This window comes from Balaenoptera borealis (genome assembly GCF_965194805.1).
Source record: "Balaenoptera borealis genome assembly, chromosome: 17".
Classification (NCBI taxonomy): domain Eukaryota; kingdom Metazoa; phylum Chordata; class Mammalia; order Artiodactyla; family Balaenopteridae; genus Balaenoptera; species Balaenoptera borealis.
Window position 1 is genome coordinate 41,278,856 of NC_138876.1, and position 227,167 is coordinate 41,506,022.

The 227,167-nt window shown below is 38.6% G+C and overlaps 2 protein-coding genes, 1 long non-coding RNA gene and 1 pseudogene across 22 annotated transcripts; 2 read left to right on the top strand and 2 right to left on the bottom strand.

The window, feature by feature from the left end:
- Positions 1-5,721: 5,721 nt before the first annotated feature.
- ESRP1 (epithelial splicing regulatory protein 1) lies at positions 5,722-64,688 on the bottom strand. 15 transcript variants are annotated; one of them, XM_082363315.1, is made up of 17 exons: positions 63,566-64,688; positions 62,927-63,055; positions 61,502-61,615; positions 58,517-58,631; positions 47,820-47,918; positions 47,621-47,675; positions 46,252-46,362; positions 45,991-46,123; positions 45,839-45,881; positions 43,599-43,900; positions 39,989-40,207; positions 37,550-37,772; positions 34,261-34,429; positions 30,499-30,536; positions 18,296-18,446; positions 14,630-14,739; positions 7,116-7,252 (listed from the first exon to the last, which is right to left on the bottom strand). In XM_082363315.1, exons 1-16 carry the CDS (start codon positions 63,695-63,697, stop codon positions 14,649-14,651), a joined length of 2,124 nt encoding a protein of 707 aa, XP_082219441.1. In that variant the 5' UTR covers positions 63,698-64,688; the 3' UTR covers positions 7,116-7,252; positions 14,630-14,648. The 15 variants fall into 15 exon arrangements, 13 of the variants coding, with proteins under 13 accessions (XP_082219442.1, XP_082219437.1, XP_082219441.1 ...); XM_082363310.1 differs by having other exon boundaries at positions 37,538-37,772; positions 63,566-64,653; XM_082363318.1 differs by having other exon boundaries at positions 37,550-37,736; positions 63,566-64,650.
- Positions 64,689-65,044: 356 nt separating this feature from the next.
- On the top strand, positions 65,045-133,812 carry LOC309614700. 2 transcript variants are annotated; one of them, XR_014236365.1, is made up of 3 exons: positions 65,045-66,016; positions 121,803-121,883; positions 133,207-133,812. It is a non-coding gene; the product is annotated as an uncharacterized lncRNA (long non-coding RNA). The 2 variants fall into 2 exon arrangements; XR_014236366.1 differs by lacking the exon at positions 121,803-121,883.
- Positions 133,813-161,023: 27,211 nt separating this feature from the next.
- VIRMA (vir like m6A methyltransferase associated) lies at positions 161,024-220,767 on the top strand. 4 transcript variants are annotated; one of them, XM_082363266.1, is made up of 24 exons: positions 161,024-161,309; positions 169,596-169,711; positions 173,437-173,523; positions 174,624-174,672; positions 176,193-176,361; positions 180,756-180,878; positions 181,446-181,718; positions 183,603-184,743; positions 187,849-188,340; positions 189,348-189,502; positions 192,303-192,385; positions 194,497-194,590; positions 194,734-195,278; positions 195,799-196,034; positions 196,525-196,777; positions 198,691-198,908; positions 204,426-204,558; positions 213,919-214,071; positions 214,848-215,008; positions 215,673-215,769; positions 217,441-217,607; positions 218,061-218,392; positions 219,291-219,434; positions 220,426-220,767. In XM_082363266.1, the coding sequence occupies exons 1-24, from the start codon at positions 161,247-161,249 to the stop codon at positions 220,578-220,580; spliced, it is 5,439 nt and encodes a 1,812-aa protein (XP_082219392.1). In that variant the 5' UTR covers positions 161,024-161,246; the 3' UTR covers positions 220,581-220,767. The 4 variants fall into 4 exon arrangements, with proteins under 4 accessions (XP_082219392.1, XP_082219391.1, XP_082219394.1 ...); XM_082363265.1 differs by lacking the exon at positions 213,919-214,071 and having other exon boundaries at positions 161,131-161,309; XM_082363267.1 differs by lacking the exon at positions 161,024-161,309 and having other exon boundaries at positions 169,645-169,711; positions 173,437-173,482.
- On the bottom strand, positions 205,876-206,692 carry LOC309614690 (nascent polypeptide-associated complex subunit alpha pseudogene; annotated as a pseudogene). The gene has a single exon. The product of its transcript is annotated as a nascent polypeptide-associated complex subunit alpha pseudogene (transcript).
- Positions 220,768-227,167: the final 6,400 nt, after the last annotated feature.

Sequence of the window (227,167 nt, forward strand, 5' to 3'; positions counted from 1 at the left end):
ACTTAAAAGTTGTTGACAATAGTATTAGCTGTGGGTGTCTTAGAAGACCAATGTGATAAGCTGTATATTTTGCACTATCAACGAGAACTATGATTTGAAGCCGTTTTGTCTTAGCTTGTCACTAGTTCTACTTGTGACTATGGATTAATTTTTTTCTATGCCTTTTCTGTAAAAAAGGGGATAAGGGGCTACACTGTCAGTTGCTCCTGCCGTTATTTCTCAAGCAGGCCTCACTTCTTCCTCATTGTTTGAAGCTATGCGTCAGTGCCTCCTGAGTATATTTGCTCTATTATCACTCATAAGGATCTGCTGTCTTCCTTTTCCACTGACTGGGAGAACTGCAATCATACAAACCAACAGAGTCAAACTGGGAACCATATAATCCTCCCTAGTGGGACACATTGAACAATGTGTGTTCTATTTAGATATTTTTGAATTAACATATTAAGCATCTTAGGACATTTTCTAAAGTACGTTTTTTTTCTACAGTTAAAACTCCTCCAGGAAGAGACTTTTTTCTTACCAAATTGATCATATGAAATAATATTCGTAAATAAAGAAAAACATTGTTGGTACTAAGCGGCCTATTATCAAGATTTTCCCAGGCAAAGCTATTTTAGTAGACAAAGGTTGCTGACTTTGGACCAAGTTTCCATCCTCTCTTCTTTCAGATAAGTAAGCCCTCCAAATATTTGTGAAATTTAGTTGAATTGACTGTTAGAATTGCCAGGTAATATAGGACACTTTAGTATAATATGTTCCATGCAATATTTGGGCCAGACTTAAGCTAAAAATTATTTGTTGTTTATTTGAAATTTCCATTTAATTGAGTATCCTACTTTTGGTTTGATTTTTTGTTCCTCTGTTGACCCTATTTATGGATTGAGACTGCCCCCTCAGTGCTAGGAGCTCCCTAGCATTGATTACTCTTAGGCCTTCTGGGCACATGTAAATAACAGACTGAATTCTTTCTCACGATAGAGGAAAGGTAGTTAGATAGCAGATGGATTCTGAGTACCTCAATTATTAATTCAGGAAAGAATCTGCCATTCCTAATGCCCTGATACATGAAATTGCTTCTGCTGTCTTCCCACCCTACAAAGGGCTCCAGCTAGAACTGGATGGGTCTAGTGCAGTCCTGGAGCTGCCATTGAACTGCTTCTTAGTCAACCAGCCAGTGCAGATGATTGACTGGGCATATCTAGACCTGCTGTTTGGAGGACTAATCACACTTCCAAAGTCTAGGTATCTTAAAACCAAAAGCATACAGTGATTGTGGGGGGAAAAATATTTCCCACCAATTATGACTTATCACCATAACAATATATGTGTAACAGAGTAATGGCCATGATATACTTTTTTAATACAATAAAAAAACAAAAACCTGTTCATCAATTATGACATGATTTAAATATAGATATATTTTAAAAATCTTGTTAGAATCCTAGATAGGCACTCTGGTTGAGAATAGGACCCTGAAAAGCCAGTAGTACTATGAGTCCTGGAGATGGCAGAAGCAGCCGAAATCATGTTTAGGTAAATTTCACACCAAACTCTCTCTTTGGATGTGTATATCAATGTGAAATGCAACTCTCTGAATTTGTACCTCAGTGTAAAAAGCATACTATTAATAACTAGATTAATACTAACATTTTAAACATTTTTAAACGGTGCTAAAGAAAAACAATTTTTGATTTTTAACATTTAAATTTGTAAACAACTCTAAAAGAAAACTGTATAAAGCACATTAGTTTTCACCTGCAGGAATGAACATACATTAATTCATTCAATAGATATTTATTGTATATATCCCAAGGGCTGGCTAGTCACTAAGGATACAGGGGGAAAGAAGACACATTTTACCTTGATGGAAGTTACAACATGGGGAGCAGATTATAGGGAGATCTTACAGAGTCTAGTGAGTCAGGAAAGGCCTTCCTTAGAAAGTAAGATTTCTGCATAGCAGTTAGTCAGTGAAGAGAGGAATAACAGGAAGAAAATGTGTTTCAGGCAGAGGAAACAAAAAGTGCATCACTCCTGCAAAGAACTGGAAAAAGTACAACAAAGTGTAGAGCGTGAGAGGAAGAGTGCCTTGAAAAAAGCTCAAGAGGTAGGCAAGAGTCAGCTCATGCAATAGCATGCAGTCGTACATTTGGGTATTTTTTCCTACAGCAAATGGAAACCTTTAATAAAAAGATTTTAAGGGCACATAATCACTTTGTTGTGTTCTTATCACACATGCACACAAAAAATAAAGAGGGTGGGAGGAAATTTTTGGAGGTAATAGATATTGGTGGCATTGATTGTGGTGATGGTTTCACTAGTGTAGACTTATCTCCAAGGACTCACCAAGTTGTGTATGCTAAATAAGTACAGCTTTTTATATCTCAATAATACCTCAGTAAAGTGGTTTAAAAAACATGTAATCAGATCTGTGTTTTTAATTTAAAAGATTGTTCTTTTAAAAAAGCATACTGGCAATAGAGGAAAGCAGAATTTGATACAAAGAATCCAATACTGAGGCAAAGAACTGGTGAGAGTTACTGATGACTAGGATGGTGAGGAAAGGAAGTTAAGAATGGCTTTCTTACCTTTAATACCTGCTGGTATGGGGTGCTGGTTCCTGAAGTAAAGAGAACACAAGGACCAGCAGGTTTTTGGACACAGAAAGATATGTCCTTTTTTAACATGTTGAAATTGAAACGCCCAGGGACACCTCCAAATGGAAATATCTATTGCATTGTTGGGTTTAGAAGCCGGTAGCTCCAAAGAAGCGTATGGAAGTAAATTAATGAGTTTGCCCAGAGAACAGATAGAGAAGGTGGCTGAGGAAGAAATCATGAGAAACACCATCAGGTAAGGAAGGATGAATCTCTCTCTCTCACACGCACACACACACACACACACACACAGGATGAGAACCGTCCAGAACCAGCTGAGAATTCTACATTGATTTTTTAAAAAAAATTGTTTCTAGTGTTTAACTCTACTATCATATTGGCTTTATATGCATTATAAAACACTGGCTCAAATTCGAGTCTGTAATAAGCAGCTTTGTTACCCATTTATCAACATTCACTTTTAGTACAGCAAAAATACATAGCTATTGAATAATTCAGCAGCTGAATTAATGGCATACTGGCAATAAAGTAAAAAGGCAGACCAAAGGAACACTATGAAGCCCTACTCTGTGACTCTGTAATGATGGACTGTATTTGTGCAATGCTAGGAAAAGAGCCAGAGCAGCTAAGAAGCAATTAGGAGAGCACTAATCACATCAACCTGTATCCAGATCTTTATAGTCTAGATCCTTTCCTGTACTTTCTGTGCAACTGTGACATGTGTTACTTAACCTACCCTTCATTTCCTGGTCTATAAAAATAATAATAGTGGTACCTACTGTAATAGGTTGTTGTGAAGATTCATTTAACCAATACAATGCTTTTTATTGTTGATCACACATATTCTTGGTGGTTTTTTTGGTTGTAACTTATAGTATACTCTGCCAAGGTAATGATTACCAGCTTGGGTTTTGGCCCGAAATATCCCTCCACCTTCCACATAAAGGAATTGAGGGGAAGTACACTGAAATAAGGACATTTGCCCTTTAACTTAGGTCTAAGCTAGGGGCAAGTCAGGCCGTTTGTTTCTGAACCTTTTATCCCTCAGGCTACACCTTGGGATCTTGGCCTTCAAGATCTCACATAACACAAAGGAGGCAGCAAAAATGTCGAAAAACAGTTTCTCCCTATGGCACCCACTCAGTGCTCTCTTACTCCTGAATTTCACCCTGGTGGCCTTCCAGTCCTCAAAGTTTACATCACCTCCTGTCTAGTCTGTGTCTCATATTAGCACATGGGCTAGGGAATGGAGTACTGAGCACAACTGTAGAGATTCAACCTGAAACAGAAGACATCCGGAAACTGAATTACTTCCACCAGTTCAGTCCTATTTATCCTTTTCCTCTTCTCAATAAGAGCACTTCCTACCGTGGCCCAGTTTTAAACCTGGAACTCCATTTTAATCATGACCCAAAGAATTTGCTTCAAAATAATACAGCAGTGGGGAAAGTGGAAAGGAATATGGATAATCTATATAATTACACATAATCCTATATATAACAGATTATACAATTGATTACATAATCAATCTATAGGAATGATTGGCTTTGAGTTCATAATTGTTGAAGCTGGAAAGAGACATGGTGGTCATTATTCTATTTTTGTACATGTTAAAAAAATTTTTCCCCAAAGAGCTAGGGGAAGCAGAGAGAGGAAGAGAAGTTGTGAAATCAACTATAAACCAAAGAGGTGGACCTTTAAGATTTTTTAATATATTCAAGTCCGCTCTATTCTCACTCTCTTCCTTCCCCACCAGCTTTACTCAATTCCATACCCTCCTGACTGCCTGTGTTCCTTTTCTGCCATGAGGAGGGCAGCTACATGAGGTGCTATTTCAAGGAGGTAAATAGGAAATCCCCTTAGTCCACGCAACCTGTTTTTCTTGAAGGCAAGGAATAGCCTGGACAATGTTAAATGCCTGCCAGAGACATCAAAGCGCAAAGGAACGTGCAGCAGAACCTCAGCTTGCCCCGAGAGCTCTGTTGTCTCCTCGCAGATAACAGAGACCCAAAGCTGAAGCACAAAATTGAAAGAAATTGCTTCATTTTTATAAATGACATTGGCAAGGACTGAGACTGAAAAACTGTCCAGGTGAACTAAACTTAATTTGGTGAATGCTTAACAAGAACATGTATGTAGAAATGTACTAGACATTGAGGGAAATACAGGTACTTGCTGCCCTTGAGGTTATAGCCTAAATCTGGAATTTAACTCAATAGAGTATATACATCAAATAAGTGATACTGACAATATATGTAACTCTAAAGTGGTGTAAGTCACACAAGACTTAACCAGGGTCCTAAAGAAATTTGGCTTAGAGAGAATACTGGAGAACTCAGCCTTAGCAAAGAGAGTGATTGGAATAAAGGAGGAGCATGTGGGATTCAGAAACACTAAAGTTCTAGCTCTTATTATATGGCTTTTAAGAAATGGCTTGGACCTCCCTGGTGGCACAGTGGTTAAGAATCCGCCTGCCATTGCAGGGGACACGGGTTCGAGCCCCGGTCTGGGAAGATCCCACATGCCGCGGAGCAACTAAGCCTGTGCACCACAACTACTGAGCCCGCGTGCTACAACTACTGAAGCCCACGTGCTACAACTACTGAAGCCCGGGCGACTAGATCCCATGCTCCGCAACGAGAAGCCACTGCAATAAGAAGCCTGCGCACCAAAACGAAGAGCAGCCCCCGCTCGCTGCAACTAGAGAAAGCCCGGGCGCAGCAACGAAGACCCAATGCAGCCAAAAATTAATTAATTAATTAATTTAAAAAAAATCCTTAAAAAAAAAAAGGCTTATGTGGCTTGAATAGGTTTTCAAATTGTCAGATAGAGCTCTAGTAATAAGATGCAAGGACCACATATTAGTATCTATCTATCACTACCATAACTTAAGAATTTCAAAATCAAAGTCTCAGTGATTTATGTTCTAAGGATGGTTGTTTGATCTGTATCTGAAGTGCATTAATCATTGATAGCTTTTACAAATACTTATAGTAACTTAGGTAAATATCCTACCACCTCAGGAAAAAAAGGCTTTACCCACCACAGCCTTCCACCATTACCCTTAAGTCTTCTAATAACAAAACAGAATGCAAACATGGAGATTAAACAGGCAAGTTTTATTATCAAATGTAACAATTCTACAAAAACTCAGTAGTATTGTAGTATTACTGCCTATCTTAAAGTCTTTCAGAGCTTTGGGCAGACAGCATCTTAAGGTAGCCAAGTATAAAGAACTATTTTTCTGATCTTAAGTGCCAGTTATCACCAATTTTCACACAAAATGGTTTTTCTTTTTTCTTTTTATTTCTCCTACTGCAGTTAAAGGGCCATTGCTGGTCAGTGAAGAGGGAATGTTTGGCTCTCCGTTCAAGGTGTTAAAATTATGCAAAGTAAATAAAAATAGCAGCCACATAAATCTGCATGGCATTGCATCCAAGCTAAGGACAATATGAGTAAATTAAAGAAACATGTGCACTCAGTTAATCAAATCCTGTTTCCTCTTTGGAGTTACATGAGGCAGCAGTACTATCTAGCTAGTGTCTAATATTGCACTTTTGGAGCATAAACACAGCTAAACACATAGTGCTAAACACTGACAGCATCAGTACCTGTTCTCACCACATCAGTGTTTACCTCTCAGTCTAGCATGCTGACTATAACCCTATGCTTTTAAAAGTTTTAATTATTTGACAGTTAAGGCATTAGAGAAAAAGTTTTAAGGCTATCTTAATATATACAAGCATTCACTTTAGTTAGTATATTGCTTTCTAGAATACACTGTTCAAATATCTCATTTTTGTGATATTAAAAACTATGGAATTCCTTATTAAAGTCCAAACCATCAATAATGGGAATGGTACAATATAAAATAATACATATGAAGCCATAATATTCAATTACAATTCAAACTAGAAATTACTAACTACATGTAGCTGCTTCATTTTTGGTTTTACATTTTGGCCCCTAGTTCATTCTTATTTACAACTGATACCTACTGAGAAAAAAATCCAACATTTTAACTATGTATGTTTTGTGGTGGGTGTGCCATTTCTTCTCACTTCTTCCAAGGTGTTTTAAAAATAGTTTTGGTGGCTTTTAACTGTAAGACATTGTGATGGCCAAGAGACTGGGAAAATATTAGTTTTATTTCTTTTTGTAAGTTTGTGACTTAAGTATTCCAGGACCTTATTCTTGAGTTACTTGGGAAGAGCACGTGATTATGCAGGAGATGGGGAGAAAAGAGTTGGAACACACAAAAATGAAGCTTCCATAACAGAGTTCCTGATGGAGATAGTAGACACTAGTGGAGTGTTTTTTTCCCCCCAAGACTTAAAACTTAGGAAACACCTATGATGCCACGTTAGCTGGTAGTAATGGAGACACCCGATTTCAAATTCGCATTTTAAATGCCTATTTGCAATCAGCAAGGAGCCAAGCATGCTGCTTGCAATAAGAATTTGGCTTCACTGGCTCAAATTTTTCACTCCACCAAAAGATAGGGCACAGGCCCACTGTCCAATCATGTTTGCTGAAAATACTGCAGCCTGAGTGTAGACAAACTTCTCCTGAAGTTGCTAGAAGTTGTCTTATGTCTGAAGGTTTCAGGATCACCATACATCTTTCAAACACTGAAAAAAATGAACAAAAGGAAAAATTATAGTCTCTAAATTTTACAATTCTTAGTAGCCATTAAAAAAAGAGATTCTGAATTCTAAACGGTCTGAAAAAGCCTTTAGGTAGTCCAAATTTTTATTTTACACAGACGTAATTGGGATTTACACAGCAAATTCTCAGGGAATACAGTGCTGACAAGTGAAGTTTATGTGATAATTGGCATTTCCACAATACCCTACCCTTTGTATTATCATGCATGGGATAATGTGTGTGTTTTCACCTCCCCACTTAACTCTTTTGTGAAGAGACTATTCTCCTCATTCCTTATTCTGGGTCCCCGAGTTATCAGAACATTTTACTGATACTAGAGGTTTAATACCATTTTAAAAATAAATTAAACCATTAAGACAAAAATTTTAAATTAAATTCTAGTATAAGAAATTTAAAAAATTTTCAAACAAGAATATTTGTATCAGTAAGAAGCACTGAAAGGGGACTTCCCTGGCAGTCCAGTCGTTAGGATTCCTCGCTTCCAATGCAGGGGGCGCAAGTTCGATCCCTGGTCTGGGCACTAAGTTCCCACATGCCGTGTGGGGCGGCCAGAAAAAAAAGAAGCACTGAGGAATGACACTGACACTGTAGCAAACATGAGCTCTACACGTCAGTGACTAATCGATAAAAGCCACCTTTATGTGGATTATTTCATCCTTACAACCACCCTATTATATTACCATGTTATCCCCACTTTACAGATGGGGAAACTGAGGCACAGAGCAATTAAGCCAATAATTGGAAGATCTAGAATTTGAATGTAAATTGGTTCCACTGTGCTACTTTACTTATACACCACACGAAATCTTTAAAATGAAAACTGTAACTAGGCATGTGTATACTCTGACATGTAAATGAGAAACAGAAATGAAGATAGAAATAAAGATAGCTGTTCAGAGTTCAGCCTTATTCATATGGCCACTTTGTAACTGTGGTTAAGACTAGATTTGCTTTTAGAACAGATTCCAAAATTGGTACAGATTTATTCAGGTACTTTAAGAACAGAGAAACATTTATTTGTTAGAATTCGTTTTTAAAATGTGGTTTACAAAGTGACCATAGTTAACATTTAGCTTTAAACATTATGCATTGAAACCTCCTCCCTGGTACAGACAAGAAAATCTCTATCAATGACCCAACAACATTATTGCCCAATAACTATTTTGTCCTCCTTTTGGCAAAAGCAACAGATTTTCCTTAAATGACTGCCCGTCACCCAATCTCAAGGCCATAAAGAGGCAACTTTACTGCTGAGCCCAACAAGTGACCCAGATATAGCCAATAAGAGCCCTGCATGTCCTTGGCCACAGTGGTTTCAGAGATGGACTTAAAGTGGGGCCAGTGACACTGAATTCTTGGCTTCCTCTGGACTTGCAATGGAAGGGTGGGAAGGCAGGAGTTGCTGAGGGTACGTCATGGAGAGAGTTTGGCTGAGAGTGAGCCCTTGGATCCAGCCAGGTCAGTCAACTCTGGACCTGTCTGTTATCAGAGTCAATGAATTCCACCTTCCTCATTCTCAGCCCATACTATTAGTATTCTAGTAGGAAACCATTGTAGATGCTGAAAATTATACCTTCATATTTTGTCAAAATGTGGAAGAGTTCAGAAGAAATTAAAAGTTTAACCTTCTCAGACCTGCCTTTTAATCCCAGTGGTATCCAATGGAATTTTAGCATTTAGCAATGAGCACATTCCTAGCTGCCAGCAAAAAATAGAAAATCTCAGACAAATAAGGAGAAAATGTTTCCTATTCCCCTTTAGCTGCAGAAAAGCAAACACTATTATGCAAAGACAATTTTGAAGCTACAACTGCAAGTATCCACAAATCAGTCTTTCCTTTCTAGTAAGGTCTGTGTTAAAACATACAATGTTGTATTTTGCACTAAACTGTCATTAAAAGTACTATGTACAAAGAATTCTTTTAAGATATCTGGATTTCACCAACTGTTGTTATGCCCTATGGAATGAACCTAAACCCCTTAAAAAAAAAGCTTGCAATTCTGATTAGTTGTAATATTTTATTTCCTCCCAGTAATTCTGACACCTCTTTTCTGAAAAGTATAATTCATAGGTGAGATTTTTTTGTTAGGACAGAAAAACAGTTTCTTCTTCCTTATATTAAAGATAAAATAAAACCCATAACTCAAGATTCTTTAATCAAAGAAAGCCTGTTGGTCATTTAAATCAATAGAATCAGCATTTATCTGTTGTTCTTGCCCATTTTTATAATACTAGTTGGAGGAGGAAGACAGAAGTTTTGTCTAATTTTGAAAGCTGCTTTTTTTATCCAAAAGATACCTTGAGGGACTTCTCTGGTGGTCCAGGGGCTAAGACTCCATGCTCCCAATGCAGGGAGACCAGGTTCAATCCCTGATTAGGGAACTAGATCCCACATGCCGCAACTAAGAGTTTGAATGTCGCAACTAAAGATCCCACATGCTGCAACGAAGACCCTGGGTGCCCAAGACCCAGGTGCAGAAAAATAAATAAATAAATAAATATTTAAAAAACAAAACAAAACCGAAATCTCTAAAATCAAGCAAACAAAAACAAACAAAAGATACCTTGAATTTTTTGGCCAAAAACTAAAATATTGATCAAAAAATAAAATAAAAAGATTTTTCAATCCACAAAGTAATCTAAACTATACACTTAAGAGACCAAGTATAAAAAACACTCTTCAAATGAGAGTTACATGGAGATTTTTTGTTTTGTTTTTTGCATAAAATTTAGCTGTTGTGAGAATACCAGGCTTAATATATTGCAAGAATCTCCAAAAATACCTAGTATACAGACAAAAGTTTTCACAAAAAAGCAAAGAAAACTATAAACACTTTATCTTGACTTCCCAGCTTTCAGAACTGTGAGAAATCGAATTGCGTTAGGACAGCCTGAATGGATGAAGCCATTTACCAAATGATCAAATTAATACCACCAGGGAGGTCATGTGGGTATAGTACAACAGATATTATGTATCACGAGATCTCATGAGAGGGGCTCTTCACCTCTATGTATTCTTTCCTAACACCCATTACCCCAGCCTAATCACAAGAAAAACATTAAACAAATTCAAACTAAAGGACAGCCCATAAGACTTCAAAAGCAGCATAACTCGGAACTGTCAAGGTCTAGAAAATAAGCAAAGACTGAGAAACTAACACAGACCAGAGGACACTAAGGAGACAGGCCAACTAAATGTGAAATCCTAGACTGGATCCTGGAATAGAAAAAGGACATTAATGGAAATACTGGTGAAATTTGAATAATGTCTGAAATGTAGATAGTAGTCAAAAACATTGCCCATGTAATGATTATTGTGATCATAGCAACAAAATAGTTATTTGTATACGTAAAGAACTTTAGTTTGTATAACTTTATACTCATTAATCCACCTAATTCTCACCCCCCAAAAATGTTACATATGTAGAAGAGATTTTTTCCCAATTTTTACAGAGAAGGGAAATGTCACCTCTAAAGAATTATCATCTCCATATGTATGCAAAATATAGTTGTAAATATAGTTAAGAAGCACTTGTTGACAGATTTAAATTTATGAGCTGACCCTGCCCCTTTGAGATCCTAGGAGTATGAGACTTGGAACTCACAGTGAAAGTGGGGGGTACCAGAACCCTGGCCGTCTGAGGAGGCATTCTTACCAGCCAGCCATCACAATCTCCTTCTCTGGAGGGAAACCTGAGCATCTTTAATAGACTGTGAGCTGTCCTTGGGGGTCTTTTATAATCAAAAAAAGAGGCATATCTACAGTAATTCTTGGGGCAGTCAACAAATATTGGCTGGTGTGAGAGGACAAGGCTACATGAGAAGACAGATAGTGTGACGTTTTTATTTTATTTATTTATTTATTTATTTATTTTTGGCTGTGTTGGGTCTTTGTTGCTGCGCGCGGGCTTTCTCTAGTTGTGGTGAGCGGGGGCTACTCTTCGTTGCGGTGTGCGGGCTTCTCATTGCGGTGGCTTCTCTTGTTGCAGAGCACGGGCTCTAGGTGCACGGGCTTCAGTAGTTGTGGCGCACAGGCTCCGCGGCATGTGGGATCTTCCCGGACCAGGGCTCAAACCCATGTCCCCTGCATTGGCAGGTGGATTCTTAACCACTGCGCCACCAGGGAAGCCCCAGTGTGACTTTTTACCAGACCTCACCATGGGCTTTGGCTACCCTTATCTGATTCTATAACCAGCAGTGACACTGTTCTTTCAATAAATTTTTAGAGCACTGTATTAGTTTCCTGTGGCTGCTATAACAAATTACCACAGTTTGGTTGCTTAAAACAGCATAAATTTATTCTTACAATTCTGGAGGCCAGAAGTCAGAAATCAAGGTGTCAGCCAGGCTGCACACCCTCCAGAGGCTGTAGGAAATAATCTACTCTTGGCTTCTTCCAGCTTCTGGTGGCTGCAGGTGTTCCTTGGCTTGTGTCCACATCATTCCAATCTCTTTCTCTGTAGTTACACTTCCACCTCCTCTCTTATATGTGTCTACCTGATCTCTTTCTGCCTCTTTCTTGTAATTGCACTTAGGGCCCACACAGGTAATCCAAAATAAACTCCTCCTCTCAAGATCCTTAATTTATATCCTTTGCCATGTAAGGCAAAAGTCACAGGTTCCAGGGATTAGGATGTAGACATATATTTTCGGTCACTGTTCAGTTCAATGCAAGCACTTATTCTGCTGTGCTCTTATTTGCCCAAAGGAAAAGAGCACCAAGACTGAAGCTAGAAGTTATCGGTCTTTTTATCAGCTTGGTCACTAGCTGTATGACTCTGTGAAAGTTGTCTAATCTCTCTGGATTTCATCTCATCTGTCAAATGGGGTCAGGGTACCTGTCCTGATACCTCACAGGGCTGTGGTAAAACTCAAAGGAGACTGCAGATATAAAAGTGCTCTCAGAGCGTAAGCCACTCTATTGGTGTCAAAGATGACTGGTGACGATGAATTTGATATTCATATGGATGAGGAGAAAAAATATATAAATATACAGTCACAATATAAGGTTAAGGGGAAAAAAACAGGTCTAAAGTTCCTTGAGGGCATACAAAAAAAGGAGCTGAAAGGAACTATTCACTGTGGTTATTTCTGGATGGTGGGATTATTAGTGATTTCCTTGTACCTGTCTATATGTTCCAAATTCTTTATAATAAGCACACAATACATTTATGATCCTTACTTCCCAGGGTTGTTAACTAAATGAGATAACTTATGTTCAGTATTTCACATAGTACTCGATGTGAATTTTTAAAAATCCTCAATATAAAGGCAGATTAATCTGATGTTATAAGAAAATGCAAAAGTCTGGATTTTAACAAAGCAGCTGATATGTTATCCTATCATGATCCCAAATATACAATACATAAGATAGAAATAGAGGTATTGAGTAATGGTCATAGTCAATTTAGGACATTTCTAATGTAATTTCAAAAGGTTCCACTTCTAGTCAGATTTTTTTGTTCGTTTGCTTTGTTTTGGCTACACCGCGAGGCATGCAGGATCTTAGTTCCCTGACCAGGGATCAAACCCAGGTCCCGGCAGTGAAAGCGCTGAGCTCTAACCACTGGAATGCCAGGGAATTCCCCAATTCTAGTCATTTCTTATTCAAAATACTCATTTTACAATATGGACAATATGCTTGTCAAGTTCACAGACAGCATCAAGGGGTTGAATAAAAAATATTTGAAAAGACAAAGTATGAACCAAAAATAACACCAGCAGGTTAGAATAATGTGCTCTCATCACTGTGAACTAGACTAGAAAATACCCCATTCATACTACCTCGTATCTGGGCATGCTCTTTGATAGTACCAAGATATCTTGAAACCTCACTGAAAATGGCAGAGAATCAACACTTCCAACCCAGGATGGGGGTTTTTACAACTTCAGAATGAGAGGCTAAGTCTATAACTGTCATTTCTCAAAGATGACATTGCACTGGCAACCTCTTTTCTAATTCAGAATCCATGTGGTTGAAGCCCACATGGTCCTTGGCCATGAAAATGGTTACAAAATTTGAAAATGACACGCCAGCAAACCAACTTCAGCAAACCCAATAATAAAAAATGAAGAAATAAGCCACACCAATTCCGGACCATGTCCTTATAACTCTATCTCTTTTGAGGAGACTCATAGGCAATGTCAGTATCCTTTAAGGGAAGTTTATAGATTAATGGGGGGGGGGGGGAGAACTATCAGGATCCCTTTCTTCTAGATTTAGTTTAAAAGAGAAGAAAGACATGCAACAAAAACCTCACAGTCATTTTGGAATGGAGCATATTTAAAAGTATACCCAGATGAAGCTTAAAACCATTATGCTAAGTGAAATAAGCCAGTCATGAAAGGACAAATATTGTGTTATACCATTTATAAGGTACCTAGAATAGCCAAATGCATAGAAACAGAAAAGAGAATAACGGTTCCCAGGGTGCTGGGGAAAGAGGGAAAGGAGACTGTTTAATGTATTTAGAGTTTCAGTATGAGAAGGTGAAAAAGTTGATGGTGGTAATGTTTGCATAAAAATGTGAATGTACTTAATGCCACTGAACCATACACTTAAAAATGATTAAAATGGCATTATGTATTATTTTACCACAACATTTAAAAAAAAAAGAAACTAGGACAAAAAAGTGTAACCAACTCGATAGAATTTTCATATGACTCAGTGATTCTACTCCTAGATATATACTCAAAATAATTTAAAATACTCAAATATTAGTGCATAATTGTTCATATCAGCACTATTTACAATATCCAGAAGGTAGAAATAGCCCATATGCCCATCAACAGATAAATGAAAGAAACAAAATGTGGTATAGCCATACAATGGAATATTATTCGGTCACAGAAAGGAATGAAGTACTGATACACACTACAATGTGGATAAACATCAAAAACGTGAAATGAAGCAGATTGGTTGCCTGGGTCTATGGGGAGGGGAAATTGGGAGCTACTGCTTAATGGGTATAGGATTTTCTTTCAGAGTTGATAAAAATCACTTAATTGTATACTTTAAAATGATTTATTTTATGTTATGTGGTTTTTACCTCAATTAAAAAAAAAAACAAAAGAAAGAAAGAAAGCATACCCAACCTGTATTCCACATGATATGAATAAATTTCCAAATGGAAAAGTATTTCCATATATGTTGCTTAGATACTATCTACTTAGATGACAACCTTAATTCCAGTCTCCATTCCTTCTAGGATTTCTGACATTCTTACATCACATAAAGGGAAGATGGCATCTGCCACCTGACTTCTAAAAAACACTTTGAGATTTTTGACCTCTATTTGTTTGGCCCTTTATAATTTAACTTTCATATCATAGAGCCTTACCTTCTTTTCTGAGGATGCTCTAACTGCTGGGGCCCTTAAATACAAACCCATTCTTTGGATAGAGTCCTGGCCTGGTCATTTGTGTGTACAAGTCCATCCTCGGTTGCATACTAAAATGCAAGTTAAAACAAACAGGATCAAAAGATGGACAAACGGTCACTATGGATGGTTAGTATTTCAACTGAATAGATCTACCAACTGAATTATAGGACATTTAGACCATAGGAAACAAGTTAACGCTGATACAAGCCATATATGTAACTGCTAATCCCAAGTCATCAATTCTTACTTAACACGTCTAAATACCATAAAAATCCCTACTAGGAGGGAAGTTAGATTGAGCACGTGGATAGAAAAAGAACATCGTACTGCAACGCCACCAAACACTTCAGATCTTGATAATAGTACTTTCCATCACACCACAAGTGTGACTAGATATCAAATATTTGAGCACCAACTATTTTCAAGGTATTCTACAATAAGCCCAAATTCTCTATATAACTTGGTGAACTTTAAATAGTATGAGATATATTTGTAATATCAACCTAATTCTCTCAGCAGTGCAGCAAGTAAAAAGCAGTGAGAGGCCCAAGGAGATAATGAATAAAGTCAGTACTTCGAGGAGAAGCAAAAACTAGCACTACTGAAAATGCAAAGCCGTTGACAGTAAAGGTTAATGCAAAGAGCAAATGAAAAAGTTAAAGGACTTATATAAGGATACCTAACAGCCCATTTCAGAATAAGAGGCCCATCAACTAAAATATAGACACAGATTTACTTCCATGACCAGAATGACATCCTCATCACCAAATATTTTTATAGTAGTCTTTTTGCCTTCGTAAATTCAATCCTCATTCTATTACTCTCATTTATCAAAATGGGCCTAACTCGGGTACTTTTACTTTACAAGAATGCAGATTTGATAGCAGAACCCATGTCCTGTATCTTGCTTTAGCATCAGAATTCTTCCCTTTTTGTAAATCCTTGCCCTTTCCAACTTTACAGCCCCCTCAACCCCAAATGAAGTATGGAAAAATTAAGTTGGAGTAGTTTTATAGAAAGAATTTTGCTGAGGATAGAGGAAGCATACATCCAAAAATTAAAAATAACATTTATAAAGATGACATATGCCATTTTATATATAAAATATATATATATATTTTAAAAGACAGAAACAGAAACCATTAAGAGATTTCATTCATTCAACCAATTATTACCAAGGATTTGCTTAATTACATAAGTAAATTACATAATTATGTAGGATGAATCATAAATAACCAAAAATCAAATGAAAACCTCCCATGAAATCAGCAACAGCAATAAAATCACCATAGGTAAAGATAGACACAGATTACATTTGAGAACAATTTTTTTTAAAAGCCATCCATTGGTTTTTGTCTTGTGACAAAGCCATATCTAAAAGAATCTAGACTCTCATGGTTAGCGGCTATTACTAAAATAACTGAGAACAGGCAAAAATAAATAAGAAGGCAAGGAAGGACCCTTAAAAGCAGTAGAAAATATAAGCTTTTATGTAAGAGTGACATGAAATTAGGTTATATACAAAAGATTTTGAAAGTATGCATTGTAACTACCTTAAAGCTCAAACTACTGAAGAATAATATGATATACTGAATTAGATAATTCAGGTTCCTATGTAATCCTACTTTATTGATCCAGTTCATAAATTCCAAGCACTTCAGAAATGAAGGCAAATGCCTTGAGACAAAATAATTTCACAGAATCTTTGTGCTTCTGATTATACTAGGTCTGCTCCAACCTTGAATGATTCCCTAGAAGCTACTAGAAGATGAAATAACTTCAGGGACTTCCCTGGCCATCTGGTGGTTAAGACTTCCAATGCAGGGTGTATGGGTTCGATCCCTGGTCGGGGAGCTAAGATCCCACATGGCTCACAGACGAAAAACCAAAACATAAAACAGAAGCAATATTGTAACAAATTCAATAAAGACTTTAAAAATGGTCCACATCAAAAAAATCTTTTAAAGAAGTAAATAAAATTTTTAAATAAAATAAAATAACTTCAGTCTGTAGCAGTTTATCTTAATTTTGAAGCATGTCAATCTTTTAGCCATAAATCTAGAAATAGCTGCTATTACGTGTCTGTGGTATAATAAATACCCACAAAAGCCAGCCATGGCACTCTTCATAGTAAGAGCAATTTTGCTTACTCTCATAACCAATATATGTGTATGACCACTTAATTCTATTCAGTGTGAAGGTAATAAAAGTTAATTAGTCAAAACAAAAGAAATTAATTCAATTGACTACTAAAACCTGAAACTTTGCTTATACTTTCTAGAACTGGAAAACCATGGGAGAAAATACAAAACTCAAATGTATTCTCCATGAGATTAAATAATCTTTACAATAGCCTTCAGTAAAATTCTCTACTCTTTTCATAATCTAGCGAATCAGATACAAAGTTCGGAAAGTAACATTTTTACTCCTGCAGGGGTTTCCAACAGGCAGCATAATTGTTTAGGGAAGAAGTAAAGTATCTACTGATCTCTGAAAAATAGCTTACTTCTGGAAAGAATGTGCTAAGCCAAGCAGTAACAAAAGATAACTTTTGTCCACCTTCATTCAGTCTTTCACTATCACACAGATTTTCTTCATTTGTCCAAAAATATCCCATGATGGTAACTTGGTAGGTTCGGGGCATCCCCACTGACATCATTTTAGCTGAGGTCCACAATCCTCCATGATTCATGGATACCAAGAGCTTGTAAACCTGTTCTAAGAGTGAAACGGCACCTGCAGGCACAGCCCTTATCATGCTGTACTGTAAATGCTCAAGGGCTATTTTAGGATTTGATGATTATGCCTACAAGTGCTTCTCAACTCTGAAGACTCGAGCACGGCTCAGCCCCAGGAGGAAAGACCATTTTGGCTTTTAGTGCAATTAAAAGGCTGCAAGATACTGATTTTCAGACGTTGCAGGAAAGGAAGGAGTTCGGGTTCTAACCATGTGATTTAAGGAAGGAAAGGTGTCCGCTCAGGTGAGATGACAATGAGAAGATTTTGCTTGCTGTGAAGGAGCTCTTACCAAGCTGTTCTTAAGTCAAAGAACAATTGATGGACACAGGCAGTCGTAGAAAAACTGACACGAGTAAATATCAGTTTCACAAGAATTAGCAGATCATAAAAGACTCACTGAATATCTTACAGCTCATTTTAAGGAGTTACCATCTAAAGATTCACTGAGTCACCCTTATTTTTCCAGATTAGACAGAGAGGCCTCGGACTACTTTTTAAATACTCCAACTCCACGTTTGAGGAAAATTCCTTCTTAGCCAATCTTACTATAGATGGAAACACCCACATCACTGTGTGCCCTAAAGAGCTTTCTCAAAGCAGCCCAACTGGGAAAAAAAAAAAAAAAAAAAAAGCATCAATAGATTAAGTTGAAGTAATTAAAACAGCATGGAAAAGCCCCAATCCTATTAAAGGGATGAGTTTGAAGTTAGCACTCAGACAACTAGTCCCCCTGACTTTGACTCTGGTTCTTCATAAAGAAAATCTATTTATTAACACTTGTACACATGAGTTTCAGAGAATTTGCTTCTTTCCTGGCTGCATTCTTTAGGCACATCAACTTAAGTAATAAGGGCACTGAGTATTTTTCTTCTTCAAGGTACTGACCTGGTAACCTTGGAAGAAGTTAAGAATTTCCTTAACTCCAGTATTGTAGGCCAGGCCCTGCATTCTGACCACCGTGCCAGGCTGTGGAGGGACACCGCTAAGATTAGCAGCTGTAGGGAAGTAGCCAAGACTATTGGGCGAACCTGGGGGGCTAAAGGGAGAGAAAGCACAGTGAACCAATAGAAATAGACAATGTCTAATATTTACTCTAAAAACATTAGTTACTTAAGGAAACTGACTTTCTCAAGGTGATCTTTCTTAGAATTCTTAAGAGTTATCTCTCCCAAGAGAAGTACACCATAGCTATTCTGTCCCACAGTTCCACAAAAGCCAAAAGCTGAAAGATAGAAGGGTTAATGCAGAGTTAAATACAGGGTTTCCCCAAAGATCCAGTTCTGAGAGTCCTAAATGAAGGAAGGAGAGAAGGAAACTTCTGCAGCCACTCAACCACAAAGCACCACTTCCAAAGCCTAGCTTATTGATGATTAACTGGCTAGTTATCAGGAATACTAAGGCATGAAAAGGCATGAACACAAAGGAATAATAGAAACCATAGCCACAGAGACCAAAAAGTATACAAAATGATTGCTCCAAAGAATAGACTTTTACTCCTATACACAAGTGTACAACACAGTAAGTACAGCATAATAAGACAGCAAAGTACTATAGCACCCATGAGTTATTGCTTCCAACCTGACTGAAAAAAAAGTGTGGGTGGTGGGGAGGAACAAGTAAATTGGAAGGGATGCATCAAACTACATCACCCACCATTAACACGAGGGGAAACTAATGATGGGTCCTCTTTGTGTATCTGGGGCAATTACCTCCAAGGAACAAAAGCCACATGAATACCTAATCATTCTTCTTCTTTTTTAAAAAAATGTTTATTTATTTATTTGGCCGCACTGGGTCTTAGTTGTGGCACTCAGGATCTTCGTTGCCACGTGCAGGATCTTTAGTTGCGGCAGGCAGGATCTAGTTCCCTGACCGGGGATCGAACCCGGGCCCCCTGCATTGGGAGCACGGAGTCTTAACCACTGGACCACCAGGGAAGTCCCCCTAAGCATTCTTTATGTGGTAACTCAACTAATTACTATATTATGAAATTAGTTTCACTCTGTCCCTTACGCAATCTGTTTCCCACCACAGTTAGTTGCTAGATACCCATACTTAAAAATATATACGCATAGGGAAAATTTTTTTTTAAAGTAGTCATTAGCTTAAAGAGCAATAAAGACCCACAGCTTTAGATTATTAACTCTTATAAATCATTCTAAGTAGGTAATTATCCCATTTCAAAGACAAGTAAACACATAATGGAAGGGACTAAAAATCTTTGAGATTATCTATCCTACATAATCATAACTGATGGGTTAATAGGAACGATACCAGATGGTGAATCCAGTCCCAGACTCCATTTTAGTAGCACAGTAACCTTGAGCAAGTCACTTAATGTCTCTGAATTCCAATTTTATCATTTGTTAAATGGGGATTACACTTCCTAGTTTCACAGAATTGTTCTTCAGCTTCAATGATTTAACATATCAAATTACTCCACAAACCATAAAATGCAATAATTTGTTGTTCTATTATTATTCTCACTCTTGCTATTTCCATAATCATTCTTCCATTTCACTTCTAAAATATGGGAGCCTGAAAATATTACTTGACATCAAGCTGCCCATAACCTGTTAAGTCTCTAAAACAGTGATTCTCAACTTGTCTGCATATTAGAGTCACTTGATGAGATTTTTACAACTCTCTGAGGAGAGTCTCTTTAGAGATCAAGAGTCAATCTGTGTGTAACTGTCAGAGCAAAGAGAGGGAATGCTGAACTTAAGGCCTGAGAAGGACTTTAGCCATCATTTAGCCACACCTCCTCACTTTTACAGAGATGGAAATGGAAACTAAGAGTTAAATAATTTCCCAAAGGTCACACAACAAGTTAGCGCTTCACAAAACTGAAGAACTACCCAGATTTCTCAACTTCTACTTCAGTATCTCCCCCTTATACAAGCACCATTCATTCAAAGACCATATTTGCTCATGTCAAATGCCTGATAGATAGTAACACTAATACTCAAAGACTATCAAGACTTCTGTGTATTTTGCTTAGTTACTCAGACTTTCCACACTGGATATGAAAATCAGATCATTTCCATAGTATACAACTCACTTCTATGACTCTGACCTGGCATATTCTATGTCTCTGGTTAAAGATCTCTTATAAATTAAATCTAGGTATCTAGTATTGGGTTGGCCAAAGAGTTCGCTTGGTTTTTTCTGTAAGATGGCCCTAGTAGCGCTTAGTTGTCTTAACTTCATTTGAAACAATTTTGTCAGATTGCATTGTGACAGCTGTCATATCAGCGTGCATTTAAAAAAAAAAACAAAAAAACAAAAAGCTTATCAAAACTGGTGATTTTTGTGTAGCTATTTTAATATTGAAGATGGGGGAAAAAAGCAACATTTCCGGCATATTATGCTTTCTTATTTCAAGAAAGGTAAAAACGCAACTGAAATGCAAAAAAAGCTTTGTGCAGTGTATGGAGAAGGTGCTGTGACTGATCAAACGTGTCAAAAGTGGTTTGTGAAGTTTCACGCTGGAGATTTCGAGCTGGGTGATGCTCCAAGGTCGGGTAAAACCAGTTGAAGTTGATAGTGATCAAATCGAGACATTAATTGAGAACAATCAATGTTACACCATGCAGGAGACAGCCGACATACTCAAAATACCCAAATTAACTGTTGAAAATCATTTGCACCAGCTTGGTTATGTTAATTGCTTTGATGTTTAGGTTCCACATAAGTTAAGTGAGAAAAACTTTCCTGACCATATTTGTGCATGCAATTCTCTACTGAAACATAATGAAAACGTTCCATTTTTTTTTTTTAATTTATTTATTTATGGCTGTGTTGGGTCTTCGTTTCTGTGCGAGGGCTTTCTCTAGTTGTGGCAAGTGGGGGCCACTCTTCATAGCGGTGCGCGGGCCTCTCACTATCGCGGCCTCTCTTGTTGCGGAGCACAGGCTCCAGACGCGCAGGCTCAGTAGTTGTGGCTCACGGGCCTAGTTGCTCCGCGGCATGTGGGATCTTCCCAGACCAGGGCTCGAACCCGTGTCCCCTGCATTGGCAGGCAGATTCTCAACCACTGCGCCGCCAGGGAAGCCCAAACGTTCCATTTTTAAAACAAATTTGTGACAGGTGATAAAAAGTGGATACTGTACAATAATGTGGAACGGAAGAGATCGTGGGGCAAGTGAAATGAACCACCACCAACACACCAAAGGCCAGTCTTCAACCAAAGAAGGTGATGTGTGTATATGGTGGGATTGGAAGGGAGTCCTCTATTATGAGCTCCTCCCGGAAAACCAAATGATTAATTCCAATTAGACCAACTGAAAGCAGCACTCCACGAAAAGTGTCTGGAATTAGTCAACAGAAAACGCATAATCTTCCATCAGGATAATGCAAGACCACATGTTTCTTTGATGAACAGGCAAAAACTGTTACAGCTTGGCTGGGAGGTTCTGATTCATCTGTTGTATTCACCAGACATTGCACCTTCAGATTTCCATTTATTTTGGTCTTTACAAAACTCTCTTAATGGAAAGAATTTCAATTCCCTGGAAGACTGTAAAAGACACCTGGAACAGTTCTTTGCTCAAAAAGATAAAAACTTTTTGGAAGATGGAATTATGAAGTTGCCTGAAAAATGGCAGAAGGTTGTGGAACAAAACGGTGAATACGTTGTTCAATAGAGGTCTTGGTGAAAACGAAAAATGTGTCTTTTATTTTCACTTAAAAACCAAAGGAACTTTTTGGCCAACCCAATACCTTCAAAATACAACCAAGATAAAATAAAAGTTATCTAACTGGAAATTTAAGGCTATAAATGGCAATTATGTTCAGCATCTGTAGGGTAGCACCTAGTCCAATGAAGCCAAAACACAATACAATTGGGATTCACATCATTATTCTTTGCACTAGGATTATCTGCTGTAGACAAGATATCTTAAGAAAAATTAAATAATCTGTATCTACCTGACAGGGCATGAGAATAAGAATTTTCTCTCAACCTAAATTCCAGGTCTTTCAGATTACTGAAATAAAAAACAGCAAGAAATAAAGTAACTTGTGGAGTAAAAATGATAGTATAGAGACAAAGCAAACTTATACGTAGAAAATCAAATAGAGTTTGCTGAACTATTACTAGAATAAGCCAGTTTGGCAAGGTTACAAGATATAAGATCAATGCACAAAATAAATTAACTACATTTCTATACACTACAATGAACAATCCAAAAAGGAAATTAGGAAATCAATTCCATTCACAATAGCATCAAAAAGAACAAAATATTTAGGAAAAAAATTTGACAAAGGAAGAGCAAGACTTGTACACTAAAAACTATGAAACACTGTTAGAAAATAAAAGATCTAAATAAATGGAAAGACAGCCCATGTTCATAAACAGAAGATTTAATTTTGTTAGAATGGCAATACTATCTCTAAATTGTACAGATTCGATGTAATAGCTATCAAAATTCCAACTGGCTTTTTTGCAGAAAACGACAAAACTAAAGCTAAAACATATATGGAAATACAAATGACCCAGAATAGACAAACTTTCTTAAAAAAGAACAAAGTAGGAGGACTTACATTTCCTAAATGCAAAACTTACTCTAAAGCTACAGTAATCAAAATGGTGTGGTATTCCCATAAGGGTAGGCAATGATCAATAGAATAGAATTTGAGAGGTGAGAAATAAACCCTTACATTTATGGTCAATTGATTTTTTTTTTTTTTTTGGGCCACGCTGCACAGCCCACGTGATCCCAGTTCCCCGACCAGGGATCGAACTTGGACCCTCGGCAGTGAAAGCGTGGTGTCCCAATCACTGGACAGCCAGGGAATTCCCTGGTCAATTGATTTTTGACAAGGGTTCCAAGACAATTTGATGAGGAAAGAATAGTCTTTTCAGTAAATGGTGCTGGAACAATGAAATATCCACATGCAAAAGGATGAATTTAGACCTCTACCTCACTCCATATAAAAAATTAATTCAAAATGATAATATATCTAAGTGTAAGAGCTAACACTACACAACTCTTAAAAGAATATGCAGTAATACATTTTCATGACCTTGCATTATATCTGACAACAAAAGTATAAGTGAGAAAAGAAAAAATAGATAAGTTGGACTGCATCAAAACTTAAAACTCTTGGGCTTCCCTGGTGGCGCAGTGGTTGAGAATCTGCCTGCCAATGCAGGGGACACGGGTTCAAGCCCTGGTCTGGGAAGATCCAACATGCCACGGAGCGATTAGGCCCGTGAGCCACAATTACTGAGCCGCGCGTCTGGAGCCTGTGCTCTGCAACAAGAGAGGCCGCGGTAATGAGAGGCCCACGCACCGCGATGAAGAGTGGCCCCCACTTGCCGCAACTAGAGAAAGCCCTCGCACAGAAACGAAGACCCAACACAGCCATAAATAAATAAATAAACCCAAAGTTTAAAAAAAAAAAACTTTAAAAAAAAAACAAACTTAAAACTTTTGTGCTTAAGGGCTCCATCAGGAAAATTAGAAGACAACCCACAGACTGGGAGAAAATATTTGTAAGTCATATAAGCTCGCCTACCTAGAATATATACAGAAATTTTACAACTAAAAAACAGTAAGAAAAATAACTCAATTAAAAAATGTGCAGGGACTTCCCTGGTGGTCCAGTGGCTAAAACTCTGCTCTCCCAATGCAGGGGGTCCAGGTTCAATCCCTGGTCAGGGAACTAGATCCCACATGCTGCAACTAAGAGTTCGCATGCCGGACTTCCCTGGTGGCGCAGTGGTTAAGAATCCGCCTGCCAATGCAAGGGACACGGGTTTGAGCCCTGGTCCGGGAAGATCCCACATGCTGCGGAAAAACTAAGCCCGTGCGTCATAACTACTGAGCCTGCACTCTAGAGCCCACGAGCCACAACTACTGAGCCCGCATGCCACAACTACTGAAGCCCTTGCGCCTACAGCCTGTGCACTGCAAAAAGAGAAGCCACCGCAATGAGAAGCCCACGCACCACAACAAAGAGTGGCCCCCGCTCTCTACAACTAGAGAAAGCCCGCATGTAGCAATGAAGACCCGATGCCGCCAAAAAAAAGCCAGTCACAGAAGACCACATATGGTATGATTCCATTTATATGAAATATCTGAAAAAGCCAATCCATAGAAACAGAAAATAGAATGATAGTTATTTAGGGATGGGGGAGGGGCAAGTAAAGTGGGTAGAAGTGAATGGGAGTTTCTACTAATGGACACCAGGTTTCCTTTGGGGGTAATGGGTTACTCTAAAATTAGATTGTTACATTATCTAAAAATTAGTTTACACAATTGTTCTAAAATTAGCAGCACAACTCTGTAAATACACTAAAAACCACTGAATTGTATACTTAAAATAGGTTAATTTTATGATATGTAAACTACCGTAATAAAGCTGTTTTTAGGACTTCCCTGGTGGTGCAGTGGTTAGGAATCCTCCTGCCAATGCAGGGGACATGGGTTCGATCCCTGGTCCAGGAAGATCCCACATGCTGAGGAGCAGCTAAGCCCATGCACCACAACTACTGAGCCTGTGCTCTAGAGCCCAGGAACCACAGCTACTGAGCCCACACACCACAACTACTGAAGCCCGCATGCCTAGAGCCCGTGTTCCGCAACAAGAGAAGCCACCACAATGAGAAGCTCACGCACAGCAACAACGAGTAGCCCCTGCTCACCGCAACTAGAGAAAGCCTGTGTACAGCAACGAAGACACCATGCAGGGAAAAATAAATAAATAAATAAATATATTTTAAAAAATAAGTAAATAAATTAACTTTTCAACTAATCCAATTCAGTTAAGTACAATTTACAGTCAATGTTTGAGATATTTAATGCTTTCCATGGAAGGTTACTCAGTTATCAGAAAATTTTAGCCTTTTTCAAATCCCATGTAATCTAAGGAATGGTAGGGAGTGCTGTATGTTATAAGGGAAACAATTTTAAACATAAGAATAGCTTCAAAGTATAAAGTATAAATGGATGCTGCCATCACCACAGAATAAATGGATTATGCCATCACCACAGAATAAGGATAATGTAAAAATTATGTGCATTTGCTTTGTGGTGGTGGTTTAGAGAAAGATAAGGAATTTTTTAACCACACCCTAAATAATGGCTAAAAGAGAACTGTCCATCAAAACAAGACTATGCCAGTAGCTCATCCTAACATTCATTTTAAGTCATTGTTTTGGGTTTTTACCTCCATTATATCTTTAGTTAGGTTTCAGATTCTCAAGTGTCAGTATTTATCAGTCTCAGGTGTACATGGTAACAATAATGTAACCGCTACTCAAAAGCTACAGAGGTTCAAAAATTGATAGAACTACAAAGGAACCCAAGGGTTAGGGGCCAAATGAGTGAGTCAATGTAACCCTGAACTCCGAGGTCCTACAGTGCATGGAGGGACTGTACCGCATCACATAAACTAACAAGGATGCACTTGAGCTGGGTAAGAAACCCTGTTGGAGTTGCCTGAATGGGCAAAGAACTGAAGGGAGATGAGAGGAAATGAAGGGAAAAACTAAATAGCACAAGAGGGGTCTCCCCAAAGGTTTATATTCAGAAAACTGCTAGAGCATTGCAGTTATGAAGACATTACTGCTGAGACTCATTCAGCAAGTCACACTGAGATTGCATTAAGAAATTACTGAGGACTTCCCCGGTGGCGCAGAGGTTAAGAATCCGCCTGCCATTGCAGGGGACATGGGTTTGATCCCTGGTTCGGGAAGATCCCAAGTGCCACAGAGCAACTAAGCTCATGCGCCACAGCTACTGAGCCCACGCACCACAACTACTGAAGCCCGCATGCCTAGAGCCCGTGCTCTGCAACAAAGAGAAGCCACTGCAATGAGAAGCCCATGCACAGCAACGAAGAGTAGCCCCCCTCGCCACGACTAGATAAAGCCCGCGCGCAGCAACGAAGACCCAACACAGCCAAAAATAAATAAATTAATTAAAAAAAACAAAAAAGAAAGAAACTACTGAATGAAGCACACCAGTGACTACATTATAAAGTTGGTGAAGATTTCCTCCATGGCCGTACTCCATGTTCTCTCTACGTATTTGGGTAAAAACTTTCAAACCCAATGTAGAGAAAAACTGTATTTCCCTGAGAATTAATGACTTTCTTTCCTTTGAAATTATGAGTTTTGTAATTCAAGTTTCCTCCTGCTCAGAGCCCATGATTGTTATGCCAATATTAATTTAATTGCCCAAGATTCTGTTGTCAGACTATCAAACATTTCTTCCTATCTTATATTTTTTCAAATCCTAATTTACATAATCTAATTTTATAATATTTATGTGTCCTAACAAGTCATAGAAAATTCTTTGTAGAGCAGGGAAAGATATGAAAATACTGACGGCCAGGGTGTCTAACAACACAATATATACTCTATCGGAAACAATTCTCATAACACCCTTTCATCTAATAATTACAAATTACTAAACATTGGTAACACTGATGTTATCAGGTAGCATTCCAAAATAGAAGTAGTCATAGCATGACAATATTCATAATTTGAGGACTTGCCATATTTCTCTAGAAGAGAGAGGATCAAAGCATTATCTGTCCTATTAGAAAAAGAGGTTAAGGGAAAAGAAGAATAGAAGACTATATTCTCTCCTCTGGATGAGAGGACATTAACATAGAAAATTAAAACACATTAATTACATAAAAAACATAGAAAATTAAAACACATAAAAACACATTAACATAGAAAACACGCCGAGAAGTCTTGCAAAAAGAAATCTGGTTTCCACTTCTTGCAAAATTATTGCACTGAGCCTTTGTATTAAGGTTATTAACACCCCCTAGTGTTACAAAGACCATATATTTTTGGAAAGTGACTGGAGAAACAATGTTTTAATCCTAGCAAGTGCAAAAGGTGGAGTCACTTTTCATGTAGGAAATTTCTGAACTAATTTGTTCATCTGAAATGAGCAATCTCAAGAAGGATGACTTTTCAACATTCTTTTTGAGTTTAATACTGAGGCAGAGGGACTGATGATCACATCTGGATTCTCAATTTCTGTTAGCTCTTCCTAAAGGCTGTACAAGCTGCTCTGTGCATGTGCATCTACCTCCTGGAGAAAGTTTAAGCAACCAACAAATATAAAAACACTTTGGAAGGAATAAAGAAATCTTCTAAGAATCTATTTCACTGAAATAGTAATAAGCAAATTTAGGTACTGTTAAAATAGTTTGGTAACTAAACTTAACTTACCCTAATTATGTCAAAGATTACCAAAAACAAAAAAAAACCCTACTACAGTTATCATAATATGCTCCAAATACATAGTAAAGTTACAGACTGCTTACTCAAAACAAGAATTGCCCTCACAAAGCTTCATTTTAAATTTGAAAACTGAATCCTATAGTAGAAATTATTTTATAAGTAATCTTTTTGCTTCATTTAAAGTATAAAATGATAACAACTGATCTTACACGTTTAGAAAACAGTGACATTTTTAAAAGTAATATTTTGATGAAAAATCTAGATGAAGAAGGAAGCAAAACACACTGTTAACCATGGACATTTGTAACAGAAGTAACAGAAGACAACAATTTCCAGAGAGGCACATTTACAGAAGTTATTATTTTGTAAACTATTTTGGCGTTTCTGTTTTTTAAATGAGCTTTTGTCTTGTTTTGGAATAGGAATAACATACAACATTGAAAGGTACAAATACAGAGCCAGCAGTATGACTTCATCACACCCCTCCCCCTCCAGATCAGAACCTCTCCAGAAGCAATCCCATTCTAGCTTCGTGGTTATTATGGTTTGATTATTTTGAACTTAAATGGAAAATGTTTGCTAATAAAGCCATTTTGCTTTTGGTTTTAAAAAAGGCAGCTTAGGGACTTCCCTGGTGGCACAGTGGTTAAGAATCTGCCTGCCAATGCAGGGGACACGGGTTCGAGCCCTGGTCCGGGAAGATCCCACATGCCGTGGAGCAACTAAGCCTGTGCGCCACAACTACTGAGCCTGCGCTTTAGAGCCCGTGAGTCACAACTACTGAGCCCACGCTCTAGAGCCAGCAAGCCACAACTACTGAAGCCCGTGAGCCTAGAGCCCGAGATCCACAAGAGAAGACACCGCAATGAGAAGCCTGCACACCACAACAAAGAGTAGCCCCTGTGCAGAAACAAAGACCCAAAGCAGCCAAAAGAAAAAAAAGGCAACTTAAAAGACCACATAACACACAGTAAAGAAAATCAAAAGTCTTTACTCTGTATTATTAGATAAAATTCATAGACAAATGTCAATTTTTCCTTTAAGCCTACTTCAAGGTAATGTCTTAAAGATATACCAAGGAAATGCTTAAATAGGGCAATGGAGGCAAAATAGGTTTATCAAGATTGGCACATGTGTTTTAGTTAAGTTCTGCTTTAACTAAAGTCATTAATGCTTAAGAATAAGGTGCTTAATTTAAAGATATATTGGGCACATAAATAGCAACAGGTGAAAGAAATGATCTCTAGGTTTTTGTGCTTTAAAATGTTCTGCGGGTAAGGGTATATAGCAGGGTACACAAGGAAACAGATGATACAAGATTGGGAAATATTGATATTGTTGAAATTGGGTAATAGATATTCTCCCAAATTATGTTAGTTTGAAAATTTCTGTAACAGATTCTTTTAAAGTTGTGCTTGAAAGTAACATGTGTAATACCATCCCAATTTTGTAAGAAAAAAAATCCTTAGGGGAAAAAAACCTTATACATTGAAATCAATCAAGTGTTTTGGGTAATGAAAATTTTTTTCCTTGAAGTTCAAGGCACTTGATAATTTTCTACAGTGCTAAAAAGAATTTTAAGCATATTTTAAATTCCCTGAACTGCTCATCATATGAATAAGGTCTTTAGGCTAACAAATGACTATTCCATGAAACTACACTGAATTCTCAGGGACTGATAGTATAGACTGAATTGCCCACAGCAGTTCCTGCTTACATCATTTAGCAATGTCATTCAAACTAAAAAAAAAAAAAAAGGGTTGTTCCCACCAACAAAAGTTATCTGGTGCTTCTCCATTATAACAACATTGCCTGATACGGCATTAACATTGCATTGTTACAATGTTCTACTATAATTTCACTGCATGCTGAGTTCCAGTTTGCATTTGTGGCACTAAATGTTTAAGTTATAAAAATAATTTTTTTAAAACAAGAATTCTTTCTTTTTCTTAGTCCTATCAGAAAGCTTTCGGGACTTCCCTGGTGGTCCAGTGGTAAAGAATCCGCCTTTCAATGCAGGGGATGCAAGTTCGATCCCTGGTCAGGGAACTAAGATCCCACATGCGGCAAGGCAGCTAAGCCCCCGTGCCACAACTACTGAGCTCCTGCGCCTCAAAGAGAGAGCCCGCATGCCACAAACTAGAGCCCATGTGCTCTGGAGCCTGTGCTGCAACGAAGATCCCACATGCATCAAGGAAGACCCCGCGTTCTGCAACTAAGACCTGATGCAGCCAAAAAATAAATAAATAAAATATATACTAAAAAAAAAAAGAAAGCCTTCAATGAGTACATTAGAAAGCAAATTTAACTTTACATTTGGTTGTCAAATGTTACCATTGCGAGAAACTAGTTAAAGTGTATATGGGATGCCTCTGTACTGTTTGTTACAACCGCTTGTGAACCTATACTTATCTCAATAACAAAAGGAAACTGGAATAAGAAAGCCAAGTGTTCAAAATAGGAAATGCATGCATCTCTCAGAGGCTTGGTATTCTTTTTGGCTCAAGTGCAAAGAATTTCAGAATAGAATACAAAAACACCACACAACAAACCAAGCGTTGCAGAATGCCTCAATATTACTAAATATATGTATTCATTGCTTGGGTAGAAAGAATATGATTTTACAAGTAATGGTTATCAAAAAAATAAAAGTCCCCTCCTACACCTCCCAAACCTTTCTCATGGGCATGCAAATAAAGCATCACTCATTAAAAATGTCAAACATCCCTTGCCCTCTCTTCTGGTTCAAGGTGATATGTTATTATTTATAATGTCCTACAAAAGGTGCGGCAATGGATACACAAAAGACATTTATGTTAATCCATCTTTCTTTAAATTACATGACATTTCATTGAAGACCCAGCATGTTTCTTACCTGTGCTACAGCTTTGATGCAAAAGAGAATATTCTTTTCTAAGAAAAATGAGAGGTCAGAACAAAAGGTAGGACTTTATGTAATGGGAGAGACAAGGTGTGATAAAACAGAGTCCCGAGTAATAAGCAGGGTGGGCATGAACAGATAGTCCCTTCTAATTGTTTTGTACCCTGGGCTAAGCTCTGGGATACTGGGTAACCGAAATCTTCTTCCAAAGGGTGAAAGGAAAAACCAATGTTCATAAGCAGAAAATAGAACCACTTGCTTTAATTTCACTTGCTCTTCAAGATGCTGTTGTTACAGCCACACATTTAGACTGCTAAAAACTCATTTAGCAATAAACAAAAAAAAAGTAATTCACTGGTTCACTGTTTTCTCCTTAAATGTTCCTCAAGTAACCCAAATCCTTACGATGAAACACCCATCATAGGTTCTATCTCCAAATATACCAAGTTAGAGGAAATAAAATAAGAACAAATGCCCGCTAGCTGAAGGAGCCCTTTGAAGTCACTGACTTTGCACAGGGATGAATTCTGTCGGCTACTCTACACCAGAAAGGGTCCATATTTTATTAACCCTAATATTCCCAATATGTCGCACACAGAGGTACTAAATAATAGTTTGCCCAGATAAATTCAAAGTTAAAAACAGTTAAAACAGTCACTTTTTTTGAGGGGCATACTTTTAAAAGTCTGCAAAATGTTAGCATCTTGATGTTTTAAAGTAATAAACATGTTGCATTGATCTGAAGTCAAACAGACATATTTCATTTAAAAAGTTTTAAATAAACTATACTCCAATAAAAATTTTTTAAAAATTAATAAGTGGAGGGACAATATTGTGTAATAAACCATAATGGAAAAGAATATATAACTGAATCACTTTGCTGTACAGCAGAAATTAACACAATACTGTAAATCAATATACTTCAATGAAATACAAAAAAAAATGGAGGGAATTTAATTTTTTTTAATTTAAAAAGAGACAAACTCCAGAGCTTCTGATTTAATATCCTGTTTTAGCCTACAGTATGCTATCTCACACTTTCCTATGTATCAGAGAATAGGTCAAAATATACTTAAACATTTACGTTACAGAGCCTCAAATGCCTTACAGTCATGTGATGTTAGAAATTAATGGCTTTCTCCCAAAACTGTAAAATATTTTATCATTTTTGGAATTTGCTTTTTAAATTATTACAGATTTTAAGTACGGTTAACAGCACATCCCCATGTTTGAACACTTTGTTTGTGTCAGTAATTTCACTAGAATTAGGGAAATGTAAATTAAGAGAGTGAACCATACTAGGAGTTATTTGGAAATATTAATTTAAATATAACACACATGACTTTTGATTTAAAAATCCCACTCCTGTGAAATTGTTCTACAGAAATAGAAGTATTTAAAGATCAATACGAGTTTTGTTTAACAGAAAAATAAAATTAAATGTCTATAAAAATAAAGGAATTGTTAAATTATGATATATTTTCACTCTTGGGATATCATATGGAAGTTACAAGAGTGAGGTAAATATACAGATATTCCTTAGGGAAGAAGTCAATGACATACTGGCAAGTTAAAGCAAACAAACAGACAAAACAAACCAGTGGGCAGTACGTTAGTACGCCACATTATTTACAAGCACACAGATACGTGTATGTTATCAAATTGAGAGTAGTGGTTACTTTTGGACTTGGTGTTGTGTACAATGGGAGTCTACTTTTACTCACTACTTCTATCCTCTTAGACTTAATAATGAGGACATTACAAACTTTAAAACTACTAGTAGAAAAAAATTAACATGTAAGCAGGGGCCCAAAATTACAGGAGCTATTAAGCCATAAATGTCAGTTCCCCCTTGCCTTTGGGGCTTCAATTCAAGACTCAAGTTCCCATCTCACTATGATGGAAAACTATTTCTAAGAGATTCCTTCTTTTAACAGTGTCCAGATAGCAAGGCAATGGTGGAATTGGATACTTTGCAAGTGTATTATAGGCACAAGAAATTGCACCAGGCATCCAGTGGCACAAAGCATTCCACTCCTGACATTCTGATGGTGTAAGACAGGAAGACAGAGATCTTTCTTATAACCAGAGCCACTACCAGCAAGTGACTGTCACAGGGTCTAGAGAAGGTGACAGATTGGGATTGGGCTTGGTGTCTGACATAGTACTCAACCATGAACAATTACTCATGCTTCTGAGCCCTTTCAAGTTTTCAAAAGATGGCCAGCTGATGATTATCATGGCTTTCTCCCTATTCTCCTTCCCCAGGAGAATAAAGAACATTTTCAAAAAACAAAACAAAACAAACAAACAAAAATGCTATTTTCAATAGCATGCTATTTTCAATAATGCTATTTTCAATAGCATTAATGAATGTTTTTAAAATTCCTAAAAAAATTAAACAAATTTAATTAATAGTGGCTACCAGCTTCACTGCTACCAAGATTCCAAAGTTCTTCCTCCCTATTAGGAAACTGTAGATGGAGAGGGAATAAAAAATACAGTGTGACAGGAAATTCCCTGGCGGTCCAGTGGTTAGGACTCCACACCGCCACTGCAGGGAGCCTGGGTTCGATCCCTGGTCGGTGAAGTAAGATCCTGCAAGTCACGTAGCAAGGCCAAAAAAAACAAACAAAAAAAACCCCCAAAAAAACACCACACAGAGATCAGATAGGTAAGTTCCAGGCCACTTATCAGAAACCTCACATACACATTGGTGGATGTACTCAAAACATTTATTTTAAATAGCTTGAGAAGGAAAAAACAAGGTCTGGTATACTTTAAAAATTTTTTGAGCAATATTGTTTGTGCCAAAGTAAAATTTTATTTTAATAAAGTGAACTGGTTAGTAGCTAAACAAAGATTTTTTCTTTTTTTGGCTTTGCAGCATGTGGGATCTTCCCCAACCAGGGATCAAACCTGGGCCCCCTCCAGTGGAGGTGCGGTGTCCTAACCAATGGACCGCCAGGGAAGTCCAAAGACTTTAAAAAAAAGAAATTATTTTTTTTGGAAAGAAAATTGAGAACGAGAGGTTATTATATATCCAAGTTAGAATCACAGGCAATCAGACCTGGGAGGGACTCCAAAAGCTTGGCTGATCTCATCATCTTGTAACAACCAGAAAGGTCAAGTGAATTGCCTCAGGTAGAAGAACAGATGAGACCAAAACTCGGGTCTCCCAATTTCCAGACTGACAAATTTCTCTCCATTATATCCTGTTGCCTCCAAGAAATTGAGGACAACTAAAAATAATCAGATTTAAAATATGTTGATTCTAATAAAGTACTGAATAATCTCATTCTGGACTTGTTAGTAAAGATTTAGAGGGGAAAGAATACAAGCCCTATAAAATTTAAAGCAACAGTTTTTATTTATTTTGGGTTGACATGAACTCATGTTACTTAAAAATATAATTGTCCCCACCATGGATTTTCCCGTTTTGTAATTCATTCACATGATACTGCCACCCTATTACAATGATTACTGTGCTACTCACTAACAACCCTAAAATAGAAGGAAAAATGGCAAGTTGTCTCCACATGTAACCTAAGAGATCATGCTGTCAATAGATGGTTAAAAAATAAACATTTTGGTTTGTCTTGAAACAACCTTCTTGGTCAGAGATATGACCAGAAACCGTTGCCGGTCATGCTAACCTTCAACGTGGCAGACAACATTCTTTTGTGAACTCAGGCAGCGGCTATTAAAGGAGTCCTTTGTTTCTGTCCCTCATTTCCACTTCCATCAGAGCCTTACCTGGGGTAGTACGCTGTGTAGTTCATGAAGAGCTGGGTGCCCGCTGGGTAGTATGCTGTGGAGGGCTGCAGTGCTCGTGGATTCAAGAGCACAGAGGGCTGATAAATGGCAGCTTCAGGAGGAAGAACTGCTGCAGGAGCTGGAAATGTGTAGGAGGGAGGAGACAGGCCTAAATAAGCAAAGAGAGAGACCTTGAGATATATTTGTAGTAGTTGACACATGTGCTAGCACTAAAGCTACAAGGTCGCTGTTCCCTATATACATTTGAAAGAAAGAGACCAGTTCAGTATACCATCCCAAGCATCTTCCTTTTGGTTATACAGATAACATCTAGAAGCAATCTCAAATCTCACACACTCTGTCAACTTAAAGAACGGTTCTTAGTCTGAAATTTGGAAAAACCAGTATCAAGTGGACTTTCAAGTCTTCGCAACCATTTCATGACATGTGATTTTTTTTCCGCCACTCCTAAGTGCCAGTTACCACAAACTAACTCTTTGAGGAAAGAAACATGGGACAGACTGACATTTAGTGTAACTTCAAACCAAAAGCTGGGTTTTTTCCCCCTTTGAGCACTATGCTGCTAGTTCGTGTTGTTACCTACTCTATAGTACAACATGAAGACAGTTATGATAAAACACTATTCACCAGGACCATGTACTAGGCCAAAGCATAGACTGTGCCAGAGTAAACTGACCGAAAAGGAGTAGATTAACTCTGGATCATGTACACTTCAAGGCAACCCGGAAGATGGGTTTTTGATGCTAATCTACATCTTCAGACCAGTCTAAAAAATAAAAAAATCCAACCTGGGAGATAACCCTGAAGAAATATATGTGCAAGTCTTCCTGAGAGTCAGCTGATGAAAATCTGATTCAGATTAAATAGAAAATAGAAAGGATGGAATTCCTTTGTCTTTTGGTTATGTAACATCTTCAAGGCCCAGTAACTCACTTAAGTCAGACCACTTGCTGGTCACTAGCTTTAATGTGTAGGATGAACACAACTCTCCAAGCCATCTGCACCCAACAGAAGAGATAACTGAGAGGTTGCCTGAATTTGGAATTCCTGACTTTAATTTTCAAACCTAGAACCACCTAATATATGTTGCGAATAGCTGAAGCCCACTGGATAATTTTCACAGGAAAATCTCTACTGTCTCTTTTGCTCTTCTTATGAGTTTCTATATGTCTATGGAGATGAGTCAGTCAGCTGAATATGGGTACATAAACCCAAGACCTGGGAATTCCCTGGTGGCCTAATGGTTAGGATTCCAGGGCTTTCACTGCTGTGGCCCAGGTTCAACGCCTGTCAGGGAACTGAGGTCCTGAAAGCTGCGTGGCACGGCCAAAAAAAAAACAAGAACAGACAAACAAACAAAAAACCCCAAGACCAACATATTGATTTCATATTCAATTTTTGGGTACCTCCTTCATACCCATCAAAAATTGCTACATGGTAGATACCTAATGTAGATAATTTTAAAATTATAATCCCTGGCCTAAAAGAGTCCACAAAAAGGGCAAATAGAACAAACCGAGGCACCTAAGTCATAAAGAGATTGTTGCCTAAAGCGAGTTGGCAGGAAAAAAAAAAGTCCAGTAGAACAAGCATATTAGCATGCATAAATTAGAATTCTGATTTTTTAATGAGTGAACTCTTCCACTTAAATTGACAAATGGCCAAATTTTAAATAAAATTTTTAGAAAGTATTAAAAGATATGGAAATATATCTTAGGTAAAAATGCATTTAGATTTAAAAAAAAAAAATTTTTTTTTTTTTGGCTGCGCATTGCTCAGCATGCGGGATCTTATTTCCCCAATGAGGGACTGAAACCGTGCCCCCTGCAGTGGAAGTGCAGAGTCTTAACCACTGGACCATCAGGGAAATTATTATTATTTTAGGGCTTGTGAGGGGGAAAAGGGAAGAAGTAAAAGTCTTATAAAGTCTGTAATGACGACTTTTCCACCAGGAAGAGAGGAGTAAAAGGATATCACAGCAAAAGAATTTGGGTTACACATGATGGAGAAATTCCCTTATCTCATAATGCCTGACAGATTATCAGTACGAGAAATTGTAAAAGTTACTGATATTATCAGTGGTTTACGGACAGGAAACCTACAACTAAGATTACATTAAGATATCCACTTAAGCCCAATCATGAATTTTTACAACTTGATACTCATTAATGATCAACTCTTAGATATCCACCAATAGCAAGCAGCAGATAAATGGAACATTAGCAGTTAGGAATTCCAAGGGAAATAAAGGATTAAGCCCTACTGAATGTCCTATGAATAATACTTTATCAAATAGGTTTATTGGTATAGATCCCTCTTTACTAGAAAGTGATGTCTTAACACTCCCCACTTTATTGGAATCAAGCACATAATCCAGTTTACTTTCTCAGTTATCTTTGGACTGTATTCCAAGTGCTACTTTCTTTAAACATACCCAGCATGCTTCCTAACAAGGTATGTCTTACTCAAAAGTGAAAACTTGGTCAGAAAATTCAAGTTTTAAACATCAGATCCCCAAATGTTCCTTAGTCACAAACCAGAACTTGGTCTCCCGACTAAAGGGCTTATTCCTCTCAAACAGGATTCCAGATGGCGTGCACCCAGGTGCCAATGAGCAAGAGCATGGCTTGATATTAAGCACTGATCCTGCGATCCAATGGTAACTTTGGCTAATTTATTTACGCATTTATAGCTTTTTTTTTTTACTAACTTGCTCATTCCAGATATCCTGGAGAGCAAGAGGGATGCTCTTCAGGTTACCCTTCCCCAAAAATACTTACTGCTCAAAAAATTAAAAATGCAAAACGGGCATCAACTCACCCTTCTTTAAAAAAACAAAACAAAAAAGCTTAATGTGTTGCAGAAAAAAAAAAAAGGATCTGTCCATACTTATTTTACCTTTAAATGTTATGTATTTAATATGTAATATTTATTATGTATTAAAATATCTACATAGCCAGGTTGTCTCCCAGAGTCAGTGCTTATCTTGAGCACACTAAGCTTCAGAAATCAAGTGCTTATCACTGGAAAAGCAAGAATATAATTTGAAAGGAGGTATCTGTAGAATCTCTAATTATGGGTGTCCACAACCAAGGTCTTAAATGATTACCAGATACTACCGATTTCAGATGGGAAAGCCTTAGGTAACCACCTCACCTGCCTTAGAAAGAACCAGGGGCACAGAAAGTTATGAAAGCAGCTTAAGCACCTACCAGCATATAGCGTAGAATAGCGCCAAGACCCAAGAAAAACTTACATGGTAACTTACATGGCGGTGGGGATAAGCCATTTCGATTTAAAGTGCCCCCCATTAACACAAAGTTCATCTCCTCAGCTGAACACTGAAAGACTTCAACATATCTGTCCTTCATGGTTTTTTTATGACACTTCTGTGCAGCCATAAATGCTCTGTCCGCAGACTTCATCTGGATAAAGGCATCTCCTGATGGGCGTCCCTGAGCACGTGGGGGAAGAATAAAAACAAAAGGAGACTGTCTCCTTCAACAAGGAAGTGGTTGCTTACAAAACATGCACAGTGACAATCACCCATAGTACAGACATTTTGGCCATAACATCTGGGTGACAGTATGATCTACTGAAATCAGACTTATGTTTCATCACCTAATTAACAGAATTGCCCACAAAACCTTGAAGAAATAGTTTTGAGAGCTCATCGCTGAATGTGATCCTTTTTGATTTTTTTATCAATTAGAATTAGATTTACGGACTTTTGAAAGCGTCTCCTTGTGACTGCAGTTTCAAAGTATAGGCTTGTATACTGGGTTTTTCCTTTCTGAAAAATCCGATTAAATCTTACTCAATTGAGAAAAGCTAGTAACAGAACCAGTATTAGAGCTTTATGCATCCTCCTACATGAAACTGAACAAACCAGTGCTCTCTTTTGTCTTTCAAGTCTGTCTCTCACTGACCTGCAACATCCCTTCCCCTTCTCCCTGAAGCCTAGATTGGGACATGGCTTGTGGATAGGGAAGGAGGAGAGGAACTGGGAGTTGCAAAGCACAGTGAAGGGTGGTGAGAGCTGTTATCATCAGCATTGCTTGGAAGCCCTTCTCTCACCTCTTCCCTTGCATCTGTTTTAAACCTTGGCCGACAGATGTTTATAGACATTTCCTCTGTTACTAATAGCTTGCTAAAGATCCTATTTAAAACAAAGCTGGTAGATTTCTTCTCCACAGAACCAGAATGCCTTAGTTTTATTTAGCACAGACATTTTATGGGAGAGAAAAAAGGCACAACCAGCTTATAAGACTCCTTTTTTATTTTATGGATTTCTTTAAAGTCTCTAAGGGACTAGTTATTGCAAATTATTACCATGCAAGTTACCATAAGAGTTACCATACCAGGGAAGTTAAGGACACCAGGGAAACCCAGTCCAAGATGGAAAACTAACATCTTCGAGGCAGCTAAGAGCTTGTCCATCATCAAAGAAGCATTTCTCCCAAGTGTAGTCACAATAGGTCACAAGGGTCAATGAGAGGCAAATCTGTCCACTGTTGTTAATCATAGAGTAATAATAGCCCCTAGGTTATTAGAAGTGGTGACTCAGAGAGAACCCGAACAATTCCCTGGTGATGCTGAACTGTGGGGAATTTTATTCAAAACGAATCCCATCAGTGAAGCATGCTGAGAGGATTCCTAGTCAGATAAAATGCTGCATAGCTTAATATTGACGTGAGAGTTAGAATGAGCATGTGCTGGTGTGGAACACCAAACAGGGGCTCAATGTTTTCTGATTCCTTGTACCCAGTGGCATGCACTTTCCAGTGAGACAGGATTATGGTTATGAATGTGACCAAATCATCACATGAAAAGAGAAAGTGGGAAACTAGCAGTTTAGAAAAAATTGGTATTTTTAATACAAACCTGTATTCAGACTATGATGCACAGAAAACATCTTATTTTCAAAAATTGATACAACTTTGCTTTTAATAAAGAGTTCCAAAATTTTAATTACAACTACGTGATTTATGGGTTTTTAAAGTTCTGTCCTACTTATGATGGCACAAAATACTGGCAAATTGCCCAGCAACTAATATAATTAATTTTATTTAAAAAATGAGAGCTACCAAGCCAGGAACTACTTTTAATATGCTTAGAATATATACTGCATACTATAAGAATCTGATTAGATTTTGATAGAGGATTCTCAACAATTAATTCACTAATACATTTGAGCGCCTTTTATAATCACATACTGTTCTAGGTGGTATATATACAAGTTCTTTTTGAGTTTGCACTCTACTGAATGTAATTTGATATCTACTATATATATGTGAAATAAAATAAGTCATTTCTAAACAGTCTATGGATACAAAATACTTGGGAGCACAGACATGCTCATTGGTTTATATATTGTCTATGATTGCTTTCACACTACAGCAGCAGAGCTGCAGACTTCAGTAACTGCAACAGTAAAATGTTGTATTAGACTGGTAATGTATTTGTCTCCTACCCAATGCTATTGATAATTTGATGGATATATGTGATGATGGAATCAGGTGAATCTGAATTACCATACCAATGATAGCATTCTTTCTGGAGTTCATCTTAAAGACCCCATGCATTTATAGTTAAATCTTTCCTTTAAGACTTACTATACAACTGATGAACATTTGTAACCTTTTTATTGGAAGGGTGTATTTAATAAGAATAAGCAAATCAGTTTTCCAGTAAGTGACTTTCTTACCTGGTGATTCAATACCATGTGGACCCCATGAGTCCGAATATCGGTGGAAAATTCCCCCAGAAAGTCCAGGATATCCTCAATCGTGGCTGCATAGGGAAGACCTCGAAGGCGTATACAGTCTCTAATGTTTGTAGGGGGCACAAATTGCTGAGGTAGTACTGGAATAATGGGAGGGGTTGGAAGTGGAATGAGAGGGGCCGAGGAGAATCGATTCAGCACCTGTTCTCAAAGCAAAATAGAAGTGGTTTAGAGCCCTGTTACTCCAACGTTGTCTTCAGACCAGTGCTGGCATCCCTGGAGAACTGCTAGAAATGCATAATCTCAGCTCCACCCTGACCTAGTCTATATGAATCTGCAGTTTAACAAGATCCCCAGGTGATCCACAAGCATGATAAAGTTTGAGAAGCACTCTTGGAGAAAGTTGTTCATGGTTTTCAGCTGGGAAAGCATGATACCAACTTTTGTGAGACGCCTGCTGAGATATACACCACACACAACACAATGCACTTAGATTAAGGACTTATCCACCTGGGCAAATGTCTCACTATCTGCCGTGAGACAAGTATCCTTAAAGTCTGTTGCTTTTATAAGAATCGGGACATATTGTTAAAATATGGACTTATGTACAACCTATTAGATTTCATTTCACTAGTGTTTCTCTCAATATTGTCTTCACATTCCACCTCCAAACCCAAGAAATATAAAGAAAATGACCCAGCAAAGGAACCACGGTCAAACAGTGACTGTATTATATTAAACTATGTCACATTTATAACGAATAAAGCAGAAGGCAGAATGGCTGGGTAACATAAACCTGAAAAAAATCAATTAGTGAAAATAAAAATAATCATGTGAATTTGAGACAGTGGCAAAACAGGGGATCTTGACTATCTTTTTCTTTGGCCACACTGCACAGCATGTGGGATTTTAATTCCCCGACCAAGGATCGAACCCATAGCCTCCCTGCATTGGAAGGTGGAGTCTTAACCACTGGACTGCCGGGGAAGTCCCTTGGCTACCTTTTAAATTCATGGAATCCTGCTATCTCGAGAATGGATGCGAGATCAGGTACATTTTGGAGAACGAATTGCTCCCAGGCAAAACTCATGTTACAAGGTTGTTGTCTACTTTTGTCTTAGTTTAGAATATGCCTACTAGTTGATAATACGAGGAGGCCTTTGCGCAAATGCCGTGTGTGGAATCCCCAGGATTTCTCAACCATTTACCACTGCAGCCTTTAACAGCTCATAACTAAATATAAGACAGTCAATGAACTCCCCGCAAATTGCCCTAATTTCCTCACTCACACCCTGTCCAGTTGCTATCTGAATAAGAGGTGGCAACAATCAAAGAGTAAACACAACACAGCCAAAGAGAAAGCAAGACTTTAAGAAACTATACGAACAATTCAGACACAGTACAAACATTAGGGGGAAGAACACGAATAGAAAATAAATGTTATAAACAAACTTGGGACAGGAAAGGGTCTAGCACCTACAGTACCTGCCAAATAGGAGATCAGTAAAAAGTTATTGAAAGAAATGATTATTATTAATGAAAAGAAGACAGTGCAAAGTCTATGACTACTTCAACACTTATTAAATAAATTATTAGAGATGGGAGGCTGGAAAGCGAAAAGTTCACCCACACTCAAAACCACCTATGGCTGAGTCAAACAGAGAAAGCATACTCTACAACCAAGCCAATTAATGTACAGTAGCCAAGGCTCTGGGGTAGTCCATTCTAAGGCATGATTTCCATGAAACTGTTCTTCGAATTAAAGATCTAAAATAAAAATCTCATTTTTCCCCCTCTAGTTTGGGAAGGGTGTTTGAAGTCTTAAGCATGCTCAGCATATCTTAGAGATTCAGAATTTATGATACTCATTTTCAACAAAGTACAGAATTGTTTAAACTACAAGTATGCTCATAGCTTAGGGTTCAAGAGTACCAGTACAGGGACTTCCCTGGTGGTCCAGTGGTAAAGAATCCACCTTCCAATGCAGGAGACATGGGTTCGATCCCTGGCCAGGGAACTAAGATCCCACATGCCACAGGGCAACTAAGCCTGTGCACCACAACTACTGAGCCCGTGTGCCACAAAATACAGAGCCCACACACTCTGGAGCCTGCACGCCATAACTAGAGAGAGAAGACCTGCAAGCCACAACTACAGAGAAGCCCAAGCGCTGCAACAAAGAGCCTGCGAGCCACAATGAAGATCCCGCGAGCCGCAATGAAGACCCGACGCAGCCAAAAAAAAAAAAAAAAAAAAAAAGAAAAAGAAACAGAACAGAGTCAGTGTCTGAACTGCTTGTAAAAGACCAAAGGAATCATTGAAATGACTATGTTCTACTGTGGAGCCAAGTAAAATAAGTTGAAGAGCCATGTGAAACAGTCTATAGGATCTCGGGTGCAAAGGTAATACTAACTGACCCTTGAAGAGAAATGTTCAGCTGGTAAGTCAAGAAGAATAGCCGCAAGGCTTGAGACCCTACAGATGGTTTTATGCTTGGATCTGAGTGTGTCTTCAGGAGCTGGCTGTCCCATCTGTGCCTCAAAAACAGCGCTGAATTCTGAAAGGTAGTAACAGGACAAAAGGACAATTTGCACTGTCACCAGCAATATGGAACTGATCAAGCCTTTTGGGAAATAAATTTGGCAAGACATTAAAACCTTAAAAGCTCACACTCTATATCCAGTTCTAAAGAAATCAATGAGAAATTGACAGATAGGGACTTCCCTGGTGGCGCAGTGGTTAAGAATCCGCCTGCCAATGCAGGGGACACGGGTTTGATCCCTGGTCTGGGAAGATCCCACATGCCGCGGAGCAACTAAGCCCGTGCGCCACAACTACTGAGCCTGCTCTCTAGAGCCCGCGAGCCACAACTAATGAAGCCTGCACACCTAGAGCCCGTGCTCCGCAACAAGAAAAGCCACCGCAATGAGAGGCCCCGTGCACTGCGATGAAGAGTAGCCCCCGCTCGCCACAATTAGAGAAAGCCCGCGCGCAGCAACGAAGACCAATGCAGCCAAAAATAAAAATTAATTTAAAAAAAGAAGAAATTGACAGATAAGCATGTTTACCTAAAAATTTCTTATGATAGAAAAAAACCCAACCCAAATGTACAATAGAATTAATAAATAAATTATATGCCCCTGTGAAACATAGTAATAACTTAAAGATTAAAATTTTCAGACATGAGTAAACTTTTGAAACCGAATACAAAAGTATATCTACAGCAATATTCCAGTTATATAAAAACACGGTATTTTTTTCTGTGTGTATATTAAGATAACAGTGGCTATCATTTGGTTACAGAATATTTTTTTCACGCATTTATACTTTCTGTAATTTCCCAGTTTTATTTTAACACAATGAATAATGTATTATTTTCAGAAATAAAGAATAGGAACTATATTCAATATCTTGTAATAACTTATAATGGAAAAGAATCTGAAAAAGAATATATATATGTGTGTATAACTGAATCATTGCTGTATACCTGAAACATTGTAAATCAACTATACTTCAATTAAAGAATGAATTAATTTAAAAAAAGAAAGAATAGAAATAACGCAAAGCCACCAACATGCTCTTAAAAACCAACCTGCTGAACTTCAGCTGCTGTGCTCCTGAAGAGTTCAATGTATCTTTTACCCAACAAGTCCTTATGCTTCCTCAATGCATTCTGTGCATATTCCTCACAGGCAAAGAGGACAAAAGCATCCCCTGTTGGCCTACCATCTGGGTACGTAACAAAGAGGATGCCTTCCTTCCCCCCAGTGATGGGGCAATGCTGTCCAAAGAAGGCCACCACTTCATCAGCTGTGGCCGTGAATGGGAGCCCCCGCATGCGGACAATGACTTGGTTTTCCTTGGAGAGAAATTGGGCTACCTCATTGGATGTACCTAGGGAACACAAATATCAGGAAGCACAGGGAGAAATGGTTAAGACATCGACTTTACCAAATTTAAAAAAGTAAAATTTTTGGCAATGTCTTTAATTCGTAAGTCCCACACTCCCATATGAATTCATAATAACATCCCAGGAATCAGAATTCTCTTCCCATAAATTTAAAACGTTCCCCCTACCATTTTCATAAAATACCCCTCTTAATATAGGAAGGTAGCCATACAGTTACATCATGGACCAACCACCATATTCTTCTCAAGGAGAGGCAACTAGTCATCACGGTGGTTAAGGGCACACGCCCTGGAACTAGAAATGTCTGGGTGCAAATGTGGCTTTACCATTTACCAAGCTATATGACCTCAGCCAAGTTTAACCTCTGTATCTCAGTTTCCTCATCTGTAAAATGGGAGTAAAATTACCTACCTCATAAATTATGAGAATAAGTTATTAAATAGAAAGCTCTTTAGTGATTTTTGGTATTATTTTCCTGATTACTTTTTATTAAGAAAGGTCCAAACATACTCGAGTAGAGAGAATAATGAATATACTTAGCAGCCAGTTTCAACACTTATCAACACTCTGCCAGACATAAAGCATTTTGTACAATGCTGCAGCAAATACTCAAATATACATCCTTTACTAGTAACATTTTCCCTAAGCGCAAATTCTTATCGTACTGCCCGTATAGCATGAAGTCCCAGGCACTGAGGTGGACATTAGTTAACTTTGCCATCTACAATGTTATCTGCCATGGAACCTCAGGACCACAGCACCTCCAAATATACTTTATCCCCAACCAATATCAAACAATGGAAACACTATTAACCTTGAAGTTCTGAATTGGGAAGCCTTGGTTTATCTCAAGAAAAAAGTGCAAGAAATATACCAGCACATTGTATAAACAGGATGTTGTTACTACAAGTTTTACAGTTGCAAAGATTTTTATCAGGACTATATAATGAAGGGATATAAATGTTCTCTGTATTTAGGTGAAAATCACCTTAGTATATTTTGGCAATAGGTGTCAAAAGCCCCTTAAAAGGTCCACCCACATTCTTTGAATTAGCTATCCTCTTTTTAGAGATTTATCCTAATGAGTGGCACATACAGAGATACAAAAATATTCACTGCAACATAGAGTGAAATGGAGGTAAGCTCTAAATGCCCAATAGGATTGTTTTTTTAAAAAATTATGGTACATATAATACTGTACAGCATTTAACATTTAAGAAATTTGAGTAGCATAAGAAGATATTCATAATATACTAAAAGGAGAAAGGAAATTAAAACAATATGAGCAGAAAAATAGACACTTACAGAGTAGGTACACAAATAGAAAAACATCTGTTGGACAAACCAGTTAACATTTTTTATGCATCTGTTATTTTTAGGTTTTAAAGTTATGAATCACTCAAGAATTAGATAATGACTTTATCTGTTCCCACTTCTTTCTGACCATATTACTACAAACACCATATATTCTAAAATACTAGAAGCCAGAATGCTACCATATTCCCAGCCACTGATGAGTAAAAAAGTTAAGAGAAAAAATAGAAGCAGATATGCAACAATTCCAGATATTCTGATATGGCCGTTTGAAAGTAGTTTTCAGACCATTTAATTTCTTTCATGAACTACTCTTTCCCTTTGTACACGACTTTATATGACCCTCTGACCTTTGTATAGCACTATTTTTAATGGCTATTTAACTACAGTTGGCTGACTCAAGCCTTAGGGCAAGCGTTACACATTACACTGACACTACTGGATATTTCTTCCTCCTATTAAAAAAAAAAAAAGTCAACTTTTATGTTTCATTGGGAATAAAATGACCCTATTTATCTACCATTCATGACTCCATTTATCTACCTTTGCTATATAAGTAAAATTTTAGATTCTTCTTATTATAGCCACATTATATAAAATGTACTCACCGCCAGCAATTTTAAGAAAATCTTCACCTGTTGCTTTGTAAACCTAAGAAAAGAAAGGGAAATTAAATACAGTTTCTGAGCCTTCTGATGTGAACACTCATTCAAGATGCCAGGGTTGTCAGGGTGTCACATGTCAGGTTGTGAGGACGTACCTCAATGTACCGGGTCCCCATGTGATGTTTGTGCCTCTGGAGTGCTAGGTCTCTGTGCTCCTCACTCACAAACCTAACCAGAGCTTCTCCGTTCCTTCGACCCTGGGCATTCAGACAAAGTGCTGCACCTCCCCTTTGAAAATAACAGAACAGAAAGCAATAGGGAAAAAAACAAAAAAGCAAACAGTGAGGAGAAAATGACAGAAAAATCTATTATCCTTTTGGGATTGTTAAATAAAATAGAGATTAAGGAAAACCAACTTGGCAATATTGAGTCCTTTGAAGAATCTTGCAATATCTTGATCCGAAGACTGCCATGGCAAACCCCGTGCCCTGACTACCGTGTTGTCATCAATAAGTTCCATCTTGCTGCTGCGGATTCAAGCAAAACGTCAGGTTGCATGATGAATGCTAGGCAGTCTGACCTATTATCCCCATAAGACAACTGGCCTATTTACACCTGAGGTATTATTTATTTGGAGTTCAGACAGACTTGTAGTACTGCCCAACTTACTTCATAACCTCAAAAATTATCTGGGCACAGTTCAAAGTATTCTTTAGGTGGTTTACTTATACAGAGGCAACTGCCCATGCCAGTTCAGCACAGCTTGCTCACCCAGCAAACCACCTATCAGCTGAGTTGCTGCTTCCTTGTTCTCAAAAGAACGCAGCAACAATTCACAGGAAGCAAAGTTCTCCCAATACTCTCATGGCCTGTAAGTCCCTACAGCTGAGAAGGTTTAAATTCATTCTCTGATCTGGCTAGTACACCAGTGGGGTTTAAATCCAGTTTGACAGCAAAACTTAAGACCCACCTAAAGCTGGTAATGAACCCACATCAGTAATGTGTGCACATGGTCAGAAGTCTGCCATTAAAATATCTCCCCTATCAAACAGGGAGGCATCACAGAGAGTGTTTATGGAAATGCTTGGGAGTTCCCACACCTTAATGAGTCATTTGTAAATCACCTATTCTATATTTTGACACCTTCTGATGTTCTATTCCTCCCATATTTATATTTTCAGTACTCCTAGGACATTTCCTAATGAGTCACTTTCTCCACAACTAAATAGGCCTCAACATCTCTCTTATGGGCAAACATGTCAGAAGTTTCTGTTCACTTCAGGCACCAAGCAATCTCATGCAATTCACTGCAGTGATTTACAAACTTAAATAGGTCTACTTGTGATCACAAACAGAGATACCACCATTTCATACTTCTCCCCAGTTATTTCCTTTGCTTTAAAGTAGGAGCTGATAGAACATACTTAAAATTATCTCAGTAAAAACCTTGTGAACTCTTTTAAAGCTTATGATTTTTTCCTTTGGAAGTTTTCCAGTGAGGATGGACAGTTCAGAGAGGCTAAAATCAGAATCGCAGACACAAACAGCACAAACACATGAGGTACCTAAAGTCATAGTGACTAAGGATACAAATATTTCATTAAATGTTAATCCCAACATCCAAGCTTGCTTTAAAATACAATCTTCTTTAACAAATGACCTAATATTTAAAAATGGATACCCAAAAGGTTTAGTAAAGTTACTAAAATATAACAGGAGTTAAATATCACAATATGAATAAAAACACATTAAAAGGCTCAAATGGAATAGTATTCAAGTACTTACCAAGTGCCACTTTCAAATTTGTAATTTACTCTTTCTGGATCTGAAAACCTGTGATCTAAAATGAGAACATACAAGTCATCGTCTTAGCCATCAGGGAGACAAAGCTGAGGGGGCGGGTGGTGGTGATTCAGAAGTATAGGCAAGGGAAAGTGGATGGGATCAGATACTAGGCCCGCATTGTTACAACACCAATACTTACTATAAGGGTCTGAAATCATTGCTAAAATTATATTTCCCATATCTTCAACTTGACAGGCTCCATACCGGGAGGCTGAACTATTCTTCTCAAAATTTAAACCTGGGAGATTAAGTTAAGGAAACATTTTGGGGAGGTAAAATGAGGTTGCTTTTACCCCAAATTAAACTCTCATGGAGCCAAGAAGCCAAGTAAAATGCATCTAGATTGACAATTCTTTGAAATCTCAAAATAGCTGCTTCCCATCAGTCTGGACTTCACCCAGGCTTCCTGAAGTGTCCAATTGCCCTATTGGGCTAAGATGGCCAAATCAATCCTGTCCTGAGGATTACCAGGAATAATAATAATAATACCAGGAATAAAATGTTTATTGAGTGGTAGCAAATGCATGAATACTGAGCACTTTAGCATCAAACCATGAAGCATACAACAGTTAACAGAATCCCTATCCTGTCTTTACAACACACACCATGCTGACTTAAAGATACAGTTACATCCTTCAAGACCACAAGGTATTAAATGACTTTTTTAAGCCTAATGTTCAGAACACTTCAGATTACTGAAGACGTATCTATAACTCCATTTTTATTCAGAACTCCCTTCTAGAAGATTTTTGGAACCCCATAACACAGCCATCTTGGATGGCAGCAAATGCTTGTCCTTTTAGAGTAGATGTGTAGAAACGGTTCAAGCACTCAGAGCCAACAATGGCCAATGTAGCTTTTGATTAAGTGAGTACACTGTTTGGGTAAGCCAGGAAACATGGCTTTTCAAGAAATGCATGGCTCAAGTTGGGTTTGAGGGTGCAACCAGAAGAGATTTCCATCAAGTTTTGCATAAGTTTTATAATGTAGTACAATGCACATAACAAATAATACTATGGGACTCTATCTTTTCTCGAGTTTAAAATGAAAACAGCCATCTGAGTGGTGGTTATTAAGATGTTTGCCTTATTTTATAAAAATGTTTCCTGACTGGTATTTTGTAACAAGGGTAATAAATGAAGACAAGTATTAAGAAAAAGTCGGTAGGTACTACTTTACTGCAAACAAAGAGGATACGATAATAAAACAACTCAGAGATTTCTCCCCACCAAGAATTATAGCCAGTCTTCTGAATGAGTAATATTCTATTCTATTCTCAATTCAAAATTCCTTTCTATTTCATCCCCACAGCTTCCTCTTGTCTTTCTCCAGTAAAGAGACATGCTAAGCAAATTCATTTTTGTGTCGTCTCTCAACCGGTTACATTTCTTTGTAGTTAAATATGCTACATGTAGAAAGGCAGCCATATGTTCCTTGGCAAATTACTTAACCCCACTAAACTTCAGCTTATCTGTAAAGCCAAAGCTGTGATAATCTTTACCTCCCTGGGCTCTTGTGAAGATTAAATGAGATAAAACAAGCCCAGGACACAACGCAGGCATTTAATACATGATGCTCTCGCCGCTCTTCCTAGAACCCTCAGGTGACCAACTTTCATAACTTATGATAATCACACTTTAAGAGGGTCACATTTATGACTAAAAAATCTGAACTCACCAGATGCCTATTTGTATGCTCACAGGATAATAATCATCAAGCTAAAATGGTGGATAATTTCTGCATTTCCCCCTGCAATCCCGCCCTTTACATCAATCATCTAGTGATGAAATAAATCTGCTGCCCACTGAGGGATTAGAAAATCTATCCCAGGAGATGTTCAAGCAACAGAGCAATGACCACTGACTGGGGTCATTAAAATGATTTTCCTTGGAAAGCTGTACTATAAAGTATTTATTAATTCAGCGCCCGCCATTTTCAAAGAACATAATGATAGGACAGAAAAACTGGAGCCAAAGGATGAAGATGCTTTAGGGAGACAACTGCCCTAAGTTTTCTGGGGAGATGGGAGGAACTTTATGGATCCTTACAGAACGAAGAAAGAAGAGCTGTGACTAGCTATAGTTTATCATGTAAACTCTGCCACCAAATGTCTGGAACCCTGCAATTCTAATAACACTTTCAGCCTTTTAAGGGCGTACAATGAAGCAAAGAGAAACATATCCAAGAAATGGAGACCAATGCCATCGTATAAGCCAGTGTTTCTCAACCTCAGCATTAGTGGCACATAGGGCAGATAATTCTTTGTTGGGGGGTGGGGCGGTGTCCTGTGTACTATAGGATTTTTAGTAGCATGCTGACCTCTACCTACCTCCAGGAATAACAATTAAAAATGTCTCCAGACATGGCCAGATGTCCCCAGGTAGGCAAAACCCAGCCCAGGTTGAGAACCGCAGGTATAAGCCGACAGCTCCCAAGAGGGGCAACTTAACCCCTTACCATCTATTGATTCAGAGAAAACTTTTACATGTAGGAGACCATTACTAGACAGAAATTTTGAAGAAATCTGACCAAGGAAACACTGCATAAGGACCAACCTGATGCTGTGGCAAAACCCCTATCAGCAGAGACAAACACACACACACACACACACACACACGCATACCCTACACCGTAAGGAACATGGATGAAAACACAGCAAGAGTCAACCCTTGATCCTCACCCTATTTTTGTGCAGCCCAGAGAAAAGTATGGCTTTTACATTTTTTTTAAAGGATTGTAAAGAAAGAATGAGCAGAGACTGTACGTGGCCTGCAAAAAACTAAAACATTGACTCTTTAGCCCTTTACTGAAAAAGTTTGCTGACTTCTGACCTAGAGGAATGAAAATTGCCAAAAATAGAGAATGCCACAGCAATGTTTGCCACATCGTAACCTTCTATCCCAAAACAGAATCTTGGGGGGAAAATTAAGCTTTGAAGGAACTGGAAACTATATTCAATTCAAACCAGTTTTTTCTCCTCTATCAATGACAAGAGGCATAAGCCTTCTCACCTTTGCTCAGGTAACTCCCCTATAAAACCCTCGTATCTTCTTAATCCCATAACCAAATTAGACCATGGATCACTCTCACTCAGCACCAAAGCCTTCCTTAACTGCTCTAGGTCACAACCATCAAGTTAAGAGTTGATTAGATACTATTCCTATAAAATATTACTCTCTTCAACTGTATTATGCATTTCCTGAGCACAGGTCCGCTTTCCTCTCATCTCTTTCCATCTACCACAGCACCTATTACTTCTAAGACTCTACTGACATAAATGATGGCATTTACTACACATCATTTTGTGCCAAACACTGTCTATTTCCTCCTATTTTTGCAGTAGCCCTGCCAGGTAGATAACAGTAAAACCAAACAGATGAAGAAACTAGGATTGAGAGAAGTTCTGTAACTCATTCAAGTTTCCCAGCTCTGATTTGACAATGTGTCTGTAATTCCCTGAACCAAGATAAGAAGCTTTGCTTAATTTGTTTTGTTTTGAGCAATAGTTTGTGAGAAGCTTTCTAAATGTATGATATGAAAGCCAAGTGAAAAAGGTAGCTCAAAAGCAACAACGTAAAGTATCCTGTCTGTGTGTTTTGTAGCTGAAGAATTATTTTTACTGAATTCTACTTTTTAAATTAAGAATATGTTCTAGACATTTGGCTAACTTGGTCCCACGTAACACGTCCCAACATGTTTCCCTTCAAGTCATCACACACCAGGAAGATCAGCAGCTCTAAGCTCCCAGCAACCTTTAAAAGTCACCCAACCTCCTGCATGCCCAAACCGCCCACTCACTCACTCACACCACTGTCTTCGGAAGATTCATTCAGTTTTTCATAATTCTTACCAGAATGCAGCATGAACAACAAATAAACGGAAGTGAGAAAAAACTTTTAGTACCAATTCTTTCTCCTATCAATTTATAATTATATATTGAATTACTTGCTGCACGTCTGATCTTGAGAGAAGGAAAGACGAGTCTGTGCCTCCTGATTTATGGTTGTCATGCAACTTAGTCATTCTGCCCTTGAGGCAGCCACGACAGCACCAACAGGCTTAGCCAGATTTGCAAATGAGAAACGCCGTGAGGAAACGAGGAACAGTAAAGCCAGACATGGTGGGAACAAAATGAGCATGTCAGGATACAACTGAGCAAATTGCTGCATTTACACAGAACTTAGAGAAGTCCAGAGACTTCGCCTATAGTTGAACAGAAGGAACGTTTCCTTAGTGCCACAAAGTCCATCAATATTAACTTATCCATTCAAAAGAAGTTACCTTTTCTGACTGCGGAAAATGGACACATTTGGTTTCAGAACACTCAATTTTCCCTAGTAAATAACCTCTCTTTAAAACTAAGTTCTTAGTTTCTATCTAAAAGAAGCACACGTAGGGGACTTCGCTGGTTGTCCAGGGGTTAAGAATCCACCTTCCAGTGCAGAGGATGCAGGTTCAATCCCTGGTTGTGGGGACTAAGATCCCACAAGCCGCGGGGCAACTGAGCCCACACGCCGCAACTACTGAGCCCTCGAGCCACAACTAGGGAGCCCGTGTGCCACAACTACTGAGCCCGCACACTCTGGAGCCCACACACCATAACTAGAAAGAAGCCTGTACACCACAACTAGAGAAGATCCCACACGCCGCAACTAAGACTTCGACACAGCCAAAATAAATAAATAAATAAAAATTTAAAAATAAATAAAAATAAAAGAAGCACACATATAAAATAAATACATTGTGGAGCAATTAAGTTTAAACTATGTTAAAATTGCATCCCAATTCAAAATTCCAACTCAAAGCCATTTTTCATTACCATTAAACACCACCCCCCCTCCCCAGGACAACAAGTTTGTTTCTTCCCCTTCTACTCTGTTTACTCTTTTATAAGAGTAACATAACTGCCCATATTGCCAGACATTTTTCAATAAAATTCCTATGCTAAAGGAACAAAGGAATAGCAAGCACAAAATATCATGAGAAAAGTTGAAATCGTGCTCCAACTAAGAACTGAATTTCCTACAATTATGTGAAGGAGAAAACAGAAAGTGATAAATTACCCTTATAGGAGTTGTATAATTTAAAAAAACAGGTTCTAGGGACTTCTGCGGCGGTCCAGTGGTTAGGACTCCATGCTTCCACTGCAGGGGGCAGGGGTTTGACCCCTAGTAGGGGAACTAAGATCCCTCAAACCTGCCACATGGCCAAATAAATAAAATACAAAAATAAAAAACAGGTTCTATAAATAACCTGCTATATTTTTAAAATGAGCTTTGAAAGAAGCAAATCAAGAATGCCAGTGTAAAAGAATGTAACTAAGAGCCAAAGCAACAAAAACTTTCTTTATACCAGTAATAAATGCTGGGGAATCTAAAACCATAGTTTTAACTCTATTCCTCAGAAGCTTACTCTTTCCAAGAGGGGGAAAAACAAACAAAAAAAGCGAGATCCATCCTAACAAATATTACTTCAGGAGGTATTATTGTTAACAAAGCGCAAAACTGACAAGTCAGTTATATCTTCGAAGAAATAAGGTAGAAGTAGGAACTAATGTAAAAAAAAAAAAAGATAAAATTTCTACTTTAGAAAAAGACATTTATATGGCATAAATAAATTAGGAAAGGGAGACTCCATGATAATGTCTTCCAAAGCCTTCTAAAACAAAAAAACTATCCTGGAATTCCCGAACTCACATTTTAAAAGTAAATTATTTTATAATCAAAATAAACCACACAAAATTAACATAACTCTGAGTGCTGGCCAAGAATATACAGTATTTCTAGTCACCTAACGTATTACAGACCACATACCAGAGTATTCGCCAGTTTGGCTCACATCGTACCAATGTGGTGCCAAAGATAATTTCTTCCCCGCCCCAGCCAACAAGGTCAACTACTAACCCAACTTAACTGTACACTTGGTGATAGTTAAAATCCCTTTCATACGCAGAAAGGTGCCAAGGAGGATTGAGCATCTGCCTCCACTTTTTAAGAAGAGCAATGACAGTTTTGCGACTGCAAAGGCTCAGTTCAACTAGTCATAACAAATAAGCACATAAGTGCAGAATTAACCACACTTGCACACACTATTTTTACAAATGGAGAAGCTAAACCCTGAAAGCTTACCTGTACTAACATGTAGCTGATGTTTTAAAAGGTCTATAACCAGTCTCATGAAAGATTAGAAAAAAAATTTTTAGGTGTAAGATAGTTTAGATAAGGTCTTAAATCAATAAGGAAGTCCTTTCAGAGTCTTTGGCAGATGGCTTTCTTCTTTGGAGACATGCTACAACCCAGTCAACACTGGAGAGCACACAGTAGGGCAGGCAGTGGCTGAGTGGTTGCATGTACTAGCTCATTATTCCTTGCAATAGTTATGCCCATTTCAAGATGGGAAAACTGGGGCTGAGAAGTACAGTAAATTCATCCCCAGTAAATCTGACTCCAGAGCTCGTGTTCTTAACCACTCTGCTAGTAAGGCTATTATCTCCCTCTTTAATATATGGGAAAAACTTGCCCTCGTCACTGTGTCAGTAGCACGCCCACAGAAGCACATATCGTATACCCCCACCAAGAAGTGGTGAAACACAAACACAGGGAAAGACACACACACCCCTACTAACACTTGGATGGGTAGACAAGAGTGGTTTAGTGATTTTTTTTTTTGCCCTGTTAATGGAAAGCTGCACTAGTGAAACGGCATATGCTTATAATATCAAACAGCACATATGGATGCAATACCCTAAAACTTTGAAATTTTACAAAATTAACTTCCCTTTTCTCCTGAATATTTAGTCTCAGGAAACACAGACTATAAATTTATAAAGGGAGATAATCTATTTAAATAGCCAACCCCACCCTCAAATAATCTTTATAAATTCTAGAACATTATCCCCTAGTTAACAAGCAGACTGTCTGCACTCAGACTCAGGTTCAAATGCTGACACTTCTAACTTAAGATAAAATCTCTAAGCCTCAGTTTTCCTAGCTATGAAAAGGGGGCAATACCTCCTCCACTGGGCTCTTGGGAGGCTACTGATGGGATAAATAGTAAGCACCCAGTTGATAGATAGTTCTCTTCTTTCACCTGCTCTCCGGAGAAGGCCATACTTCATTTAAAATGAGTTCTTAGTAAAGGCTTGGCAAAATGAAATAAACACAACGGTAGAGGTCTTGATTAAGGAGAATAAATCAGCTCATGAGTTACAAAGCTAACAAAAAATAGGTTAAGAAACCAGGAGGAAGTAATTCCATCCAATACTGTGGGGGAAATAGGTTTTTTTTAAAAAAAAACAGATAAGTCATTATACAAATAGCCTCATAATCAAAATGTACTTTCAGCAGGGGACAACTAGCATTAATTTCCCCAAGGGATCTATGATAAATTTCTTCCTTTAAAAAAAAAAAATCACATGGGCCCCAATTCCTATCATCACACCCTCACCATCTCACATGATTAAGTAAAAAGCTTACAAAATGCCACCCACAGTTCACCTGCTAAATGAGGTCTTCTTTCCAGCTAGGACTGCATAACTCAAAGCAGGTAACAAAACTGCAGCAGGAATAACTCAGAGAGGATCAACACTAACACCAGAAATGGTTTTAGAACCAACACAAAGACAAAAGAGGAAAATATGTGCTAAAATATGAACCAAGACTGCATTCAAGAAATGCCTAAACCTTTTCTTTTATCAAAGTGGTCGTACTGCTTCATTTACATAGCACCCACGGTTCACAAAGCTTTCACTGGGGACTACCTGAGATAAAAGTGAGGCTTGGAGAAGGCCAGTAACTTTCCCAAGGAAGCAAAGCTGCAAATTCTCTTACTTGTTCCTTTCTGAGGGTTGGCAAGAGCCTCTCTCCCTCCCCCGCTGATTACCTGGTGGAACAGGTAATCCCTCTGGAGCAAATGACTCTCCATTCACTTGGCAAAACCATCAAGGATGCGTAATGAGTATCTTTATGTTTCCAAATCCAGTGCCATTTCCATATTAGAAAGGAAAATGTTTAGTCGTCTGAGAGAATTGGACAGCTCTTTAGTTCAGACATTGTAGAAATCCTCTGCACAGTCAAATTTGGTATGACTGTCTTTGACCTGAGGAATTAGTTTGATGGCCTAGTCAGGGAAATAATGAATCCTCTGACTAGGAGTCATAAAGTAATTGATCACAGCAGCAACATAAAACAAAAACCACAGATAGAAAGGCGTAATAACATTTCTTACCTGTTAAATGGGAAAGAAGTATGCAAATAAAACACTAATAAAAACATTTAAGATTAAAATCCACTTTTGGGGGAATTCCCTGGCAGTCTAGTGGTTAGGACTCCACTCTTGCACTGCAGGGGCCATGGGATCCGTCCCTGGTCGGGGAACTAAGATCCCTACATTCTATGCAGTGCGGCCAAAAACAAAAAAATAAAACAAAAACAAAAATCCACTTTTTGATTGGCAATAAAACTATAAACGCTAAGACTTCCAATGTAAGTCCAAAGAAACTAGGCTAACATTAGGCTATTTTAAAATAAACAGAAAAATTCCCTAATTTTTCAATGAATGCATTACTTAATGGTCATGAGATCCTTCCTCAAATGTCAGGTGTTATATGCCTGAAATGAAGCCCAGCTTAGCTTTATTCACAATTCACCTGTTTACTGTAGTCAAATATTTCTGATTTTCATCTCCATGGTACTTGGAAAAAAAACTGCCAACAAATAGTTATAGAGCTAGGATAAAAAGGAATGACAGAAAAAATCAGCATAGCATCTTACCCATTCACCTTAGGTCACCTTTAAGGTCAGATAATGCAAAAACTATATAAAAGTATATAGTACTTTAAAAAAGTACGTATATATTGTGTAGATAATACAGCATCGAGCAAGTAAAAAGCCCAGGTTACCATACTGAAGATGTTTACTAATAACCCCAAATCTTATATATGTGAAGCTCTTAAGAAGAAACCAAGGAGAAAAAAAATAGGTAAGCTTTTAACAAGCTTTCTCTGAACTGTGAAAACACTGAGAAAACTGAAATACCTAAATATAAGAACCTCTTATTTGTAGCTATGGAAATTTTTACTAATATCTGACCTACAGTTACTAGGGAAAGATTTTCTTTGCTAAAAGAGAAAACAGAGCAGTCAGGGATAAACGGTTCTTAATATACTGTCTTTCCTACTCAAGTTGTCTTTTTCTAAATTAAGATAACTTATTACACTTTCCCTTCAATATCTACTAATACTTTGCCAGAATTTTTTGTTCTCTGTTTTGTACCAGCACATTAAATGGTTTAGCATTTGCTATAGATGGGATTGTGTCCCTTCCCAAAATTCATGTGTTTAAGCCCTAACCCCCAATGTGACTGTATCTGGGGATAGAGTATTTAGAAGGCAATTAAAGTTAAATGAGGCCATAAGGAAGGGGCCCTAATCTGTTAGGCCTGTGGCCTTATAAAGAGAAGAAAAGAAAGATATCTCTCCCAACACTCCTAGCCACGCCACTCCCCCTACCCGCCATTTGAGACACAGGGAAGAGGCAGCTATCTGAAAGCCAGAAAGAGCCCTCACCAGAAGTCAACCATGCTGCCACCCTGATCTTGGACTTCCCATACTCCAGAACTGTGAGAAAATAAATATCTGTTGCTAATAAACCACACAGTCTATGGTATTTGTTATGGCAGCCTGAGCTAATTCATACAGCATTTAAACCAACAAAACACATAGCAAGTTTTTCTACTGTCCCAACCTTCTAATGAAACTCTTGTAAGAATTCACTCAAATGAGCTTATTCTACCCTTCTCCCGGCACTGCTGGGAGCTAAACCAGTAATTAACTAGTAGCTAAATCAGCTACACCAAAATTCTAGCTACCTACTTCCAAGAAGAAGGCAAATAAAATGGGTTTGATCTGTTTACAAATGGTTAGGAAAAATATCCAAACAATCTTTTTCATCAAGAAATTTTGAAATAAAACAAAAATCAAGCTTTAGCTCCTGAAACTGGATGAGAAATTTTTAGAATGAACATCTATACCCCCACGTTCATGAAAATAACTTGAATCTGACTTCATGATGATTCTCATAGTGGCTTTGGGCGAGTCCCCAACCCTTCTATTACTCAGTGTTACATCTGATATGTTAGCACATGACTCTTATTAGTTAGCACTTTAAAGACTTACTGGATGAAAGATGATGGGTCATTCATGACAAGATTTGTGATTATAAAATTTACTTTTACAATACATAATGCATCAGATATATTATCTTGGTTATGAAAGAATTTGGGGTAAAATCTCAGCTTCATTTTATCATCTCAAAAGACAGCTTGTAATAATTACCACAATCTACATGTATTTGACAAACCCAGAGAAATTTAAAAGGGGTGCCAATGAACAGCTGTTTGTCAAGAGTATACATCCAAACTTTAAAAAATTCTTATCCATTCAAAAGAAGATGAAATAAACCCTAAAACCAAGATAATCAGAACAAGTGGCCTTAGAATTGGCAAAGAATGTGGTCTTCACATTCATCAATTCGTCATCAACTGAAAAAACAAAACAAAACCACTCTCATAATCCAAAATTGAATTCTATTTTAGATGTGTTCACCTAACAAAAATCCATGTCTAAATCCATCTAAATCACTATTCAAATTCAGTAAATTATAACTACTTTGAAAGATGCCAGTAATTACACCATTTTTCCTAGCACAGTAGACAAATTTTGGACAAGTCAATTTTCATACACTGTCAAAGTTAAAAATGTTTTAAAGTTTCTTGAATTGCCATTTTTTTCTGGAGCTGTCTTTTCAAATGATTCCTGGGTCATCACTTAAAGGATACACTCTGTCATTGCTGCAACATCCAGTTTATCAACATCAGGTGAACCAGGGCAACACTTCTTAAACTCTTTCCGAAGATCAAAAAAGGAATAGAAGCATTCAGGCAATAATACATTCTGAGGAAGGACAAGGTAGACACTGTTAACTAGATAAATTTAGTTCAGTGATTCCCTAACAATTAGGAACCTAAGAATTGAATATAAGTATATTTTACCACAATTTAAAAAAATATTTTTAAATTAAACATTAGAGTGTCTTCATTTTCTGTTACAGTATTACATCCTACATAAAAGTCTCATGGAAAAAAAGTTCATCTTATTTTAAGGCAATAGATTATATGTTTGTGCTCCATTATGTATTCCATTCAAAACAGTTCTGAAGCTATAAAACATTTGGGCTATTATATTTTCTGTTTGATAACATTATGTACTTTGTCTAGCCATAATTATTTTAGACCATCTGTATTTTCACGTAGCAATATTAGCCCTCTCAGTTTTCATACAGATTCATATGTTTACAATATATATCTAGACATAGGATTCTATGTGTTTATCAAAATTTAGTTTTCTATTAAAACCTAGTAGTTTAAAATACTGGGTTCTAATAATACATATTCTGTGTATTAAAATTAGATTAAGATAGTAAATTCCTGATTACCTGAAGAGGATTATTTTTGTGCCAAATTATAGTCCCACGTTAGTTTTCCTGACCATTATTATTTTGGCTAAACCTGAGAACTCAAATTACACTTAAAAAAAATATATCACAAATCTCAACGGCAAAGGAGAAATTGTTACCAGTCGTTCTTAGCTATTAGCATCACTCTTGTGGTAATTAAACAAAGCTCAACTGTCAGAGCAAATATTATACTATTGTGTCACTTTTTTTCCGGATAAAAAAAAATCCTCATTGAATAATTTTCAAAGTTTAATTTTGTTACACTGAATTTAGATTTTTTTTTAAATGTCAAGATAATTTGTATTCACTTATGGGGAATTTGTACATTATAAAGTCAAGGAAATAAATACTTTTTAATGTTTGTGACCCATAATATTTATGTAATAATGTCTCTATCTAAATTTCCTTTATTGGATTCTATTAGATGTGACCTGCTCATGCTATATTTGAAATAGGTATCAATACATCATGGTGACATTTTCCAAAACAGTTACCAAAAGAATTGTGAATCTTCAAGATTACCTATAAAAATGCTTATGTAAAAGCTGTTTATAATGACAATAACTCAAATATCCAACAATAAATGTTTGGTTTCAATAGGTATATCCATTTAAAATACTGAATATTTTATTTACTGCTTACAAAAGATACTGATGTTATATTAAATTTAAAGTAGGCTAAAAGGTTTGTGTAGTACGAATGCTCCTTGTAAAAGTAAGGTTTTTCTACAAGACTCTGAAAGAATACATTCAACTATGTTCACATTCAAAAAACCACTTTAATGTTTTCTGACTGGAAGGATTATTTTCTTTTATGTTTTACCATTTCCTTATTTTTCTATAATGAATAGAATTATTTTCATAATGATACTAAATTAATTGTTTTAGTTTTCTTTATCAAAATCCTAATAGAAGTGGCTCAGGAAAATGTCTCAATTTTTCTCTGGAGGTTTTCCCACATCCAAAGCAGTGTACCTAAAATAACAAAAACAGCTGTTTTCCTCCAGCCCAATAGGGAAGGATTAAGTTTTATCCCTTATATGAGTTTGAGGGGAAAAAAAATTCTCATATATATCTATTTCTGGATTAAGGGTATAGCAATTTGTCTAGCATTTAATTAATAAAAAATACTCCCCCCTTTTAATCAAATAATTACTAAGGTTGCTGTAAAAGGGAGTGTTTTCTTCAAGCCTCCAGATATAGGAACTTGAGTTTCTCCTTCAAACTTTTAAAGTTGTCATTATACATTTAGTTCATTTCTTCCCTTTTCCCTACTGGAGTAAAAAGAAAGAAAATCTGCACTGACTACTCACTTATGACATCAATTGCCAGTCTAAACTTTTCATTGCAAGACTTACCTCACAAAGTTTCCTTAAAAATATTTTACTTCCATCTTTTCAAGTTCAGTATCTGCCTACCACAATAAAAAGTTACAGCTCTAATTAATTAAGTTGATAAGATCAACTATATTAGCAATGATTGATTACACTGGGTCTGCTGTCTGTGCTCACCATTTTTTCTCAGCCCCTCAGTATTCTTCCCAGAGAGAGAAATCACATCTACAGTAAGCTAGTATTTTTCTCATTTCATACTCTTTTCCATACCAGAAAGATAAGTAAAGGTAAAAGATGGGGGTGACCCTATTGTTTTGATACAAAATTCAATCAGTTTTGAACATTTACTTTAAGTCAGACAAAGTACAGTATGCTATAATTAACATTTCACTAGTTATATGGTTAAGTCAGAGTACAAAACTTTTTAACGAAATTATTAGAATTGCAATTTAAAAGTTTTAGTTGGATATTTCTTTGCTCTTTCCTTTCTAGGGTAAGGCACACAGATGGGAATATTACTATGTATTAAAATACAGTTCAACTTACTTGTTATTTTAAATGTCAAAAATTCAGCTAATATGCTCTGGAAAAGGGAGAATGTCAAGCATCTCAAAAACTTGACATAAAAAGGAAACTTCTATTAAGTCACCAAAGGGTATCTATAAAATGACTGTAATCTCAAACATCTCTTTGAAAGTGTTGTGACATTTTTATTGTGGTAAAATATACATAACACAATATTTACCATTTTAACAATTTGTAAGTGTACAATTCAGTGGCATTAAGTACATCCACACTGTTGTGCAACCATCACCACCATCCCTTTGTCATCTCCTCAAACTGAAATTCTGTACCCATGAAATACTAACTCCTCATATGCATATTTTTAAAATGGAGAAACTTGGATAAACCATTTTTTAAGCCTCCAGTCACCCCTAAGGTCCAATCATTTTTTCGAGAAGCCAGCACTCTTACCTTCTTGGAAGCCTCAGGATGCAGGATTTGCCTGACATGAAGCTGCCCATCAGTACAGAGACAGAAGGAGGTTCCTACCCCAATATTCAGTTCATTGCTCACTGACTGGTTAAACTGAAAAGAACAAAACACACCCAGGGATGCAATGGATGCAGGATTTACAAACTCTGAAAAGTGGCCCCACTTGGTTATAACCTGAGAAAACCACGCTAACTGCTGTGAAGAACACCGCTGCTGGAGGCAACATTAGAAAGACGCCGTTCCCACAAACTGTCTAGCTTCCTTTATATAGGGGTAGCTTTCCAGTCAATCCTCAGTTTACGCACAGGAGAATTTAGTAAATGCATTCTTCCTCCCGTTCAACACCCACCGCCTTCTATTTTTGTGATAAATCCATTCGAGACTTTTAAGTCAGAGGTCTCATTTCATCAGCAAGTTGCCTTCTGATTACATCATTCTCTGGTGTTACTTTTTATTATGTTAGGATGTTCTAGACTTAAGAAAGATGTCAGTTTCTGATACGAATGTGGGTAATGTGTATACAGACCTCTGGAAAATCTAGTAATACGTTTCCTGTAACACACCCCAGAAATGATAACTTTCCCCTATAATTCGCAACTCCTATGCTAGGGCAGAAGCCGTGAGAGCGCCGGACACTCACCTGTGCACAGGTGTTTAGCGCCCCGCCCTATCCGCGATCCAGTACCCGTCGGCACCCTGGAGTAGCCGGTTTTTAGGTCACCTCAATCCCAGTAAGGGGATTCCACTACTTTCACGGTGACCCAAGGAGCAGCCTCACATGTCCGGGTCTGCAAACCCTCCCGGCGCTAGGACCAAGGCCACTAAAGTAAGCGGAACCGGAACCGGGCCTTTAGGAGTTCAGGAGCCTAAACCCAAGCAGGCACCTTCAGGTTCCCACCCAGCTGGGGCCGCCTCCACCACGCCACAGCTCGTCTACACCACAGCGCCCCCTGTCCCAGGGCTGAGCTGCAGACCCAAACCCGGCAGAGGACTGGCGTGTCTGGGGTCTGGGTCTGGGTCTGGGTCTGGGTCTGGGCCTGGGCCTGGGTCTGGGTCTGGGCCTGGGTCTGGGTCTGGGCCTGGAGCTGGAGCGCTAGGATTCAAACTCCGCTCATCACTCGATTGGTAAAACTCGGCCGATTCTCTGGCCCCAGGAATAATTCAGGAAGCAACTCGAAAGCTAGCAAGTTTTGGCCCAAAGACCCTGGGGGCTGGGAGGCGAAAAGGAGCAGCGACCTCCTCGCAGAAAGTCCACCAGGGGCTGCAAGCCCGGGTCTCGCCCCCTCGCTCCGGGGACACGCGTGGACCGCCCGGCGAGGGCGTGGGACCTGATAGGGTTGGGCTGGCTTGGAGGGACGCCCGGGTAGCTAAGATGGGGTGGGCGGCGCGGCCCAGGGCTGTCACCTGTCGGAGGGCTTGGTCCAGCTGCGGCGCCGAGGACAGGCTCTCGGCGTCGATCTTAGTTTCTTCTTTACAATCCTCCGTCAGCTCCAACTGATCCGGTCTAACTAGTACTTCGTGCAACTGTCCCACCTCCGGGGGAAAAAATTAGGGGTCAGTTTTCCCTTCCTCAGTTTGGGAACCTCTACCTTCACTCTCTCCTTCCTTGCTCCCCTGCTGGGGCGGCCCACACCTCTCGACGGGTCTGGCCTCAGAATCAAAGCTCACTTGTCGCCAGCGGCTCCAGTAGCCGAGAGGTCGTCGCAGCCCAGCCCCCAGCCCCACCCCCACCCGGATCAGGTCCGAAAGGCCCTGGAAGTGAGCACTTGGGCCCCCAGGGATCCCACCCCGCCTTCCCGGGGCGTCCCCCGTCCGGTAGAGAGCATGGCTTGGCGGCCCCCGGCCTCCCCACCTGGGCCAGATTTTGGAGGACTGAAACGGTTCCAAGGCGGTTGGCCAAGAGGTTTGGTTTTATTCTGGATTCTCTAGGCCCCGGGTGCAGCTTCCCAAGTGGGCAAACAAGAGCACTTGTTTACCGACTCCCCAAACTTTTACAAGCTTTTGCCCCACTCCTATCATTTGGATAGAAACGTGGAGAAATACCTTCTTGTTGGCCAGATCCACGACTTTCCATAAGAGCAGGATCAGCTCCTTCTCATCCGAGCCCAGCTTGGCCCCGGTGGCCCCAGCAGTGATTCCAAAAAGCACCACCAAGTAATCCGGAGACGCCGTCATGACGATAGGTGGGGAGGGGGAGAAGGGGGGTCGGGAGGCGGTGAGGTGAGGTGGAAGTGAGAACGAGGAAACCTGTGCTAAAACCTCTTCTAAGAGAAAAAGAAAGAGCGACCACCCCCCCCTCCTCGCCGCCGCTGGTGCAAAAGGCGGTAACCAACCACCCAAGCCCACACCTGGCCCGAGCTCCACACCCAGGGCAGGAAGGGGGGTGAGAAGGAGGGCGGAGGAGGCCTGTCCTTTTTGTATTCAATTGCCCGTGCGTCTATGCAAAAAGCCTGGAGCAGGGCTGCACCCGCGGGAGGCGCGCGCAATGGCTGAAAGCTTTTCTGTTTTGGGATGTGGCTCTACCTGCCCGCCCCTTCCCCCTCCCCCACGTGGTGCAGGTAGGAGACACCTGGCGGCGCCTGCCCATTGGCTCCTTCAAACCACGACGTGGCAGCGGTGGGGGAGGAGGCCGCCCGGGGGAAGGGGAGGAGGGGGCGGGAGACAATGGCTGGATGATTGGAGAGGGAAGGGCGAGAAGGGAGGAGGGGGAGACGCGAGGGGCGGGGAAGAGGCGGTTGCCACCCAGAGGGTAGCCGAGGCCGCACGGGAAAAGGGTGAGGGGTAAAGGGCGCGCAGGGACGGGTTACCCATTTGGAAGTAGCCGAGCTGTAGGGGTCTTGGAGAAATGCCGGCTGTGGGGAGCGAAGCCGGAGGTCCTAAAGGGTCAAGCGAAAAGGCCTGGCGCGGGGAGGAGAAAGGAGGCCAGAGGTGTGGCTCGGGTGCGGAGCTACCCAGGGCGCGGCGCCCCGAGAGGGCGAACCGCGGAGGGAGGGACCGGCCAACGGCAGCCGGGAGGTGGCGGGAGCACTTGCCAAGCACCGGAAAAGCCTCTCCCTAGCCCAACACACCTTGAAGTGCAAACAGCAGGCGAAACCCTTCGGGCCCTCCCCCTCTCCGGGCGCCCGCTCCTCCGAACCCCGAGGTACTGCCCACCATGGGGAGTGAAACCCCCGCGCGCGGCTGAGCGGAACTCGCGGGGCTGGACGCCCAGCCACCAAGTGACGCCTGAGGACTCAGTTGCGTCGCGCAAAGCAGCAGGGGGTCCCCCGTGAGGAAGTTCAGGCACAATGGAACTCACGCCCTTTTCTCTCAACTACTCCCTTAATTGCTTACTCCTTGTTTGGTCCTGGCTTCTAGCTCGAGACTGGAGCCTCCTCCCGGGCAGGGGCCCACTTCCTTTGATTTGCCCTGGGCCCTAAATGAAATGTATCTACAGTACCTAATGTTTTCCTAAATCAGGCCAAAGCCAGATTTTTCCACAGGTCCCCGCTCTGATCTCCCGCCCTCTACCTCATACCTTCGCCTTTGTACTTCTGTGTCGATTTGGCCAAGTTCCCGAGCGGTCTCCCTACCTAGCGCAGTTAGATCTGCCCAGGGGCCTGAACGCTCACCTCCGCCCGCCCTCCACCGCCCCCATCGCCCTGCCACCAAGTCGGACGGCAGTGTGGTGGGTCCTGTTGACATTTTCGAGAGAAAAGCGCTAGAGATGAAGTTTCTTCGGCTTTTATATTTGAAACTGATCTCTTCTTGGGAACACAATTCCGTCTGAAGTACTACTAATTCGGCTCCAGGTGTCCAGCCCTTTATTCCTGATGTGAAAACGGGCAACCAGACACCTATCAGGCCAGTAACCCACTCCAGGTGCAAATCTGAGAACCTTTCAGGACGCATGTCAGGGGAAGCTGGAGATGCGGCTTTCCTGACGCGGAGGAAGCGCGGACTGCGTGGGGAGGTGGCGGAAGGGTTTTAGGAGTCTGAGGCCGACGGCGCCGCGCTTCCTGGCTGGAGAGGGTGCTGGCGACGACGGTCGCGGCACAGGTAGCGCAGCTCGCGTCCCCAGAGAGCGGGAGAAGGCCGGACTCTACCAGGGCCAGGCAGCTTTGCAAGGGCCCACGAGGGTGCTGGGTACCACCCTCGTCCGCAGCTGGAGTTCCAGCGTCGCGTGCTTTCGGCTCGTGGACTTAAGGGTGCGGGGGCCGGAAAAAGTCCCCCGTCGCCCCTCAGCTAGCTCGCAGCTGCAGCCCCGCCTAGTCCTCGTGTCTCCCAGCCACCCTCCCGGGCCCGCAGGCGCCGCGGGGGCAGGGGCTGGGCGCGGAACAAGGCAGGGAGGGACCTGGAAAAACCACCCAGATTGCACTGCAGTGGGCGAGGCCGCCGGAGGAGCCGTTTCTCCAGAGCCATCTCCCCGCGGGGCTTTCTCGGTGCGCGACTGATTCCCAGGTGCTCGGCCCTGCCGGGCGCCGGAGGTACCACCGCGCAGGGGCGCGAGACCAGGTGCGTGGTCCCCGCGGGGCGGTCAGGCCCCACACCGGGCGGCAGACTGTTGCTGAAAGAGTGGTTAGAACAGCTCAGGAAGTCCTGCCCCGCCGGTCCCTTCAGGTCTTTGGTGTTCGGATTAATCATTTGAGTAGCGCGTCTGGATAAACTGAGAACTTGATGACCAGCCAGGGGTTCAGCGGCGTTATCCACGTTAGACTCGAACCTCAGAGCTGTCCCTTTTCTCAGAGACTTGTCTTCTTCCTCTTTAAGAAGTCGGATTCCTGGTGTGCGATTTTTTTAATTTAAATTTTAATTTGTCCAACTAGATTACAAGGCCAGGGATTTTTGTTTTATTTTGTTCTCGAATGTATTCCGAGGGCTGGGAACAGAGCTTGACATACACCAGGTACTCAAATATTTGTTGAATGATTTTAATGAGTAACACACACCCATTTTTGCAGCTCTTTGTCTCCTGAGCTAGGGCATAGTTCATCACTGCAACGGTGAGATTATGAAAATGGGAGTCTACAGGTAATTTAAGTCTCAAATGTTTTTTAAAAGAGTAGGTGCTAATTATACAATTATTATTATTGCCTGTTTTGCTAACAGACGGATCTGCTTCTGTTAAAGAAATTAAACTCTTGTAAAATGCAGGGATGCTGAGAAAACTATGTAATACAAAAAGATCAGTTCCGAATACAAAAACGTTTTATTGTCCATCCCACCAGCTACAAACGTTTCTAATATAGCAGGAACAGTCTGTACGAGAGAGGAACCTTGAGAAGAGAGGCTCCTTTTACCGATGGTCTTCACTCAAGACCACACCTAAAACTCTCAAAACAGAAGCGAATCTTTGTTAAAAGCAGCAGAGACCCAAGTTGAAGGACAGGCAGCAAAATAACTGGCCTGTATTCTTAAAATTCTTAAAGTCATGAAAGACCTTGAAATTATTTTCTGAAGAACTATTCCAGATTAAAGGAATTTACAAGACATGACAACTCAATGCAATACGGATCCTGGGCCAGAACAAACTTTTTTTTTCTTTTTTCCTTTAAAGGACATTATTGGGACAATAGGAAAAAAATTGAATAAGGTCTGAACATTAAATAATAATATTGTATCACTGTTAATTTCCTAATTTTTGTAATATGACTGTGGTTCAGCAGAGAATATCCTTTGCTTTAGGAAGTACCCAGTATTTAGTGATAACGGGAAATCATTGTCTACAACTTATTCTCAAACGATTCTGAAAAAAATATATACATATATAGATATACATACATGGAGAGAGAATGATACAGCAAATGTATAAAATGTTAATGTTGTAGAATCTGAGTGAAGGAATTCTTTATACTGTTTTTTGCAACTTAAAAAAAATTTTTTTTAAAGCATCAGAGGACTTTTTGCTGCCACCGTCATTTGGTGTTTAACAAAGGGTCTGTCTCATGACTTTCTAGGTTAACCTAATCCTCCATAGTATAGAATGAATCCATTTTCTTTGTCTTTTCCTTAGTGAAAGAAGGAGAAAGAAAAGGTCACTATTTTCTGTATAAAAATCATTTCATATCCTTAAAGGTTTTCTTAAATAACTAGACTAAATTACTGCAAGCTCTTTAAAGTTTTCATCATGAATCTTACTATCCTTTAATTATCTTCATTACTCTCCTTGGACCCTTCTCCTCTTACCACTTTTAGAAAGCAGCTCTTGAACTAGACAGAAGACAAACGTGTCCACCGTGGCCTGACAACTGACACAGTGGTACCTAGATGTCATATTCTTATTACTTGCAATGCAGCTCTCTTTTAAAGACTACAGTAGCAGCACTGCATTTGCTGGCTCCAGTTTTGTTTTGAGGTCTCTAGATCTTTCTTGGAGTTCTCACTTGCACGTACTCAGTTGTTCTCTTATACCTGTAAGAAAACAGCCTTCAAAAAGGAATCAAAGTATGAAAATGTTCTCGAATTAGATAGTGGTGGTGGTTGTACAAACATGAATATACTAAAAACCACTGAATTGTACAGTTTAAAAAGTGAATATTATGGTATGTAAATTATATCTCAGTTTTTAAAAGAGCAAATCAAAGTAAAAGCCTCTATTCTGAGGCTACCACAAGCCACTGGTGTTTCTTAGTTATTTGTATTGGATGAAGTTGTAAAAGAGATCACATTTTATACTCCCTAGACTAATCCAATCTTTCTGAAGTGGAGAGGTAGGGGGAAATGATGGTCAGGGTAACTAAATACATTATATATAATTTTCTATGAATTACTCAGTGCATTACACATTTAAGCAAATTACTGGTCTGAACCTTTATTATAGCAATTATTATAGGTGATCTGTGTGGACAAAGTATGGGTTTAATAATCGGCCCTGCCATGTGCTACCTCGTGGCTGTGGGCATGTTCCTTAGCCTTACAAGGACTCAGTTTCTCACCTGTAAAAATGGGGATTATGATAATGTACACTTCATAGGTTTTCAGGGGAGAGGAAATGTATAAAGAAGTGTCTTCTTTAAAGAAAAAAACTTGAGAACCAGGAAGGTTACTACAAAATAGGAATCTCCCCAAGAGGAGGGGTCTCTCCAGACAACAACCACAAAGGCTCTGGCCTTAGGTTGGACTAAAGACACCATCAAGTGAGGATGAAACATTAAATAAGATTTTACTGTCGGTGGTAGGAAAATGCACAGAAAAACTACACCTAGGGAAATGTGCCATGAATCTGGGCAAGACATGTCTTCTCCTTGGGGACCACAGAACTGATCCATTTAAACTGGGCATCCAAGGAGAAGATGCCACCTAAGGAATTCCTCCCTCCTCACTCGCGGCCTCAAGTCCTTTGCTCTGGAGTACAGTCGGACCTCCGTATCTGTGGTTTTGCATCCACAGGCAGATTCAACCAACCAAGGATTGAAAATACTAGGGAAAAAAAATTCCAGAAAGTGCAACTATTTACACAGCATTTACATTGTGTTAGGTATTATAAGTAATCTAAGGATGGTTTAAAGTAAATGGGAGGATTGCCCTAGGTTATATACAAATACTATCGTCATTTTATGTAAGGGACTTGAGCATCTTCAGATTTTGGTATGTGGAGGGGCGGGGATGGAACCAGTTACCCACAGATACCAAGGGATGACTGTACCTCCCTGCCTCTCTCAAAATCCAGTCAGAGAGGAAAGAACAGCAGCAGACCTTATATTTTAAGTCAAGGTGGGTTGATGGGAGTGTTTAAAGATTTTTAGGAAGGAAAGAAGTTTTGTTACTCTTATTTCCTAAGTTCCTCTGCTTCCCCTGTACTTTGCCTACTCATCCACCTATTTGATTGATAAAGGGCCAGTTTTGTTATTCTGGTAAAATGTAACCCAAAGACCAAGAAATCATTGTTGCCCTGCTGTGTGTCTGTTTGTAGTATTTAAAGTGCTGTTGAGATAGTTTACTTGGTGGACACCGCCATTTGAAGACAATTAAGATAATTTTTATGAGAGTCCTATATCTCATTTGCATGTCAGTGCATTCTCACCTAGAGATTCCTAAATGACTATAAAAGTCTATACAAAGTGTCAGTCCTGATGGATACATTCAGTCATTTGTTTAACAACTATGTACTGACACCATACCATGCACCAGGCAAGAAAGGTATTAGGCACTGGAAACACAATCAATAGGGAATAAACACAAACAGGGTCCTTGCCCATACTAAGCGGGGGCACAAATAATCACAAAAACAGATGTATCACTGCAAACAGTGTTTAGTGTCCTTAAGGTACACAGTGCTCTGGGATTGCACAAGGGGACATAAACACTATCAGGGAGACCAGAAAGAGGCCAATGAGCAGCAGTATTTGAATTAAAATCCACAAGTAGTGAAATAAGCAGAGGTAGGAGCGGGTAAGGAAGAGGGAAAGAGCTGTCTCAGCAGCACAGTGTGCAGAGGCCTGTGATGGGAGGGGTGCTGGCTATGGAAATAAAGACTGAGGGTGCTTGAGGAGAAGGCAAGACCTTGGGCATCACCCTTGACTCCCCCCCCACCCCCCCACCCCCCATGTCTACGTTTTCACCAAGTCCCTTGGAGTCTCCACACTCACTCCCGCTCCATTCCTCATGTGACTTTTCTGGGCCAAAACTGCAGAAACTTTCCAATGGCTGCAACCGTCCACTGTGTGCTCTAACCTTTCCCACACATCCAGTAGTTTCTAGGAATACTGGATTTCACAGACCTTTAAAATTAAACCAAAAAGGAGGGAACAGTGACTGCCATAGAAAGAATTTCAATTTTTTAAAAAATTTATTTTATTTTATTTTTGGCTGCATTGGGTATTCGTTGCTGCGTGTGGGCTTTCTCTAGTTGCGGCGAGCAGGGGCTACTCTTTGTTGCGATGCATAGGCTTCTCATTGCAGTGGCTTCTCTTGTTGCGGAGCACGGGCTCTAGGTGCGCAGGCTTCAGTAGTTGTGGCTCGTGGGCTCTAGAGCGCAGGCTCAGTAGTTGTGGCGCACGGGCTTAGTTGCTCCGTGGCAAGTGGGGTCTTCCCAGACCAGGGCTCGAACCTGTGTCCCCTACATTGGCAGGCGGATTCTTAACCTCTGCGCCACTAGGGAAGTCCCTCAATTTTTAATTTTGCTAAGAAGGATTATTATTATTATTATTATTTTTTAGCTGTGCTGTGCAGCTTGTGGGATCTTAGTTCCCTGATCAAACCCCAGCCCAAGGCAGTAAAAGCACCAAGTGTTAACCACTGGACCACCAGAGAATTCCCAAGAAGGGTATTTTAAAACAAAACAAAACCAATTACCATTTACTGTCTCCTTTATTTCGTAAAAGAAAGGCTATTTTAACACCAAAAAGAAAGTCTCATCTCAGAAAAAAGGACAGTTTTTATATTAGTTGTATGAATCAGCTTTATGAAAAATTTGCCACATTGTCCTTTTTTGACTCATTCAGCCTCACATTGGGAAAATTATATGCCAGGGTTTTGTAGCCCAGTGCCTTGATCGCTTCTGAAAATTATTAACAAATTGATTTTCCTAAAACTCACTTGTTTTAAAATTAATATATATTTATTTAAGTCAAAGTAATATAAATACATCATTTTATAAATCTAGTAGTTGCACATGGTTTATAATAAAGAACTGCACTCCCCCTGCACTCTGATTCCTGCTTCCCAGAGGCAGCTACTATCCACATTAAGCTGTTTTTCTGTTTTGGTAGTTACCTCCTCGTTCGTAAATAACAAGTACTTACTAATCCTAAACACCATTTTTTAAAGTCTAAAAGCCAACTTCAGTCATGTTGCTCCCCTTTTCAAATTGAACTGGAGCTATGGAATAAAATATATACTCTTTGTATATCTGTAACATCTCAGATCCATCTATGATGCTTCCCAGGTAGTGAAGCCCTTAGTGGTTACCACTATAGACTATATACTTAAAATGCTGCACTGTATTATCTATTTCACGTGAACAATGACTTTCTTTTATTAAAATTCTAGACTCTCAATTATTGGTCACTGTCCTTATGGCTGGTTTCATTCCCATTGTTAAATTCTCTTTATATGCAGTTTAACAACCAGTAGAATTGCTCATGCTTAGAACTTGGGAAAGAAATTTGGTGAGGGTATCTATCAGTTTTGCTAGCCTTAGAGGGAAGAATAAACACTTCTGAAATAGAAGAACTGCTCCTTTCTTGTCCAAATTGGTATCCCTGCTTTAGCTAGTAGGGGAAATATCTGATTTTAATCAGAATTCATTTCTGCAAACAATATTTTGAATCACATCTTCATTCTGAAAGGCAACACAAAAAATCATTTGGGGACTTCCCTGGTGGTGCAGTGGTTAAGAATCTGCCTGCTAATGCAGGGGACATGAGTTCGAGCCCTGGCCCGGGAAGATCCCACATGCTGCGGAGGAACTAAGCCCATGCGCCACAACTACTGAGCCTGTGCTCTAGAGCCCGCGAGCCACAACTACTGAGCCTGAGTGCTACAACTACTGAAGCCCACGCGCCTAGAGCCCATGCTCTGCAGCAAAGAGAAGCCACTGCAATGAGAAGCCTGTGCACCGCAAGGAAGAGTAGCCCTCGCTCACTGCAACTAGAGAAAGCCTGCGTGCAGCAACGAAGACCCAACGCAGCCAAAAATAAATACATTAATTAATTAATTTTTTTTTAAAAATGTAAGACATCTTTAAAAAAAAAAATCATTTGGACTTACTCCCTGGGAGGAAGTTGATGGCAGAGAGAAGAGAAAGGAGATCTTTCTCCTTACATATGTAAATAACAACAATAAAATAGCTTTTATTTATTGAATCATCACTACATACCAAACACCATTACAAGCATTATCTCATTTAATTCTCACAGGTACTTAAAAGTACTGTTTTTTAACCCCCACTTTACAACTGAGGAAACCGGAGGTTAAGAATACCTTGGTGAGGGACTTCCTTGGTGGTCCAGTGGTAAAGAATCTGCCTTATAATGCAGGGGACACGGGTTCGATCCCTGGTCAGGGAACTAAGATCCCACATGTGGCGGGGCAGGTAAGCCCACGTGCCACAACTACTGAGCTCACGTGCAGTGAACTACAGAGCCCATGTGCGCTGGAGCCTGCATGCCACAACTAGAGAAGAGAAAACCCGCACACCACAGCAAAAGATCCCACATGCCTCAGCGAAGATCCCTCGTGCGGCAACTAAGACCCAACACAGCCAAAAATAAATAAATAAATCTTAAAAAAAAAAAAAAAGAATAACTTGGTGAAAATGACAAGTGGCACTGACAGAGTTGGGACTTATACCTAGGGATTCTGACTCCAGAAACTGTGTTTAGCCACTATACTATACTCAACGTGAACCACTTTTATACTTTAGAAATCTTTTTTAAAAAATGGAATAGGCAAACTGTCACAAAGTAAAACCTATCTCCTTATGAGAGTTGAGCTTCAACACATACACATGACCAATAATAAGCCACAAAAGCAAAGCTACAGTAAACTGACTTAACAGTTTAGTAATATCACACCTTAAATTTTATAAAGTAATCTGCATTTTATACTTAAGCTTGTTTACAAGATAATCATGAATTATAAAGTATCCTTGAGACCCATTAGAAGAAGTAACATTCTAGAATAGTTATAAATAGCATGGTAGTTAAAATAAGTATCAAATGTGTCATCAAAGTTTACTGTTTTCATATTAGAAAGAGACTTTTGAAAATTTTATTCCTACATCCTTGTTTCACAAGAGGTCAAAGAAGTTAAGTGACTTGCCCAACCAAGGTGACACAGCTAATTAGCAGCAGGACTGTACTTGGAGCTCAGGTCTCCTGGCTCCCAACCCAGTGCTCTTTCCCTGTTGTGTCCATGACTACCCAGACAGTGTGCTCCCTCTGAGAATACAACAGGATTTCTAGATGGGACTCAGAGATGTCTGTGTAGCTGGTTTTGGTTACAGTTATCTCTTTTGGTAGGGAAGAGACATTTTGGTTGAGAGCTCTTTCTTCATTGCAGCCTAGGGGATGGAAATAAGACTTGGGAGTCCACCTCTGATGCTGACACAGTTCTTACTCTCCTGGAGTCTGATTCTGGAGCTAGTGCCTGACACATTGAGAATTCAGAAGAGTTTTGGTGGTGGGGCAGGAGGTAGGAGGTGGACTTTAGATGAGCCATTCTGTTTTTTTAAACTGTCCAAAGAAATTTTTTTTAATTTTATTTATTTTATTTACTTATTTATTTTTGGCTGCGTTGGGTCTTCGTTGCTGCACGCGGGCTTTCTCTAGTTGTGGTGAGTGGGGGCTACTCTTTGTTGCAGTGCACAGGCTTCTCATTGCAGTGGCTTCTCTTGTTGCGGAGCACGGGTTCTAGGCACACGGGCTTCAGTAGTTGTAGCACGTGGGCTCAGTAGTTGTGGCTCGCTGGCTCTAGAGCGCAGGTTCAGTAGTTGTGGCGCACGGGCTTAGTTGCCCCATGGCATGTGGGATCTTCCCGGACCAGGGCTCAAACCCCTGTCCCCTGAGTTGGCAGACAGATTCTTAACCACTGCACCACCAGGGAAGCCCCAAAGAAATTTTAATGGATGCATTCTTTTGATTTTAGTAAATCTCTCTGTAGAAGATACAGACACGCAGGACATGATCTCTGCTGTTAAGGAGACTGAAATCTGGTAAAACAGGCAAAGTTCAAAGAGCTTGGTGAGGTGTGGACCCCTTAAGAACATGGCCCTAGCCCAGAGAAAGCATAAGCATAAGGATGCTGCAGCAGATGATCTGCACAGGAATGCTTTTCTGAACCCCTAGGTCACCAGTGTGGCTAACCCATTTTCTATCCTCACTTTGTTACCTCCGCCAACTTGTACCTACTCTATCAGCTCTCCATCTTCCTTATTGGACACTCAGGCTTCAACTACATTCTTCCACTTGAAGTGTGATCTTTACTGTCTGCTAGCTAACTTTCCACCATCATTTGGTCAGTGGCTCTGCTCTTTAGTAAAAAAAAAAAACTCAACTAACCTCCCTCACCTCCCCTGCCCTCAAAACAATGGCAAGAACAACCACATAGGAGAAGTAGCAGATTATCTCTGGTGAGGGTCTGGATCACACATTCAGTGTCCTGCTTCATTGTCTCCAGCCTGTCTTTCCAGCCCCTTTCCTCTCATTCTCCTTACCCCGAACATATCAGCTATATAAATAAAACTCTTATTGTTTCCTCTTTTTCCAGTTTCCTTTCTTCTAGGCAGAGTTGGTCACTTGTTCATCCAACCTCCCACAACTGCTCAAACTTCCTATCATATAGTATTTAAAGAACCTATCCACCCAGATGGCTCACAGGTAGTTCTACCAAATATTTAAAGAAGAAGTGACTAATCCTTCACAAACTCTCCTGAAAAGTGGAAGAAGAGGGAACACTTGCCCAACTCATTCTGTGAAGCCAGTATTACCCTAATACCAAAACCAGATAAAGAAATCACAAGAAAACAAAACTACAGACCAGTATCTCTTATGAATATAGAAAATAAAGCAAATTGAATCCAGCAACATATTAAACAGATTATACACCATGATCAAGTAGAATTTACCCCAGGAATGCAAGATTGGCTCAATATACAAAAAAAATCAATGTAATACACCATACTAATAGAATAAAGGACAAGAATCACACGCTCATCTCAATTAACACGGAAAAAGCATTTGAAAGAATCCAACACCCTTTTACGATAAAAACACTCAACAAACTAGGAATAGAAGAAAACTTCCTCAACCTGATAAAGAGCATCTATGAAAAACCCACAGCTAACCTCATACTTAATGGTGAAAGACAGGATGCTTGCTCCCTAAGTTTAGGAACAAGACTAGAATGTCTGCTCTTGCCATTTCTATTCAACACTATACTGGAAAGTTCTAGCCCAAGAAATTAGGAAAGAAAATAAAAGACATCCAGATAGGAAAAGGAGAAATAAAACTATTCACAGATGACATGATATTGTAATAGAAAATCCTAAGGAATTGACATAAAAAAAGTTGAACTAAAAAACTGTCAACAAGGACTCCCCTGGTGGTGCAGTGGTTAAGAATCCACCTGCCAATTCAGGGGACACAGTTTCAAGCCCTGGCTGGGGAAGATCCCACATGCCGCGGAGCAACTAAGCCCATGCGCCACTCACAACTACTGAGCCTGCGCTCTAGACCCCGCAACAAGAGAAGCCACCACAATGAGAAGCCTGAACAACAGAAAGACCCAATGCAACCAAAAAAACAACGAAAAAAAACCCCACAACATTGTAAATCAACTATATTTCAATAAAAGTTATTAAAAAAATAAAAAAACTGTCAACTAGGTTATAGCATATAAGATTAATATATAAAAATCAGTTGTATTTTTATACAGTAGTCCTGAATGACCCAAAAATTAAATTAAAAAACAATTCCATTCACAATCTCATCACAAGGAATAAAATAATTAGAAATTAGTTTAACAAAAGTGTAAGATGAGTACACTGAAGACTATAAAACATTGCTGAAAGAAATTAAAGAAGACCTAAATAAATGGAAAGACATCCCATGTTTATAGACTGGAAGACTGAGTGTTGTTAAGGTAGCAGTACTTTTCAAATTGATTTATGGATTCAATCCCTATCAAAACGCCAGTGGCCTTTTTTGCAGAAAATGACAGGCAGATCCTATAACTCATATGGAAGGCCAAGGAACCAGAATAGTTAAAACAATCTTGAAAAAGAAGAAAATAGTTTGAGTACTCTCACTTCCTAACTTCAAAACTTACTACAAAGCTATAGTAATTAAGACAATGTGGTATATGGATAGACATATAGATCAATAGAATAGAATTGAGAATCAAAAAAGAAACTCTTAGTTTCCATATGATCCTGTAATCCCACTCCTGGACATTTATCTGGAGAAAATGATAATTTGAAAAGATACATGCACCCCTATGTTCATAGCAGCACTATTTACAATAGCCAAGGCATGGAAACAGCCTAAATGTCCATCGACAGATGAATGGATAAAGAAGATGTGGTACATATATATGATGGAACGCTACTCAGCCATAAAAAAGAATGATATAATGCCATTTGCAGCAACATGGATGGACCTAGAGATTATCATACTAAGTGAAGTAAGCCAGAGAAAGACAAATATCATGTGATATCGCTTATATGTGGAATCTAAAATATGACACAGGGCTTTGCTGGTGGTGCAGTGGTTAAGAATCCGCCTGCCAATGAAGGGGACACGAGTTCGAGCCCTGGTCTGGGAAGATCTCACATGCCGCGGAGCAATGAAGCCCGTGCGCCACAGCTACTGAGCCTGCGCTCTAGAGCCCGCGAGCCACAACTACTGAGCCCGTGCACCACAACTACTGAAGCCCACGTGCCTAGAGCTCATGCTCCACAACAAGAGAAGCCACTGCAATGAGAAGCCCACGTACCACAACAAAGAATAGCCCCCGCTCACCACAACTAGAGAAAGCCCACATGCAGCAACGAAGACCCAATGCAGCCAAAAATAAATTAATTAATTAAATTTTTAAAAAATAATAATAAAATAAAATACGACACAAACAAATTTATCTAAGAAACAGAAACAGATTCACAGACATAGAGAACAGACTTGTGGTTGCCAAGGTGGGGGGTTGGGGGAGGGATGGATTGGGAGTTTGGGATTAGCAGGTGCAACTCTTATATACAGAATGGGTGAACAACAAGGTCCTACTGTGTAGCACAAGGAACTATATTCAATATCCTGTGATAAACCATAATGGAAAATAATATGAAAAAGAATATACATATGTATAACTGAATCCTTTTGCTATACAGTAGAATTTAACACAACATTGTAAACTATACTTCAATAAAATTAAAAAAAAAATTTTTTTAATCTTAAATTTATGGTCAGTTGATCTTCTACAAGGGTGTCAAGACCATTTAATAGGGAAAGAATAGTGTTTTTAAAAGTGGTTCTGAGACAATGGGATAGCCATATGCAAAAGAATGAAGTTAGGCCTCCTCCATTATACTGTACCCAAAACTAACTCAAAATGGATCATAGACCTAACTGTAAGAAATGTGGTATATTTATACCATGGAATATTATTCAGCTATAAAAAGGAATGAAGTACTGATACTTGCTACAACCTGGGTGAAACTTGATAACATTATGCTGAGTGAAAGAAGCCAGTCACAAAAGGCCATATATTTTATAATTCTATTTGCATGAAATGTCCAGGACAGGCAAATCCATAGAGACATAAAGTAGTTTAGTGGTTGCCAGGGGCTGGGAGGGAGAAGAGAATGGGGAATTTCTGCTAATGAACCTGGAGTTTCTTTTGGGGGTGATGAAATGTTCTAAATTTAGATAGTGATGTTGGTTTCATAACTCTGTGATATACTGAAAACCATGGAACTGTACACTGTAAAAGGATGAATTTTATGGTGTGTGAATTATATGTCAATAAAGCTGGTGTATAAAAAGTACCTATCATATAGCATTAAAATTGTGTGTTCATATGTATTTCTTCCCCTACTAGAATTAGACTATGAACTTCCTTCATCCTTACACATTGGAGGTACTCAATGAACACAATAAATACTTGTTGATCCAGTAATTAATTCTTTGAAATCTTTGAAAGAAGTTTAAGACTTTAGCAGGCAGTTGGAAGGAAAGATTATTGGTGGCAGAGCAGAGGCATAAAGAAGGAAAAGCACCAGGTTGGAGCAGCCAGCAATTCCCTAGGCTAGGAGACACAGGAGAGGAAGCAGTCTAGATACGGGTGGTAAGGGTGGTACTATCTGCTAAGTGTGTTCCATTTTTAATTATTGTTAAATATTGTTAACTGATGGTGCTTCACTAACTAAAAATATTTTCAGACAAAATGCTGATTCAAACCCTCTCCTAAAGCCTTTTCCTACCTCCTTAGGTTAGACAAAGGTACAAAGGAATTTGCTTGAGTTGGAACAAAACAGAGAAGGAAAATAGTTTCATCTTTGTCTGCCACAACCAACTCTGTTCACTCTGGAAATCCTGCTTTCAAAGCCAAGGTGGGGGACTTCCCTGGTGGTGCAGTGGTTAAGAATCTGCCTGCCAATGCAGGGGACACGGGTTCGATCCCTGGTCAGGGAACTAGATCCCGCATGCATGCCGCAACTAAGGAGTCAGCCTGCTGCAACTAAGAGCCCGAGTGCCACAACTAAGACACAGCGCCGCCAAAATAAATAAATAAATAGGAAAAAGACTTGTCTAAGTTACAGAAGAAAAAAAAAAAAGCCTAAGGTGGGAATTCCCTGGTGGTCCAGTGGTTAGGACTCCGCGCTTTCACTGCTGAGGGCACAGGTTCCCAAAAGCAGCCGGGTGTGGCCAAAAAAAAAAAAAGCCTAAGGTGATCAGCATGCTTCATTCACACTACTCTGCCCTGCTGTCACACAGTTTAAAGCCAGAAACCTACTGTTTGTACCTACTTGCCCAGCTTCATACCTCCCTTCTTTCATTCAACAAATATTTATCAAGCACTTACTTTTTGCCATTGTGCCAGGCACTGGATATGGCAGTGAATAAGTAAAGTGTGCTCTCAATATATGTCACAGCGTCCAATGTTGAGTTGAAGCATTTCCACTCGGCTATTAGTAGCAACATTTTAGAAAGAGCTTAAAAACCAGGCTCCAGTGAATGAGTGAGGATACTGTCTTGCATTTAAATAGAAGAGAACTCTGCAGTATTTAAGGATTTCACATGCAATATTCCATTTGTTACTCAAATCTATTAAAAAGGGTAGGGGAAGTATTATCTTCATTTTACAGATGGGGCAAGTGAGATTTGGGTAGGTTAAATGATTCCTTCAATTCACACAGCTAGTACGCAGCTAAGTCGGCTTGGGTACCCCGCTGTTACCTCTAATTGGTTGCTTTTCTATTACCCCTTTCTGAGACAGGAAGGTCTGACTTCTTAGGGGGCAGCTGCCTCTACCTATGTGTAAACAATAAGGCAACAGAGAACTGTTAGGTTTGCTCTTTTTTTTTTTTTAATAAATTTATTTATTTATTTTTGGCTGCATCGGGTCTTCATTGCTGCTCACGGGCTTTCTCCAGTTTCGGCAAGTGGGGGCTACTCTTTGTTGTGGTGCACGAGCTTCTCATTGTGGTGGCTTCTCTTGTTGAGGAGCACGGGGTCTAGGCAGGTGGGCTTCAGTAGTTGTGGCACGCGAGCTCAGTAGTTGTGGCTTACGGGCTGTAAAGCGCAGGCAAAGTAGCTGTGGCGCACGGGCTTAGTTGTTACGCGGCATAGGGGATGTTCCCGGACCAGGGCTCGAACCAGTGTTCCCTGCATTGGCAGGCGGATTCTTAACCATTGTGCCACCAGGGAAGTCCCTACGTTTGCTCTTTTTTAATTTTTAATAAATCACCACTGTACTTATTATCAATTTTATAAACAGGCAGCAGTCATGAAGCCAAGTAATGAATGCAGCAGATGGTAACATTGTGAAAATATGTTTCTGCGAGACTTGTAAGTGCACAGTTAATGAGAACAGAAATCAAATCTGTAGACTGTTAGTCTCTAGGAAAGTGCGCAGTTCCTGACCCAAAGTTCTCTCCTGGAGATCTTTCTTGTTTACCTTAGTCATCAGCTTCTGTGTGAATGACTTCCAAAATCAATTCAACAAATGTTATGGGAGTGACAAAATGCCTGGTGCACTGAGAATATAAACAAGAATGAGGCCCATCCCAGCTTTCAGAGCCCCAGGTTTACATTAGGGAAGCAAATAATTAAAATACAATGTGAATACATGCTATAATGGGCAAGTGATATAATGATATGGAAATTTCCTTAATAAACAAAATTAGGAAAAAATTACTTATGTGTAGGAAACAATTACTTATACTTAAGAATAATTCTGCATCTGAAATCTTAAACCTCAGACAACCTCCAAGCTTTCCAACTTCCTTAATGAAAATAACATTTTTATTGATCAGCTATTATGTACTGGACATTATGCTAATTGCTTTACAGGTAGTGTATCTCATTTAATCCTCACAACCCTATGATTATTTTTCACTTTACAGAGGAATCTGAGGCTCAGAGAGGTTAGGTGACTTGTTCAAGGCCCCACAGCTGCTAAGGGAATACTCAGTTTAGGCTCCCAAGCGCATCCTCTTAATCAAGACCATATAGGGCCTCTTTTCCTCCTAAGGCAACTGTTCTTTGATCTTACTGAGGCCTTGGCCTCCTTTTTCTCCCCATTCTCCTGGCCATCACCCTTCCTCCCTTTACTCTCTATCCTCTAGGCCCACCAAACCACACAGGTACCCCACCAGTGTATGGTCTGGCACCTCCTTTGTACACATTGTTCCCACTGCCTGGATGAACCAAATCACAAAGCTACCAAACCCATTGGAAAGCTGGCAGAGTGAAAGATAAAAAGGAACCATAACAGTAGAGTATACTTGAAAAGTTAATATGTCACTCTCCTAATACTGAAAAATTTAAATTACAGAACTGGAAAATTCATGGTAGACTTTCATGTGAAAAGATCTTACTGGTAGAACATGGGGAACACACTCTCCGCAAGTGTAGTTGTGAGATTCACAGAATTTTATCCTGTATTATAGGACAAAGATACAGTTAATATCTCAAGATAATATTTCTATATAGGACATTCTTAGACAATGACAAAACAAAATTTAAATATGTTTTTAGTGCAGTGTTTTTTCAAATCAATACATTCATACATGTATGTGTAATGTGTGTGTGCATATGTATATATACATATAGTCTCTTAAATAAGACCTAAGTAATAAAGCAAATCCAGATGAAAATATCAGTTTTCTTAAGAACAAAAATAAAAATGTAAGGTATAATACATATCAGATATTGTTAAGTCAGTATTTAGAAGAAAATCTCTTTGCTCTTAAATAATTTTTTAAAATATTCATAAAAAAATTTTTTAAGAAAGAAGCTAATGATGAATTGTCTCTGCTAAAGATGATAAAAAGAAACAAAGTATCTGTTTCATTTACAACCCAGTTCAGCCATACCTTAACATTTTGACATATTTCATATAAAATTAGGGATTTGAAAAATTAGTTTTGTTAATTTTTAAAAGAACTATATTGGCTTGCTTATCAATTCTATTTTTTGCCTTTATGTAATTGATGACAAACAGTATGGCTTGGAAAAAAATTATTGAAACCACTAGCTTAATTAATAAAATAAAAGGAAAATTCAAATTAACAAAATCACGGACAGAAAAAAGTGGTATAACTCAGACATATGTCTTAATGACAGAAATGTTATTTTAAGCCACAAGCTTATAAAATGTGCTAAAGAAATAGAAGAGGATACTGCCTATGATAGTGTAAGGTTAGCAAACTCAAGGTGGCCAAAGAGACTCCATGAAGATCTACACAGCAGAGAAAGCAGCAGGCACTTACCAGACGATTAGTAGAACAACAACAGACAAGCCACCATTTCATGCACTGTTCCTGGGAGTGTAAGTAGTAGAACTTTTCTGGAGTAACATTTAGAAATATCAAGATTTTTTGGGGGAGGGAGCAAATATTTGAACCTGCAATTATACTTTAAATATTTACTAAATGTTTGAATATGAATGTTCCAAGGAGAGAAAGAGAGATTGTTCATCACAAATATTTTTTAATGATAATTCAAAGGATTTTTAAAATTGAAGTATAGTTGATTTACAATATTATCATAGATTGTTTTTTTTAAATTAATTAATTAATTTATTTTTGGCTGTGTTGGGTCTTCGTTTCTGTGCGAGGGCTTTCTCTAGCTGCGGCAAGCGGGGACCACTCTTCATCGCGATGCGCGGGCCTCTCACTGTCGCGGCCTCTCTTGTTGCGGAGCACAGGCTCCAGACGCGCAGGCTCAGTAGTTGTGGCTCACGGGCCTAGTTGCTCCGCGGCATGTGGGATCTTCCCAGACCAGGGCTCGAGCCCGTGTCCCCTGCATTGGCAGGCAGATTCTCAACGACAGCGCCACCAGGGAAGCCCCATAGATTGTTTTTAAGAGTAAAAATTTTGGAAATTTGATGTGGTATAAAAACAGTATAATTTTCTATGTATTGACATAAGTGATGGGCAAAATCTATTGATAGAAGGAAAAAACACAGATTACAAAGGTATATATATATAATCCAATTTGAAATTTTTCTAAAGACTGGGAGGATGAAGTGTATGAAACTGTAATAGTGTTTATCTCTAATGAATAAGATTTGAAGATTTCTCTTTTACTTAAAACATTTCTAACTGATTTTTTTACAGTGACTAAAATTGGTAAAATCAGTGAAGATATTTGGGAAAAAATGGTCACTTCTCTCAAAAAACTCTGAGAAGACTTCTCCAAACTTTTAAAAACTGTACAAACCCCATATTACATTACATATGTTAAATTACATTACAGTTTTTAAAAAGATGGGGGCTGGGAGTTCCCTGGTTGCCTAATGGTTAGGCTTCTGTGAGTTCACTGCCGTGACCTGGGTTCAGTCCCTGGTGGGGACATGAGATCCTGCAAGCCGTGTCGGGCGGCCAGAAAAAAAAGATGGGGGCATGTTTTACAATTTTACTTATTTTATGAGATTAATGTGTTATTTTTTATTAAGGTATGATTGATAAATAAAAGTTGCATATATTTAAGGTGTACAACATGATGTCTTGATACACATATATACCAGGCAGACCTTGGAGATCTTGTGGATTCAGTTCCAGATCACCACAATAAAGTGAATATCGCAATATTCAAGTAGACTTTTATTAGGGCAAACATTTCTATAACCCTAAATATCTCATTAAAACAAACAGAAGAGTATCTTTGTTAAAGTATCTTTATTAAACAGTGATCCAAAATGAAGTAAAAATTAGTAAAGTTAACTGTAAATGAGGATATAAACCAGTGAATCATCAATGATTTTTTAATCCCAGGACCTAATAACATTATTTTCCAAGTAAGTAATTATTTATTTATTTTTTTCCCCAAAGTATGGTACCTATTTTTTTTTTTTTAATTATTTCTTTCTTTATTTTTGGCTGTGTTGGGTCTTCATTGCTACGCGTGGGCTTTCTCTAGTTGCGGCGAGCGGGGGTACTCTTCGTTGCGGTGCCTTCTCTTGTTGCAGAGCATGGGCTCTAGGCGCGCGGGCTCCAGAGCACAGGCTCAGTAGTTGTGGCGTGCGGGCTTAGTTGCTCTGCGGCATGTGGGATCCTCCCAGACCAGGGATCGAACTCACGTCTCCCGCATTGTCAGGCGGACTCCTAACCACTGCGCCACCAGGGAAGTCCCCCAAGTAAGTAATTATTAATGTGAAAACCATAATTAATACAGACAAAACATAATTTTTTTTGGTTTCCCAGTGCATGTAAGAGTTATGTTTGCATTCTCCTGTGGTCTATTATGTATGCAATAGCATAATGTCTAAAAAAACAATGTGCATACCTTAATTTAAAAAATACTTTATTGCAGTGGTTAGGACTCTGTGCTTTTACTGCTAAGGGCCCAGGGGTCAATCCCTGGTCAGGGAAATAAGATCCCGCAAGCCACCCAGCCAAAAAAAAAAACTTTATTACTAAAAATGCTAGCCATCATCTGAGCCTTCAGCAAGTCATAGTAATAACATCAAAGATCACTGATCACAGATCACCATAACAAAAATAATAATAATGAAAAAGTTTGAAATATTGTGAGAATTACCAGAATGTGACACAGAGGCAAATATTGTGATAATTACCAGAAGTGAGCAAATGCTGTTGGAAAAATAATGCAGATAGACTTGCTTGATGCAAGGTTTCCACAAACCTTCAATTTGTAAAATACACAATATCTGCCAGTTGCAATAGTTGAACAAGGTATGTCTGTACATTGTGAAATGATACCACAATCAAATTTTTTAAATTGGAGTATAATTGCTTTACAGTATTGTGTTAGTTTCTGCTGTACAGTGCAGTGAATCAGCTATATGTATACCTATATTTCCTCCCTCTTGGGCCTCCCTCCCACCCCCACCCCCCATCCCACCCATCTAGATCGTCACAGAGCACCGAGCTGAGCTTCCTATGCTTTATAGCTTGTTCCCACTAGCTATCTATTTTACGCATGGTAGTGTATATATGTCCATCCTAATCTCCCTATTAGTCCCACCCTCCCCTTCCCACCCTGTGTCCACATGTCTGTTCTCTATGTCTATGTCTCTATTCCTGCCCTGCAAATAGGTTCATCTGTACCATTTTTCTAGATTCCACATATATGCGTTAATATACAATATTTTTCTCTTTCTGGCTTACTTCATTCTGTATGACAGACTCCAGGTCCACCCACATCTCTACAAATGACCCAATTTTGTTCTTTCTATGGCTGAGTAATATTCCATTGTATATATGTACCACATCTTCTTTATCCATTCATCTATCATTGGACATTTATGTTATTTCCATGTCCTGGCTGTTGTAAATAGTGCTGCAATTAACACTGGGGCACATGTGTCCTTTTGAATTATGGTTTTCTCAGGGTATATGCCCAGTAGTGGGATTGCTGGGTCATATGGTAGTTCTATTTTTAGTTTTTTACAGAACCTCCATACTGTTCTCCACAGTGGCTCTATCAATTTACATTCCCACCAACAGTGCAGAAGGGTTCCCTTTTCTCCACACCCTCTCCAGCATTTATTGTTTGTAGATTTTTTGATGATGGCCATTCTGACCAGTGTGAGGTAATACGTCGTTGTAATTTTTTTTTTTATAAATTTATTTATTTATTTATTTTTGGCTGTGTTGGGTCTTCGTTGCTGTGCGCGGACTTCCTCTCGTTGCGGCGATCGGGGGCCAATCTTTGTTGCGGTGCATGGGCTTCTCCTTGCGGTGGCTTCTCTTATTGCACTGGCTTCTCCTGTTGTGGAGCATGGGCTCTAGGTTCGCAGGCTTCAGTAGCTGTGGCTCGAAGGCTCTAGAGCGCAGGCTCAGTAGTGGCGCACAGGCTTAGTTGCTCCGCGGCGTGTGGGATCTTCCCAGACCAGGGCTCGAACCCGTGTCTCCTGCATTGGCAGGCAGATTCTTAACCACTGTGCCACCAGGGAAGCACCCTCGTTGTAATTTTGATTTACATTTCTCTAATAATTAGTGATGTTGAGCATCTTTTCATGTGTCTCTTGGCCATCTATATGTCTTCTTTGGTGAAATGTCTACTTAGGTCTTCCACCCATTTTTGGATTGGGTTGTTTGTTTTTTTGATATTGAGCTGCATGAGCTGTTTGTATATTTTGAAGATTAATCCTTAGTCTGTTGCTTCATTTGCAAATATTTTCTCCCATTCTGAGGGTTGTCTTTTCGTCTTGTTTATGGTGTCCTTTGCTGTGCAAAAGCTTTGAAGTTTCATTAGGTCCCATTTGTTTATTTTTGTTTTTATTTCCATTACTCTAGGAGATGGGTCAACAGAGATCTTGCTGTGATTTATGTCAAAGAGTGTTTTTCCTGTTTTCCTCTAAGAGTTTTATAGTGTCTGGCCTTACATTTAGGTCTTTAATCCATTTTGAGTTTATTTTTGTGTATGGTGTTAGGGAGTGTTCTAATTTCATTCTTTTACATGTAGCTGTCCAGTTTTCCCAGCACCACTTATTGAAGAGGCTGTGTTTTCTCCATTGTATGTTCTTGCCTCCTTTGTCATAAATTAGGTGAGCATATGTGTGTGGGTTTGTCTCTGGGCTTTCTATCCTGTACCATTGATCTATATTGCTGTTTTTCTGCCAGTACCATACTGTCTTGATTACTGTAGCTTTGTAGTATAGTTTGAAGTCAGGGGAGCCTGATTCCTCCAGCTCCATTTTTCTTTCTCAAGATTGCTTTGGCTATTCGGGGTCTTTTGTGTTTCCATACAAATTGTGAATTTTTTTGTTCTAATTCTGTGAAGAATGCCATTGGTAATTTGATAGGTGTTGCACTGAAGCTGTAGATTGCTTTGGGTAGTATAGTCATTTTCACAATATTGATTCTTCCAGTCCAAGAACATGGTATGTTTCTCCATCTGTTTATGTCATCTTTGATTTCTTTCAACAGTGTCTTATAGTTTTCAGAGTACAGGTTTTGTGTCCTTAGGTAGGTTTATTACTAGGTATTTTATTCTTTTTGTTACGATGGTAAATGGGACTGTTTCCTTAATTTCTCTTTCTGATTTTTCGTTGTTAGTATATAGGAATGCAAGAGATTTCTGTGCACTAATTTTGTATCCTGCAAACTTACCAAATTCATTGATTAGTTCTAGTAGTTTTCTGGTGGCATCTTTAGGATTTTCTATGTACAGTATCATGTCATCTGAAAACAGTGACAGTTTTACTTCTTCTCTGTCAATTTGGATTCCTTTTATTTCTTTTTCTTTTCTGATTGCCATGGCTAGGACTTCCAATACTGTGTTGAATAAGAGTGGTGAGAGTGGTCATCCTTCTCTGTTCCTGATCTTAGAGGAAATGCTTTCAGTTTTTCATCATTGAGAATGATGTTTGCTGTGGCCTTTATTATGTTGAGGTAGGTTCCCTCTGTGCCCATTTTCTGGAGAGTTTTTATCATAAGTGGGTGTTGAATTTTGTCAAAAGCTTTTTCTGCATCTATTGAGATGATCATATGGTTTTAATTCCTTAATTTGTTAATATGGTGTATCACATTGATTGATTTGCATATATTGAAGAATCCTTGCATCCCTGGGATAAATCCCACTTGATCATGGTGTATGATCCTTTTAATGTGTTGTTAGATTCTGTTTGCTAGTATTTTATTGAGGATTTCTCCGTCTGTGTTCATCAGTGATATTGGTCTGTAATTTTCTTTTTTTGTAGTGTCTTTGTCTGGTTTTGGTATCAGGGTGATGGTGGCCTCCTAGAACGAATTTGGGAGTGTTCCTCCCTCTACAAGTTTTTGGAAGAGTTTGAGAAGGATAGGTGTTAGCTCTTCTCTAAATGTTTGATAGAATTCACCTGTGAAGCCATCTGGTCCTGGACTTCAGTTTGTTGGAAGATTTTTAATTACAGTTTCAATTTCATTACTTGTGATTGGTCTGTTTATATTTTTTCTGGTCTGTGTATATTTTCTAATTCTTCCTGGTTCAGTCTTGGAAAATTGTACCTTTCCAGGAATTTGTCCATTTCTTCAAGGTTGTCCATTTTATTGGCATATAGTTGTTTGTCTCTTATAATCCTTTGTATTTCTGTGGTGTCAGTTGCGATTTTTCCTTTTTCACTTCTAATTTTATTGATTTGTGTCCTCTCCTTTTTTTGCTTGATGAGTCTGGCTAAAGGTTTATCAATTTTGTTTATCTCCTCAAAGAACCAACTTTTAGTTTTATTGATCTTTGCTATTGTTTTCTTCATTTCTATTTCATTTCTTTCTGTTCTGATCTTTATGATTTCTTTCCTTCTACTGACTTTGGGTTTCTTTGTTCTTCTTTCTCTAGTTGCTTTAGGTGTAAGTTTAAATTGTTTATCTGAGATTTTTCTTGTTTCTTGAGGTGAAATTGAATTGCTATAAACTTCCCTCTTGGAACTGCTTTTGCTGTTTCCCATAGGTTTTGGGTGGTCGTGTTTTCATTGTCATTTGTTTCTATGTATTTTTTAATTTCCTCTTTGACTTCTTCAGTGATCTCTTGGTTATTTGGCAGCACACTGTTTAGCCTCCATGTATTAGTGTTTTCTATAGTTTTTTTCCCCCTGTAATTGATTTCTAATCTCATAGCATTGTGGTCAGAAAAGATGCTTGATACAATTTCAATTTTCTTAAATTTTCTGAGGCTTGATTTGTGACCCAAGATGTGATCTATCCCAGAGAATGTTCTATGTGTACTTGAGAAGAAAGTGTATTCTGCCACTGTCAGGTGGAATGTCCTATAAATATCAATTAAACCTATCTTGTCTATTGTGTCATTTAAAGCTTGTGTATCCTTATTTATTTTCTGTTTGGATGATCTGTCCATTGGTGTAAGTGGGGTGTTAAAGTCCCCTGCTATTATTGTGTTACTGTTGATTTCCCCTTTTATGGCTGTTAGCATTTGCTTTATATATTGAGGTGTTCCTATGTTGGATGCATAAACATTTGTAATTGTTATATCTTCTTTTTGGATTGATCCCTTGATCATTATGTAGTGTCCTTCTTTATCTCTTGTAACAGTCTTTATTTTAAAGTCTATTTTGTCTGATATGATTATTGCTACTCCAGCTTTCTTTTGATTTCCATTTGCATGGAATATCATCTTCCATCCCTTCACTTTCCGTCTGTATGTGTCCCTAGGTCTGAAGTGGGTCTCTTGCAGATAGCATATATATGGGTCTTGTTTTTGCAACCATTCACCCAGTCTGTGTCTTTTGGTTGGAGCATTTAATCTATTTACATTTAAGGCAGTTATCGATATGTATGTTCCTATGACCATTTTCTTAATTGTTTTGGGTTTGTTATTGTAGGTCTTTTCCTTCTCTTGTGTTTCCTGCCTAGAGAAGTTCCTTTAGCATTTGTTGTAAAGCTGGTTTGGTGGTGCTGAATTCTCTTAGCTTTTGCTTGTCTGTAAAGCTTTTGATTTCTCTGTCAAATCTGAATGAGATCCTTGCCGGGTAGAGTAATCTAGGTTGTAGGTTTTTCTCTTTCATCACTTTAAGTATATCCTGCCACTCCCTTCTGGCCTGCAGAGTTTTGCTGAAAAATCAGCTGATAACCTATGGGGATCCCCTTGTATGTTATTTTTTGCTTTTCCCTTGCTGCTTTTAATATTTTTTCTTTGAATTTAATTGTTGTTAGTTTGATTAGTATGTGTCTTGGTGTGTTTCTCCTAGGGTTTATCCTGTATGGGACTCTCTGCACTTCCTGGACTCAGGTGGCTATTTCCTTTCCCATGTTAGGGAAGTTTTTGACTATAATCCCTTTGAATATTTTCTCAGACCCTTTCTTTTCCTCTTCTTCCTCTGGGACCCCTATAATTCGAATGTTGGTGCATTTAGTGTTGCCCCAGAGGTCTCTGAGATTGTCTTCAATTCTTTTCTTTCTTTTTTCTTTTATGCTCCTTGGCAGTTATTTCCACCATTATGTCTTCTAGCTCACTTATTCGTTCTTCTGCCTCAGTTATTCTGTTATTGATTCCTTGTGTATTTTCCATTTCAGTTATTGTGTTTTTCATCTCTGTTTGTTTGTTCTTTAGTTCTTCTAGATCTTTGTTAAACATTTCTTGTATTTTCTCAATCCATGCCTCCATTCTATTTCTGGGATTCTGGATCATCTTTACTGTCATTACTCTGAATTCTTTTTCAGGTGGGTTGCCTATTTCCACTTCATTCATTTAGTCTTGTAGGGTTTTGCCTTGCTCCTTCATCTGTGACATATTTTTTTGTTGTCTCATTGCTTTTTTTTGTTTGTTTGTTTTTGATGGGTGAAATTGTTTTCCTGTCTTACTGATTGTTTGGCCTGAGGCTTCCAGTACCGGAGTTTTTAGGCTGTTGGATGGAGCTGGGTCTTGGTGCCGAGATGAGGACCTCCAGGAGACCTCACTCCAGTGAATGTTTCCTGGGGTCTGAGGTTCTCTGTTAGTCCAGTGGTTTGGACTCAGAGCTCCCACCACAGGAGCTCAGACCCGACCCCCGGCTCATGAACCAAGATCCTGCAAGCTGCATGGGGTGGCAAAAAGAAAAAAAAGAAAAAAAAAAGGAGCAGAATAATAATAAAAAGTAAAAAATAAAATCAAATAAGAATAAAATAATAAAAAGTAAAAAATAAAATAAAATAAGATATGTTAGAAGAAATAAAAATATAGATGAAACAACAACTGTAAGGTAAAACAGAACCACCACAGCAAGAAAAAATTTTTAAAAAAAAGCTGGAAAAGGCCTTGGCTGTGGTGGGAGGGGCTTAGTCAGGGGCGAGGTTTAGCGGGGGTGTTGGGGGCGGGGCTTAGGCTCAGTGCCACAGAGGGGCCCAGGAGTGCCTCCTGCCCCAGAGGGCAGAGGACCAGGTCCAGGATCCCAGCAGGCTTCCTGGGCCTGAGTGGGCTGGGGAAGTGCTAGGCGCATTGCCCCCGATCCTCCAATCCTGGAGGGTCCCTCTCCATTGGCCCCTCCTCTTCTTCCACCCACTCCCTCCTACACCCCTAGGACCAACGCAGCTGGGGAGGGCCCTGGAAGGCGGAAGACCTGGCCGGGGAGCCCAGCAGGCTCCTGGGACCTGAGTGGGCAGGGGAAACTAGTCGTGCCTCCCCTGATCCTCCAATCCCGGAGGGCCCCTCCCCATCCACCTCTCCTTCCCCCCTCTCCCTCCCTCCTATGCCCCTAGGACCCAGGAGGCTGGAGGGGGCCTCAGAAGGGGGAGGACCCTGCCCAGGAGCCCAGCAGGCTTCCCAGGGCCGACTGGGTGGGTGAAACGCTAGCCGCACTCCCCCCAATCCACTGAGCCCCGGAGGGTCCCTCCAGGTGTGGGAACCCCTCCCCCTGTCACAGCCACCCCTCAGGGGAGCCAGTCCTGTCCAGCCTCCACTTCTCCTCCTCCCACTCCCCCCCATGTCCTACCTGGTCGCTCAGGGGTTCCTCCTGTCTCCTTGTGCATTGAGGCCCCCCTCCAGCATCCTGTAGGTGCCCTAGTTGTGGGGAGACTCAAACTCTGCGTCCTCCCACTCCGCCATCCTGACACCACAATCAAATTAACATATCCATCACCTCACATGTTACCACCATGCTTGGATATGCATGGGCGTGGGACTGGGGGTGGTAAGAACAATTTGAGATCTAGTCTCTTAGCAAATTTCAAGTATAAATTATTAACTATAGTCACCATGCTGTAAATTAGGTTTCAAGAACTTACATATCTTGTAAATGAAAGTTTGTACCCTTTGAGTAACATGAGGTTAATGTGATTTTGATTCTAAAAACCTGACAAGAATAATAACCAGAAAGAAGAAACTTACATGTTGATCCTCTTTTTAATGTGGGTACAATGCAACTCTTTTACAAGAGTCAAGCCTCCCCACCCTGTCTAAGCAGGCTTGTACCACAGGCATCTCACCAGGCAAAGAGCCCTGGCACTTAATGAGTGAAAATAAATCAGATCATTATCTCAACAGTCTTTCAGAAGACAGGCAATAACAGTCACCATTTGAAAACTTAAGCATGATGTGGCTAATTTCTTAACATGAAATGTGTACATGTATATAAAATGCGGCAAAACATTAAGATACGACAAATGTGAGTGAGGATATTCATTATATAATATCATTAATTTTCCTGTACGCTTGAAATATTTCATAATACAAAAGTTTAGGGACTTCCCTGGTGGTCCAGTGCTTAGGACTCCACGTGCCCAGTGCAGGGGGCCTGGGTTCGATCCCTGGTCAGGGAACTAGATCCTGTGTGCTGCAACTAAGACCCAGCACAGCCAAATAAATAAATACTAAAAACAAAAACAAAAGCTTTCACCTACTTTAAAAAAAAAAGTTTAGGTGATTATAAATACATAAACATATTTTTAAACTATATTTTCAAATCTTCCCTCTCATTAAGAAAACCTTTTCTTGGATGCTCCTCTAGATAAAGCCTTTATTCTTTCCTGCTCTTCAGCCACTGCCTCAAAAAACTTAGTATCTTTCTCCTCTTCCTTTCCTCTGTGCCTCTTTCAACGCAGCAATAATCTTCTAGCTTTAGGTCCCCACAATTTGCTGAAACTTACTCTGGCAAAGGTCACCAACGGGAAGTTGCTAAATCCCACGGCTGCTGCTCTGTCCTTTCCTATATGGCACTTAGTCCCTTCGTTTGATGCATCGCTTCCTTTTGCTTGGCTGCTTTTTTTCTTTTTTCTTTCTTTCTTTATTTATTTTTGGCTGTGTTGGGTCTTTGTTGCTGCATGCAGGCTTTCTCTAGCTGCGGCGAGCGGGGGCTACTCTTCGTTGCGGTGCGCGGGCTTCTCATCGCGGTGGCTTCTCTTTTTGTGGAGCACCGGCTCTAGGCATGTGGGTTTCAGTAGTTGCAGCACGTGGGCTCAGTAATTGTGGCTCGTGGGCTCTAGAGCACAGGCTCAGTAGTTGTGGCGCACGGACTTAGTTGCTCCGCAGCATGTGGGATCTTCCTAGACCAGGGCTCGAACCTCTGTCCCCTGCATTGGCAGGCAGATTCTTAACCACTGCACCACCAGGGAAGCCCTGCTTGGCTTCTAAGGGAACAGTCTATCCTGGTCTTCCTCCTACCTCTCCAGCAGGGCCTTCTCGGTGGCCTTTGCAGGTTTCTCATCCTCTGAACACCTGTTTCCCTCCACCTTCTTTCTCTCCCTCATTGCCGTGGCTCCAGCTCCACTCCCAAGTCTCAGGGCCTCAGGGCAAACATCTCTTCCCAGTGCAGGGACTGGGCTTCAACCCCAATTCTATTACCCACCTTAGACAATTTATTTAGCTTATTGATTAATTCTTTGTCTCATCTGAAAATGAAGTACCTCTCCAAAAGACTTGAGAAATAAGGTTTGTGAAGCACTGATCACAGTATCTATTTTGATCAGTAAATGTTAGCTACTTGATACCTCCACTCAGCTGTTCCAAACACATGAATACAATTGCATGTGTCCCCAGCTAAACTCGTTATTTTCTCTACCTGTAAACCCACTCCTCTTTCTAAACTCTCTTCTGGGAGTTAGGATCCTGCATCATGCTAGACCCTTCTTCTTCCATGTCACCCCTCATGCTCGGTGTATCACAAGGCCTACAGATTCTTGTTCCTTAAAATCTCATGCCCAGCACCTCCGCTCCCTGGCTGCCTCTTCTTGCCTTGTTCAGACCCTCTGAACAGAACACTGGCTCCAGGGTTGCCCTCTTAAATCCATCCTCCACCCCCTCCAGTGACCTCGCTAAACCTCTACTCAGACAAGGTCAGCCCGTGTCTAGACCCTACACTGCTGCTGAGTTAACAAGGAAACTGAACAGAGCGAAGGACCCTGCCTGGTGGTAGCTCGATAGCTTCTAACTCAGCTATCTATCTCCCCAATGAAAGGCTTTTTTATTAGCTCTAGATAGTTCCATCTAATAGTAATTCAATTTGTGATTAACTTCACACTCCCTATCAAAGTCTTTTAAATTGCAGAGGGAGGGATCATAGAGTAAACCCAGGATGCTTTGCTGTGCAGAGTTTGAGTGCCATTGTATGTGACTCCCTGAGTGGGGCCATTGAAGAACAGCTGTGCAGAGGGCAGGAGGTTTTGTCTAGCAAGGTGTAAAGAATTTGTAAGAACGTTTCATTTCCTGATTGGACTACCTGTTGTAAATATATTAGGACTTAGGGCAAAGGTGCCCCTTCTGCCAGTTACCAGGTTAGATGTTGGACGCCCACTCGATGCCACCCACAGATCCCAGGCACTTATAACCACATCTCCCAACAACTCTGAACAACCTCATTCAACAGGTGAGGAAACCCAGGCTTAGAACCTTGTTCTGCTTCTGGAAGCAAATGCTTTGTGAATCTCTGGAGACCTAACCATGATTCCTGGGTGTGGGATTTTAAAACAAGTGCTTTTCCACCTTTCAACCCCCTCCCCACTTCCTTTAGGCTAGCTGTTCTCAGCGTGCGGTCCTCTGACCAGCAACATCACCATCACCTTGGGAATTTGTTAGAAATGCAAGTTCTCAGGCTCCACCCTTGGCATGGCTGGAGGATAGAGAGGGAAGGAAGGAAGGATGATAGCTGAGAGACTGGGAGAAACAAGAGGCCAAGGCCTGAAGTTCTCAGTCCGATCAAAGGACAGTTGCATTAGGGGGAAAAGAGGGCCTACAGGGTCTTGATTAAGAAGATGCGCTTGGGAGTCCAAACTGGCTCTGTCCACTGAGCAGCTGCGGGACCTTGAACAAGTCACCTAACCTCTCAGAGACTCAGGGACTCAGAATCCTCTTTCCCTTTTCTTTTCTTTTTTTTTTTTTTTGGCCGCACCAAGCAGCGGCGTGCAGGATCTTAGCTCCCCGCCCAAGGATTGAACCCACGCCGCCCCCCACAGTGGAAGCACGGAGTCTTAACCACTGGACCGCTAGGGAAGTCCCTCAGATTCCTCATGTGTAAAATGAAAAATAATCATAGGGTTTTTGTAAGGATTAAATGAGATGCACTACCTGTAAAGGAGTTAATATAATGTCCGCACAAGATAGCTAGTCAATACAACCTCACAAAATAGCTAGTCAATCAAAATGTTATTTTCATTAAGGAAGCTGGAAAACTTGGAGGTTGTCTGAAAGATTTCAGATTTCAGATGTAGAATCTGGGGATGGGGCCCAGTAAATTGTGTTACAACACACCCTCCAGGTGATCCTGAAGCATGCTCTGAAGTCTTGAGAACCATGGGAGAATCACCTGGAGAGTCTGTAAAACTCCCAAACCCAGACTGCGCCGCAGACCTATTAAGCCAGAATCTCTGTGTGTGGAGCCAGCCCAGGCCTCGGTGTTTCCAGAGCTCCCCAGGTGATTCTGATGTGCAGGCAAGCCTGAGAACCCCTGCTTAAGCTCATGCTGATATAATTTAATAGCCATCATTTATTAAGCGTTTATAATGTGTCAAGCATTGAGCTTCTCATTACACTTATATATAATTCTCACAACAACTCTAGGACTTTAGTATTAGTATTCCCTCTTTAAAGAAATGAATGATGAGGCTTAATAAAGTTTTGCATCTTGCCCACAGGCACCAAGTTAGCAGAGTCAGGATTCAAATTCAGGATTTTCTGATTCAAAATCTGGGCCACACCTCCCTGCCCACTGCCAGATAATGCGGCATTCCTAGAGCTATCATTAGTGTATGAGCAAGTATGGTCAGTGGCAAGGTGAGAAGTGACTTCAGAGTAGGTGGTGGCTCGGCAGCTGCTAAAAAGGACCTAAAAAGAAGTATCCAGCTCTCCCCGAGGAAGAGCTCAGGCTTAGGACTCAGACAAACCCAGTTTCAGTGCTGGCTCTGCCCAAGGTCCTACTTTGTGACTTGACCTCCCTGAGTGTCAGTTTCTTCTCCAATAAAATGGAGATATTTTTATTTTGTAGAACTGCTGTGAAGAATAAATGAGGTAACACCCATGAAAGTGCCTGGCACAGACTAAGAGCACAATAAACGTTTGTGTATCCCGCCCCCAACGAGCAATTTCTCCTCCACTTTGCTCCTAACCTGTGAGGGCCTAGGGGTTGGGGTTTGCTGTTGCTATGGGAATCAGCCTGGGGAATAGCCATTTCTCTTTCTTCAGTGTTTTCCACTAGTTGACTCTATTTCTGTTTTCTATTCTTCACTCAGTCCCTAAGGAGAGCCAATTCTTCCTTCTCTCTGCTACTGTTTGAATCACCCCACCCAAACTTTTGCCTAGATGCATGAAATGAATCACCTCCCTTTTCTAGTTCGACAGTCATTCTGCACAGGTCAGATCCCTCCTCCTCTCCTGAGGACCCACCCCGTTTCTGTGGTCCAATGCCTACAGGTCTTGCCGGCCATTAAGGCCTAAGTGTAATTACAGCGTTTGCCTGCACAGCCCTGGGTTGATGGCACATGGTTTGATCATAACTTACTGGCTCTAGGAACACCCAGCCTCCGGGAAAGGCTCCAAATGAAGTGACCTTCTAATTTCATCTACATCTGCCAGCCTTTTTGCAGCATTTCACCACTCCTGGCCAGAAAGGCTCGTTTCTGAGACTCAGACAAAACTTAGAGACTTTGGAGAGGGAGTTCTGAGTGCATCCCTTTTGTTCTGTAGGTGAGGAAGCAAACTGCTCTAGGTCAAGTGGCCAGTTAGTGGTGTGGCCCAGGTGGTAACTCAGGTTTTCTTCCCCACAATGAAGCACACCTGTGTCAGGGAGCTGTTGCACAGTGGAGACCACTCTGGACTGGAGCTGCCGTCCTGAGCTCATGGCAAGAACTGTACCAGCCTTCAGCCACTCTCTTGTGATTTTTTTGGTTAATATTTTAAAATTGTGTATTAATTAAAATGTGGTCTTAGTAGAAAAATGTAGCAAAAAAAAAGAAAAAGAAAAATCAAGAGAAAGAGACAGACAAGAAGTTGCAGTGGGGAGAGGGGAGAGAAAAGCAGCTAAATTTATGTGACAAGAAGAGAAGAGAAATAAAAGGGCAAATAAAATCTAAGGCATGGAACAGGCGAGCGTTCTGCTCCAGCCTGTTGGTCAGACTGACCCTCAGCTTCTGGGTCTGTCACACAGATAATCACTTAGAAAGCAGCACCTTTCCCACCACCTACCCCGATTGCCGCACCCCACAGATCTAAGGCTGTATTACTATCCTCTCCTTTCTACCCTTACCACTGTCCCCTATCCATAGCTGAGCCCCCAAAGTCAGGGAAAACTCAGGATATATGTGTTGGAATAGCTAGCTCAGAAAAATTAGAATGTTGCAATGCTCGGTGTAAAATCTAACTTCTCCTGGCTCCTGGGAATTCCCTGGCAGTCCAGTGGTTAGGACTTGGCGCTTTCACAGCTGTGGCCCAGGTTCAATCCCTGGTCAGGGGACTAAGATCCTGCGAGGCGGAACCAAAACCATACTTTCAAAAAAAAAAAAAAAAATCTAAGTTCTTCTGGATCTCAATGTAGGAAACACTCTGGGAGTTTATTTTATTTTTTTTAATTTATTTATTTATTTATTTATGGCTGTGTTGGGTCTTCGTTTCTGTGCGAGGGCTTTTCTCTAGTTGCGGCAAGCGGGGGCCACTCTTCATCGTGGTGCGCGGGCCTCTCACTATCGCGGCCTCTCTTGTTGTGGAGCACAGGCTCCAGACGCGCAGGCTCAGTAGTTGTGGCACACGGGCATAGTTGCTCTGTGGCATGTGGGATCTTCCCAGACCAGGGCTCGAACCCGTGTCCCCTGCATTGGCAGGCAGATTCTCAACCACTGCGCTGCCAGGGAAGCCCTATTTTTTTTCTATTAAATTAATTTTTAAATTGAAGCATAGTTGATTTACAGTTTTGTGTTTGTTTCAAGTGTACAGCAAAGTGATTCCATTATACATATGTATGTTTATATCTATATTCTTTTAAAAAATTCTTATACATATGTATGTTTATATCTATATTCTTTTAAAAAATTCTTTTCCATTATAGTTTATTACAAGATATTGAATATAGTTCCCTGTGCTACACAGTAAATCCTTGTTGTTGAGTTTAATTATTTAGGGAAACTATTTCCTTGCCTGATTTAACAATACCTTCCATGGTCAAATTTGGATATACCCCATCTCTAACTCACTCACTCCAAGGGCATTGAGTCAAACTAGGGATTCCAAGAGCAAGGCCATATCTCACTTCGTTACACTTGGGGAAGGTCAATAATGCACAGACAAGAGCCAGGAGCCAGGGACACACCCTGACTCATTTCTTTTTTTTAATTGAAGTTTTTATTGGGATACTTACAGATTCATATGCGGTTGTTAGAAATTAAACAGAAATACAGTGTACCCTTTACCTAGTTTCTCCCAATGGTAATATTTTGCAAAACCAAAGTGCAATATCATAACCAGGAGGTTGACATTGAAATAATCTATTATTCAGAATTCTCCAGTTTTACTCATATTCATTTGTGTGTGTGTGTGTATTTAGATCTATGCACTTTTATCACACGTGCAGGTTCAGGTATCCACCATCTCAGTTTAGATACTGACCAGTTCCATCATCACAAAGATCCCTTGTGTTGCTTTATTACAGCCACACCCACCCCCTCCTGCCCTACCTCCTTCCACCATACCTAACCCCTGGCAACCACTAGTGTGTTTCTAAATGTTCATCATTTCAAACATTTTATATAAACGGAATCATAGAGTATGTAATCTTTGGGGGCTGGCTTTTTTCACTCAGCATAATTACCTGGAAAGTCATCCAACCTGTTGGATGTATCAATAGTTTGTTCCTTGTCATTGCTGAGTTCATTCACTTTTTCACTCTGTGATTGTGAAAAAGTCCCTTAGAAGTTTGTACTTTTCTACCTAAAGGCCCCCAGAAACTGTCTTAACCCTTCTAAGCCTCCATTTATTCATCTGTTTTTTCTTTTAAATGGTGGGGGGGTTGTTAAGAGCGTAGTTTCTCCCAGGATTGGTATGAAGATCAGACGAAGTAATAGACATAGTGATGCACTGGGAACTGTGAGGTGATGCACATAGACGTTATAACGGCCTCTTTGAGGGAAGCTCCTACTTTGAATTTTGTTTTTACTGCTTCTTCCAGACATATCAAATTACTCCCGTTTTGGGATTTTCTTCCAGCCGGCTGAACTCAAGGGGGACAGGAATTTAACTTTCAGGCCTTCCTCCCTTGAGGAAATTGCTTACTTGAGCAGAGACAGCAAGAGAAAAGTGGTGATAGTGGGGTGGCGGAGGGGGGGCGGGGGGGACACACAATGGGGGAGGAGGGAGAGAGAGATTTAGAGAAGTAAAGGGAGAGAGAGAGCATGAATAGATTTCAGGGCACTTTTTAACAATTCTCAAACCTGTTCTGATGGCAATTTGCATAACACTGTCAAAACTGCTAAAAACAACGCCACTATTAAGTACAAAAAACAGTTTCAATGGCAGAAAAAAAATACCTCTAATTCTACGTATGCAGTATAAAATCACAGTCGTGAGCAGACATATCCATGAAAAAGAGCAGGATACCTAAGTATGGTTACCTGTTTCTGAGTTTTTCTGTGAATATTCATTTTGTGTTTTGCTAAAGTTGATCAAAAGAAAAGTGACAGCAAGCTCTAAATGCAGAAGAAATATTTAGGGGAGATAAACTAAATTTGAAAGTTCTACCAAAATGTTTATAGGTTAATAAACCTTTTTTTTTTCAAACCAGGAGAAAGTGTTTATCCTGTTTTGGTGGGAATATTCCTGCCTCGCTCACCTTCTACTCTAATCAGCTAAATCAGTCTAATCAGCTAAATCAGAATTACCCGAGGAGCTTTTAAAACAATATAGGTTCAATTAGTAAAAACTAAGTTCAAAAGTAACGATGATAAAAATAATAATTTACAAATATATTCCAATTCCCACTCCTACTAAGTCAGTAGATCTGGGCGGGGACCAGGAAACTGGTGTATATATTCTTAAGCTCCTCGGATGATCCTGACATTCAGCCAGGTTGGGAACCTCTTCTGTTTGGGATTTGCCTTCAGTGCCCCCAGTAGACTTTTTTCTGACAGTTCTGGGTATTCCTCTCTCCAGGAAGCTCTGTCCTCAAAAAGTTTTCCTTTTATCACAACCTTGTTTCCAGTGGGTTTTCAACCTCGTCACTCCCTGGAACTACCCTTTTCAAGGTCATCATCACTTCTTTCTCATCTTGCTCAACAGCTCGGCAGCGTTAGACACGGCGGCACACCCTTTGGGCTTGAAACACATCCAACTCTTGATTTCCACATGTTGGGCTGTCCTACCTCTTAGATTCTTCCTTCTCAGCTCATTTGCTGTCCACCTCCCGGGCTCATTCCTCCAGGTCCCGTGCCTGGATCTCTGGCTGGGCTCCCTTTTCTGCCCCATCTGCACTCTTTTGCTAGGCAATCCCATTTAAGCAGATGGCTTTAAATGCCATCCAAACGCTAGCACCTCTACTCTCCATATGCTAATGGCATGTACAGTTCCACCCCGACCTTCCTCCAGAGCTGCCTACTTGACATCTCCATTGGATATTTGTTAGGCATCTCAAACTCAACATGTCCAAAATAGAGCCCTGATCCCCCCAACCGACACCACCAGTGACTGGTTCTGCAGCCTTCCTCCTTTCGTTTAACAGCACCGTCACCATGCAGTTGTACAAGCTAAACATCTAGCCATCATCTGTGCTTCTGCTGACCTCCCTCATTCACTTAGAAAATAGTCAATACCCCTCTACCCATCTCCATCCCTCGGCTTCTTCCCTAGTTCAGCCGCCATCATCTCTCATTGAAATTATTGCACTTGGTCCCTAATTGGTCTCTCTGCTTCCATTCTGCCGTCCTTAGAGTTGATGTCTCACTGAGCACTATTAAAAATGTAAATGAGGCTAGACCACTCTTCTGTTTATGACTCTCCAATGACTTTTCATTGCAAGTAGAATAAAATCCAACCCCTTATTTTGGAGCTTACAAAGTCTGAACCCTTGAACTGCTGTCCCCTCTTGCCTAGAAGGTTCTTCCCACAGATCTTTGCATTGTAGACTCCTTGGTACTCCTCAGACATCACCCTTGAGACTTTTCTGAGCACCTTAACTGAAGATTCTCCCAACCTGCCTAGTCTTTCTCTTTCTCAGTATCTGATTCATTTTCTTCTTTGCCATTTCATGGTGTGAAATTTTTATTTATGTATCTGTTTACTTGTTTATTGCTGGTACAGCTCCACTAGAATGCAAGCTCTAGCCCCACAAAGCAGATGCTCAATTAACATTTGTCTAATAAATCAGTCATTTGCACAATAGTACAGATGACTGACAAGTACTCCAAGTATTCCATTTTTGGGGGGCATTGCATTTTACCTGGGATCAAAGCTTTAAGATCAAGAAGAAGCAAGCTAGGGACTTCCCTGGGGGTGCAGTGGTTAAGAATCCGCCTGCAAATGCAGGGGACACGGGTTTGAGCCCTGGTCCGGGAAGATCCCACATGCTTCAGAGCAACTAAGCCTGTGCACCACAACTACTGAGCCTGCGCTCTAGAGCCCACGAGCCACAACTACTGAGCCCATGTGCCGCAAGTACTGAAGCCCGTGCGCCTAGAGCCCACACTCCACAAAAAGAGGGGCCCCAGCAATGAGAAGCCCACGCACTGAAACGAAGAATAGCCCCTGCTCTCTGCAGCAACAAAGAGAAAGCCCTCGCGCAGCAACACAGACCCAATGCAGCCAAAAATAAATAAATAAATTTATTAAAAAAAAAAAAAAGAAGAAGCAAGCTAGTGAGATTTCAATCATCAATTTACTGACCGAGGAGAATTTCTTCACCACTGTCCTGAAAAATCCTACCTCAATTTTCACAGAGGCCACCCACATTTTCTCTCTGTACTTGCTTCTGGATTCCTTCTAACTTTCCTGGGAGGTTTCCTCTGAAAACTGTTCCTCTAGTTTTCCCCCACCCCCAATATATGTTTAAGTGTGCAGGCTTACGGATTCTTGCTTGCAGTAGCTACACCTTGGTACCCTTGTCAGAGGCAATGCCAGGTTCTGGAGGTTGGTTGGGCCCTTCTCACCCTGCATCTCAGTAGTTTTCAGTAGCCTACTGCCACCTCAGCATCATGCTCCTGGTCCGTCCACACCCTCGTTCCAACCTACCAGCTCTGCTGAGCCTATGTTTCCTGTGCCTTTCCTGGCCTGTAACTTTTCTTGCTTTTTCACTGGCTAGATGCCTAATTCGGCCTCCAGCCTCTCCATATCTGGAAACATTCCACCATTACTGCTGCTGCAATTCTGCCCCCTAGCAGCTGAAACTGAAAACACTCATTTCTGACAGCAATGACAACACTCCCTCTTTCTAAACTCCCTCCATCATCAGCTTCCGTTCCCAGAAGGACCCAGGCAGTGGAGAATCTCTCAACTCGGGGGGTTCAGGAGAACTGGCTTTCTCTGTGGGGTGGTGAAGGCCAAGGTATTTCTGTATTCAGTTACACTCTCCTCCTTAACACCTCAATGGTATGGTTCCTTTTTTTCTCCATGTCCCTTATTCATGATACAGGTGGCAGTTACTCCCAGGGCTGGAATGAGAATTTGGTATCCCTTCAAATAACAGATATTTTGCAAATGTTCAACATTTATTTAGTGAGAGTGGAGAGAAACTAGTTTTCTATCAATAAAAACGACTCGGACTAAAGGATTTATAACATGTACTTTTCCAAACTTCCTGGGAAGAGTAGTTTTTTGCCCTCCTGAGATAACTACTATTCTGACTTCTATTACCGTAGATTAGATTTGCCTGTTGTTGAACTTCATATAAATGGAATCAGACAATATGTGATTTTTTTCTTTTTTTTTGGTCTGGCTTCTTTCACTCGTCGCATTTTTGAGATTTACCCATGCTGTTGCATGGAATAGTTCTTTTTATTGCTGAATGCTATTCCATTGTATGGATATAACAGATTTGTTTATCCACTCCCCTAATTTTTTTTTTTTCGCAGTGCCACATGGCACACGGGATCTTAGTTTCCCAACCAGGGATCAAACCCGTGCCCCCTGCAGTGGAAGCATGGAGTCCTAACCACTGGACCACCAGGGAATTCCTCCATTCCCCTACTGATGGACATTTAGACTGTTTCCAGATCTCTTCAGGCTGTTATGAATAAAGCTACTCTGAACATTTGTATACAACTCTTTTCATGGATGTATGTTTTAATTTCTTTGGGGAAGTTACTAAGAAGCAGAATTTCTGGGTCATAGGGCATATATATAAGTTTATTAGAAACTGCCAGTTTTCCAAAGTAGATGAGTCATGTCACATTTTGGGAGACATATAAAACCACTTAAATTTTTTTTTTTTAAATGGCAGTGCCACACTTTTTTTTAAATTAATTAATTAATTTATTTTTGGCTGCGTTGGGTCTTCGTTGCTGCGCGTGGGCTTTCTCTAGTTGCAGCGAGCAGGGGCTACTCTTTGTTGTGGCGTGCAGGCTTCTCATTGCGGTGACTTCTCTTGTCGCGGAGCACGGGCTCTAGGCACGAGGGCTTCAGTAGTTGTGGCCCGTGGGCTCAGTAGTTGTGGCTCACAGGCTCTAGAGCACAGGCTCAGTAGTTGTGGTGCACGGGCTTCGTTGCTTCGAAGCATGTGGGATCTTCCTGGACTAGGGCTCAAACCCGTGTCCCCTGCATTGGCAGGTGGATTCTTAACCACTGCGCCACCAAGGAAGCCCCTAAAACCATTTAAAATTTAGATAATATAATAACTTGCCCTCAGTAACTAGCCCTACACTATGCTTTATTCAGTATAAGAATTTCATTTTTGTGACCACTAGACTCCAGGAAACTGTCAGCTGGAAAATCTTAGGGCTGGAGCCTCCTTTTTTAGTTGTATCATACAAATCATACATTCAGGTCACAAAATTAATCACCCAAGATCAGTCAAGTAAACCTCAATAATAAAAAAAAGATTCATCAATTCTAACAAGGCATGGCTTTTCATTTCTCTAAAAAAATACTGTTTATTTGTTATCAGTTCTGTGAGGATTCAGGCGGAAAACCAAGTTAACTGGTACAATATTTCAAATTTATTCTAGTGATGTGTTTAGTTCCCCTTACAAATCATTGCTTGGAAAATTCAGGGCATATAGATGTCTTTCTGTTATTATCATGATTGTTTTAGGCGAAGGGAATGGAAACATCTTTACTGCACCATCTAAAACCTAAAATCTTCTATAAAATCTAGTTATATCAAATATTTTAAAAAGCAAAAAATAATATGTATTTTAATAAATTGTTACAAGGCAAACACCCTGTAACCACCCTCCATGAAAGAAGACACCTGGCCAGTCACTCCAGAAGCAATTCCTGTGCCAATCCCAGACACAAATCCTCCCCCTCTCCACAAAGAATAACCACCGTCCTGACTTCTATGTTCATTGTTACCTTCTTTTATTTGCAGTTTTATTACCCAACTATGAATCCCTAAACATTGCAGTTATGTGGTTTTTTTTTTGTTTTTTGTGAAATATGTCTTTTAGGTCTCTATAGAATCGCCTTTTTACTCTTTTTTCCCCTTGCAATTTATTTGTTGAAGAAACTGGATCATTTGTCCTAGAGGTTTCCCAGAGTCATGATTTTGTTGACTGCAACCCTATAAAACAGTTTATTTATCATTATACCCTGTCTGTCCTCTGTACTTCCCCCAAATTGATGGTTGAATCTAGAGACTTTATCAGATTCAGGCTTAATTGGGGGGTATGGGGGGAGACTCCTTTGTAGGTAGTGTTGTCTTGTTTCTCAAGAAGCACATGGTGTCCAGGTGGCTCTTTTTGCATTGCTAGCAGCCACTGAGGCTCAATTCATCAGGGGGTGCAAAATGATGATATCCCAATTTAAGCATCCCTGCCACGCGCATTTCTAAAAAATATTTATTTATTTATTTCTTTGGTTGTGCCAGTCTTAGTTGCAACAAGCGGGTTCCTTAGTTGAGGCATGCATGTGGGATCTAGTTCCCTGACCAGGGGTGGAACCTGGGCCTCCTGCATTGGGAGCACAGAGCCTTAACCACTGTGCCACCAGAGAAGTCCCTCCACATGTAGTTTTGAAATGCTTCTATAAGGAGAAACTTCTCTTCATCAGTAATTTGGCTATCTGGTGGTATATTCATGGGAAAGGAAGATAATTCTTGAGTCTTTCGCTTTATTTAACCGTTTTCAAAATAAAGAGTTGGTTCCCAATCATCCTCCCAAGATGACTGAACTTTTCTTTTTTTTAAAGTTATTTTTTGATGTGGACCGTTTTTAAAGTCTTTATTGAATTTGTTACAGTATTGCTTCTTTTTTTTTTAACATCTTTATTGGAGTATAATTGCTTTACAATGGTGTGTTAATTTCTGCTTTATAACAAAGTGAATCAGCTATACATATACATATATCCCCATATCTCTTCCCTCTTATTGCTTCTGTTTTATGTTTTGGTTTTTTGGCCACGAGGCATGTGGGATCTTAGCTCTCTGACGAGGGATCGAACCCACAACCCCTGCATTGGAAGGCAAAGTCTTAACCACTGGACTGCCAGGGAAGTCCCCTGAACTTTTATTATTTTATAAATTGATTATTTTAAAATTATTTTATTATTATTTATAATATATTAAAATATAACATATTTTATATTATTTTATAACATTTATTATATTATTATTAACTTATTATTATTTTTTTATTATTATGAAACACATGGATTTAAACATATTGTTATCTTTATTGATACTCAAACTGCCCCAGCTCCCAAGTCCTTGTAACATACTATCAGTTTTTTATTTATTTATTTATTTATTTTTGGCTGTGTTGGGTCTTCGTCTCTGTGCGAGGGCTTTCTCTAGTTGCGGCAAGCAGGGGCCACTCTTCATCGCGGTGTGCAGGCCTCTCACTATCGTGGCCTCTCCTGTTGCAGAGCACAAGCTCCAGACGTGCAGGCTCAGCAGTTTATCAGTTTTTGATAGATCTTTTTTTCTCTCTGGTATGATATGATTTTCTAGGTTCATCTTACACATTTACTACCTTAGTCCTGGAATCAGCTTTTTCTCTCGAGAAGCATTTTCAAGACCACATTTGAGTATTAGAGTTGTTAATTGCTTTTGAGTTTGTCATTATTTCTTTTCTGTTTTTTATGTCTTTCTTTCTTCCTTTCATTCTTTTTGATAAAATACTTCATGAGTCATATGGTATTTTCAATTCTAATTCAGGACTACGAGATTTTTATATAACCTTCTATATTACAACTGTGCCTTATTTTCTCCTCACCAAAAATCCTGGTTCTCAAGGACACTGGAGATAATAGAACTAGAATATCATTCTCTTGGCTTTATTTCTCTTCTTAATTAAAAAAAAAATTGAAGTATGATTGACATATAGTAAAACTCACCCATTTTAGGTGTACAATTTGATGAGTTTTGACAGATGCATGTCGATGTGTAGCCATGACTACGATCAAGATATAGAACATTGACACCTCAAACTTGATGTAAGCAGGGACTATAAAAGGGCATACATAGTGGGAGGTGTGGTTCGCTGGGGCCATATTTGGAGACTTGCTACATATCAAGCTTCCATCTGGGGCCCTCCTTCTTTCCTTCTCATTCCACATACTCTCCCAGGTAATTTCATCTACTTTCACGTCTTTAATTACTGGTTCATGATGACTCACATCCATGTATCCTGAACTCTAGACCTGACATGCAATCATAGCCTCCTGAACGTGCCACATCATCTTTTCCTAAATCTGCTCCTCCCCTGCGTGCCTTATCTTAGTTGTTACCAATTACCCAGTGATTTATCCTTTATCTTAGACCATACTATTCTCCCTCAGCTCTCCTTCAATTCCCACAGCAAATAGGTTTCAAGTCTGTCAAATACCTTTTGAAATATCTCTAGACTCAATCCTTCCCACTATAATTTTTAGACTTGAACCCTTGCCATCTCTCACCTAAATAACCTTTTTGTTTGTGTAAACTCTTTCTTCTTCCAGGCTAATACCTCCCTCCTCTCCATCCCACCCCTCCTACTCACACTTCACACTTCTTCCTTCTTCCCATCTCTTACCTTCTTTTAGTTTATTCTCAATACTCTGCAGAGTTATATTTCTAAATATAAATCCTGTCATATTATTCTACTGCCTACAATTTCTTGAATGACTTGTCACTGTTTATAGGATAAAATGCAAACATTTCTGCATCCTATACAAGGTCTTTTTCACATTCTAAAATATACTTGTAGTTTCCCCAAATAAGCCATGATTTTTCCTTCCTGCATAAAGTTCTCTTTTCTTGGTATGTCCTTCCACAATTCCCTATCCATAAATTCCTTCCTCTCCTTCAGCAGATAGAGTAAGAGCTTCCTTTTCTGTGTAGTCTGTCTTGATTTTCCCAGACAGACGTAGGGTTGCTCTCCTTATGCTCTCATTATATCTTTTACATAACTCAAGTATGTTTCTTTTTTTTTTTTAATTTTTTTTTTTCTGGCTGTTTTGGGTCTTTGTTGCTGCGTGTAGGCTTTCTCTAGTTGTGGTGAGTGGGGGCTACTCTTCGTTGCAGTGCGTGGGCTTCTCATTGCAGTGGCTTCTCTTTGCTGGGGAGCACGGGCTCTAGGTGCATGGGCTTCAGTAGTTGCAGCACGCGGGCTCAGTAGTTGTGGCTTGCGGGCTCTAGAGCGCAGGCTCAGTAGTTGTGGCGTGTGGACTTAGTTGCTCCGTGGCATGTGGGATCTTCTCAGACCTGGGATCGAACCCGTGTCCCCTGCATTAGCAGGCGGATTCTTAACCACTGCGCCACCAGGGAAGTCCCAGTTATGTTTCTTTATATAATCCTCACTACGACCCCAACCCCATTCTGCAAAATATGCTTCTTCAGAATAAGAACCACCACTTTTTTAGTTGTATATTCTCATTGCTAACATAGGGACTAGCTGTATCTGTTAAGAGTCTTCTGCTATTAACAATGGAAGCCCAACTCTAATTAACCTAAACCAAAGGGAATTTACAGGAGGGATATCAGTTCATAGAAGGGAAGGATGGAGAGCCAGATTTGGAAGTAGGAAGGGTCCAGGGCTGTTCTTAAGAAATAGGAAACAGAAGTAGACAGAACAGTCTTGTAGCTGGAGCAAACTGGATGAACTCCAACAATTTTCTGTCTCTTTGGCTGGGCAAAGTTCAAGAAAGGAATATCCAATTGTCCTAGCTATGCCCATCCCTAGCCATGAAAGCAGGGCCCCTGATGAAGTACCATATAACTGATGAACTGGGATGAGGCAATTTCTTGAAAGGAAATAAGATGATTTTGGGAAGAGAAAACGGATACCTGGTAGCTAAAAAAACAACAAACATTCATTATACTAGCACATAGTAGCACTCAATAAATATTTTTATATGAATCAATGACTGAATACTTGAAAATTTTATTTCCTGTCCTATTAAACAGCCATTCCCTGGATGCCTCAAATAACCTCTCACTTCCCCTTCTCACATTTGCAGGGGCTGCCACCTCCATTGGGATAGTCCTTTCTCTTCTCTTCTGCCTGGAAATGTGTTTGTTCCTCCAAGATTCACCTTAAATGAAACAACCTCTTGGAAACTTTCCAAATCCCTTCTCTAACGTGTGCTCTTATAGTCTACTCTCTTCCTCTGTCATATGCTTCATTGATTATGATTCTTTACACGTCAAGCTCCCCTAGAGTTGATTCATGTTGCTTTGTAGCAAAATTATTCTTACTGATACACCAAGACAGAAACATTTCCTGCTCTCCTACATCTTACATACTAGAATATAGTATCAAAATTCAACTTCCAGTGTTGTGGGTTTGGCCACTGAACTCCCATTTTTTTTTTTTTATAAATTTATTTATTTATTTATATTTATTTTTTGGCTGTGTTGGGTCTTCGTTTCTGTGCGAGGGCTTTCTCTAGTTGCGGCAAGTGGGGGCCACTCTTCATCGCGGTGCGCGGGCCTCTCACTATCGCAGCCTCTCTCGTTGCGGAGCACAGGCTCCAGACGCGCAGGCTCAGTAGCTGTGGCTCACGGGCTTAGTCGCTCCGCGGCATGTGGGATCTTCCCAGACCAGGGCTCGAACCCGTGTCCCCTGCATTGGCAGGCAGACTCTTAACCACTGCGCCACCAGGGAAGCCCCTGAACTCCCATTTTTAACAGTTTGGTCATCGAACCACCAATTTTAAAATTTTCTATGAGAAATCTTGTGCTGAGCTCCTGAAACTTAACAAACTATAGAAACATGATATTGTAAATTGTGGCCCATCTGTTTATTGGATTGTGATGGATCCATGGAAGAATAAAGCCTGGTTCCTGGATAGTTTTTATTCCTATCTTCAGGAATTCACAGGTAGAGTCTATTGGGAGAGACAGATGTTTAAATAACTAATTATATCAGAAGGCAAAACATACATTCACAAACAGGCCACACAGCTCTCGTGAAATCTTAAAAAAAAAAGTCACTTCTTTTAAGGACCAAGAATTATGTTTTACCTCATTTCTGTCTCTCATGATGTCTGCTAGTGTGCTGTCCACAAAAGAGGCTCAGTAAACAGTGTGTGATTGTTTCTCTGATATAGAGGAATTGAATGACAGTATAAAAAAGGAACCTCAGCAGAAATTAAGAAAAAGAAGATAAGTTGTAAATAAATATGTTCTTGAAATGACATATAGTAAAGTAGACAAGATAATGCCTACTTGGCACCTTAAAAGGTCAGCCTGAGATTCCTGTTTATGCCTTATGTGTCATTTTAAGTATAAACAAGATTGTCCCACTGCTGACTCACGAGGAAATTTTGTTTTACTAAATCACCTATATTATGTCCCGAAGCACAGTAGGTTTTCCCTGAAGGTCTCCAAAGATGTCCAGTTAGTTGTGCCTAGGAATGAAATTAGTTTGGGAGAGTAGCATAATAGATAAGGTCCCATTTAGAATTTTTCTATTTTTCATTTAGTTTTTTCTTTTTCTATGACAAACGTTTCAAGAGAATATTTAAAATATTTTTCAGGAAGAATATTTTTCACAAGTGTTGTTTTAAATTTTAAGATTTTTTTTTTAAAACCTCTTTTCAGATCACCAAGTTCCAGTGTGAAATGGAGGAAACAAGTCATTAGGAATAGGAGTCAATTATTGCAACCAAAAATATTATATATACTTTAAAATGTTTTACTCAAGGCTTAGAGATTAATCCTTTACAGTTGAAATGGAAGGCTTTCATTAAAACCAAACAGTTCTAGAAAAAAATAGGAAGTAAAAAAATTGAAAACATCTTTTAAAATATAAACTATGTTGTCAATCTTCAAAATGCTTTTGTGGGACAGGATGGTGTATGAGACATGCAGGTTTGGTAATTACCTGATTGCACACACCCAGACATCTATTCTTAAAAACTGGTGAAAGGAGTCTCACTGCAGATGCCTGAATAATTTTGTGATTATGTAATGCCCAGGTTAATTTCAGAAATCACTTAATTTCTGAATTACAAAATTTAATTGGGGTGGGGATTAAAGAAGTAACCAAAAAGGATCAAAATATAAAAGGGTCATATCCAGATATGTTTTTTTAACACTCAAATCAGAAGCTTTGATTTTTACCCTTTTCTTTTTCCAACCTGCCAAACTGGCTTTTCTGGAGGTAGGCTTGATCCAGATGAGTGGCAGTTGGTAATATTTCTGTTTGGGTAAAATCTCCTTTAAATTTTTGGTCTCTTACTCCCTCCCCTTAACTCTTTAATCTTTCTCCTTTTTTCTTCTTTTATGTCTTTGTCGTGTGCTTTTTGTTTTTTTTAACATCTTTATTGGAGGATAATTACTTTACCATGTTGTGTTAGTTTCTGCTTTATAACAAAGTGAATCAGCTATACATATACATACATCCCCATATCTCCTCCCTTTTGCGTCTCCCTCCCACCCTTCCTATCCCACCCCCTAGGTGGACACAGAGCACCGAGCTGATCTCCCTGTGCTATGCAGCTGCTTCCCACTAGCTGCCCATTTTACATTTGGTAGTATATATACATGTCCATGCCACTCTCTCACTTCATCCCTGCTTACCCTTCCCCCTCCCCATGTCCTCAAATCCATTCTCTATGTCTGCATCTTTATTTCTGTCCTGCCCCTAGGTTCTTCAGAACCATTTTTTTTTAGATTCCATATATATGTGTTAGCATACGGTATTTGTTTTTCTCTTTCTGACTTACTTCACTCTGTATGACAGACTCTAGGTCCATCCACCTCACTACAAATAACTCAATTTAATTTCTTTTTATGGCTGAATAATATTCCATTGTATATATGTGCCACATCTTCTTTATCCATTCATCTGTCGATGGACACTTAGGTTGCTTCCATGTCCTGGCTATTGTAAATAGAGCTGCAATGAACATTGTGGTACATGACTCTTTTTGAATTATGGTTTTCTCAGGGTATATGCCCAGTAGTGGGATTGCTTGGTCATATGTTAGCTCTAATTTTAGTTATTTGAGGAACCTCCACACTGTTCTGCATAGTGGCTGTATCAATTTACATTCCTACCAACAGTGCAAGAGGGTTCCCTTTTCTCCACACCCTCTCCAGCATTTATTGTTTGTAGATTTTTTAGATTTTTTTGGCCATTCTGACTGCTGTGAGGTGATACCACACTGTAGTTTTGATTTGCATTTCTCTACTGATTAGTAATGTTGAGCATCCCTTCATGTGTTTGTTGGCAATCTGTATATCTTCTTTGGAGAAATGTCTATTTAGGTCTTCTGCCTATTTTTGGATTGGGTTGTTCGTTTTTTTGATATTGAGCTGCATGAGCTGCTTGTATATTTTGGAGATTATTCCTTTGTCAGTTGCTTTGTTTGCAAATATTTTCACCCATTCTAAGGGTTGTCTTTTCGTCTTGTTTATGGTTTCTTTTGCTGTACAAAAGCTTTGAAGTTGCACTAGGTCCCATTTGTTTATTTTTCTTCTTATTTTCATTTCTCTAGGAGCTGGGTCAAAAAGGATCTCACTGTGATTTATGTCATGGAGTGTTCTGCCTATGTTTTCCTCTAAGAGTTCTATAGTGTCTGGCCTTACATTTAGGTCTTTAATCCACTTTGAGTTTATTTTTGTGTATGGTGTTAGGGAGTGTTCTAATTTCATTCTTTTACATGTAACTGTCCAGTTTTCTCAGCACCACTTATTGAAGAGGCTGTCTTTTCTGCATTGTATATTCTTGCCTCCTTTATCAAAGATATGTGCGTGGGTTTATCTCTGGGCTTTCTATCCTGTTCCACTGATCTATATTGCTGTTTTTGTGCCAGTACCATACTGTCTTGATTACTGTAGCTTTGTAGTATAATCTGAAGTCAGGGAGCCTGATTCCTCCAGCTCCGTTTTTCTTTCTCAAGATTGCTTTGGCTATTCGGGGTCTTTTGTGTTTCCATACAAACTGTGAAATTTTTTGTTCTAGTTCTGTGAAAAATGCCATTGGTAGATTGGTACGGATTGCACTGAATCTGTAGATTGCTTTGGGTAGTATAATCATTTTCACAATATTGATTCTTCCAAGCCAAGAACATGGTATATCTCTCCGTCTGTTTGTATCATCTTTAATTTCTTTCATCAGTGTCTTATAGTTTTCTGCATACAGGTCTTTTGTCTCCTTAGGTAGGTTTATTCCTAGGTATTTTATTCTTTTTGTTGCAGTGGTAAATAGGAGTGTTTCCTTAATTTCTCTTTCAGATTTTCCATCATTATTGTATAGGAATGCAAGAGATTTCTGTGCATTAATTTTGTATCCTGCTACTTTACCAAATTCATTGATTAGCTCTAGTAGTTTTCTGGTGGCATCTTTAGGATTCTCTATGTATAGTATCATGTCATCTGCAAACAGTGACAGATTTACTTCTTCTTTTCTGATTTGGATTTATTTTATCTCTTTTTCTTCTGTGACTGCTGTGGCTAAAACTTCCTAAACTATGTTGAATAATAGTGGTAAGAGTGGGCAACCTTGTCTTGTTCCTGATCTTAGTGGAAATGGTTTCAGTTTTTCACCACTGAGAATGATGCTGGCTGTGGGTTTGTCATATATGGCCTTTATTATGTTGAGGTAAGTTCCCCCTATGCCTACTTTCTGGAGAGTTTTTATCATAAATGGGTGTTGAATTTTGTCAAAAGCTTTTTCTGCATCTATTGAGATGATCATATGGTTTTTCTCCTTCAGTTTGTTAATATGGTGTATCACATTGATTGATTTGCATATACTGAAGAATCCTTGCATTTCTGGGATAAACCCCACTTGATCATGGTGTATGATCCTTTTAATGTCCTGTTGGATTCTGTTTGCTAGTATTTTGTTGAGGATTTTTGCCTCTATGTTCATCAGTGATATTGGCCTGTAGTTTCCTTTTTTTAGTGGCATCTTTGTCTGCTTTCGGTATCAGGGTGATGGTGGCCTCGTAGAATGAGTTTGGGGGTGTTCCTCTCTCTGCTATATTTTGGAAGAGTTTGAGAAGGATAGGTGTTAGCTCTTCTCTCAATGTTTGATAGAATTCACCTGTGAATGCATCTGGTCCTGGGCTTTTGTTTGTTGGAAGATTTTTAATCACAGTTTCAATTTCAGTGCTTGTGATTGGTCTGTTTATATATTCTATTTCTTCTTGGTTCAGTCTTGGAAGGTTGTGCTTTTCTAAGAATTTGTCCATTTCTTCCAGGTTGTGCATTTTATTGGCATACAGTTGCTTGTAGTAGTCTCTTAGGATGCTTTGTATTTCTGCAGTGTCAGTTGCTACTTCTCCTTTTTCATTTTTAACTCTATTGATTTGGGTCTTCTCCCTTTTTTTCTTGATAAGTCTGGCTAATGGTTTATCAATTTTGTTTATCTTCTCAAAGAACCAGCTTTTAGTTTTATTGATCTTTGCTATCATTTCCTTCATTTCTTTTTTTTTTGCTTGTTTTTTTTTTCATTTCTTTTTCATTTGTTTCTGATCTGACCTTTATGAATTCTGCTAACTTCGGGGTTTTTTTGTTCTTATTTCTCTAATTGCTTTAGGTGTAAGGTTAGGTTGTTTATTTGAGATGCTTCTTGTTTCTTGAGGTAGGATTGTATTGCTATAAACTCCCCTCTTAGAACTGCTTTTTCTGCATCCCATGGGTTTTAGATCGTCATGTTTTCATTGTCATTTGTTTCTAGGTATTTTTTGATTTCCCCTTTGATTTCTCCAGTGATCTGTTGCTTATTTAGTAGTGTATTGCTTAGCCTCCATGTGTTTGTATTTTTTACAGATTCTTTCCTGTAACTGATATCTGGTCTCATAGCACTGTTGTCAGAAAAGATACTTGATATGATTTCATTTTTCTTAATTTTACCAAGGCTTGATTTGTGACCCCAGATATGATCTATCCTGGAGAATGTTCCTTGAGGACTTGAGAAGAAAGTGTAATCTGCTGTTTTTGGGTGGAATGTCTTATAAATATCAATTAAGTCCATCTTGTTTAATATATCATTTAAAGCTTGTGTTGCCTTATTTGTTTTCATTTTGGATGATTTGTCCATTGGTGAAAGTGGGGTGTTAAAGTCCCCTACTAGGATTGTGTTACTGTCGATTTCCCCTTTTATGGCTGTTAGCATTTGCCTTATGTATTGAGGTGATCCAATGTTGGTTGCATAAATATTTACAATTGCTATATCTTCTTCTTGGACTGATTGCTTGATCATTATGTAGTGTCCTTCTTTGTCACTTGTCGTAGTCTTTATTTTAAAGTTTATTTTGTCTGATATGAGAATTGCTACTCCAGCTTTCTTTTGATTTCCATTTGCATGGAATATCTTTTTCCATCCCCTCACTTTCAGTCTGTATGTGTCCCTAGGTCTGAAGTGGGTCTCTTGTAGACAGCATATATATGGGTCTTGTTTTTGTATCCATTCAGCCAGTCTATGTCTTTTGGTTGGAACATTTAATCCATTTACATTTAAGGTAGTTATCGTTATGTATGTTCCTATTACCATTTTCTTAATTGTTTTGGGTTTGTTATTGTAGGTCTTTTCCTTCTCTTGTGTTTCCTGCCTAGAGAAGCTCCTTTAGCATTTGTTGTAAAGCTGGTTTTGTGGTGCCGAATTCTCTTAACTTTTGCTTGTCTGTAAAGGTTTTAATTGCTCCATCGAATATGAATGAGATCCTTGCTGGGTAGATTAATCTTGGTTGTAGGTTTTTCCTTTTCATCACTGTGAATATGTCCTGCCACTCCCTTCTGTGTTGCAGAGTTTCTGCTGAAAGATCAGCTGTTAACCTTATAGGGATTCCTTTGTATGTTAATTGTTGCTTTTCCTTTGCTGCTTTTAATATTTTTTTCTTTGTATTTAATTTTTGATAGTTTGATTAATATGTGTCTTGGCATGTTTCTCCTTGGATTTATCCTGTATGGGACTCTTTACACTTCCTGGAGTTGACTGACTATTTCCTTACCCATATTAGGGAAGTTTTCAACTATAATCTCTTCAAATATTTTCTCAGTCCCTTTTTTGTTTGTCTTCTTCTTCTGGGACCCCTATAATTTGAATGTTGGTGCGTTTTATGTTGTCCCAGATGTCTCTGAGATTGTCCTCAATTCTTTTCATTCTTTTTTCTTTATTCTGCTCTGCAGTAGTTATTTCCACTATTTTATCTTCCAGGTCACTTGTCTGTTCTTCTGCCTCAGTTATTCTGCTATTTACTCCTTCTAGAGAATTTTTAATTTCATTTATTGTGTTGTTCATCATTGTTTGTTTGCTCTTTAGTTCTTCTAGGTCTTTTTTAAACGTTTCTTATATTTTCTCCATTCTATTTCCAAGATTTTGGATATCTTTACTATCATTACTCTGAATTCTTTTTCAGGTAGACTGCCTATTTCCTCTTCATTTGTTTGGTCTGGTGGGTTTTTACCTTGCTCCTTCATCTGCTGTGTATTTCTCTGTCTTCTCATTTTGCTTAACTTACTGTGTTTGGGGTCTCCATTTCACAGGTTGCATGTTCGTAGTTCCCGTTGTTTTTGGTGTCTGTTCCCAGTGGGTAAGGTTGGTTCAGTGGGTTGTGTAGGCTTCCTGGTGGAGGAGACTAGTGCCTGTGTTCTGGTGGATGAGGCTGGATCTTGTCTTTCTGGTGGGCAGGTCTGCAACCAGTGGTGTGTTTTGGGATGTCTGTGACCTTATTATGATTTTAGGCAGCCTCTCTGCTAATGGGTGGGTTTGTGTTCCTGTCTTTCTAGTTATTTGGCCTAGGGTGTCCAGCACTGTAGATTGCTGGTTGTTGAGTGGAGCTGGGTCTTAGCGTTGAGATGGAGATCTCTGGGCGAGCTTTCTCCGTTTGATATTACATGGAGCCCAGAGGTCTCTGGTGGACCAATGTCCTGAACTCGGTTCTCCCACCTCAGAGGCTCAGGCCTGACACCCGGCCAGAGCACCTAGACCCTGTCAGCCACACGGCTCAGAAGAAAAGGGAGAAAAAGAAAGAAAGAAAAATAAGTAAATAAAATACAACAAAATAAAATAATTAAAGTAGAGAAAAATTATTTTTAAAAATTAATAAGAAAAAAAAAGAGAAAGAAAGAAGAGAGCAAGCAAACCAAAAAACAAATCCACCAATGATAAAAGCGCTAAAAATTATACTAAAAAACAAACAAAGAAACAAAAAAACCAAAGTGGACAGTCAGAACCCTCGGACAAATGGCAAAAGCAAAGCTATACAGACATAATCACACAAAGAAGCATACACATACACGTTCACAAAAAGAGAAAAAGGAAAAAATATACATATATGAAATTAAAAAAGAAAGAGAGCAAGCAAATCAGTAAACAAACCTACCAATGATAATAAGCTCTAAATACTAAACTAAGATAAACATAAAACCAGAAACAAGTTAGATGCAGAAAGCAAACTCCAAGTCTACAGTTGCTCCCAAAGTCCACCTCCTCAATTTGGGATGATTCGTTGTCTAGTCAGATATTCCACAGATGCAGGTACATCAAGTTGATTGTGGAGATTTAATCTGCTGCTCCTCAGGCTGCTGGGAGAGATTTCCCCTTCTCTTCTTTGTCCGCACAGCTCCTGGGGTTCAGCTTTGGATTTGGCCCTGCCTCTGCATATAGGTCGCCTGAGGGCATCTGTTCCCCACCCAGACAGAAGATGGTTAAAGGAGTGGCTGATTAGGGGGCTCTGGCTCACTCAGGCCGGGGGGAGGGAGGGGTACGGATGCGGGGCGAGCCTGTGGCGCAGAGGCCAGCTTGACGTTGCACCAGCCTCAGGCGCGCTGTGTGTTCTCCCGGGGAAGTTGTCCCTGGATCATGGGACCCTGGCAGTGGCGGGCTGCACAGGGTCCCGGGAGGGGAAGTGTGGATAGTGTCCTGTGCTTGCACACAGGCTTTTTGGTGGCTGTAGCAGCAGCCTTAGCATTTCATGCCTGTCTCAGGGGTCCATGCTGATAGCAGCGGCTTGTGCCCATCTCTGGAGCTCTTTTAGGCGGTGCTCCTAATCCCCTCTCCTCGCGCACCCCAAAGCAATGGTCTCTTGCCTCTTAGGCAGGTCCAGACATTTTCCTGGACTCCGTCCCGGCTAGCTGTGGCACGCTAGCCCCCTTCAGGCTGTGTTCATGCAGCCAACCCCAGTCCCCTCCCTGGGGTCTGACCTCCGAAGCCCGAGCCTCAGCTCCCAGCCCCCACCCGTCCCAGCGGGTGAGCAGACAAGCCTCTGGGGCTGGTGAGTGCTGGTCGGCTCTGATCCTCTGTGTGGGAATCTCTCTGCTTTGCCTTCTGCACCCCTGTTGCTGTGCTCTCCTCAGTGGCTCTCAAGCTTCCCCTCCATGCACTCCCATCCCTGCCAGTGAAGGGGCTTCCTAGTGTGTGGAAACTTTTCCTCCTTTACAGCTCCCTCCCAGAAGTGCAGGTCCCATCCCTATTCTTTTGTCTCTGTTTTTCCTTTTTTCTTTTGCCCTACCCAGGTACATGGGGAGTTTCTTGCCTTTGGGGAAGTCTGAGGCCTTCTGCCAGCATTCAGTAGGTGTTCTGTAGATATTGTTCCACATGTAGATGTAGTTTTGATGTATATGTGGGGAGGCAGGTGATCTCCACGTCTTACTTCTCCGCCATCTTGAAAGTGCCCCCTGCTGTGTGCTTTTGGCTTTGCTTGGTTTCCTCTGGGCTCTGGTTGCCTCCCCAGTATTTCCCACAGAAGCCCTCCTGCCCCCTCTAGTCCTGCTTTCTGGTGGCAATCTAGTCCTGTGCCTGTTTTCTGACACACTGTCCTGGAGATGGGACAGTAAACAACAAACTTTGCTTTTCAACTGTCCTAGGTCAATTATTAATTATTGTGGCAAATCTTAACAAACAAGTATAATTGTTTGTTGGTAGTATGCTTGCTAAGAATACACATGACATATAAAATGTGGGTGGTTCTCACACTCAGTGGGATAACTATGATAAAACAAAGCAAAACAAAAACAGAAAATAGCAAGTGTTGGCAAAGGTATGGAGAAATTGGAACCCTTCCTTGTGCACTGCTTGTGGGAATGTGAAATGGTGCAGCCTCTGAGGAAAACAGCTTGGCTGTTTTCCTGAAAAAGTTAAACATAGAATTACCCTATGACCCAGTACCCAGTAATTCTACTCCTAGAATTATTGTTATTGTATACTCCAAAGAATTAAAAACAGGGACTTGAACAGATACTTGTACACCAGTGTTCATAGTAACATTATTCACAATGGCCAAAAGGTGGAAACAACTCAAATGTCCCTCGACTGATGAACAGATAAACAAAATGTGGTGTATACATACAATGAAATATTATTCAGTCATAAAAAGGAATGAAATTCTGACACATGCTACAACATAGATAAACCATGAAAACATTTGCTAAAGTGAAACATGCTAGACACAAAAGGACAAATATTGTATGATTCTACTTACATGAAGTACCTAAAGTAGTTAAATTCATGGAGACAGAAAGTAAAAAAGGGGCTGCCAGGGGCTGGGGGTAAGGAGATATGAAGAGTTAGTGTTTAATGGGTAGAGAGTTTCAGTTTGGGATGATGAAAAAGTTCTGGAAATGGATAGTGGTTTTGACTACACAACACTGCTAATGTACTTACCTGATGTCACTGAATTGTATACTTAAAAATGATTACAATGGTAAGTTTTATGTTATGTAAAAGACTAGTACTTTTTCCCAATGAGAGCCATCTTTGGGCTTTCTGACCCAGCTGTGGATCTGCTCTGACTCGGAGGACCTAGAGGAGATTGAATCTGTCTTCTCCAACCTCTGCCTGGAGTCAAATTACTGTCATTAAGTGGAGCACTTCCTAGAAAGCACTATTTAATAAGAATCAGAACTTTGGAAAAAGCCCAGAGCTGTGCATGATAACTGGCCTTGATATGGGACCTCTCTAGAGTTATATTGGAGAACATTAAATTGAAAAAAACCCAAAAAACAAAACCTCTCTCATTACCAAAATAACACCTACTTATTATAGAAAATTTTAAAAATAATGGTAACCAGGAAAAAAAAATCACCTATAATCCCATCTTCCAAAGAGAGATAACTGTAACATGTACTATACATATATCTTTTCAATTACTTGTATTTCATCTATATTATACATATAAAACTGTTTTACAATCTCCTTTTTTAAAAAATTTGACAATTAAAAAATATCTTTTGATGGGAAACGTTTAGATAAAATATTTAACGGTTATTTAATTAAATTTGTTCTATCTATTGTTTTTTTTTTTAACTTTAAAATAAACTTTTATTTTGGAATAATTTTAGATTTACAGAAAATTTGCAAAGTACAGAGAGTTCCTGTCTACCTTTCATCCAGCTTCCATCTTCCATAACCTTAACACATTTTTAAAAATAAATTTATTTATTTATTTATTTTTGGCTGCGTTGGGTCTTTGTTACCATGTGCGGGCTTCCTCTAGTTGTGGTGAGCAGGGACTACTCTTCCTTGCCGTGTGAGGGCTTCTCACTGCGGTGGCTTCTCTTGTTGCGGAGCACGGGCTCTAGGTGCATGGGCTTCAGTAGTCGTGGCACGCGGGCTCAATAGTTGTGGCTGGAGGACTCTAGAGCGCAGGTTCAGTAGCTGTGGCGCACGGACTTAGTTGCTCCGCGGCATGTGGGATCTTCCCGGACCAGGGCTCGGACATGTGTCCCCTGCATTGGCAGGCAGATTTTTAACCACTGCACTACCAGGGAGGTCCCGACACATTTTAAGAAATACTTATTTATTTATTTATTTATTTGGCTGCGCCGGGTCTTAGTTGCTGCACGCAGGAACTTTGTTGCCACACGCAGGAACTTTGTTGCCGCGTGCGGGATCTTTAGTGGCAGCATGTGGGATCTTTTAGTTTCCGCATGTGGGATCTAGTTCCTGGACCAGTGACTGAACCCAGACCCCCTGTGCTGGGAGCATGGAGTCTTAATCCCTGGACCACCATGGAAGTCCCACCTTGACATATTTGTCAGAAATAATGAATTCATCTTGGTGAATCCATATCACCTTTTCTCAGGTCTGACCATGAATCAAACTCATCTCTACAACTTTTTAAAAATTTAGATATCTGAGCCCAATTGCCCCATCTATTGAACCTAAATTTAAGAAGGCAGTGCCAATCATTTTTTGTTTGTTTGTTTGAGTCCATGAGTGATTGGAGCATTAGGAGAGAATCCAGAAGACATGGTTAAAATAATTCAATAATTCACTAAATTGAATTGACTCTATCAGTTTTTTGATAAATTTGAGCACATTCCTTTTAGTAAATTCATCAATAGAGATATAAATAGAGGCACTTTTTCATGAAATCTATTAGATGATCATTATAAAATGACCTGTCACCTCTGCATCTCTACTTCTACCTTCTTGAATAATTCCTGCTGCCTGTCAGTGATCAAATGACTGCAATATTGTCCAGAACTTCTTTACATGAGATTATGCTCCCAGTTCCTCTTCTGTGAAGTGGCAGGGAGCACTCAGAATACATTGCACTTGTCATTTTATAGTTTAGTGCTGCTTCTAGCATGGCTAAGGCACTGTTACCCTTTCAGTATCCAGGGCCCCTTCCTTTTTTTTTCAGCCACTTTTGAGAGCTCTATCTGAAGTGTAAAAGATGCACACATCTGTGTAAAAAGCTGAGTTCGCTTTGATTCTCTGCTACATGATCTACTGGGGCATGTCTGCATGCAGTAGTGGTTAGAATTTGGATCCTTATGACCTCACTTTTGCTTACAAAGCTCACTTTGTCGTATGGGCCCCTTAACCATTTTGGTGGAGCAGTAAATAAATAGGAAAGGCTCCCAGGAATTATATTATATTAGGAAAACAGGACTGAGCTGCTTTATGCAAGTTGCTTCCCTAGTTTATGTACATGTTTGGGTTGGAACAAGTCAAAGGCAAAGATTACAGCTAAAGAAAAATACTGCAGAAGCTCTGGAGATAAAAGAGCTTCCACAGTTTTGTCTCCCCCTGGTGGCCATATGGAGTCAGTACAGCAACTTGCAGAATTAAACTCTGCCTTCCCTCCCTGTACTTTGTTGAAGTTCCTTAAAATAAACATTCCTACCAAAGAGTTCTTCATGACAAGAGACAATAGAGATTTTTAAAGCTTCTGTTTTTGAGTTCAAGAATTCTGTCCTAAAATGGGAATAATGTCAGCTACAAGGATATATTGTACAACACAGGGAATATAGCCAATATTTTATAATAACTATAAACAGAGTATAACTTTTAAAAATTGTGAATCACTATATTGCACACCTGTAACTTATGTAATACTGTACATCAAGTATACTTCAATTTAAAAAAGTTTAAAAAGTGGGAATAATATCAATACCTTAATTTGAAAACAGAAAGGACAATAATAAAAGACAAATTAGAAGTTCCAGTGAATAAAACGTAGTTAACAGTAGGGGCATTTAGGAACAATGACAGTATTAATCAAACATGAAATATGAAGCAAGACAGAAACAGCAGTTCTGGAAGAAAAAAAGCTACTACGACATTTTCAAATATTCAACAGATAGGTAAAATTTTACCTTTTTTATTCAGTTAAAGTGCATCTGTTTAACAGTGTCAGTGTGTGTAACAGATTCGTGGGCAGAGAACATACTAGTTGCTCTTTTAAAATAAAAGAAATACCTACTTGTCTAGAATGTTATATCCCTCTGAATTAATGCACAAGTCCAATTTCTCCCTCCTACACAGAAAAACAGACTGTTGAAAGACTCTGGCCAAACTCAAGTGCTGCAGCGTGGCAATCCGGACAGGTGAAGAATGAGAGCAAAGGTTATTTTCTAACAGCTTTCTTTGCTAGATGGCTCTAGTCAAAGGGTGTGGCTTGGGCTGTGGCCAGGTGGGGACAGAAGTTGGTCATAGGTGAATACAGTCTCACCATGGTAAGTCCTCTGTGGGGAAATGTCAGCTTTATTCAGAGAATCTGTACCTCAAGGAAGAAATCTGGGGCCGCCACAGCGTTCTCTCTCAGCACTGTCAGTGTTGGTTGCATGAAAGCATTTAGTCCGGCCTCAGAGCTTTCCCACACAGAGGCCCCTCGCTGGTAACATCTTTCCCCACTCTTCACAGCACTGGCTCCCAATCCTTCAAGCCTCAGCTTGTTACCCTCTCACACACGACTTCCCTGACCATCACACCTGCTCTCTATCAGGACCCTGTTTGTTCCCTTGCTAGCACTCTTCTTATTTTATATTGTATTTCTTGGTTTGCTGACTTGGTTAGTGCCTCTCTTCCTCCATAGACTTTGACCTCCACTAGGGCAGGGTCTGCATCCATTTCCATCAACATTTGTCTAGCACAACACATAACTCATAGTAAAAACTTTATAAATATATGTTGAATGATTGGACAAATTTAACATTGGCTAAAGAGAGGAATATAGGTTTTTATCTCCTGTGCTGACTCAGACCTATTGCTATGAAGTGCTTGTGTTAGGAATCTGAGACCAAGTCTGTACTCAGTAAGAATTGAAAGATTGATCATTAATGGTGGGCTGAATAATGGCTCCTCAAAAATGTCTACAGCTGAATCCCCAGAACCTGTGACTATGTTACCTGAAATGGCAAAATGGAGTTTGCAGATGTGATTAAGTTAAGGATTTAGAGATGGAAAGATTATTGTGGATTATCTAGGTGGGCTTCATGTAATCACTGGGAGGAGAAGAAGATATGCCAATAGAAGCAGAGGTCAGAAAAAGAGAGAGTAGAAGATGCTATGCTGCTGGCTTTGAAGATGGATGAAGGTAATTCCTACAGCCAAGGAAAGGAAAAGGCAATCAAACAGATTTTCCCTTAGAGTTTCCAGAAGGAATGCAGCCCTGATGACCAATGTTAGACTTGTTACTTCTAGAGCTATAAGGTAATAAATTTGTGATGCTTTAAAGCACTGAGTTTGTGGCAGTTTGTTATACCAGATACAGGAAATTAATACACTCAGCATTGTCACAATATTTTCACAATATTCCTGAATAATTTACAATAAGCTTTCATGAGCAGGTACAAGCTGACTCCAACATACCACTACAGCTAAGAATGACCAGTAACTTGGGACTTCCCTGGTGGTCCAGTGGTTAAGAATCCACCTGCCAATACAGGGGACAATGGCAGGGCCCCCTTTAGGTTTCCATATTGGGCAGTGAAGCCCTACATCTTGTTGGTCTTGAGATTGCTTCCAAATAGGAAGGATATTTAGAAGCTGGCCAACCAAAACAAACAAATGTCCACTACAGAATTTGTCCATTTCTCCTTTGAAATAGTGGTCACATTATATTTATTAAATATATTTATATTTATTTTATGTGTGTCTATTTCTCCACTAAACCTTCAATTCCTTGTGGACAGTGACCTTATCTTTTCACCTCTATCTTCATAGCTCCTAGCATACTGGTTGGCACAAGATCTATATAAAAGAATATTTATTCAATTTCATAACTGTGGAAAATGTCCATATTTTGTTCTTTGTATGTCCCTCATATTTCCCCCTAGTAATTAGTTAAAATTAATTAAATAGTATCAGACCTAAACCTCTGCCATTTGCCCTTTAACATTTTGTAGGTGTCTATCCCTCGAATAAAACTTTAATATTACTAAAAAGAAAGAATGTTTATTCAACAGATCACTTAACGGATATAAACTATACTCTTACTTGACAGTATGTTATATTACCTGCTCAGTGGAGTTTTAGATGTAGCTCTTCTTCTAAGCTAAAATATATCTATATATTTTAAATATGCATATACTTTCTTTTTTTATTTTTATTTTTATTTATTTATTTTTGGCTGTGTTTTGTCTTCGTTGCTGTGCGTGGGCTTTCTCTAGTTGCGGTGAGCGGGGGCTACTCTTCTTTGCGTTGCGCGGGCTTCTCATTGTGGTGGCTTCTCTTGTTGCGGAGCACGGGCTCTAGGGACGCGGGCTCAGTAGTTGTGGCGCACGGGCTTAGTTGCTCCGCGGCATGTGGGATCTTCCCGGGCCAGGGCTCGAACCCGTGTCCCCTGCATTGGCAGGCGGATTCTTAACCACTGCGACACCAGGGAAGCCCCCATATACTTTCAATTTTTAAATACTTTGACTCACAAGAAGTTGCAAAAACAGTACTACTGAGAGTTCCTATATGCATTCACCCAACTTCTCCCAATGATAATCAGTGTAACATTTTACGTCCGTGGTTGAATATTTCTTGACCCTGCTGTCTCTTTAGTCACTTCTCATGTTGCCAACTGATGTGAATGCAGGGAACTCACGCTAGTAATCCGTGTTTCCTCCACCATTTATTCCCATCTTCTAATTTCCTCCTTTTTCTTTCTCTCTGCCTCTTTCTGTTTGCTTTCTATGGTTATTCTCTTTAATGCCTCCCCTTTCATTCTTCTTGTACTCACTTTAAACTATATTTAAAATGTCTTAATTCCAAAGATACTTGAGGCGTAATAAAATATGCATTAGTGTGTGTGCGCGTGCACACACACACACACACACACAAACTGGTCATAAATTGGGGGTGAAAAGAAAGTTGGCACTCAAGCACAGGAGTTTGTCTCATGTGTCCCTCTTCTCCCTGGAGTCCATATACCAAGTCCACAGCCATCTCCAGTCTGGGCACTCTCAGGCCCCAAAAGTTCTTCCTCTGTTTGCCATGGATTAAATATCCTCCTTGATTACAGCCACATCTTCAGCAACTCCTGTCAGAGCAAGGTGGAGTTCACTACATGGGGCAGTGTATTAGTCTGCTTGGGCGTCATAACAAAATACCATAGTTGATTGTCTTAAACAACAGAAATTCATTTCTCATAGAGAACTTACTCTTGAAATGAGTGCATATAGCTGATTCCATGTGTGGCAGGAGACAACTGTTTAACTGGAAATTCTCCCAATTCACTCCTGTCTGGGAAGCCCAAGATTAAGGTGCCCACCAATTCGGTCTTGGTGAGAGCTCTCTTCCTGGCTTGCAGATGGATGTCTTGATATGTCCTCACATGGTCCTTCCTCGGTTTGTGCATGCAGAGGCGGGGGGTGGGGGGAGAGAGAGAGAGAGAGAAAGTATCTTCCTCTTTTATTTCTTTTTTTTTGGCCATGCCACGTGGCTTGCGGGATCTCAGTTTCCCAACCTGGGATTGAACCCAGGCTCAGGCAGTGAAATCGCCAAGTCTTAACCACTGGACCGTCAGGGAATTCCCCGCGTCTTCCTCTTCTAATAAGGCCACCAATCCTATTAAATCAGGACACCCACCCTTATGACCTCATTTAATCTTAATTAGCTCCTAAAAACCCTAGCTCCAAATACAATTGCATTGGGAGTTAGGGCTTCAACATACAAATTTGTGGGGGGGACACATAGTTCAGCCCATAGCAGGCAGAGTATGAGCTGGATAGTTGTGTGCTGTGCACTCCAGGGATTGTGTAGATCACATTCTCTAGCTGTATTTACTCTTTAGTTCCCAACTGTTGTTCTTAAATCTTTGGTAAAGACTTTGTAGTGAATAGCAAACTTAACAACAGAGCAAACAAGTTGAAATTATGTAGGGGGTGCATTGTCTGTATTTTTAAAGCCAAAAATAAACTTTGGCTGGAGTTTTGTTATCACTATGTGCTAGTAATTCTAAACAATGTAAGCAATAACATGCTCCTCTAAAAAATCTTTTGTTGCTCTAAATTCTAAAGACTTGCTGCAGTTACTGTTGAGAGTTTTAATAGCTTCAAACTGACACATTACTATTAGTTATCTTTTAATAAACATGGTATTCTACAAGGAAGTGAATTGGGAGAACTCCCAGTTAAACAGTTGGTTCCTGTCATGCATACACTCAACTATATGAATTCATTTCAACAGTAAGTTCATGGGAATTCCCTGGCAGTCCAGTGGTTAGGACTCGGCTCTTCCACTGCCACAACCCTGGTATCCCACAAGCCCCTCGATGTGACCAAAGGAAAAAAAAAAAGAGTAAGTTCATAAAGGATCAGCATGATCTGAGCTCACTCTGAGCTTAGTTCGTGTCTCCACCCCTTGTGTTATTAGATATTTTGTGTTTAAAAAATAGATTAAAATAAATAATGATAGCACAGTAATTGTATGGATAAACAGAATTTGAATGACTTCATTTCTGCCATTCACTGTGACCCCTTGAACTTGTTATCTGTGTTTAACATTTAAAACAGTAAAACAGAGTGTAAACTGCAAGTTGTGATATTTTGGTTTGGTAATGCAAGTTTTAGTTCACATATAAAATATTTTGCCGAATTTGAATAATATCTTTATAATTGAAATGTAGTATTCTTTTGGACTTCCCTGGTGGTCCAGTGGTTAAGGCTTCGCACACCCACTGCAGGGGGCGTGGGTTTGATCCCTGGTTGGTGAACTAAGATCCCAGGCCCCCCATGATGCAAAGCCAAAAAAAAAAAAAAAAGTAGTATTCTTTTAAAATTGTTGTTTGGGACTTCCCTGGTGATGCAGTGGTTAAGAATCTGCCTGCCAATGCAGGGGACATGGGTTGGATCCCTGGTCCGGGAAGATCCCACATGCTGCGGACCAACTAAGCCCATGTGCTGCAACTACTGAAGCCCGCCTGGCTACAGCCCATGCTCCGCAACAAGAGAGGCCACCACAATGAGAAGCCCATGCACCGCAATGAAGAGTAGCCCACACTCGCCACAAATAGAGAAAGCCCGCGTGCAGCAACAGACCCAAAGCTGTCAAAAAAAAAAAAAATACTATCTATATTTAAAAAAAATAAAAATAAAAATAAGATTATTGTTTGTTTTAAACCTAGAAAAAGAATCAAGGAAACACAAAGTTATATCAGTGGTACAATTTAGTATAGTTGTCTAAATTGTATCTTTTGCAGGTGGTTTGATTTTTTTAAAATGTATTTATTAGTTACTGGACAATTATTTACAAAAATATTATTGTATCAGGATGTAACCAAAGGGTTAAAATTAAAACTGGTAGGTAGAGCCTGAACCAAGATGGCGGAGTAGAAGGACGTGCTCTTACTCCCTCTTGTGAGAACACCAGAATCACAATTACCTGCCGGACAATCATCGACAGGAAGACACTGGAACTCACCAAAAAGGATACCCCACATCCAAAAACGAAGGAGAAGCCACAGTGAGACAGTAGGAAGGGCGCAATCATAGCAAAATCAAATCGCATAACTGCTGGGTGGGTGACTCACAGACTGGAGAACACTTATACCACAGAAGTCCACCCACTGGAGTGAAGGTTCTGAGCGCCATATCAGGCTTCCCAACCTGGGGGTCCGGCAACGGGAGGAGGAATTCCTAGAGAATCAGACTTTGAAGGCTAGTGGGATTTGATTGCAGGACTTCAACAGGACTGGGGGAAACAGAGACTCCACTCTTGGAGGGCACAAAGTAGTGTGTGCATTGGGACCCAATGGGAAGGAGCAGTGAACCCAGGGGAGACTGTACCAGACCTACCTGCTAGTGTTGGAGGGCCTCTTGCAGAGGCGGGGGTGGCTGTGGCTCACCGTGGGGACAAGGACACTGGCAGCAGAAGTTCTGGGAAGTACTCCTTGCCATGAGCCCTCCCAGAGTCTGCCATTAGCCCCACCAAAGAACCCAGGTAGGCTGCACTGTTGGGTTGCCTCAGGCCACACAACCAACAGGGAGGGAACCCAGCCCCACCCATCAGCAGTCAAGTGGATTAAAGTTTTACTGAGCTCTGCCCACCAGAGCAACACCCAGCTCTACCCATCACCAGTCCCTCCCATCAGGAAACCTGCACAAGCCTCTTAGATAGCCTCATCCACCAGAGGGCAGACAGCAGAAGCAAGAAGAACTACAATCCTGCAGCCTGTGGAACAAAAACCACATTCACTGAACGATAGACAAGACGAAAAGGCAGAGGGCTATATACCAGATGAAGGAACAAGATAAAACCCCAGAAAAACAACTAAATGAAGTGGAGATATGCAACCTTCCAGAAAAAGAATTCAGAATAATGATAGTGAAGATGATCCAGGACCTCGGAAAAACAATGGAGGCAAAGATCAAGAAGATGCAAGAAATGTTTAACAAAGACCTAGAAGAATAAAAAAACAAACAAACAATTATGAACAATACAATAACTGAAATGAAAACTACACTAGAAGGAATCAATAGCAGAATAACTGAGGCAGAAGAATGGATAAGTAACCTGGAAGACAGAATGGTGGAATTCACTGCTGCGGAACAGACTCAAGAAAAAAACAATGAAAAGAAAGAAGGCAGCCTAAGAGACCTCTGGGACAACATTAAACACAACAACATTCGCATTATAGGGGTCCCAGAAGGAGAAGAGAGAGAGAAAGGACCAGAGAAAATATTTGAAGAGATTATAGTCGAAAAGTTCTCTAACATGGGAAAGGAAATAGCCACCCAAGTTCAGGAAGCACAGTGAGTCCCATACAGGATAAACCCAAGGACAAACAAGCCAAGACACATAGTAATCAAACTGGCAAAAATTAAAGACAAAGAAAAATTATTGAAAGCAGCAAGGGAAAAACGATAAATAACGTACAAGGGAACTCCCATAAGGTTAACAGCTGATTTCTCAGCAGAAACTCTACAGGCCAAGGGAGTGGCATGATATACTTAAAGTGATGAAAGGGAAGAACTTACAACCAAGATTACTCTACCCAGCAAGGATCTCATTTAGATTTGATGGAGAAATCAAAAGCTTTACAGACAAGTAAAAGCTAAGAGAATTCAGCACCACCAAACCAGCTCTACAACAAATGCTAAAGGAACTTCTCTAAGTGGCAAACACAAGAGAAGAAAAGGACCTACAAAAACAAACCCAAAACAATTAAGAAAATGGTCATAGGAACATACATATTGATAATTACCTTAAACGTGAATGGATTAAATGCTCCAACCAAAAGACACAGGCTTGCTGAATGGATACAAAAACAAGACCCATCTATATGCTGTCTACAAGAGACCCACTTCAGACCTAGTGACACGTACAGACTGCAAGTGAGGGGATAGAAAAAGATATTCCATGCAAATGTAAATCAAAAGAAAACTGGAGTAACAATACTCATATCAGATAAAATAGACTTTAAAATAAAGAATGTTACAAGAGACAAGGAAGGACACTACATAATGATCAAGGGATCAATCCAAGAAGAAGATATAACAATTATAAATATATATGCACCCAACATAGGAGCACCTCAATACATAAGGCAACTGCTAACAGCTTTAAAACAGGAAATCGACAGTAACACAATAATGGTGGGGGACTTTAACACCTCACTTACACCAGTGGACAGATCATCCAAAATGAAAATAAATAAGGAAACAGAAGCTTTAAATGACACAATAGACCAGATAGATTTAATTGATATTTATAGGACATTCCATCCAAAAGCAGCAGATTACACTTTCTTCTCAAGTGCACATGGAACATTCTCCAGGATAGATCACACCTTGGGTCACAAATGAAGCCTCAGTAAATTTAAGAAAATTGAGATGATATCAAGCATCTTTTCTGATCACAACGCTAGGAGATTAGAAATGAATTACAGGGAAAAAAACGTAAAAAACACAAACACATGGAGGCTAAACACTACGTTACTAAATAACCAAGAGCTCACTGAAGAAATCAAAGAGGAAATCAAAAAATACCTAGAGACAAATGACAATGAAAACACGACAATCCAAAACCTATGGGATGCAGCAAAAGCACTTCTAAGAGGGAAGTTTATAGCTATACAAGCCTACATCAAGAAACAAGAAAAATCTCAAATAAATAATCTAACTTTACACCCAAAGGAACTAGAGAAGAAGAACAAACAAAACCCAAAGTTAGCAGAAGGAAAGAAATCATAAAGATCAGAGCAGAAATAAATGAAATAGAAACAAAGAAAACAATAGCAAAGATCAATAAAACTAAAAGCTGGTTCTTTGAGAAGATAAACAAAATTGATAAACCATTAGCCAGACTCATCAAGAAAAAGAGGGAGAGGACTCAAATCAATAAAATTAGAAATGAAAAAGGAGAAGTTACAACAGACACTGCAGAAATAAAAAGCATCCTAAGAGACTACTACAAACAACTTTATGCCAATAAAATGGACAACCTGGAAGAAATGGACAAATTCTTAGAAAGGTATAACCTTCCAAGACTGAACCAGGAAGAAATAGAAAATATGAAGAGACCAATCACAAGTAATGAAATTGAAACTGTGATTAAAAATCTTCCAACAAAAGTCCAGGACTAGATGGCTTCACAGGTAAATTCTATCAAACATTTAGAGAAGAGCTAACACCCATCCTTCTCAAACTGTTCCAAAAAATTGCAGAGGAAGGAACACTCCCAAACTCATTCTATGAGGCCACCATCACCCTGATACCAAAACCAGACAAAGATACTACAAAAAAAGAAAATTACAGACCAATATCACTGATGAATATAGATGCAAAAATCCTCAACAAAATACTAGCAAACAGAATCCAGCAACACATTAAAAGGATCATACACCATGATCAAGTGGGATTTATCCCAGGGATGCAAGGATTCTTCAATATATGCAAATCAATCAATGTGATACACCATATTAACAAATTGAAGAATAAAAACCATATGATCATCTCAATAGACGCAGAAAAAGCTTTTGACAAAATTCAACACCCATTTATGATAAAAACTCTCCAGAAAGTGGGCTTAGAGGGAGCCTACCTCAACATAATAAAGGCCATATATGACAAACCCACAGCAAACATCATTCTCAATGGTGAAAAACTGAAAGCATTTCCTCTAAGATCAGGAACAAGACAAGGATGTTCACTCTCACCACTATTATTTGACATAGTTTTGGAACTCCTAGCCTTGGCAATCAGAGAAGAAAAAGAAATAAAAGGAATATAAATTGGAAAAGAAGAAGTAAAGCTGTCACTGTTTGCAGATGACATGATACTATACATAGAGAATCCTAAAGATGCCACCAGAAAACTACTAGAGCTAATCAATGAATTTGGTAAAGTTGCAGGATACAAAATTAATGCACAGAAATCTCTTGCATTCCTCTACACTAATGATGAAAAATCTGAAAGAGAAATTAAGGAAACACTCCCATTTACCACTGCAACAAAAAGAATGAAATACCTAGGAATAAACCTACCTAAGGAGACAAAAGACCTGTATGCAGAAAACTATAAGACACTGATGAAAGAAATTAAAGATGATACCAACAGATGGAGAGATATACCATGTTCTTGGATTGGAAGAATCAATATTGTGAAAATGACTCTACTACCCAAAGCAATCTACAGATTCAATGCAATCTCTATCAAATTACCAATGGCATTTTTTATGGAACTAGAACAAAAAATCTTAAAATATGTATGGAGACACAAAAGACCCCAAATAGCCAATGCAGTCTTCTGGGAAAAACACGGAGCTGGAGATATCAGATTCCCTGACTTCAGACTATACTACTAAGTTACAGTAATCAAGACAATATGGTACTGGCACAAAAACAGAAACATAGATCAATGGAACAAGATAGAAAGCCCAGAGGTAAACCCACGCACCTATGGTCAACTAATCTATGACAAAGGAGGCAAGGATATACAATGGAGAAAAGACAGTCTCTTCAATAAGTGGTGCTGGGAAAACTGGACAGCTACATGTAAAAGAATGAAATTAGAACACTCCCTAACACCATACACAAAAATAAACTCAAAATGGATTAAAGACCTAAACGTAAGACCGGACACTATAAAACTCTTAGAGGAAAACATAGGAAGAACACTCTGACATAAATCACAGCAAGATCCTTTTTGATCCACCTCCTAGAGTAATGGAAATAAAAAGAAAAATAAACAAATGGGACCTCATGAAACTTAAAAGCTTTTGCACAGCAAAGGAAACCATAAACAAGACGAAAAGACTACCCTCAGAATGGGAGAAAATATTTGCAAACGCATCAATGGACAAAGGATTAATGTCCAAAATATATAAACAGCTCATGCAGCTCAATATTAAAAAAACAAACAACCCAATCCAAAACTGGGCAGAAGACCTAAATAGACATTTCTCCAAAGAAGACATACAGATGGCCAAGAAGCACATGGAAAGCTAGTCAACATCACTAATTATTAGAGAAATGCAAATTGAAACTACAATGAGGTTGTAACTTCTCACACCAGTTAGAATGGGCATCATCAGAAAATCTACAAACAACAAATGCTGGAGAGGGTGTGGAGAAAAGGGAACCCTCTTGCACTGTTCGTGGGAATGTAAACTGATAACAGCCACTATGGAGAACAGTATGGAGGTTCCTTAAAAAACTAAAAATAGAATTACCATATGATCCAGCAATCCCACTACTGGGCATATACCCAGAGAAAACCACAATTCAAAAAGACACATGCAACCCAATGTTCATTGCAGCACTATTTACAATAGCCAGGTCATGGAAGCAACCTCAATGCCCATCGACAGACGAATGGATAAAGAAGGTGTGGTACATATATACAATGGAATATTACTCAGCCATAAAAAGAACGAAATTGGGTCATTTGTTGAGACGTGGATGGATCTAGAGACTGTCATACAGAGAGAAGTAAGTGAGAAAGAGAAAAACAAATATCATATATTACCACGTATATGTGGAACCTAGAAAAATGGTATAGGTGAATTGGTTTGCAGGGCAGAAATTGAGACACAGATGTAGAGAACAAACGTATGGACACCAAGCAGGGAAAGCCGCGGGGGGGTGGTCGTGGTGGTGTGATGAATTGGGCAATTGGGATTGACATGTATACACACTTATGTGTATAAAATTGATGACTAATAAGAGCCTGCTGTATAAAAAAAAAAAATAGAAAAAACCTGTTTAGTAGGTTTATAGACCTGTGTGCAATTAAAAAAAAAACAAACACTACTGTTACCTTGGGGAAAAAAAAAACCGGTAGGTACTTTATTACTATTATTACGTTATTATTTAATTAATTATTATTATTATTTTTTAACTGACAGACACACACATATAAAGTTCAGTAGAAGAAATTTTTCATTGTCTCTATTTCTCTTCTGGTCATTGCTATCATTCATTTAATTTCTTTCTTTTTTCTTTTTCCTTTTTTACTTACAGTAAATGCAGCAGTAAATCAGCAGTTGAATTCCATTACAATTGTTATGTTGGAAGAGGAAGAAAGGGGGAAAAAGTCAAATGCTTTCTTAGTAGAAACACACACACACACACACACACACACACACACACCCAAAAAAAAAAAAAAAACTGAGCAGAAGAAAGAAAATGAAGAGCTGGAAAATAAACACTGAGATTCCTCAAGCCCAACAGAGCTCACCGGAAAGCAGAAGAGCTGGTAGGGAGCAGAAGGAAGGCAGCAGGGCTTCCCTGGTGGCGCAGTGGTTAATAATCTGCCTGCCAATGCAAGGGACATGGGTTCGAGCCCTGGCCTGGGAAGATCCTACATGCCGTGGAGCAACTAAGCCCGTGCGCTACAACTACTGAGCCTGAGCTCTAGAGACCGTGAGCCACAACTACTGAAGCCTGTGCGCCTAGAGCCCATGCTCCACAACAAGAGAAGCCACGACAATGAGAAGCCCGTGCACCGCAACAAAGAGTAGCCGCCACTCACCACAACTAAAGAAAGCTTGTGCACAGCAACGAAGACCCAACACAGCCAAAAATAAATAAATAAATTTATTAAAAAAAAAAAAAAAAGAAAAAGAAGGAAGGCAGCAGATAGGTCCAGAAGCTAAGGCCAATCCTGTTCCTAAGGGGGGTGGGGGAGGGGACAAGAAGCCTGGAGAAATGGTTTCCCAGTCCCAAGGCAATGAAACATCTTTGCTCCTGCTCCACGGAGAAAGCAGCACAGAGAAAAACTTCATTTTTACGAAATTTGAGAGCTATCCTAGGTCTTCCACTTGTAAGGATGCACTCTGGGTGCCAGGAAAGGAAGGGGGAAATGTATGTGTGTTTCAGGGCCATGGGCACTAAGGCTGTCCCTGGAAAGGAAAGGAATTGAAGGCCTAAGTGGGGGAACCTAAGCTGGGTCCTTCAGAAGTTCAGCTTTATGGCTTGCTCAGCTGCTCTGGGACAGAAGGCAGTCTGTAGGCCAAGAAGGCAGAAAAGTTCCATCCTAAGTCACTGTGGTCCCTCCTATCTACTTCCCACAATTTTCTCAAAACTCTGGGCTGGAACAAAAGGAGTTGAGAGTTCTCTTTTGCCTTGATGGCTTCCCAAAGACATCCTAAAATACCTGATGAGGGATGTGAAGAGAGGCTAGAGATTTAGAAATCTCTAAATCTGCTGCTGTGAGACAGCTGTTGGGGACCTTCAGTGCCAGTTGTTCCCTGCCCACAGGAACACGTGTTATGATATAAGGGGCCACAAGTAGGCTTCTGTGGTGCTACCCGCAGTGGTACAAGGATTAAACCACTGGTTGCATGGTGGGTGGGTTTAGGCGTAAGCCTGGAGGGACTAAACTAAAATTACTAACAAAGGAGGAAAGAAATAGGGCTCATGGGAGGTGGGGGACAGAACAGACTGTACAGTGGAACTGAAGATCATACCTATTTACAGGGAAGTAGAAAAAGCATGGTAATCAATGGATCAAACTGAATGTGAACCCTGGGACAGGATAGAAAACCCCTCCCTCTTGCCTGACTCCTCTTCATTCCCCTACTGTGGTCTACACTATCCTGAGATCCCTCTCCAGTTGCTCAGTTAATTCCCCAGGAAAGGCAAACCTCTACCCAAGAGCTGGGTTGGCAAGAATATAGGTGAAGTAAGAGTCAGAATTGGAGGAAGCTGACAGTGGAGACTGGGTTGGAGTAGCTGCCGCCCATACTGTTTTCTACAGCCCCTCCCCAAACCTCAAATACACCTTGGATTCCATTTAATTAAAAAGGTAAGAAGGCAGGTAAATCAATCAGAACCCTCATAAAACAACTATCACAACTGAACTACCATTAAAGAACAAAGTGCAGGGGGATTTAGTGGCTGGGGCTAAGGCCATCTGCAGGCCAGAGGGGGAAAAATGCTTATGTATAAATCAGAGTATGGGTATCAGAAACTTGTCCCTCCTCCAATTAGATCACAGCAGCACCCAAGATTCAGGCAACCAGTGAAGATTCTTTGGAGGACTCTGGGGTCCAGAGTCTCCCCCACTATGGGGGAAAAGCTATCTAAGAGGTTGGGTGAGGGGAAACTAGGTCTTGGAAGAGATCCAGAGGCACAGATGACACTGCATCTCCACCGCTTCCACCTCTGCCCAGTTACTAACAACATGACTCCCACCTGGTGCCCAAGATTTTTCTTCCCATTCTCACCTCTACTTAGAAACACCCTCCACATGGCCAGCTCATGAATACTGCAGTGTTTTCAAAGATGAGAAACTGCAACCAAATAAAAACAAAAACTCCCTCTTGCTCTGAGCTTTACCTTCCGCCAGGGCCTTTAATGTCATTGAACAGAAAACCTCCTTCCTCAGTTCCTGGGTTCACCACCTTCTCCATCCTGGGGAGAGGAGGAAAAGGGGATGCAGATTGACCAAAAGCAGGATGGGAAGGGGCAGGAGACAAAAAGTGTTTTCTGAAAAAATGGGGAGGAGGAGGAAAGATAAGTAGGTCACTGTCTTGTACCTATAATGCAAAGTAAAGAAAGTTTGTTTTAGAGGGTGAGTCTTGGGGGATCTGACCCCCAAGCCCCAGGGTAGGGGCTGGAGGCCAGTGGCAACAGCTGCCTGATGTTGGTTGCTAGAGTGGTAAAAAGTGCCATGATGGAGCTGTTAGGAGGCAGCCCTTGGGAGCCAGGGCTTAGTGTGCTTCTACCGTGGGGGCTGTGTGCTGAGCCGTGGGGATGGAGGTTATTTCTTAGGTCTCATGCTAGCTCTACACTTGTTTGCTGCTAGCCACCTGCTCAGTTGCTACAACACGGCTCTTATTCTGCTGGGACTGTTCTTGGAGATCCATACCCAGGCTTTGGCCCGAGGCGCCCCCAGATTCTAGCGTTCATCTGGCAGCTTCTTAGCTGTTGCCAGGAAGGAATAATTCACGTTCATAGCTGTCTTGGCTGAAGTCTCCATAAACAATAAGCTGTTTTCATCTTCATACACCTGGGCCTCTCCATATTCTACCGTGTGCTTGCTGCCTGGGTCAGCTTTGGTCCCTGACAGGGCAATAACCATGCTAGGACTGGCCTGTCACTGTAGTTCCTTTATTCATAGTCTAGTGAAATATAAAGACAAACGTATGGAGTGGCACTCAATAATTCAGGGACAAATTTGTCATTTGTGGGTTTTATATGCTGGTAAGATAAAAATTTCAGTCTTAGGGAATTCCCTGGCCGTACAGTGGTTAAGACACAACACTTTCATTGCTGGGGCCCAGGTTCAATCCCTGGTTGGGGAATTAAGATCCTGCAAGCTGTGTGATGCGACCAAAATCAAAAAATAAAACAAACAAAAAATATACATATATATATTTCAGCTTTAATAACCTTCTCAATTTTAAGACCATTTGTATAGAGATAAATATTCTGTGAACTTTTCTGGCCAAAATAGCCTGTTATCCTGGTGAAGACACAGCCATATCAGAAAAAAAAAAAAAAAAGTAATAATTTAATTTTTAAAAAGTCATGTTCTGGTTTTACTTGTAAATCAAAAAGAAAAAAGATTAGGATATGTTAATACATGTTTTGGAAGATATAGCTACTTTCATTCAGTTTGATAAGTCACTAAAAAATTCTTTAAAATTTGTAGTTTTAATCTTTCTTTGGATTTTCTGGGTTATTTAAAAACAATTGGTGAATTTTTTAATTAACCAGAATTAATTATAGTTATTATATAAATTTATGCTTATGACACAAATGATAGTGACTGAGATGTATGCTGAGAGATTGTGTGCTTAAAAAAAACTAAATGAATTAAATAATCAAAATTTTAGTATCTGAAACTGTTCACTAACTGATAAATAAGCCAGTATTTTTCAAGCCTTTATATGTGTTCAAAATGTCAAATAGGTGGCAGGACTTTCTAGGTGTGTTAAACTTGTGATTGAAGTTATAAAATATTGTTAAAGGTGTTTTGTTTACAGTTATAAAATGCTTTAGAATGTTGTTATGCTTATTAAGTGTAGAAGGTTGGTTGTGTGTACAGTTATAAAATGTTGTAGAAGGTTGTTTTGCTGACTATATCGTTATTGGAAATAGTCTACTTTAAAAATACTCGAGGTTATTATATTAGACAAAATTCTTTTTGTTGCAAGTCATAGCAACTCAGTTTGATAGCCATTGACCTTCTTAGTTTCATGTGCTTGCAGCTTCTCTGCATCATAGGAGTGGGTAGTCATGGGAAGGGCTGTGGCTCTCCCAGGTTGAGTTGTGGACTCAGCTCTGAAGCAGTCACTGTTGCCATGTGGACAGGTTAATCCAAAGGTATCCTTTAGGGCATGGGGTTCAATGATTGCACTCCCACCTGGACCATAAAGAGTGAGGAATGGGTGGTTCCCAAAGGAAGGCATATTGGGCAGATAAGTCACATCTGTCCACTCAGGTTTCCTTTCAAAATGATTCTTATCTGTGAACAGCCTTGTGGGGCCTAAGTTTGGATTGTCTTCATTTGGGAAATGACAATACTGCTGGATTTACTCATTATTTTTATGAAATCATAAAAAGAATAAAGTTGTAATTTGCATCGTTATGGATCTCAGGGTTTGTGGTGAAACTGAAGAGACTTTCTTACAGGATAACATTTATGTTTGGTAGGAAAGGTATCTCCAAAATTAATTATGTTCATTATCTTATTATTTAGAAATAGCATATCTGACTTTTTATTTATTTTATTTTTGGCTGTGTCGGGTCTTAGTTGCGGCACGCAGGATCTTCATTGTGGCATGTGGGATCTTTCGTTGTGGCACTTGGGCTCAGTAGTTGTGGTGCATGGGCTCCAGAGCACGTGCACTCTGTAGTTGCGGCATGTGGGCTCTCTAACTGTGGCTCGTGTGCTCAGTAGTTGCAGCACATGGGCTAAGTTGCCCCATGGCATGTGGGATCTTAGTTGTCTGACCAGGGATCGAACCTGCATCCCCTGCATTGGAAGGTGGATTCTTAACCATTGGACCACCAGGGAAGTCCCTTAACAGAAGAAAACCATAGTGAATTTATATAATGCTCCACTATTTAAAAATTCTTCTCTAGAGTCTGGTAGGTTGTGTTAGTTTGTATAAAAACTTACTTGCAAAATTTAATTTCATTTAGCAAATGTAAAATTTAAAACTTAAGATGATCAATTCAGTTGTATTTTATTCAATAAACAATAGTTGAGGGTAGACTACAGGCCAGGGACTGTGCTGAAAGCTGGGAGTACAAAGATGAACCAGGGCACAGGGCAGAGCCAGGGCACAGTTTTTGCCATCAAGGAGCCAATTGTGAGAGGGAAGAAACATACACATAATTTTAATATAATATGCAGGGTGCCATGTTAGAAGATTGCCCAGACATAGGGGAGAACTTAGAGTACCCAGCACATTCAGGAAAGGCTTCATGGAGGAAATGAGCTGAACCTTGAAGAAAGAACAAAATTGAGCTGGAAGAAGACGCTGAGAAAGGCAAGCCTGGCAGAGGCTCAGGCCCCGAGCAACGGCTCAGAGGTGTAAATTAATGTGGCACATGCGCAGAAAGCTCAAGGAGCTGGATACAGTTAGAACATAAATGTCAAGGTGAAGAGTGACAGGAGACAGAGAGAGGAGTGTCTTGACATTCTTGGCTATGATGCTAGAGAACTTGCGCTTAATGCAGGTTAGAGTTACATTTCAGATGGGCTACTGTGCTGCAGTGTAGCCGAAGGCTTAAAGAGGGGTAAGCCTGGAGGGAGGGAGTCTAGTCAAAATACTAACGTGACAGTCCGGTGAAAAGATGACGAGGGATTGAACTGGGTGAGACAAAAAATATTTTTTATTCATCTTTGAATCTCTAGTGCCTGGTATAATTCTTGGTACATGGAATGAACTCAAATAATATTTACAAGTTTAGCTATATTTATTTTTTCTCTTCTGCATTCCAATGAAATCTCCACCTTTTGGCTTTAGAACCACATTTCTAGTGACTATCATAATACAAACTGGAGTTCTAGAAGCTAAATCTATAAATACATCATGCAATATACAGCAAGAATATATATGCTGCTGAAGAAAATCTGCTTAACATGACCATAATTCATTCCACAAACATCACACTTCCCTTTGCTTTTCCTGGACCACAGGGTTGTGGATAAGAATATAGATTTAGAAGGATTGTTTAAATGATCATTGCAATAAAAAAAACTAAAGCCAAATGGCCTATCGACTAAGCAATGATTTGTGCAGAAATAAGCAAATCTGCAGCTGTGTTGCCTATAAAATACCATATACCTTGCTGGGCACTTGATTGATTTGTTGGAATATGTTTTAAAAAGTCTCTGAAACCAGAGTTTAGTCTGAAATTGGGCATTTCATATAAATATATTCCCGAAGACTGAGGTGTCAAGATGAGGAGAACTAAACAAAGCTAGTGGGTGAGGGCAGGAAAGGAGTAAAGAATCCTATGAGGCCCCGAGCAGGTTAGATTATTAACCACTGGGAATCTGACACCATTCAAGCCCTTCACTGGATATCAAAGGGAATTTCATCTGTGCCCACATTTCTTTTACTTTTTGATAAAGAATCATAGTTTTCACATTTCTTTTACATTACTCACTTTTGGACTTTTTTTCTCCAATGCCCTCTAAATCCGTGAGATATTTTGGGAGAAAATTTACTAATGGTAATGGCATATTTAGCATCTACCTTTTTTTTAATAAAGAGAACATTCTCACAAGATATTTTACCAAGACATGTGTGAGATCTCTTCACTTTGTGAAATAGGGATGGGAGTGGAACAAGGACAGTTTTTTGGTTTTTTTTTTTAACATCTTTATTGGAGTATAACACACACAATGGTGTGTTAGTTTCTGCTTTATAACAAAGTGAATCAGTTACACATATACATATGTTCCCATATCTCTTCCCTCTTGCGTCTCCCTCCCTCCCACCCTCCCTATCCCACCCCTCTAGGTGGTCACAAAGCACTGAACTGATCTCCCTGTGCTATGCGGCTGCTTCCCACTAGCTATCTATTTTACGTTTGGTAGTGTATATATGTCCATGCCACTGTCTCACTTTGTCACAGCTTACCATTTCCCCTCCCCATATCCTCAAGTCCATTCTCTAGTAGGTCTGTGTCTTTATTCCTGTCTTGCTCCTAGGTTCTTCATGACAATTAAGGACAGTTTTTAACAGGGAACATTTTCTGGGAATATTGGAAAGTCTGGGTGTCATTTTCTTGTAAAGCTCTTGTGATTTTAGAGTCTACAATTTACCCTGTGACAGTGTCCTTAAAAGTTTGCCATTCCCAGAGATACCTATTTAATACTGTTTCATTTCTTTCTAACCACGGTGTCACAAACGAGATAGTAAAGATTAAGCATGGCAATTATTGGCAAACAAAAGACTCGTGAAATTGTTGCACAATAATCTCATATTGCTAAAAAAATTGTAAAACAGCATTAAATCTTCTGGTTGCAAAACCACTCCTGGCTCTGTAATTTCTGTAATTGTTTGTTTGTTTTTATAGATTTATTTATTTATTTATTTTTGGCTGCATTGGGTCTTCGTTTCTGCGTGCGGGCTTTCTCTAGTTGTGGTGAGCAGGGGCTGCTCTTCATTGTGGTGTGTGGGCTTCGCATTGCAGTGCTTGTTGCAGAGCACGGGCTCTAGGTGCACAGGCTTCAGTAGTTGTGGCACACGGGCTCAGTAGTTGTGGCTCGCAGGCTCTAGAGCGCAGGCTCTAGAGCACAGGCTCAGTAGTTGTGGCGCACGGGCTTAGTTGCTCCGTGGCCTGTGGGATCTTCCCGGACCAGGGCTCGAACCCGTGTCCCCTGCATTGGCAGACGGATTCTTAACCGCTGCACCACCAGGGAAGCCCTCTGTAATTGTTGAGTTGGTGACTAAGTAGAAAGAAGTTGCTGCCACCAAAGACAGAGCCGAGTCTGAAGACGTCAGACTTGTGCAATGACACAGTCTTTTTCAAAACATGTTCCATTGTTCCATGGCTGTTATTAGGTGTTGCTCAAAAAGAGGTTCCTTCAGTCAAAGAAGCTTGTGAAACAGTTGACTAAACAAAGTTCATCGGCCTCTCCGCCAAAGCATTTCTCAAAGCCTTCGCTAAAGTAGTGAGCAAAGGGAACCTCTAAGAGGGGGTTACAGTATATGTTATTTGCCAGCTTTGTTTGATCAGAGGACTTTTTCTTTGAGGAGCATCCCACTGGACTAATATTAAGTATAACTGAGTTTGGGCTTTAGACCATAAACGTGAGGTGGATTTTAAAATGTAGCTTTAAGATAGTTTATGTCGTGGACTTTTGTCAGTTGCCTTCCCAGCAGTATTCTCATCCTCTCCTTTCCTCCAATCCTCAGTTTCCTTTTTGGAATCCCAAGGTTCTGGGGAGACTGATTCTATCCTGAACCCAGGGATGAAACATATGACCTAGGCTAAGCCTGGGAGTGTTCCATCCAATAGGCTACAGTGCTTGGTTGGGGGTAGGCAGTTGACAGAACCAGTCCAATCAGAATTTTTCCTGAAAATGCTGATGGGAGAACTGTGTTGGCTTCCTCCTGCTGGATGTGAGAAAGCAAGCTATCCCAGGAACTTTACAGAAAAGGCAGTGTACAAACAGCAAGAAACTGGTCCTCAGGGTTAGGCTTGGAGTTAGCCCTACCTTTGGGCATTTTGTACGTAAATTCCCTTTACTGTTAAACCAATTGAGTTTGGTTTTCTATTATTTGCGACAAAATTCCTGCTTCCTGGTAGAGTTTGCTTACTGTAGTAAGACATATACTATAAGGAGTTACCACTTCTTTTAAGAAACCAAATATTGATTTAACCATAAAAAAATTTACTCCTTTGTCCCTCCAGTTGAATTTGAGTCTCACTTTCCTTTGTGATCTGTAATTGTTTACTGTTGCTATGACAAGGATGTTCCAAAAAAAGTGTATTGTTCCCATTTTTACACTCCTACACAAGTGTAATCAAAACCTCCTGCTCTAATTTCATCAAATCAGCATTTCTAGAACCCACTATGTACCAGGCTAAAAGGGTTCAAAGATATGACAGTTTTTGACTTTCAAGAAACTCACAGCCTAAGATAGTTTCCCAAACTTTACAAATAATTTTACTTGAAATTGTGGGAAATAAACGTAGAAACTGGAAGCATTATAAACAGTCTGTTTTACAAAGAAGTTTCCACATTTAGCACAGGTAATCTCTTCCCATTCTGCTTGCCCTTTTGAGATATTTTCAATCTAGCTCCAAAGAGTTGGCCCAAAGTAGACTGTCTGGGTCCCTCACCTCCTGGCTCTCCCTTTTCTCTCCATGGAAGAAGCCATCTTCATTTAATACCCAGAAGTAGCTTCCTAGGCATCTTGGTTTTATTTATTTTATTACTTTATTTTTTGAGGTAAAATTCAAATAACATAAAATTAATCATTTTAAAGTGAACAATTCAGTGACTTTTAGTTCATTTACAATGTTGTACAACCACTACATTTTCATCACCTCAAAACATTTTCATCATCCCCTATCTAGTTCCAAAACATTTTCATCACACCTCAAAAAACTCTGTACCTGGGAATTCCCTGGTGGTCCAGTGGTTAGGACCCCTCTCTTCCACTGCAGGAGTCACAGGTTCGATCCCTGTTCGGGGAACCAAGATCCCACAAGCCAAGTGGTGTGGCCAAAAAAAGCAAAAAATCCGGAAAACACTCTGTACCCATTAAGCGGTCATTCCCCCTTCTCCCCTACCCTCAGTCCTTGGCAACTACCAGTCTGCTTTCTAACTCTGTGGATTTATCTACTCTGGATAGTTAATATAAATGGAATCATGTGAGGTCTTTTGTATGTGGCTTCTTTCACTTAGCATAATGTTGTCAGGATTCATTCATGTTGTGGCATGTAGTAGTACTTCATTCCTTTTTATGGCTGAGTCATATTCCCTTGTATATATATACCATAATTTTTTTTTTTGGCCACGCTGCGCAGCTTGCGGGATCTCAGTTCCCTGACCAGGGATTGAACCCAGGCCATGGCAGTGAAAACGCAGAATCCTAACCACTAGACCACCAGGGAACTCCCCATAATTTGTTTATCAATACATCAATTGATAGATATTTGGATTGTTTCCACTTTTGAGCTATTGTAAACAGGGCTGCTATGATCATGTGTACACAAGTATTTGTGTCTCTGTTTTCATTTCTTTGGGTATATACCTAGGAGTGGAATTTCTGGGTCATATGGTAATTCAGTGTTTAACTTTTCGAGGAATTGCCAAACTGTTTTCCACAGCAGATGCACCATTTTATATTCTTACCAGCAACATATAAAAGTTCTAATTTCTCCACATCCTCACTTCATCTTACACTTACTTTTGTTTTTTTGATTATAGACATATTATTGAGTACAAAGTGGTATTTCATTGTCGTTTTATTTGCATTTCTTAAGGATCAGTGATGTTGAGTATGTTTTCATGTGCCTGTTGACCATTTGCAGATCTCCAAAGAAATGTCTTTGAAGTCTTTTGCTCACATTTTAATTGAACTGTTTGTTTTATGTTGTTGTTGTTGAGCTTTAAAAGTTCTTTATATATTCTGGATAGTAGACGCATATCAGATATATGATTTGCAAATTACTTTCTCCCATTCTGTAGGCTGCCCTTTCACTTTCTTGATGGTGTCCTTTGGTTTCTAGGCATTTGACCCTTCATTCAGCAAAACCACATTAACTGTTTATCTTGGACTGCCCTCTTTGCTTCAAGCTTCTGACTGAAAAACAGACTTCTTTCTTCAGTATCTGACATCAGAAATGACCTCACCCTTCCTGGGAGACCTGCAAGAATGTAGCTTCATCCCTATAGTGTAATACTATCTTAATATAAGAAAGCACAATAATCATTCACATAAGAGGGAATTGCACATATATGGTAACAGAGAGGTACTTTTGTTTCTTGCAGACATCCTCAGGGAATAGCCGTAGGGGGTTGCGGGAAACTATTGACCTGGAATTCTGTCACCTTAAAGCTAGAAATCTTGAAAACTGTAGTGGGTCATGAGGTGATATTGTATTAATATAAGTTTCTAACACTTGGTGAAGGGTTTAGATAAGGAAAGTTAGAGAAAAATTGGTCATTGTGGACCTAGCCCTGCCTGGGGAATATGGTGTGCTAACCGACTGACAACAATGTTATTACATCTGTTAAGATGTTTCAGTTCCAAATAACAGAAAACCTATCTCAGAAGGACTTAAACAAAAGGGATACCGTAGTGTCTTATAAAACAAGAAGTCTGGAAGAATAGCTGTACCAAGGATCATTAATTCAGGGACTTAAGCCTATCATCAAGAGCCCAGGTTCTGTCTTTATGCTCTGCTCCCCTCAGAGTATTGTGTAGTCCTCTCATGGTTGCAAGATGGTTACTGAAACTCCAGCAGCTCCAGGCATCACTCCACATTAAAAACTGGAGTTAGAAAAGGAACTGTTTCATTCTTGGGTCTCTCTCTTTTTAAAAATTGTGGCAAAATATATATAACATAAAATTCACCATCTTAACCACTTTTTTGAAGTACACTCACATTTTGTGCAACCATCATTACCATTCATCTCCAGAACTTTTTCATCTTGCAAAACTGAAACTCTGTACCCATTAAACAGTAACTCCTCGCTCCCCACTCCCCCGAGTCCCTGGCAACCACCATTCTACTTTCTGTCTCTTCTTTTTTACACTATCCATCCTAATGAATGTGAGGTGATATCTCATTGTGATTTCAATTTGCATTTCTGTGATGATTAGTGGTATTGAGCATCTTTTCATGTGCTTATTGGCCATATTGTCTTTGGAGAAATGTCTAAAGTCCTTTCCGCATTTTTTGGTTTTGTTTTGCTTTTTAAAAATATTTTTAAAATTGAGATATAGCTGCTGTACAACATTATATAAGTTTCAGGAGGCTTCCCTGGTGGCACAGTGGTTAAGAACCCGCCTGCCAATGCAGGGGACACGGATTCAAGCCCTGGTCCAGGAGGATCCCACAAGTGGCGGAGCAACTAAGCCCATGCACCACAACTACTGAGCCTGCGCTCTAGAGCCCACGAGCCACAGCTACTGAAGCCCGCGCGCCTGGAACCCGTGCTCTGCAACAAGAGAAGCCACCGCAATAAATCTGCACTCCGCAACAAAGAGTAGCCCCCGCTCGCCGCAACTGGAGAAAGCCCATGCGCAGCAACAAAGACCCAACACAGCATAAATAAATAAATAAATAAATAAATAAATAAATAAATTTAACAACAACAAAAAAAAAGTTTCAGGTATACAACATAGTTATAATTTTTACAGGCTATATTCCATTTAGTTATTATAAAATATTGGCTATATTCCCTGTACTGTACAATATATCCTTGTAGCTTATTTATTTTATACATAGTAGTTTGGACTTCTTGATCCCCTACTCCTATATTGCCCTTCCCCTCTTCCCACTGGTAACCAGTAGATTATTCTCCTATATGTGTGTCCTTTTTGTTGTTGTTATACTCACTAGTTTGTTTTATTTTTATTTTTTTATATAAATTTATTTATTTATTTATTTGTTTATTTAATTTTGGCTGCATTGGGTCTTCGTTGCTGCGCGCGGGCTTTCTCTAGCTGTGGCGAGCGGGGGCTACTCTTCGTTAGGGTGCACGGGCTTCTCATTGTCGTGGCTTCTCTTGTTGCGGAGCACGGAGTCTAGGTGCGCAGGCTTCAGTACCTGTGGCATGTGGGCTCAGTAGCTGTGGCTTGCGGGCTCTAGAGCTCAGACTCAGTAGTTGTGGCGCACGGACTTAGTTGCTCCGTGGCATGTGGGATCTTCCCAGACTAGGGCTCAAACCTGTGTCCCTTGCATTGGCAGGCAGATTCTTAATCACTGCGCCACCACGGAAGCCCTGTTTTATTTTTTAGATTCCACGTATAAGTGATATCATATCTCTATCTGACTTATTTCACTAAGCATAATACCCTTCAAGTCCATCCATGTTGTTGCAAATGGCAAAATTTCATTCTTTTTTATGGTTGAGTAGTAGTCCATTGTATATATATATGTCACATTCTTCTTTATCCATTAATCTGTTGATGGACACTTAAGTTGCTTCCACATCTTGGCTATTTTAGGTAATGCTGCTACGAAGATTGGGGTGCATATATCTTTTTGAATTAGTGTTTTCATTTTCTTCGGATGTATATCCAAGAGTGGAATTGCTGGATCATATGGTAGTTCTATTTTTAGTTTTTTGAGGCACCTCCAGGCTGTTTTCCACAGTGGCTGCACCAATTTACATTTCCACCAACAGTGTATGAGGGTTCCCTTTTCTCCACATCCCCACCAACATTTGTTACCTGTAGTCTTTTTTGTTCTAATTTATTTTATTTTAAACGATTTTTTATTACATAATTCTTTTTTCTTTTTTGGCCATGCCATGTGGCATGTGGGATCTTAGTTCCCTGGCCAGGGATGGAACCCATGCCCCCTGCAGTGGAAGCGCAGAGTCTTGACCACTGGATCACCATTGTGGTCTTTTTGATGATAGCCATTCTGACAGGTATGAAGTGTTATCTCATTGTGGTTTTAATTTGCATTTCTCTGATAATTAACAACGTTGAGCATCTTTTTTTTTTTTAATTTTAATTTTATTATTTATTTATTTATGGCTGTGTTGGGTCTTCGTTGTTGCAGGCGTGCTTTCTTTAGTTGAGGTGAGCGGGGGCTACTCTTTGTTGTGGTGTGAGGCTTCTCATTGTCGTGGCTTCTCTTGTTGTGGAGCATGGGCTCTAGGCGTGAGGGCTTCAGTAGTTGTGGCTCGCGGGCTCTAGAGCACAGACTCAGTAGTTGTGGTGCACGGGCTTAGTTGCTCCACAGCATGTGGGATCTTCCCAGACCAGGGCTCAAACTCTTGTCCCCTGAATTGGCAGGCGGATTCTTAACCACTGTGCCACCAGGGAAGCCCTGTCTATTTTTAAATTGTGGTTTTGTTGTTGTTGTTGTTGTTCTTGAATTATATGTAGTTCCTTATATATTCTGGATATTAACTCCCTATCGGACATATTGATACACAGAAATTTTAAATTTTGACAGTCCAATTTATCTGGTTTTTTTCTTTTGTTGCTTCTGCTTTGGTGTTTTATCCTAGAAATTATTGCCAAATTCAACATCATGAAGCTTTTCCCCCATGTTTTCTTCTAAGAGTTTTATAATTTTAGATTTAAGAGCTAAGAAAGCCCACTTAGTCAACTTCCCCGAATGTCTCATTGGCCTAAGTGGAACCACATGCTTCTCCCTAAATCAATCACTAGCATGAAGAATGTAGTAGCCAAAAAAAAAAAAAAGAATGTTGTAGCCATGAAAAGAAATTAGGCCAAACAAGATTCGTTCTTTCAGGCTAGAACTGATGCCAGCTTTCCTAAAATTCATGGTTTTAGGGGAATGAGGAATGTGTATCCTAAACAAATTAGAATTCTCAGCATAAGAAGAAGCAATCATGGGAATTCCCTGGTGGTCCAGTGGTTAGGACTCTGTGATTCCACTGCAGGGGGCATGGGTTTGATCCCTGATTGGGGAACTAAGATCCCAAAAGCCACACAGCATGATCAAAAAAAAAGAGAAGAAGCAATCATCTATTTCTACTACAGTTGTCATCTCCCTTATTAGATATATCCCAACAGAGGGAAAGGGCATTTGGAGCTAGCTCATTCATACTGGGCTTTGGAGTTTCCTGAGTCCATTAATCACTCCTACAACTGTGATTCCATAAGGTCTATCACAGTGAGTTAACATATGTTCTGGTTTTTCAATGAAAATTAAAAAATCAAAATTTGTTTGTAAGTTTATTTGTGTGATTTATTTTTAACTTAAATTAAAAAATTTTTTTTAATTTATTTTTTTGGCTGCGTTGGGTCTTCGTTGCTGCGCGAGGGCTTTCTCTAGTTGCGGCAAGCGGGGGCTACTCTTTGTTGTGGTGCGTGGGCTTCTCATTGTGGTGGCTTCTCTTGTTGCAGAGCACAGGCTCTAGGCGCGCGGGCTTCAGTAGTTGCAGCACGCGGGCTCAGTAGTTGTGGCTCTCGGGCTCTAGAGCACAGGCTCGGTAGTTGTGGTGCATGGGCTTAGTTGCTCCATGACATGTGGGGTTGAACCCGTGTCCCCTGCATTGGCAGGCAGATTCTTAACCACTGGACCACCAGGGAAGTCTCCTGTGAGTGTGATTAAAATGGCTCTATTCTGATCACTCCTGAGGAAACCAGTTAACAAGAGTTTCTAATCCTATGGGGTCAAAGACAAACTCCTAATTGCAGATAAGTACCTAGACAATGATCATGCTAAGATGCTGCACCTCACCATAACTCTTGCCTCAGTCAGTCAGCCACACCTATTTACATTCTTATGGATTCATGTCTAATATTCTGACACAGATTCAGAATACATGGTCTCATTTGGGAATATCAAATAATGAAAAGATGAAAATATTCCATAAATTAGTAAGAATAAAAATATAAAGCAATACACATAATCTCTCACCACTCCCAGGAGTGGTTAGGTAGAAGAAAGAAATGAATACTTATTGAATACGTAATATTTGTTAGGCACCCATATGGGATTTTAGTAATTCACCACGGAGAATGGTGGATTAGAATATAATAATAATTTTTTAAAATGTTATGTGTATTTTGGGACTTCCCTGGTGGTCCAGTGGTAAAGAATCTGCATTACAATGCAGGGGACGAGGGTTCCATCCCTGGTAGGGGAACTAAGATCCCACATGCCTCGGGGCAACTAAGCCCGCGTGCCACAACTACTGAGCTCATGTGCCTCAAAGAGAGAGCCCACGTGCAGCAACAAGAGAGCCCCCGTGCCCTGTAGCCCTCGCGCCACAACTAGAGAGAGAAAACCCGCATGCCACAACTAGAGAGAAAGCTGAGCACTGCAACGAAAGATCCCACGTGCCTCAACAACCTGACGCAGCCAAAAAAAGTTATGTGTATTTTAACACACACAAAAAAAGAAAATGATATTCATAGTCAAATAACTCTGACCCTTGGTATATTGCTTTCTAGTTTTTTTATATGCATGAATTCTTAAAATTTTATTTTGTTTTATATACAATAGTTGCAACCATAACACGCATTTTTCCAAATAAAATAATTTTCACATGTAATTCTAAGTTATTTATGAATATCATTTTGATGGCTGTAAAATATTTTGTTTTATGATTATAGCACTGTTTACAATTACTATTTTATTGAACATTTACATTATTTCCAATTTCTTTTTATTATAAATGATGCAATACAAATTTTGTAAATAAAGCTATTTCACCGTTTTGTGATTGCTTTCTTAAGTTTCCAAAATGAAAAGTATTGGATCAAAGGGCATGACTATTTTAAGGATACGTGTATGGATCCAGCATTATCAACACTAACATATCAATATTCATTTAAATGTAGTATCCCTCTACTAGATTTTAAAACATATTACTACAACATGGCGAAAATAAAAATGTTATGGTATTGAACAAAAATTTAAAAATAATCAATTTGTAGAACAAAACTGATGCCTGGTACAAACAAGAGTATCTTTACCTTTCAACATGTTTTTTCTCCATTCTTTCTTTCAATAACCTTGTAAAAGCAACCAGAAAAGCTTCACCATTTCAAATCTTAGAAGTGAGGAAACTGTAAACCTAAGTAAATCCTAAACACAACATTGTAAATCAACTATACTCCAATAAAAATTAATTTAAAAAAAAACAACTAAGGAAATCCTACAACCACTCAGTAATAGGGGTAAAATTAAAATGGGATAAGATACCAAGCTTGATCAGCCATTAGCAGGTTCCCAGGGTCTCTTGATCTGGTAGTGATACAGCAATTAGAGCATACAATAAAGAATAGAAACCCTTATACCATCTAGCTGCTTGACATTTCGATGACTGTATAACGTTAACCGTGACTTAAGTTTGTAGATTTGCAATTAGGAGATTATAGTCACTTCTCCTCTGCCAGCAGGTGGCAGTAGATATTGTAACAGCGTCTTGGAGTCCAAAATGTAAAACCTTTGCCTGAGATTTAAATTTTCCACATGGCTTTTTAAATTTAAGTAATAACAATAATAAACTTTATTAAAACAGCTGAATTTATTAACTCATTGTTTTGTACCGTCTTTATTTCTGTCGTTAGTACTGACTAGAATTTTAGTGTCGAATAATCAGTAAACATTGAGTTCCATGCATTTATGCTACTCATTAAAGACCATTATTTTAACAAATTTTTATAATTTCTTTTTTTATATTTATTTATTTATTTATTTTTTGGCTGTGTCGGGTCCTAGTTGAGGCACGCGGGATTTTTGTCGCAGCGTGAGGCTCTTCCTTACGGTGCGCAGGCTCCAGACCTCATGGGCTCTGTAGTTGTGGCACGTGGGCTTAGTTACCCCGTAACATATGGCATCTTAGTTCCCTGACCAGGGATCAAACCCCCATCCCCTGCATTGCAAGATCAATTCTTAACCACTGGACCACCATGGAAGTCCCTATAACTTATTTCTTTTTAATGTTTCTTCTCATTCGTTTCCTTTCCATATCCACTGCAAACAATCCAAATCCAGACTTTTAACCCCCTCACATGAATTATTTTAAGAATTTTCTTAATGACCATTTTGCTTCTAGTCTTTTATTTCAATTCATTGTAAACATCCCAGGAAGAGTAATCTTCCCGACACATTATTATATAATTTCATTCTTCTTTCAAAAAGATCAAGGCTCAACCTCAACTCCTCAGTTCACTCCCAGTTTACAAAACAAATTCCAATGTGGAATTCATGGCAATCCTCCATTGGACCTCAACTGACCTCTCCCATCTTTAGCTCCTACATTCAAACTCATCTACTCACTAATCACACTGGTCTTTCTGCCTCCGCTCAATTTGTTAAACCAACCAGAAACTCTCTCCCCTCCTCTTTGGCCATCTCAATTTTATCTATTCTTCAGAAACCATTTAGCTCAAATTCCATTTCCATAAAGACTTAGCTGACCATCCCAATTCTCATTTATTCAACAACTCATTCAACTATATATAGAGGGTATATATATATATGTGTGTGTGTGTGTATATGTATATAAATGGTACTAATTGTGTTCAGGTACTATAGGCAAGGAAATACAACCACAAAAATTGTGTAGTTCCTTCCTTCAAGGGGTTTGCAGTTTCTAAAAGGAAGTTTAATTACAATGCAGGAATAAGTGATGTAATAAAGTGTACAGTAAGAGCATTTAGGAGCCCCCTGCTTTTAGTGGGTGTGGTGGTCAGACAAATTTCCCCAAGTTCTAAAAAATGAATAGGGAGTTAGCTGGCAAAGAAGGGGCACGGGCATTTCAAACAGAGGAAAAGAGCATGATTAGAAGCATAAGAAAACATTTATAACCTGAGGACCAAAACCAAAACAAAACGAAACCACTCGAGCATTCTAAACACTTAAGTAGTTTTAAATGCTCACTCTCAAATTCTGTACTTAAGCTAGGAAATTAGTCGGCCAAATCTGTATTTTAAAAGATCCCTCAGGGGACTTCCCTGGCGGTCCAGTGCTTAAGACTTCGCCTTCCAATACAGGGGGTGCAGGTTTGTTCCCTGTTCGGGGAGCTAAGATCCCACATGCCTAGGGGGCCAAAAAACCAAAACATAAAAAAAAGAAGCAATATTGTAACAAATTCAATAAAGACTTTAAAAATAGTCCACATCAAAAAAAAGTCTTAAAAAAAATAAAAGATCCCTCAGGTGTCATTCTGGAGGATGCATTGGAGGAGAGCAAGACCAGTCAGAAGGCTGCTGCGGTACAATGGACAAAGGCAGAGGAGCTCAGCTCAGGGAGGGCAGTAAGGATGGAGAGGAGGGGCCACGTGTGAATGTCATTATGGAGGTGAGATGCTCAGGACTGACTGGATGGGACCTGAATGACTGCCAGGTCTCTGGCTTAAGCAAGTGAATGAAGAGTGGTGGAATAAGTGGATGGTGGTCTAAGGATCCCCATTTTATGGGATGGGGGGAACTGAAGATCACTGAGACTAAGTAACTCTCCCAAGATCACACAGCGAATGAGTGTCACAGCCCAGAGCACAGCTAATTCTGTTTGCTCCACCAGATCCACTTCCTGTCCTTCTCTGCCCTGCTCCATGACCTGGTTGGCTGTACACTGTATCACCTGGGCCTTTCTGCCGTCTGGCTTCTAATTGGGTTTGGCCCCAGGGAGAAACAGAGGTCAGAGTGTGGGAGGAAAGAGAGACTGAGGAATGCATTTTCCCTAGCTCTCTCCTGAAGCGAGGTAAAGCTGAAGTTTTATCAGAGGTTGAATTCCTCCAGACCAGTGTTTCTCAAACTATCAGTGGTGAATGATTGTTTTTAAAAATTACCACCCACTCGGTGGTTAAGAATCTGGCTGCCAATACAGGGAACACGGGTTCAAGCCCTGGTCTGAGAAGATCCCACATGCCACAGAGCAACTAAGCCCGTGCGCCACAACTACTGACCCTGTGCTCTAGAGCCCGCGAGCCACAACTACTGAGCCCGCGCACCACAACTACTGAAGCCTGTGCGCTTAGAGCCTGTGCTCAGCAACAAGAGAAGCCACCGGATTGAGAAGCCCACGCACCACAACAAAGAGTAGTCCTCACTCGCTGCAACTAGAGAAAGCCTGAGCACAACAACGAAGACCCAACACAGCCAAATAAATAAATAAAATAAAATAAAATAAAATAGACAGGATCCCAGAGTGTTATGCCTTTATGAGGTTGGAAAAGAGTTGGAAAATAGCTAGGGTCATTGAATCTTTCTGAACAACTGGCACTAATGGGTGTGCTTATTTCGAGATAGTTTGTGTAGATAATAGTTTACAATCTCTGCTTCTCAAATCTTTAGGTAATCTCCAGACTACGTTCTGAAGAATGATGTGGAAGTTTCACAGCAAGCCCTTGGCTTGTAGGGAATTATCATAATAAAGTCTCATGGAGAAAGGGGACAGCTGTTACTTTTAATCAGTGTGCTCAGAGACAGAGGAAAATGAAGGCCCTTTGTGTTCCCACTGGTGGATGGGTGTTGTGCAGTTGGCAGTTTGCCAGACTCCCAACTCAGTTGTTCTTGATGTACTTGCTCTCTGGAGAGGCTGAAATGCTTGGCAGTTCACTCCAACCCTCCTCCCGCTCTGTGTACTGATATGCATGTCAGTCACCTTGGAAAAGAGCTCATCTGTTACCAAACGAATGCAACATGGACTTATTGTGGGCTGCTTAGCTCTCTCCCACCACTTCTGCCTTTTTGTCACGTTGACCCTGGCAAGTGTTCAGATTTGCATAAGTTGCTTTTCACATTAGAGGCAATTCTTGTTTTTCTTCAAATGGCTCTTTTCACTGCAGGGTGGTGAAAATCAAAGAAGGAAAGACACTGCAGCTGGTAAAACAGCAATAGCTACTATGGGCTGTTTACAGAGCACTGTTACTGGGGAGTTTCTAATCTGATGAGGAAAAGAGACAGAAATGAAAGAAAAAGAATAGTACAATCCAAGCATTTGATATATAAAACATGCATAATACATAATTCTGTATCTGATTTGAAATAGTGAAAAAGAAATCAATTCATTCAATAAATATTTTTGAGTATTTAGAGTGTGCCAGGAACAGGGTATTATCACTACTTTGGAAGAAGCTCATAGGCTAGAAGGGGGACACTAACCTATGAAGAAATGGCAAAAGCTAGTTGGGCACTAGACCTTAATCTGTTGAATATACTCCAAAGTACAGATAAAAAAATATCAAATCTGAGGAGTCAGGGAGCCGTGTGGTACAGGAAGTATATATACACCACATTTTGTTTATCCATTTATTCATGGATGGATATTTGGCTTCTTTCCACCTTTTGGCCATTGTGAATAGTGCTGCTATGAGCATTCATATACAAGTATTTGAGTACTTTTTTCATTTCTTTTGGTATATGCCTAGCAGTGGTAATATGGTAATTCTATGTCATATGGTAATTCTATACTTTTTTTCAGAAACTGCCAAACTGCTTTCCACAGTGACTGTACCAGTATACACTCCTAATGTACAAGGGTTCCAATTTCTTTACATCCTCACCAACTCTGATTTAAAAACAAAAAACAAAAAACCTGTAGCCATTCTAATGGGTGTGAAGTATCTTACTGTGGTTTTGAGTTGTCTTTCCCTAATGACTTAAGACGTTGAGCATCTTTTCATGTACGTATTGGTCATTTGAACTTCTTTGGAGAAATGTCTATTCAAGTTCTCTGCCCATTTTTTCATTGGGTGGTTTGTCTTTTCGTTGTTGAGTTGTAGAGTTTGTTATATATTCTGGAGAATAGACCATTATTATACATATAATTTGCAAATATTTTCTCACATTTTATAGATTGTCTTTTCACATTGTCTTTTGATAGTGTCATTTGATGCACAAAAGTTTTTAATTTTGATTAAGTCCAATTTATTTTTTCTTCTGCTCAAGTTTTTTGTGTCCTAAGAACCCATTGTCAAATCCCAGAAAATATAGATTTACCGATATGTTTTCTTCTAAGACTTCTATGGTTTTAGTTTTTATATTCAGGTTCTTGGTCCACTTTGAGTTCATTTTTGTATACGGTATGAGTTAAGGGTCCAATTTCACTTTTTTTCATATAGACATCCAGTTATCCCAGCACCATTTGTTGCAGAGATTATTCTTTCCTCCATTGAATGGCCTTGGCACCCTTGTTGAAAATCAATTTACCATATATGTAAAGGTTTATTTGTGACTCATTTAAAAAACTTTATTAAAGTATAGCTGATTTACAATGTTGTGTTAATTTCTGCTGCACAGCAAAGCGACTCAGTTATACATACTTATATTCTTTTTCATATTCTTTTCCATTATGGTTTGTCACAGGATATTGAATATAGTTCCTCGTTCTATACAGTAGGATCTTGTTGTTTATCCACACTATATATAAAAGTTTGGGAATTCCCTCGTGGTCCAGTGGTTAGGACTCTGCAATCTCACTGCCGATGGCCTGGGTTCAATCCCTTGTTGGGGAACTAAGATCCCACAAGCTGTGTGGCGTGGCCAAAAAAAAGTGCATTAATTTAAAAAATTAAAAAATACAGGTTTGCCTCTGCTAATCTCAAACTCCCAATCCTTTCCTCCCCTACCTCCCCCTTGGCAACCACAAGTCTTTTCTCTATATCAGTGAGTCTGTTTTTGTTTTGTAGATATGTTGATTTGTGTCGTATTTTAGATTCCACATATAAGTGATATCATATGATATTTTTCTCTTTCTGACTTACCTCACTTAGTATGATAATCTCTAAGTCCATCCATGTTGCTGCAAATGGCATAATTTCATTCTTTTTTCATGGCTGAGTAATATTCCATTGTATATATGTACCACATCTTCTTTATCCATTCATTGGTCGATGGACATTCAGGTTGTTTCCATGTCTTGGCTATTGTAAATAGTGCTGCTATGAACATAGGGGTGAATGTATCTTTTTGCATTATAGTTTTGTCTGAGTATATGCCCAGGAGTGGGATTGCTGGATCATATGGCAACTCTATTTTTAGCTTTTTGAGGAACTCCATACTGTTTTCTATAGCGGCTGCACCAATTTACATTCCCACAAAGAGTGTAAGAGGGTTCCCTTATCTCCACACCCTCTCCAACGTTTGTTATTTGTAGACTTTTTAATCATGGCCATTCTGACCAGTGTGAGGTGGTACCTCATGGTAGTTTTGATTTGCATTTCTTTAATAATTAGTGATGTTGAGAATCTTTTTATTTCTGACTCACTTCTATTCTGTTGGTCTATATGTTTATCCTTATGCCATTACCACAGCTTTAATTACTGTAGTTTTGTAGTAAGTTTTGAAATAAGGAAGTGTGTATCCTCCAAATTTGTTCTTTTTTTCAAGATTGTTTTGGCTATTTGTGGCCCCTTGCCCATATGAATTTGAGGGGCAAATTTTCTATTTCAGGAAAAAAATAAAGGCTGTTAGACTTTTGATAGGGATTGCATTGAATTTGTAGATTGCTTTGGATAATGTTGTCATCTTAACAATATTAAGTCTTCCAATTCATGAACATGGAATGTCTTTCCGTTTATTTAAGACTTCTTTAATTTTTTCAGCAATATTTTGTAGTTTTCAGTGTATAAGCTATTCACCTCATTGGTTAAACTCATTCTGTCATTCTTTAGGTATTTCATTCTTTTGGATACGATTGTAACTGTACGTAGGTTTTTGAAAGCCATATTGAGGGAGTCATATTCAAAGTAGAGGAAAACATGTAAGCAAGGGCACAGAGATGTGAAATACCTCTGGATTAAGGGAGCCATCTCTAAATGGGAATCGCTGAATCATCAGAGTGGGAAGAGGTGAAAGAGTGAGCAAGGAGAAGTGAATTTGGGGCTCTACACACTGTGAGAGGTGATGGATAGCCAATCAGGGATTCTGAGCTCTCCCAGAAGTCTGGCTAATACATTTCTCTTTTTTGACCTCCTCTACATCTTTCTGCCCTCTCAATCATAGCTGATGATCGCACAGAGACAATAGAAACCATCAAAAAGGAACTCCCTTATTTCCACATACTAAATCATTACTCCCACCTGCTGTGTACCCATGGACTCCTTCTTGCCCCTGGTTACTAGGCAGCCGGTGTTCTAGCAAAGGTCACTTTCTACTTGTCTACCAGATACCATCCCTCCCTCCACTCAATACATTGCTTCTTGAAATATCCCCCCTCTTTCTTCATCATCACTGTTTCTCCATTGCTTTATTCCCAGCAGTCTACATGCTCTATTACCCTCCATCTTAAAAATACTCTTTGATTCCATTTCCCCTCCAACAATTACCTCGTTTCTTTTTTTTTTTTTAAACATCTTTATTGGAGTATAATTGTTTTACAATGGTGTGTTAGTTTCTGCTTTATAACAAAGTGAATCAGTTATACATATACATATGTCCCCATATCTCTTCCCTCTTGTGTCTCCCCCCCTCCCACCCTCCCTCTCCCACCCCTTTAGGTGGTCACAAAGCACCGAGCTGATCTCCCTGTGCTATGCAGCTGCTTCCCACTAGCTATCTATTTTACGTTTGGTAGTGTATATATGTCCATGCCGCTGTCTCACTTTGTCCCAGCTTACCCTTCCCCCTCCCCGTATCTCAAGTCCATTCTCTAGTAGGTCTGTGTCTTTATTCCCTCTTGCCCCTGGGTTCTTCATGACCATTTTTCTTTTTCTTTTTTTAGATTCCATATATATGTGTTAGCATACGGTATTTGTTTTTCTCTTTCTGACTTACTTCACTCTGTATGACAGACTCTACGTCCATCCACCTCACTACAAATAACTCAATTTCATTTCTTTTTATGGCTGAGTAATATTCCATCGTATATATGTGCCACATCTTCTTTATCCATTCATCTGTTGATGGACACTTAGGTTGCTTCCATGTCCTGGCTATTGTAAATAGAGCTGCAATGAACATTTTGGTACATGACTCTTTTTGAATTATGGTTTTCTCAGGGTATATGCTCAGTAGTGGGATTGCTGGGTCATATGGTAGTTCTATTTTTAGTTTTTTAAGGAACCTCCATACTATTCTCCATAGTGGCTGTATCAATTTACATTCCCACCAACAGTGCGAGAGAGTTCCCTTTTCTCCATACCCTCTCCAGCATTTATTGTTTGTAGATTTTTTGATGATGGCCATTCTGACCGGTGTGAGATGATATCTCATTGTAGTGTTGTTTTTTTTAAAAATTATTAGCACCTTTAATTAATTAATTAATTAATTAATTAGCTGTGTTGGGTCTTCGTTTCTGTGCGAGGGCTTCCTCTAGTTGCGGCAAGCGGGGGCCACTCTTCATCGCGGTGTGCGGGCCTCTCACTATTGTGGCCTCTCTTGTTGCGGAGCACAGGCTCCAGACGCGCAGGCTCAGTAGTTGTGGCTCATGGGCCTAGTTGCTCCGCGGCATGTGGGATCTTCCCAGACCAGGGCTCGAACCCGTGTCCCCTGCATTAGCAGGCAGATTCTCAACCACTGCGCCACCAGGGAAGCCCCCTCATTGTAGTTTTGATTTGCATTTCTCTAATGATTAATGATGTTGACCATTCTTTCAACACTCCCTAACACCATACACAAAAATAAACTCAAAATGGATTAAAGACCTAAATGTAAGGCCAGACACTATCAAACTCTTAGGGGAAAACATAGGCAGAACACTCTATGACATAAATCACAGCAAGATCCTTTTTGACCCACCTCCTAGAGAAATGGAAATAAAAACAAAAAGAAACAAATGAGACCTAATGAAACTTCAAAGCTTTTGCACGCAAAGGAAACCATAAACAAGATGAGAAGACAACCCTCAGAATGGGAGAAAATATTTGCAAATGAAGCAACTGACAAAGGATTAATCTCCAAAATTTACAAGCAGCTCAGGCAGCTCAATATCAAAAAAACAAACAACCCAGTCCAAAAATGGGCAGAAGACCTAAATAGACATTTCTCCAAAGAAGATATACAGATTGCCAACAAACACATGAAAGAATACCTCATTTCTTTGTTCTATGCAACAAAAGTTCTCGAAAGAGTTGTTTATACACGTTTTTTATACTCAATTCTTATTCATCTTAAAAAGTTTTATTTTTTATTAGGTAATACATGTACATGGAAATAAATTCTATTTCTGTACCTTAGCCATCAAGCTCCCATCACTGGAGGCAAAAATAATGATCAGTTTCTTGCACAATTATTTCAGAGATAGTCTATAAATTCAAATACACGGATGGTATGTATGTGCAACACAAAGAGTGAAGCCTAATGTAATATATGGACTTTAATTAATAATAATGTATCAATACTGGCTCATCAATTGTAATAAATGTACCATCCTGGGAAATCCCTGGCAGTCCAGTGGTTAGGAATTGGCACTTTCACTGCTGTGGCAGCCTGGGTCCAACCGCTGGTTGGAAAACTAAGAGCGGCGCAGTGAGGCCAAAAAAAAAATAAATAAATAGATAAAATAAATGTAGCCCCCTAAATAACGCAAAATAATAATAATAGGGGAATCCTTGATAGAAAAAAGGGGATATATAGATAGGAACTCTGTACTATCTGCTCAATTTCCCATAAAACTAAAGCTGCTCTAAAAAATAGTTTATTATTACTATTATTAGGCCATGCCTCTTGCGGGATCTTAGTTTCCCCACCAGGGATTGAACCCGCACCCTCGTCAGTGAAAGCCTGGAGTCCTAACCACTGGACTGCCAGGGAATTCCCCCAATATTATTATTTTTTAAAATCTACCTCACACTACTCTTAGGTCAAAAAGAAAATCAAAGATAAGAAAATCAGACTATGTAAAAAAATACCAATAATAAACGCACTACATGGTATACTAGTTTCAGTTAAAGCAGAGTTTATGGAAGAGTTGGTAGACATAAATATACAGTAATAAATAAGAATATAAGTAACTTAAGTATCACCATAGAAATTAAAGAACAGCATATAAGCCTAGAGAGCAGAAAGAAGGAATTAGCCAATTCAAAAGCAGAAACTAAAGAATCAGAAAACAGAAAAATGATAAAAGTAATAAATATAAATGCAAGAAGTGGTTCTTTGAAAAAAACAAATAGCAAAAGAGATAAACAGCTAATAGAGGAAAGTGGATGGGAGATTTACTTTAAAAATTAAAAATTAATTTATTATTAAATATTTCAGACATACCAAAAGGTACAAACAATAATGTTAGGCACACCTGTGAAACAACCACCAACCTAAAAAATAAAACATTACCAAAGCATTTGAAGCCCATGTGCACTTCTCAATTACATCTCCCTCTGGTTCACCACTATCTTGAAATTTCAGTGTTTATCATTCCAGTGCATTTCTTTTTAATTTTATAACATATATGTTCCTAAAAATTTGTTATTTTATATCTTTTGAACTATTTAAATGCTATATACTCTTCAATGTGTGAAGAATAAGTGTTTGCTTAACCATTTGTTAGATTATCCATGTTAGTAGATATAGCACTGGTTCATTCTTTCTACATGTTTTATACTAGTGCATTGCATAAATATACCAGAGTTTACTGATTATTTCATATTAATGACAATTACGTTTACAGCTTTTTAAAACTATAAAGTGTTGCCATGAATATTCTTGTATCTGTAGGTATTTCTTTGGACACATGTGCAAGAATTTTCCTAGAAGTGGGGTAGGCACATGTAATTTTACTAGATAATTCCTAATTGCTCTCCCAAGCACTTGTGCCAATGTAGACTACTAAATAATTCCAATTGCTGCAATGTTCATCAACAGGGAGCCAGGGAGGCTTACTTTTCACTCGACATTTTAACTGTTCATGGCATTTCACGTTTTACAATTTTTTGAATTTTACTTAAATAAATTTTCACAATAAGCCTGTGGATTAGGTATTATTATTGACAATGCACCGTTTCCAGATGAGGAAACAAAAAATCTCTTCGTTTTGAGACAGTTTCCTTTCTTTGTTTTAAAAAAAGTCTTACTTTCCAACCTCGCTGACTGCACCTTTTTCCTGCCAGCCCTGTAAAGGTTGCTTTTTGGCCGGTTCACTGGGCTGGGAGTCCTGAGTTGGCTGCGTTCCCCACCCCTCCTCCGCCTCTCCTAAGCCTGCTCCACACTCCGCCCCCCCCCCCCCCCCCCCCCCCGCGGCTGTCGTGGCTCTAAAACGCGGTAGAACGACGCGGTTTGAACCACTGGAGACGCCGTAGTCCCTCCCCTTCTTCCTCTTCCCCTCTCGGCGCTCTGAGGGCGCCCTCCGCCGCGCTGGAGAAGGCTGGGCCGGCGACTTCCGGAGGCGCGACGCCTCGCGATAGGTTCAGGCTTGCGGCGCCAGCGCTCTGGTCAACGGAAGTACCGCCGTCTCTCCCTCTCCTGAGCCGCTGTCGCCGAGCTTGGAGGGCTGCCCCGGAAGTCCTCCCCTTTCCCCGGCCCGCGGCAAACATGGCGGTGGACTCGGCGATGGAGCTGCTATTTTTAGACACTTTTAAACACCCGAGCGCTGAGGTAAGCCTTCGCGACTTGATTCCGACCCTTTTTCTCGAATTGGGGACTCTTACAAAAAAATCGTTAGGCGTGTCTCGACTGTTCCTCGTGCCGATTGCCGCTTTAATTCCTCACACACACCCTCCCTTCTCCTACCTTGGGTGTGGGCGCCGCGTCTGGGGGGGTGGGTGGCGGTTGCCACCCCCAACCCCCTACATTTCCCTGCAGTAGTTTCGGCCCCGCGTCGTCTTTGGTTGAGTTGGCTGCTCTACTTGCTTTGGTCCCCCACCCACCTCCCCAACCCCCTGGGTCCGCTTTGGGCCTTGAAAAGGATCATGGTTCTCAGATTTACCTCAGGTGATGTTTTGGAAGTGGTCTCGGACACCTTGTGTTTGACAGTAGTGTTAGTGACCGAGCGGGTCACGTTGGCTTCCTGGTTCCCAAATCCCTTTTCCTAGGTCTCTTTTCTAACGGGAGTTATGCCACCAAGATGTGACACTCATTCGGTTTAGGATTGCGGTGTTCTCCAGTTTGTCCTGAAACTTTAATAGAACTTATCTCTTGGAAAGATTTCACACGTTAGGACAAGAAGAACTTACACAGAACGTCCTTTGTGTGCAGCATACTTGTGAAGAGGAGAGAATTGTAGTCAAACTGTAAAGGACAATTGTGTTGTCGTTTTGAGGGACGAGAGTGGGCTGTTGTAATCGTTCTGTATGAACTTGAGCGCCCCTGAATGCATGACTGTTTCTGCCATATGTAAATTGAATAGTCAACCGGCCAAGAACGTACAGCAATGAAGTTCATAGAGAAATTCAAAGAAACCCCAGAGCTCACATTTCTCTTTCAGTGTAAACTTAATTTAGAGAACTTTTTGTTGTTGTTGTTTAAATTTGGCTGCGCCGGGTCCGGGATCTTCTTTGCCGCATGCGGGGTCCTTTTTTAGTTGCGGCGTGCGGGATCTAGTTCCCTGACCAGGGATCGAACCCGGGCCCCCCGCATTGGGAGCGCGGAGCCTCAACCACTGTACCACCAGGGAAGTCCTCTAGAGAACTTTTTTTAAAAAATTGAGGTATAGTTGATTTACAATATTAGTTTCAAGTGTACAACATGGTGATTCACAATTTTTATAGATTATACTCCATTTAAAGTTATTATAAAATATTGGCTGCATTCCCTGTGCTGTACAATATATCCTTGTAGCTTATTTGTTCTATACATACAGTAGTTTGTACCTTAAGAGAGAACTTTTCTGTCTTCAAAGGTAGGGATGGTAGTGGGTAGCAGTTGTACTTTGGTACTTGTTAAATAAAAAGTTTGACAACCTTGGTCTTCTGATTATTTTAACGAATGGTTTATAGGTCTATAAAAATCAAATATTTGGAAACTTTAGCATATCTTACTAACAGTGAATTACCTTGTGGTCTCTCATTTCATGTGGGTCAATTAGCTCTGTTTGTTCAATGACCATACTTTTCTGACTGCAGTTCCAGCTAGGCTTTAGAAAACTCACAGTGGAGGCAGTAGTTGGATAAGAACAAACCTATCATGCGTACAGAGATAGAGAACAGTTAAAAACGAAAAAAAAGCATATGATGAATTAGTTTAGTAGTTTACTAGATCAGGAAAGTTAGCATTCATTCACTTACCATATATTTAGAAATCTAGTATTCATTCATTCTTAAGCAAGCATTGAGGACCATGGAGAGGATAGGACGGGTAGTAAATACCTTCTGGCATTGATGGAGGAAGGCTTAGTAGAGATCATATTTGAACTGAGTCTTGAAGTAGGAGTAGGGGTTTTTTGGGGATATGGAATATTGGGATGTTTGTTCTCAAGGAGTTTATAACTAGTATTGGACATGAGGTCCACAAAATTATGATTCAAGTTAGATTATGATGAGTGCATAGAGACAGAGTAGAAATTTCTTGAGGTTTGTCTCCTTTATTTCCAAAATGCTTATGAGTGTCTGATATATTAGGACCCCAGTCAATATTTATTTAGCTCCCTTTGGTGGTACAAAAAAAGGCTACGTGATTTCAGAGGAGGCACAGATCACTTTTCATTTGAGAGTATCAGGGAAAACTTCATCAAGGAAGGTGGCATATGAACTTGGTCTTTGGTGGAAGAGAATATGTTCCACAGTTATATATAGGAAAGGAGGGCATTCTCCTGGAGTAGTCAGTCCTTTGGAAGGGTATGCTGAAGTAGTAGTGTGAAGTGGCACCTGATAGGCAGTTTGAAGCCAAATCACAGAGTTCCTTAAATGGTCACCAAAGGAGTATGGGCTTTATTTTGTAAGAAATAAGTAGTTTTTGAGCAGGCAAATGATATGATTAGTAAAATTAAGGTAGGTTAGTACACCAGTACATTGGTACATCAGTAATGCCTAAAATGGTTCAGAATAATTAGAGGTGGCAAATTGAGAAGAAAAGGTGAGACATAATGAAAACTTGAGTTAGCAGATGGGCAGTAATCATTGATAGCATTTATTTTTTAATTTTTAAAAAGTTTTAAAAAATGTTTTGGCTGCGTTGGGTCTTCATTGCTGTGCGCGGGCTTTCTCTGGTTGTGGCGAGCGGGGGCTACTCTTCGTTGTGGTGTGCGGGCTTCTCATTGCAGTGGCTTCTCTTGTCGCGGAGCACGGGCTCTAGGTGCGCGGGCTTCAGTAGTTGTGGCTCGCGGGCTCTAGAGCGCAGGCTCAGTAGTTGTAGCGCGCACGGGCTTAGTTGCTCCGCGGCGTGTGGGATCTTCCCGGGCCAGGGCTTGAACCCGTGCCCCCCGCATTGGCAGGCGGATTCTTAACCACTGCGCCACCAGGGAAGCCCGATAGCATTTATTGAATGCTTATTTTGTGCAAGACGCAGTGCTTTGGTAATTTAAATACATTATCTCTAATTCATGAATCAATTTTGAAAGATAGTTATCCCCATTTGATAGATAAGGAACTGAGCATGAGAAGTTAGGTGACTTTCCTAAAGTGGCATAGCTGAATTAAGACATACCAATGCACATTTCCTGGCTCTAAACCTGTGCAGTGCTGTGTCCCAGTGGGATTAAGGAGGAGGGAATAGGTACAATATAAATTTTGGTTGTAGAATTGACAGGATGGCAACTGATTGTGTGAGAGTAGTTAAAAATGATAGAATTCTAGTTATAGAGAACTGGTGGAACTAGCGAACTGGTGGGGCCATTGTTAGTCATAGAAGAGTCTGGAAGTGGGTTTGAAGTGGCTTTGATGGGAACAAAATATTTTAGTTTTTGATTTGTTTAGTCAGACACCAGATAGATTCTCACAGTAGGAAGTTGGGAATCTGTTTAACAATTATTTATGAAAAACACTTTTGAAGGTGAGGCATAGCTCTAGGAGGGGCAATACAGGTAGCAAAAAAACCCAAAATTTACTGCACTTGCTTTCAAAGGAATTTGTAACCTGGTAGGGAAGACAGGCATTTATTCAAGTTTCACAAGGGGAATATGTAAAGGGGTTTGAGTAGTGCTAAATGAATTACAAATTGTGTTGTGGTTTGTATGCCACTTTTAAAAAAATAAAAAATATGTTATTTTAGTAAATTTTAATTTTATTATAGAATAATTAGAATTTACAGAAAAGCAAAGGCTTTCATAGTTCCATCTTTCGTAGTCTCATCTATCATTAACAACTTTCTTAAATTTTTCACAAGTCCTCTAGTAATTAAAAAATATATATACACATACACACGTACACTTAAATGTATACACCAACCACACACATTAAGGTACTGATAACTATAATACTGTTTTCTGGTTTCTTTTCTCACCTAACAATGTGTTGTGCATCTTTATAAGTGAAGAAGTACACCTATACAACATTTTAAAAGTAAGCTTCATTTTCAAACATTCTCTCTCTTTTTTGACTAGGTAACACATGTATGAGGTACCAATTCAAAAGTGTGTACAGTAAAAAGTAAATCTTTTATCCCTGTCCCAAGCCATCCTGTTTTCTTCCCAAGATATTCTGTATAATATCTTTTTTATTGGTTGTGTAATAGTTCTTTAAGTGGTAATGCTATTATTTATATATTAAATTCTCATACATTTAGGCTTCTGACTTTTTACAGTGATATGATATTCTTGAGGCTAAATTGTTTTGTATGTCTTTAATTAGTCCTTTATTACTTTCCAGAGTGAAATTGCCGGCTTAAAATTCAGTCTTACGAGGGTGATTGATGTTAGAAAGTCCTACTTCATTTTAGAGTTTAGGAAGCCAATTTGGAACTCATGCAAACAGCAGTGATAATGGAAGTGGCAGGAATAGATGACATAGCCTTAGTTTACCCTTAGGAGAGGATAGGGAAGAGAAGATATTTGCAGGAATAGGAAAGTAAGGAGAGACAGCTATACTGTGACCTTTAAACACACAATGACTTCTTCCTTAGATAGATGTGGCTGAGTCATGGAACCTGACCAGTCTGTCCTTCACTTTACAGGTACCTCTCTAATCATAAACCTTCCATTCCATGGTTTCCCACTGTCAGCCTGTCTTCCTAGGTTTAGGTACTCTAGATATTTTAAGCCCCTGCTTCACTGTAATATTTTTAACTTTGAAAACACAATTCAGTCAACTCTTATTAAGCACCTGTTAAAAGTCTTTCAGGCTTCCCTGGTGGCGCAGTGGTTAAGAATCCGCCTGCCAATGCAGGGGACACAGGTTCGAGCCCTGCTCTGGGAAGATCCCACATGCCGACAGGGCAACTAAGCCCGTGTGCCACAACTACTGAGCCTGCGCTCTAGAGCCCGTGAGCCACAACTACTGAAGCCCGCGCGCCTAGAACCCGTGCTCTGCAACAAAGAGAAGCCACCACAGTGAGAAGCCCGTGCACCACAATGAAGAGGAGCCCCTGCTTGCTGCAACTAGAGAAAGCCCGCGTGCAGCAAGGAAGACCCAACGCAGCCAAAAATAAATAAATAAATAGATAGATAAATAAATAAATAATTTTTAAAAAGTTAAAAAAAAGTCTTTCATTCATTAAATGAATATGCTCAGCACTATGAATATAACAGTAAACTGAGACTTGGTTCTTGTCTTCTTGAAATACCACTCCAACAGGAGAGTTAAAAGAAGCAATTAGAATTTAGTTTGATAAGCACTCATCTAGACTTGATCTGACTTAGCTTTTAAGAGAAAGTTGACATCTGAAAGGAGTTGGGAGAGGAGCGTGGAAGGGTTCTAAGCAGAGACAGTAGCATAAGTGACGGCATAAAGATGAGGAAAACCAGGGTATGTTGGGGCTATAAATTTGGAGTGGTGAGAAGAGACCATACTTGTTTATAAGACCAAGGAATTTGGCCTAGTGTCTAGAACTAGAGGAGTGACAGCGGAAGTGGAGGGAAATGCACAGATCTGAGAGCTGTTTAGAGGTTTGATTTAATCAGTAGGACTTGATGTTTGGGTGAAGGAATTATTTAGGTGAGAGAGAATGAGAAAGAATCCAAGGATGATAATGTTTTCTCTCTTGGCCATTGTCTGGATCGTGGTGCCATCACTGATGTAGGACAGTTTAGTTTTGGACTTGTTGAGTTTTTGGTGCCAGAGGGACATTCAAATGGAGATGTCTAGTTGACAGTTGGATACAGTGGTCTGGGGCTCAGGAGAGAGGTCCTAAATGGCGATACAAATTTTTGGAGTTGACTTCTGGCAGTGAATGAAAAACTTATTTCTTGTAATTCTATTGATTGTGTTTAGCTACTCTGCCCTATTTTCCTCCCACATTTTGCCCTCTAGGCTTGGTGAACTATGCTTGTAATTTCTTGAACCTTCCAAGTTCTTGTTTGCATTCCTTTTGCACATGCTTCTCCCTTTGCCTAGAAAGCTCTTTCTCCCTCTGTTCCACTGATTCTTGTTTTCCTTAAACACTTACTTAGATCAGTTGCTACTTCTTTTGGGAAGCCTTCCCTGACACTCTTCTTTTCTCCCCACAAATATTTGCCCACAGTCTGATTTAGGTAAGTACGCTTTTGAATTTTCATAGTTTCCTGTGTGAGTCTGTATCATAGCAATTTATCTATTCATCTGCTACAGAAGATTGTACCTTAATGGCAGGGATTATGTCTTGTCTTTATATTCTCAGGACCTAGCATACCTTGGAACATTATAGACATTTAGTAAGTGTTTCAAAATAAATGTTGAATAAAAGTGGTAGCAACTAATATAAAAACTCTTCTACTTACAAACAAAATAGATTTTGAAAGGCTATTTGTAAAACCTCAAGTTCATTTTTTTAGGTCCACAGTGACTACACCCTAACTACTACTAATACCATTCATTAATTAGCAGGGGGCAGGGTGGAAGGAGGTTAGAATAAATAAAGTTTTGTTCTAAGTTTCCTTTGTAAATATTAATGAGAATTTTTAACCATATAAGCAAAGGAGCTTCTGTATAGTAGACTTTTTAAGTAGAGCAGTTCTTTACAGGACGGAAACAGAACCAAAGTTTGAGGCAGAATGCTTATTTCTTTTATATAAATCTACTGTAATATTTATTGAATACCTACAGTATATTTGTAATAATTAGGATACAATTTCAGCTGCTTTCATAAAGTCAGGATAACAGTGGGTTAGATAAAATAGGGTTTTCTCTTTCAATCTGGTTTTAAGTATTCTAGGGCTAATGTGACAGCTCTGCATTGTCAGAGACAGGTTCCTCTCCCATTCTTAGGGAATTGCCTGCATTGTCCAAGACAGCTTACCATAACATGTGTTCTAGAAAGGCAGCAGAGTATAGAAGAAGAGGTGGCAGGAGTTTCTGAAGTCTGAATCTTTCCTTTAAGGACATGACCCAGAGTTGCCTACATCATTTCCATTTCCATCCCATTGATCAGAATCTAGCAATCACATGTTCACACTGGCTTCCCAGGATATGGGAAATTCAGTTTTTAGTTTACTTTTGCCCAACTCAAACTTCTCTAGAAGAAGAGTTGTATTGGAAAACAAACAGCAATCAGCCACACTTTGCATTCATCCTGTTTCTTTTATATCTTTGAGAGTATAAAGTACACTTGAATAGTTAACATTATGTTAAGATTTCTATACCTATATATTTAATGATATTTAATCTCTGAGCTTAAAATGCAAAATTGGAAAGTCATCCTCTGTCACATTTTAGGAAAGACTCATTTGACTAGTCTTTTGGTCTGTTGATAGGCACAGTATTCTTTGCAGCTTCAAGAGGCACTTAGGACTCAGTCTTTCTAGATGCAAATAATATGAACCATTCTTATTATAAACTTTGACCACTAGGTAATGATGTTTAGCTGAACTGCTAGGAAAAGTTGATATAAAACAGTCGTCCAAAAACAGTGTAAAAAATTTCTTTTTAAATTATTGATTGCAAGAACTACATTTGTCTGATCTTGTGTCAAATGATACATAGAAATAAATGTACACTAAATTTATGCTATCCATTTATGTTATTATAATAAATTCTTAGTTTGTGGATTTTTTTTCCTTTTTTAAATTTGAGAGGGTTTACCTTAACTGTTCGGTGCCTAAATGGCTTCCCTTGATCTCTTGATATTAGTATGTAAGTTTGGTAAATTAAGCTAATTTAAGTAGAGATTCACAATCTCTCATCTATAATTCAGAAATTCAAAAATGGCAGAAAAATCTGCCCTAAATACATCTGGCCACATGCTCTGATTTGAACTGATATGATGCTAGTTATAATCTTTATTTAGTGTAACTGTTTATACATGTTGCTGCAGAAGTATTAATGTTTTGGTTACAAGGTACTGCCCCAGAAGCCACTGGGGGTGTTAAGTAATATGTAGTGTTTGTATCATTTGCTTTCTAAAAATCTGAAAAGTCAGGATTCTGTTTTGTCTTTGGCTGGCGCTGCCTGGTGTGCGGGATCTTAATGCCCTGACCAGGGATCAAGCCCGTGCCCCTTGCAGTGGAAGCGCGTAGTACTCATCACTGGACCGCCAAGGAATTCCAAAACTCAGGATTCTGAACGGTGTCTGGCTCCAGAGGTTTCCAGTAAAGGATTGTAGGTCTATATTGGCCTAAGCAAAACATCAGCAGGGAAGCAGATGCAGGAAATGTTGTTATACAAATGGAGAAATTTAACTAGGTACATTTGATCGTCAGATATTTTTAGGAGTGATTTTTAATACCATTATAAATAATGTAATAGCACTGTTTCAATGATGTGGTGTTTATTTTAAAATTATTTGTGGCATTCTGAATGAAACAAATTGAAGTGAATAAATTTTGAATAGACAAAGTGTTTTGCTTACAGTATATTCCTCTCCCCCCTTTTCTTAAAGCAAAGTTCTCATATAGACGTGGTTCGTTTTCCATGTGTGGTTTATATCAATGAAGTCCGAGTCATACCCCCAGGAGTAAGAGCCCATAGCAGCTTGCCTGACAGTAGAGCATATGGGTAAGTCAGTTTTCTTTTTTAAAAGTACTTTTGACTAAAGTTGATCTAGAAACATACTCTTAAATGCAAAAATTTAAGGTAATATTTTGTAAGTAAAAAACAAAAAACCTAAAACTTTATTCAGTTATGGTTATGCTATGTTGCATTGTAATTGACTTTAGGTTTTCTGTATAATTCATATATTATTATAAACTTGAAAAGAGTCATTATTTGACCTGAGTACTAGATTAAGTTTTTCTTTCTTCATTTCTTTTTTTTTAATTGGTGGAAATAGGTTTATATTTTCCAAACCATTCTAGGGTGGCACAGTATAGTAGAAGAAGTATTTTTAACGTGACTTCTTCCTTGAAAGTAAATAAAAATGAGTCTGAATATTTAGAAATATATCTTTTATTATGTTGCTACAGTTTTTATTATATTATTTTATAGTATCAGTTTTCATGACTTATTGGTGATCTCCTTAGCCTGATATGTGTGTCTTTTTATAAATATGTAGCTTCACATTAGCCATTAGTTGTACTCAGCACGTAGTTATTTGAGCATCATTTCTCTTTCTTAGGCTCTTTGTGAAATAAACCAAATGTAAGACATGGTTCCTGATGTAGAGTTTTGTTTTTTTTTTTTTTTTAATCTTTTTTTAATTTTTATTTTTTGGCCATGCAGTACGGCTTGTGGGATCTTAGTTTCCTGACCAGGGATTGAACCTGGGCCATGGCAGAGAAAGCACCAAGTCCTAACCACTGGACCTCCAGGGAATTCCCTGTTGTGGAGTTGTTGATAATTTTAACAACTGACATAAAACAGAGGAATTTGATCTTTGTTGTAACATGAATAATCATCTTCTTCTGATTTTAATTACATGAATTGGAGATGAAAGCTAAATTTTGGTTATAGAAACATGAATATGTATAATAAATATATCTGTGGGTTTTTAGCTTATGGCCTAGGTGTTACTCTTATGTATCAGTGCCACATTTTGTTATGTCCATGCTGTGATAGCTCAGTTTCTATTACCTGAAAGAGTTAAGCCAGCTACAGGGGTGACTGTTAATGGTACAGATTCAAAGTTAAGGGCTCATTTCTTCATAATTGTGAAAAGTAGTTGGTTATTCGTAGAGGTAGATATAAAAATCTTCAAATGTTTTCAGGTCATTCAAAGGTAAAACAAATACAAAACAAAACAGTAAGAATGATTAGTATTTATAATGACAAATCATTGTAATTGACTACATATCTTTTTTGCCATGTGTAAGGAAATAAAAACTCCTGTTTTCCTGTATTTCTTTCTGCTTTTCCTATGTGTGTAGAATGAGAAAGATGGAGTAATGATAGTGTATCCAGCAGTCTTCTCTAACTGTACTGCTTTTGGTCAAGAAAGGTCTATTAGTTACCTGTTGCTGTATAACAAACTGTAGAAAATTTAGCAACCTAATCCCCCCCTATTTCTGAGGGTCAGGAACCTGGGAGTTGCTTGATTGGCTCAAGTTCCCTCATAAGGTTATAACTAAGATATAGGCTTTGGGTTGCAGTCTCAGATTTGACTGAGGCTGGGGAATTTTAGAAGCCTGTTCACATGACTGTTGGCAGATCTTCAGTTCTTTGCCAGGAGATCCTTTCTATGGGTTGCTTATGTCACAGCATGTATTTTTGCAGGGTGAGTGATCCAAGAATGAAAGTGAGAGAGCATGCCCAAGAAGGAAGCCACAGTTGCTGTATTTTATAACTTAATATCAGAAATGGCATACTGTGACATACTTCAATATACTGCTTTTACTATATTCTGTTGATTACATATTCTACTGGTACAGTGTGGGAGGGAACTACACAGGGGTGTGAATACCAGGAAGCAGGGGTCTTTGGGGGCCATTTTGGAGGCTGGCTACCACAGCAGGCAATATGAATCTCTGCCATTAGCTGCAGTGGGTAAGAGTATTTGTTACATTTCTGCTCTTCTTATCTCTCTCCTTTTTCTTAGCTGGGCGTGAATGGCTGTTCATGTTTTAATAGTTCCAAATATGAAATTATTATCAGAAACAACTTGATACACAGTATGTTGTAGAACAGTAAAATAAGGTATTGATTCAGTAATACAAATATGTAAGATGTTGGGAAGCCTGAAATCTCAAGGTTGAAAGTAATGTTAGAGATGATATATTTGTGCAGCACACTTTATGATAGTATTTTTTCTCATTATGAAATTCAGAACTATGTCAGGTAAAATTAAAACCCCTGTTATCCCTCCATTCTGAGAGAATCTTAACATTTGAAGCCATGTGTTTTTAAATTTATATGTGTGCGTTTGTATATATATTTTGTTTTTTTGTGTTTTGTAAATGTGGTATCTTATGTGAGGTTAGGTTTTAGAGTCAACAAGTTTTAAGATGAAAGTCTAGTGGAGTCAAATTACCATTGATTCTTTAAATCGCTTTTCAGTGACCAGGACCTGAGTCTTTGGTGCTTCCAGAGGAAAGAATTTGCATTTCAGTCCTTTTTCCTTTCCTTGAGATATTGGAGGCCAGGGTCTGGTTTGAAGAGGAAGGATAGGACAGAGAGACTAGAGCTGTTGAGCACATATAGTTGAATTTGTGTAAGATAAAATGTATGATTCTGCTCTGATCCCACTGCATGCTATTCTGTGTATTCCTTTATTTCATTTAACATTATGTCAGGAGTACTTCACATCATTTAAATTTATTTGAAAATATGATTTCTAATGACTGCATAATCTAACAAATCAATGTACTCTTATTTATTTGGCTAGTTCTTAAAGTGGAGACCATAAGATGGTTTTTAGTTTTCAAATTATTTGTATAATGCACCTCCTCTTGAAAAAAAGTCTTTGTATATTAGTGTTTCCATAGAAGCACTTAGTAGAGAAAAGTATTTTTGGATCAAATGGTGTGAACATTTTCTCAGTCTCCTGAATTTTATTGCCATATTGTCTTTCAGAATGATTGTACCTGTTTGTACTTCTACCAGAAATACATAAGGGAATCTCTTTCAGAGTACTCTGGGCATTACACTTTTTACCATTTGGATTTTTTATAAATAAACAACAAAGCATGCATTGTTTAAAAATCAAGGTTTTAGTTGAGCCTAAAGAATTTCAGCAAGGGTGTAGCAAGGTTTCATTCTAATGCAAATTAAATAGGCTTTATCTTGATTATAGAAGTCTATAGAAAAATCAAAATATTTATGTAAATCAGTGCTATACAAATTTCAGTCTGGGCTTTAAGTCACAATTTAGGACTCTGATGCTCAAATTATTATTACAGTCCTGTATGAATGTGGGTTAAATTGAAATTAAATGGTAATTATTATTTACAACTTAGAGTTAGTTAACGCCTGATTCTTTTTGCTAATAGAATAATGATATAAGGAATTATAAAACTAGATATCATGATTAATTAGCATTTGCATTAAAATACATTAAAAAATTTAAATATCTGTGTGTTTTAAAATGGTCCAAGTAGCAGGCGAAAGATATTTTATGGCTAAAAATTTTTCAGTAATACTCAAAGTGAATAGTTGACTACTTGAGAATTGGATGTGAATAAAATTACAGGAAATATTGCAGTTAACTCCGTGTTTTTGTTATTTACATATTAGGAATATTTTATCTTAATTCTAGAATTGCTCTTAAATTTGTACTTACTTTGTTTTTTGTTTTAATTTAGGAACTGATTATTGTAAAGGCTGACGTTTCAACTTTGTTTCATTCACAGGGAGACATCACCGCACACATTTCAATTAGACTTATTCTTTAACAATGTAAGCAAACCAAGTGCCCCAGTTTTCGATAGGTTGGGAAGGTATGTACTTACTAGGTAATTTCACCAGAAACTCATAAGTTAGTAAGCAAAACCTTTTTATTCTTTAGATAGAAGAAAAGGCTATGTATGGTGGTAGACCCAAGAACTCAGGGTTTAATTTTCTCAATCGACAATATTAAGGAAATGTCAAGCTCCTAAGAACATGTTGAGTTTATTTATAAAATAAAATTTTAAATGTGTGAAACATTAACCATCTTTTGTTTGCTTTTTATTGATGTATGCATTATACATATCACATGATTTGATAATACCCTTCTAATTTGGAAAAGATTACTTTTTGATTCTTAAAAAAACCTATATAAACACATTGAGATTTTGTCTATGTTTTTTACATCACACTACTACGTAATTTAAAATTCCATAGTCACATTTTTGTAAAATGAGAATTTTGTTAATAGTTACTCCTATTTTGAATTACGTGATACATGCTAGATATGACTAACACTAGTTGTTTTGATGTCTACAAATGAATTAACCGTCAGATGGGTTTACTCATTTATAAAAACTCATTTATAAAATAAAAATTTTTTAAAGGCAGCTTAAAAATGGAAAATTTTCTGTCCCTGTCAGGAATTAAGTTTTCTAGATTTTGCTTATTCTTTTATTGATTCTCCACTCATTTATTATTAAATTATATTGATAATTTAACCTCTTTTTAAAATGAAGGGAACCTAGGTAATCTGAAGCAGCTAATTTTTAATATTATAGAATGTTATTCTTATGTCAGTACCTGATAAAAATAGGTGCTTTTTAAAAATTTTGGTCCCAGTATACATTTTTTTGAAGACTATAATGCTATGGGTCTCTACTCTGGCTGTACATTAGAATTACCTGGGATGCTTTTAAACAAACATTGATTCTCACACACACCTCAAAGCAATTGGACCAGAATCTCTGGGGGGTTTGTTTTATACTTTTTCTTGATATCATTTTGTGGAGAGTAAATTAAACCCAAACTTTGTAGTTCATTAAAACACAAATCTAGCATTTGATTGAAATATATGAATCTAGAAAAACTTCTTCATGAACTGTGATGTTCAGTGTTTGAGCCTATATATTTATTCCTACTCTTTTGGCAGCCTGGAATATGATGAGAATACTTCCATCATCTTTAGACCCAACTCAAAGGTAATTGTAGAAGTCAGTTTTCAACTTGTTACTACCGTTGTTCTCACCTCCATTCAGAGTTTTTGATCCAGATAAACCAGTGATGCAGAATGTCAACTTACTTGGTTCTAGTTCTGCAGAATATCATCATTTCTTGTCTGATTCCTCTTGTATTCCAGAATCTATTTTAAAATGGAGCAAAGACGTTGTAATGCTATTATCTACCCATATAGCCGTTTATTCTAATTTTATACTTGGGTCAGGAAGAAGCCAGCATCTGTGCTTTTCCTTCTTTTCATTTAGGTGGGCAAATTCAGAAGATGACAGGCAGGTAAATTATTATTAAACACCATTGTACCTTAATTAAGTTTTCTTTAAAATTCATATTTCATACTTCTTCCTTGCGTATCAAAAGTGTCTTTTTCTTGATACCAAATGCCATTCTAAAAGCATCTAAAAGATCTGAATCATGGAAGAGCCAAAATCCAAAAATAATGGTGATCTAATATGGAACTACTCAGCCTGCTGTTTGTTTTTGGTGGGGGATGGGTATTTAATCCTCTGCACCTTGTTTAGACTGAAAATTGTATTCTTTATCTATTTATCTTCCTTCCAGTGGTATTTCTGTTTAGAGTTTGTCAATCCGTGGGCATAGTCTTTGAGCCTTTCTTCTGGTCCCCGATTTCCCTTTGCTAGAGTTTACTAAGGTTAGCAAGGAGAATAATAATTTTTTTCTTCCTCTAGAACCCTCTAGGGTTCCATTACCACTTATTATTTCATCTTTACCCAACACTGTAGAGTGGGAGGAGAACTCAGAAGTCAGGGGCTTTGGTTTCTAGCCAAATTTTTCTACTGACACTCTCATTTTCTTATTTGTTGATAATGTTTGCTCTGATTACCTCTCATAGTTATTCTGAAGATAGAGTGATTAATAGATAAGCTCTGAAAAACATAAAGTTATTTTATAAGGAAATATTGAGGGTTAATGGCATTGATAAAGTCTTTGATCTTTTTAGGATAAAGTTTCTTAGCAAAAACAATTTGTTTAATGCCTCTGGTTACCCTTACTTTTTAAGTACAATGTAGATACATAGAATATACCTGCATGTCATGTAAAAAGAATGCTGTATAATTTTATAGGCTTTATAATTCTTGAGACTGGGCACAATTTGTACTTTTGTGTATCTCCATGACCCCTGTAACTATTTGGGTTTAATTTATGAATTGGCAGTAGCTCCCTCGTAATTTCCTTCTCATTTCTCTTTTCTTGGTTGGGAATCTGGTTATGCTTTTTGAATAGGATTGGCCTAAAGTATAGAACTGGGGAGATGTAGTCCTGAGACAGTTTTAGGTATGGTAACTCTGGAGGGCCATGCAAAAGTTGTGCCTCTGGGTGAATTTCCACCAGTATTGACCTTTGCATTTCAGCATACTTTTATACTTTAGTTGAACCACAAACTAATTTGATATCAGTTTACTTCTGACATAGTAAAACATTCATTTGAAAGATATCTCTTCCCCTCCCCCTCCCCCCAAATCAGGTGAATACTGATGGTTTGGTGCTAAGAGGCTGGTACAACTGTCTGACACTGGCAATATATGGATCAGTGGATAGAGTCATAAGTCATGACAGAGACTCTCCACCACCTCCACCTCCACCTCCACCACCTCCCCAGCCACAGCCAAGTTTGAAAAGGAATCCAAAACATGGTGAGAATTTAATTTAATTTAATTTAATTTTTATTATTTACTTTTGGCTGTTGTGGGTCTTCGTTGCTGTGCACAGGCTTTCTTTAGTTGTGGCGAGCAGGGGCTACTGTTTGTTGCAGTGTGCGGGCTTCTCATTGCGGTGGCTTCTCTTGTTGCAGAGCATGGGCTCTAGGCGCGTGGGCTTCAGTAGTTGTGGTGCATGGGCCCAGTAGTTGTGGTGCGTGGGCTCTAGGGCACATGGGTTTCAGTAGTTGTGGCACACTGGCTCAGTAGTTGTGGCTCATGGGCTTAATTGCTCCATGGCATGTGGGACCTTCCAGGACTGGGGATCGAACCCATGTCCCCCTGCATTGGCAGGTGGACTCTTAACCACTGCGCCACCAGGGATGTCCCCTTGGTGAGAATTTTAAATTTGCTTTTATCAGTGACACTTATGTTCATTATAGTAGGAAAAGGTAACTCAAAGGACTCTTATACTTTTTGAACCTTGTTTAAGGCTTGACAAGTTATCTGTCAGTCTCCCATTCTTTCCTATAAGAGTGTCTTTTATGTTGAAGTGGTTGCATTTTATTTTCTTCCTCTACTTTGCAAGAATGCTTTTTTAATTGACCCAAGGTGTTTTTTTTTTCATTTAAAATATGTATATGATAATATAATCCATGGTTATTCATGGTTTACTATGAAAATTGTCTTTCAAAGAATTGAAGAATAGGCAGTAAATTTGGTAGGTGTTTTTGGAATACTCATGTTAATGGCATTTGTTTTATCAGGACTGCATTTCAAATTTCCTTAGATGTCTAAATCTTAGCTAAGGCAGATTTTCCTGCTTTTGAGAACCTTTTGCTTATTAACTCAAGACAAGAAAAATAAAAACTCTAGGGACTTCCCTGGTGGTCCAGTGGTTAAGACTCCCACTTCCAATGCAGGGGGCATGGGTTCATTCCCTGGTCAGTGAACTAAGATCCCATGTGCCTCATGGCGGGGAGAAAAAAAATAAAACAAACAGGGGCTTCCCTGGTGGTTCAGTGGGTAAGACCCTGCGCTCCCAATGCAGGGGGCCTGGGTTCAACCCCTGGTCGGGAAACTGATCCCTCATGCATGCCACAACTAAGGGTTCATGTGCCACAACTGAGAGTCCACATGCCACAACTAAGAGTCCACGTGCTGCAGCTAAGACCTGGCGCAGCCTAAATAAATAAATAAATATTAAAAAAATAAAAATAAAGCACAAGCAACTTTATAAAAGAACAAACAAAAAACCTCTAATAAACTTTAGTGACTTTCATTTTATAGACTCATGTTTTCCAGGGTCTCTTTTCCTCACTCTAGTATTACTCGTAAGCTGTTGAGCTAAGGAGATTTGGGAATAAATTTTGAAATTATAGTTGAGGTCATAGGGGAAAATATTTTGCTTTACAATTAGTATTTTATGAGCACAAATAAAATGACCATTGCTTCTCTTAAATCCTTATATAATAGTGTGGTGTGAGATCTTTGCTCTGATGGTGGTCACACACTGTAGTTTAATCTTTTTTCTTATATCTTACCTGCTAAGCACAGGTAAATTAATTGACCATATATGCATGGATTTATTTCTGGGCTCTCTGTTCTGTTCCATTGACCTTTGTGTCTCTTTTTATGCCAATACCATACTGTTTAAAGTACTACTGCTCTGTAACGTTGTTTGTAACGTTGTGTGATACCTCCAGCTTTATTCTTCTTTCTCAAGATTGCTTTGGCTCTTTGGGGTCTTTGATGGTTCTATACAAGTTTTAGGATTGTTGTTCTATTTCTGTGAAAAATGCCATTGGAATTTTGGTAGGGATTGCATTAAATTTGTATATTGCTTAGGGGAGTATGGACTTTTTTTTTTTGGCCACGCTGTGTGGCTTGCGGGATCTTGGTTCCCTGGCCAGGGATTGAACCCGGACCCCCTGCAGTGGAAGTGTGGAATTCTAACCACTGGACCCCCAGGGAAGTCCCCCTAGTATGGACATTTTAACAGTATTAATTCTTCCAATCCATGGGCACAGAATATCTTTTCATTTATTTGTGTCTCCTTCAGTCTCTTTCATCAATATCTTGTAGTTTTCAACATACATGTATTTCATGTCCTTGGTTAAATTTATTCCTAAGTGTTTTATACTTTTGGATACAATTGTAAATGGGATTTTCTTAATTTCTCTTTCTCGTAGTTCATTATTAGTGTATAGAAATGCAACCTTTTTTGGGTATTGATCTTGTGTCCTACAGATTTACTGTATTTGTTTATTAGTTCTAATAGGTTTTTAAAAATTTTTTTATCTATTTTTATTTTTGGCTGCATTGGGTCTTTGTTTTGGCATGCAGGATCTTCATTGCAGCATGCGGGATCTTTCATTGCAGCATGCGGGCTCTTCGTTGCAGTGCATGGGCTTCTCTCTAGTTGTGGTAGGCGGGTTTTTCTTTCTCTAGTTGTGGTGCGTGGTCTCCAGAGAACATGGGTTCTGTAGTTTGCAGCACGCGGCTCTCTAGTTGAGGCGCACGGGCTCAGTAGTTGTGGTGCGTGGGCTTAGTTGCCCCATGGCATGTGGGATCTTAGTTCCCCGACCAGGGAATCAAACCAATGTCCCCTGCGTTAGAAGGTGGATTCTTTACCACTGGACCACCAGGGAAGCCCCTCTAATAGGTTTTTAATGGAGTCTTTAGGGTTTTCTTTATATTATACAGGTTTCCCCTGCTGTCTGAAATAGAGTGTTCCTATGAAACCTTTCATACACCAAAATGGTATAAAACGAAGAAACAATTACCTTAGGACACATCTTGCTAATGGACGCACAAAATAAATTGAGATAAAGCCCAGATGTTCACCGACATAGTTCAAAGCTATGGTGGCTAAATGCTGAGATGCTGAGTGTAGTTGCCAGGGAAGGAGCTTGGCAGTGCCACTCTCACTCTTTGGGGTTATGTTGCCTCTATAACAGCTCAGTGCAAAACAAATGCTTAACACTTATTTTCTCTTTTCACATTTTTTTGTAAAAGTGAAAATCCACTTTGGATTTCTTTTGGTTAGTGAAAACAGGTACTAAGATAGGTCTTTTGTAAAAGTGAAATGGCATAAAATGAACTTCCAAAAAGCAGGGTATACCTGTATCAGGTTATCTGCAAAGAGCGACAGTTTTACTTCTTCCTTTCCAATTTGGTTGCCTTTTATTTCTTTTTCTTGCCTAATTGCACTGGCTAGGACTTCCAACACTATGTTGAATAAAAGTGGCAAGAGGTGGGTATCCTTGTTCTGTTCTTGATCTTAGAGGAAAAGCTTTCAGTTTTTTACCATTGAAAATGATGTTAAAGCTATGGGCTTTTCACATATGGCCTGTTATGGTGTGGTACATTCCCTCTATACCTGTTTTGTTGAGAGTGTTTATCATAAATGATTTTGAATTTTGAAAAATGATTTTACTGTATCTGTTGAGATGATCATATGATTTTTAGCCTTCATTTTGTTAATGTATCACATTGACTAATGTGCAGATGCAGAACCACTCTTGCATCCCTGGAATAAATGCCACTTGATCATGATGTATGATCCTTTTAATGTATTATAGAATTCGTCTTGCTAATATTTTGTTGAGGATTTTTGCATGTATGTTCATCAGGGATATTGGCCTGTAACTTTCTTTTCTTGAGGCATCCTTGTCTAGTTTTGGTATTAGGGTAATGCTGGCCTTGTAAACGAGTTTGGAAGACTTTGAGAAGGACTGGTATTAATTCTTCTTGGAATATTTGGTAGAATTCAGCAGTAAAGACTTATGGTCCTGGACTTTTGTTTTTGGGAGGTTTTTGATTACTGATTCAATCTCCTTATAGTAGTTGGTCTGTTCAGATGTTCTATTTAATCATGATTCAGTCTTGGTAGGTTGTATGTTTCTAGGGCTGTATCCATTTCTTCTAGGTTGTCCAGTTTGTTGGTGTATAATTGTTCATAGTAGCTTGGTATGATCCTTTGTTTTGGTGGTATCAGTTGTAGTATCTCCTCTTTCATTTCTGATTTCGAGTCCTCTTTTTTACTCGGTGAGTCTAGCTAAAGGTTTGTTAATTTTATCTTTTCTAAGCTTGTAGTTTCATTGATCTTTTCTGTTGTCTGTAGCCTTATCACAGTGTCTGACAAAGTCTCCATTTCTCTGGGATAATGCCCAAGAGTTACATACATTATATTTTGGTATATGGGACATCAGAAATTCTAACTTTCCCATTATAAACTAATTAGCAAAATTTCTGTTACATGTCAGGAAGGAAAAAGTTAATAAATTCTGAAGATGAAAACTCAAATGAGGAATAGCATTTTTGTCATGCATTTATTTCGCTATACTTAAGTCATTTGAAAGTTCTTTTTCTTTTTCTAATAAAATTAGCTGATGGGGAGAAAGAAGATCAGTTTAATGGAAGTCCTCCGAGACCACAGCCAAGGGGACCAAGAACTCCACCAGGACCCCCTCCACCTGATGATGATGAGGATGATCCCATGCCATTGCCAGGTAGAAATAATATCAGTGATAGTTTTTTTCCCCCTCTTGATTAATGTTAATAGTACTTTTTGATTAAAGAAAAAAATTAGATGCTGGTAATCAAATCTTGATGAATATCCTCTGCCTCCATTCTGTGCAGTGTTTTCTTGTGTTTTTTTGTTGGCAAGTGAATTTGTTAAAAGAAAAAAAATCAGTTAATTAATCTGAAGCTGAAGCAACATTACTTTGAAAATAAAATGTTAATGTGCTACAGTGGTATGTACAGAACAGCACCAGTAAAAATAAACAGTAGGTATCGGAAGAGATAAAAATCTGTATAGTTACTTAATAGCTAAAAAAGAAGAGGATTATTGTATTAGAACATAACATAGCATACTTTATTAATTCTCACTGTATAAAGTTGTGTACTGTATACTCAATATTTTTTAAAAGCAAGTAATTCTACCACTTTTTCTTTTAAGGATGTTATGAGGTAAATCATCCAGAATGTCATTAAGTAGTTGCAGTATCCAGTCCTTCTGCCTCATGTTATTTAAAAAGTCAAAATAATCTGTGCCTTAAACCTCAATTTTTCAGTGTCTGGTGACAAGGAAGAGGATGCTCCTCATAGAGAAGATTACTTTGAGCCCATTTCTCCTGATCGGAATTCTGTTCCCCAGGAAGGTCAATATTCTGATGAAGGAGAAGTAGAAGAGGAACAACAAGAAGAAGGAGAAGACGATGAAGATGATGTGGATGTCGAGGAAGAAGAGGATGAGGATGAGGATGATCGCCATACAGTAGATAGTATCCCTGAGGAGGAAGAGGAAGATGAAGAGGAAGAAGGTGAAGAAGATGAAGAAGGTGAAGGTGGGTTAAATTAGCTAGGACTTTTTGGTTTTAAGTGCTAGAAACTAGCTTGATGTAGCTTTTAGTAATGCAAAAGAATTTGTAGCAGAGATAAATGGCTTTCAAGAAACCTAAGAGTCAGACTGTAGCTGGGCCTTAAGACTCGACTAGAGCTGGGATTTCCATCTTTTCTTTGTTTTGTGTTTCTAATTTATATTCTGTTAACTAACTGTTATATCTCTGTTCACCCCACATGTTTAACCTTTCTTTAACCAGCCAGTCTAAACTACCTGGCTGTGTCTCAGATCCAGATCCAGTTGTCTGGGAGAGAGATGCTGTTTGGCTTGCTGTGGTATCAGCTGCCCCTTGATACCATCAGCTTTGTCCAGGGAAGCAGGGATATGCAGTAAATACATTGTGATTAGGGATTTGGTGATCTGTTTTGAGAGTAAAGGAGTGGTGTTTTAAGCTGGGTGGAATTGCTAAAGATGTCTGCCACCTAGATATTTTGGCAAAATGCTACATTATTTTTAGAAATTCAGAAGGAAAAATCTCAATTACGCAGGGACATATGGCAGCATTATGCAGTCCTTTAGTTAGGCTTTATTTTTCCTTTGAAAGCAAAAAGAGATATTTAAGCTAATTGGCTCTTAATTTCTCCAATAAATGGAATGTAGTGTTAAAGTATTTATGTAAAATGACAGATTATCTGCCTTGTTCTTCTATAAGATAGTAAGGGTGAGCGTCGTCGTTCTACATGAGAGAGAGGACCATTCTAGTATCACAGGGGCTCTTTTACAAAATATAAATAATTGGGTTATTGAGTGATAACCTTTTTAGCTTAACCCCATTTCCATATTACCACAAAATCCTTTTTAGATTTATTGTATTTGACTGGCAAGTAGTAGTTAGATTTCATGCAGGCTTTGTTAATCAGATGACATTTTTATAGAGAAGGTGAGAGAATGAGGCTGGTTAATTTGATTTTTACCAGAAGACATCTGGTGGTTGTTCCAGAGTCAAGTCTCTATAGGCCCTTCCTTTTCAAATATGAGTGTATTGCTATGGCTAAATTGTTTTGAGCTAAAGAATGTCAAAAGAGGGCTGTTACTCGAGGAATACTGTGGAACCATTTCCTTTTCTTTCTTAGGCTGTAATTGCACATCTCTGTTTTACCACAGCCAGGTAATAGTAGTGTTAAAAAGTAAAACCAACAAGTTTTCCGTCTCTAGTCCTGTATTACTTCTAGTCCTGTATTAATAAATAGAGGAAAAAGCTGCATGTGTCATAATATGAAAACTCTTTGTTTTGGCAAAGCTGAGCACTTTATATGAACAAATTTTCCCTAAAAACATAATACAGAACTGGGGAAACTGTGTGACAGGTAAATACAGAGACGTGAAAGTGAAGGAATATGAAATTCGTGTTATAAAAAGAACATAGAATGTTCTTCCTGGAAATATTTGGTGTAGCTTGGCATTTATGGTACTAATTCTTAGTTAATTTAATAATTTTGGCCCATCAATTTATTTTTTCCATCTTAAAAATACTCTCTCATGAGGGCAAGCTTAATTTCTTTCCTCCTGAGAGAGGTATTTTTGGTTTGTTTTTTGAGGCATTTCTAATTTAATTTTGTGAGGAAAATATCTGTAGCAGAGTTAGTTGTAAAGCTGAACAGATATAATAGAAGACTTCACTTATGAAGTTTCTCCATAATTATTCTATTAGAAACTATAAAATGTTAGTAATTGTTGATAAGATATTGGGGCAGAAATTAATTTTGTTGAGGAAATCATTAATTTTTATTTTTTGCCACACTATTAAATGATTTTTTTGACAAACCAGATTGTTCTGCATTAAACAACAATGATGTAACAACTAAATATTATTCAAACTGATTTTCAGGGGATGATGGTTATGAACAAATTTCCAGTGATGAAGACGGAATTGCTGACTTGGAACGTGAAACATTTAAGTATCCAAACTTTGATGTCGAATACACTGCTGAAGACTTAGCTTCAGTTCCTCCTATGACGTATGATCCATATGACAGGGAGCTTGTACCACTTTTATACTTCAGCTGTCCATACAAGACTACTTTTGAAATTGAAATCAGTAGAATGAAGGATCAAGGTCCAGATAAAGAAAATTCAGGGGCAGTAGAAGCCTCAGTGAAGTTAACTGAACTGTTGGATTTGTATCAAGAAGATAGAGGTGCAAAATGGGTAACAGCTTTAGAAGAAATTCCAAGTTTAATAATAAAAGGATTAAGTTATTTGCAATTGAAAAACACAAAACAAGACGCCCTTGGCCAGTTGATAGACTGGACCATGCAAGCTTTAAATTTACAAGTAGCCCTTCGCCAACCCATTGCCTTAAATGTCCGACAGCTCAAAGCTGGGACCAAATTAGTATCCTCACTAGCAGAATGTGGGGCCCAAGGAGTCATGGGACTGCTGCAAGCAGGAGTGATCAGTGGATTATTTGAGCTCCTGTTTGCTGACCATGTCTCATCTTCCCTTAAGTTAAATGCATTTAAAGCTTTGGACAGTGTCATTAGTATGACAGAAGGAATGGAAGCATTTTTAAGAAGTAGGCAGAGTGAAAAAAGTGGCTATCAAAAACTGCTGGAGCTCATACTTTTAGATCAGACTGTGAGAGTTGTCACTGCTGGTTCAGCTATTCTTCAGAAATGCCATTTCTATGAAATTTTGTCAGAGATTAAAAGACTTGGTGACCATTTAGCAGAGAAGACTTCTTCTGTTCCTAACCACAGTGAACCTGATCATGATACAGATACTGGACTTGAGAGAACAAACCCAGAATATGAAAATGAGGTAGAGGCTTCACTGGATATGGATCTTTTGGAATCCTCAAATATAAGTGAAGGGGAAATAGAAAAGCTTATTAACCTCTTAGAGGAAGTTTTTCATTTAATGGAAACTGCACCTCATACAATGATCCAACCTCCTGTTAAGTCTTTCCCAACGATGGCACGTATTACTGGACCACCAGAGAGGGATGATCCGTACCCTGTTCTCTTTAGGTAAGACATTTTTGGCTTTGGGAAATATATTTTACCAGTCATTAGAGGCAATTTTATGTGGTTGGTTTTTTTTTTTTACTCTGTCTGTAGGTCAAGGATACTTGATATTTTAAAATAAGTAGTAGTGGAACTGAGAAGTATGTTACTATGGGTGAGCTATATTTAGTTAATACTTAAAGTTGTAATAGCAACTTAAGTTAAAGATAGTAATAATCAACAACAGTGCTTGTATAAGCATGTCTGTGAGCAAGAATAAATGAGAAACCGCTGAGTGGCTTCTGGGAAGGTGGTACAAAGAGCATGGAACAGGAAGGAGAGAGCTTTTCAGTGTAAACCTCTTTGTACCTTATCACTGTAATACATTGTAGATTACCTGGTTAAAGATATATTAAAGGTTTAATTACCACTTGTTTCTGCCGTCTAACTCTCTAGTTATCTATTGGTACAGTTTTGCCATTATTAGGTACCCACAGTAGATTTTTTAAATTTTGTTTTAATTTTTGAGTTTCTTTTTTGGCATTTTGCCTGTAAATAATTTTTTAACTAAATGCAAAAATTGCATTTTTATTATTTTATTCCTTATTTCTGTGAGTATTTTTTGCCTTGCTTTGGAACATAGTGCATTAACAGAAAATCAGTACTTGTCCATTCTAAAATCTGTACCTATCCATTCCTATTTTTAGCTGAAAATATCAGATCTTGCCTTAGTTTGAGTTCTTACAGGAGTGTAAGGTGGTAATTGCTAAAGCAAGGTCTGGTAGGAGATGAGGTCAAGAGTACAAAGTAGGAGTTTGGCTTTGAACAAGAGAAAGGAAACCTTATATGTATACAAATACAGATATCTTTGTAGTGTGGAGACAGTAGAGGAGACAAGGCACTTCTCACTGATCCTATTTTTGATAAAGTAGGAATTGAAGTCATGCACTGAGGATGACTGAGTGTCAGAAAAGGGTGATGCTCTCACATAGTCATTGAGGGGAAACTAGTAATTAATGGCCTACTAAGTCTTGTTTTTCTCCCCATAATTGGAGGAGGTATGTTTGGGTATCAGACTTTAGGAAATAAAGGGCTTTGAATGCTGTGCACTAAGGAATTTGGATTTTTTTTTTTTTAATTTATTTGTTTTGGCTGCACTGCGTAGATTGTGGGATCTTAGTTCCCTGACCAGGGATCAAACCCGGGCCCCTGGCAGTGAGAGCACCGAGTCCTAATCACTGGACTGCCAGGGAATTCCCAGGGATTTTGTTTTTAGAATGTGGGAAGATCTCGAATATTTTGGAGTAGCAGATCTGGTATGATCAAAGTAGTGTTCTAAGATTATATTATAGTTACAAGATATATTGCAGTGGAAGAGAAATTGGAGTTATTAGGTAGATAAGCCTGTCTGAAGATTCTAGGTGGTAGGTGTTGTGCTAAGTACTTGGCCTGATATAGTGGCATTTACAGAAAATGGGAAGACAAATATTGTGCTAATATTGAGAGTCTGTGAAAAAGCATTACTAGGACTTGGCAACTGAACCTAGTAAGAGAAAGTAAGAAGGAGCTTTGATGTTTCTAGCCAAGGTAACTATTGGAACTGTGGTTTTATGGACAGAAACTGGTAAATTAGGAGGGAGAGTGAATTTTGAAAGGAGAAATAATTACATTTTGGAAGGATTAGTTTGAAGTGACGGCAAGGCTCTAATGTCCCATGTTGGGGTCTTCAAGATAACCCCCGAGATTTGCTAGATGGAGTCACAGGACTGTGTTGTAATCACGACCACGATTTATTATATCAAAAGGATACAAAACACGATCAGCAAAGGGAAGGGGTACATGGGACGAAGCCTGGGGAAACGAGTCATAAACTTCCAGAGTCCTTTCCTCATTTAGGCACACAGGACCCGCTTAAGTCCCCCAGCAACAAATTGTGACACGTGTGAAATGTTACGTACTGAGGAAGCTCATTGGAATCTCAGCATCCAAGCTTATTATTGGGGGATAGCCATGTAGGCACCCAGTACCTAGCATGTATCAGAATTCCAGACTCCCAGAAGGAAAGCAGGTGTTCAGCGTAAACCATATTATTTGCATAAACAGTTTAGGTGCAGTGAGTATTCTTTCCAGTTGGTGGGCGGAAACCCTCCCAAAATCCAAGTCCCCAGAGGCCAGCCAAGGGCCAACCTTGCCAGCAGGCCTTTCTAAGAATAAACATTCTGAGGCCTGCCATGTTAACTATTTTCTGAACGTTCCATGAGGTGCTTAAGGATGCTCTTAGAGCATAATAATGTTTACTTTTGTGGTAAGAAGTTAGTGGAGGTGTTTTTATCATGATACAGAAGCCTGAGTTTAAGCAGAAGTATGATTGAAGAGGCAATTTTATGCTATGTGATTACAACTATATGACATTCTGGAAAAGGCACAACTGTGGAGACAGTGATTGCCAGGGATTGGGAGGGAGGGAGGGATGAATAGATGGAGCACAGAGTATTTTTAGGACAGTGAAAGTACTCTATCAGTAGCAGTTGGGTCTATTTAGGGGTGTTAGGTAAATTCAGACTTTTTCTACTAAAACTACGTGTACTAAAAACTGGTTCTTGGATTTGATTAAAGAGTCTATTGTATTAAATACTGAATATTGATAATTTGAGTTTTTTTTCCCCTAGAGGTACTAATTCAGATATACTACCTATAGTAAATCTGAATATACTATAAGTTTTTTATAGTATATGTACTATATTCTTCCTAGATATACTAATTCAGATATACTGATATGCCATGGGTCGAGTAGGACCATGGTTAAAAGGAAGGAGCATTTGATAAGTGGCCTGGAAGGAAGTCCCAGATCTTAAAGTCGTGGTTGATTCTGGAAAGAGAAAACTTGTCACAGTTACTTATTAAACATCCTTTGAATGCTAGGAAAAAGCCTTACAGAACTTTCACTTCTGTTTGGCCTAGTGTATAGAAGACTTGCTACTTACAGTACTATTTTAGTGAAAGCAGTCTATTGCTGAAGATAAGGATTATTGCCATTAAATTTTTTACCTCTCTCCTGTCTAATGAATACTGAATAAATGAAGAATGTTTTACACTGATTTAACATATATTTTATTACTTCTTCTACAGGTATCTTCACAGTCATCACTTCTTGGAGTTGGTTACCTTGCTTTTGTCAATTCCAGTAACAAGTGCACACCCTGGTGTGCTGCAAGCCACAAAAGATGTTTTAAAGTTTCTTGCACAGTCACAGAAGGGTCTTCTTTTTTTTATGTCAGAATATGAAGCAACAAATTTGTTGATCCGAGCTCTGTGTCACCTTTATGATCAAGATGAAGAAGACGGTCTCCAGTCTGATGGTGTTATTGATGATGCATTTGCCTTGTGGCTACAGGACTCAACACAAACTTTGCAGTGTATTACAGAACTGTTCAGCCATTTTCAGCGTTGTACAGCCAGTGAAGAAACTGACCATTCAGATCTCTTGGGAACTCTTCACAATCTTTACTTGATTACTTTTAATCCTGTGGGAAGATCAGCTGTTGGCCATGTTTTCAGTCTTGAGAAAAATCTCCAAAGTCTTATTACTCTAATGGAGTACTATTCCAAAGAAGCCTTAGGGTAATTTTATGCTTAATCCTTAAATTTTCTATTTTATTGGAAAACTACATCACTAATGGGGTAGTTTCTTGAAAGAATGTGTTTTGAAAATAAAAACTGTAATTTTTTGACATAACACATAACTTCTTAATTAAGGATTAGAATGATGAAATCTCTAAGATGTGGCTATAAAGAAATGAAATAGCAGCTTCTTCCAGTTTCCCCACGGTGTTAACAAAGATTGCAGCTGTAGTACTCCTGCTAATTTTTGTGGAGGGAAATCCTAAGGTACAGGAATATACGTATACCTTAAGAGTCATGAGGACTATCTTGCTGTCTTCTGCCCTCACCTTCTAAGCTATTCATGGTGCTCGGATTTCAGAAGTGTTTTGACTGGATGAGGGGGATTGAGAATGACAGTAGTTTTCAAGAACTTGCCCTATAGGGCAGAGGGTTTTAGTGTATGAGAAGAGAAACATGCTCTTCCTGGTTCATGCCATACAAAGCAGTGGCATCCTTTGCATCGGGGTCTTGATATGACTCCTTGAGTGATGGATCTTTTGGGGGGACCTATAAAAGGCAAACAACAGTGACTTCTATGCCTAGCTGTATATTAACAGCTCTGTAGTGGAAGTCTGAATAATCATGGTGGTAGGTTGATTCATCACACTTGTTCCTATTTATCCAGAGTGAACAACCATTTTAAAGGAGACCGATGAAGTGTACTTCCTAATCTTTCATTGCTAACGAAGTACACTTATTAATATTTCATTGTTCTGATCTTATTTCTTAATAGAATTTCACTTTCCATTTTGATGCATGCGCTTTGTTATTACATACTTTTAAGTAGTGGTGTCAGGTGAATTGAAGGTGAAACTTTAAAATGCGATTTCCCGTTTTCAGGAAGTCAGTCATGTTTCATTGTGAAATTCCTTGATCCCTTTAAAACCAAGTAGAAAAAAATGTTAAAAATTGTTCCTAAAAATTTATTTTCATTTCAAAAACTTTAAAACCTTATTTTGTTTCAGTGATTCCAAGTCTAAGAAGTCAGTAGCTTATAATTATGCATGCATACTTATTTTGGTGGTGGTTCAGTCTTCCAGTGATGTCCAAATGCTAGAACAGCATGCAGCATCTCTCTTGAAGCTTTGTAAAGCAGATGAAAATAATGCTAAATTGCAAGGTATGGTACTTGAAGTTATTTTAAGCATTTATGATATGTGAAGAAAAAAAGCCTTTGAATATCTGTTGTTAGTACTTTGTCATGTTTTGATTATATACCTGGTAATACCCTGTTTTTAACTTTCTAAAAGTTAAGATACCTTTTATGGAGGTATTGTATATGGTGTTCTTAAAAAGATTTTTAGGAAATTGTTCAAAGTACCTTTTTCTGAAAAGCCATGGAAATTTGTGGGTGGTTGAAGTTCCTAATCAAAGTAGAATTAAAGATGAACTCAGAAGTTCAGTTTTGTGTATAGTTTGCATGTGTGTGTGTTTTCTATATATGTATTTCTAAGTACAACACTGCTCTAAGTACAACTTAGAAATCCATTTTTATGGCAAACCTTATGTGGACAGTCTTGAAAAATTTAAGGTATTTAATTACAATTTTTTATTATTTTATTTTGGTTCTTGGCTTTCTGACCTTGCCAAGTAGAAAATTTGATAACATTGAGTAAATGTTATGATAGCATGTGGCCTCTTTTCTTTCCTTCTTTTTTGTTTTGGCCGCACTGCATGGCATGCGGGATCTTAGTTCCCCAACCAGGGATTGAACCTGTGCCCCCTGCAGTGGAAGTGCAGAGTTTTAACCACTGGCCCTGGACCGCCAGGGAAGTCCCAGGCCTCTTTTCTTTTTAATCCTAAATTTTATGTGCGATACCACCAGTAAAAGTTGGGTACTGCACTCAACTTTCTATATTGAAAATAGAGTTTTTTCCCCCCGAAGTATGCCTTTATAAAAGGAGGGTATGCAGCGTCTTCAAAGGTATTATTAATGCTTTACTACATTTTCTGTGTGATGGGTGCACTAGTATTTGTTTTATTATTCCTTATAGCTTTCATTTGAGCACTGTATATTCTACATATATGAAAGAGTTAATTTAAAAATGCGTAGGAAAATACTCAGATGTAAACAGTTGTAATCCTCAGGATTGTAGTACCAAGGAAGGGTGACTACTATTTGCAGTTTCCGTCAGTCATTCCTATAAAGTGTCTAGAACTTATTACGTGAGAATGCTTTTCTAAAAACATTTTCGGTGATAAAGTATAGGTTTTATGGCATAGCTTCTAGGAGAGTTTTGAGTTTGGTTGCAGTAAATGGTATATTTCATGTGTTTCTTTTATAAGCAAAGCTTGCTGTTATTAGTTTTGGGGTGATAGTGATTACTTTTAACTTTATAAAGGCAAATTAGGAAATTGATAAAATTTAGAATTCATGATAAGGGAAAAGGCACTCAGCAAATGTCCCCCCATGGGTTTGATCCTGTTAGAAATGAATACATTTTGGGTATACTTTTTTGGGGGTGTGGGAATCAGTGGCAGCATTAGGTGAATAAACATTATGTTATTATATTGGTTTATGAATGGTCAATTTTATAATTCTTTTTTAATGTAAGTTGATTGCTGCAGAAATATTCAGTATAGTTAGATGGTTTAACCATGTAAATGTTTAAGTTTTCAGAAAGCAAAAAACTAAGGGCGGTAACCTCTTTTTTTTTATATATATATATATATATTTTTTTTTTAAAACATCTTTATTGGAGTATAATTGCTTTACAATGGTGTGTTAGTTTCTACTTTATAACAAAGTGAATCAGTTATACATATACACATGTCCCCATATCTCTTCCCTCTTGCGTCTCCCTCCCTCCCACCCTCCCTATCCCACCCCTCTAGGTGGTCACAAAGCACCGAGCTGATCTCCCTGTGCTATGCGGCTGCTTCCCACTAGCTATCTATTTTACGTTTGGTAGTGTATATATGTCCATGCCACTGTCTCACTTTGTCCCAGCTTACCCTTCCCCCTCCCTGTATCCTCAAGTCCATTCTCTAGTAGGTCTGTGTCTTTATTCCTGTCTTGCCCCTAGGTTCTTCATGACCATTTTTTTTTTTTTTTTTAGATTCCATATATATGTGTTAGCATACGGTATTTGTTTTTCTCTTTCTGACTTACTTCACTCTGTATGACAGACTCTAGGTCCATCCACCTCACTACAAATAACTCAATTTCGTTTCTTTTTATGGCTGAGTAATATTCCATTGTATATATGTGCCACATCTTCTTTATCCGTTCATCTGTTGATGGACACTTAGGTTGCTTCCATGTCCTGGCTATTGTAAATAGAGCTGCAATGAACATTGTGGTACATGACTCTTTTTGAATTATGGTTTTCTCAGGGTATATGCCCAGTAGTGGGATTGCTGGGTCATATGGTAGTTCTAATTTTAGTTTTTTAAGGAACCTCCATATTGTTCTCTATAGTGGCTGTATCAGTTTACAGTCCCACCAACAGTGCAAGAGGATTCCCTTTTCACCACACCCTCTCCAGCATTTATTGTTTGTAGACTTTTTGATGATGGCCATTCTGACTGGTGTGAGGTGATACCTCATTGTAGTTTTGATTTGCATTTCTCTACTGATTAGTGATGTTGAGCATCCTTTCATGTGTTTGTTGGCAATCTGTGTATCTTCTTTGGAGAAATGTCTGTTTAGGTCTTCTGCCCATTTTTGGATTGGGTTGTTTTATTTCTCAGCCATTATAGTAGGACATTACATTTCATTTTGAAGCTTGTTTAAATAATTAGACATAAGTTCATTCCTGTATAAAATTTAGTTTATTGAAATGAACATGGATCTGATAATCTAAAACCATGGTTTTTCTCAGGAAAAGAATATCTTTACCTCCCTTGTTTTAAAGGCTTTGTTATAAAGGCTTTTATTTTAAAATATTATATTATGAATTACTGTTTTTGTTTTTAAGAACTTGGCAAGTGGCTTGAACCTCTGAAAAACCTTAGATTTGAGATTAACTGCATCCCAAACCTAATTGAATATGTTAAACAGGTAAGTAAAACTTAAAAGTGCCTTGATTTTATAGAACTGTGTGGTAGTATTTAGTAATACTGTTTTAAATCACTTGTATAGGTAATGCAGTTAAGTGTACTTGATTGATTTACTAGTCTTGTGGGTATAGATTGGTACTGGGTATAGATGGGTATGTAATTGTGTGTATACATGAACACAGATGTACACAACCTTATTGCTTTCTATTACCAGCTTCTGTCCTACTTTTTTCTCTCTCAAATAGGAATAATATCACCTACCATTTTGATCACATTTACAAAGTGTTTTAAAGTTAAATGCTATGATAATGTAACATATAATTATAGTTAAACTTTAGTGGAAAAGAATTTCCCTCAAAATTTGTACTTGAAAATTGGTAGAGTCAGTACCAGATAATTGCAATGGGGACTAGTTCTGTTAATTTGGTACGGTTAAATCTGCAATTGAAGTAATTAATGAGAGTTGAAAATCATATAATTCATAATATTACAGTTGAAAAATTCATATACACTTCAAGTAATTCATAATGAAAAAATTCATTAAAATCATTGCATTGTTAGTTTTGGAAGTTTGAAAAGTTTTCTTTGCTCCTTAGCTGATCCAATGTGTATCATAGGAAGAAGGGCTAAAAGTGCTCATAGATGCATAAAAAGTTTTAAACTAGAGGGGCAGAATGGACCTTGAATTATCTCCTTTTTCATTTAACAGATGAGCTATATGTGTTGTGTATGTGTGTGTGTGTCTGTGTGTGTAAACCACCTTGGTCTTGGAGCTGCAGTGTGTTATTGAAGTAATGTACGTGTATTATCTAATCTGTTGCTGTCTTGACCCACCAACAAAGAGCTATTTGGGTTTTATCTGCTTCAGATTTTTCTTCACTAACTTGTCTCTCTTCTCTTTTTCCTCCATCTCCCCTAAGAGTACTTTTTCCTCCTATAATGCCATCATATTCTTCTGTTCTTTATGCCTCAGATGATATCTAGAGTTTTTCATTATGTTCGGTCTTTTATTTAGCAGAAGTACAGTAGTGTCCTGTAAATTTAGATGGTCAGGTATTTAGGGTACTTGTGCATGGTTAGGAGAATATATAAAGTATCCAATAAATATCAGATGGTTTCACTTAAAGTATTTAACCAATAAAAAGTTCAGTACTAGAAATTTGAATTACATGCTGTAATTAAGAGTTTTAATTTTTATGTAAATCTTTGTCCCATTAATTATGGTTATTATAAATGACTCTCATTCTGAGATGTACTAAAGACAGTTGATCTAAGACTGAAACTTCACTCTGTGGCTCCCTGCTGCCTTATGTAATTTGTGAATTATTGAAAGGCAGCAAGGAAGAAATTAGAGGAAAAGATAACCTAAGATGGGAAACATATGAGGAAAAGGATTTTCTTATTTTTAGGTTTCTCCTCTGAGGTTTAGAAGCTGAAATAGTAACATTTTAAAGTGCTATTTCTTTTAAGTTTTTTTAGCCATCTGTATGCTGCTCCTTGGAAACTACAAAAATAAAGCAACTTAAACATAACTATTTGTTGCCAGGAAGCATAGCGTGGGCAGGTGCTAAGGACATAGGCAACTGTATTTCTTTTTACTCTAGCCATGCCCCAAATGGCCATCATAACTAGATTCTTGTGGTATCTGCATTTTTTAAAATGTATGTTATGTAGTGTTAAAACATTCCGTCATGCTTCCTCAGTTTTCAAAGAGCTTTAGTACCCACAGGGCTTTGTAAAATCAGAGTCATTTCTTCCTTTTTGGGAAAGAGGATGTATAGTAAGAGTATCCAAAAAGGAGCTATTTTAAATTCTTAATCCAGAGAGTTTCATACACAATCTGTATGTAGCCTTTGTTTTAGTCAGTACTTTTTAATATACTTGTGTTTGCAATTACTCATTTTATGTTCAAAATGTCATATATGGTACAACATATGCCAAAGATTATATAACCTTTATAAACTTCATTAGCCTTATTCATGTTTTAAATTTAGTTAAGAAGTTTAAAATGATGTAAGCACTTAACTTGAAACTCATATTTTTAACTAATACCTTCTCTGGGCCTGATAGGTACCAAGAAATTAAACTTTCTGTTCATTTTTATTTTTGAAGAATATTGATAACTTGATGACCCCAGAAGGAGTTGGCCTTACAACTGCCTTGCGTGTTCTCTGTAATGTGGCATGTCCACCACCTCCTGTTGAAGGTAATGTGGCTACTATACTTAAAAACTACTGTTTTTTAGGCCTAGTATAAATATCATTTATTAAATAAAATATTCAAAATCTTAACCAATGATTAATATGTAAGTAATTAGAGTTTTTTTTTTTCTCCCTTATTTATATAAAGGTCAACAGAAAGACCTGAAATGGAATCTTGCTGTCATTCAGCTTTTTTCTGCTGAAGGAATGGACACCTTTATTCGGGTGCTGCAAAAATTGAACAGTATTCTGACTCAGCCTTGGAGACTCCATGTCAACATGGGGACTACCCTTCACAGAGTTACTACTATTTCAATGGCTCGCTGCACACTTACTCTTCTTAAAACTATGTTAACGGAACTCCTGAGAGGTGGATCCTTTGAGTTTAAGGACATGCGTGTCCCTTCAGCACTTGTGACTTTACACATGCTCCTGTGCTCTATCCCTCTCTCAGGTCGTTTGGATAGTGATGAACAGAAAATTCAGAATGATATCATTGATATATTACTGACTTTTACACAAGGAGTTAATGAAAAGCTCACAATCTCAGAAGAGACTCTGGCCAACAATACTTGGTCTTTAATGTTAAAAGAAGTTCTTTCTTCGATCTTGAAGGTTCCTGAAGGATTTTTTTCTGGACTCATACTCCTTTCAGAGCTGCTGCCTCTACCATTACCCATGCAAACAACTCAGGTATCACTTCCATATAACATGCATCTTATAAATGACTGCAATAACACTTTTTAAAAAGCCAGTGATTTTGTTTAAAAAACCCTCATCTCCTTCCCCTAAGAAAGACATAAGATAACTGGATGAGGGTGAGATAAAACTGAAGCAAGTTGGTCATTAAGGAAATATGGGAGTAACATTTTAAATAAATTTTTGTTAATGTAAATTTTATTATGCTGTTATGTATACTTGTACTTTTGTTATTTTTAAATCCTTTCCCCCCACCTTTATCATGTGTTAGAATTTGCCGTTAACTAGGTTGCTTCACCAATGGACTCTGCTCTACTGACTGCTAACCTGAGAACAATAAGATTTTTTAGATGCATTGAATTCAAGCAAATGTTTAATTGTAAACAGAAAATTAAATGTTTTAAGCATGCAGTAAAGATGTTCTTTTCATAACAGTTCTTCCTGAACAGTTTTTGTGACTATAAATAAATATTTAAAAAAATCTATGTACACACACATTATACTTTTTTAACAGGTTATTGAGTCACATGATATATCAGTGGCACTCAACACCCGAAAATTGTGGAGCATGCACCTTCATGTTCAAGCAAAGTTGCTCCAAGAAATAGTTCGCTCTTTCTCTGGCACAACCTGCCAGCCCATTCAACATATGTTACGGCGTATTTGTGTTCAATTGTGTGACCTTGCCTCACCAACTGCACTTCTGATTATGAGAACTGTGTTGGATTTGATTGTAGAAGACTTGCAAAGGTATTTTCATTTTGCATTAAAAATTTTTTTCCTCAAGTTATTTTTGACACATTCATTTTTTTTAACTTAGAATTTGGAAACCAGGGTTTAGTGTGCTCAGATAATATGTGTACATATAAATATACACATATACATATATACAGACACACAGACACATGAATATATATAGATTAATTTTAATTAGGAAACTATTTCATTATTTCATGTGCAAGATATCTTGAAGTGTTTCAAGATTTGGGGTGTTTGAAAGGTGAGCTATGAAGTACTCTGATTTAAGAAAATACATTATTAAAAACCTGAAAAAAAAAAAAAAAACCTGAATTTACAAAATTTTATAGTAATTGTAAAATTCCAGAGAAGTTGTCATACCCAAGGAATGAAGTTTTTTTATATAAGATTTGTGTAAGTTGATATGTGTTGAAAAACAAATTATTAAATAATGCCTTAAAATCAAGAATTTTGTTTACTAAATGTGTTGATTTTATTTCAGCACTTCAGAAGATAAAGAAAAACAGTATACTAGCCAAACCACCAGGTTGCTTGCTCTTCTTGATGCTCTGGCTTCACACAAAGCTTGTAAATTAGCTATTTTGCATCTAATTAATGGAACTATTAAAGGTGATGAAAGATATGCAGAAATATTCCAGGATCTGTTGGCTTTGGTGCGGTCTCCTGGAGACAGTGTTATTCGCCAACAGTGTGTTGAATTTATCACATCCATTTTGCAGTCTCTCTGTGATCAGGTATTTATAGTTATTTTTATAAATTCTTTGTGTGTGTATGTGTTTTTTAAAAGCTTCTCTTGATGTAAATCTTGGCTGTTAACAAAGAGATCACATCTGTTTCATTACTCTTACTGTTGTTTAGGGAGATAAATTTGACCAGTGAACCAACAATAAAATGATTTGGTGCTATATAACTTTCTTTGACTTTGTACTTCACAGGTTTCTCTGAATAGCTCTTTTCATTTTCTTTATGAGACACTGTCTTTGGATATTTACTTTACGTGCCCTTGTATTCTTTGGGGTTGGTTATGTCTAGTATGTTCATTTTCCTTCTAATTATATTATACACCAATTCACTCTTGAATATTGTAGTTTTGTGATTGGTCAAATTAATACCATGATTTCTTGTTTGGACAATTTTTAAAAAAATCTTTTTTGGCTGCACCCCACGGCATGTGGGATCTTAGTTCCCTGACCAGGGATCAAACCCGTGCCCCCTGCATTGGAATCATGGAGTCTTAACCACTGGACCGCCAGGGAAGTCCCTGGACAACTTTTGAAGGCGTCACACACAGGCTGCTACTACATTTTAGTGTGTTTCAGACTACTGTGCTATAAACATCTATAAAGACGTTGACTAAAAGTAGTAGTATTTCTTCCTGCTGTTTATATTATTGACTTCCAGTTTATAGTTCCATGAGTTAATGAGAATTGTTTTAACTTTTAGAGCCCATTGTTATTGCGATATTTGGAGATTTCTATGTCTAATGGCATTTTAGCTTGTCAAAATGCTCCTACTGTCTAAATCAATCAAATGTGATTTTTCCAGGCAGAATATTTTTAATAGGATCCCATCATAGAAGATTACCTTTTTCTAGCTAATCAAAATCCAGTTTGGTTACATTTGACATTCAAGAAGGAACATTTTTGGTGTGACTTGTTTTCACAAAAAGGGGATCTGGTAGAAAATAGTTTTGGACCTGGTAAAAAGGCTTATTTTAAGTCTTTATACCTCAGAATGTGCAGTCAACTGGTGTTTGTTAATATAATTCACGGTGGGTTGTATGACTGTGATGAGTTACGCTTTAGCATCCTAGCTGCCCTGATCACTTAAACCTCATTCTTGGCTGGCCTCACCTTACTATATTTCCATTTTGTTCAAGCTTTGTTTTATAGTTCTAACCCAAGTTGAATACTTGTTTCCAGTGTGTTGAAGGGATTAAAGGTGATAACACATACTTAAAAATGTTTCTGTAATGTCTGCTTTACTTCTATAAAAAGAGTAGTGTGAGTTTTTAGTTATTTTTAGGTAAACTTGCTGACATTGAAAAACTTGAATTTTAAACATATATGAAAACTACAGGAAAATATTGGAAGACTGTGCCTGAATGTTTTTTTTTGCTCCATCCATTTCTTTTTGTGATGTTTTAAATTCAAATATGGATATATTTATTAAAATTTATTTCTCTGATGCTTTCTTTATAAATTTAAAAATATTCAAATGAATGAATAATACAGTAATTTAAAATATTTTAGTACCAAAAGTACTAACCTAACCATCTGAAGATAGAAATTACACTCAGTGTAATCCAGAAGGAAAAATTTTTCAAAGAGATGTTCTTTTAAAATAAGAATACTGTGAGTCAGGCGCAGTTGCCAAGTGGTAAGGCATCGGTCTCATAAAGTAAAAATACTGTGAAACAACATATTTGTCTTTATTTCTTTAGGTGTGTATCCTTGTATTAACCTTTATAGAAGAACAGAACAACTCCTTTGTTCTTAATGTGTTTGAATCTATGTTTGGGATGGGACAGTAACCATAGTATTTTGATAATTACTAATTGCTGTGTATTTCAGAAATAAAAACGCTAAGTGATAGTGACAATCATTTAAAAAAATTGTTTTTTCCCAACTCCCCTCCTCCCTCACAGGACATTGCACTAATTTTGCCAAACTCTTCTGAAGGTTCTATTTCTGAACTGGAGCAGCTCTCCAATTCTCTACCAAACAAAGAATTGATGGCCTCAATCTGTGACTGTCTCCTGGCTGTGCTAGCTAACTCTGAGAGTAGTTACAACTGTTTACTGACATGTGTCAGAACAATGATGTTTCTTGCAGAGCATGATTATGGATTATTTCACTTAAAAAGGTAATGCTTTATCTAATTTTATATACTCTTGTATTTAAATCCCCCCCATATTAATTAATTCATAGCTATTGTAGAAGGTTGAAGGTATGATTTCTTTCATGTGCAGAAATTTCGTATTTATGGAAAAGATTCATTAGCAATGAAAAGTGCTAGTAATAAAATCTTTAGGATTAAAAATATAAATTGAATAGATAGACATATTAATGTGGGCATCTTGCAGTATTTAACAAGGAAATCTTATTGTTCCAGGGTCATTAATTCATGCTCTAAGATATTTGTTTTGTTGGTATATTCACTTGTAGTTCTTCAAAGATGACGGTAGTGTGATAGTATGGACCCTAAAGCTGAAAGTGCTGATTCTGTGTTTTTTATTCTCTAGAGGAATGGCTGAGATGAAATTTGTTTGAAATGATGTAAATCTCATGCTGCTCAGTCTCTCCAGTGTAATTTCTGCTCCCGTCTCTCTGTCCATGCCCTCATCTTTTTCTTCACTAGGGAGATAGCTGGCTACTACATAGTTTTCCTTGGAATTTGTAGAAGTATGTAGAATTATGAGATAGAAAGGATTAGGAAACATGTATTTGTACCTCTCATTAATTCTTATAACATTGGTTGAAAACTTATGTTCCAGCTACTGTGCTTGGTGCTGGCTGCTACCTTTTCCACCTGCTTAGTCTGTCTATTCTCCTGTATTCTCTCTCAGTTGATGGCACCTCCTGAACATCCAAGTTCTCCCCCCCACCACCTCCCAGTCTCTCACCAAAAAGTCTTTAAATTTTACTTCTTGAATGTCCTTTTTCCTATTGCCTGGATATTTACTCTATATCCTTTACGACTCATACATTACACATACAAGAAAACCAAAAAGCTTTCCTTGATTCCTCCATTCCTAGCTGGGTTAGGTGCTCTCACAAATACCCTTTGCATACCTCTGCCGTAGCATGATATGTGATGTCGTTGGCTCTGCTAGATTCATGTAAGTCATCATAACCTATTCCCTTTTCTTTCTTTAGCTCTGATCTTTCTGCTAAGCTCCAAGTAACCCATGTATCTGTTTGACATCTCTACTTGGCTATCTAATGGGCATCCAAACTGAACCTAAAGCAGAGCTCTTGATATTCTTGCTTCAAACATGTGTCTGTCCTGCTTGTCCTGGTAAATGTTAAACTTCAAGATTCTTGATTCTTCTCTTTTCCTCACTCCCTACATCCAGTCCATCAGTAAGTCCGGTTCATTATGTTTCCAAAATACCTCCTGAATCTGATGACCCTTCTCCACCTCCATAGTTACCACCCCTATCCAGTCCACTCTTTTCTTTCATGACCCATTGCAGTAGTCTCCAATCTTCTCTTCTTACTTCAACTGTTGTCCCCCTAAAATACATTTTCTTAGCACTCAGACTGATCTTTTTAAACTTAAAACAATATACGTGTCATTGTTTTGCTTAAATCCTTCTTAGGGCTTCCTGTTGCACTGCAAATAAAATTCAAACTCTATAATGATCTTTAAGCCTCTATACAGTCTGACCCTTGCTTATCTCTTTGACTTATCTCATAGCTCTTTTATCCTCAGTTTTGCTCCCTTTCAGGCTCGTTCCTACCTCCAGACTTTTTTTTTTCCTAAATGCTTTTCCCCTAGATTCTTCTAGGACTTATTTCCTCACTTCACTCAGGTATCTGTATCAATATATTTCCTGTCTAAATGCCTGTCTAAAATAGCCTATCCTTTGTGTCCCCATTCCTTATTCCCCTTATATTTTTCACTGTATTTATACTGTTTGACATTACATTATGTAGACTTATTGCTTATTTGGTTGTCTCCCTCACTAGAATATAAGCTGCACAAGGACAGGGACTGTTTTCTTGACTGTACTCCCACCAGCACCTAGAACCTGGTTCATAGTAGACATTATGAAGGAATACAAGTCATTTAGTCCACAAATATTTATTGAATGCCCTCTTCTCTGGGCCAGACACTGTTCTAGGTGCTGGGGATTTAATTAAAAAGAAAAAAAAATCCCTGTCTTCTTGATGCTTTCATTCTATTAGAGGTAGACAGATGCTAAACATGTAAATAAAATACATAGTATGTTACAGAAAAACATAAAGTAGGGCAGAGGGATAGTGAGTGCCAAAGTGAGGGTGAGAGTTGTCATTTGAAGTATGGGGAGGTGATCAGGGAAGTCCTCACAGAGAAGGTAGCCCTTGAACAAAGAACTGAGGGAGGTGAGTGAAACATGTTAATATCCTGGGGGAGAGCAATTGCAAATAGCATGCCTAAATTGTCTGAGGAAAGGCCTTGAGGCCATGGTGGTTGCTCCTAAAGTGAGTAAGCAAGGAGAAAAATGATAGGGCCTAGGGTCAGAGAAGTAATGGGTGGGTGTGGGGAGGGCAGATCATCAAGGGCCTCTAGAGTTATTTATAAGGGCCATTGTAAGGTTTTGAGCAGAGGTGTAGTATGATCTGGCTTTTTAAATAAACAGATCACTATATACTTTTCATCTAGTCCTGAAGAAGGCCCCACTCAAGAAAAAAAATTTTTTGAGATAATTTTAGACGTTAAGAAGAATTACAAAAATAATAGTACAGAGTTCAGATATACCCTTCATCCAACTTACCCTTATGTTGATGTCTTATATAACCATTGAATATTTACCAAAACTAAGAAACTAAGCTTGGCATAATACTATTAACTAAAATACAGAATTTATTTAGGTTTTACCAGTTTTTCTAGTAATGTTCTTTTTCTGTTTCAGGATCCAAGATAGGATCCTACATTGCTTTTAGTTTTAATGTATCCTTTGTCTCCTGTATCCTCATTTTTCATGACCTTGACATTTTTGGAGAGCGCTTGTAGAATGTCCCTCAATTTAGTTTTGTCTGATGTTTTCTCATAATTAGATTGAGATTATGCTTTATTGAGAAGGATACTACAGAGGCAATGTACCTTTCTGAGTACACCATATCAGGAAATACGTCATGTATTAGTGACGATATTAACCTCGATCACTTGACTGAGGTGCTGTCTGCCAGGATTCTGCACAGTAAACTTACTAATTTTCTGTTTTTAAGTACTAAACATTTTGAAGAATATACTTTGAGACTATGTAAATGTCCTATATCTACTTAAAACTTTCATCCACTCATTTTACTATCCATCAGTGAATCTTGGCATGTGGCAGTTATTACTGTGGTGTTCTAATAGTGATTTCCTATTTTTCTCATTTAATTGTCCTTCTGTAAGAAAGAATTCATCACTTTTCCCTCATTTATTTACTTATTTGGGTATGTCAATATGGATTCGTGGACTATTTTTTCTTGTATAATTGAACACTATTGTTATTTTATTTTGTTGTTCAACTTAATGTTACTGATTTTGGTTCTTCTCGTTGGCTAGAGCTGGGAAATATATATGTGTCCTAAATCACGTGTATACACAAATCTACGTTTATTTTTTCATCTACTTATTTTATGTATGTACTTTTTAAAAATATCTTTCCATTTATCTATCTATCTATCTGTCTGTCTGTCTGTCTGTCTGTCTGTCTGTCTGTCTTTCTGCCTGCCTGCCTGCCTGCCTGCCCGCGCTGGGTCTTAGTTGCAGCATCTTTAGTTGCGGGATCTTTAGTTGCGGCATGTGGAATCTTTTAGTTGAGGCATGTGGAGTCTAGTTGTGGGATTCGGGGTCTTTAGTTGCAGCATGTGAACTCTTAGTTGCAGTGTGTGGGATCTAGTTCCCTGACCAGGGATCGAACCTGGGCCCCCTGCATTGGGAGCGTGGAATCTTAGCCACTGGACCACCAGGGAAGTCCCTGTATGTATGTATTTTTTAAAATGAGTCCATACAGATACTTTGATTCTAATACAGTATCAGAAGGTTGATTCTAGCTTTCCCCCTTTCTTTGTAACCTCACCCATGTTTTATGATATACAGTTCTGTGGATTTTGACAAATGCGTAGAGTCATGTGTCTAGCATCTCATTTCCATGCAGAGCTATCTCCATCACCCCAGCAGTCCAGTGTGCTACCCTTTTATAGACAACTTCTCTGTAAGTTGACCAACAAAATGCCAGATTTTGGTATTGCTAGTTTTTTTTTTTTATTGTAGACATTCTAAAAGGTGTGTAGTGAACCCCAGTTTTTGATAGACCGTCTAAGTAAGGTTCACTTTCTTAAGGTTATAAGTAGAGGCTAGTAATTGGTGTAGTCCAATTTTGAACCTTTGCTTTTTCCATTAATTGTATTATGTCTGTATTTAATCTCATTCCTGTTGGTTGTGCCTTGTCCATTTCATTATTTTATAAAGTTCTCAAGAGCATGAGTCTTCTTTCTCTCTTTTGTATTGCTTTACCCAAGTCTTGAAATTTTCTTTTGATCAACTATGAACTGTGTAAATGCATAGGATAATTTTAGCAGGACTGTATATTGTCATGATTTTGAATACATATCATGATTGTTTCTTATGCTGAAATCTCTTTATATCAGGGGTTGGTAAATTGTGGGCCACAGGCCAAATCCAGCCTTTCTTGGAACATAGCCAGTATTTATGTGTTGTCTGCAGCTGCTTTCCCACTACATCAGCAGTTGAGTAGTTGTGACTGAGACTGATGTTTTGTGTAGAGAGAAACAGATTGAGTTGTGTATAACCCCATAAAGCCTAGAATATTTATCATCAGGCTCTTTACATAGAAAGTTTGCTGACGCCTACTCTGTACCCTTGATTTCTTTCTGTCAGATTACAGTGTCATAAAGATAATTATTCTTTGTAGTTACATAAGTTAGGCTTTCTGGTCAGGCTTTTGAGACAGCTATAACCTCACGTTAGAGAAATCCTCAGGTTATAAAAAGTGTAAAAAAGGGAACCTGCAAGTTTATTTTGCTAAGTTTTATAGCTTTATTATTGGGGGAAATTTTTTCTTTCAGTGCTTTTGAAGTTTATCTTCTTTAAAAGGAGATATCAACTATAAAAAATGCTTTGTTAAATGGTTTGTGTGACAGATACACCAAAGTACTTTTTTACATTCTTGAAATGTAAAATTTTAATTTTACTAAATTTTAGGCTGTCTGAACTGATATAGTTCATTTTTTAAAAATTAATTAATTAATTTATTGTTTATTTTTGGCTGCATTGGGTCTTTGTTGCTGTGCGTGGACTTTCTCTAGTTGCGGCAAATGGTGGCTACTCTGTTGCAGTGCACGAGCTTCTCATTGTGGTGGCTTCTCTTGGCATGGGCTAGAGCATGGGCTCTAGGTGTGCGGGCTTCAGTAGTTGTGGCACACGGGCTCAGTAGTTGTGGTTCCCGGGCTCTAGAGCGCAGACTCAGTAGTTGTGGCACACGAGCTCAGCTGCTCGATGGCATGTGGGATCTTCCCAGACCAGGGTTCGAACCCGCATTCCCTGCACTGGCAGGTGGATTCTTAACCACTGTGCCACCAGGGAAGTCCCGAGATAGTTCATTTCTTATACTAGATTTATATGCTCAAATTTTAAGAAATTGCCTATTTTCTTTATTTACAGTGCTTTAAGGAAAAACAGTAATGCTCTGCATAGCTTACTGAAACGAGTGGTCAGCACATTTAGTAAAGACACAGGTGAACTTGCATCTTCATTTTTGGAATTTATGAGACAAATTCTTAATTCTGATACAATGGTAAGTATATATATGTATTTGGTATTTCTTATAAACTTTTACATATGTTAAAAAAATCGCTTGGGTTCAAAAATATCTTGGAATACGTTTTTTGGAACTTGGAACTAACAGTACTGTTTTTTTCTATGTCCTCACCCCACTATAAGTACGGGGTTTTGATTTATCAAAAAAGTAGATGTTTAAGAGTAAAATTTATTGAACTCTAATTTATTAGGCATCATTATTTGTGAATACTCTATGATTTGCATTTTCTTAAAAGAGTGAAAAATACTACCTATAGTGCATTTATTTTTTTACCTAATTCTTTACATTGAGTTACCTTGCTAGGGTCACTCAGAATAGTCAAGTTTTATCAGTCTCTTAATCAAGTATTTACTTACTGTCACTTAATTGTACATTTACTGGCTCTGTTTTGGATGTTGTGATTTTTGGGGTGAATGTAAAGTTTATTATACTGGAGTATTTTGGATCCATCATAGATACGAATTAAAGATTATTTCCCCAGCTTTAAGATCTTATTGTTAAAATCTAATTAAAAATTTCTCTCAGTATTTATCAAAATTGTGGTATATATTGTGGACACAATTCTAGAAGCCACTTAATAGGCCTGCCTTTAAAAAGTGTCAAATAAGTTTGGAAATGTCTCCCCAGATGGAGCTCAACTGCACAGTAGTATATTAAAAGCTCTAAAAGGCCCTGGATGAATAGAAACTTGCTTTACTGCAATTTAATCCAGTTTTGTCCAAATGTATTGCCTGCAGAATACTTGTGCGTCTGTGGGTATGTGTATGTGTGTGTGTGTGGCTGTTAACATCCTATGGGTTTGATATTCTGTCAACATTGATTTAAGAAACGCAGCTCATAATTAAGATTTCTGTTTAGAAAGAGTTATAGAGGACCTGTTTAGTACAGTATTACCAAAATAAATGTATGTGATGATTTCATAAGAAAAAATTAAATTTACTGTTTAGTATATTTCTCTTAGGCATACAATTTATATTGAGAATATTTCCTCCAGTAAGCCCTTCTTGGCTGCCTGTTGTGTTTGTAGTTATTGTTGTGCCAATTTTATTGGCAAATTATTGTTTGTTCTGTGTCATATGTAGTTTATTAAAGTGATTAAATTTACCAGATGCTTTGATTCTGAAAGATTGGTATACTTAACAGTAGGACTGTAGCTACTCTAAAGAGATTTTAGTGTCTTACTTGATGGAAGACCACTTATTAGTTTTACCAGATGCTAAGTGACATGTTGTTAATAAGTCAGTTTGACAGATTTTTTTTTTCGTTTTCTTTTTTTTCATCCAACAAGAAGCCATAACTTTATTAATGATAAAAACAGTACAGATTTCCAACCCAGCTGCAGTTACTCTTTTGAAACACCAAAAAAAGGCCCTCTTTTCAGATGGTTACATTGTTAATTTCATAATAGCATTTACAGTATCATTACTGTTGTTCTTCAGGGCTGGGACTGCCTTTGCTCTTGACACATTTGCTTGTGACATGACCAATTCTGTGTCCTTAACTTCCGCACCTGTTTCATCAGTCTCTTCCTCTTCACTCTCCTCTTGTACAGTTGGAGTCTGTGTGTTTTCTTGAATGTTTGAGACAGCTTCACCTTGAACTTTGAATTTCTCAGCAGCTGCTAACTGTGCTTGCTGAGGTAAATCCTCGATCTTGGCTTCCCCCAAAACTATGTAGGTATCTGAAGCTGGGCTCTTGTATACTTCTGGTTTTGTGATGACAAAAAGGATATTCTTAGATTTCCGGATAGTGACTCTAGTAACCCCTGTAACCTGTCGAAGATTCAGTTTGGACATATCCTTCTGTGCCTTCTTTTCACTCTGGCTCTGTTTTGCTTTACTGACTGGTTCGTCATTGATTTCAGCTGCTGCTGCCAGCTGGGCTTGTTGTGTGGTTGCCTGTGTAGAATCCTGTTCCTCAAGCTCTGGTACTGATTCATCACTATCAGATTCTGTTCCAGACCCTGTCTCACCCTGGGACTGTGGCAACTCTGCTCTGTAGCAGGGATGGTTTCTGTGGCTTCACCAGGCATTTTGTGCGGGGAACGTGGAACCAAGATGGTGGCAGAAAGGGAGCCAGTGAGAGCGTGACCCATGCCTGTTGCAGGACAGTTTTCTTAAACATGTCATCATCAGTTAAACAGTTTCTAATCAGAAACCACTAACCAGTGTTCATTCATGCTGTCCAGGTTCTTCTGGGCCCTCAGGACTGCTAATTAATGCTTTTATTCATCCCTCATCAATGCATTTGCTTTTCTTACTTCCTTCATTGAGAAGATCAATGCCACCCTGTTTAATTTCTAAATTCTTTCCCTCTCCCTTAGGTTCTTTCCCTGTTCTTTCTGCTCTGTTGTGTTCTTCCTTAATCAGAGGAAAATGTACCCCTGTATCACTTCATTTCTATCTATGAGGTAGATCTTACCCCTTTTAATAACCTGCCTGATTCCTTTTCCCTCTTCTGTGTTTCCCTCTCCTGTCTACCCTTGCGTTCTAGTGGATAGAATCTCTGAATATCAAAAATCAAATTTGTTACCTTTCCCCGTAAACTTGGTTCATCTTTCATGTGCCCTGCTTTTCTACCATTGATCTTTCCTGACCTTCAAGTTAGAAACCATGAACACTGGCTAGCTTTCCCCCTTTTGTTCACCATCTTCAGCAGCTGCTCATTCTTGTCAGTTTCATTCACAAAATCTTTTCATACTTCATTCCTTATGTTGTATTTCACTGCTGTTACCTTGGTTTCTCCTTTTTGCTCCTTTTTGCATAACATTTTCATAACATCCCATAAAATTCACCCTTTTAAACAATTTCGTGGTTTTTAGTATACTCATAGAATTGTGCAGCCATCACCACTATCTAATTTCAGAATGTTTTCATAACTCCACAAAGAAGCTCTGTGTGCCCATTAACAGAAACTCTCCATTCCTTCTTTCCCCTAGCTCCTGGCAACCACTAATCTCCTTTTCCATCTCTATGTCAATTTCTGCAAAAAGACTGCTGGGATTTTGATAGGGATTGTATTGAGTCTGTAGGTCAATTTTGGAAATATAACTGTCTTAGTACTATTAAGTTTTCATATTCATGAACATGGCATGGCTTTCCATTTATTTAGGTTGTCTATATTTCTATGATGTTTCGTAATTTTCAATGTATAAGTATTGTACCTCTTTTGTTAAGTTTATGCCTCTAATTAAATTGGGAATTTAAAAAATGCTGTTGTAAATGGAATTGTTCCTTAATTTCATTTCTGAATGTTCTTTGCTAGTGTTTAGAAATGCAATTGATTTCCATATATTGATATTGTGTCCTGAAACCTTGCTGAACTTGTTTATTAGTTCTGAAAGTGTTTTTAGTGGTTTCCTTAGACTTTTCTAAATACAAGGATGTCATCTACAAATAGCCATAGTCTAACTTCTTCCTTTCCAATTTGGATACCTTTTATTTCTTTTTCTTGCTTTATTGTCCTAGCAAGAACCTCCATTGCATGTTGAATAAAAGTAGCAAGAGTTGACCTCTTTGTCTTGTTCCTAATCTTAGGGGGAAGGCTTTCAATCTTTCACCATTAAATACGATGTTAGCTATGGTTACTCATAGATATCCTTTATCAGGTCAAAGAAATTCCCTTCTATTCCTAGTTCACTGAGTGTTTTTATCATGAAAGGATGTTGGATATTGTTAAATACTTTCTCTGTGTCTATTGAAATAAATGATCATGTTGTTTTTCTCTGTATTATATTTTACATTGATTGCCTTTTACATGTTGAACTGACCTTGTATTGCTGGAATAAATACCACTTGTTCGTTGTGTACTATCTTTTTGATATGTTGCTAGATTCAGTTTGCTTTACTTTATTGAGGAATTTGGGGTCTATATTCAATAGGGATATAGGTATGTAGCTTTCTTGTGATATCTTTGGCCTATGTAGAGTGAGATAGGAAGTATTCTCTCCTCTTTTATTTTTTGGAAGTTTGTGAAGGATTGTTGTTAATTCTTTAAACATTTGGTAGAAATCATCAATAAAGCCACCGGAGCTTTTCTTTGTGGAAAGTGTTTTTGATACTAATTAAATAGCTTTACTTATAAATCTATTCAAATTTTCTATATCTTCTTGAGTCAGTTTCAGTAGTTTGTGTCTTTTAAAGAATTTGTTTCTCTTCATTCAACTACATGACTAACTTGATGGTACACAAATGTTTATAATATTTCCTTATAAACTTTTTTTATGTCTGTAAGGTTGTTAATGATGGCGCTTTTTTCATTCTTGATTTTAATAATTTAAGTCTTCTCTCCTTTTTTCTCCCCTTTTGTTAGTCTAGCTGAAAGTTTGTCAGTTTTGTTGATCTTTCTAAATAACCACATTTTGATTTCTTTGGTTTTCTTCTATTTTCTAGTCTCTATTTTATTTATTTCTGCTTTAATCTTTATTGTTTCCTTCCTTTTACTTGCTTTGGGGTTAGTTTACTCTTCTTTTGCTAGTTTCTTAACTTGGAAGGTTAGGTTATTGATTTGAGATCTTTCTTCATTATTAATATAAGTATTTACAGCTATAAATTTCCCTCTGTGCACTGCCTTTGGTATGTCATGTTTTTGGTTTTGTTCATCTCCAGATATTTTCTAATTTTTCTTCTTCTTTGGCCCCTTCATTATTTAAGAGTGTGTTTAATTTCCACATAATTGTGAATTTCCCAAATTTCCTTCTGTAATTGACTTCTGGTTTTATTCCGTTGTGGCCAAAGACCATACTTTGTATGATTTCAATCCATTTAAATTTATTGAGGCTACTTTTACAACCTAGGGGTATTTTCTATCCTGGAGAATGTTTCATGTGCAGTTGAGAGGAAGGTGTCTTCTGCTGCCATTTGAAGGAATGTTCTATACAGGTCTGTTAGGAGTATTGGTTTATAGTTGTTAAAGCCTTCTGTTTCCTTGTTGCTTTTCTGTCTAGTTGTCCTATCCACTGCTGAAAGTGAGGTACTGAAGTCTCCAACTATTGTTGAATTGTCTCTTTCTCCTTTTACTTCTGTCAGTTTTTGTTTCATGCATCTCCGGGCTCTATTGTCAGGTGCATATATGTTCATAATTGTTATATCTTCCTGATGGATCAACCCTTTTGTTGTTATAAAATGTCCTTCTTTGTCTCTAGTAATAGCTTTCATCTAAACATTTATTTTGTATTATTGGTATAGCCACTCTAGCTTTATTTTGGTTATTGTTTGTATGGTATATTTTTTCATGCCCTTTTACGTGCAGCCTATTTGTATTTTATAATCTAAAGTGTGTCTCTTACAGACAGCATAGTTGGATCATGTTTTGTTTTGTTTTTTTACATTCTGCCAATTTTTCCCTTTTGATTGGTATATTCAAACCATTTATGTTTAATTATTGATAGGTAGGATTTATGTCTGCTGTTTTGCTCTTTACTTCCTACATACCTTTTTGTTTTTCTTTATCTCTTTTTTTTTTTTGCTTTAAACAGATGTTTTCTACTGTGCTGTTTTAATTTCCTTTTTCTCTCTTTTACCTTTTTTAAAAAAGTTATTTTCTTAGTGGTTGCCCTGGATACTACATTTAACACCTTAATTTAATAGTCTCTTTCTGATTAATCCCAACATAATTTCAGTAGTATACAAAAACTGCTACAGTATAGCTTTGTTCCCTTCCCTTGTGCTGTTATCATACTAATTAACATTTTTATACATTGTGAGCCCATCTTCACGGTTTTATTATTATTGCTTTATTCTGTTGTCTTTTAATTCAGATAGGAGAAGAAAAGAGTTACAAACAAAAATACGTTTATACTGCCTTTTACCTAGCCTTTACTGACACACTGTTTCTTCATGTGGGTTCAGGTTACTGTCTAAAGTCCTTTCATGTCACTGAGCAGGACTCCCTTTAGTATTTTTTGTAGAGTAGGTTTGCTAGTGACGGATTCTCTCTCACTTAAAAAAAAGAATTGAGAATGTCTTTATTTCTCCCTCATTTTTGAAGGACGGTTTTGTCAGTTATAGAATTTTTTGTTGATAGTGTTTTTCTTTCAGCACTTTGAATATGTTTTCCTACTGCATTCTGCCTTCCGTGGTTTCTGACAATAAATCAGTTGTTAATATTTTATTAGTTGAGTCACCTCTCTCTTACTGCTTTCAAGATTCTCTCTTTTTTTTTTTGGCTTTTGACAGTTTGATTATGATGTGTCTAAGAGTGGATCTCTTTGAGTTCATTCTACTTGGAGTTTGTTGATCCTCTTGAAAGTGTAATGTTTTCATCATATTTGGGTAGTTTTCAGTCATTATTTCTTTTGATATTTTTTCCTGACTCTTTCTTTCTTCTTCTTCTGAGACTCTTTATTATGTGTGTGTTGGTGCTCTTGATGGTACCTCACAAGTCTCTGAGGCTATGCTTGTACTTCATTCTTTTTTCTTTCTGCTCCTTAAAATGGATAATCTTAGTTGACCCTATTCAAGTTCGCTGATTCTTTTTTTTTTTTGCCAGCTCAAATCTGCTGTTGAGCCCCTCTAGTGTATTTTTTTTTTTTTTTAAGATTTTTTTTGGGGAAGGCATATCCTTGGTGGTCCAGTGGCTAAGACCCCATGCTCCCAGTGCAGGGGCCAGAGTCTGATCCCTAGTCAGGGAACTAGATTCCACATGCTGCAACTAAGAGTTTGCATGCTGCAGCTAAAGATCTTGACACAGCCAAATAAATAAATAAATAAACGAATGAATGAATGAATGTATATTTTTAAAAAGATTTTTTTTTGACGTGGACCAGTTTTCAAGTCTTTATTGAATTTGTTACAATAATGCTTCTGTTTTATGTTTTGGTTGTTTGGCCAAGAGGCATGTGGGATCTTAGCTCCCTAACCAGGGATCGAACCCACACCCCCTGCATTGGAAGGCAAAGTCTTAACCACTGAACTGCCAGGGAAGTCCCTCTAGTGAATTTTTTGTTTCATTCATTGTACTTTTCCACTCCAGAATTTATATTCAGTTTTTGTATAACTCTTAGCTGTTTATTGATATTTTCTTGCAGAGTACTGTATCAGCCTTCTCTCCAGTTTCCTTCCAAACATTTACTTCTTTGGTACATTCTGAATAGTTCTGTGTGAGTTCATAACTTCCTAAAGCAGACATCAGATCATATCACTCTACCCTACAATACCTTTTCATATCTATAGAATAAATTCCAAACTTTTTAGCATGGCATTCAAGACTATTCACTGTATGGCCAAAAAGCTACCTTTGCAAACACTTCTCCCTTACTGGGAGCCATCGTCCATAAGTCTCATCTACTATATGTATCTCCTTGGCCATGCTTCTCTTAGTTTGTTGTTCTCTCTCTCTCTCTCTCTCTCACTCTCTCTCTCTCTCTCTCTCCCTCCCTCTCTCCCCGCCACCTCCCTCTCCCTCTCCCTGTTCTTCTCCCTCTCTTCCTCCCTCCCTCCCTCCCTCCCTGGTCAAACTATGCCTATTTATAGTGCCTATTTGTAGTGCCTATTTTAATGCATCCCAATTTGTGAAGCCTTTTGATATTACTTTTCTTTCTGTACACTTCACAGCATGTTATTGAATGATTTCTTTTTATAGATCATTTATATGCCTATTTACCATTTCCTACTCCACTATCTGACTGTTAGGTCACTTAGGTCAGAGACCATGTCTTACTAGCTTTTTCCCAGTGTAATTGCACAGTGTCTTGTATGGTTTAATAGTTGAAGTGTTTGACAAATGATTAAGGAGATTTGAAATGATATCACAAACAAATTTGATAGAATTTTCATTTTTCTGAAATAACTTTGTAGCTTAAAAAATCTCCTTAAAAATTCTTTTATTACTTCTCACAGTAATGTATATATAGAAAACATCAAATTGTGCTAAATTTGACCTTAGATTTTCTAAGACTACTTTTAATAACAAGTAGGTAGATTAGAATTTAAAATGCGTTTTATGTTGTTTAAAACTGTTTTCTGTTTATAATAATGAAAAAGCAAGGTAGTAGAGAGAGAAGAAAATTTTACATCATTCCAAATATTTTAATTAGTTTATAGTTTTTCCCCTCTCTTTTAAAAAACTGATTATTTTCTTCTGTTTTCCCTGACCTTTAAAAATAATAATCATTATAATACTTTCTGATTCAGCTAAACTGAACTTCCCACCTCTGGTTAAAGTGGTAAGAATAACTAAGAGTGAGGAAAGAAGTCAGATAGATGCCTTGATAATTTGTATTCTGGTTAATATACTTATTTCTATAAAATAAATTTAGTCTGTAATTCATACATTTTAACAACATGTAGGGGACAGTTCCTTTAAAGATAACTCTTCACAGTCTGTTAGTGCATTTTAATTGCTTTTAACCCATTTAACTTAATTTTTTAAAAATAAAACATGAAGTAGACCATTGTCAACCTAGTCTTCATTGCTACCTCCAAACAGAGCAGTTAAAACCCTTGTAGACATAATGGTTTATTGAATTTCTTATTAAAACTGTATGTCCTCTTCCTTAGTACAATGTAAATGACTTCCTCAGTCTAGTGTTTTCTGAAAGGAACAAGTGTGCTTCAAGCACAGTATCAGTTTGAGTGGGACTCTGTGAAGAACAATTTTCATTTAGTTTTCACCAAAATGTGTCCAGTTATAGGACAAATGGTAGGAGTTACAAACAAATTTTAATTGTTACTGTTAATTTAAAAATACTGACTCTTACATCTGTATTGGTAGGACCAATATTCATGTTGAGCCATTTAAAACAGGGCTGTGTTCTGAAGATTTGAAACTAAAGTGTTCTTTCATATGTGACAATATGGATGGATTTATTGTCATGAACTGAGATTTGTTTTGCCTGGTGAATTTTTTTCACCATTCCCATATTCATTTTATTATGTGGCATACTTTTTAAAGCAGAAAATGTTAACTTTCTGTATGACTGCACATAGTCTTAAATATGATAGTTACTGTTTTCTTTAGTTGTTTGCCTTATCTCCAGAAAAACAAATTCAACTTCCATTAGTTCTCTGTTATAGCAGGCATTTTATTAACTTGAGTATCTATTAATGTATTAAGTTTCCTGCAAGTGCCAGTGTATTTGTCATTGGATATTTTTGTTGAGAAATCTTGGTGCCAGTAATTTGAATACAAGTGTTTACCTATTTATTTTGTGAGTCTTAACTCAAAGAAAACTTGTTTCAGCCTTGAGCTGACTAATTCTTAAAACTAGCCATTCATACTGATGTAAAAACAAAACATTGAGGGGAAGATTGCAGCAGTCTTAAATATCTGAGTAAGTTTGGAAGCATTTTGCAAATTTCTCTGCTCTCAAATTTAACTTGTGTGTGACATTTACAGGGATGTTGTGGAGATGATAGTGGTCTCATGGAAGTAGAGGGAGCTCATCCATCACGGACGATGAGTATTAATGCTGCAGAGTTAAAACAGCTTCTACAAAGCAAAGAAGAAAGTCCAGAAAATTTGTTCCTTGAACTAGAGAAGCTTGTTTTGGTAAAAAAACAAAACAAAACAAAATAAGAAGAGCTCATTCCCAAGACATATTTTCTTCTCAGTTTGACTTGTACAAGTTTTCTTAGTGACTTTTTAAAATAGTGAACTCTCAGTTGGGTATTTATACTCTGAATTAATAATTTGGAGTGAAGTCTTCCATACTATTATGAATTTTTAAAAAAATTTTGTTATGTTTTATTTTTGGCTGCATTGGGTCTTCGTTGCTGTGCGCGGGCTCTCTCTAGTTGCGGCGAGCGGGGGCTACTCTTCGTTGTGGTGCGTGGGCTTCTCATTGTGGTGGTTTCTCTTGTTGGGGAGCACGGGCTCTAGGCACGCGGGCTTCAGTAGTTGTGGCGCATGGGCTCAGTAGTTGTGGCGCGTGGGCTTAGTTGCTCCACGGCATGTGGGATCTTCCCGGACCAGGGACTGAATCCGTGTTCCTTGCATTGGCAGGCGGATTCTTAACCACTGTGCCACCAGGGAAGTCCCCATACTATTATGAATTTTAAGGAGTACATGAAGGCAGTACTTTTTGAATTATCTATTGTTTGAATGCAGGGTGCCCCCTGCTACCACTCTTTAGAAATAACAACAATCGTTTTTGGTGTTTGTTTTATTTTAATATGTTTAATGTTAAGTTGATAATTTCTTGATGGTGTTCCAAATTTCTTAGTAGTGAAATAATACCACCTTTTCTACTAAAGAGTCAGTAGATGATGGGCATAAATGTTCAGGTTTTACCTCCACCTTCTTATTCTGCTTTTGTTTGTATCTAGGAGCATTCAAAAGATGATGACAATCTGGATTCTTTGTTGGACAATGTGGTTGGACTTAAGCAGATGCTGGAGTCATCAGGTGATCCTTTACCTCTTGGTGACCAGGATGTAGAACCAGTACTTTCAGCTCCAGAATCTCTCCAGAATCTGTTTAACAATAGGTAAAACAAACAATGTTTTGTGGTTCAATAGATATTGTATATTTAATGGCTGGGATCTAGAGAGGGCCAGCAACTTATTTTTCTCTAAGGGCTAGATAATAAAAAATCTATACTTTGCAGGCCACATTCAGTCTCTGTTGCATATACTTCTATAGCTTTTTGCTTGTTTCTTTTGTTTTTTTAAAAAAGCTTTAAAAATGTGCAAACCATTCCTAGCTTGCAGGCTGTACAAAAACAGGCTGGCAGAATGGGGGTCATAGTTTACTGATCCCTGGTCTAGAAGATATGCCTCTTGATCTTTGGAGCACTGTCCTTTTAGAGCAGAATGAATATTTAGTATGATGGAATTATTCTCTAAATTTAGAAAAATTACACATTGGTACAGTGTTATAAACTTGGCTTTTTGGGAATAAAGCCAGGGCTCTGTTTTATTTTATTGAAAGATCAAAATTTGTCACAACAGGATTAATTTCCAAGTTACTGATTTTTAAGGATACTTAATTCTTAAATAGCTTCTCGAAGGAGTCTTTTTAAGTGCTAATCTTACTAATACTTTTAGAGGGTAATATTTTTAATTGTGCTGTTCACATGTTTTACTTAGAAGTTAAGCTAAAATATTGAATTTTGGAATTCTGCTTTTTAACCAATACTTTCTCTATTCTAGAACTGCATATGTGCTAGCTGATGTCATGGATGATCAGTTGAAATCTATGTGGTTCACTCCATTTCAGGCTGAAGAGATTGATACAGATCTGGATTTGGTATAAGTAATTTTATTACTAAATATTTAGAAAAAAATTCTGCTGATTTTTTGTTTCTTTGCATATTGTTAGGACTAAAATAGATTACATATTATATGACTGTTAAAAGTCTGTCTCGGGACTAGTACTGCATTATTTTTATGTCAGTTGCCCACTTAATGGTGCCCAGGACTCTTCGTTTTTTTATGCTACCTGTTTTGCCTCTTTCTAATTAGTGATCTGTATATTTGAGAATGAGTGGAAAATCACATTTTTGCATAAGTACTCTGAAGCACTTTGGTTTCTTATATTTGTAGGGTATAGAATAGTATCCCACAAAATTATAATTAATTCCTATATTTGGGTTTAAGGGGAGGAATCTGCTCTGTTGTGGTATCTGCTCTTAATTTGGGGAAATGTAAAAAATATATTTGTTAAAATAATATAGTATGAATCCAAATTGACATTCTTTAACGTAATACTGAATAGGTAAAAGTATAGTTAAAGATTTTAAGGCAGTCTGTTTAATGATTCTCATAGGGAGGATGATTTCAGTCATATCTTATTGTACCATATATTGTTTTTTCTTGGTTTAAAAAAATATATATTTTTTTGATAACATCAGATTTATTTGTAAATCAAGAGGAAGGGTACTCCAGAAGAAGAGTGGATACTCAAAGAAAGAAATATATTTGGATATTCCCTGGTCCAAAAAATGCTAGTATTCATTATGTACAATAAAGCTAAAAGAATGATTTGCTTCACATTTAAGGTGTATTTGGTGTATTGAGGACTCCTTTTCCTTCTTTAAAATATCACATGCAATTGAATTAAAATTGCATTAAACAAGTTTTTTTCTTTAGTGTAAGCTGTTCAGTGATTCTTTAGAACTGTAGTGAGAGAAATGTTCTGTAATCTGCCCTGTCCAGTTAGCCACTAGCCCCATGTGACTTTTGAGCAATGAAATAAATGTTGCTAATATGACTAAGGAACTGAATTTTATTTTGATTTAATTAATTTAAATTTAAGTAGGCACTCGTAATTAGTGGCTACCATATTTGGCATCACAGGTTGAAAATATTTGTGTTCTAACTATGTTGAATCACAGCTGTCTTGAGATGATGGTTATGACCTTTTGGGGTTTAGGGAAATTTTTGGTCTTTTAGGTTTGATTAATTTGAATAACACTTAAACATAATTTTCATTCTTCTGAAAGTTGACTTAGGTTGGAACCTCATTAAATTCATAGAACTAGGAGATCTGTGGCACAGAATCCTTTTATAATATGTAGTGACTATACAAGGCTTGTGGAGTATGTTATTTTCAGATTATTTTGGAAAAGTTCTGGAGATACTCCATTGTTACTTTATATAGAGAAATGCTGAGATCCTTGTCAGGCAGCAGAGGTCTCCCAGACTAATAGCCCTTCTGTGAGGAGGAGTGCTACCCACCCCACCCCCAAGTGAAAGCAGCTGAATTCCTAAGGTATTTTTTTAAAAACTACCAATGGTGTTGCTTTTTGAAACGATGAAGGACCTATAATTTATTTATTACGAGACTCAAATATAGTTTATAGGAGATAAGAATCCCTGTAATCAAATGATATATTAATAGTACATTTAAAGTGTAATGTCACATTAACAGTTACATTTAAGATATATCTTTCATTTTGTTTCATTTTTATGACTGCAGGTAAAGGTTGACTTGATTGAGCTCTCTGAAAAATGTTGTAGTGACTTTGACTTGCACTCGGAATTAGAGCGCTCGTTTTTGTCGGAACCATCATCTCCAGGAAGAACCAAGACTACTAAAGGGTTCAAACTTGGGAAGCACAAGAATGAGACCTTTATAACTTCAAGGTAAAATTTCTTTTAATAAAGATCTTGGTTGGGGTCGAGTAAGCTTATTTATTTTAATGTGTTTTCATAGACACATGACTATTAAAGGAGAAAGGAAGCTGACATAATACTTGAGTCATGAATATTGTTTTGAGTTTTTTAAAAGATAGTAATTTGGCCAGGACATACCTGGTACACTTATTATATTGTTGTACTTAATGAGAGTTCAGAAGGTTTGAAAAAGAGCAAACTGGATTATTTAAAAAAATTGTTAGTCATATCAATAAAATGTGAGTACCATTCTTAGCTAGTTTTGTTGTATTTCCCTGGAAAGTCATAGAGATATTTGCAAATTTAACAAAATTGGGATAAGAAATAATTGATATGTAGTTTTCAGTATTGCAAAGATTGGCTTATATTTTCACTGGAAATGTGTAAAGGAGAAGTTTTCATGCAGTATTTTTGTTTTCATAGTGGAAAATCTGAATACATTGAACCTGCCAAACGAGCTCATGTTGTGCCACCACCAAGAGGAAGGGGCAGAGGAGGATTTGGACAGGGTATACGACCCCATGATATTTTTCGTCAGAGAAAACAGAACACAAGCAGACCACCATCTATGCATGTGGATGACTTTGTTGCAGCCGAAAGTAAAGAAGTGGTCCCTCAAGATGGAATACCCCCACCAAAACGGCCACTCAAAGTATCTCAGAAGATTTCTTCTCGGGGTGGATTTTCAGGCAATCGGGGAGGACGGGGTGCTTTTCACAGTCAGAATAGGTTTTTTACACCACCTGCTTCAAAAGGTAATGAATTATGTATGTTTTCTAATGAATTATTCTAATATTAGAATATTGAATAGATGTGATTTGAATAGAAGCAATTCAGATAAAGTATTTTTCTGTTACTAGGGTTAATCTGGTTCTAGGCCAATGGTACTATTGGCAAAGTCCTTTATTGTATAGGAAAAAATCATTTTTTAATTTAACTTTTGATTAATTGCATATTTAGTGATGATTTTAAAAGAAGTATTGGCTAATTATTTTCCTTTTTACGTTGAGAATTGTGTTTATCCTTTCTGAATAATATGCATGCTCCATACATTATTTTCACAGTTGTATTTATCAACAGTTCCCTTAGGATTGTTCTGTGTAGTTCACCATTGATTCTCTTATCTACTTGCTTCCTAATGTTATATTTAATCTGTTTTAAATTTTTCAAGATTTTAGAATCTGAGTTCTAAAATATAAACTTACAGAAATTATATTTTACTAGTGGATTGATGACATGTTTTCATGCTTCTGAGTTAAGAGGGTGGGAGCGAAAGAGAAAAGGTGTTTACATTAATAATAAACACACAACTTTGTTAGGAACTGTTTTAAGCACTTTGCATGTAATACTCTTATCAACCCCATGAGATAGGTTCTTTTAGTAGCCCCACTTAGTAGAAGAGAAAACTTGTCAGTTACCTGAGCAGGACACATAAAATATAAGTGGCAGAACCAGTATTTGAACCCTGGCAGTCTGGCTCCAGAGCCTCTGCTTCTGCTACATATGATGCTGCCCCTCTACCTTTATTCCATGTACAAAATTTCATAGTTTCTCTTCCGTTGCTTTTGAAAATTAAGAAAAACATGTCATATCTTCCTTAATCCAGTTGAAGTTGTGGAAAAAGTAGATTTTGATCATGTTGCCTATGTTTAGGAAACTACAGTCGTCGGGAGGGAACAAGAGGCTCCAGTTGGAGTGCTCAGAATACTCCTCGAGGAACTTACAATGAAAGTCGTGGAGGCCAGAGCAATTTTAACAGGGGCCCTCTTCCACCATTACGACCACTTAGTTCTACAGGTACACGTTCTTACTTGATAATTCTGAGAGAGAGGGAGGTGAATCCTTTTCAGATTGTTGAATGTCATATATTCTCATTTTGGGAGAGAATATTTTAGAATGTAGACATATAATTCTAAAGTCAATTTAATTTTATTTCTGTGAGTGAGTGCCCAGTGTACATCTTCTGTATAAATACTCAGAATTTTAGATTCTGAACAGTGTGTGTATAATGAGTAGTTCCATGTTGATGTGCTGTTTTTTTATAGTTCAATAAAGAAGGAAAATCATTCCTTAAGGTACCTTTTTGACCAAAGTAAACCGAGATGTCTTCATAGAGTATACAACTTGACTCTTGAACAATGAAGGTGTGAACTGCAAGGGTTGTGCACTTATATGGGGATATTTTTAACAATAAATAGGATCCATGGTTGGTTGAAATCGAGGTTGCAGAGGAACCTCTGGATATGAGGGCCAATTATAAATTATACTTGGATTAACCCTTGAGTTGTTCAAGGGTCCACTGTATTCTGTTTTTGTTTACAGTATTGTCTTGTGTATGTAAGCATATAACCTTTTTTTCCCCCCTAAAACATTACTATGTCAAGTCCAAAATTCTGGTCAGATGTAGCTTTTGGTTTCAAATGCAAATTTTTTGTTTTTTTGGCTGCACCACACACCATGCGGGATCTTAGTTCCCCTACCGGGGATCAAACCTGTGCCCCTGCAGTGAAAGTGCGGATTCTTAACCATTGGACTACCAGGGAAGTCCCAAATGGACATTTTTAAAATAACAGCTTTATTTGAGATGTAATTCTTATGTTTAGACAATTTACCTATTTAAAGTGGACAACCCAGTGGTCTTCAGCACATTCACAGAACTTGCACTTGGGTTTTAAAGGAGCAAACAGTAATCCCTGTCTTGGTTTGAGCTCGGTGGTGTAGATTAGTATTTATGTAATGGGAAAGGAAAGGATGTTGCAACTGAAAATTATATTCTTTTCTTTTATAGGCTATCGCCCAAGTCCTCGTGACCGTGCTTCCAGAGGTCGTGGGGGACTGGGGCCTTCCTGGGCAAGTGCAAATAGCGGCAGTGGAGGCTCAAGAGGAAAGTTTGTTAGTGGAGGCAGTGGTAGAGGTCGTCATGTACGGTCCTTTACACGATAAAAATTTTTTGGGGAACATCCTAAGTGTATATGAACATTTCATGAGGACAGTAAAAATAAAACAAGACATTGGAGGACCAATTTAGACTTAGCAGTTATCTGGATACATCTGAGAGAATATTTTTATCTGAAGAAAGCAAATTTTGTTTGATACCTAACACAAGATTTCAATAAAAATCGAAACTTTGTATGTTTGTATATATTTTTTCCCCTTCTTACATGACTATTTAGAAAATCTCTTAGGTAGAAAATGAACAGTGAAATAACGTTTTTGTTTTAGTGTATTTCTTGCGTATACCACAGACGTCCCCAATACTTTCTCAGCTCATGTTGCCCTTTACTGTTTCAGTAGTCTTTTCACAATACACCTAGGCCAAAAGAAATGCCTAATGATGCCATTTATTAAGCAATTAGGTCCAAACAACTTAATAAGAATTTAACAAGTAATGGTGGTTGCTGCACAACTTCTCAGACCTTGGAATCAGCTTGAACACTGCCAGTATTCCTGTTCCACTATGCTTTTTGCATAGTACTTACTTCAACTGCTGAAAATCCAGTTTTGCAAAGATACACTGCCATGGGAAGGAATATAATGCTATCTAATACTGAAAATGTAAACTACCTTGAGCTAGCATTTTGTGTTGTGTCCAACAGATGTGTTCTCCTCAAAAATTTAAAATGTCATGTGGCACTCGTGTTAATTTACTAGGGTGACCTAGTGCACAATTTTGGGAACCTTTTAGCTGTTCAGAAAGAAACATGACACTCTTCTCCTTTATGCTAGAAAGAAATACATACGTGCTTTGTGCTTTAGCTTTATACCTACTTACACTATTTTATTATGCAGTTTTTTAAAGCCTAAAATGAGGCATATCCTAATACTGTTATTTTGGAAATCAGAAACATCTAATAAAATCTGTACTTTATATGCAGAAATGAAGTTTATACTTTGAGAAAGTAGTCATGTTTTCCCCAAGAGATATCTTAACACACTGAGCCTATATAGAGTTCTCTTAAACAACAAAGGAGTATATGAGTCTCATTCCATCCCTTTATAATGCTGTTTTGTTGAACTGTTTGTGAGTGAATAGAAAGTTTGTTTGCTAGGAAAACCTTGAAGAAAAGCTCAGTTCTAAAGATTCTGGTATTTAAGTGAAAGGTAACGGAAATCTTTTCATAACTAATGGCCTCAAAAACCCAAGGTAACCTAAACCCCTTCTAATCCTGTAACTAATATGCTCATTTTCTCTAAATATGCATTTTTCACAGTAGATAGAATTTGAAGTTTGTCCTTAATGTCTGACACAATATATGTAAAAATAATTGTTTAAATAATTATATATCTTAATAAGAATATATGGCCATATATAGATATGTTTCTTTTTTAAGCTTTAGGTTGAATATAAGCTCAGAAATATCAGAGAGCCATTTCTGCTTGTTTGTTAGGTTAGTACCCAGTAATTCAGGCCAGCCAAAGTAATAAATTATTAATGTAGAAGCAAATTAATACCAGGCATATATCACTCAGTCCAGCAAAAGAGGTATTATCCTAACTTCACAGATGGAGAAAGTTGAGGAGCTTTACTCAAAAGCGATAGAAACAGGATTTAAAACCAGGTTGGCTAGCTCCTAATTCTTTAGTTCTCCTTTGCATCATGGAGAGCTAAGAAGCCACTTTTTAGGTTGAATGGTATTAGAGATCAGATTAATTTATTCTATGGAAATGGAGTTCCAAAGACCTACCAGTCTGTTTTAGTCATTTCAGAGGTGAGCCAGATAGGTACTGGGGGGTGGTTGCTGTCGTATGCGTTTAGATGTGCATGTAAGACCACGCACCTTCAAAAATAAACATCAGTTTCATGAGTACTTTGGTAGAATAGGTATATGTATTATTTGCAAAACTTTTTTACGCAAGAGATTTCAGGAAAAGTTTTAAGTGGTGTTTAGAGATTAATGTAAAACTCAGAATACCTTTGCGAATAAAACTTTAATCTATAACACAAGGAGTTGATAGAATGATCTATTTTTTTTTAAAAAATGATTGCTTTATTTATTTAATTTTTGGGTGTGTTGGGTCTTCCTTGCTGTGCGCGGGCTTTCTCTAGTTGCATTGAGTGGGGGCTAGTCTTCGTTGCGGTGCGTGGGCTTCTCATTGCGGTGGCTTCTCGTTGCAGAGCATGGGCTCTAGGCACACGGGCTCTAGAGCGCAGGCTCAGTAGTTGTGGCGCATGGGCTTAGTTGCTCCGCGGCATGTGGGATCTTCCCGGACTAGGGATTGAACCCGTATCCCCTGCATTGGCAGACGGACTCTTAACCCCTGCGCCACCAGGGAAGTCCCAAAGAAAAAAATGCTCTGACATATTGCTGTGCTTCATTTAAGAGCAGTGGTAGTCATCAGGGTGTGTGAAGCAGTACCAGGTCCAGTTTAGTTTTATTGCTTAGTGCAAAAAAATTGCAAAAACAGAGAGACAGAGAATGTAGGAACAAGAGTAAGTCTTCTAAGTATCGTGTTCCGTATACCGTAGTACAGCCTTGGGAATATAAGGATGAATAAGATGCAATTTCTGCCCTCAAGAAGCTCATATCTAATAGAGAAAACAATCATGTAAACAAGTTTTTTTTTTTAAGTAAATAGGTGATTGTATGAATACGGAACAACTTGGAGTGCTTGATTAATCCAACTAGTACATTTCAAACTGATTTTATTGTGGAGTTTTTAAAGTAAGTGTATATTTAAAATAACCAAAGGAAAAAAAGAAAAGACTTGACATTATAATTATATTGTTAGACCATAAATAACATCTTTGAAATGGTTTTTGTATAAAGGCTAGTTAGGATGGAAAAAATATGCATGTGATTTGTATTTTTAAATTCAAAGGACAGGTTGGGAAGTAATGAGCAAGATCTTATAAACATTTTGTAAATTCATGAGCCAGAGAAAAGGATGCAAACTCAAGTACTAGCAATGGCCTTGAAAGTAACAGAAATGAGAGAATAGGCAGTGAAAACCGCGGAAGAGTTGGCCGTTGACACTTTGGCCTTGGTATGAGGGAGAAAACTTGGAGAGTTGGAGCTGGTGGCCCTGGAGAGGGCTTACAGTGTTAAACTACTCTTCTGCTTCAGCTGATTGATACGTTGGAAAACGACAGATACAATGCTGATGCATCTTCTAAAAAAATTTGTTTTTACTGTTTTAAGTTTTAAAATTTAAAAAAATTTTATTTGTGGTTAAAAAAACCACAAAATTTACCATCTTAACCATTTTTTAGTCTACAGTTCAGTAGTGTTTAGTATATTTACATTGTTGTGCAACCAACCTCATGAACTTTTTCATCTTGCACATCTGAAACTATACCCATTAAGCAACAACTTCCCCATCCCCTCTTCCTCCAGTCACTGGCACCCACCATTCTACTTTCTGTCTCTGAATTTGATGACATGATGTCCTCAAGATTCATCTATTCTGTAACATATGTCAAAATTTCCTTCCTTATAAGGCTGAATAATATTCCATTGTATGTATATACCACATTTTGCTCGTTCATCTGTCAATAGACATTTGAGTTGCTTCTACTTTTTGGCTATTATGAATAGTGCTGTTATGAGCATGGATATACAAATATCTGCTCAAGACCCTACTTTGAATTCTTTTGGGAACATACACAGAAACAGGAATGCTGCATCATGTGGTAGTTCCTTTTATAAGTTTTTTAGGAATCGCCATACTGTTTTCCATAGTGCCTGCACCATTTTGCATTTCTACCAACAAGAATTCTAATTTCTCCACATCCTCACCAACACTTATTTTCTTTTTGTTTATTTTAATAATATCCATCCTAATGGATGTGATTTCGACTCTTAAAAAGAAGCCAAAAATCTGGATTGTTGATGTGTAATCAGTTTTCAAGTATGGCAATTGAAATTAAATAATTTAAAACATTATATGAGCCAAGCAAATGTGCAGGGCAAAATGTGGCCAGAGGGTTCCAGCCTGAAGATAAGATCAGTTTTAGAAATTGGAACTTGATTACTATAAAAACTTATTTTCATTTGAGATGGTAAAATTTACCGAGTAAGTTTGTGATAGGACGTGATACTGTAGAGAAGTACTTTGGAGCCAAATCTCTCTGCTATGCCTACCTCACTGAATTTTGGAGATTAAAGTCTATATTTGATTTTTAAAAAAATATGTAGAGCAATATTGGTTCAAATGTTGGCCTGGAAAAATGTATACCATATATGACGTACTTGATAAATTATTTCTGAAGTCATTGGAATTAGTGCCTGCCTGAGAAATAACATGTAAGTTAGTAGAATTATACTAATTTATAGCTCTACCAGACAATTTAGATGTGTTTTTTTTAGGGAGATTTTTAGTTTGGGAGCACTATTTTATAATGGTCTTATAGACATAGATTGTAAGTGAAAATAGTCTACTTTCTAAGAATTTCCAGGATACTTTGGGGCTGTGGTAGTATTTTTAAAATATAGTATTTATACTTTAAAATATAAAAGGTTGTAGACGGTATGAAAATGCAGAGAACAGTGAGTAGTCTACTTTGGCCAGTGTAGAATGCAGGGGTGGGAGTAGAGGAAATGGAGGGAAGGTGTACTTGGAGATTAGGCCTAAATTATGAAAATTATTAAAGGTCTTATTATTTGCTATATAAGCCATAGGGAGTAACTAAAGTTTGGTTGTTGTTAATTTGAATGACATTTTTAAATTTGGTACATTTTTATGAGGATCTGCTACTAGCCAGTCACTATAAAAGGTGTTTTCCATAAATTAACTCGTAATCATCTGCTTTAGAAAGACTCTTCCTCTGGTGCAGCAGGGAGGACAGATTAGAGAGGGAAGAGTCTGAGTCAGGAAGAGCAATTAAGCAATTACAGCAAAGATCTGTTGATAAATCAGTGATCCTCAAAGAATGGTTCTCAGCCCAGCAGCCCAGCATCAGCTGGGAATATATTAGATGTGCATATTCTTAAGCACCACCCCAGATGTAAGAAACTGGAGGTGGGGCCTAGCAATGTGTGCTTTGACAAGTCCTGCAAGCGACTGTGCTAAAGTTTGATGCCCCCCAAAGTTTGTATATCAATGGATTTCAAATTTAGGAATCATCTGGGGAGGTCATTAAAAATTCAGGTTCCAGACAGAGGAATGGATAAAGAAGATGTGGTACATATATATACAGTGGAATATTACTCAGCCATTAAAGAATGAAATAACGCCATTTTCAGCAACATGGATGGACCCTAGAGATTGTGATACTGAGTGAAGTAAGTCAGAGAAAGAGCAGTATCATATGATATGGCTTATACGCAAAAAAGAAATGATACAAATGAACTTATTTACAAAACAGAAAGAGAGACTTAGAGAATGAACTTATGCTTACAGGGGTGGGGGGGGGAGGAATAGTTAGGGAGTTTGGGATTGATATGTACACACTGCTATATTTAAAATGGATAACCAACAAGGCTTACTGTATAACACAGGGAACTCTGCTCAATATTACATAACAACCTAAATGGGAAAAGATTTTGAAAAAGAATAGATACATGTATATGTATAACTGAATCACTTTGCTGTACACCTGAAACTAACACATTGTTAATCAGCTGTACTCCAATATAGAATAAAAAGTTAAAAAATATCCAACTTCCAGGGGCTACAAATCTATTTTAAAAAACTTCTCGGGAGATTCATCAGCCAGGTTTGGATCCAGTGACCTAGATGAAAAGTAATGTCCTCAGCTAAGATAGTGGTGATGAAAATGGAAGGATCAAATAGAAAAGATATTTCTAAGACACTCTAATACCTCTAGAATTATATTAGGCCATGATGGCATAAAATTATACGAAGCAGTTACTGGTTTGAAAGTACTTTCTAGTGGGAAAAGAGACGGGCAGGTGCTTGAGCAGGATGAGGAATAAGTTAGCATGTCAGTAAAGCAGAACTGAAGCAGCTCAAGAGACCTGAGGTTTAGGGGTGGTAAGTAGTGCCACATGCTCCAAATGATCACAAAAGGTGAAGATGAAAAGATGCCCTAGATTTGGCAATTTGAAAGATTTTATAACTTTTGTCATGGCAATTATATTGGAGTGTGAATTTGTGGGAAGGTACGCAGAATTCATAATGCTATTTGTAGCATGATTGAGAAGTAAGAAATATGTTCAATTTGTGGGGGACAGAGAAGAGATTGCTAAAAGAAGCTATGTGCGCCAAAGCCCTCCTCTTGCCAGTAGTTTACATATAAAGATTGCCTTTGGGTTTGTGGTCCTAGATTGTAACTGCAGAATCTAGTTGTGTTTTTTGTGATTACCGACTGCTTTGGAAATTCCATTTCTGATTGTTGTGTTCTAAGTTCTTATATCTGCTTCTTTCATATCTAAGATGTTCTTAAATATGCTGCATTGTTTCATGCCGCCTAAGTATCCTCAAAGTGTAGTTTTTTAATGACCCTGTTCTGGTTAGTATGTTTATCATATTATGTATTCTTGGGTTTTTGTTTTATTTTGTTTTGTTTTGTTTTTGGCCAAGCCACACGCGGGATCTTAGTTCCCTGACCAGAGAGACTGAACCCCACA

Excerpts from the sequence above, each read along its gene's own strand:
- ESRP1 (XM_082363310.1), bottom strand. The coding sequence starts at position 63,697 with ATGACGGCGTCTCCGGATTACTTGGTGGTGCTTTTTGGAATCACTGCT. Across the intron at positions 61,616-62,926 it reads TGGACCAAGCCCTCCGACAG|TTTAACCAGTCAGTGAGCAA; the intron begins GTGACAGCCCTG and ends TGTTCTTTTCAG. Across the intron at positions 47,676-47,819 it reads AATGATTTCAGACCCTTATA|ATCACAGGTTTTCAGATCCA; the intron begins GTAAGTATTGGT and ends TTCTCATTTTAG.
- VIRMA (XM_082363266.1), top strand. The coding sequence starts at position 161,247 with ATGGCGGTGGACTCGGCGATGGAGCTGCTATTTTTAGACACTTTTAAA. Across the intron at positions 169,712-173,436 it reads CCTGACAGTAGAGCATATGG|GGAGACATCACCGCACACAT; the intron begins GTAAGTCAGTTT and ends TTTCATTCACAG. Across the intron at positions 196,035-196,524 it reads ATTGTAGAAGACTTGCAAAG|CACTTCAGAAGATAAAGAAA; the intron begins GTATTTTCATTT and ends ATTTTATTTCAG.